This window comes from Xenopus tropicalis, chromosome 3, assembly GCF_000004195.4.
Source record: "Xenopus tropicalis strain Nigerian chromosome 3, UCB_Xtro_10.0, whole genome shotgun sequence".
Taxonomy (NCBI): Eukaryota; Metazoa; Chordata; class Amphibia; order Anura; family Pipidae; genus Xenopus; species Xenopus tropicalis.
In genome coordinates this window covers 97655659-97944016 of record NC_030679.2, presented here as the reverse complement: position 1 = coordinate 97944016, position 288358 = coordinate 97655659, and the positions used below count along the sequence as shown (strand labels likewise).

Below are 288358 nucleotides of genomic sequence, written 5' to 3'. Positions count from 1 at the left end.
CTTTCGATCCATTCGTGGATTAGTAAATCGGCCCCTAAGTCTACTAAAAAATAATTTTAATATTAATTAAACCCAATAGGATTATCTTGCCTTCAGTAAGGATTCATTTTATCTTAGTTAGGATCAAGTACAGGGTACGGTTTTATTATTACAGAGGAAAAGGAAATCATTTAAAAAAATTCAATTATTTGATTAAAATGGAGTCTATGGGAGATGGCCTTCCCATAATTTGGAACTTTTCAGATAAAGGGTTTCTGGATAACTGATCCTATACCTGTACTGAATACCATTAGTGTACATTTCTGGCTTTTAGTACTTGATTACTTATAGGGAAAAACCAATTATATTTATTATTATGTATTTTTTTTAAGAAATGTAGATGGGCTTAATTGGTCTGCTTCCCAATAGTTCTGCAAATGTTACTGCGCTTCAGGGATGGGCATGCACAGTTCAACTCTAGCCCAGCAGAACCTTCCTTCTATATCCATTGCCCAGATGCTACTTTCAGAATGGATTGGGTTTGATGAGCATATTTCTGACAGAGGGATCAAAGATCAAAATAAAACTGTATTGTCCTGGGGGGAATATAGACTGAAGACAACATATCATGCAAAAAGAAATGAAATCATGAAATGTCACACTGCTTTTGCTCTAAATAAAATACATGTGTTAGTGTGGATGACCACATTGTTGACTTGTTAACTAACTTTCTCCACCCTCTGCTCCTGGGGAAATTTTTAGTTGTAAAGATTTGCCATGTAACATAATGTTCAGGAAAACTAATATATTAAAATAAGATATTGCAAAATAAGATGGCCGGAGATCTGAGGTTTCTTGCTATGTGCTAATGATATTGATCGGCCATCAGAACAGTTCTTCATAACGCTAGATGGATGTACAGCATATTGAGAATAATGATTGGTGGTCAAGTTAGGTCCATCAAATTCAGCCTATTTAGAGCACAAAAAAATACTCTAAAACCGGTGCAGATAAAGACAGAGGGAACTCAGAATAGGCCAACTGTCAGTTATACACCTTGCAGTGTGAAAATATTTTCGACCCCAAAATCAATTGCAACATGGTATAATTAAAGTAAACTTATTGAGTAAAATCAGTTGCTTCAACATTTAACAAGCGAAATACAGAAACACACTAGAAAGAGATCCGAAAAGTATTAGTACCTGACCAATTATTTATCACCATATCCCTGTCAGGCAACCTGGCTTTCCTAACAGTAAAAACCCTGCCTTTTCTGATATGAATCATTTCTTCCAGTCTCATTGGATGTCCCGTTATTATCAGTATTTCCCTATGGAATGAAGATAATTAGATCATTTTTCATAGTGACAAGCATATATTTGCACATGTATTTTATATCCTCTAAGGTGTCCTTTTTCCAGGTTCTAGATTAAATCATTCATTATTTATTACTGGGTTACCCTTATCTCTATTTTTTCCAGTTCTCCTATGAGTGGTTAGTAAATGAATGCCAAACACTTCTACAAATAGGTTATGTTTGCAAAATTATAAGACTTTGCAAAATGCACTTTTTTGCACCAATTTTTACATAATACATTACCATGTGAAAACTACATGTGAAAATGTTGTAGAAACTTCTAGTACACATGTGCAAGCACCGGTTTCCTTAGCACAGTCCAACAATAAACTTAAGTTATACAATTTTGCTAATTATAGCAGTTGCTAGGCAAGTTTATGTGTGTATGGCCATTACATGACTTTTTATCAAAGTAAGTTCTGTCTGTGTAAGCCTGTATTCCGCATTGCATGAATTTTATAGCACACATGTGCTGTTTGGGATTGCTGCTATTTGTTTTAGGACAATGCGATGGTGCTGGTGAACAGAGGGGATATATGCAGTATAAATGGAGTGGTTTGAGTGGAGCAGACTTTTATACATGGTAGGAAAATGTAGGGTGTCCTTTAAGTACATGCCTGTCATGCATCCAGAGGCCCATATAATGTATAGAACAACAACATCAGTGTTACATCAATATTACATTCTTGATTTTAAGTTTTTCCTTATTTTACATAGTTTTTTTGTGTTCCCACCAATATATAACATATAATGCATTTCCTGGTTTTTACACACTAGTCTTTTCTGTTCTCCTGAAAAACATTTTTTTAATATATATATATATATATATATATAGATAGATACAGAAAAAGACAGAGCACACCCTAATAATAATCAACTGCCCCGGGTGCTTGCAAAAAACATGTATAAAGCAAGACAGTGAGCCGCACACACAGGGACTTAGTTAGTAGACAAAACAATTTTTTTATTAATGAAAAAAATCCAACGTTTTGAGCACCAACTGTGCTCTTCCTCAGGGATATATATAGATAGATATGAAACAATAAACCTCAGCACTCGCAGGACTTTAGGTCACATATTGGGACCTTTTTCAAGCTGTCCTATTACCCAGGCTGTATATTTTTTTCAGTTAGTGCCCTCCCTCTATTATAAGATATATATATATATAATGTATATAAACTAATGAAACTGTGCGAATCAGCGTGGCCCCAAAATCAGTTTTCTTGAATTGTTGCATCTTACTGAACAGAACCATTAGTAAGAAAAATGCCAAAATAAGTAAGTGGAACATTGCAAAAGTTGGAAACATATTTATCATAATTATTAAATTCCTGTACAAACACTTTAAAAAAACTTCTCACTGCTGCTTTGGAGCTTAAAAGCTTGAAATATAACTATAGCTTTGCTGCAGAGTTGTTAAACAACATTTATTATCGCTGTGTAGTCAATAAATAGGTGCTGGGATGTGAGAATTTTCTGCCTACTATTTTTTTTTTTCATGATGATGACAAATGAGTGTGGCCTAAGTTTTCTGATTTCTCAGTTGCACTAATTCTGCAGAATTATTAAAAAAGAAAAGCCTAATGTAAAAATTGACAAATATATGAACGCGGCCAACCTTTATATTGTTGCTGTACTCCAGAGTTCTTTAACTTAGAACAGAATACCTGTACTAGAATACTTTAGGGCAGTGCTGTCCAACTTCTGCGGTGCTGAGGGCCGGAATTTCTCTCGAATATATGGTGGAGGGCTGCTAATAGAAGCCAGTTTTGACCACTCCCCCTTTAAACCACACCCACTTCAAACCACACCCATTTTATCACAATGGTGGTAGTGCAGCAAAAACCCAAATGCTTGGTCCTCACTGCCAGGATATCAACCATCATTCATATGTGAAAGAATCATATTATGTCATATATATGCCATACTCTGCCTGCCCTATGCTGCCTGTGTGTGCCATACTCTGCCCTACCCTGCCTGTGTGTGTCATACTCTGCCTGTCCTATGCTGCCTGTGTGTGCCATACTCTGCCCTATGCTGCCTGTGTGTGCCATACTCTGCCCTATGCTGCCTGTGTGTGCCATACTCTGCCCTACCCTGCCTGTGTGTGCCATACCCTCCCTGCCCTATGTTGCCTATGTTCCATATTCTGCCTGCTCTATGCTGTCTACACACAGACAGCATAGTCCAGGCAGTACATACAATGTCTGAGGTGTGAACAATGTGGGTGATTACTGCCTGAGCCTGAGGTGGGGGGATCGCAGGCCCCCAGTTCGACAGCACTGCTTTAGGGTACTTCTCTGTACAGAATACAAACCTTAGGGTTTTGTGGTAAGGGGAATGTATTAATAAAGATACTTTACATATTGCAACATGGCATTGTTCATTAGTTATCATAGTGTGAAATTTCACATATTGGGGGGAGGGAATGAAATAAAAACAGTAGTAATGCACAAAATATAAAATAATGATTTTCAAGTAAGAATGTTTATGTGCACTGTGCATTGGGGTAAAATGTACAGTATTTTTCCTGATTGTTGATGAATTGCTAAATAATGTAACATTTTAATATAAATCCAAATATGCAGTATGCTACAAACTCTCAAAGCAATCTATTGTGAAATAGCTTCAAGCAGTAAATATTACTTATTCCTTTTAAGTTATGTAATTTTTTTTCCCCAGTTTTCAAGATACTAGCAGTTTTTTTTTTTTTGTAACTTAAATTTTTTATTAAGGAAGTGAAGAGGAAAGGTAGAATATACATAAAGATAACATACAAGTTTCCACAGCATAGAAAGGTATAGTCAGCAGGTTGCATTGCCTCATTAGGTATTCCATAAGCTTGTGGGTGGAGGGTTGGGTGGATGGGGTTTTTATGTCCAGGGAACTATTTATATGGTTATAGTTGTGTGGTCTTACTTTAGTGATCATGATAGGGTTTTGTCCAGAGAGGGAAAATTGAGCCAGTTGAGATTTCTCTGATTTGAATACGTCACGAGTTGGAAGTCCATTGGGTCAGTCATTTTGGACCTTCTAGTTCCCACATGGCCCATATTTCCAGAAATTGGGTGTTTTTATTCTGTATAAAAATGATTTTCTGTTTCTCTGTAATGATAAAACAGTGACTTGTACTTGATTCTGACTAGTAATAACTAGTAGTAAGGTAGGTTGAAAAAAGACGTACGTCCATCACGTTCAACCATAATGCCTATATATAACCTGCCTAACTTCTAGTTGATCCAAAAAACCCCATCTGAAGCCTCTCTAATTTGCTGCAGAGGGGAAGAAAATTCCTTCCTGACTCCAAGATGGCAATCGGACCAGTCCCTGGATCAACTTGAACTAAGAGCTATTTCCCATAACCCTGTATTACCTCAATTGTTAAGAAGCCATCCAACCCCTTCTTAAAGCTATATAATGTATCAGCCAGCACGACTGATTCAGGGAGGGAATTCCACAACTTTACAGCTCGCACAGTAAAAAATCCTTTCCGAATATTTAAACGGAACCTCCCTTCTTCTAAACGGAGTGGGTGCCCTTGTGTCCGTTGGAAGGACCTTCTGGTAAATAAAACATTAGAAAGGTTATTATATGATCCCCTTATATATTTATACATAGTTATCATGTCACCTCTTAAGTGCCTCTTCTCCAGTGTAAACAGACCCAACTTGGCCACTCTTTCTTTGTAACTGAGACTTTCCATACCCTTTACCAGCTTAGTTGCCCTTCTCTGGACCCCCTCTAATTCAATAATGTCCCGTTTGAGCACTGGAGACCAAAACTGAACAGCATATTCTAGATGGGGCCTTACCAGCGCTCTGTAAAGGGGAAGAATAACACCCTCCTCCCGTGAATCTATACTCCTTTTAATACAGCTCAAAACCTTGTTTGCCCTTGCAGCTGCTGCCTGGCATTGCTTGCTACAGCCACGTTTATTATCTACAAGGACTCCAAGGTCCTTCTCCATTATGGATTTGCCTAGTGCAGTCCCATTAAGTGGCTTGCATATTTTTACATCGCAGGTGCATGACCTTACATTTATCCACATTAAATCTCATCTGCCACTTAGCTGCCCAGATTGCCAGTTGGTCAAGATCCTGCTGCAAGGATGCCACATCCTGGATAGAATTGACTGGTCTGCAGAGTTTTGTGTCATCTGCAAACACTGATACGTTGCTTATAATACCCTCCCCTACGTCATTTATTAACAAGTTAAACAAAAGTGGACCCAGTACAAAAGCCTGAGGGACCCCACTGAGAACCTTACTTCAAGTAGAGAATGTACCATTAACAACCACCCTCTGTACCCGATCCTGTCGCCAGTTTTCTATCCATGTGCAAACGACTTCACTAAGACCAATATACCTTAGTTTAAAAAGCAGTCGTTTGTGGGGAACGGTATCAAATGCTTTAGCAAACTCCAAATAGATTAAATCTACTGCATCCCCACTGTCCAGCATCCCCAAATGCTACTGCATCCCCACTGTCCACTAAGCTTTATGAATCCATATTGGTGGTGAAACAATCCTATTTGGTTTATTTAATGGTTGAATGATCTTTAGCAGACTTGAGATATCCCTGTAAGTGTAAGGATAGAAACATACAGATCAAAGCAGGCCATTTTCCTATGTGCTGCCTGCTCATGGATTCCCTGCTCCAACATATGCTGCCAGGCAACAGTAACACTTGTAGTCACCAATCAGTATTAAATTACTACATTCCATTAAAATATATGTTTACATATGCATTAATTTCCCCAGATAATGAAAAATATTTAGTAGTAAAAATAAAAAGAGCTAAGGACTGTAAAGCAAGATGAACTATATTACAAACAAAAGCACATATTTCCTTGCTTGGGGATGTCCACATTATGTTAGTTCCTTGACAGGCTACAGGCTAGATGCTTTACACCAGGGGTGGCCAAAACTTTGATCGCATTCCACCAGTCGATCCCCCATGGATTTCTGGTGGACCGCGTTGAAACCAGGATGTTTGTGTGGCTACATTATTTGTCCGTAAATTTTAATGAGTCACGGGACATATTACATTACAGAACATGAATGACTTCACTAATCACCATTATAAGAACATATTTTGTGTGTTATTAATGTTTTTTGTAAAGTACAAAATTGGTGCACAGGGCAAAACAGTCTTACAATTTACTTTGAATACATTTAAGGATTTGAAACCAGTGCAGGTGAGTAAATACATATTTGATTAGAGAGTGAGTTATAATGTATTGCTTTTTATGTTTAAGCACTTGCCCATGTTGCTTTGGTATGGTAGTGTTACCACAGAGATCTATTCAGGCATCAGCGAGATTGTTGTGCAGTCAGACCTAGTCATTGAGCTTCTTACTGAGTATGTTAATGATGTGTTGATTTTATTTCCCACCTGGGAATAAGCATTCATTTATATTGTAGTGATTTATTGTTGCTTCCCTCCCACATTTGGTTTGCATAGTTACACAAGTTATAATCATGAATCATCCCATCAAAGGGTGTCAAACAGGAAAATTATAGCTAAGCTACAGTTTGCTATATTTATTCATAATAATGATAAGTGTGTTTATGTGAGTATATATCAGATTCCAGGCATGTTATTAACTGCTAATATCTGAGGGGAGCAATTTACTCATACTTAATTTGTGAGGCTAGATTTGTATAATTATCATATTAAAGAAAAACAAAAGTGAAGTATTAAATGAAGTACTCCTAAAAAAGCCTTCTTTCCTTCCCCCACCTGATCCACTCCATTGCCCCCTTCCCTCTCCAGGCTTTTTTTCCTACTTGTTTGCAAAATGGAGAGCAGCATAGCAGGGTTGGCTGACACCACTTCATGCCACTTTATCTAACCCTTGAAGTTATTGCCAATAATAAGCACAAGCAGTTTAATCCTCTTTGGACCTCCCCTCAGTGTATATACTTTGGTACCTAATGATATGTGGGTGATACAAGTTGCAAAGTAAACGTTTTGAGCAGATTTTTCACAATGTTTTATAGAAAAGCTTTGATGTTTGGTAATTAGGAATAGAAAGATATGATTACCCATTTTGCATTTAGAAATGCATTCCATTATTCATTATCCAGAAAGTTCCGAATTACAGAAAGGCTATCTCCCATAGACTCCATTTTAATCAAATAATTCCCCTTTTTAAAGAATTATTACCTTTTTCTCTGTAATAATAAAACAGTACCTTTACTTGATCCCAACTAAGATATAATTAACCCTTATTAGAGCCAAAACAATCCTATTGGGTTTAAATACTGTTTAAATAATTTTCTTAATAGAATTACGGTAGGAGATCCAAATTATGGAAATACCCATTATCCAGAAAACCCCAGGTCCCGAGCATTCTGGATAATGGGTCCAATACCTGTACTTTTCAAAAATATATGGTTTTCTGGGGAAAGTAAAGTCATAAATTTCCCCAAAACTATACATGGGTTCGTTCGAGAGACATGAGACTTTCCAAATCAGTTAAATATTTTTCTGGTATAAACTCCCCCCATGTTATAAAAAAAAATTGCAATTTTTCTTTTCTTTTTTTTTTGTATTTAGAGATCTTGAAATATTTAGAAATTAAAATTGGGTCAGATTTATCCAGATTGTATTCCTTAAGTTTTCCCTCTCTGATTCATTTTCCAATCTAAAACTGGAACTGAGACCTAATTCAAATGAACATATTATCTCCTCTTTACATAAGAACTGATCTGATCAACCTTATAATATTAAAAGGAATCCAATATATAGAGACACAGTTCCAACTTGGAAGATTCTTGCAAATAGAGAAAGAATGGGATCTCTCAAACCAGGCAAATAATTGATCCTGACTCTTGCGAACCTTATACATGGGAATTTATTAAAGAAAAATATAACTTAAAGAAAAAAAATAGATTGATAAATTCATAGATCAAACAGGGAGTACATTTATTAGGAAGAAAGAGTTTGCAATCTATTCATAATGATCATATTTATGAATACTTTTTAAATTTAATCAAAGTTCCTAAGAAAAATGAAATACCAATAAACGCACAACTTTACCTCAATAGAGGAGATTGTCCCCTAGAAAACAAGAGAAAATGGTCATCTTTTTTAGGAATAAAATAAAGAACTCATAAAAGCATTACATGATTTTAGGAAAAAAATTGAATCTGGAACCTGCAGAGACCAACAATTTAGACTAATTCATCTTGGGTATTGAACAATTTTTCTGAAACAGCCTGATTCTCCTAATCAATAGATGCAGCAGCGCTTGATTCAGAACGGAAGGGCAACTATACAAAAGTGCGAAGAGTGCATTTTTATGACCATCTGACTGCAGGGTAGTTGCAGGGTCCGCAACTGCACTTGTGTTTGTAAATTACCCCTATAGTACGAACAACACCCAGAAACAGTACTCACATTTGTGGATGTAAATGAGCGCTCACATCTTCTAAATCCTCAAGTGGGTCATCCCCGCTCACCAACATCAAACTGTATCATTTGATAGTATTAAACATGAAATAGCATGCATAGGGAAATTAAAATGTAATTATTAAGGAATAATTATAATTAGGGCATTATTAGCCATTTTCCTGTTGTAGTTGCCTTCTATGGTTAACTCATTTGATTTGTATGCATTTAAGGTGTATTGTGAAGCCTTGCTTAAAAAAAGAGAAACAAAAATGTACATTATCACCAAACAAATACATAATTATAATGGTATTTTATTATAAAGAACTGCATTTTAAAACCAGTCTCTTTTGACACAAATTATTTTTGCCACAAGATGGTGCTATTTTCAAACCATAGGCTTCCATAGGCTTCAACAAACTGTTTTATTTGTAATAAAAAGGCATAGAAAAATAAATGGAAGGGTTAGTCTATTCTGTAAGAGTTTCCCTACCTGTTAATATTTTTCCAGAGTTCCACACAAAAGCATTTGTGCAGCTGCTCACACTGGGAGGATTAATATGATTTCCTGTTCTGAGCACAGTAAAGGACTTGAATTTTTTCTGGCCAGGATCCATGAAATTAATAGCAAAGTGTAGGCTGCCATCTCTGTGAAGTTGTGCTGATTCCAACTGATTGTGCGATAAAAGAGCCCTGCTATCCTTTATTCAGATAGATAGATAGTTGGCCATAAAATGCTGCTGCTATTGTAAAGCAACATGCAGCATATCCCTGTGTGTGCCTCCTATCAAATCACTTGTGTGTCTGACAATATTCTGCCTATTTTCTCTATTATAATCTCATATGCCCACTGTGCTCCAGCCATTACTCTGACAAAGGGTCTCCAGTGGAGCGTTGCTTCGTTTCAAGGCGCTTTAAGCATAAGTTACATTTTCATTATGTATTACTGTGTTGTGCATGAGTATCCTGTTCTGCTGCTAGGCTAATGCAACATGCACCATGACAAATCAAGTTGTGTGCTGGTGCTTTTGCTTTACCTTTGTTTTATTTGGACATACCATAATCACAAATGGCTACTGTGCTCCATCACCCAATGGATAGCTGTGTCAAGCACAATTTGTGAAGCTCATTCTACAAATGAAAATACTCATGGTTATTTTTCTAGGTGGCCTCTTTTCGATGGTTGCACCTATAAATGTGTCTGTAGGGGGTGATCTATTACCATTATTTTCTGTATTTTCTTGTTTTCTCGGTTGGAATCATTGGCATAGTCTGTTGACTGTATAGGCAAGTGATAACTGCTCTAAAGCTGGCCATACATGGTAAGATCCTTTCGCTTGGCAAGGATCTTCTCTTGATATTGCGACCTAAGGGTGGGCGATGTCAGGCTAATTGGGTCTTTGGCGCCAGGGCCAAGTGATCGAATTGAAATGGCGGGTATAGGCGTCGTCGGGTCCGATGAAAAAATCAAACCTGCGTGATCAACATCTGCCTGATTTTAGGCCAGATGTTGGTCGGGCAGGTCCATTGTTCATGCTCATACATGGGCAGATTAGAATTGGCCCATGTAGGGCCACCTTAAAGGAGAAGGAAAGGCTAAGTCACTTGGGGGTGCCAAAATGTTAGGCACCCCCAAGTGACTTAGATCGCTTACCTTGTACCCCGGGCTGGTGCCCCTGTTAGAAGAAAACAGCACCAGCCCGGGGTACCTGCAGCGAGCCTTCCTCCTTCCGTCTTCACACTGCCGGCGAAATCCGAGGGCCAGCGCATGCGCAGTAAAGTGAAAAGCTGACTTCTATGTTTCAGTCCGGCTTTTTCACTCTACTGCGCATGCAGCGAATACGGAAGAGGAAGCGCTCGCAGCTACCCCGGGCTGGTGCTGTTCTCTCTGAACAGGGGCACCAGCCTGGGGTAAAAAGTATGCGATTTAAGTCACTGGGGGGTGCCTAACATTTTGGCACCCCCAAGTGACTTAACCTTTCCTTCTCCTTTAAGGCATTTACTTAGAAGCTGGAATATACACACTTTTTTTAACTGAACCAGCTGCAAGTTGGTGTATACAAACCTAAGGCAATACAGGCAAGCCTGAAAAAGTACCAGTCAGTCTTCCAATTGCCTGCTAGGGAGAGTTTTTATTTGCATTTCATCTTGAAATGAACCATGCACAAGAACAGTTTAATGAGCAAATGAGTTAATTAACACAGTAAACATGTCAAATTTATGGAAACGAAAATAATAGAATTAACAGTAAAAAGTAACCATAAAAAACTCATGCTCTCTCACCAGCACTGTTTTCATGCTCTCATTTCCTTCTCTGCTGCGTAATGCTGCCATTTCTGTGTCCAAAATTGTGATTAATGAATCAAATAATATTATGAATGCAGTCACTTCACTAATATAGAGATGATTATTTGGCCACTGTCTGATATGTTCCAAAAACATCACTGAACAGGCTAATAATTATAGTTATACATGGGATTCTAGTGATAAATGAATAATGAACACTGTATTTGTAATACTCAGGACTTCATGAGTCAAGTAGAATCAATAAACTTATATTACATATTCACCTAAGGCCTGTTGGCACAAAGGTTGTTTCTATTGCTGGTGTATTTTAACCGGAGAAAAAGTCCCCTATGATTTGGGGAGAATGTTTGCTCTTCTGGATACTCCTGGAAGCTTAGAATGAAGGTCAGATTGAGTGGAAAATGGAAGTGGCATTTCTAGATAGACAGATACAGTAATGTTTTCATATATTCATTCTGTGTTTTGAGTTAAGTGGGGCCTTTAACTATTGTTTGACTTTCACAGCAGGCAAAACCGAATAAAGTCCCTTAAAGGAACAGTAACACCAAAAAATGAAAGTGTATAAAAGTAACTAAAATATAATGTGCTGCTGCCCTGCACTGGTAAAAGTTGTGTGTTTACTTCAGAAAGTCTACTATAATTTATATAAATAAGCTGCTGTGTAGCCATGGAGGCAGCCATTCAAAGGAGAAAAGGCACAGGCACATAGCAGATAACAGATAAAACACTATTGTATTCTACAGAACTTATCTGTTATCTGCTATGTAACCTGTGCCTTTTCTCCTTTTTTCCAGCTTGAATGGCTGCCCCCGTGGCTACACAGCAGCTTATTATATAAATTATATTAGTGTTACTGTAGCAAACACACCAGTTTTACCAGTGCAGGGCAACATTGCATTATATTTTTATTACTTTAAAGCTCTTTTATTTTTTGGTGTTACTGTTCCTTTAAACATTGTCCTGTACTTAACCTTTCCCTAAACCTTGCAATAAGGACTTCTTTTTGTGCCCTACTGCAGCAAATCCAATTATGCTTGAATTGTTTGAAAGAATGTTGCATCACAGATGAAAAAACATGGTGAATTGAGCTGCTATTCAATGTTCCATTAAGAAATGAGCTGAATTGTGTGGTAATGAAATACCTTAACTTAAAAAGACAAAAAGCTAAGAAAAGTAAGGGAATACCAGCCACAGTAACATTCAATTTCAACACATTTATCTAATGTAACAGGAGGCTGCAGTGATGCTACAGGAAGTACCACTGAGTACTGAGGTGCAGTGTAGCATTAGCAGATTTATGTACATTGCAGGTGAATAAAGATACCCTGTTTCCTGCCTGCAGCATCTATTGTAATTGCCTCTGGCAACTTTAACGCATGGGTTAAGTGCTGTGTGAAAACGACTGTGTGGCCCCAACCCTAGAGAATAATTTATCTTTCTGGCAATCTTTCTAGGGACTTGTGTCCTCTTATATATATAGAATTCTAGCAATAAAGCATGACTGGAATGACATTTTATTAGACATTTTTACACGCAGAAAGAAGTGAGTAAATATATCAAGATTAAAGAAAATCCAATTTTGTCCAGTGCTACTTTGCCATGGTACATTAAATTGTGTTAAGGCCCCAACAGAATAAAGATCATGACTATGGTAGCCTTGTGTACATGGTGGTGGTTCATGTTCCATCCTATCAGATAACTTTGCCTTGTCCACTAAGCCAAACCCTAAAAGTCACAGGCCTATAAGCTTAGTAAGAAGTTCACAAAAGGAACTGAGCTTCTACTAATAAACAGCAATGCTATTGCAAGTGTAGCGCACCCGTAGGTGTAGCTGTGTTATATGGGTCCTGCTCTCGACCACCTTTGGTGACACCCACAACCCCCAGTGATACACATAAACCAGCAGTATAATGCTAAGCACTTTTATTGGATCCGGAGACCCATTAACAAAGATAAATTGAACAATCTCTCTACTAGCGATATGTGTCAACAAATAGGTTGTAGCATCTGAACACAAAGTTACATCAGCAATGCAATATCAAACAGTGAATAGAAAATGACAATGAATTGTTGAATGCACTTTAGATAACAGACTTATATAAACAGACTGATATAATCAACTCAGATTAAGATTATGTTTAAGTCAAGTTCCCTGAACACTGGCCAGTGTTAGTATAAGCAGCAAGGCCGGCAGTTGGAGCTCATATATATTAGTACTTGTAATCCACAAGGCACATAAAACAGTACTGGTTATCCACAGGAATCACTCACTGAAAACTGGGCCTGTGAGTGTGCAGGGGCTGCAATATAGGCAGATGATAAAGCATACCAATAGACTGGATCCACTATCAGCCGATCACTGCGGTCTCAGCTTCCTTCACACTGCAGTAATAAAGTAGTTTCTCCAGGTATTAGGCCGAAAAAGCAGTGGTCTGTAAAACACCTCTTCAGAGAGCAGTCAGTCACTGGTCACTCTGGAGAAAAGGGATTCCACCTCCCATACAGCCCAGCTCTGTGCATGCTCTGCCTTGGATACACCCCTGCGTTTCTCTCCTTCCAGCCCTCCCCCTCACAGCTCCAGAAAGTTCTCCTCTCCCTGAAGTAAGTCTTTCTCTCACTGGCTACAAACTCCTCAGTCTGAAAGCTGCTCTCCTATTGGTGGGAGGAATCTTCCTTCTTCCTGCAAGCCCAGCAAAGTCTTCAGCAATTAACTGTTTCAGTGCTGAAGATTAATAGAATTACAAGTCCCAGCAATATGATTATACACAGAATTATACTTTGTACAGTTATTTAATAGCCATGTTAGCAGAATGGCTACACTCTCTCCCCACTGAAAATACACCAGTCTCTGAGGCCTTGGTTCAAAGACATTAACTGAAGAACTTTGTTCTGAGGGTTGATCACTTGTCACACATTCAATATCTAAGTTTTCAGCCTGTATGTTGTCTTCTTCTAAAATCTCTTCTTGAACAGCCTCAATCTTTTTCTCCAACACTGTACCACTGCCATCAGGATTACTGTCAAAACTTTCAGTGACATTGAATTCTGCCTGAGGCATGGAAACATCTGTCAGTCTATTGCTAGAAACTGGTTGTTCAGTTTGACAAGGGATGAATTCTGATGCATCTGCATTTAGATTACTGTTGATGGAATTTTGAATATTGTCATAGAAAAGTCCATCCAATCCCCATTCATCCTCACTGTCTTCTTCCTCTTCTGGGGACGTACCTGAGTGTTGAACAGCAGGAAGGGCCTCTTGTCTCTGTCTTAGTCTTCTAGATCGCCTTGAGTTAGGCCTGCGCTGAGACATTGTAGGTTCAGAGTTTATAAGCCTCACTGACTCTGCCAAAGGCATCAAATTATTGCGGTGCCAGGTTTTTATAGGTCCTTCTTTACCTTCGGGGCGGACTTGATAGACTGGAATGTTAGGTAGCTGAGAGCAAATAATGTAGATCTCAGAGCCCCATCGATTAGCTAGTTTGTGCTTTCCATGCAGGCCCAAATTTCTCAACAGAACTCTATCACCGGGTTGCAAATCATGCAATTTCACGTTCTTATCATAATGAGCTTTGTTCCGTTGATGCCTCTTACCACTTGCATGTTCAGCTAGATCATAGGCTTCTTTGAGGTTCTTCTTGAGTCTTTCTACATAACTGGCATGAGATCGCAAAGGAGTATCATCAGCTGTAACTCCAAAAGTCAAATCAACAGGAAGACGAGCTTCCCTTCCAAACATTAGGAAGTAGGGTGAAAATCCTGTAGCATCATTCTTAGTGCTATTATAAGCATGCACTACTGTAGCCACATGTCTACTCCATTGACTCTTCTTCTCAGCAGACAGTGTTCCTAACATATCTAGCAAAGTCCTATTGAAACGCTCTGGCTGGGGATCACCTTGAGGGTGATAAGGAGATGTACGACTCTTTTGAACTCCCAGAAGCGTAAGTAGTTCATAGATGAGTTTGCTTTCAAAGTCACGCCCTTGATCAGAGTGTATTCTTTTTGGCAGACCATAATGTATAAAGAACTTTTCAACCAGTAGCTTGGCCACTGTGACAGCTTTTTGGTCACGAGCTGGGAATGCCTGAGCATATCTGGTATAGTGATCAGTCACTACCAGCACATTGCTGATTCCACCTTCATCGGGTTCAATGCAGAGAAAGTCTATACAGACAAGTTCCATAGGTCCACTACTCTCCATTTGACCTAATGGGGCAGCTTTAGTGGGCAAAGTCTTTCTCTGGATGCAGCGAAGGCATGAACGACAATAGTCTTCAACATCCTGTTTCATACATGGCCAGTAGAATCTGTCTCTTACAAGTCCCAGAGTTTTGTCATAGCCCAAATGGCCATGTTCATCATGCAGTGACTGAAGTACCACTTCTTGATACTTTCGGGGAAGCAACAATTGCCACTTTTCATTGTCAAGAACACTAGGGGACCTTCTATACACTAGGCCATTTCGTATCTGTAGTCTGTGCCATTCTTTTGCTAGAATACTTGCTAGTGGATGAGAATCTGTATGAAGTATATCAACCTTTTTATTCTCCAAAGCAGCAACACATAACTGTCCCAGGGGGTCATTTCTCTGGTCTCTCCTGAGATCACTGTTGCTCAAAGCTGGTAAAGAGTAGCCTTGCAATGAAACAAGATTACAGTAGGCTTGGGGTATGCTTGAATCTAGCAGACTCAGCTTCCGGGCCCAACATTCGGTTTGCTGACAGTAAGCTACCATCTGGCACATAGCTCTCACTCCTGGTGCTGGAATTTCCACCCATTCATCCTCAGGGTGTGAGTCTGCATGTGGCCTTCTTGACAAACCATCAGCATCCCCATTCTGATGTCCTGGACGATATTTTAAACTGAAATTGTAGTTGGATAAAGCAGCCATCCATCTATGTCCAGTAGCATCTAGCTTGGCAGTGGTCCGGATATATGTTAAAGGGTTGTTGTCAGTCTGGACTTCAAATTCAGCTCCATAAAAGGTAGTCATGCAGCTTATCAACCACAGCCCACTTCAGAGCTAGGAATTCCAATTTGTGTGCAGGGTAATTTCTCTCTGTTGGAGATAAGCTTCGACTGATAAAGGCTACAGGTCTCAGTTTCTGGTCATGCTCCTGGTAAAGGACTCCTCCCAAACCTTCTCTGCTAGCATCAACATGTAATGTATATGGTTTTCTTGAATCAGCATAAGCCAGTACTGGGGCATGTGTAAGACAATACTTAAGCTGTTCAAATGCCCCTTCACACTCAGAAGTCCAACGGTTCTCTATGCACTCTTTAGATTTCCTTGGTCCCTTTGGCTTCTTCAAAAGAATGTCTTCATCGGTTTCATCAACTCCTATATCATTTTGCAGCAGTTGGCTGAGTGGTCTAGCTGTCTTTGAGAACCCTTCCACAAACCTCCTATAATAACCACAAAACCCAAGAAAAGACCTCAGTTCTGTGATGGTTCTGGGTCTGGGCCAAGATGTCACAGCTTCAATTTTGCTGGGATCAGTTGATATTCCTTCTGCGGACACCACATGTCCCACATAGGTCACTGAAGATTGGAAAAACTTACATTTATCCAGGGACAACTTCAGCCCTTCTTTTTCAAGTCTGTCCAGTACTTTCATCAGTCTCTCTTCATGTTCCTCTAGTGTCTTCCCAAAGACAATAATGTCATCAAGGTAGACTAGGACTTCCAGGAGATGCATATCTCCAACTGTTTTTCCCATGATCCTCTGGAAAGTTGCGGGAGCACCTGAGAGGCCCTGAGGCAGGCGATCAAATTCGAAAAACCCCAAAGGAGTAATGAATGCAGTCTTTTCCTTATCTTCAGGGTGCATAGGGATTTGATAGTATCCACTCCTCAAGTCTAACACACTGAACCATTTGCTGCCCACCAGGCAATTAAGAGCATCTTCGATTCTAGGTGTGGTGTACTGGTCAGGAATGGTTCGCTGATTCAGAGTGCGATAATCAACACACATGCGAATTGATCCATTCTTCTTTCTGACAACAACAATGGGAGAAGCATATGGGCTTCTTGACTCTTTAATTATTCCAGCCGCTTTGAGGTCTTCCAGATGTTTTCTCAAGTCCTCCAAATCACCTGGAGCAACCCTTCTGGAACGTTCTCTGAATGGCCGGTCTTCTTTTAATCTTATATGGTGTTGCGCACTTTTTGCACACCCCACATCAAGCTCACTGGTGGAGAAACAATTCCTCCTCTTCATCAACCTCTTTTTAACTCTGGATACCCATTCAGGTGTCAGCAGACCACCTCCTATATCAAAATCTTCCAGCTTCAACTGTTCCGCATTACCCTTGTCACTTGTCAAAACAGAAGCAGGTAAGGGAGTGGCAGCGTGTACATTACCCAAACGCACTTGTGAGCTAAGAACAATAGGGGTACTTCCTTTATTCATCAGTCCCACAGATACAGTATCATAAGGATGTTTCAGCTTGTCAACAGGCCAGATTTCTGGTACTAACTCAAGTCCAGGTGGCAGTTGTAATTCTGGATCCATTTCCATCATAAGATGAGATGTGGCTGCTTGCCCACACATCCTTACTTTGGCTTTGAAACACTTGACATGACCAGGGGGTATTACATATTCTTTCCCAGATAGAGTCCATACATGTCCTATTTCCTCTCTCTTGTTGTCCTTTTCCTTCTGAAGGGCACAAAATGCTGGTCTCAGAAGTGGATGTAGTGTTGGATGTTCTTGAGTTAGCTGAGGCTTCAGCATTCTCCTGACAAGGTCAGTGTTGGTCCCCACTAGAATAGAAGCTATACTCTTTTCTTTTGGTCTTGGACACACAACAGCAAGAGTTTCAAAAACTTCCGTTGACCCAACAACAGAGCTGGGAAATTCTAGTTTCAGTGAGACATAGCCATAATAGGGAAACTTAGTATCACTTAGTCCCCAGATCTGCAAGTCTTCTAGTTTCAAAAGAGGCAAATGCTTTAAATATTTCTGGTAGAAGTCTCTAAACAAGATAGTGATTTGTGCACCAGTATCCAGTAATGCCTTACTGTACACATCTTCTATCTTTACTGTCACTATAGGAGAAGGTCCCACTAAGCCTTCAGGTAATTCCTCTTTTCTGTGCTGCTCAGCAGTGCGACAGTCAGCATGTTTTTGAGGAACAGTTGGCTGCTTCCAGCCTTTTAAAGCTTCTGTTTGAGGACAGGATTCATTTGTAGTGATTCTTGGTGAGTTTCGATGCCAAGACTCTTGCCGAGCTGGTTTTCCGCTTTTGCTAACTGACTTAGATGAGTTGAAAGGGGCCACAGTGGGTACTTTCCCCCTTTCCCTGCTAGAAGCATTTGGAAGGTTAGATCCAATGAGACTTCTGTTTCTGTTGGTCTTCGTTGAGCTCCTTTTAGCTGGGCACTCAGCTGGCTCCTTCACTGAGGCCCTCTGAAGTTTTCCTGCATCGCACTTGCCAATAGCAGTTCATTTACTTTTCTCAAATTTTCAGCATTGGGACATTGTCGCTTCATATGCCCTGTTTCTCCACAGCGGAAACAAAATCCAGATATAGCTATGGACCTGGGCTTTGCAGATTCTCCCTTAGGTCTCACTGTAGATGCTTTGGCAGGGGTATCCTTCCCTTCAGCTAAAACTACCACAATCTTCTGCAGCTCTGCAACGGATCTGGTAACTTGGGTTATTGCTTCTGTTAGTGTAGACACTTGCGCTTGTAGCTGTGATACCTCGGTACTCACAACACTTGGGACCATGACCCCTGTTTGGGTAGTATGTACTGTTGCAAGCTCCGGCTTACTTCCGCTTGCAGCTTGAGTTGAAGTCTGAGATTTGGCTTCCAGCAGTGCTTCCTCTTCCCTCACTTCTTTAACCAACTGTGAATAGGTGAGAGTTTCTCTTCTGTCTCTCATCCTCAGTTTCCACATGATGGGATCCATAGCTTGAGCTCCTTGCAAAATCTGACCAATCCGCACCTGATCAGCTACTTTTGGGTCCACTCCCTTCTTTAGGATGATCTGGTGGAGTATTTTGTCTAAGCGATTAATATAATCAGATAATTTTTCACCAACCTCTTGGTATGTATGCTCAAACTGGTACAGGAGGTCAGACGCCTTCTCTGTTCTCCCGAACACATCATGCAGCACTTCTAAATAGTCTTTAGCCGTGCAATCATACTTGCTCATCTTTAAGTTGCGTATGGTGTCAGCAGCTAATCCTTTTAAACTTTCAGCTATTCTTTGTTTTTTTTGGGTTTCTGGGATGTCCCATTCTTCTACGGCCTGTGAAGCCTGATCCATCCATGATTCAAAATCTTCCTCTCCCTGAGGGGTGGGTTGCTTGCCGGAAAAGAAACGTAATTTGCGGTACCCAAATCCAGTAAATGGCTGTGTGGGCTTCAGGCATTTTTCTACAAGACTTCCCAAAGCATTCAGAACTTCTGGTCCTATGGCATTACTGGGTAGTGAGACTTCAACCTCTGTTGTAGAAGGTGATGCAGTGTCCCCAGGTATTTCTTCTGTCGGTGAAGTAGTGCATCTTTCAGGGAATATCACATGGACTACATTTTCTCCTGGACCTGACACACTCTGAGGTATTTGCTCACGCACCAAGGGATTTCTCCATTCTAATAAAGCTAGAGTCTTGTGTTCAGCAGTATCCATGATGCTGTCTAATACAAATCCACGGCCAACCACTGGTAAGGACTCAGCTACTTTACGTAGTTGTACATCAGTCCATTTAGTATCTGGCAACGTGAAAACTAAGCACTGTTCCGGCTGAGCATTGTGCTGTTTACACCACTTTGCAGCTGCTTCTGGGTTCATTTTGCCTTCTGTATCACTTTAACACTTACTCTAGGGAAATAGGGGCGGAGATTTGGGCGGAGCAAGGATCCCGGACGAGCCCCCAAGTGTAGCGCACCCGTAGGTGTAGCTGTGTTATATGGGTCCTGCTCTCGACCACCTTTGGTGACACCCACAACCCCCAGTGATACACATAAACCAGCAGTATAATGCTAAGCACTTTTATTGGATCCGGAGACCCATTAACAAAGATAAATTGAACAATCTCTCTACTAGCGATATGTGTCAACAAATAGGTTGTAGCATCTGAACACAAAGTTACATCAGCAATGCAATATCAAACAGTGAATAGAAAATGACAATGAATTGTTGAATGCACTTTAGATAACAGACTTATATAAACAGACTGATATAATCAACTCAGATTAAGATTATGTTTAAGTCAAGTTCCCTGAACACTGGCCAGTGTTAGTATAAGCAGCAAGGCCGGCAGTTGGAGCTCATATATATTAGTACTTGTAATCCACAAGGCACATAAAACAGTACTGGTTATCCACAGGAATCACTCACTGAAAACTGGGCCTGTGAGTGTGCAGGGGCTGCAATATAGGCAGATGATAAAGCATACCAATAGACTGGATCCACTATCAGCCGATCACTGCTGTCTCAGCTTCCTTCACACTGCAGTAATAAAGTAGTTTCTCCAGGTATTAGGCCGAAAAAGCAGTGGTCTGTAAAACACCTCTTCAGAGAGCAGTCAGTCACTGGTCACTCTGGAGAAAAGGGATTCCACCTCCCATACAGCCCAGCTCTGTGCATGCTCTGCCTTGGATACACCCCTGCGTTTCTCTCCTTCCAGCCCTCCCCCTCACAGCTCCAGAAAGTTCTCCTCTCCCTGAAGTAAGTCTTTCTCTCACTGGCTACAAACTCCTCAGTCTGAAAGCTGCTCTCCTATTGGTGGGAGGAATCTTCCTTCTTCCTGCAAGCCCAGCAAAGTCTTCAGCAATTAACTGTTTCAGTGCTGAAGATTAATAGAATTACAAGTCCCAGCAATATGATTATACACAGAATTATACTTTGTACAGTTATTTAATAGCCATGTTAGCAGAATGGCTACACAATGAAATGTGAATTTGCATTTATGTGATAAATAACTTTGTATCTGTAGTATAGGTGTATTTTATTATTGGCAATGCTTGCAAAACAAAAAAACTTGTCACTAGTTTTTTCACAGCTTTTTTTTGCTGTGAGGGTTTGTATTTGTTGTTTCTTGTGCAGCGCAAGCATTAAATCTAGTACCCCCATCTAGAATGCTGGCCTCACTAAAATGCAGTGACATGTAGCGAGTGCTGACAAGCTGCATCTTTTTTGCAGTGCAGAGCAAAAATAAGTAGCGGTTTTCATATTTTCTCCTATCATACACATTAACAGTTTTAATACTAGAGACATGTGAAGCAATGAACCATTACTTACCTAGATATCTGTCCAAGAGCTATACCTAATACACTTTATTATTTAGGGTAAGAGATCCCTGAACTGCAAACTTGTATAATCTTTTTTGCTGGCTTGGGGAGCCAAAGAGCAGTGCCTGCTACATGATACTGGAGATACCAGTTAATTTCCCACTATTTCTATGCCCAGGATACACTGATAATGTGTGTTTTCATTCTTATTTATCAAGGCATAAATGCAGAGGAGCAAACACTTTATGGTGACATCAGCTTACCACATCCTTAAATTCATTCTATCCACTGGATTCTGTAGGTCACATGGTTACATACCACATGGTAAAGCTGACATGCTAATTTTTGGCAAGAAGTACTTGAAGAGCCTCTTTACCTTTCTGGAAAAGTCTCACCTACTAGTAAAGTAGACCTGGAAAAGTGCTTTCTATTTTGAAAGTCAGAGCAGCCTTTAGCCACTGCATACAGCATTGCAACAGTGAAGATTGAAAAAGGATGCATTTCATTTTTTTTAAAGTTTTCTTAGGTCTGAGCTTCTGTACTCTAGACACAACTGGTGGCCAGCTTGTTCAGTATAAATGCCAGCTGTAACCTGACTTGCCCTCAAACTGGAATTGTGGCATTTGCAACTTCCTTGGGCTATATTGCATAATGTAATAGTGTAAAAAAAGCCTACTCTAAAACCCTAGGTCCTGGGGATACACTGAACCCCAGATCTCTGTCAGTATAACTTAAGTTGACATTACACATGACTTTTTACATAGTAATTCAAACTGCATGCTGCTTGTGTGAACAATTTTGATCACATGCAATCTAACCACAAACATGCCTGTTGCAGCTTCGTTTTTTTCTTTCTGCCAATAACATCCAGCAGCTGCCTATGGTCAGCTTAGGATCATTGCTTAAGGAACCCATTACTTATCGTCAGTCAGAAATGTACTAGAATAGAAGCTCCCTGAGGGGGATATTAGTATACAAACCTTAGATAATAAGGGGAGCACAAATCACACAGCATCAGGTGCTAAATTAGTATCAACTGCAGACTACCAAAAACACAATGTTTGAGGCCCTTTTGCCATTTCCCCCTAGTGTCCCCAGTGGGCAATTCCATCATGCTGATTGAGCTATACCACAGTTCCATTAATTAAAATCATAGCCCATCAAAATCTATTCAGTTATTGTATCCAAGGTACATTCCCTGAGTTGTACCCAGGCGAAAACACTAGGGCAACACTATACCTTGCTAAATATTAATATAGTTAAACCATTATCAAAACAAGTACTGTATTTTGACAAATCAAAAGTTTCTTAACAGATTAAGTGGAAGGTTTATTTACTTAGTTTTCCTTTATGGCAACAAAGATCTGTGATATCTAGCTTTGACATCCTTATTGAAAATGCATGCAACAATGCAAATTTTATTTTGATCAACTTTTTCTCTGTGATTTAAAGGAACAGTAACACCAAAAAATGAAAGAGCTTTAAAGTAATAAAAATATAATGCACTGTTGCCCTGCGCCGGTAAAACTGGTGTGTTTGCTACAGTAACACTACTATAATTAATAAGCTGCTGTGTAGCCACGGGGGCAGCCATTCAAGCTGGAAAAAAGGAGAAAAGGCACAGGTTATATAGCAGATAACAGATAAGTTCTGTAGAATACAATAGTGTTTCCTCTGTTATCTGCTAAGTAACCAGTGCCTTTTCTCCTTTGAATGGCTGCCTCCATGGCTACATAGCAGCTTATTTATATAAATTATAGTAGACTTTCTGAAGTAAACACACAACTTTTACCAGTGCAGGGCAGCAGCACATTATATTTTAGTTACTTTTATACACTTTCATTTTTTGGTGTTACTGTTCCTTTAATGTGATTCCAGTTAACCCATTTTAGTTTCATCTTAAAGGAAAACTATACCCCCAGAATGAATACTTAACAAACAGATAGTTTATATTATGTTAAGTGGCCTATTAAAGAATTTCGCCAAACTGCATAGATATATATATATATCAGTAAATATTGCCCTTTTACATCCTTTCCCTTGAGCCACCATTTAGTGATGGGCTGGGTGCTCCCTCAGAGATCACATGACCAGAAATAATGCAGCTCTAACTGTAACAGGAAGAAGTGTGGGAGCAAAAGACAGAACTCTGTCCATTTATTGCTGATGGGGCCTAGCATGTATGTGTGCCTCGGCTTGTTTGTGTGCACTGTGAATTTTTATGAAATTGGTTTATTTGATGAAGCAGGAATTATATTTATGCAATATATATTTTTTTATAGAGACCTACATTGTTTGGGGGTATAGTTTTCCTTTAAATAAGCTACTAATCCTGGAGGGGTGAAATGTAGTTTTGAGTGAGGAGTTTTGAGTTAAATATCCCCCAAAATAACATGCATAAAACAACATAAAATGACATGATGTTCCTTTAACACACAACCCTTGTATTACTACATTTCCTTAAAGCTTCTGAAAGGTATGTGATAAAAACCACATGCTTCCATTTGAATCATCGGAATCTTTACACATCCTTGCAATTTTGTTTTTGTACTTTTTATTTATTTGGTTTTATTTCCAAGCAAATATTTAACCTGAAATCCTGTGATCATTATTAAGCTTAGAATAACATGGCCACACATCATTCTTCCATCGGTAAAAGACTGTGTATGATTTAGCTATTTGCCTGTAACCCTAATTATACATACAAAGTAATAAATCACTAGAGAGCAACTTGGTTTATTCGTTGAGGAGCATATTTACAGTATGTGTCCTATGACCTTAACAGTGGTAATAATAATTATTATAATAAAATAATATTAGATAAAGAGCAAATGACAGGTAAGATAATCATTCAAAATGTAGGTTAAAATATGCAAAAGAAAAACTATTGTGGTTTATTTGTTTTTCCTTGTCTTTATAGAGGACAGATCTGAAGCTTTTTAAGTTGTTTTCTCAAACCTGCTTTTGTACAAACTGCCATATTGTATTGTATGTTGTCAGGGTTGGACTGGGCTGCCGGGAAACCCACAGTACTAATTAATAGTGCTCTATTAACTACAGATTGTGCAAACTGCTCACATGATGAGCTCACCATTTAGCACCACATGTATCTATTTAAATAGATCATTGTCACACTTTTTACAGCAAAATGAACCCTGTGTCATTCTGTGCCATGTGCCCCATATAATGTTAAAACAAAGTTGGCTCCATCTGTATCTTCACTTCTTATTACATTATTGAGCTTAAGACCAACAACCAAAGGACTAAATATTAGGGGGTCTATGGCTGTGTCTGGTAGATTTTAATTTGATTTGTGATTCAATTGCTTTTTGTCAAATGATCTAAGCAATTTTTGTCTGGTTACACATCACTGGTTTATGAGAATAATGCTTTTATTACAGGTTTATTAGTTAATATACATACCATTGTACTATACTGCTGCGTATTGAATTCTTACTGATATAACTCTGCATTATAATTATAAACAGTATAATTAAGCCTCACCTGCATTATTGTGGAATAAGCAGTTTTCACTTAATACAGATGCCATGAAAGCTGTAGGAAAATTGCAGTGTTAGCTCCAGACATTTATTTACTTTGGTCCATTCTGGATGTATAACTGAAGGAAATGGTTGTTTGGCCTCAAATAAAAGCAGCCATCAAATCAAACTAATCCAATTGTTTCTATCCTGGGGAATATCCTTAATAAGCATTAAGGCTGCCAGGATGCTTTAGTGGCTCAGGAAGCCAGAATTCAGGAGACCATAGGAGTCTCAACAGGAAACTTCACAATTCTTTGCACTAAATTAAACAAAATGGTTTCAGGCCTCTGTTAGTGTCTTATCTCTGAGTTTCACCTGTGCCAGTCACACATAAAACAAAACAAGCTGCTGAACCCTTTGATAATCAAACATATAATTCTTTTCCATCTTGCTTTTTATTTCTAAAGCTTGAGTCATCAGGTGTTAAATTAATTTGCTATGAATCTGATGTAAACCAGACATGAATTAGAACAATTAAATGGTAGGAACTTAGCATATGTAGCATGTGTGTACATTAGAATATATGTATAAACTTATACAGTTAAACCTAAATTGTACATCCTCTGCTTTTTTCTACATTTCCTGCATTTTAATGCTTTTCCCAGATGCATTTTTTTCTTGTCTCCTGAAAATGTGAAATTGTGGCTCTGCTGTGAATAGTAATTAAAGTACCCCCTATTGTAAAATATATGGATATTTTACATCAATACAGGATGCATGACCATATAAAAGCAAAAGGCTGAAGATTATAACATGATAAATGAAACCAGTCAGTGTCGGACTGGGACGGCAGGGCACTGGTAAAAAACTCGGTGGGCCGACCCAGTCCTGCTCCACGCTAGGTCTGACCAAGGTGCTCCTCCCCCATTCCCTGATCGCAGCAGTAAGAGCAGCATGGTGCGTGGGGGTATGGTTTGCACCTAGGCAGGGGGAAGGGGCAGTGAAGGTCTGCAACTGGGGTGGGGGGTCCCAAACATGCCCGCCCCAGTGGGCTATGTACACCCCAGTCTGACCCAAAACCAATGTAAAAAGTTTTAGAAATTAGAAACTTTCCTTAAAGTCATTTAATGAAAAAGGTGGGTGTCAGAAGCTGGAGAGAGTAGTAATTTATATTTAAATTAATATCTCGTAAATGCTGAAAGTATTTGAATTGGTGCTACTGTGAAATCAGTTTAATCTAAACTTCTAAAATATGTTAAGCCGTGATTGACATAAAATGTACAACTTACACTGTTTTTAATATAAGCAGTGATGTTTTAGGGACTGGTGAGCAGTTCTACTTGTCTCATGGTCTTTAATGTAAAAAAGCACATTCACAAACATAAATTTAATAAAACTGAACCTTAATACAATTTAAATGAGTGATATGTATTTGGTTAAGAGCCTCTTAACTAAACACTGTTTTTTTATTGTGTAGTAACCCTGCAAAGGCCTCTGCAACAAGATCTGAACAAGAGCCTTAACCCTATAGTTCATAGCTCTCATTATAGCCAGCCTCACATCTACATTATTAGTAGGCTTGAGGTAATAAGCCACATATAATTCTGGTTGTTATAATTTATGGTGGGAATAATGATCAGCTAAAAAGATAACATAACTTGTCATAAATTATATATATTACATCATTTAATTCCGAGCCAGCAACTCTCAGCCATGAGTATAAATGTCACACTTCAGAAACATGTCTCCATCTGGTATTTAGCCTCCTGGCTGGCATCTAGGGATGAGGTGCATATGTGCATATGTGACACAGACCAATCTGCTGGCATCAGTGTTAATCAAAGGAAGAGAGATAAACCTGTTTGCTATATGGGTGGAACAAGAAATCAGTTAATGAATTCTGAAGTGGAAGGGAAAGCAATAGATGAATTAAAGGGCTTGCCTTTGGGGCTCAGTGCATGTAAAGACTGTATTTATATCATATCTTCCAATCTCCAGATATACATGTGGAGAGAGATTTATCAAATTTGAGTTTGTGTTTATAACTTTTTTTCTGCCACAACTAAACTGAGAAATAAGAAACTTTTAGATGGCGTATTTTTTTTATTTGCAAAGCACCACTAGCCAAAATTAGCAGCCAAGAAGAAATGTATTTCTAATGTGATTTCTACATTTATTAAACTGTGTGCTCTGTCATTGCTTTTGAAAACTGATTGTATTCATTTTATTAATTTTAACAGTTTATCAGTTTATCAGTTGCATACTGTACTCAGCAGAGCCTTTAATATTAATGTCAACAGGTATGAAACTGCTTAAACCAAATGTAAAAAAATTTAAAATTCTAAAATATCCCCTGCATGCCTGTGTAGGGAGCTTGTAAACTCAAAGATAGGAAAGCAAGGGACTGGTTCTGAAAGTGCGCAAGAAACTGCACACTAATGTATAATGCTTTATTTAAGTTTGATGCATTTGAGACCCTTAATAAGTTACTGTATATATTTGTATTTGTGTTTAAAAAGTTGATTTGTCTGGCTCAGAGTTGTCCATTTTTAGCTTCTGTAGCGGTTATACATTTCCAGTTCTTACCATATCTGGAGTCGTGGGCTTCCTAGCTTTGGTCTGCATGCTGTTTAATCTACCATGTCCATACTTCCAGTGCTCCTCCACCTAAATTAATTGAAAGCCTGGGAATGCATAATGGCAATTTTGCCCATTGTTTATTGGCTTGCAGTCTCATCATGATTATCTGTACACTGTTTCCTGTTTGTTCTAAGTAGGGAAGCTGGTAACCATGCACACAGAACACTTACATGGATGGCACGTATATATCTGCCTTTTTTAGACCCCTTTAAGAGAAACACATCTGGGTTAACCAAAGAGGTGTAGGTTGGGCATACAAGGAGTGTTTTAGGGAAGGGAGTAGCAGGTGAAGTGTGTGGAAGCGAAGTTGCATGTGGGGGCTGTTTTGCCATTTACCTGCTAAATACCATGAGACCAGCCTGTGTACAGCTTCAACAGAGCAGGTCATGCAGCAGCAGACTACAGATGCTCAGTTGACAGCCTTAAGGGAGGCTACCATGGTGTAACATATGATAATGTGCCACAGTCCCCAACTCTGAAAGAAGGTCCAAAGTCTGAGCTGCCCTCTGGGGGGGGGGTGGTGAGGATGATGAGGAAGATTCATCCCACCCCATTTTTTCTGAACTGGATGTGTCAAGGGAAGCCTTTGGCACTGCCCAGATACCGGATCCTACCTTAGATAATGTCAGGGAGCAAGTTGTGTTAATAAATGGGGTACCCTAGGATCCTGGTACAGATAAACAATGGCCTCACTTCACTGTCAGTGGTAACCTACTCTATCAGGCCACCAAGGTCCATGAGGAGATTATTGTACAACTAGTGGTGCCCCAGCCATATAGGCGGATGTTACTTGACCTGATGCATAATAATGTTCTTGGTGGACACCTAGGGGCTGATTTACTAACCCACGAATCCGACCCGAATTGGAAAAGTTCCGACTTGAAAACGAACATTTTGCGACTTTTTCGTATGTTTTGCGATTTTTTCGGATTCTGTACGAATTTTTCATTACCAATACGATTTTTGCGTAAAAACGCGAGTTTTTCGTATCCATTACGAAAGTTGCGTAAAAAGTTGCGCATTTTGCGTAGCGTTAAAACTTACGCGAAAAGTTGCGCATTTTTCGTAGCGTTAAGTTTTAACGCTACGAAAAATGCGCAACTTTTCGCGTAAGTTTTAACGCTACGCAAAATGCGCAACTTTTTACGCAACTTTCGTAATGGATAGGAAAACTCGCGTTTTTACGCAAAAATCGTATTGGTAACGAAAAATTCGTAAAGAATCCGAAAAAATCGCAAAACATACGAAAAAATCGCAAAGTACCGATCATTACGAAAAAAACGCAATCGGACTCCATTCGACCCGTTCGTGGGTAAGTAAATCAGCCCCCTAGTGGCAGAAAAGATGGAAGATGAAATGAAAAAGGCCAAGTGCAAACAGAAGACTGTTACTGCAAGCCTTGGTAGTGTCCTATATTAACAGATGCAGTGAAGCTGATGTTGCATTTTCCACAATGGACAAATATCTAAGAAAAGCTGCTAATAACTAAAGTCAGTAGAGGTCATTTAATAATAAAGTGCAGACTGCAACGCAAATCTCAATTTTTGTTATTGAGGAAATCCACTGTGGAAGTGCAGGCATGTTAATATGTTGCATCAGTATTTACTCTAAGTTGCATCCATTTTAGATCACCTGAACTTGCACATTTGTTTGTAAATACCCCCTAGTCTTCTCTAAATAATAGAATGTAATGTTACTAATGCTTCTGCAACATAGACTTGAGGGCTTGTATAGAAAAAGAAACCCCTGTTTAAATATTTATCTAAGTGTTATGAGGGTTTGTCTGCCATTAATAATTCCTGAATAGTTACTGGGAAAACTATTAAATTAGGAGTTGACCTATGGGCTGACAAACAGCACTTTCCATTACAACTCTACCAACCTTCATATGTGCATATTGAGCTGACAGTAGTTCTTTTAAACTAGATCAGCTAATACTGTGGCTGAAGTGCCCTGAAATTACTTATAAATCTTATGTTGGAGGTCATAAGGCCCTGGAGCTTTCCCATCAGGACATGCATTAATCGCATCAGTCTTTCCTCTGTTCTGCTTGTAACTTTTTCTTCTGCTGGGAATTCAGTTTGGGGAAGGTGGAAATGCAAAAAGGCTTTCATTTATATTATAGGTGCCTTGAGACTGATATATTGATCTGTAAAACTCTACTATTACAGAGTCTGTAGCCACCTGGTCTCTCAGTATTGTACTGCATAGGTTTGTATGGACCTGTAAAATCTGCTGAGTGAAGTTTAGTATTGCTATAAAGGCCAATAATGTCTCTGTGTTTCTATGTATAGTGTACAGCTTTCTCCTTCAGAAATGTGATATATTTAGAATGTGTCTTGTTTGCCTTTCTTATTAATTTGAAAGGGGTACATTATGCAAGTTTGTGGCTCTAAGGGAGGCAAGTATTATATATTTTTTTCCTTGTTCAAAATGGTTGACTAAAATACCACACACAAACTTTTTTCTATAAACTATACTTGAAGAACAGAACACATAAAAGGGAATTTACTTACTAGAAACAATGTACATAATGCAGTTTTTGGACCCAATTCACTATAAATGCCGCGTGTCTTCTCAGAATTCCAACATAATTGCGGCCACAAATAAAGTTGCAGCTGCCACTATTGCGCCTAATGCATTTAAACAAATGCAATGATGTATGCACATTCTTATGAGTTGACCGCAATAAAAAAGTTGTGGTAAAAATTCTCAGCGTTAGGATTTCTGGCACAGGGTGTTCAAATCTAATTGGAATGTGATTCTTTTGATGCCAGTCTGTTTTGCCTATTAATACAGGCCATTCTGGGAACCCTGGAATTACCCTAAAATACCTTATTGTTCAGGTAGGTGGTAGCTCTGTTGTTTTCCGGATCTGCTCTTATGCGCACACCCCCATAGTCCCATAGATAGAACTGGTGTCGGCCTGTGTGGAGATACATTTTTGTGCCAATATATGCCAATGCTGGGCCTGTAAATGGAGTTATGGTGATGTACACATAAGATCAGATCCACCTTTCTCCATCTCTATAAAAAACACCTGCAGAGGAAAACAGACAACCTTGACCTAACACAGATGCAAACTGGCTGTCCATGGTAAGATTTGCTTGTCTGGAGGGGTAAACAAATGAGCACCCCTGTTTTTTATCACCAACATACTAAGCCAAACTGGGATGATCAGATTTTTAGCCCCAACAAATGTATCATAATGGAGGCTTATGTAGAACTATTGGAGCCCTTGCCTGGTGCAAACCTGACTGATTATCAAACAGGGCCTCCAGATGGCTCTATACACATGTTGAGGTTTTCACTTCAGACTTCCCTTTAGATTTTTAGACTAAATATTACGGTACTAATGTAGCTAGAATTGGAAAAAACAGAGAAGATCAAATCCAGAATTTCTTCTGAAATACAAAAATATTTTATGGGGCTAATTTACCAAAGCAGTACTCTGTGCTAAGTGCAACATATTGTCGTAAATCAGCATGAGGTTTCCATCAAGGCTACAGGTGCATTAGCACTATGCACAAATTGTAAGGAGTGCAAATGGGAGCCAAATACCGTTGTGTATAGGGTCCAAGTGCTGTGTTTAAGTCAAAGTACAATTTAAAGATTAAATTCAGTGGTTTTAATCACTATTATTACTTCCTTCATGTGATCATGTTCCCTGTTTAATACACTACAGTGCAGTTTATCTCCTAATGTGAGAAAGGTGAATGACTATTTTCCCTAAATATGGGCTGCTGTTATATGAGCAAAGCTCAGCTTAGCAATTTGTTCTGCTATAAATAAGCACGGCATAATTTAAAAAAAAGTCACAACAACTAACCTCATTTCATCTAGAAATAAACACATTCATACTTTAGGCACTTCAGAAAAACACATGTATGCGTCAGCCGCCAGCGTAGAATTAATCCTTTTCTCTTGTTCTCTGGAAATATGCGAGACGGTAATTCTTCAGCAATGCATATAATTACAGTTCAGTGAATAGAGCAGTAATCCCAGACACCGTTTTGTGGGACTCTGTGCTAATGGCTGTGTAATGATGGCAAAATGAATTCTGGGGGAAAAAATGTCTGGAATAATAGAATTTGTTCATGTTTACCTACAGCTGAGAGAAGATCATAAATATGTTTTTTGATAGATCTAGGACAGTGAATCCCTTCTGGACATTTATATCAGAAACTACATTGAGAAAGAAAAAACAGTTGTTGGGTATATAGTGTGTACATTCAAGTGTTGAATGAGTGGAGCACTGAATTAGAGCAGTGGAGACTGCATATGTTGTAGGGAATTGACCAGATCAGGGTTCTTATTGGCTAAATGTAAACTACTTCATCTCAGTTTAGAGAGTTAAAGGCCTATTTATTATGCTGTGTAAAAAACTGTGACAAAATTCAGCACATAACGCGAGGCTTTGCCATTTAAATAATGGCGCTATTTTTTCACTTGTTTTTTCTTCCAGTGGAACTTACATAAAATAATTATGTAAAATCTGGCATTTGGACAGCAAAAATTTCAATGAATTTAATTTTACACAGCATAATAAATAGGCCCCTTAATGTATTAACTCTCCAAAAAGTTATGCTATTGCTATCAGATCAGAAATATTTGAATCAATATTCTGCACAAAATGTATTGCAATATATTACATAGCATGCACACTGTGAGCTATGTAGCTATTGCTGTGGCAGCAAAGTGGTGCTGTGAGAGCACTGGGGTTTGATTCGTGCCTGGGCATTGTCTGCAAGGAATATGTATGTTCTCCCAAATTTAAATGGGTTTGACCAGGTACTCTGGTTTGCTTCCTCACAGGCAGGCAGGTTAAATGGATTCTGATAATATTGACTGTAAAGTGTGGGTATTTAGAATGGACCTTAAATTGTAAGCTCCATTGGGACATGGCAGATGTGAAAGTTCACTGATTGCTGTTAAGCTTTTTGGAATAATAAGTGCTAAATAAATAAAAGCATTATAGTAAATACATTGCCTATATGAAGAGGTAGCAGCCACTGGTTCCAAATGAGCCCACCCAAGTCTTACCAAATTGCAATCCACACTGGCCCCCAAGCACTGATGTAACTAGAGTTTTATGGGACTGTGTACTCCATGGGGCTGTATTCCTTCACAGTGCATGCATATTTTGTCTCTGTGCTGAAAAATCAAATTCTTTGAGTCCATAGAATTTTGAGCCCCTTGTGCATTCATGACTAATCTTTTGTAGTTATGCCCTTTAAGCTAATATTTTTTACTTATACAGGTATGGGAGCCGTTATCCTGAAACCCCTTATCCAGAAAGCTCTGAATTATGGAAAGGCCATCTTCAAAAGGCAACATTTTAATAAAATAATTCAAAACGTAAAAACACATTTCCTGGCTTTTGCGATATCTGTCGCCTCGTCGATCCGCCATACATGCACCGAATATTGTACAAAACCTTGCTTCGATAATATCGCTGCCTGTATGGCCACCTTTAATTACAGGACTTGCAAGGCCTTGTGGGAACTAGAGTCTTGGCTAAGGGATGATGCATTGTTTCAGGAACAGCAAGAGTTATAGTTATATACAGTAAAAAAGGAAGCACAGCTATTGCCTTTGATAGCAAGTACTTTTACAAATAACTTTAAACCAACTTTTTATTTTGTACAAATAATGCATATTGCATAGAATTACATCTTCTTGCATTGTGCTAAATGTTTTTTTCTAACTGACACCACACCAAAGATGTTGACTGGTGGAGATGATGTGGGAGCTGTAGAAGGGTCAGTTAGAAAAAAAAAGCGATGGGCTGCAGTCTAAGAATTTTTATAATAGTCATTAAACACTAAAGGGTTGATGTATAAACATTTGAATTTACAATCAGAAGTGGATCTGGCAGAGGGGAGGGGGTGGAGGGAATGAAACACATGTGCAGTATGAAGGAGGGAAAGGAAGGGAGAATACCTTTTTAGAGATGGCTGCCTGTTCTAGAAAATGTGAAGTAAGTGTGACTGAGTAAATAAAACCCAAAAACTCGAATGTAAAAAATCGGCAGCTAAAAGCTTGCAAGTTCACAGAGAAGTCAATGAAATATTTAAATGTTTTGAGTTTGTAAACTCAGTTAAGGTTACCACATTAATAAATAAGCAAGCATTTGAGATTTTTTTAAATGCTTGTTTATTTGAATTTGAAAAAAACCTGTGAATTCAAAAATTGATAAATAAGTCCATAAGTGACGTCTAATATCTTATATTCCATAGTAAGATGTACATTATATCTTATGATACATTAGTTTTAAGAAGTTCAGTGGCACAAGTTATATCACTAAGGCAGTGATCCCCAACCAGTGGCTCATGATCAACATGTTGCTCACCAACCCCTTGGATGTTGCTCTCAGTGCCCCCAAACCAGGTAGTTATTTTTGAGTTTCTGACTCGGTGGCAAGTTTTGGTTAAATAAAATCAAGATTTACTACCAAATAAAGCCCCCTTTAAGCTGATAGTGTGCATAGAGGCTACCTAACAGCCAATCACAGCACCTTATTTGGCACCTTCATGATTTTTTATGATACTTGTGTTGCTCTCCAAGTCTTTACATTTGACAGTGGCTCACGAGTAAGAAAGATTGGGGATCCCTGCACTAAGGTATGGTTATAACTGATGACATCATTAGGCAATGGTAGTTACAAAGGATATATTTTACAGAGTCTTAATGGCTCTTGTATATTATTTAAAAATGCACTATATCCTAGCAATAGCAGACATTTATATTTCACAGTAAGTGCAATTGCTTTATTGATTCTCATTAGCATTGACAGAAGCAATGTTTATTGCCTGCCACTGTTCAATGGCAGCAGATTTTGTTTCCTGTAGGATATCTGTAAGCCTCAAAGGGCTTGTAATTCCAGTAGTGGTATCTGCTTCAAAAACTAAGCCTGTATGTTTTACTCTAACACTGGTTTCTGTACCTTTTTTAATTGGGAGCCCAAAAATTAGGTTTTGGATCAATTACATGGCTCATTTTAAAAGCTGTTTTCTATTATGGGATTAAAGGACCCACCATTGGCAGCAGATGTTAAAAGAATCCGTAATTTACAGCATGGCATGCTACAATATTGACATATTTTTTGCCACAAATTCCTTTTTACCTCTTTGTGAGTGAATATTTTCCACAGTACAGTGCTGAACAATAACAAGTGAACAGATGGAGGGCTCTGGCTACAATGCTTGTGACCTATGGGTTTAGACTTCAGACAGTTTTAGCAAACGTAATACAAGGGGGCAGTTTCACAAAATATTGAACTACGGAGTCCAGAGGGACAGCCAGAAATTCAATATTTTTGTGATTTATTAACACTTTCCTAACTGTCAGTAATGTGGTTGATAAACTGACATATTATTCAAAGCAGATCAATGTGTCAGTTGTCATAATGTGTTTGACTACTTTGAGCAGTCCAACAACATTCTGTTTGTTTCTGCACTGCCCTCTTTGTGCCATGAGGAACTCACACATCAAGACCTTTTGCCTGAGATCCAGAGAGACATGCACAAGCCTTGTTGTTTAAAAGCTGATCTCTCCATTATACTGCATGACCTCCAGAAATTCTGGGTGGTTAAGCAGTATTATCACACCACTAGTGTCTAAAGACCAGAATACATTAAAACCAGGCAAAACAATTCCTTGAACCAATTGCTAAACCTTTTGACAATCTCTCTGCTTCCCCCTCCCCCCTTTTTGGAGCATCTACAGAGTTACGACAATCCAAGATGAGGCACAATGGAAAACCACTGTAAGATCTACAGGGCAGGCATTCCTTCCCAATGTTTCTTTTACCATGTGGCACTTAATCACTTTAATCACTGTATATTTATTATTTACCATTACTTTTTATAATTATTACTGTTGTCTTCCCTATGTGTACTTGTCTATATTGTAATATTAGTATCCTAGTAGCATTTTATACATTTATAATAGTTACACATACATAAATATATTTTTCTTCTCTGTAATAAGGCCAACATCTTTGCAGTGTTTGGCATATTATAGGCTGCAAATGCCACTCACTACAGAGCACCTTCACTTTCCTATACATTTTAATCACTCCTTTAAACTGAGTAAAATTCAGATCTATAGAAAAATATATATTTATAAATGCATAATATATGTTATTGAATAGGCCATGTTCTTTGCACTGTACCTTGTGGTTAAGCTGTAAATTATGCCACTACTATCCCTATATAAATAAGGTACTTGGAACAAATTTTACACAAGACCCTATATATGCATCTGGGGACTAACTCTGACCCTGTTGTAGATATCCTGTTAAGACAGTTACTAGCTAGGGTACTTTATATGCCTCTCTCCAATAATTCAAAGCAGGCTCAAGGCTATATGGAAAAAGCTCTTTTGCTTTATAAAGGAGATGCATAAAAATAACAGTATCCTGTAAAATATTGCTGTGAACACAATTATAATGCTTTAATGCATTCTACAGTATTGATTTCACTGGTGCATTATAGTAACCATATTTTTGTTATTCTTTATTTTGTGCTAAGAACTGAGGACTTCTACAGTGACCATGTGTATTGTATCAACAAAACAACAACAAAAAAACAGAGCAGCCAGTGGCCCCCAAATTTGGTTGCTGAATGTAGAAATTAAAGTTGCCCATTCTCATGTCTTGGACATCAACTTGCCTGAACCTCCACTGAATGTGTTTACTACATTAAAATTACACCCTTTATCTTAATATAAAGGTGTCAAGATGAGCCAGGATCTTAGTAGCCTGTCCTTACCGCCTGGCATAGGAGTACAGCTAGACAGCACAAGAATACTGTACGGTTCTAAGGACCTGGTGATGTACACCTATTTTTGCACTTTTCCCCACTGTCCATAAACGAGCCATGTGGTCTTGTGAACTCTATTTACTCCAGTTAGGGTCTACTCCAATTTAGGGTCTTTACGGAAAACTGAAATTAGATAAAAACATTGTATCAGATATTTGTTTGTTCCCAAATATACTGATCATACAATGTAGTCAGTTGTTGCAGATATTATTCTTGATATCAACCATCCATGAAATAAAATGTCAGAAGAACATCTGAGAGGTGAAGGCAAAAAATCAATGGAAAGAATCTTTAAATAGATAAATAGAGTGTTTTAGAATTTGAACACACTTAGGGCTACATTCGAATCCCGAATGGGACAAATTCGGATTGGATAGGATAATTTCTGAAGATCGCAAATATCTCAAAAATGCCTACGAAAAAATTGTATTAGTCACGATAATATCGTATTGGCGATCCGAAATTTTTGTACCGAACGATTGTAAACAGCGGGAAAACCTTTCCTTCTGTGCATGATTTTGGAAGCCTCCCATAGGAATCAATGGCACTCTGCAGCTCCAACCTGGCCCAAGGAAAGTCACGATAATGAAGCTTGAATGAATCCGAAACTTTCTTACTCTGCGCGACAATACGATTTTGTCGCACAAATTTTGCCGCAAAGTATGAAAAAATTGCGCAAATACGAAAAAGTTGTGCAAGGTACGAAAAAGTCGTCAAAAATACGCACGGAGCGTTCATGGATTAGTAAATGTGGCCCTTAGATTATTAACATAGGAAAATCTTGGGATGACAATTTATACAAATAGTTTTTTAAGGTTTATTTAATTCTCCTATATCCATAAGAAAATTGTGCCTACGCTGCTATTTAAAACCCATCTGCAGTTTCTCCTTAATTTTGTATGTTCAGTTCAGGAGTGAAACTGTTTGGGTATGTAACACATTTGAACATGTAACTACTTATTTGCCCTTTTATCCCATTTATCCATATTTTTTGCTGAAATAACATCCCCACATGCCTTAGGTAGTACAACGGATGCTCACTACTGACCTATGTAATTTACAGGATTTGAGGCATATGAATGAATCTAGCAATTCAACAAAAACTACCATGTGGTAAGAAAGAGCAAATATCCCTAATTCTGATTTTTGTTGCTCAATATTAGAATCAAAGGTTCAGCACTCTCTCAGTACTACCTACAACATGCAACACATAAAATAAACACAAATACAAAACAGAAATAAACTAACGTTTATCTATTTTTACTTTTTATCTAAATGCCAGACTCTGCTCAAGTAAATGATAACGCTATGATGTAATACAAAACTGGGATTCATTTATTAAGAGCTTATTCATTTACTAAGTGCTTAGCGCATTTACTCTGCAGAGAACAGGTGCTAGAAAATGACACCATGGGGTGTATTTTTAACATTGAAGACAAACATCACTTGTGATGTTGCCCATAGCAACCAATCAAATCTTTGCTTTAGATTTCTAACTAGTAGGTGGCCATTTAAATCTAATTGATATGGGCAACATCACCAGTGAAAAATAAATAAATAAAAATACTCCCACGTGTATTTGTTTACTTGGGCTGCAGTTGGGTTTTCCCAACATCTACAGCACCTACAGCCTTTTGTAGTCTACTGAAAAGGGTACAATCCTGCTTTCTTAAATAGACTGTAAAGGAATGAGGCAGTGGAATTAGTACTACACATTGTTGCAGGGGTACATAGGAGAAAAAGCTCAAAAATAACTGCTGTAGACTGTTGCCAATAGCAGACAGCAAATCAATTTTAAAGGATTCACTCAAGTTACAGTAAACACAACAAAATATACCTGGCATTAAACAAAAGGTGGATAAAATATTAAAACCTAATATCGCATGGTCCATTTGGCAAGGGAACTTTGCAACTACAAACTCTTGACGCCAAGGAGACTGATATCTGGCAGGCTCCATGTGCAGTCTTCTCCTACTTTGTTTGGTCCAATATAAAAATGTAAAGTCCATTCATACACCCTTAATTCCCCTTGGCCTATCAGGGGGACACCTAGGCAGCCAAGTTCAGTTAACAAGGTCTTCCAAATTATAAATTCACAAACCAACCAATGACCTTGAGTGACCAGGCTACCTGGGTTCACCTAACCACATGTTCTTAGCAGAGCAACTGCAAGATGGAGGGTTGCTCCATAGACATGCCTTCATTAATTTATGTGGAGAATGAGAAGTTATAGAACAACTATGTAGCTGGCATTTGGTGGATGGTAGAGCAGGGTGTCTGCAAAACAACAAACAGTTCCTGCAGCAGAAACAAACAATGACTTATTATGATTTGATACTTTTTCTCTAAATCACAATATACTGGATGTGGCACTATGTTTAATGTATACTAGGCAGACAGTTTATATAACAGCATGAAGCAGCAAGTGTTTCCCAGTGGAGTTAGCTCTCATTTACTATTCATATATAAACCATTCTGCTAAATTATCCAACTATATATTTCATCAGTTACAGCCAGCTTGCAAGTAAAGAAGGGCAATGCTGTCCCTGCAGAAATCTACTGAGAAGGACGAGATGGACCTAAGTCTCTATGGGAAAAGCTCTGCCAGAAACAGGACTAGAGGGATGTGTTCAGTGTTAGGACATGGAAGCAGATGACACAAATTTTTTATGTAGGCTTATCCATGCCAGCAAGAAGAATATTGCTGTTATGTATTATATAATATAGAAGAAGTAAGCCTACTGTTCATTTTCCAATAATATATTTAAGAATCTAGTATGATACTTAATCATTTGCTGTGGAACTGATAACAAGATCACACACAGTTCAAAACATTTTCTGATTTCAGAATGTATACATATATTCCTGAATGTAACAAAGTACCAAATGTTACTATTCATTTCTTATTTTTTATGAGTTGCTAAAGGGAGATAGCATAAACACCTAGTAAAGCTAGTTCCAACTCTTCTTGGCACATTGTATACTGAAACAGTCTTCAGTTCAAATGACAGAATGACATTAATCCACATATAAATATATAACATGGAGGGAAGAGAATGGGCAAAGAATAGCATATTTGTGTACTGTTCAGGGTTGTACAGTCACGTGGGTTATAGTAAAACAAAAACTGTGATACTGTGTTAGCCAGTGGCAAAATAATTAATAAAACACAATATATAAAAAACACAAATACAAAAGTATTGTAGAAATGATACCTAAGAGCCTTGATGAGTAAAACTTGCCATAATTCCAACTGGCAGCCCTAAAATACAGTTCCAAAACAGCCGCATAACAATAACTCTAGTCCTAGTTACACCAAACCATTCTTTCACCCCCCGACCCTTTGTAACCAAATACATAAAATGTGTGAGAATAAACAAGGCTTTTTGTTGACTGTTGTTGTATACAGTGGCAAAACCACAAGACTCCCTCCGTCAAATCCCAGGAGTACTCAGTATTGCAAACCTTCCATCAATAGTTTGCACATAACCATAACCTTTCATTAAATGTTAATTTCGTTAAATGTACTCCCACTTTCAACATTAGTTTAATGAATAGAGCTAATCCTGAACATACCTTTTGTTCATTAATTAGAAATATCTATGTGTTTTGCTTTTCCTTGCACTGAACAGGTCAAAATCCTAAAGGAAACATAAAGTCACATTATACTTTGTGGTTTGTATGAACACAATCAAAACAAATCACCAGACCACTGAGCCACAATGCTGCACAGTCCTGGAAACTCTGTACGTCTGCTGCAAACTATAAGCAGGGGACGTGCGCATGTGTAAGCAGGGTGGGAAGGGGGGCAGCGGGTAGGTGGCTGTGTGCACCAGGACCCTCCAAATATTTTTCTGGGGGGGGGGCGCAGTACTGTCTCTCGGCTGCAGAGACTTCTCAGTGGATTGCTGAAGAACTGGAAGAACCAGAATTAAAATAGGACTCTTCTATTTAGATTTTGGCCTTTTAGTGCAAATAATTACAAAAAACCCTACATATTTCCTAATTTAAACAATAGGCAAATATATGTTCCACACAAGCCATACTCTTTATACATCTTCCATGTTGTCTATACATCTGTTCCCACTCATTTTAAATTGGGTAGAACCAAACATTCCTAGTTTACACCTCTTATTAGGCTGGGGATCTTGGAATAACCAGTCATGACTCAATGTGAAATGCCAAACTACTCTTGTGTCTTTGTATGTTGTCCATTATTTATCCTCCATTGTCTTTGCAGGTTCAGCACACATACCTGTTTATGTTGATATTCTGTATATGGTCCAAGGTAACATTTCTATAGACAGTGAAAGCCATTTATTTATTTGTAATAAAGAAGTACCAACAGGCCAGCTGCAAAACTTGTTTTGTATATGTTATTGGTGCACAGGATATGAAAGCACAGATAACCCTCTATTTTATGTATATATGTTCCTGTTAAAATTCTTCATGTATTGAAAAAAACACATATTTTCATATATCCTAGATGATACTATACCAAGGTAAAGAATAGATTTTACTGGTTCTTGTGTTATGTGTGCTTACACTGCATACAGTTTCCCTTATGTCATACCTCCCAACATTTGGAAAATGGAAAGAGGGACAAAATAAATTTTTACTACGCCCATGTTTGTGACCACACCCCCTAAATACCACTCTCATTTTATAAAATTTGGCAGGTTATTTAAAGTTTGAACACATTTCTGGGGATTTTGGGGTCTTGTTTTATGTGGTATTACAGTTTTGCTAATTAAGGTGAAATTGCCCTTTACGTTATGAGTCTCAGTTCCCCCAAGAGACCTGTTTAGCTTATTAGTTACAATTTTATGTAAGTGTAGGTATAGCTTGTTGAGCTTTCTGGGCTCTCTGCCAAAATGTACTTTTTTAAATTAAGTTTGAGAAACATTGTATCTAAGTGCAAGTGTAGCTTGTTATGTTTTCTGGGCAAAAAAGCTCTGCCAAAAGCTACTTTTTTAATTAATGAAACATTGTATCTTTTTTAGTATTCAGTGCAGGACTTTTGAGTAAGAAACATTGGGACAGTGGGTCGTATGCTTATGTATATGCATGTTAGCCATAGCCTTTAAATTCAATACCTGTAGAGCTGAAAGTTTTTTGATGCTTTATAAATAGGCAATCCCTACTACTTTGAGGTAAAAAGTACTCACCAGAACATGTATACAAAAAAGGCCCTAAATCAGAAAAGCAGATAAAACAGTGCCAATGCAGATTATATACCACCTAATGCATGACTTTGTATTGTTATAATGCTGTTAAGCTGGAGTTGCTTTTGTTATGGTTCATTGTGCGTGGGATCTCTAAAAATAGGAGAGAGGGAAGCAGAAGTGCAGCTACACATTAAATTAGCAAAACAATCTATGGCACAGAAGCAGAAGTGCATGCACCACAAAGAAAAGTCACTAAAACAAATAAATCAATGGATCAGGGTACTTTAGCAACCTCTAATAGAAATGTAGAAGTAGACTGCTCAGAGACAAAAACACTGAAGCTTTTTAGATAATTGGATCACAAACCAGCCTTAGTGATTTATGCCTTGATTAAGATTTCGTCTGTACCCAACATGATAAGGTAGTTTAAGGGCTCTGGCACACGGGGAGATTAGTCGCCCGCGGCAAAACTCCCTGTTTGCGGGCGACTAATCTCCCCGAGTTGCCTTCCCCCTGCCATCCCACCGGTGAACATGTAAGTCGCCGGTGGGATGGCAGACGCAGCGGGCGATTTCAGGAAATCGCTGAAAAAGACTCGCGCCGCCGCGTCTGCCATCCCGCCGGCGACTTACATGTTCGCCGGTGGGATGGCAGGGGGAAGGCAACTCGGGGAGATTAGTTGCCCGCGAACAGGGAGTTTTGCCGCAGGCGACTAATCTCCCCGTGTGCCAGAGCCCTAAAGGTGAAGGGGATTATATAGAGACATCAGTCCATCAAGTTCAATCAGTCCGCAATAATCATGCTATTCACACAAAAAATAATGTAAAAAAAAATTGGAAACTGAAAATGATTTCATAAATATTTAATGAAGTAAATCTTAGGTGCCCATTTTTAAACTTCTGGCTTGGAGGCAAGTTTTGAAAGCACAGATACACAGTTTTACTCCAAGCAGAGCCTCCTGCAGGCTAGCAGTCCACATAGGGCTACCAAATAGCTAATCACAGCCCTTAATTGGCATCCCCAAACAACTTTTTTATGCTTGTGTGGCTCATAAGTAAAGAAGGTTGGGGATCCCTGCCTTAGAGAGTCAATGTAAAGACATATACAGTACATTATAATTTGGCAATGCATCATTTGGCAGTGACTTTTAACTATTCATTTCATGATTTAATAACTGCCTTATTTTTAATTGTAGGGATATCCCTAAAAGGTTTTCATGCTTAGCTTGCTTAGACTGCTGTTCACATGTTCCTGTCCTATAAAGTATTATTGACAGGTATCATTATAACTTAAAGAAAAGCAGAGCATTTTTAAACCCTCCTTTAATGCCTCAACAACCTAGTTATCACTTAGGTAATGAGACTATGGCTGTTTTATTGTACCCTAGTGTACAGTGTAGCCTAGAGCACACCAAGTTTAGGATAGCACACATTGCACAGTTAGGGGCTGATTTACTTAAATTAGTTTTTTTCTGGCCTTAAAAGTCGTATGAACTCAATCATTGTTGTATTTATAAAAAGTCACGTTAGTGATAGGTCGCGCAAAAATTTTGAGTTTACGTTCGAAAATCACAAATTTTTCTAGCTGAAAGTATTGTCAAAACTTAAAAAATTCGAGTTTAAATTAACATTTGTTTTCATGAATCCTCTTTATTTTTCCAAACAGGAATTACTCCAGCAGCCAATCATTGGTGCTCATTCTTGTAAAACAATACTGTGTTTAAGTTTCACTTGAAACTGGGTGAAATAAAAACAATGATGGGATAAACTTTCCCTTAAAAAGGTGTGAACTAGAAAACAATGATGGGATTAATTTCCCCTTGAAATAATGTGTGAAAACAATGATAGGATTAACTTCCCCTTGAAAGTGTGTGAAATAGAAAACAATGAAGCAATTAAAAATTACTAAAAGAAATTACTTTTTCTCAAAATTGCTTAGTAAATGTGTCCCATAAACCACTTTAAGTAATGATAAGAGGATGGCAAAAATCAGATTTGTTTGTCCCTGTATGTTGTAATTTTTGTTTTTAATTGATCCATCCATTCTTCTACATACTGATGTACAGCCTTAAATGTTCCTGGACACTCCCCTATGTAAAGGTGGCCATTCACTGTAAGATCTGATTGTTTGGCAAGGTTGCCAAGTGAGTGGATCTTCTCCCGATATGCCCACTTAGGAGTGGGTGATATCAGGCTAATTCTTTAGTTTGGCCCTAGGGCTGTCAGTTTGGAGACCGTATCAACGAGCTGACACAGTCCCCAATCCAAAGGAAAAATCGAACCTACTTGATCAAGATCTGGCTGATTTCAGGCCAGATATCGATTGGGGTGGTCCATTGGCGGTGCCTATACATGGGCAGATAAGCTGCCGAATTGGTCTAAAGGATATCTCCAGCAGAAATCATCCCATGTAAGGCCACCTTTATAAAAGGAACTAAGAGGTTTGCAGACCTCTCTAACCATGCATAAGGCTATCTTCTTTAGATAGCCTTATGCATGGTTAGGGAGGTCTGCAAACCTCTTTGATGCTGGGAAAATGAGGAACAATTAACAACTCTGATAAAAAGAAAAAAAAAAAGTCTGGCCAGGTGCATATCCCATAGCAACTAATCATAGGTAGCGTTTATTGGTTACCTGTTTAAAAGTAAACATGTTATTGGTTGTGATAGGCCACAGGTTACTGAGTCAAGTCATCTGCACTTGGATCCCCCTTTCCATGTAACAAGCTTGGCACTCCCAAACTATTTTTGTATGTTTCGTTATAAACAACCACATTGCCCAACATGATATGCCTGTATATGGCCAACTCAATATCTTTCAATGGATCACTGGTAGAGAAGAGTGAACTTTATCACACATTACAGTTATTCATCAAAATTCATGGTTTTATCAGAGGCAGCCTTTTTCAGAGATGTGGTCCGAGTGCAGTCTCTTGCTCTGTAAATAAAAACTGTTAATGTCATTATTATACACACCTTGCCTTCCATGTCAGTCAATGGGATCGGAGCCCTCCCCCTGTCTATGTAACAAGCTGTGTGGGCGCCATGTTTGGAAAACTATTAGCAACATGGGAGCCTTTTTTTCTATGAAGAACAGTTGTAACATAGTGGGAAGAGATTGTCTAACAAGGTAGGGCAACAACAGTCGTACTGGCTGATACATTAGATAGCTTCACGAAGGGGTTGAATGGTCTTTTTTCAACATAACTTACTATGTTACTATGGCAATACATGTTATTAGTGGACCAGAACTGCTCTAAAAGATGGCTACATGGTCTGAGACATTGTTTCTTATTTACCCAAATAACAGCATTATTCTGAGATGTGTGATTCTCAATGCTAAACATGTCTAGGTCTGTTCAAGAAAAATAAATGCTTGCATTACTGGGAGTAGGGATAGAGATAAATGTGATAATAAAAATGTTCTTAAACTTATTGGAATTGATCAGGAAAATTAGTTATTTGTTTTCCAGTTTAATTTGAAATATTGAATCCACACAATGTACATATTCATGGAAAATAACTCTTGGCTAATGTTATGTGCCCTTACGGTAGTGATTCCCAGTCTTTTCGTATCCTAGATACTACTGGATGGCCATCTTGAAGGTCAATGAGAAATGCTATGGCTGAATGGCTCATACACTATACAACTATAGGATTATGGATGAAAGGCTTAAACATAATATTGTCAAACGTGGGAGCTCAAATGGGAACATGAACCAAAAAAGTCTTTATAGTGTAAGCAAGAGCTGAATATTCCCACAATCCATAGATTGGGCTTCCATATATCCAGGTACTTACCAAAGGGGTTATTCTCATGCCTCACTCATTAACTCTACACATACATGTATCCAAGCAGCACTAGTGCTGCACCCCATCTCTGGAAATCCCTACAGCTTTCCTTCTGACTTTCTCCCAATCTTTCAGACTTTAAATGTTCTCCCAAAGCACATTTCTTTAGGGAAGCTTACCCTTCTCTAACCTAGAACTTCTTTCATGATACAATATATACCGCTGCCACCTGCTAAGTGCCATGCACAATGCCACATCTTTCATTTTGCTGAATTATGACCTTACCCACCTCAATGCTTGTGTCTCCCATGTCTTCTTTAAGATTAGATGTACACGCCCATCCATTGTACAGTATTGGGTGATATGCTGGTGCTTCCTAAATATGTTAATATATATATGTGCAGGTTTTCCTGAGATAGTGCCCCATTTTTGGACTGTGTCCTAGAGTCTTGACAGTTTTCTATGGGGGCCCTAAATGCCCCTGTTTTGCTTCATGCATTATGGGTTTCTTTCTGTAACTTGTCATAATGACAAAATCATTTAGTTCCTAGTAGTCTTGATTTTTACGTTTTGGTCCTTATGCTTAATAAAGTGGGCGTGGTATCTATAAAATGGGCATGGCTTATTAACAATTTTATATATCTCTAGTTTCACCCTTTTCTCCCTTGCCCGCTGCAGTGATGCCGAAAAGCGGGGAGCCACCCGGGTGCTAATTTGGATTTGATGACTATGTGATCAGCCCCAAAGCCTCATTAGACCTACTAACGGAGAGGGGATTAATGGGACGCTATTCTAGGCGCTAATAGGATTGTCTGAGCTCCTGTGACACAGTGCAGGGAGGAGGGGGAGAGGGAGAGAGGGAGAGGAGAGGGAAGAAGGATGGCGCTGCCACCTCTAGCTGTCAATGTTATCTCTATCTGCCGCTCACAAATGGCGCTCTGCTGACCAGACACGCCGAGGGGACAGAGGAGGACAGTCGGGGAGAAGGAGGGAGGCGACGGGGGGTCACAGGGCAACACGGCAGATGCCTGGGAATGCCAATTTCATGGTCGCATGCAGTGGTTTAAGGGGGGGCATCGGAGGGGAGAAACAAGGGGGGAGGCAAAATGAAATACCAGAAATACCTGACTGTGCTGCAGATGGCGATCGGAGTGACTCCTTCCAACAGAGGGAATATACTGCCTTACAAGCGGAGGCTGTGGTGAGTGTGCCGCCGCGCAATGGCTGCTTTCCCGGAGGCTATGGCGAGAGAGAGCCTGTGTAGAAGGCATCCTATCAGGCGCTGGCCATGGAACATGCTATCATCTGTGCGCTGGGCATGGAACATTCTATCATCTGTGCGCTGGGCATGCTCCATTAAACACGCTACCTGTGCCTTCCGCATGCTGCATTAAATGTGACAAGCTGGCATCATACAGTGGCACTGTGGCTGTCATGCATGGTGCCACATACTCTCAGTTGCCTATAGGATACTAGATAGGTACTTCATTCACTTGGAACATGGCCATTGTGTGCTAAATATTTATATATATAAGTACATAGTGTGGGATTATGGGTGATTAGCAGGTCTGGGTCATTTCCAGTGGCTATAAATCACAGGAACAGGCCAGGCTGTATGCACTGCTGTGTGTGTGTGTATATATAGTAAAGCAGTGTTTATGACTACCTCATGTATATACTATGAGGCATAAAGCAAAGGCTGGTAGAGTACATGTTTTCTGCATTGCCTACATGACTGATTGCTATGAATGATGCATGGGATTGTGTATATAATACCTTGTGTGTACAATTATTGGCTGTGTAGGTGTGATTGCCGGTGTATCACGTACAAGGCTTATGTTTTGACAGCAATGTTTGTAAAAAAAGAGTTTATTTTGGTCCAGCTTCTGACAAACCAACTGATCAAACTGTGTGTCCCATTTTGCAGTAACATTTCCGACACTGGACTAAAAGGCATTAGGCATCTGCAATACATAAAGCAGCAACAGACACGTGTGTCATTATCATTCTGCCATTAACTCTTTCATTACACACATTCTGGTAGCATTGAATAAGAAATGCGCTACTATTTACTAATTGTAATACACAGTACTTTTTATGTTTATAAATGTGTGGCCTTCCGTTTTAGTGAAGCCTACTGGGGATCAAACCAGAAACAGTTGGCAATGATTTGTTTTAGAAGAATAGGTGACTTAACTCTCTCACCAATAAACATATTCATTCAGCAGACTGTCTGAAAACAAATTAAGAATCCTTGTGTTTTGTTGATGTCTAATCTGTCAGTCAGTGGTATGACATAAGATTGATCTATTATCACATTTGAGGCTTTGAGATTAGGTTAATTCCATGAGATCATTGCAAACACGGTGAACAATGTTTAACAATTCAGCTCATTTCAGTGCCTGCAATGCAGGGAAAATCAATGAGTGTTTATATATATAGTTTGGCGGAAACATCCATTTCCATCTGTTTTCTTAATATATTTAATCTTATCTGATTGCCCAGTAACACTAAATTGACTGTTCAGTCAACTTGAAATGTAATGTAAAAGACAGATCTTTAAAACCAATATTTTGATCCATTGTTGTTGGTTATTTTTAATATATGTTATAAACACTGTATAGAGAACATTAAGTGCTTAACCCACAAATAATTCATATACCTTATAAGTCAGCTTCTACAGTATGCTCAGGTAAACCTTATATAAATGTAAGGAATAATATACAGATACACATATATAGATATGCCTAAATGAAGGGATTACTGTATAAGACCAAAATGTATATTTCTGAACATACAGACTAGAGCTTCAGTTTTTTTATTTTCAAGGTCAGTAATTATGGTACAATGGGGTCTTTAAATACCCACATCTTAAAGCATCGCTTCCATTTTTGCTTTGTTGTGACATTCTTACTGCATCATTTCAATGAAAACATAAGAAGATGCTTAAATCACTTTTGCATCACAGTTACCTTGAAGAGGTCCCAAAGGAGAGCAAAACAATGGTGCATGTAACTATAAATATCATTGGTGCATGTAACTATATATCCAATCCATATGGGTCACGTGGAACAAGCCAAACACTAACTGGATGTGCGCATTAGGAACATACTGGTACATCAGAATTGTAAAAGGTGAATATGTTTGTGTTTTTGTGAGCATGTCTTCATAAAATAGACGCATATGTTCAAGGCATTAGTGTGCACACATGCAAGCATGCATAACCCCCCCCCCCCCATACACACACATAGTAATATCCATAACAATGGCTTGGTGCAGATCAGAACAGCAGGTAAACACTAAAATGTAACTTTAGTAGTATGTGAAAAGTTCACCAGATGCCATTCTGATTAAAGTGCCCTTCAGAACATATAGCATCAGTTTTATTGGTGTGTCTTATGGGCTGGCATGCTTTGGGTTGTATAGCATGCTTACACCAAGTTTAACCACTCTGGCAAACAATACAAATCCAAACACACTCTTGATGATCTCTTATAAGTATAGTCTTTTGCCCAAATGTTGTTTTGGGGTCTTCTCCTGCATTATCTTATACAAAAGGATGCAATGCATTTGTTTTTTTCTCCTTCCATCTTGTACTATTATGCAGTAATGTGATCATCCTTAGTATCAGTGGTATACAGCTTTTTAGAGACCCTAGAGCTGACCATCATGGCACAAACATCATATGTTGGAGTTTTCCTGCTTTATATTTAAAATAACATCCATAGTAGAACACCTAGCTGCTATACTGCTGCATATATAGAGAGGTAGTCATTGTCCAGTGTTAAATCATAAATCTCCCTTACAACAATTAAATACCCAGTCCTCAATTCTTACATTTTTATTTTATAGCATAGGCAACATTGTTGCATGGTCTTTCCTTCTTTCGCAGTAACCACAGAAGCCAGATGTTGGGTATTCTATATCTCATCTGTCCTTACTGCACCTAAACGCTCTGCCCATATGCAAAATGATTAGGCTAGTATTGCATACATCCAATAATGAGCAGAACAATTAGCCAGCATAGGGAATATCTCTTATTGGCATATCAGCTTCTGTTTGTGTGACTGGGGAAAAGCTGACAGCACTGTTCGTCTTACTGTATATAATATCAGATATCTCTGCATGGGTATAAACAAGGCTCTTTTCAGTCTAGCATTTTCCAACTAATTGCCCATTGACAGTTTGTAGATATCATTATGTATGTGCAAGTGAGGCAATGTGCATCTCGCTCTTTTTCTGCAAGATAAACTTTTTTTTAGGCAGCTAGGGGCCAACAATCCATTGATTCAACATTTGTCATCAAACTGCAATTCTTGAAACAAATTCGCAACTCATTTGTTACAAATGTAATGAATTGGCCTGCAGCAGTGATTAAAATCCATGGCAGGTAAAAAGTTTAAGAAATGACTAAGGAAATTCTCTGATATTTTAAAATTCTATTGTATTTCAGCTTGCAATTAAAATTGCTTTCAATTTTCTGTAACAAACGTAGGCTTGCCCTGTTTTGTCTATGGCACACAGCAGTACCCGTTGCTCTAGCTCTACCATGTACTGCAGACCATATAGGGTTTCTGGCATTTTTGGTAAAGTCATGCTGTCCACATCTATTGGCAGAATGGCATAAATAGCCAAAATATTTAAAGTTTAACTCTACCCATTTTTTCCATAATGGCAGAAAATCTAATTCTAAGCAATTTCCCTATACAGGTATGGAATCTGTTATCTGGAAACCCATTATCCAGAAAGCTCCTAATAAAGTCAATTAAATCAAACAATTCTAATTTTTAAAAATGATTTCCTTTTTCTCTGTGATAATATAACAATACCTGGTACTTGATCCCAACTGAGATATAATAACATTCGTATTGGGTATATTTAATGCTTCAATTATTTTTTTAGTAGACTATGGTGATTCAAATTATAAAGACCCCTTAGCATTCTGGATAGCAGGTCCCATACCTGTATATATTAATTAAAAAAATCAGTGATTTTACAACTACACGTATTGGACCCCTTATCCGTAAACCCATTATCCAGAGAGTTCCGAATTACGGAAAGGCCGTCTCCCATCGACTAAATTTTAATCAAATAATTCACATTTTTAAAATTGCTTTCATTTTTCTCTGTTATAATAAAACAGTACATTGTACTTGATCCCAACTAAGAAATAATTTTTCCTTATTGGAGGAAAAACAATCCTATTGGGTTTAATAACTGTTTAAATAATGTTTTTAGCAGACTCTAGGTAGGAGATCCAAATTACGGAAAGACCACTTATCCGGAAAACCCCAGGTCCCGAGCATTCTGGGTAATAGATCCCATACCTGTACTTGCAAATGTAATTGCTATTAATGCAGTGTTTGTTCTTCACTATTCTTCACTAAATCTTCACTATTGCGGGCAACTAATATCCCAGACATGCCATCCCACTGGCAAGAATGTAAATCGCCTGAGGCAGGGGTGCTGCTACTATGAGGCGAGTTGAGAAATTCACCTCAGACGGCAGCTCCCCCAAAGTTACCAGGGGCGGAAAAAAGAGCCTATTTTCTGTTTTCTTTACAACGGAATTTCTGCTCTTCTAGTGCAGAGAGCGCAATTGCACTCTCTACATTAGTGATGTGGCCCCTCCAAGGGGGGTGGCATCGGAGGAGCTGCCTCATGCTGCTCAGGGGTCAAAAATGTCCCTGGCCGGTGGAATGGCACACGCGTCGCATCGGTTTTCCGAAGTTGCCGAGTGGATCTTACAGTGTATGGCCACCTTAAGGCCAGTGACATTCAAGGAAACTAGTCATCCTGTGATTAATTTGTGAGGCAAATTCGGAAAGCCGAAGTGACACATGTTTTCCTACCAGCAATTTACATTACCACCGGTAGGAAAGCATTTAGAGGAGATTAGTCACAACATTAAAAACTTTGCCCTATTAATTAATTTATATATACATATATAGCATCCAGTTATCGGCACTCACCGCTCAAAGGCATAAACTGGGTGCTAACCAACACATTACATCCAGTACACAGAAGGCACTCACAGCATAAAATCTGCAAAAGTAGTCCTTTATCCAATACCCGTATTCAATACCCATATCTACGCGTTTCGATCCCCTCAGGATCGTCGTCAGGACGTCATCCTGACGACGATCCTGAGGGAATTGAAACACATATATATGGGTATTGAATAAAGGACTACTTTTGCAGATTTGATGCCGTGAGTGCCTTCTGTGTACTGGATATATATATATATATGTTCCAACCGAGTCGCAATCCATGTATATAAAACGTAGCATTTATTAGTATCCATAAAAAGCCTACAGTCAATACGTAATAACAACAGCGTGAGTACTTATGCACCCAGTTTGCCACTTCTATGTGACTTTTCGGGAATACCACAGTCCCTTTCTCAAGCGTGTTACCGTGGCCATCTCACATCATATAACGTACTTTTTTTTGAAGTGCCATGTATAGATTGAAAACGGAAGTGACATACCGAGTCACCGTGGTGACAGGACGCAAAACTAAAGCGTCCCAACTACACGGAAGTCAGCACACCATTTCCGTGTTAGATTCACAATAATGATATAACTAGCATAAATAACCTTAGTATAGTATAGATTCAAAATGACTATCCCTCATGCTGCAAATAAGTCCAACTCCACAGTACCTCTAAGTCAATGTATATAAGGATTTTTGTTCACAATAATGAAACACTATATACAAAGGTTAAATACATATTTTACAAAAATATATATATAAATTTATATATATATATATATATATATATATATATAAAGAAGCAGAGTGGCGCACACACAGGGACTTTGAAAAAACAAATTTTTCGAGCACTAACGGTGCTCTTCCTCAGGGACAAACCTGAGGAAGAGCACTGTTAGTGCTTGAAACGTTGGATCTTTTTTAATAGATAATAGATTCAAAGTCCCTGTGTGTGCGCCACTCTGCTTCTTACCCAAGGTTTCTGATCCTTTGAAGGGTGTGCTCCGTTTGTTCTTGTGTGTGTGTGTGTGTGTATATATATATATATATACTATTGGAAAGTTACTTAGAATTACCTGATTTTTAATTATGCAAACAATTTAGATAGAGTTCCCCTTAAATATTTATGGCTGCATTATATTAAAATGAGCATGACATTTAAGAAGCCCTTGAAGCCTCTGGGCAGACTGAGTGTCATAAAAATCCACTGAAGGGACACCTCTATCCTATGGTCCTTCACTTCAAAGCACTGAGTTTAGGGACAGGCACATATGCTTTAACGAGCATTAGGGGTTCAGAGAAACACACTAACTGAATACACTCACAAATAGTAACAAACATTGTTTGTGACTGACTAAATATAATGAAAATTGTAGTCCAGCTACTACTAGAATACAGAAATGTAAAAACCTTAGGTATCACAATTCATTATGCTTTCTGGATACTCTTGTGTTTAATTCTGAAGTTTCAGGCAAACCTTCTTAAGGATACAGATTTGACATGCAGAAGCAGTAATATATGCTGATTCTGCTGATTTATTACCACTGAATCTACTACCTGAGATAAATTAGAACTGTTCAGTTGTTGGTCAAGGGAAATGAAGCAGGAAATTTACTGCCCCAACATGTTCAAGGCTTCCAGAGGCTTCTTTGGTTATAATCTTGTTTTTATAATCCAGCCTAAAAACAGCTCTGTAGATGGGTAAGGACACCAAAGTGAATGAATACCTTTCGCTCAGAAAACAAAATGAGTAAAATGAGTAAAAACATAAACACAGATACATCTCTTGAACTGGAGATGTAATATCATTTGGCATTCAAACCAGACATACAGAAATACTTGGTTAACATTTGGCCTCAGTTAGTGACCTGGAACCCATTGCAAAGGTATTATTTCAGTAGGGGCAAGGAATTTATGTTTCTGATAACTGATGTTTCTTGGCTGCTAGGTTCACTTCAGTTGACTTTGTAGTTTGCACCCAAGTTATGTGTCTACCTGGCTTTCAGGATTGTAGCCCATAACAAGTCAATATTCAGTGTAAGGCAAAATCTATATTCTCCTTTATTACAAGTATGGGATCCCTTATTCAGAACCCCATTATCTAGAAATCTTAGAATTATTGAAAGGTCATCTCTTATAGAGCCAATGTAAAGCATATAATTCTATTTAAATTATTTTCTAGTTCCCCTTTAAAGGTGATTCCCTTTAAAAGCTATTGTAATTGGTCTTAAATGATTTCATGGAACATTATATACAGATGTGTATGCAATATGTCTAACATTATGGTATAATTTCACTAAAACTGCCCAATAATTCAGTATAATCTGACTTCCTTTGTCTCTATTGGATTGGGATGCTGCACTGGTAGCAACTGAGCACCTTTTTTTTATTGTTTTGCTGTCTCCTGCAATTTATTGCATTATTAATCTGACAAAATCTTCTTTCATTGCTTTCATTACCCTTAAGTAGTGTCTAGTTCGGTTTCCATTAGGCATTATCATGTCAAATAAATCCATTAACTCTCAGTGATAGTGCGTGGCCCATAACAATACTATAAACTGAGAGATGTATGCACTGCCCACTGCGTAGGACCCTCTCAGCAAGGTGATTTGCTACATTTATTGGTTATGGTCTACTTGTATGAATGAAAAGGCATTCTGCATGGGAGAGGTGGAGCCTGAGCATGAGTATCCCTTAGACATTCACAATTATACACATTTATGGGACCTGCTTCTCATTTATTTAACAAAAAAAGGGTCACCCAGACTTGATAGAAATGTAACATTCTCAACCAAGATATTATACATTTAGGGGCAGATTTATCAAAAGTGTGAAATTAGAGGTCACAACAGAAAAATCCACCCACTCTCGATCCATTCCTGTGTGCTTTTTAGATGCATATTTATTAAACGGTGAACTTTTCTGTGGCAACTTACAGAAAAATTCACACACTTTCTATTTATTCCTATGGGATTTTTAGAAACGTATTTATGAAATGAGAACTTGATAAATACCCTTCTAAAAATCCCTAAGCAATGAATAGTGGGTGAGTTTTTTATGGTGAGCTATAATCTCACGTTTTGATAAATCTGCCCCTTAGTGGGCTAAACATTCTGTGACCCTAATGCAACTAAATTCTATTATTAAAGGGCATGTTCTTCCAAATAATTAAGCAATATTTATCTGCATAGAGAATAATTGTAAGCAACTTTTCAATAGGCATTTATTAAAACAGTAAATTATTTTAATTGTAATTACAGTAGTTCCAGCCTGCTTCTAGCTATTCAGGTCACAATAAGCCAGGAAACAGAAACAATGCAGAAGAAATCAGCTCTCCTCCATGCATAACTCTGATTCCCACAATGCCTTCACACAATTTATAATCCTTCTTGTTAGGTCTGTTAATCACATAATATGCAATGCATTGTGGGAATTGTAGTCTTGTCTGAGGGAGAACTGGCTACTTATACAATTTTGGGGAGTGAGAAAGTAGTTCAGGTAATAGAAAGTTACAGACAGATACTGATTTCAGCAGTAATTACATTTAAAAATAATGTAATGTAATTGCATTATTTTTACAAGGCAGGTATTGTTTTCTTATTCTCTCTGTGGAGTTGTTATTTAAAGGGTGTACAATTAGTGGAAGGAAAGCCTGTAGTGAAGAGCGATCTGAGTGAGTCTGTGATGCCCATGCGAGAACCTAATGACAATACATTTGAAATCCTTGCTACTTAAATGACATTTCCACCCACATCTAATCTTTGCTTTTTGGGCAGATGATTTGTTGGCTGCAAAGACTATTATTACAATTAGATTTTTTGATTTACAGACTCCGTACTAAATATGTATAATAAATAATTAAAAGCAGTACACAGGCGGTTGAAACGCCCTCACCCACCTACAGCCAATTAATAAGAATGGAAAACAATCTACTAATGGCAGACATTAGTGCTGTCAGCACTGCATCATGGAGCAGTCTTAGAGCTGCTATCTCACCCCCTAAAATCTGACCATACTTTTCATATGCTAAAAATGGAACCATCTTCAAATGATTCAACAAGAATTTTTAGATGTATTTTACATGGTTGCCATTATTTAATTGGTCTGAGGGTGAGAGGGAAACTGAACGCGGCCCAGCACTCCATGCTTCACCCTGCACCCCAAAGTTCCTCTAGGGCTCAGCTACAAGCCTAACAACAGACCTGATTACAAACTCATGATTATACTAATCCCATGCTTTTTATGGAGTCATTTACAAACTAGAAAGACATTAAATTGCTGCTATTTCAGAATATGTCCTTACACTGAGATGTTCAATATTGTTTACAGGGTCACTCCGTCATCTGAGAATCCCAATGCTGCTGCATCGAGTACGAGTCAGGGAAAACCATCTCTAAGGAGAATAAAGGGACGGATCCACAGAAGCAAAAGCTTGGATAGCGTTGACCTCTGCGATTTTAATGTAAGTGTTTGGAACATTCAAATATTTATAACATTTGTGGAGGATGATCCATTTTTTTTTTTGGTAAATAGGTTTACCTTTGTGGTGGATTTGTCTGTTTCTTGAAAAGTGATATGCAGAATAATTGTCATCTTCATTATCTCTATTCTCAAATTGCTCATCAGAAAGATTTCTTAACAGCAACAAGCTTAGGAATGATACAGTGCATGTCCAATGGATTTTTTAATGGCAAATATAAAAGTTCATAATTTTTTTGCACTAGTTTTTTTTTTTTTTAAATCTCCACATTATAAACCTTTTAAGCAGTTCCTACATGTTTCCAGTACTGGTCTGAAAGGGTACAATAAAATGCTATGTTATGTGCTTAATATTTTCATTTATATATCAAATATTATTATACTAAAATCATTTTTGTGTAATATAAATTCTGCCCCCTAGCGATGGATTGGAAATCTGTCCCTAGGTGCAGCGCCAATGACCGCAATAACTGTTATGTGGCAGGAAGTGGGACGCCTACGCACCTTTCTTGTCTGCCTCTCATGAATATATGTGTATCGAATGAGGCAGGCCTGTATTCATGGGGCAAAAGTAGGTTTGGGGACGCCTACGCACCTTTCTTGTCTGCCTCTCATGAATATATGTGTATCGAATGAGGCAGGCCTGTATTCATGGGGCAAAAGTAGGTTTGGTAACAGTGGCACCTAGGCAGTTAGGTGTGTATTTACAAGCTTCTGTAGCTCCAAACCTACAGCACTGTGAAAAAACGAAGTGCCTTTTCCTGGATACTGGGTTCTGGGGATGGGAATGCTGCATTATTTAGAGACATGATTTTTTCATATCAGTATCACTTTAAATGTAGTATTATTAAATTGACCGTGTCTTAGCAAGGTTCAATGACACTAGCAACCAGACAGAGGTTCAAATGGTGGGTGAGAATATAAGTAGAGCAGAATAGACTGTTATATATACAGATTTACATCGCTTTTTCAATGACTTCTACTCAAGGTTGGATTGCTTATACCCCCTGATTTACTTAAATCTAATCAAGTTAATGGGAATCAGTCTGGAGCAGGAACAGGCATTTTGATCACCACCACAAGTAGTGCGAGTCAAACCCCAAGTATGCCATAGACCTTAGGTCTTTCTAAATCACAACTATAACACTTAGGGGCTGATTTACTAACCCACGAATCCGACCCGAATTGGAAAAGTTCCGACTTGAAAACGAATATTTTGCGACTTTTTCGTATGTTTTGCGATTTTTTCGGATTCTGTACGAATTTTTCGGATCCAATACGATTTTTGCGTAAAAACGCGAGTTTTTCGTATCCATTACGAAAGTTGCGTAAAAAGTTGCGCATTTTGCGTAGCGTTAAAACTTACGCGAAAAGTTGCGCATTTTTCGCGTAAGTTTTAACGCTACGCAAAATGCGCAACTTTTTACGCAACTTTCGTAATGGATAGGAAAACTCGCGTTTTTACGCAAAAATCGTATTGGATCCGAAAAATTCGTACAGAATCCGAAAAAATCGCAAAACATACGAAAAAATCGCAAAGTACCGATCATTACGAAAAAAACGCAATCGGACTCCATTCGACCCGTTCGTGGGTAAGTAAATCAGCCCCTAAGTTAGATCACTACTCCCTACATCATGTTAAATGAATTTCAGCTGACACCTCCTCATAAAATGAACACAGATAGTGTCATTTGAAGCACAGGCAATTTACTGTCATAAAATATTAGTAAAGCTGTCTATTTATTAGTAATGCTCAAGTTGTATGATACATTCTGTGCACACTGGTTAGGCACTTCTTTTTCAGGGATGTACTAAAGTTTGTTTGGTTTGGGATTAGGCCAGATTTGAGCCTTCTTTAACAAGATTTGGGGTGTCTGGCTGAACCAAATCCAAACCCATAAAATCATGTGACTGTAGGTTTGCTATTTTTTTCTGTGATTTAGCTCATTTACATATGAAAATTGTGGTTGAGATTCATTTGGGGAATCTGTTTTTTTACAGTAGGTGCCTATTAATATTATTATAGATATTTTGGTATTTTAGTATAGGGTTTCATTAAAGGGACACTATAGCCATATATATACTTGGTGACTTTGTTTTGTGCAGGAGAATATCTTTTCAAATATTGTTTTATGTTATCTCTCAGTACAGGCTAAAGAAATAATAATGGTATAGGGGGCATTTTGACTGATACTTCCCTCAATGGTCGAAATGCCTCCCTCCATCTGATTCTACTCCTGAAACAGTTGAACAAAAAAAACACCCTATTGGACACATACAGTGCATTGACAAGAGGACCCCAGTGTTAAAACGATTCTTGGGGTGTCAGATGGGGTGCTTTGCTTTTAAACGTATTAGGATTAGTAGGATCGTATATTGGGGGTGGAAAGTGGCATTTTTTTACCACGACTGCTATCCATCAAAAGGCAGTGGCAGTCAAAATGCTCTCAAATGGGAAATATTTTAGTTAATAGAAGCTGAGAGTCAGTATTAGCAATACAAAATCTAGAGATAAAAAATAGCTATACATTCACCTCCTAAAATTTCCATTTGACAAATAAAAGGGGTTGAACACAATGAAGGTATAGTGGCACTTTAATTTAAAAGTGGATGGCTAAACCACACGTCTGCAGAATTTCTTCAGCAACTTTATTTGCTAAAATTAAATGTACACTTCAAAGCAATTGAATTTCTTGCGGATCAGCGAATCTACTAAAGTGCAGATGTGCAATACTTTAATTTGCATATGCCAGAGTGTTTATTTAGCTGAATATAAGCTGCTCCATGCATGATTATTATTGAATGGGTCTTGAACAGCGGTTTTTTAAACTGCATCGTGCCAAGGCCTCATCTGTAATGAAACAATTTTGCCTGCGCGCAAAAATTCGGAAAGGCTCTGCCGCTGTTTACAATGGTCAGTACAAAAATTTTGTGACTTTCAGATCGCCAATATGATATTATCGTGAGTAATACAATTTTTTTGTAAACATATTCGGGATATTTGCGATCTTTCTTTTCCAATCCGAATTTTTCCCATTCGTTATTCGTATTTGTGGATTAGTAAATCTGCCCCATAGTCTAACTAACTGAGCATGTTCACTTGGTCTGCATGTCGGTGCAGGAGTGGGGCATTATGGGAACTTTCTTTACACAGCTTAGCGATTTTTCTTCCTGTTTTGCTTCTGATCATCTGAACAGGTGAAATGTGGGGAGACTTAAGGGCACTATTGAGAGAACTGAAGGTATGCCTGAGATTGAGATTAACTCTTTATTAGCCTTTCCTTCTCCTTTAACATGATCTTGACAGGTTCTAGATGACTTATTTTTGCTTTGTTATTTTATTATACGGGGGCAGCATCTGTTTTTCGGTTGCTACAGGGAACACAGCCTCCATCTATGATTCTTGAGTGTCTTTAAGATTGCTAAGCAATTTCAGCCTATTTCTATGAGGACACAAAAGATCTATCTGGCCAGCGCCGGATTTCAAATCCAGGCACCCAAAGGCCGCCCCCCATTTGCACCCCACCGCGGGCATATGCGCGAACAACCCCCCGCCACCGCAATGCCACAAGCGTGCATGCACGACATTTAAACTCCCATATGGAGCAGTGGGGAGAAGTCCCCATTGCTCCGTATGGGTGCAAAATGTAAACATTTTGTTAGGCGGGGCGGCATGCCGCCCCTAGATTAGTGCTCCCCTAGGCCCAGCCCTTTGTGGCCTCGCCACAAATCCGTGCCTGTATCTGGCATAGATATTGTTTGAAATGTCAAATTCTAGTATAGCTAACACTGGGCAATTCCGCTCCAATGCAGAAATCCATAGCAACCAATCAAGGATTTTGCTTTTTAGTAGTGTACAGTTTAAAGTTAATTGTTAACTAGCTGCTACGTACTAATGCTTTGATGCAAACTTGCCCATAAATGAGCTTTATCTGCTGCAACACTAACCACACACAGGCGGAATTTGACTCATATATTGCACATGTGGCACTGCACACTGCAAACAGAAAGCTAAATTTCAGCTGCAGTTTTGTTTTTTAAGGGTAAGTCAGTGAGCAGATGCATTGATCAGTCAGTTCCCCAGACACTGGTTGGCTCAGTTTTCTGTTTTGTCTAAACAGTTCAAATGGGCAAATCCCTTGCTAAAAGGGCAAACAGTAGTCATTTCAAGAACTTATGAAATATTGGCCAGCATAGGCAATAAAAGGCAAATCCTCGGGTGTGTGTTATCATTAAAATGTCTATGCCTCTTTTGCTAAAATGAAAAACCTTCTCTGCCCACATACACCCTACATACCTGGTAGTATTTTCTGGCACTCTGCTTATGTAGCTCAGAGTATAGCAATCTCTTCCCTCACAGGATCAGTCTAGTTCAGTTCAGTAGGAGGTAAATGCTGGCCTGGGTGGATTTGAGGAGTGGGAGGGTAGTGGCCATTAAAAATAATGGTGGGAGGGGGTAAGTGAGGATAGATGTGTGGGGCCCCTGTTCCTATGGTGACAAATCACTTGGGTCCGGCACCTATATAGGCAGGCAGGGAGCTCAGTTAACTCACCAGGAAATAATTGATTGGTCTTGCCATTTTTAAGAGTATTTTCTGTTTGACACAGTAGTGACCAAAGGCTGGTAGATCTCTGTCTTGCGGCTTCCCAATCACATAAAAAAACAACATATTTTTAGGATTGTCAAACATATTTTGCCCTGATCCAAGCTATTAGAATTTTTTTTCTGTATCAGTCTGCTGAGCAATCTTCAGTTATATTGTATACAAGCACTGGTTATAAAGCTTATCCTTTTCAAGAATTGAAGCTAAAGAAGGAATATGTAAAAGAATGCAAGGCTAAAGAGTGTTCTTAATGCTGAAATGGATTTAAAGAGCTTATTTTTATGAACACTTTGTAAAGTATTTCCGCTATACAGTTTCATTGTACAGAAGTGTAAATAATCTAGATGAGTGAAGCATCATATAAAGCTCTTTATGAATTAATGATTGTGCAGTAAATGCCTTATGTTGATGGGGCCGCTATCTGATGCCATTTATTGATCTTACTGGCATTTCCCAGGTTATAACCCTGCGCATTTTAAGGACGTGCCAGCAAGGTTATTGCAGCAGTGATAATGATGTCTTCCTAACTAAGCCTCTCTTGCCGTCAGTTTAGTGCCACTACTGATGGGGCATTTTAATTAGAAACAAAAAGAAAACCTTTACGTGCAACTACACAAGGTACACCTGGAATAAGGGGATCATTTTCCTAACTTCATTCCTAAACTTTATTACAAAGCAGTTTTTATGTCACAATATTGAAGTGTGCAGGGCCTCTCTAATGCCATAATAGGCTTAGGGCAAAAAACCCAGTAAGTGACCCCCCTAATAAACACCTTTTTAACAGCAGTCTCGCCACATTTTTGGCAGTACTGCTCACAGCTTACTCAAAGGGGATCAAAATGCATCTAACAACGCTTCACAATATATAACTATTACATACCTTTGTGCCATTTCAGGTAATTGTATCACATGCTGTCTTTCCTGTCCCCACTTCACTTTAGTTCCACTTTAATACACTCACAAATGAAGATTGATAATGCTCCAATGGTCCTGTGTGTTAGACTTTCTATTGAATTCCAAATACCTCTTTCAAGAAAGTTAAAATGTGGCTTCAGATTATTGTATGTATACAATAAAGACAAGGTTTATTGATTAAACTGGACAGGTATTTAAGGACCCTTTGTCTTTGTCCAACCCTTCTAAATTAGACTAGATGAAAAACTATGGGGGGCATTTACTAATGTTTGATTTTTGTTCATGGTTCATATTTTTTGCAGCAAAATATAATTTTGCCACAGAAAATGTAGGACTCAATGGCAGATGTCCTTTTTACAGTTGGAAGATCATTCTCAATTTGGATCTTTTGATAAATGACTGACATTCGTTGAAATGAGTTAAGTCATGGTTTCAAAAAACTCTAACGCCATGAAAATGAGAATGTTGATAAATGGGCTTCTGTTTACTTCAATGTTGTAGACAAGGCCGGTGTGTTATCCAGCACTGCTCTGGTGTCAGATCTCATTTTAATCAGCACATTTCCAATAATATACAATTTTGGGGGGTTAATTGGCTCCAGATGTGGCTTTGTGGTTTTTGGGGTGTGAAACTAGTTGTAGCTGATCCTCATGTTCTACTTTCTGTTGAAATTAAATTTACATAGACTTTATTAAAATAGATTACCAACTTGCTATAATATTGTATTGTATTTCCTTAGTAAAGATGTTTCCAAAATATTTACAAGGTGTTTCCAAAAGCCATTTACAAGAATTATTTATTTTTATTATTCTCCTTGTACAAAAGTTATATAGTTAGTAATTGTGCATTCTAGGCACAAAACAATGTTTTTGTTTAGGAATACTATTATTATTAATTATATTTATCAAGTATTTGTAATATGCATGCATTATAAACAGTACACAACTACAAGTTATCCTCTAAAATTGTACAGCAGCATGATTTCACATGATAATTGTGGGGCTGGTGTGACCCGTGCATTTTCCAGCATGTCAGTCAGCCACAAAGTAAAACCAAAGCTGCAGTTTGTACTGTAGGCAGATGCATCATTGTCCTGATTTTCAGTTCCATATGAATATGGTGTTTTCAAAACCATGAGAGCTTTCCCAATAATTGCAGATAGCCATAAAATTATAAACAGGGTATATCTTCCCAGTAAACATCTGTTTAATGGCCTTTTTATTTAGCATCCCCTCCATAATTTCTGTGTCAAAACTGTTTGGCAAATGAAAAGAATTTAGATTGAGAGGTGCGGAATGTAATAGTAAAATGTAATTCACCATTGAATGAAAAGTGCTTTTTTACAAAAATCCTATTACAATAACAGCATCATGCTCTCTTCACCATGGCATGTCGTATCAGTAGTCATTCCTCAACTGACACGCTGTCATAACAGTTTCTCAAAAGTGTGCCAGTACTGTTATAATGCATTTTTATAGCTACCTGGGCCCCATCTGCTGTTGTGCGGTTTACAAAATACTTGTGAGAATTGTTAAAATAACTCATGTGTGCAATGTGTTGGCTTCCACCTGGCCTCACATGGCTGATTTCAGTTTGAGCTTTACATTTGTTTTGACCAGACACTTTTATAACTAGATTGCACAGATCCTTGGGCACAATAACACAATTAAAGTAAAGAAGTGAAAGCAAAGCCACAATCCAAACCCAGAAGGACACAGAGACAATCTGCTTAGTTCTTTTGTAAGAGATCTCCTAATAGATAATTGTGTAAACTAACTCATCTGTAGGATGTTACATTACTAATACCAGTTTACAGTTGCTCAGTGAATGGGTCCCTATGCTAATCAATGCTTTTGGTTACTTTTACAGTTTGCAGGGATTCACTGTGCCAATATATAGTCCTACTTTGCACAATGGAAGGGTTACAGTTACAGTTTGTGTTGAGAATCACTGTACTATGATTTGCTTTTGGTTACTTCTACAGTGGTTATTTCTACAGGCTCACTTTGCCAACATTTCCTGATGTACCAATGTACTTGGGTCCACTTTACCAATATAAATGTTAAGAAGACATGAGATCAAACTACATGAGATCAAATCACGGAAACTGTACTAGGTCAAGTAAAAAAAATTAACATTATCTCAGAATTTTATAAAATTGCTCCTATATTTATCAACTGACGGGAATGGCAATCGCTAGCATATTGGATTCCATTGGTTTGGTCCTGATAAAGTATTTGTAACCAATTGTTTCTATATTATACTGAACTACCCTCTCCTAGCCTCCAAAGGACAGTTGGAGAGTCAGTAGTTAAGCATCCAAGACTTCACTTTATTTGGTTCAGGTTAGAAATTCTTCAAGTCAACTCAACGAACTTTCAGAATAAAACTCCCTTGTGAGTTTTCTGATTGTAATAATAAAACAAGAGAATTGGGACACAGCCATAAAACATGATCTATTGAAAAATTTGTTGACGTATTGCAGAAAATCAATTTGGCAATAAATGGAAATAATATTACCAACTAGAATTGTTTCAGCACATTATAAGTGATTACTAAATCGGATCATTGGAATACTTTTGTCTCTGAGTTCAATCACGGTTGCAGGAAAGGCTCATTTGCATGTAACTGACGGCCTTATCTATCAGAACAGCTTTTGACCAAACAGCATCTGTGGCACAAGCGTTGTGTATTCTTCAAATTATTTATGAATATGTCTTTAATCTTAGCTAAAGTGCTAGTCTTTTACAGGAGCTGTGTTAGACAGGGGGCTTGCATAAAATATCAAAGCAATCAAATGGGGAAAAAGGAAATGTCTCTCATTTTTATTCTGTGCAACAGAAAATATCAGTGAATGAATTAACCTCTGGTATTAAGAGAGTGTTCTATTCTCGGCCTAAGGGTGACTCAGATCAGATATTTCTAGGAAAACCGATTCACTGCACTGTATATATTTATTTAGTGTATGTGTCTCTATATTGGGAAAAAATAACATTGACATTAAATACACAGCGGGTAGTGGGTATTTCATTTATTGCCTGACTGCTTCACTTTTAATGACAAATGGCAAATAGCAGGAATGGCTGTCTAGTTTATTATGTGATATTATTTCAAGATAATTGTATATATATATGTAATTACAGACTGTTAATTTCAGATGTAAATGTAGTATTTGTAAAGATAGAACAGCATCCTGGCATTGTACCACTTATTATTATCATGGTAAATCCTACAATACAGTTTTTCCATCTGAGCAACCCTTGCATTTATATGTATAACAATGCTAAGGGCCAGCTGTCATGTTGGTAGAAGTGTACAAATAGTGTATTAAATCACAAGTTACTGATTTTCCCAAAAGGCATGTATTAACATTCACTAAGCACGGGTGGAAGGATCACTACCTTGTTTCTAACAGGGGTGGGGTGTAAGGATTTCACCTATGTGCATTTTCACCTTTCTGCTCTGTTGGAGGATGCTGCTCACTGCAGTGTAAATGTTTTAACATGCTCTTTCAAATAGGACCTTGCTGTCCCTTGAGTCTTGTGAACAAGAACAAGTGTGTTAGCCCCAAATGAATTCCTTTGTCTTGAATGCATTAGGCCAGTGAATTTATGTTTGCAATGAATGTACCAATAGTATTCTACCAATAATGTCATATATCAATGTTATATGCAGTTGTAAAGTTACTTTTTCTGCAAGCTCAACTGAACCCCAAGTGATTGCCATAATTTGCCACTGTGCATGGGGTGGGGTGTCTCTTGTGGGGGGGCCCTTATTAACACATATTTATTATTTTCAATAGAAGGATGAATGTATCAACCATACAAAAACTGATTGGGGTCAAGGCGGCCCTGCTCAAAAGAGCTTACAATCATGTAGTAAAGAATATGATTCACAGATTTTTAAGTGGGGTTTGTTTACTTACACTGGTCAAGGGTCCCTGTTACCTTGTGAGCCCCAACATGTTAAGTGTCTTTTATAACTCTGAGGCAGATATAAGAGGGCTCATTTATGATTGCCGGGCAACTTGCACTTGCAAACCACTTTAATTAAAGGTACTTGTACCAAAATAAGCTCTTTGGTAAAGTAGCGTGCCATTAGCTCCAAAGTTCCTACAGCGGCCTGCATCAATTGCTACAGTGCAGTTGTGCCAAAATAGGGTGCACTCACATGCTGAACACTAAAAATTATACCATGCAGACTTTAAAAATATTCAGTGCAACTGTGTCTTTACGTAATTCGGATCTCCTAAATTGTCTGCTAAAAAAGATTATTTAAACAGTAATAAACCCAATAGGATGTTCTTGGCTCAATAAGGATTAATTATATCTTAGTTGGGATCAAGTACAAGGTACTGTTTTATTATTACAGAGAAAAAGGAAACCATTTTTAAAAATGTGAATTATTTGATTAAAATGGAGTCTATGGGAGATGGCCTTTCCATAATTTGGAACTTTCTGGATAATGGGTTTCCGGATAAGGGGTCCGATACCTGTAGTTGAATAGATTATACATACATACAAAATCCAGCAAAGGATGGACAGAATTCCTTGCTTTTATTCCATTAGCAACAATGTGCGTCTATATCTATGAATCTATGACTGTAGGATTAATATCTACCACAGTAAGCAGATGCTCTTATATTTTATGGGTGTAAAATGCAACTAAAACTGAATGCTATTAATTGAAACAAAAATAATGTATTGAGTGCAACTTTTTTTTTGTTGAAGTCGTCATAAAAAATAAGCAAATTACAGAAAGACAAAAGGAGAAGAACTATTTTTGCAAGTAAGTTACACAGGGAGTGCTGAAAACTTAGGGGAAACCTAACAAAAATGCATTGTGTTGGCATGTTCCAGTCTATGCAGCCTCTCATTAGTTTTATTGCATAGCTCTCCGTGTTAAAATGTCGTCAGTTATTCAAAAGAAGTGTAATTAGTTTTGAGCATAAAGGAGTCGCCTGGTTGCTGCAGAATCACCCAGGATATAATTGAGTTTTCCTTAGGTGAGTTTGAGATACAGCAGTATAAATTAAATCAACACAGTCAATGAAAGGCAGAAGCATCTGCTGAACAGTGCACTTTCCTACCAGGGGACTCATTTCTATAAATTGCTTCTAACTTAGCATATCATTTGGTCTGAAAGCAATCCATGTGATGGGTAAAGCTGTGTTGAAGGGCAAGAGATATACCTAGGTATTTAAAGCAATCCACATAAGCTGGATAAGTCGTGGATTTGGTTTCACACACAATATTCAAAGCATTTGATGTTTTGCTTATGTTGCACAAAGATGTGTCATTGTTTTGTGTGAGCATTAAAATAGCTTTTGTCCCGATACAAACCACAACACAACAAAGTGCTATTTGTGGCTTAAAAAGATTCCATGTTGTCTCACTAAGAATGTTGGAAGTTTCAGCTCACTACAACTGTAGGGCAGTAAGTTAGTACATCATTGGGTTAAAGTGTTATCATAGGCTACATGTTCTTATACATATATGCTTATATATACTTATACTTTTGGGAAAGCTGCTGACTTAAATATGTTGGGTAACACATCCAAACAGCCTTCTGCTGTCAGTGGGAGGCTGGAAGTTGCTGTCTAATGACATATGGAAGACTGCAGGCAGCCTATGCTTGTTGTATAGAGTACAGGCTACAGGAGAATCTTTTACAGAGCCCCTTATGTCATGGATACCTGTAGAACATACCTCCCACCTGTCTCGACTTTCATGGGACAGTCCCTATTTTAACAGCTGAGCCCGCAGTCCCAGATTCTTACTGAAAAGTCCCAAATTTTGTAAAGTGGGAGTGGTATTTAGGGGGTGTGGTCACAAAAACAGGCGTGGTCAAACATTTTCTCCACGCTACATCCAGCATTTCTTTTTTTCTCCCTCTTTACATTTTTCAAATGTTGGGAGGTATGCAGTAGAACCCCAAGGTGCATTTACTATACACAGGGAGCATTTTTGAAATTTTGCAGTGATAAAATAAATAAAGAAGCTATGGTCAGAACTGTCCTGTAAAGTGCTTTGCAGCAGCCACTGGCAAGTCACAATCTTCAATCACAATATTATAAGCTTTTTTTATGGCCTAGCATTATCTGACATCAAATGGGGTAGTAGCCAATGGAATGGGGCCTCAGATGGAATGCAGCACAATAGGGTCTTAGATTATCTTAAAGCCCATAATAAGAGATACAATAAAACTAAGCTGCACAATTATTCCCCTGTGCAATTCTGCAGGACAGTTTTAAGGGTACAGTTTATAGCTAGTTAATGTGTGCTTTATAGTATAGCACCTGCCAATCATGGGCACTGGCCAAACTATTGTTTTCATTTTGAGTTATCAACTCTGGTGTGAATGTTAATGGAATACTGTCATGTTTTTTTTTTAATGCATCAGTTAATAGAGCTTCTCCAGCAGAATCCTGCATTGAAATCTGTTCAATCAAAAATTGAAAGGGATTTTTTTACATTTAATTTTGAAATTTCACATGGGGCTAGCCATATTCTTCATTTCCCAGGGTTCCATAGCCATGTGACCTGTGCTATAATAAACTTCAGTCGCACTTTACTGCTGAGCTGCAAGTTGGATTATCTCCCCCCCTCCCTTTTCCATCCCCAGCAGCTGATCAGCAGAACAATGGGAAGGTAGCAAGATAGCAGCTCCCAGTAGATACCAGAATAGCCCTCAATAGTAAGAAATCCAAGTCCGGCTTGGGACTCCTCCAGTTACATGGGAGAAACAATAGGTACCTGAAAGCAGTTCTAATGTGTAGCGCTGGCTCTTTCTGAAAGCTCAATGCACTAAGATGGCTGCCTACACACCAATATTACAACTAAAAAAAAATACATTTCTTGGTTCAAGAATAAAATTTTAAATGGTAGAGTGAATTATTTGCTTTGTAAACAGTGTAATTTAGAAATAAAAAGTACACTATAAAAATCACGACAGAATCCCTTTAAACACCTAACACTCTAATTTGGACCCTAGTAACTAAAGTAACCATGAGAGTGTTCTCCAAACATACAGTTAAACTGTGTATGTTCCTACTAGTCTCCACCACCAAATGCTTGAGGCTCTGTCCTGCATTGGGTCAGGTACGTGTAAAATGCCTGCAAAATTTATATATAGGCAGAAGAGCCCTGATTAACCAACTGTGTATCTTGTATGGGTTTGTCTACCGGTTGGGCTCAACTAGACTCATGCGGGTTTTGGGTCTAGTTGGGTTTCTAATTTTCTCTCTGTAAGTGCATATACAAGGCAACAGGGAAAGTAAATTTTAGAGTCTATCAGGTCCAACAATAATCCTATTTACAGAGTACAGTGTGGACACAATGTGACCTCTTTTTGCAGTGAGATATTTACCGACCATTGATCAAATCTGTGGGCCAAACTATGTTTGGGGTTGGTGGGTAGACCACATAAAAACTGACCAGTATTAAAAATATTTAACATTTTATTCTTGAACCAACAAATGTATTTTTTTAGTTGTAATATTGGTGTGTAGGCAGCCATCTCAGTGCATTGTGCCTGAGTCTGAGCTTTCAGAAAGAGCCAGCGCTACACATTAGAACTGCTTTCAGCTAACCTATTGTTTCTCCTACTCCCTGTAACTGGAGGAGGTAGTTTTATTCAGTATAAGAGCTAATAACTATGGAGAAAAGTCACAGACGGATTACCAAATAAATATAGAAAGGTTGGACTAATAAAATAATATATAATAATTACTGACTAAAGCTGGCCATACACGGGCAGATCCGCTCGCTTGGCGATGTCGCCAAGCGAGTGGACCTTCACCCGATATCCCCACCTACGGGTGGGCGATATCGGGGAGGCATGTAGGCGAATTCGATCGTTTGGCCCTGGGGCCAAACGATCGAATTCTACACGCAGCAATGGGGCAGTCGGTTCGGGGACCGCATCAACGAGCCGATGCGGTCCCCGATCTGACTGGATTTTCTAACCTGGCCGATCGATACCTGGCCAATTTCAGGCCAGATATCGGTCGGGCAGGCCCCTCGGCTCTGCCCCTACATGGGCAAATTAGATGCCGAATCGGTCCAAGGGACCGATATTGACAGCTATAATTGGCCCGTGTATGGGGACCTTAAGTATAAGAAACATTTACTTTAAATATATTAACACTGAGACGTGGCTTTAAAAACATTATGGACATGTTTTCAGATTTCTCCCACAAGCTTAACTGTAAGTAGGGTTTTGGGAGCTGGTAACAACAGCTGCAATGCCAGATACCAATGCTTGTGCCATTATAATTATTGTTAATTAATCATTGTAATAATCCCATTGTAGCTTCTTCTGTGTCTCAGAAGCAGAACATCAGCTAGAGTGACAATGGCTAAACTGGAATTTAGTGTTATTTGCTATATGCAAGCTGGAGGTGGGAGGGTGTAACTACACCTTTAATCTCCTTCCAGAAGAACTCTTTCACACAGGTAGCACTCTGTTCTAATCCTCTAAACTTTGCTAAAAATCCCAAGTGGGTAATACTTTGCCTCGAGTATTAAGATGTTCCCACACGTCTTCCACATTTACCACATACAAGTGAGAAGATTTCTGAAGTCTTGAATTTCTCACTTTTCACTTTTATTTTTAAAGTGAAGCCGTAAGTTTCTTTTAGTACTTCTCAAAACACATTTGCAACTGCTAGAGGCTTTAATTTTGTTCCGGTGACTTCCTTAGCTGTGCAGAGCCGTATTGCCATTCCTTTATTTATAGAGCAGAAACAACAATATAATAAACATAGCAGGTGGGGAGGGGGGAGCATGACTATGTAATGGCAGAACAGGGTGATTAAAACCACCCCAGGGTATAGTAATGTCTAGCAAATTAGACTGGGAAGAAGAGTGCTGGGTTTACACTTTGAATGAAATATTTGTATATAAGGAAATTTTCTAAAAAAATAGGGGAAGAAAACATCAGGTGCAGTTAGACGTTAATGCACTATAAAATGATCCCTGTGCTTAGTAGTAATACATTCTGAATTCTGCACTAGCACTAAGCACATAAATCCGTAATATATGTTTCCCTTACACTGGGGCCCAGACAAAGTAGGGGGCCCATGTATTTATATTTTTCCTTGGCTGCTGTTAAAGGTTTCTTTTTTCAATCTTCTTCTGTATTTCTCTTTGGATGTTTGCACTCTTCATAATTGTTTTGGCATACCCAAGGATAGCAATGTGTTCCAAGCTGGAGAGCAAAACCAATTACTTTTTTAAAGTGGGATGCTGTTCCAAGAGCTAACGCAAGAGGTAATTTATTGCTGACTGGCGGCAGCCCTTTTGAGAGACTGAACAACATCTCTTGGCCCCATGGGAACAATCCATCCCGCATCCACACTAAAATCAGCAATCCATCATTTTTGGTGGGCATATTTGTTGCTGAAACCCAGCAGATTCTCTCCACTTGATTAGTTATGCCCCAGTGATTACATTTCATTATACCAAGAAAGATGTAAGATGCCGATGCATATATATATATATATGTGTGTGTGTGTGTGTATCTGCATGTATATATTTTTTTGTTTAATTCCATTAATGACACAGCTTGCCAGCACGAGCAAGGTGTCATTTTAAAAGTGCACCATCCCAATCTGCCCAATCTGATAATAGTGTAAGTTCCAAAGATGGCACCACTTTGTCCTAAAAACATTGGCTCCTCCATTTCTGCTTGGAAAATATCCCAGTTTTATCTATCTGTTTGGCATGCACAGTCATTTTTATGCATTTAGTACTTAATGTTTTTATAGTCGGAATTGTGTTAAAACTGTGCACCAAATAGTGAGCTCTGGCTCCAGCCAAAAGGATATAATTTAAAAGAACAATGTGCACAGGTATAACATCCATGGGGACACCTGGGCCTTGTGGTTGGCCACAAGTTAAACCACAAGAAGCTCCATGTTCTAAGGACCCAGTTCTAGAATTGTAAACAGAAATTATTCTCATACAGTGTGCAGTACTGGTACATATCATTTAGGGGTGGATTTACTAATCCACAAATTCGAATCACAAATGGGAGAAATTCGGATTGGAAACGAAAATTTCTGAAGATCGCAAATATCCCGAAAATGCTTACGAAAAAATTGTATTACTCACGATAATATCGTACTGGCGATCCGAAAGTCACAAAATTTTCGTACCGACCATTGTAAACAGCGGCAGAGGCTTTCCAAATTTTTCGCGCGGGCGAGCGAAAAAGTTGGGCGGCCACGCGAAAAAGTCGCGCAAGCGAGAATACGATTGGAGCGTTCATATGAACGCTCCGAACGTTCGTGTCTTGGTGAATCTCCCCCTTAGTGTTGCTTTGTGCCATAGATATCATAGGCAACAGGAGTTGTGCAGGATTTATTTTTCAGTTAAATGGGTCTGAATGCTTTTGCATGACACTATATATTATTTTGTTATTTTAGATCAGGATTGTCCAGCTTGTCCTGCAGGGGAAGAAGTTGCCTCCAAAGGTTTATACGGGTGGCAGACAGTTTAAGAGCTCCACTCTTTGGATGTCATCTTTATTTTATTATAATCTCACCTCATGCATTTAGTATAATGAATTGTTGGCCCTATGTATGGTAAACAGTATTCTAAGTGTCCAGTAGCACAACAGTGATTCTTGCTTGAGCCCAGTTATTAGAAAAACACATATTTAGGACTTTTCCCCTTTCATTAAGGGTAGGCTACCAGCTTTCTTCATAGGACCTAATATAGGCACTTATATTAACAATTCTGCCCTATGAATACAGCATTACCTGTGTTTTGGCAGTGTGAGGGGGCAGACAGGGGGAGACATATCCTGTGCCCCTTAGTACTGTTGCACTTCTGCCCTGAATATTGGAAAATCCAGTGGTATTGATACAAAGGCATAATTGTCTGGTCAGTGTTTTCAACACAACGTGTCGGTGGGCAGCCACTTATATTTCTATGTGCTTACAGAGTAAGGGCAGGTAATGTCATATCATGAAAAAAATGTTAGAGCCTATTTTCATTTAACAGATCTATTGGATATATGTAGATGTAATACAAACATATTCATGGATTATTTAATGTAAGGAGCTTTTCAGCCCTTTCCCTTTTTTTTTTTTTTTACTTCTACAGCACATGACAGAAAATATAATTCAAGCAATTCTTCTACACAGAATAATCATAAAACCTATAGATTGTACTGTACGCATTGCTCAGACTTGTCAGCATCAATGGCTAAAAAGCCCCAGATCTCACCATCAGCTGCCAAAGAGATCAGTCACGATCAGTAGTCACAGCAACTGTACCTCCACTCATCATTAGCAGCCAGGGAGAAAGAGAAAACTCAACCATTGTTATCTGCCAGGGAGTGGGTGATTCCACATGTACTTTAACTGACAGGGAGTGCTCTTACTTGTACTTCATCAGCTCAGCTACAAAAATAACATGATTTTATTGACGTTAACAATATATTAGCTAATCTGGTCTGCCCACATAATGCTGGAAGACAAAACTGCATTCAGGCCCACGTCCAACAGAGGGAACCAAGGTAATGGCTGTTATTGTCAATGTCAAGCACCTTCCAGATTTTATTATTTCTGTTTCAAACAATGTGAAACATAAGAAAGTCTGTATGGATCCAGCAGCCCCATGTACCTTTGTCTGTTGAATAATTTTCTTTTCATATGGCACCACTTTGCCGAATAACATGAATCAAGATTACTTAGATAACCACAGTTGCTTTCTATAGGCAGCAGTGGCTAACAGGCTGTTGCATAAGATCAGTTATTGTCTAATAATATATTTGTTGCAATGATGATCCAAATTATTACTGAGTGAAACAGAGCTGCTATCAGATCCCCATTTTTAATATATAAGTAGCATAAAGATTATGAAATACATCTCCAAATCTTTATTTTTTTCCTACTCTTAAAAGCTTGGCTGTGCTGTAGGCAGGGTAGATCAGCAGTAATATTCCGTCAAGGCATCAGAATCCTGTATTAAGCTTAGAAAAGGCTTAGGAGCTGGGCAGCCTTTAAGTGCCCTCATTTGTAACTCTTCTAATTCTTATCTGAATTGCTTAAGGGATTCTGCTGTGATTTTGATGGTGTTGTTTTAATTACTAAACTACACTGTGTACATTTCAAATAATTAATTCTACCATTTAAAATTCTATACTTGAACCAATAATTGTAGTTTAGTTTTAATACTGGTGTGTAGGCAGCCATCTCAGTGCATTGTGCATGATCCTGGGCTTTCAGAGCCAGCACTGCACATTAGAACTGATTTCAGGTAACTTGTTTCTCCTACTCCTACTGTAACTGGAGGAGTCATGGCCAGACTGTTTTATTATTGAGTGCTATTCTCATATCAACCAATAAGTAGAGCAAGGGAGCATTTTAGCAATGCAGATGTCAGGGAGCTATTACCTTGTTACCTCACCTGCTGACAGGCCCGGATTTGTGGAGAGGCCACAAAGGCCCCGGCCTAGGGCGGCATGCCGCCCAGCCGCAAGAAAATTTTTTAAATTTGTCTCCCATACGGAGCAGTCGGGACCTCTCCCCACTGCTCCATATCGGAGTTTAAAGGAGCGTTCGCGCATGCGCAATGGGGAGAGGGCGCGTTCATGCATGCGCACGGGGGGGGGGGACACCCACAGGGGCGGCCTCGGGGCGCCCAGGAGAGAAATCTGGCCCTGCCTGCTGTTTTCCTTATCGTGGTTTCCAATAAAACAAAGAATAACTAGTGATGAGCAAATTTTTTCACCAGGCATGGATTCGCAGCGAATTTCTGCATTTCGCCATAGGCAAATTGTTTTGTAAAACTTCGGTGAAAATTCGCTGAGAAAAAATTAGTCATGCGGAATTTTTTTGTTGCGCGACAAATTGGGCGCGGTTGCGGCAAAAAACCCCACAGCGACAAAAAAATAGTCGCGACAAATGCGTTTCGCAAATTTTTCACCATTTCGCAAATTTTCTTGCCGTTTTACGAATTTTATGGCATATCGAAACGGGTCAGATTCGCTCATCACTAAGAATAACTCCTTCTCATAACCTTCAATGCCCTTCATTCCTCTGAACCTCACTACATTTCTTATTTTGTGTCTCCAAATGTCCCTGGCCTACAACTGCTTGGTTGCACCCCCACTGTTACTGCTGTTTTACAACTTAAACCTTTCTGCCTTGCTGCTCCTTACATTTGGAATGCCATCCCTGATTTCCTCCGGAGAGATTTCCCCCTCAGTCTCTTCAGAACTAAACTCAAAGACTCCGTTTTGGAGCACTCACATAGCACCTGATCTGGGAACTGGCACTTATATTGCAGTGTCAAGCATTGTACCCTGCAGTACTTAATATCTCCCTATTTGTGTCTGTAAGTTACCCTCCCATTTAGATTGTAAGCTCTACGTGTAGGCCCCCTGATCCTCTTGCCTCTTTAACACTTAGCTCTGTGCAATCGTTTATGCACCTGTACTTTGTATCTGTTTGTATTTATTTAACCCTGTTTGTAATATCTATTGTTCTGCTATACAGTGCTGCATACATAAGTAGTGCTATATAAATAAAAATAACATACATACTGTACATACACTGTTTTTCTTATAGGCTGGGGGTGATATCACTCAAACTTGAGGTGCAAAAGTAAAGTGTGACTGAAGTTTATCAGAGCACATGTCACATGGCTGAGGCACCTGGCAAACTAAGAATATGTCACAATTTTAAATTTCAAAATTCTATATAATCTGTTTGCTGTTTGCTTTTTTGAAAAACAAAAGTTCAGTGCAAGTTTCTGCTGAAGCAGCACTATTAACTGATGCATTTTGTAAAAAACATATTTTCATCTGACAAAGTCTCTTTAATGTCAAGGTTACAGGTTACAAATGTAGAGGGTAATACACAAATCTGATGGTTGCAAAGGCTATTTATTTATTGTGCTTGAGTCTAATTTTCAATATTACATATTGTTTGCTTTTTTTATCTTAATGCTCTCTGTGCATTCCATCAATAATCACTAGTACTTCATTAGACTTAGTACTGTTTAGAGAGCAAAAGGTTAAGGGGGAATTAACAGACTTACGCATTTGGTGCTACATGTGAGGCTGTTAATTCCCTCTTATCCTTAAACTCGAAGTGTCAACAATGTATATGTATGACAGTAGCTTGGGTGCAAAACTATTCTATCAGTTGACTTGGGGCTCATAAGTATTCCATGTATATGAATAATCAATTTATCACCCTAAAACGTAGTTTTGGTAACACTCCTATATTAACCTTTTAAAAAAACCATAAAGTGGGATGGTCCACAGATGAATGCTTGTCTTTCATTATACTGGTAGGTTTTGAAATGGACATTTTTTTCATTTATTCATTACACTCATGTTGAACAAGGGGTATACTGGCCCTTTAAAACATTTATTTTTCATTGATTCATTTATTTTAAAGTTTATGCTATATACAAAGTATTATGCTCATATTGGTGATTGCTGTCTTTTTGTATCAGTCCAGTTCAAGCAATCAATCCTTATAGTATAGCTAAGTACAGATATAATAATACAGTCATGTTCCTAATGTAATTATGCATTAGAGAAATTCTAATAATGCAATTGTTGTTTTTTTCCTGCGTTTTTTTTTTAGCCAAGGAAAAACCTAGCACAGATAAAATAATCAGCACTGGCAAAAAATGTGAATTTTACCACAAAACTGTACCAGGTGAAAAAGTTAATTTATTCCTACTTGCATCCAGACATGCTCCTTGCACTTCCATAGTTGTGCTGAGTGCCATTGCATCTGTCCTATTTCTTCTGATGAATTGCGTGCAAGCGCATGTATTTATGCTTGGTAACCCTGGACCTACCACTTCCCTGGGCTTGTTGGCAATGCCAGAATTCACCCAGCATTTCAGTGTCAATAGGTGTCACAGACTTGTGCGGAGCAAATCGAATGCTAATTCCCTGAGATTCACACTCATGCCACAGCCGGAGTTTACACGCATCATGAGCAATTTTGGTGGTCGCACCCTGTGCACAGTTGAAGTAGCACTGAAATTATTGTAAAAAATGCTGCTTTGTGGGGAAAAGCATGCAGATTTGCGTCCAAAAAAGTGTAGTTTGCACACTCCACCTGGCAATTAAATTTGCCATACAATGTGTATATATTTAAATGATAGTATGATATATCTAAATATATATATATATATATATATAAACAAAGGACTCAGCACTCACAGGATTTGCAGAAATTTTTTTAAAAAAATTCTTAACGTTGATTTTGCACATTAAGTCCTTTTTGCACATTAAGTCCTTTGTTTCTTTATATGGTGGCTACCTTACCCGGCACCCAGGCAGCTTTTGTTTTGGTGGTGTGTGCCCTCTCCTTATTATGTTATATATAACATATATATATATATATATATATATATATATATATATATATATATATATATACTGCTGAAAAAAATAAAGGGAACACAAAAAGAAGACATCCTAGATCTGAATGAATAAAATATTCTTATTAAATACTTCGTTCTTTACATAGTTGAATGTGCTGACAACAAAATCACACAAAAATTATCAATGGAAATCAAATTTATCAACCCATGGAGGTCTGGAATTGGAGTCACACTCAAATTTAAAGTGGAAAAAAACACTACAGGCTGATCCAACTTTGATGCAATGTCCTTAAAACAAGTCAAAATGAGGCTCAGTAGTGTGTGTGGCCTCCATGTGCCTGTATGACCTCCCTACAATGCCTGGGCATGCTCCTGATGAGGAATCTCCTCCCAGACCTGGACTAAAGCATCCACCAACTCCTGGACAGTCTGTGGTGCAACGTGGCATTGGTGGATGGAGCGAGACATGATGTCCCAGATGGGCTCAGTTGGATTAAGGTCTAGGGAACGGGCGGGCCAGTCCAAAGCATCAATGCCTTTGTCTTGCAGGAACTGCTGACACACTCCAGCCATATGAGGTCTAGCATTGTCTTGCATTAGGAGGAACCCAGTGCCAACCGCACCAGCATATGGTCTCACAAGGGGTCTGAGGATTTCATCTCGGTACCTCTGGTGAGCACATGGAGGGCTGTGCGGCCCCTCAAAGAAATGCCACCCCACACCATTACTGACCCCACTGCCAAACCGGTCATGCTGGAGGATGTTGCAGGCAGCAGATTGTTCTCCACGGCGTCTCCAGACACATGACTGTCACATGTGCTCAGTGTGAACCTGCTTTCATCTGTGAAGAGCACAGGGCGCCAGTGGCGAATTTGCCAATCTTGGTGTTCTCTGGCAAATGCCAAACATCCTGCATGGTGTTGGGCTGTAAGCACAACCCCTACCTGTGGATGTCAGGCCCTCATACCACCCTCATAGAGTCTGTTTCTGACCGTTTGAGCAGACACATGCACATTTGTGGCCTGCTGGAGGTCATTTTGCAGGGCTCTGGCAGTGCTCCTCCTGTTCCTCCTTGCACAAAGGCGGAGGTAGCGGTCCTGCTCCTGGGTTGTTGCCCTCCTATGGCCTCCTCCATGTCTCCTGATGTACTGGCCTGTCTCCTGGTAGCGCCTGCATGCTATGGACACTACACTGACAGACACAGAAAACCTTCTTGCCACAGCTCGCATTGATGTGCCATCCTGCATGCGCTGCACTACCTGAGCCATTTGTGTGGGTTGTAGACTCCATCTCATGCTACCACTAGAGTGAAAGCACCGCCAGCATTCAAAAGTGACCAAAACATCAGCGAGAAAGCATAGGAACTGAGAAGAGGTCTGTGGTCACCACCTGCACAACCACTCCTTTATTGGGGATGTCTTGCTAATTGCCTATAATTTCCACCTGTTGTCTGTTACATTTGCACAACAGCATGTGAAATTGATTGTCAATCAGTGTTGCTACCTAAGTGGACAGTTTGATTTCACAGAAGTGTGACTGACTTGGAGTTACATTGTGTTTAACGTTCCCTTTATTTTTTTGAGCAGTGTGTATATATATATATATATAATTGCCTGTATAAATAACATAATGAAACAGATTTTATTAATATTATGACTGCTTTGAGTTTCATAAATTTCATTGTAGAACTGACATCCAAATAATATGATTTATAGCTAATATGATGCTTATAATATGAAAAGTACAAACCTGAAGAATCTTTTGAAAAACATAAACACAAGAACCAATTTGGTATAAAAATAGTACATGCCATAACAGGATTCAGTGTTTACTGTAGGCAATATCATATACAGATGCTATAGGTCAGTAGGTCAGATTGCTGATATGATACACATAATATATAGGTGATGCAGGAATAATTGTAGACAAAAATAAATATATATATTTGTGTTTCTAAACTGCATATGATACAGGGTTATATTAAATATTTGCATTTGTATGCAGTATATCTAATATGTATATGTGAATAATATTATTAACAAATATGTACACATGTACACTGGTGTCTTTATTTATTTTGTATTAATTGTCCTCCAGAGGGCAGCATTACAGTGTGGAAACAGTAGCATTTACTGCATTGTGGGGATAGCATAGCTTTTCATGACAGAACTGGGAATGGATTGGTTTGCAGCACATGCAGTAAATATCGCCCTAAAGGCTAAGTTGGATAGTAGACTGCTTCAGGTGGCCTAGCAAGGAGTGTCATATCGCACGTTTTTGTAAAAAAAAAAGACAGATTACAGCATTTGTCTTTGCAAAGCTAGTCCAAGCGTGCAGAGAATGGCATAACTACTGTTCATGGGCAATTAAAGATTATATATGAAATGGCCCTTGGTTCATTTGTGCGAATTCTTAACATTTGCTTTGTCACTGTATGGAATCACTTGTGCATAAACTACGGTTGTCAAAATGTGTTCTTTTAATAGGTAGGGTTGATATTCCCCTTATTATTCTATAATTGTTCAGTTCCCCTAAGGACCTGTGTTATTCTTCTGAAATGTGTAAAAAATTGTACCTGAGTGACTACTGCCAGACTGTTACCCATCAAAGCTTACATTTAGAGTAAAGCATATACAGTATTATGTTGTATGTATGTATATCTTTATTTATAAAGCGCTACTTATGTACGCAGCGCTGTACAGTAGAATACATTAATACAAACAGGGGATTATTAAGATAATAATAGATAAATACAAAGTACAACAATAAATACAGATAGATACAAGATAAATACAGATGCAATAAGTTAAGAGTCAAAGACACCAAAGAGGATGGAGGTCCCTGCCCCGTAGAGCTTACAATCTTACAGATAGATATTTTCTGTTAAGTATCCCCTTTAAAGATCAACATTTATATATATTATATTTATATTTATGAAAACCTGGCATCAGTGCCTAGATTATTTAGGTCTAGCTGTTTATATTGCAAATTGCTAGTTCTGTGGGAGGCTTTTAACTCATATTGCAGAGGAACACAGGAGTGTTTCTAAACCCCTTGCTGCCTGAAATGGGACCCCTAACTTATATATTATATATTTTGTTCTAACCAGGGCTCTCTGCACAAAAGAAGTCACATTTACAGCTTTTTAATGCCCCTGGTAAAGTGCCACACACTAGGCAAGATCCCCACCATGCCTCTTTATAGGAGCGGCACTGAAAAACCATGATCCTTTGTATAACTCATTAGCCACAGAAGGACTGGCCATGTTTAGTCCAACCCTTAGTGTTTTCATTGAGAAACACATTTGATTGTTTTCCTTAACTTATAGGGCCGTTCATTGTGGGCAATGAGGTGAAGCAGGTATCCTGTCAAGAAGCAACCATGTCCTCGCTCACGTGCATCAACTCTAATACAGAAGGATGTACATGATCCTAATGGATAGTGATTTTGTTCCTGGTTAGATTAGATTTGTGAAACAGAAAGAATGTTTGCACTTTGCTCCCCTATTAAACACTATCGCTTGCACATTCCACTGTGGCATTTTTGTCTTGTTTGGCTGCTTTCGATTGTGGTTCAAAGGAGATTCTATCTTGTAATAACAAGATATTGTTCAGCCTGGGAGGCTTTAAAACCCATTTGCTACCATGGCGAGATCAAAGCTTAAAGATTAACATTATTTATAATATTCCTCAACCTGCTGCGCTGCACAATAAGGGAAGCTCTGAGAGCAATAAAAAAAAGTCAAAGGAGTCTGTTGCAGGAAACCTCCCTCTGCAGCCTATGGGGAAAAGGGTTGGAGCACAAGTTGTTCATAATACCACAACTGACTCAGCTCTGTCTGTTTATGCAGTGGAGAGTGATTACAGGATTCATCAGAAACTGGGAGGATGATATTTGTAGTGATATGGGTGGTAACAAGAAATTTGGAAATGCCACTGTTGCCCAAAAGAAGAAACATTGTGTCAGGGGAAGGGATGCAAGCATGGGCTAATGCATAATAAATATGATATGTATAATTATGAGTAATGTCTTCATAACCAGGGGGACTGCAACCTCTTACAAATTCTATTTGGTTGCCAGCGGATAGGAATTTACCACCATCCCCCAAATTCAGGTTTTATGATGCCAATTAGTAGTGGGTCGGGTTTTGAATAAAGCAATTACAGGTCGCATTGGGTTTGAGTGGGTTACAATGTGTGTTTCATGTTGGGTGTGGGTCCACCCAATTAGCCCTATGCAATTCACTCAACTGAACTCAATGGGGCTCATTTATAAACACTGGGAAAATCTGCACCTGGGCAGTAAGGCTAATGCCAGACAAGGTGTAGGGCGGATATTTTCGGCAAGTGGAAAAGCGCTTGCTGAAAATTTTGCCCTACGCCTCCTACATGTGCCTGCACCCGAATGAACGAGATACGCTCGGGTGCAGGCACATGTAGCCATGTCTGACATTAGCCTAACCCTAACCCATAGCAGCCAATCTGTGATTACATTTTACCAGCAAGCTGCAGGTAAAACAATGAACTCACACTTCTGATTGGTTGCCATGGGTTACTGCCCAGGTGCAAATCTGCACCCAGTGTTTATAAATGACCCCCACATTTAAATCAACATGGTGTATGAGATGAGGATTGGCTCGGCCTACAATAGTGATGTAATGCGCTTATAGATGTGTGCATATGCATTATGTACGTGTGTAAGGGCAGTGAGAGAAAGAAAAAGTTATTATTATTAGCATTATTAATATTAGTATTAGTAACAAGCATTTATAAAGGGCCAGCATATACTGCTGCACTAAACAGGAACTGACAGTTTACAAGGGGTAAAGAGACTTTACTCAATGGATGCTAATATTTATCACTAATGTCCTTTTATAGTCCTATAACTTCCTGTAATTTATAACCTATAAATGACTACTTCTGATGTTTGCACATTTTTTTTTTTTTAATCATATCAGTTATAATTTGTAGTTAGGGTCACTACAAACTCCTGAGGCTGTCAGCAGCTTGAGGCCTCTTACATCCCTAGCAAGAGCTGAACTCCCTTGTTTTGTCAGCCTATGGCCAGAATTGAATTATCAGTGAGGCAACACAGGTGAGCCCGTTGCTGTGAGCCAGCTAAGTGATATTGCTTGGTCATTTTACACCAAACTGCCAGGCAGTTAAAACCCCTAACTCTCTAAAAATCCAGATTGATAATGCCTTCCTGTTGCAATTTTTGCCATTCTTTTGTGGTATGTTCCCTATGACTGAGTAGTATGATAGGCTGGACCAAACTTTCAAGTTTCATGGATATGGTCTCTAGACTCCTGTGAACTCCTGAACTAAGAGAATGATAAGTCAACAACCCTACCTCAAATGTACATATATATACTTCCTAGCCTTTGACAGAGTAGAGATCAATAGTAACTCTCTGTATGTGCGGGACACACAGCTGATCCCCTTCCTGGTCATTTTTTGGCAGTATACTGCACTTTCGCTGTAACAGTTGTTTTGAGAACAAAATGTAATAGGAGTCATCTGATATCACCTAAAGAACTGGCCTTGGACACCTCAGACTCCAGCAGAATCTTGTTATCTAGTTATGAACTGAAAATAGCATTCCAGTCTGCAGCCCAGTGACTTGCTGGCTTGATATGTTTCCTTATTGTGAGAAATGACTAGTTACAAAGCAGTGCCTAATGCTATGAAATTGAATCTGTGCTTTCCGAAACATACTCTTTTGCTCACTATAACTACCCATTAGCTGTGTGAGCCTCCAGTCTGTGATACGCAACTTTATGCTCACTGACAGTCAGTCATTTGGCTTTGCTGCATTATTGCCCTGCATTTATTTTCTCTGAAAATATTACATTTTTTTCCTAGAGTATTTATATGACACCATGGATATTATATTTTCCACATTCCCCTACTTTATTGTATCCCTGTAGGTTTGGACATATAGGGAAGATAGGTTTCACTTTTTAAAATGTTTCCATTTCAAGTACACCTAATAGGTTTGGGAAAAAACTGTCATATATTATATATGCATAAATAAACCTCTAAAGCAGAAATAAATGCAGATGTTATGCAGATTTATGGACTAAATCTTGTGTAAGAAGCTGGCTATAAATGATCAGATCTGGATGGGCTGTTTGGCTGATTTTGACCATATTGCCTGCGTGTGTATGGCAGAGATTTAAAAATGGGCACCTACTTTGAGGCCACTGGGAGCAACTTTAAAGTGGGTAGTGAGCAACACGTTGCTTCCAAGTCACTGGTTGGGGATCAGTGGCATAAACCATCCAGATGTCATTCTCTGATACACTATGTCAAGGTGGTTGTAAATATGAGCTCCGGTTCCTTTTCATTTTCTCATCTGTTGATACATTATGTTGGCAGTGAAGTCAAGAGGTGCCACAACTGCTGCAGTTCTGATCAGTTCTGGTATCAGTTGGATACTGTGGAGTGCTGGCCAATGTTTGGTCACCTTTAGATCTGAATGCATTGAGAGTATACCTCACAAGGAAAGTATGCCGAATAATTAAACAAATTCTAAAATTTTTTTAGAACAGATATTAATTGCATACCTCACACTAGACTCATTTTCCCAGTTTGTAGGCTTGCGAAAGAGATGGGATACTGTAATATATAGGCAAAGCTTGGGGTGGAATTGGTGGCTTGAACTTGGCGTAGTCTGGACAAATTGCCATTATGGACTAAATTTTCCCAATTTTTCAGCCAGGAATGCCAGAGGGTATGACTTTTAAAGATAGGAACACTTTGACACACATAACAGTATTACAAACTGTCCAATGGATTAATTTTTTTTATGCAAAGAGCATTGTTGTGTCTCAATGAGAACCCCTGATCCCTGTTTTAATGTTCAATTAGATATGCCTTGGACTGCAACGATTTCACTGACTGAACAGATTAAAATTACCCTAATGTCTGTGAATATTTAGCACTCACATGTACCATTTTGATGCCAGTATATTGTGCTCATGCCTGTGGCTTTTTTAAAGCCTAAGGGTGAGATCTAAATAACTCGATCAATGAGCACCATAGAATAACATACAACAGGGAGTCTTATTTATCTCTTTTGCAAGAAATAAGTATCTTATAATCACTCAGGCCTAATGTAATTCATTGCTCAGTTTTATTACTTAATTAAGATAATTGAATTATCCTAGCATCTCTTTCTTGTCTTTGTGATATGCTTTGGAGAATTAAATGTTTGTCTCTGGTAGATTATTTAATCAATACATTGATGCATCCTGCACCAAGTATCTTGCAAAACCAATGTAGTGTATTTCTTTAGCTTGATAAAGAGAACATTTGTCTTTTGGTTTTATTGCTATAAGTAAAGTGCAATCATTTTCACCATACCCGAGATGATGGCTTCTAAGGCACTGCATATTAAGGGCCCAGCCTGAAGGCCAGTTATAATAAATTTTGGGGTGGATGTTTTCTTTAATATCCCTTGAAACCCAGCCTATAGTCCAATTAATCAATGAGGTGTGGAATGAAATTTATTTGCAGTGTTCTTAGAAGAAACTGAAAGAAAATGACAGAAGATAGGTGCAAGAGTTTGGTGGCAAATCCAGGTGAGATGGAGACACAGTGCTTGGATAGGCACATTCCTGGACTTGCCGGAAGAAAAAAAACTCAGCCCTTTAATTCACTGGTGGTGCCTAACATATTGACACTTTCTAGTCAATTAACCTACCCTTGTATATGTAGTGTGTATATATGTATAGCCATGCATGAAAAGGGCTCTATATCTGTTAAAAGGGGTTACAATAATTTGGCCTTCTCAGATAATTGCCCTTTAAGTTACGTGACTGAAGCTGGCCATTGAAAAATGCTCTTAGTAACATAATAACACAGTAAGTTAGGTTGAAATTAGACGTACAGTACGTCCACCACGTTCAACCAATAATGCCTATATATAACCTGCTAGTTGATCCAGATCTTGTTCGGTGAAGTCGCCAAACAAACAGATCTTTCCCCGATATGACCACCAAGCTGCTGACTTGGACTGAAGAAGCCTAATTGGCAGCTAAAATTTGCCTGTGTATGGCCACCTTTAGAGCGTTTGGGATTACTTAACTGTAAATTTCAAGTCATTGTTATATGACTGTACCAAGATGGATTCCTAAGGTTAATGACACATGGCAAGATTTCTCTCCCTTGGTTAAACCTGCAAAATTTGAGCGACATCAGAAAATGAATATGATTTCCCAGTGGCGATTTACTTTATTGCTGGTGGAGATTTTGGAGAATTATTGCCCATGGTAGCACAGATTTAACCATGGGCAACAAATCTCCCCTTGGGCCATTAGCCTAATAGATTTTCATTGGTGTTACTCGCATTTAGATGTGTGTAATAAGCGCCATGCTTTTGAACTCTCATATATGCCTGAAATTGAAACATTTAACCCATTTTATGACAATGAAAGGGTTGTAAAACCAAAAATAAAGTTTTTGCTAATGAAAGAAAAAAACAATATGGTCGAGTCCAGCTGATTAAAAGACCCCTGAGTAGAGGCACTGAAATGGAGTCTTGGCTGGAGGAGACTTTTGTTACATTGTTTAAATAGTCAGAACCAACAGTATATATTGCTTTCAGTATCAATAATATTAATGAATCATTTTAAAACCATTGACAGTTTGTTATGGTAAATTTATCTTTTTCTCCATTGGGCAAAAGTTTATGTTTGGATTAACAATCCCTTTATATTACACACCATGAAACATAAAAGCTTAGTACAGACAACATATACTGTATATATCTTGGGTTAAGTTAAATTATTCCCAATAACTGTGTATTTTATTCATGGTACCATTAACAGCATCTGTATGCTGTATCTTGCACATGAGGCCACAATCTGCCATTTTTTTGCACTTTGACCACTGTGTGCGGCATTGTGCAGATAACTGTAGGTTTCTGACTATACTGAGTGTGGCCTGTGTTAGACCACGCTGGATTTGTCTGATTCTGAAGAGGTCGGCAGAGAGAGGCACGTAGGCATATTTGGCAATTTTGCCACGGCAGCAATATTAAGGTGAAACAATACTCTTATGTATACAGAATATTGGGATTGCTAGTAAAGGCCATGGCCCAGTATAGTATATGGGGCTAACAGGGTCACTGATGAAAAGCCTAATAGGTCTACATATGGCAGGAATGATGGGCATTTTATGAGAGTTGGGGCCTTTCAGAGGCAATGGCTGTCAGGCATGTCTGAGAGAGGAGTGATGTTACTGATGCCTGTCATAAATGGCAACTCTGCACTGCTGAATAAAATATGACAAGATCTCGAAAATAAAACAGATGTCCACAATGTTTGAGACAGGCAAGCAAATCCAAACGTACAGCAATGTCATTGCCGAGCTGACAGGGACAGCTGGAAGTTCCGAGCTCAGCACAAGCAAGTCACTTTCACAGTGCTGACATGGTACTAACACTGCAGCTCCCAGGTGAGCCTTGCACCGACCCAAGCACCACCAATCAGCACAACAGCTGCATGGAATGAGCCTTTTGTATTCCCACTCATGCACGCACGTGCACACCTAACTGCAACCTGTCACTGGCATTATGCTTGAGGATAACAGTAAACCATAGACCGATTCTCTGTTTCAGCTCTGTCCATTTAACAATACATGGCAGGTAAAGGGTCAAGAACTGTGTATTAATGAGCCCATTCCTTACCCCAGCTGTTGCTTGTGTCTCAAGTTTAAAGTTAAAGATGAGTTAATTATTCAGGGGCGGTAAAGAAAATCCTACTTAAACTGCCCTCCACTCAACTCAGTAGCTAACCTTTCTTTCAACGCAGTAAAAAGAAAGGTTAGCTAAAAAAATCTGCCTGCTGAATTGTATGAGGTGAGGTACACATGAGACCCCCAGCAGTCAATGGACTTTTTGCCTGGCCTTACGGATGAGCTGTCTTTAATTAACTTTTGCTCTAAATATAAGAAACTGCATAAATTATGTTGACTGAATAATATTGAGCATCCACTATAGATTTGGACTTATTTGCCCCCCCAAAAAATATGGCCATCTGTGAAACAAATCAGCATGTTAAACTTTGAGTGTATTTGCACAGTATTCCCGATAGACATGTTCATTTCTGTTTCAGACATGTTCTCATGTTTCAGTTATGTTATCAGTATCTTTTATTACTTTATATAATCTATATTATCACATTAAAAAAATGCTTACATTATATCACATATAAGGATTTTAGTAATGCAGATATAACAAAAAAAGTCTGGGATTTAGCAAATCCCAATAAAAACAGTGGGTTTGTTGAACCCTAGTATATGAGCTAAATGTGTTCTATATTAAGATGCGTCTCTGTGCAAAACTCACCTGTTACTTAGTGCTAGAGAAAAGGGCACGTTCTTTCCTGTGCAAGTTTTCTACTGAAAATAATGCTCAGTCTGTCAGGATTTTCATCCTCTATTTTTAACTAAGGATGCTTTAACTAAGAATCCAAATTATGGAAAGAGCTCTTATATATAATATATAAATGGCTGAACATTGCTCATTATTCCTCTAATTATCACTGGCCTTGTAGTGGGCATTATGTAAACATGAAATGTGCGCCCCTAGCAAAGCAATGATTGCCAGTATTTATCACCATAATAAAGCAGCATGTGTCCAATATTTATTGTGTAACCAGAGACTTTGTGGATGTGAATGTAACCAGTTTATCTTAAATGTTTATCTTAAATTATCTTAAAAGTGAGAGGACCCAAAGAATGATGTAACTTTCTAGTAATACAGTCTGGTGGTATATTTGTTTGGAAAACAGATGCACAGGGGGGCTTATTGGGGGTAAGAGGGGCAAAGACTGATATAAATGTGGGCAGAAGAGAAAGCTGCACAGTTCGAAGTCTTTGGATTTTAGAGAGGTGCAGAGGCTGATGAATAAAAACAGGGGCTGCAGGATATAATATTATTTAGATGGGAGAAATACATAGAGGCGGTGATTGCAGGTGATCAATGCAGAGATTGATGTGTTTGTCAGAGAGATGCAAAGATTGATGTATTTGGTATGGAGAGAAATGCAGAGGCTGATGTGTTCAGTAGCTACAGAAAAAATACAAAAGCTGCTAAATTAGCTTGGCAGGGAGTTACAGAATCTTCTGTATTTGTGTGTTAGAAAACTGCAGGTCTGTAGAATGCAGCTGTCTGTTCCAGTCATGTGCTAAATGCACTCGAGCAGTTATGAGCTCTCTTATAAAAAAGCTTAGTCGTGACCATGCTCAAGCATGAGCTGTAATCGCTTGATCTTCAAGAAGCATGCAGTAAGAGGAATACACATATATCACAGACACATTAATAATACATATTTTTCAACGCCTACTCACCATTCAGATCTTGTTAAAGGCATCAGCAATGGAATCTTTCAGCAGTATGTAAATAACAGCGTCAAAAGGGTAGCCAGATTAAATTATAAATATGATTTTTTTTTCATGTAACATATGTCTGTTGTGTGTGTCAATTCCCTTTAACACATCGTGTATAATTTTAACACCAGTAGGCTGGATTTTCCAATTAAGAATGCTGGTTTTCTTTTCATTTGGCCCATGTACATGGATACGTACTTAGCAAGGTCAGATCGCAATGAAAGGTCTTTTAACAGAATGTTATTGGCCACAACCTGCTTGTGAGTAAGAAGCCAGTGAAGGGAATAATATGAGAAGGAGGAGTATAGGCCACTGTACATTGTATAGCCTTTATGGCTTCCAGTTTTAGGCTTATGGCATACAAATGTTGTTTATCAGCTCAGTCATCTCTGAGCGAATCCTGTAATCAAAGTGCCAGTCCTCATTGAGAGTCCATGCCAGTTACTTTCCTGTCTATGGCAGAACAATATCATACCTATACACAGAAGTGTAGGTAAATGGTAGCTTATCACCCTATTTCTGTGATAAGAGATGCCTATAATGGTTCTAACTCCTTCTATTACATTTATCAAAAGAATTTCTCCTTAGAGCCATGTGTTGATCCATTGTGATTTAATTATGAACCCTAGGACTGAGCCATAAAAATATATTTGCCCTATGTGTCTGAGGCTGAAGTGACCACCATTCAGTTAATTAATGACCAGACTGAACAAATGGATAGTGTTTGTTAACAAGCAGATATAAACTGGTAATTCTGTAATAAATAATTTGGTAACATTGAAAATGTTATCAGTGATGTTTTCCTTTTGCCCACATACCTATCACTAATGAGTTTTTCCTCTGCACACAGTAGAACTAAGGTTACACTTAAACCTCTGTGCTCTGAATGTGGAATATTTCAATAAGGGCTCTGGCACACGGGGAGATTAGTCGCCCGCAACAAATCTCCCTTTTCGCGGGCGACTAATCTCCCCGAATTGCCATCCCACCGGAGAAAATGTAAATCGTCAGTGGGATGGCATACGTGGCGCCACGATTTCAATGAAATCCCGGAAGTTGCCTTGAGAGGAAACTTCCGCGATTTCGTTGAAATTGCGGCGCCGATTTGCATTTTCGCCGGTGGGATGACAATTCGGGGAGATGACTAATCTCCCCGTGTGCCAGAGCCCTAAGGCATAATATGTGGTGCTTTCATCCTAATTTAATCAGATAAAGAAAGTTTTGGGTGCCAGGCTTCTTAATCAAACAGGGACAATTTATTGCTGCAGGTAGAGATATGGGACCCGTTATTCAGGACGCTCGGAACCTGGGTTTTTACGGATAAGAGGTCTCTCCGTAATTCAGATCTCCTTCCTTAAATCTACTAAAAAATATTTAAACAGTAGTTAAACCCAATAGGATTGTTTTGGCTCTAATAAGGATTAAATATATATTAGTTGGGATCAAGTACAAGGTACAGTTTTATTATTACAGAGAAAAAGGAAATCATGTTGAAAAATTAGAATTATTTGCTTATAGTGGAGTCTATGGGAGATAGCCTTTCCATAATTCTGAACTTTCTGGATAATGGGTTTTTGGATAAGGGGTCCGATACCTGTACCCAAACATACAAAATGTGAGCATGTATAAAAAGAAAAAGAGATATTTTGTGCTAACGTGATACTGTTTATTGGCTAACTGATACATGCAAGAATGCAAGCTTTGAAGAAAAAAATTAAGTTCTTTATCAGGCATTTTCATTATGTTATATAAAAATCCCTGACATTACATGTTTATGAAAATGCTTAAAAGTTTGCATTCATGCATAAATCAGTTAGCCAATAAACGGTGTCACATTGCCACAAAAAAAAATCTTTTTTTACTCTGTCTGAAATTATGGCTAACAGGATGCAACATTCTACTGAAACTATAATAGGAACAGAATTGATATACAGCCCTCACAGCAGTTCATGAAGTGGCTCTCTGGTACAGCTATGTGTATATAAACGGCATTATGTTTTGCCACTATTTGAGTGAATCACAGCAATAAAGAGGATTGTGTTTTTCTTCCCAACCAACAGTACCCAAAGCAATGGTTGTCTTCTGACTGATGAAGTTATAGAAAATGAAAAGGACTGTGAGCTCTACTGAGCAGGGCCTCTTTATGTTTTGTATCAGTTGTATGTTTGTATATAATCTGTATTCTGCTGTACAGTGTTAGAGAATGTGTTGCCACTTTATAACTACATATTATAATAATAATGCTACTACTGATAGTAATAAAAAGAGTGTTAGAAATCAATATAACTAAATGACTATGGAGTAATGTAATGTCACAGAGTTTACAAGAGGTCTAGCAAGCAATTACATGTTTTCTTTACAGCAGGCGGCTGCTAAATATCTCTTGCTGATTGGCTGCTATGGATAACAGATGGTTTGTTGCACTTTCAAAAACACATGCTGAGCACTTAAGAATGCATTTTAAAATACAACTAAAGGTCCCCATACACGGGCCGATATCGGTCCCTTGGACCGTTTCGGCAGCTTATCGGCCTGTGTAGGGGCAGAAACAAGGGGCCTGCCTGACCGATATCTGGCCTGAAATTGGGCAGATATCGATCGACCAGGTTAGAAAATTCAGTCGGATCGGGGACCGCATCGGCTCATTGATACGGTCCCCGAACCGACTGCCCCATTGCCGCCAATTTAATTCGATCGTTTGGCCTCAGGGCCAAACGAACAATTTTTTTTTTTTTACCTACACGCTCCCCGATATCGCCCACCCGTAGGTGGGATTATCTGGTGAAGATCCACCCGCTTGGTGATCTCGCCAAGTGAGCCAATCTCGTGTATGGGGAACTTTAGTGCTTCTTGTGAGTTCTAATTGCAATCTTTTATCTTATTGTTAAATGTGCAAAAAAATGTGGGTAAGGGAATACTGATTAATATATTACATTTGTAATGAGGGGTGGGTGTGTTCTAATGGCCCATGCCAAAAGCACAGTAGGAGGGGGTAGCCAATCACAACTCTCCAATAACACAAAGAAAGGCCTTAGTTCCCTATCAGGTCGCCCTATTTGCTGCACCTATTGCCTGAATCAGGAAACTTTGCACGACTTTAACAAAGGCCTTTTCACCAGCGACTCTTGTTGCCAGTGGAGAGGCATTTCGTAGCAGTTAGTCGCTGCTACTATTGCGGCGAATAACACACTCTCTGGTATATCAGCCTTACCCTTTATAGAGTATATACTTAGAAGAATAACATATATGTGAAAATATTTTAAATCACTAATTGCAATGTTATTTTAAAGTCATATAAGAGGAGGACAATGTAGTAAATAGAATGAGAAAAATATAGCATACCTTATACATTTTGTTGTTTCTACTTTGTTCCCCAAATAAGGTCAAAAACAGTAAGAAATTTCATGAAGCTTTCTCCATTTTTGTGCAAATAACTTTTTTGTACATTGTCTCCTATGTTTCCCAGGAGTATCTAAATGCATCTAATGCTCTACATATTATTTTTTGTTCCAGGAATAATATAGGGTTAACATATCTAACGTGCAGCTGCAGCATTAAATGCGTAGAGAAGTCATCAGAGCTCTTATCAACTGTCTCTTCATAGACTGGTATTTCTGGGAGATTTGATTTTGCAGAAACCTTACATTATTCCTGTGGGATTATATTCTGACACGTCAGATTGTTTTTTCATCTTTCTTGCTGAGTAGGTGAGACTCCTTTAACACATCGCAAACACAGGTCTTCAGAGCCTGATACTCATCAAGTTTCCCAAATGTAGATCCCTGAAAGTGCAGCGTTTGACCTGATAACATTTCAAGGTCGTGCTCGCTTCAATGTCATTGCGCGTCTGGGACATTCTGCTACCTGTCTGGTTCTGTCACCCTGAGAAAAAGGCAAATATTTCTGCTCTGAGAAAGGGCAGTGTTTGAAGTTTGATGCCAGTGCTAGCTATGTAAAGCAGTGGTATTTTATTATAAAATGTTTGCACTGATCATATTATGGGAATTTGTTTCTTTAAAGAAAAGGCTCATTTACCAATTCTAGGTGCCAATATAAGCACGGATATAAAGTGCCATATACTAAGCACTTCTGCCAACGTGCATTATATTTGCAACTTTACATTTGAAGGCATGCTGGATATAATTACATGGGATCCATATTTCTCATTTACGTTGAGTATGCCTGATTTAATGAAATCAATATGAAACATGTTCTTCAATTTTGCCCTACAGCCAGAGCCTTCTGAATAAGAGGTAAAAAGTGCCCACTATGTTTGCACAGTAGCCCCCTTTCCAGTAAGAGGTAAAACGTAAATTCCAATTTTTCCTCAGAACCCCTTCTACAGTAAAAAGGGCATACCTTGTTGTGTTCATAGGGTATTCCTATTGCATTAAGGCATACTGTATATTTAATATAATTATAATACACAAGAACCTATGGCAGAGCTGTCCAACTGGCGGCCCGCAGCCCCCCTCTGTGTGGCTCCCCCCACCTGTCTGGCTGCTGTGACTGTTTACCTTTGTGCAAGCTTTAAATTGTATCAGTACTGAGATTAACTGGCCCCCTGCATGGTTAACACCTCAGATTCAGGCTGTAAACCCCTGTATAGTATAAACATGTAATCCCCTGTACTGTTCACACTTTTTAATCCCTGCATTGTTCACACCTCAGGCTCAGAGTTTCAACTGTTCACACCTCAAAGAGACTGTAGGAGCAGTGCCAGCATTGTGTCACTAGATGCTTCCTGTGTGTGCCATACTCTGCCTGCCTATGCTGCCTGTGTGCACATATAGGCAGCATAAGGTGGGTAGAGTATGGCACACACAGGTAGTATAAGGCAGGCAGAGTATGGCACACACAGGCAGCATAGGGCAGGTAAAGTATGGCACACACAGGCAGCATAGGGCAGGCAGAGTATGGCACACACAGGCAGCATATGGAAGGCAGAGTATGGCACACAAAGGCAGTACTCTGCCTGCCCTACCCTGCCTGTGTGTACCATACTCTGCCTTCCCTATGCTGTCTGTGTGTGCCATACCCTGCTTGTCCTATGCTGCCTATGTGCCTTACACAGCCTGCCCTATGCTGCTTGTGAAGGAAGGCAGGGGTTTGTTCTGGAAGTTTGTTAGCATTTGGAAATAGTCATTATATGCTCCCTAAGGTAATTATATGCTGGGGGTTGCTGTGCTACCCAAAGGGGAGGAGGAGGCATATGGATTAAAGGGTGTGTCTTATTATGACATAATATAATTTTTTCACATATTAATGAAGGGTGATATCCCTACACCAACCATTTGGATTTTGCTGCTCTACCACCATTAATGTCGGTATGGTCTTAAAAGCTCCTGTGATAACATGGGTGTGGTTAAAATTGGGCATTGTTTTAAAAAAGGGGAGTGGTCAAAACTGTCTTCCATTATTGGCCCTCCACCATGTAGGCCAGAAAAATTCCAGCCCTCGGTACCACAGAAGTTGGACAGCACTGGCCTATGGTCATGGAACTCTTTGTGACTTATAATATCCTTATATTTTACTTATATTTTTATAGTGAACATTATTCACTATATTTTTAACTTAAACTGGCCTTTCCTTTGCCTCAGATGATGCCTGGCCACTTTAACCTGATGCTTATTTTTTACAATGCTGGATATGAATATGACAGGGGACATAAACTATTTTTTAGTTGGTTGAAGGTTGATACATTTAAATGGGACTCTTCTAAAATTCCATCTGTAATGATTAGATACTAGGGCAATAAATCAATAAATATTGACTGGGGATGTGTGAATGTATATGTCCCCTATTTATTAGAACATGTTCAGTTGTCCTTATAACTGCACTCGTGGTGCTTCTATATAGATACTAAAGCAAGAGAGGGAGATCAAGGAAGCAGTTAGAGACAAGTTTTTGGGTTTTTTTGCAGCAATTTAATACTGAGTAGTTTTATTGTTGCAAAGGGAATATGTACACTAGACGAGAGGATTGGTGTGGGTTTTTCAGGCAGCAGCTAGTTCTTTTTCACGCTTTCCTAGATCTGCCTTGATTAGGCTCTTAATGAACAAATCTCTCTGTAGACTCATAACAATGAGACAGGTCATGTGCAAATATTTGTCAAGAAACGCAGTTCCAGGGAGTGGTTAAGCAGTGTGAGTGTAGCAATCAGTACACATGCCAGCCCGCTGGCCTATTTTCAGCTGGCACACAAGCCGTGCTTTTGAGCTTCAGAGAAAAACACAACTCTTAGAAATTGAACAAAATCCCTCAAGCACCTGAGCAACACGAGTGGACTCTGTCCAGTGGTCTGAGGAATGTTTTCATGTCTGTTTGAGTGGTTGGGTGTTAAACCATCAAAATATTTATGCAAGGATGGTAAATATTCCAAAGGAACAGGACTGTATGCTGAATAACTTTCTACAACTCATGTGATTCAGAGGGAACTTGCATTTAGTTCAACATAACTCTCTGTGTAATACCGTTTAAAATGGTCATTAGGGGGTCGTTAGTGGGATTCTGGGAACAATAAAAACATTGTTGAATGATAACAGGAGTACGCTAATGAAACTAGACAACTTTTTGCCCAGAACTTTATGGCTCTTTGTTCAAGTGACTTCTTACATTTTCCCTCCAGCTGAACACAATTCTCAGGATTCCTCTACAGCGCCACATTTGTAACATTATAACAGTGCAAGGTAACAGTGCTGTTATCTTGAATGCTAGGGATATGTGGAGCTCTTCTATGAATGAGAGTGGTATCCAAATATGGAAATATCCAGGCTTAGTTAACATCAGTAGAGTCTTGGTACACAGTTATGCCTCCAGTTTAGCATTTTGCTTTTAAGTTTGCATTCATTAAAGATCTTATTATTACAGAGGAAGTTTGTTTAAATAAACAATACACTATAAAGAATAGTACTGCAGTTATTTAGTGCATGCTGAGCAACAGGGTTCTGGTAAATAGATGCCAAAATTGTAGTGATATTTTTGGATTATCACAGAAAATTCTACTTTTGTGCATATTCACCCCTTCCTCCATCAATTCCAATTTCGATGGAACAGTCCAGTATCACAGACCACCCAAAAGGGTTTCAATTGGAGAGTGGTTAATGTCTCAATAACTTTTTGCGGCTGTGGTGGATCAAGAACATGGCCTAAAATGGCCTACGTTTTGATGTTCAAAAGGTATTCACTATAAATATTTTTCACATTTTATTTTTCAAAAGAGCTTATGAACCATGTATTTTTAAAGGCATTTCTTGATTTCACCTTGAGTCAGGGCTACTATCAGAAATCTTGGGGAAAAGTTGTTTGTCTGGGGAACCCCATGAATACAAGCACATATTAATAACATTCTTGTCCACGCTCCTTGTGTGCCGTACACAAAAGGTTAGCTAGCAGTTAGGCAGGTTTTGCTTGAATAAAAGGTTGAATTTGATGGGAGTGTTTTTTATTTCAAGTAGGAGATAGCTCATACAATGAATGAAGTAAATAGATCATAATTTAAACAGTTAATGTTACTCTATAATTAGTAATTTGTATAAATTGTTCAATTAAATAATAAATTAATTAATTAATGTGCTCATATCATACATTTACTCACTCTTTGCTGCAACTGGAATAAAAACTGAATGGTTATTATAGTATTTTATATACAGTACAAAGGCCTACATTGAAACAACCAGTAATCCTGATGAAGTCACTTGAGCCCCAAAGCAATAATGGACTCACAGCAGGGGGACCAAGAACAAAGGTGGGCCCTTGTTCCTAGATACCCAAATGACTTTAGTTACTCTATTGCAGTTAGAATAATAAAAGCAAACAACTGATTGGATGATTGGGTTTACCACATTACTACAAGCTAGGCCTGAGCTATTGCAGTACATTTATAATGATCAATAATGCAATAGGTATTGCCAATCTGGGTGCTGAACACCCAGAAAGAAGACCATACTGCAAAAGGAGGAAGTAACATCTGTTATAATGTGTTTACATTTTAGAATTTCATTCATCTCATGGAAGCAAAACACAAACTATTTCTAGACTGTGCCCAAAGTTATTTTTTTTTGTTCATTCTAGCTGAGCTTTTTGCATTTGTTTCACCAGGAAGACATTAAATCCAATTATTTCATTGTGAATGTACCTGATGTCAGACAAAGACCTAGCAACAAACAAACCAGCAGAGAATATGCCATTAATTATAGCACGGAAGAGCAGTTCACATTCTTAAGTTAATTAGAAAGTGTGATTACCATTGAGACCTGGAAACTTGTAGTTAATGTGAAAGGAATTTGAAAAAGGCAGCAATGGAGAATTGGGTGAGAATATTGTTCTTGCAGCAGAAGATCCAAATTAGAATTCTCTGTAAGCTCTGTAACAGGATGCACTGAATCGCCTGCTGGCACTAAAATAAAACAATAGAGGCCTACAGGCATACAGTATGTACATAAGGGCTCAGATGTTTCTTCATATTGCTCCTGGATATTTTCCTGATGGGTGGGAATTGTCGCTTGCTCATACTGCAGAGAGCAAATAAATGGTTGTTTGCTTCTGTATGAGATTGTAGATATGTAATGAGCTATTTACAAAAGCAATGCTGAGCTGAAATTAATGCAAATATGTTACATGGAGCTGGTTGTACTCATCTAGTAGGGTCTGCTCAGCTCTGCTGTTGGTAGAGCAGTGTCACTGGTATGACAGGTCTGCTGTGGAATTAAGTGCAGAGCCATTGTCAGGTTTCTCAGACAATGAAAGTGTCATGCAACTGCTGTTCCCATGGAGCTGTAGCCCCACTGCTATAAACGGACATGCCATGTGTCACTGTCTGGATATGCAAGTTCCTTCCTATAGCCGATTGCATGACACAAATGCACAATTGGCCAAGGTACTCATTATATATAGCCCTAAGGCTTGACAACATCTCTAGGGGATATTGTTTATAGCAGCACATGATATTATTTTGTTATACATCACAGCTTTCTGTCACATCTGCCCCCCTCCAAGCATAAACATAAGCATTTGCCTTTAAGCTGCAAGAAAAGTTGCAGTTTATTGCAGATGAAATATCACCCAGAGGTCATCTGAGAAAACCTAGTTCTTGGCAGATAATTAAGGGAAGAGTTGGTCTACACTATCAAAACTGTGGCCAGTCTGGACCAACACATTGTATTGCCAGGGTTAGCTTAAAAATCTGTTTAAACTTGTTGGAATGTCAGCTGATTCAAAGGCTTGCTTTGCTGGGTAAAGGTATCCACAACCTAATGGATGCACATAACCATGCTGGAATTCAGGTAAAAAATGCTGCATTATGAGCAAAAAAACTTTCACTAAATAATCCCATTACCCCGATATTTGCTAATAAGCAGGTGCTCTGGCGTGCAAGACTATTGTCATGTAATCTTGTTCCAGTGGTATAATGCATATGAGCCATATGGCACTGCCACCCATCCCTGTCCACTGAGCATACAGTGTAATGCGTGCTGTAGGGCTGATGCAAGAATGCAGTGATAGATAACTGGCAGCTGCTTTAATTTTACACAGAGAAGATTATAAAAGTCACATCAATCCAGCAGATTGTCTGGCCCTAAGGATAGTGCTGAGGACACCGGGAAATAACACCATTCCTTTGGATTATGCTGGAACCCAAGCAGCTTAGCAGCATTTCTTCTGTACTAAATCCGCATGTGCCCAATTGCTGTGCAAGCAGCGCACAAGCTCCTGGGCTATAGAAGTCACGCAGACTGACAGGATATGAGATTTGCTCCTTGAAGCAGTTAGCATTGTTATGAGATTTGCTTCCCTGTTTATTTTTGTAGGGCCCAAAGACAAACAGCCTTTATCTTGTTTAGCAAGCATTTTGTGTATAAACATTCCCTGTTTATTTTTTGCTGGGTGTGTATATATATATATATATATATATATATATATATATACTGGAGGAAGGGTCAACACTCGCAGGACAGAAACAAGTGATTTTATTAAAGATTTATATATAATAGAAAGAGTGCCGCACACACAGGGACTTGATACAAAAGAAAAAGTGCTTTTATTGAAAAAATTCCAACATTTTGGGCACAACTGGTTTGTCCCTGAGGAAGAGCACTGGTTGTGCTCGAAATGTTGGAATTTTTTCAATAAAACTTTTTCTTTTGTATCAAGTCCCTGTGTGTGCGGCACTCTTTCTATTATATTTTTGTTTTTGACCTGCACCAAGGGCATTTGGACTTGTATAGAGTGTGCTCCTCTCTGTATACTATATATATATATATATATATACAGGCCCGGATTTGTGGCCACAAAAGCTCCCTTAACCCCTTACCACATGTGCATGCCCACCCAGTGTAACAAAGCACAGCGCTTTAGAAAGGCCCTTGTGGTCAGGAAATCATTAACCGCATAGCTGGTAGTTTTATGGATTTTATACTGTTTTAAGATTTTCTAACCTCAGAACAGGATTCTAGTATTTTTTATTCAAACTCAGGAAGAAAACACAGTTTCCCAGATTTATTTGATTTATGGCCTGCACAGGGAGCCACTGGACTACAGTTGCGATTGGTTGGTAGTTGCTAATATTTTTTTTCAAATGTTTTAATGGCAGAGTTGCAATTGTGCCCATAAATGCCACTGTAAAATTACAATATATATATTTATACAGTCAATGGTAGCCGGCACTCGCGTTTATTTCCTCTTTCTGATGGCCTGGGTACAGTCCGGAAAATAAGGTATTCAGAATGTAATAGAGATCCGCACATCACAAGACAAGGCTTATCGGTGATAAAGAACACTTTATTTGGAAGCCTCCAAATAAAGTGTTCTTTATCACCTATAAGCAATGTGATGTGAGGATCTCCATTACATGATATATATATATATATTGATTGATTGATATATATATATAGATTGCTCAGCTCACTGTATTTGATTGCTTTCTTCATTTCATTTGGGATTTATTTATTACACTCAGATCCTGTGACAAGCAATTGAATCAAAATTCAATTAATGGTTACACAATGGGCTAGATTGAGATAGAGAAGAAAAACTGGTTTATCTGACGACAACTCCATTAGGACATTAGGTCTATGGCACGTACTGTGCTTTGATCGCTGCTGTATGTGCCAGTGATTGAGGTGGTGCCTACTGGTGCAGAAAGCTTATCATTCACTGGAATGGGAAGTGTTGTCGGGTGCCTTGTACTTATGATTAGTAATTGAAAATACAAGTGAATAGGAAGTGATCTAAACAGAGTAGAGGAAGTTTGATGTATTCTAAAAGCAGAGGCAATGAAATTCCAGACTGTCCCATAGCCCATAAAATTTATGGGGAAATATGGAACTGACCCGGGAAATACTTTTCCTTTTGCAGTAGCATTGCTAGTCTCGCTTTTATGCGTATTTCGGCTACATGTGAGCGTTTTTCAGCTTGCCGAACACCATACGCCTGGTGTGGCATCAGCCTTAAAGCATGGGCTGGGGGTTCACCTACCCTCTGTTGTAAATTGATCCTGCTGAGCATAATCCATGAGTTTCATTAAAGGCAGCTGTTACAATTGATCCAATTGTTGCTAACAGAGGTCGGCATCTGAAAGACCCCTGCCTCCAACCAAAGTGATAATATAACATTTAAAGGTTCCTAAATGTACAGCTTTTTTTTAATGTGTTTGTAGTGTGTACTAAATTGTATCAAGGTAAATACAGTTTCAGGTTTGGCCAACTATTTATTGTGTGTTTGTTTTATCTAAAAGCAGAGAAGCATTGATGTCTTTAAATTCAAGTTCTGGATGTTTCACTTCTAAAACCTGCATTAAAAAATAGAATCAGTGAAAGAAAGGCACCCCACCCATCACTCCCTTCCAACCATAGCAGATTGCGCTGCACAGTTCTCTTCTACAAACCACACTGTGTCATTATCTCGCTACAGGTCACAGTGTGCAGTCAATTTCAGTTTAGCCTTATATTAATTAACGCATTCTACTGTCTATATAAATCATTTAAATCATTTAAAAGCAATAACTAATCCAATCACTAAAGAGAAGACCTTGCATATTTAATTCTGTGGTGACAGTGACCAGACATACAGGGTACCATGAGAATATTAGCTGTGCATGTAGGAAGATATCTGTACAAGTGACTGGATAGCTGTACATGTAGGGAGATATATATTTAGGGAGTAGTCTGCCTATATTGCCATTGCAATTTGCCAATATATTGTATGTAGTTTAGTAAGTTGTACACAAATGTAATGCAAGTGGCAAACATGGGCAGTATAAGGGCATACATTTACACATCCCTTTAGTGCTTAGAGTTTAAAGAGATCCTCTACCCAAGAACTGTTTTTTGCATAGTGAAACAAAATATATTGTAAAAATTCTAAGTAACTTTCCAATATACATTAAAGATCTGCTTGTTTGGTGAATTTGCAGAACAAGCGGCTCATTGGGTAATGTTACATGGGCTGATTTGGAAGTGTGTGCAGGAAACTTAAGCAAATTTAGAAAATGACATTTTTTGTGTGCTTTCCCACTGGCGATTCACTTTATTGCCAGTGGTAAAGCATATTGGGGAGATTTGTTGCCTGTGATTTAACTACAAGCGACTAATCTCCCTGTGGCCTAAAAGTATATGGCCAGCTTAAAGGACAAGTCATCCCAGAATATATTTTTGCCTAATAAAAGAAAACAAATTTGTAAGCAACTTTGGACTATACATTCATTACAAATTTGTAATGGCTTTTGCTTTATTTGTATATATAATTGCTAGTAAAAGCAGTGTTTGTCTGTCCTTTACTATTCTCTGCCCTGGTGGCCCTGACACTTTAAACAATGTAACACAAGCAGCAGACTGACAGACCTGCCTTGCTGGAGGAGACAGACCTTTGCAACATTGTTTAAAAGGTAACAACCAGGAGTTCAGCAAATGCTGCATTCAATAGCAGTTACATTTACAAAACTTTTAAAGCACTGAAAATATTTAATACATTCATATTGGAAAGTTGTTTAGAATTATGTTTTCCTTTATTAGGCAAAAATTATATTCTTGGATGACTTGTCCTTAAAGCTGTCCATATACTTTTAGGCCACAGGGAGATTAGTCGCTTGTAGTTAAATCACAGGCAACAAATCTCCCCAAACTGCCTTGACATGTCTTTTAAAGGAGAAGGAAAGGCAAAGTCACTTGGGGGTGCCAAAATGTTAGGCACCCCCAAGTGACTTAAATCGCTTACCTTTTACCCCGGGCTGGTGCCTCTGTTTGGAGAGAACAGCACCAGCCCGGGGTAGCTACAGCGCTTCCTCCTTCCTGCTTTGCTCGCACGCGAATGCGCAGTAGAGTGAAAAGCCGAACAGAGAAGTCGCCTTTACACTGCGCATGCGCCGGTCCCGGGAATTTGCCAGCAAAATGAAGCAGGAAGGAGGAAGCGCTGCAGGTACCCCGGGCTGGTGCTGTTTTCTCCTAACAGGGGCACCAGCCCGGGGTACAAGGTAAGCGATAAAAGTCACTTGGGGGTGCCTAACATTTTGGCACTTCCAAGTGACTTAGCCTTTCCTTCTCCTTTAAGTCTGTTGCATACAATGCCTATTGTATGGTTGTGTAAAGCAAACATAACATATATGATTACTGCAACATGCAGGCAATAAAAATAATTTGTAAATGCATATTGTAGTATGGTAAATAAAACCAAAAGACAAACGCTGACAACCTTTCCACAGGGAAATACGAGCCAAAAGTGCAAAAGTAGTACTGTCTATACAATATCAGTTTTGCAGATCAGATGGATGATGGACAATGGCCTAGAAACCTAATAGGACCATTTAAAAACTAAGTGCCCTGTTCAGAAGAGAATAGCGCTCTTTCTGCGTATGCCGGTGTGTGCTTTTAATCAGCTTTGAATTTATGCATCTAGAAATCATGTAGAAATCTTCTGCTCAGTGCTAATAAAAGTGCCAGCTTCTGATAAGGGCTCCACCTCCACCCGGGTGCATAAACAAAACAACTTAAAATAGATCCTTTTGTTCAACACACTCATTGTATGTGTTTGGATCTATTCATAAGGCTTCTGAAAGGGTTAACCATGGATATTCCTGAAGCAAATGAGCTGCTGAAGGTGGAGTTAAAATAAACAGGCGCATAAGGAAGGAGAGGCCTATTTATGGTTATTTAAATGTGGATGACTAATGTTTATATCAGCCTGACTTTCGCTCCACCCTTCCCCTAAAAATGGAACACAAGCAGCTTTCTCACCACTACCCGAGGCCTTGCCAGTAGAGCAGAGAAATACTTGTGTGAGTATCCTCGCGTGGCATCAGCTCACTGCCCAAATGTGATCTGCAGTAGGAAAGCAACTGCCATACAGTCTGTAACAATAGCCATGGGGCTTGTGCTTACTGGTTTCGAGAAACATCTGTTCATTTGAAGTGGTTGTGGTCATTTTTCAAACAAACAGATACACAGTTTATGTGCAATATCCCATATACTACTAATTGTGTTAGTGTGCATAATCTCAAAGCGTATTTCACTGAAAGAAATGCCTTGCACTTATATTTATTTCTGCTGACATAGTTTTATAGTATCTTGTATAAGCAGTTTGTATCATTTTATATGTATTTATTTCTGACCGTACCACCATGTCATGCCATGCTAACTGGGCAATACCTCCTGGTGCCTCCATTGGGTCTCCCTCCTCTAAATAAATTATCCATTCCCATATCTGTACCATGGGATATTAGTTTTCAGACCCATAGCAGTACCCTTGACATACCCCTGTAAGCATTACCAATCATTTATGACTAATGTACCAAGAACTGTGCTAATTTTAAATACTACTGAGGTACTCCCTGAGTATTTAAAGACTTAACAGCTACAAGTCCTTTATAAAGATCATTGCACTCAGAGGCCTTTTAAAATCTTTTAATTTGGATTGGGGTCAAGTGCTCTATATGCCAGAAGACCATTCTGCTGCCTGAGGCACAAGAGCCTAACTGCTCCCCCGAGACTTCCCCTTACAACTCCCTACGACAGACACACCTCTATATAAAACATGTTGATAGTTCTATTTTCCCGTTGTACAGCCATATTGATGTTAAAACTCAGCCGTTCTGCAGTGTTATAAATGGTACAGATTACATGGTGCACTGTGAGGTGTTGCAGTCAGTGAATTACTTCTGCTGCTGCTGCTGCAATATTGCTGAAATAGCACCGACAGACAAACTAGAGGGCACATTCACTTGCCTAGGCACAGTGTGCAAAGTGCAATTTTAGTAAAAGTTAAAGCACAATTACTATGTTTTTACCGCAATGCACTGGTTTTTCCAGAATTCCAGCGTCATTGTGAACGCTGCCGGCAAGCAGTTCTCTTCACACAATTGCACTGTGCCTATCGAAGTTGCATCCAATTTGCTATGCAACTGCACTCAGTTGCTAATCGGGCTAAGTCTGCCTGCCATTATTTTTGGTGCTTGGTGTGTGAGGGATGTGTGCACCCTCTTCTTTCGGCACACGTGTTCTGCGTTAATTGATGCAGGGCACCGAGGGAACCCTTAAACTGCTGCCTGGTTGGAAATCAAAAGGAATCAATAAGCGCAGCAGCACCTAATTCAGCACTGGATTTCTTCTGGGGGCGCCCCGCTATTCCCCCACCCCCGCTGCTGCGCGAACGCGCACGCATATGCTACAAAGTTAAAACTCCCATACGGAGCGGTGGGGAGAGGTCCTTCATTGCTCCGTATGGGAGCAAAATTTGAAAATGTGCCCTGCCAACAAATCTCTTTAACCACAAGCATAAGGTTGCCCATACATGGGCAGGTATTGGATGCCGATTCTGTCATTTCGATCAATTGGTAGCCTTCACTTATGTAGGAAACTAAAGGATTGATTAGAATATAAAATATCATCTTATCTCAGTTTGAGCCAAATTAAAAGGGACCTGTCACCCTAAGAAACAATTCCAAATTCTTTTCTATTGTGTTTGTCAAGCAAAATAAACTTCACTTATACTATATAAATAATATAAATCTTGTTTTCTTTAGTCTTGGAATTACACAATCACAGCAAGCAGGCAGGCACCATTTTGTTATTCGTTATTAAGGCAAGCTTTGTATCACCCAAAGATCTTGTGTATGTGCCAGAATGGGGTAGCTGATGCACACGTCTATGCACAGGATACACAATTAGATGGTGAGGAGGGAGGGGAAAGTGAGTTCTAAATAAAAAGTGAAAGTAATGGTCTGCCCCGCCTCTATGCCTCATAGAGGCGGGGCAGGCAATATATGATTGATAGCTGGGATTTATAAATGATTTTATAATGGGTATGGTATTCGGGTATTTGGGTTTTCATGTTTAATGTAAGAAGGACTTTTGTTATACAGCTTTTTATGTCTGTGTGACAGGTTCCCTTTAAATTGCAATATCAAAAAAGCACTAATTTGGACCAAACTAAGATCTGAACAATTAACACTCTGGGGCTGATTCACTAAAGGTCGATAATGCTTATTGCATGCTTTTTTGCGTTAAAAAGCATGCGATAAATAAGTACTGATTCATCAAAGTTATTTTGCATGCGTTAATCCGCATATCGCATGTGCAAAAAAACGCATCAGCTCTAAGCGTTATTTCTAGTGCATTGCGTTAATTAGTGAATAGAAATAGTACTAACGCATGATTCACAAAAGCATGTGAAGCGTTAAACGCGCAAAATATCGCATTAATCTGTGCTAATATTAACACTTACTTGGGGCAGGCAGTACTTAAAGGAGAATGCAAGTCAAAATGTAAAAAGCATACTGCCCAATAGTCCTCCTATTGTTTAGTAAAAACGCCACACTTTTGGCTCACCTAATCAAATATTTACTCAGTCACACTTCACATTTTCTAGAACAGGCAGCCATCTCTAAAAAGGTATTCTCCCTTCCTTTCCCTCTTTGCTTCACACTGCACATGTGTTTCATTCCCTCCCCCCCTCCCCTCTGCCAGATCCGCTTCTGATTGGCTGGTGGGCATGTGTAGCTCAGAACAGGAGACAGGATCAAGTTACACACATGCTCAGAGAATAGGAAGGCTGCCGCTGGCACCTACAGGAAGGACAGAGAGATTTCAGTGATATCACTGTAGGCTTCACACTGCTGTAGGCTGCCAGCACCATATCTCAGAGAAGCAAGCAGGGATCTGGGAATTTAGATATGCAGTAAGTACTTAAAAAGAATGCCTTTAGACTTACTTTTTATTTATATTAACCTTTCATTGTCCTTTAAAGAAAATTGCATTTCCTGAGCTTTTGGCAACACAACATGGAGTTTGCAGTCGTATTTTTTCAAGTATGTGTTGGCCCTAGAGTGATGCATCCTCTAGTTTTCAGGGAAATGGTAATTTTCAGAACAGTAGTTTTCAGAAAGTAATGGTTACGTGCGTAATATCGTGCGCTAAATATCCCACACTGCGAAATATATCGCACATGACAGGAAATGACGCACGCAGCGTGAAATAACGCAAGAAAATCACTCATCGCGAGTTAAATAACACAGAGAACATTGCGTTTTAATTATGACGCCTGTCCTTTTTGGTGAATCGAGCGTTAAGTAGCAAAAAATAAGAAGTTATAAAATTTTTAACTCATGCTATAAATAGCACTTGTTTTATCGACCTTTAGTGAATTGGCCCCTCTGAGCCTCAAAAAATATTTGGATTTGAAGCCTGTCCAGCAGTATAAACTGTGTGGTGAAGAACTTCTGCATGAACATTTTTCCCATTTGACCAATGTCACATACACAGGCACCTTAAGAGTATCACAGCTGAGTTTTCTTGGGTTACTCATCCTGTATATAAGTGCTACGAAAGAGAAATAAGACTAAATCATTTAATAAACATTGTGTGTGTGTGTTTGTATTGGGGATGGGGGGGTTGCCTCTGAGTTGCACTGAAATACAGACATGGAACAATACTCAGCATTTAATAGTAATGGACAAGTATCTCTGGCAGACAAGATCAAACAGTAGTTATGTTGATTAATAATCTGTCACATTTATTATATCAGATAGAAGAAACAGACAACAGGCTTCCTGTGCTTTTAACCCTTGATAAACTAAACTGAAGACCATACAGGGTGTATATCAGCTGGCCCATTCCAGTAATAACTTAACAGTTTGAATTCTGATTGTTTGCTGGTATGGCCAGTTGAATCATTTCAATGAAATTTAGATTAAGCAAAAAAAAAAAAAAAAATTTTTTTCAGTACTTTTGCAAATTGTTCAACAAAGTGAAACGTGACAGATTCGCTTAACACTAGATGTGTAGTTCTGTAAGGACAGAACAGCTTCCTGTGGTGCAACCAAGCTCTCAAATCTCTGTAAGTCCAAAGGCTGTGTAATGGCACCTATTAAAATAAGAGTTATTTTATATTAAGGGGACATATTACCTATCTAAATGATAATTGTTAAAATTTAAAGGACAGTGTTTTAATTATAAGGCTTTCCCTCTAGCACCATTACATCAGGATCAGGACTGTACACAAAAAGGCATTTGTATTGAAGTTGAATGAGCACAGTTTTATCATGCTTTGCACAGGCAGACAACTGCATTTGGACAACCAAGTGGTGGGTTAAATAGGGTCAGTCCAATTGGTTGCCAGCCCTTGGGCCAATGATATGTTTACTCGTGGATCACAACTATAGCCCAATGCAGTTCAGTCAGTATCTGAATGAAGTCACATTGTTTTGGTCCTATTTATTTGCGAGTAGTAGCAGGGTCAAGAATGACTGAGCTAGCAGCAAAAATGTAGGAGCAGTTATAAGCAATCAGCTTAAAGTAATACCCGCCTTAAAGGAAAACTGTACCCCCAAACAATGTAGGTCGATATAAAAATATATTGCATGAACAAGCTCATATGTAAAACCCTGCTTCATTTAAATAAACCATTTTCATATAAATATACCTTTTTAGTAGTATGTGCCATTGGGTAACCCTAAATAGAAAATTGCCATTTTAAGAATTAAGGGCCGCCTCCTGGGATCATAGGATTGACAGTGCACACAAACAAGCCAAGGCACACATACATGTTAGGCCCCATCAGCCAATTAATGGACAGAGTTCTGCCTTTTGCTCCAACACTTCTTCCTGTTACACTTAGAGCTGTATTATTTCTGGTCATGTGATCTATGAGGGAGCACCCAGCCCATCACTAAACGGAATCAAGGGAAAGGATGTAAAAGGGCAATATTTACTGATATATATATTTCAATTTGGCGAGATTCCTTAATAGGTCACTTAACATAATATAAACTATGTCTTGGTTAAGTATTCATTCTGGGGGTATAGTTTTCCTTTAAGGAGCTAGTGACTGTTACAGACAGCAGGTATTTCATTTCAAGTGGAGGGAAGTGTGCATAGATCTCTGCTGTTATCCCTGACTTTTTAGCAGAATGGATCAGTGCATAGTAATGAGTTATGACAAAAAAAATCATGATTTGTTAAGAATAAATAAGGGTTTGGACTTTTATGTTGACATTTGATGAAATGCAGTACACATTCTGGTTTGATACAATATTAACATGTTGTTAGGAAGATTAAAGCACTTGGGTTACATCTATTTGCCTCTGAGGCTATAAGTGCAGTCTTGTTATTGTGGCCGTTCCACTTATTTACATATTTTGACAGAAAATCCAATAGACTAAATTGATACTTTCACATTAGATACCACGCCAATCCCTATTCTGGCAGAATAGACCATTAGACATGTAACTTGCCATCTTCGTCTGACAGAAGCATAATGTAATCAGCTGGCATTAGTCTCTTTTGTACAAAAGATTATCAACATGAATGAGAGCTGGGGCATATAGAAAGGAGGCAAACTCAGCATCTATTGTGCAGCTTAACAAATGTGGATTTCCTGTGGCGACACAGAACTTTGTCTTTTACACAAAGGCCAAATTCAGAGTTTAATACATTTATCTACATGTGTTGTTTTAGAGGTGAATACGGGGTAGGGGGTCAGGGAATGCTCACAAAAAAAAGGACACTCGTCCATACAGAGATATGATCATTTACTAGCAACCCTCTAGAGCTCTTGCACAGGCATTTATTCATGATCAATTACTCACACATTTCCAGCAACAGCCATATGACTTAGGGCTTAGTATTTAGCATGTACCAAGTGGCAGAACAAAGTGAAATATTGGTTTTGGTTGTATGCGGAATTACCTACCCTGCTTATAGCTTTAGGCCAAGTCAGAAGGGGTTGGTTGGCTGTAACTGGAAAATACGTTTTTCCCGATATGAGTAAAGAAATATTGCTTTTGCCCACTGACAGAATAACTCCATTGGTAAGCCTTCATACAGATATTCCTAGCAGGGCATTACAATTGGGGTTACAACAGTAGTGCAGGTCTGTACTGGGATACAAAATAAGCCCCGACATTTCAAGTAAACAGAGGAGCAAACTGACCCTCACCAGCCTACTAAATAGTGACTGTCTATGGTATATTATAATCAGCTCCTCTGGCATTTGCCAGAATCCACAGATTGTAGGTCCAGGTCTGCAAGAGATTTAGCAGAAGCAAAGGCTGCTTTTACTTTCATTTTGCATGGAATTTACTTTCATTTTGCATTGAACTTCAATGCATATTTTAGGCTAAGCCCTGCTCTTTCCATATACAGTATCATCTAGTATCAGTGGTCTGTATGTGCACTCTGCAATAAACAGGTTGGAGGTATTTTTTTACACCAGCAATTTCTTTTGTGTGCTTTTTTCCCCCTTTTTTGTGCTCATTACTATAGGCACCTGGCCAGGTGCATCAGGAGGATCTGCACCAGTGGATAATGGACTGAGTTTACAAGGAACCGTGAGTGTATGGACTTTCTTTGTTTGTCAAAGAATCCTTACGCAGACTCAGGGTTCACTACATGCCCTTGTAACACCTCCTTACAAGAGACCAAAGCTGGAATGGACTAATAATCATAAACAATTTGGAAATAATCCATGCATTCCACATATTGTCCAAGTTCTCTTCATACACACTGAGAACTACTTTCCAATGATATACAATAGATTAGATAAGAGCAACACTTGAGGGACTTGTTGCTCACAACACATTTGTGTAGTTATAGTGTGATTATATATCAGTCACATCAGTTTAAGCATGCATATTGAAATGAACACATTTAGCTGTTAAAGTATTGCTTTCCTACTAAAAGAAAGGCTTCAACATTAAAAAAACTTGGCACGAGTTTCATGGTGAACGAATTTTCCAACTCCAGCTATTTAGTGAGATATCTGAGGCAGTGAATTGAGCAACCATTGAACCATTGAAAGCTTTATATTGGCAAACTCTCTAGCTGTGAGCTCTGTCCATTGGCTTCAGTCTGTCCTCAGACTCCAGAGTCAGCATAATGATGTAATCTCTTCTGCTGCCTCTGCAGATTTTGCCTTCCTTATGATCTCAAACTTGCAGTTCCAGCAGAGTACAATCGATCCTTCATCGCCTGCCGCAGGGCTCCGCTGTACACTTCATGGGAGATTTATGAACAAGAGGCAGTTCTGTAGATGACATGAACATATACAGCTCAAAATCATATATATTAAACCCTGTATAGCCACATTCACACTACCTACGTAGATCAGATCATTTTGCTAGGAAATCTAACACTAAATGCTTTTGTTAAAATATTTGTATAATGAATGGAATGGTGGCCAATTTTCGAATTTCATAATTACTGATGAAACTTGATAATCAATGATGATGGGACTACCTTTTTGATGAAGTGGGGTTGTTGCCTGCTGTAGGACATATATTGGCAAAACACTGCTCCAGCCACGAGAAAAAAATTAACAGGTCATCATCTTGCCCAAAACTACAGGCAGCCCAATCCGCCTTCTCTAAAGGTGGCCATACAAAATCAGATTTTAGTTTTCTTCCGACGGACGTTCGAATATCGGTCGTACATTTAAATGCAACGATCTGAAACTAACATTCAGACTGAAATTGTAGGATAATACCCTTAAAATACAAATCAGAGAATGTTCTAAACAATACATGCACAGATTTTTTTGTTAGCCAACAAGAAACAGTCCCTTGCCTCCTAAAGGTGGCCATACACTTTACAATTACGATCTTTACTGTGACCATTGATCGCAGGAATGATCGTTCATTCCCTCCACTGACGTTCATAGCTGAATCATCCGGTATGGAGGTAGAAACAATGAGGAATATCAGTGCGTGTATGGCTACCTTTACAGTATATCTGTAGTGCAGCCATTGGTTAAGTCAGCAGTCAGCAAAGGATAAATAAAAACACTTTGCTCTTCATATAATAAATGATAGAAGGAACTATGACTTGATATCATTTGGAGAGACAGCAACCATTCTGATTAGAGGCCCATATTTGGCCATAGCTTTGGTTTATGCCATTATTCATTAGTTTGAGTTTCAGTGTAAAGCACCGGGACTTGTACAGCTGAAATGTCGACAGTTTGTAATTCTGTGCTAATGAGACCGTGAACAAATTTTGGAGAGGAAGGTGCATGAACCCAAAAACTGTTTGAAAAAGCTGTAGAATAATTTCATTCTCCCTTTTCCCTCTCAATACTGACATTTAGACAGTGTACAAATCATCCTCAAACCATCCATTTCTTTGATGTTATGCCGTCGATGCTGGCAGTTTTATATGGTAAAGGGTCTGATATGAAAAGATTCTAGTGAACACATTATTTGTGTTAATTATGCAGAGGGAAACCCTAGAAAAAATGATGTAGGATGGGAAAGGTTACTCATAGCTCTCAGCTGCCAAAAATGCTAATTTGTTTCTGTGCCGGAGAGTGAACTGGAAGGACAGCTCATGCTAGCTCAGTAAATACATTCCCACACGCATTCCTTTCCTTGGGATGTGTGGGGCCTTTTCATAACAGAAAAAAGGAATGTTATCACATTTTTATTGTTGCTCCAAAACATTTTATTTTTGGTTCTTACTTGCTTTGCATTCCTGTCATAACTAATCTAATCATGCACTACGGATGTGATTGCAAAGCAAGTTTGATTTAGTGCACTGTATTAAGTATTGTACAGCTGCTCAACACATAGATATGTTTAGAAAAAAAAAAGACTAAAAAGACTCTTACAGGAGCAATATGTCATGCTGGCAAAAAAAAGATTCTCCTGTTGTAAATTGTGGGTTATTGTAGAGTTGTTATTGTGGAGGCAATATGAACATTCCATGGTCTTTGTACACTTTGTGCAGGTGGAGAAAGAGCCTCATGGGCCATTAGCCCAAGGCTTGTTTGTGTCTGTAATGATGCACTTTGCATCTAATCCCCACGGTAGTTGCCACTGCAAGGCATTCTGTGCCAGAGCATGGTGCAACTGTGTGTGAGCACCATGCAAAAAGGCATATTGGTCAAGGGTGTTACTATAGATGACACAGACCCTGCCACTTCTGGGGGGCCCAAAAGTTATAGGGGGCCCCAGGGGGGCACTGATGGTCAAGCAGTTTCAATATACTGTATGTGTATGAAGAATATTTCATTTCCAAAAGTTAGCACCTTGCCTTGTGCTCAATGTTCATAGGTGCTAGTGCTCCAGAATGAAGCACAAGGGCATGTGCCTCCCTGATGAATTCAGCTCTGTCTTCTAACTTGCATTCAGGACTGATATTAAAGAAGAACTAGACCCTAAAGACAAATATGAGCAGTAATGCTATATCTAATATACTGAACCTATTTCACCAGCTTAAAGTTTAAGAAGCTATGTAGTGATTCAGCCCTTTAAATTTGTGTACAGATGGTCACCATCTTGGATGGTCAGTGACACACACATGCTCAGTGTGCTCTGGGCAGCTGTTGAGAAGCTAAGCTTAGGGGACATCAGAAATCATCAAGCAAAAAATGAGGTTGATCAGTCATAAAACCATGTGCATCTGGGCTGATTATTAAATTATGATGCAAATTACACTGGTTTCTGAGCTGCCGTGTAATGAGAATCTGAATAAATTACTAATCAGCCTTGTATTGTGACTTTTATTTTGCAAATAAAAATCCACTCCTTGTAACAGTGATGGACCAAGCCAACCAGGCATGGGGGCTGCAGGGGAATGAATGCCACACAATGAAAAGTGGCGGGGCAAGGGAGCACGGACCAGGGGTAGGCAGGAGAGGTACCTGCCTGGCGCACCACCCCCCCAGTGTTGCGTCTCAGGCAGGTTCCTCTCCAGCCTGGTAACTTCAAGAACTAAAATTACTTTTACCTTTTAAATCGGAAATTCATTTTTTCTAGTGTACAGAGCCCCCCTCCAATGCAAAAAACCTAAGCACTGAGGGGCCAACATTCCCTAAGCCATCTCAGGGCGGCACTAAGGTCTGAAACGCCCTTGCATACAGCATATTGTGAGTCAGTTCCTAACTGACAGCAGCACAGAGCATATGCAGGGAATCAGTAGAAAAGAAGAAGGGGAGCTACTGGGGGAATCTTCCCTGCTAAATAGCTGTAGTTGCCTTGGATTGGTACAAAAGGCCAAAACATAATGTTCAAGATTTTTGCCCTACTTCTTTAGTAAGGCTTTAGTTCTCCTTTAAATATGGATTTACGAAAGTCAATAGAAAAAAAAAAGAGAGAGAGATTATTGTGGAGCCAACAGTAGCTTATGAACCGTGATCGGTTTTCCCAAATGGGTCCATTGAGAGACCCAAGGGAAAGAACCCCTGTGCTTTCTAAAACATCAACAGTCTAAAATAAAGGGCAAAAGGCTGTGGTTGCCTTGGGCTGGTACAGAATCTCAGAAGATACTGCATTTCTACCATATGGTGCCTTGCAACTTGTCCTGGATTCAGTGCAAGGTGCTAGGTGCACACTGCACTCAGACACCTCTGTAAATTAGTGTTTTTGTTGCAGGGGCATTATAATGGATTCCTGTGATGTCCCTTTTTACGAGCAGCAAACATTAGCTCTTCTATTGGAGAAGAATGATGTATAATGAATGCATCAATTGATAATAATATAAAAATAATTCAGCTGATTAGTGATATTAATTCATTGTCCATAATTTCATTTAACATTATATTTGTAAATTTTATATACAAAATAAGTTATTCATTAATGTGGACAGATGCAATAGAGGTGGCAACAACAATCTGCAAATAACGCCAGCAATCACAAGATGAATTCAGTGCATTGCACTTTAGTAAACATGGGAGCTGAGTTTATTTTGGTGCAATAAAATCTGCAAACGGATGCCCAAGTGTCTATTTACAGTGCTGCATTTTCCCCTTTTGTCCTTTTGTATTTTTTTAGGCATTAATGCATTACACAATTAATTATATGTTCTACAGATTGAATACATTTCCTCTAGCTGTTTCTCTACCCATGAATATCCATCCCCAGCGAAATTAAACATGTGCATTCTTCCTCCAGGTCAGTTACGTCACCCGATAGCCCATCACAGATTGCAAGTGTTGGACTTGACTGCGGCCATTGGGGTCTAACATTACACGCAGACAAGTGCCTTTTATTTCTGTGGCAACGCACATGCTTAGCTAACAAATGCAGTGCTGCTGTCAATGACAGGTTAGCTCTAAATATAGTTCTCTTATGCATAATGATCTCTCACACAGACTTCATATCATGTTGGCTGGGATGAGGGGAAAATGTGCGAGGGGAGGGAAAGCTGTATAGATGTAGGGTGACTCCACTACTAAAAGAAGATTAGGCGATACAAAAGAATTGTGTCAGTACCATGAGCTTTAATGGACAGGAATTGTTACAGTACAGGAAGGCTGGCAACATTTCTAGATGTTGTTGCTGCAGAGGATGGGCACTCTTGGCACCAAGCTGCAGCAGCAGGGCTGATGGGTGTTGGGAGATTGTTGTTGAGCCAACATGGCATTAATTGTAAACATTATTATTGCCTAATCCTTGTTTTAATCCTGTCTCCTATCCTGCCAGTGACACAGACCACAGCTCTACCATTTTGCATCTAATCAATTTATTTAGCTGTGTATGTGCATGTGTGTGTGATTGTATGTTTGTGTTATTTTTTTAAGGTGAATATTATTTTCACATTGCTTTCTATGCCTTAGCAAAATAATCCTGCCTCCAGAGAGGTTTTCACGAGGTCGCAAGGCTTCCTGCCAGCTACTAGCTATTAAAGGACTCACAAGCACGTGGTTTGTAAGCTGCAAAGCATTTCTTAGAAGTGGCCTGCTATATACTTAACCCCTTGGTTTCTGAAAGAGGTGCAATCATGTGGCTGGTTAACTTCCAAGCTATACACGTGGCGTTGCACAGGTTAACTGAATGCAGTGGAGGGAATATTAATCAAAATTGGATTTGCTTAAGGTGAATTAAGCCTGGAATGTGCTTACCCTTTAATGGCTGTTATGCTAGTCTGTCTGATCTTGCATCTATTATTATTTAAATGTGATTGATCTTCTTGGCATGGCCAATGAACACAGGGTGTTTTCATAAAAGGCAACATAAACTCAAAATAAAAAAAATTGGACACAATGTGTTTTTTTTCATGGATAAAATCATCATTGGCATATTTGCATCTTAATTGGTAGCTGGCATATTGTTGGATTCAGTAGAGATAATTCATCTTAAAAGCTCCATTAGCTTATGTTCACTAGGGGGTACATTTATCATACGGTGAACAGAAATATAACAAAAGATTCACAGCTCCATTCACTTGCATACAAATTTGGAGTACTCTTTTGGTGTACTTTGTGGTTAATTGTCTTTTTACTAGGCACATTGTTATAGTCATTATAAGTGTATAGAGATATTTCTTTCAGTAGAGGCAACCATTAGGGCACCTATGTATACAAGAAAAGCAACATGCAGAGAGGGCCCCAAGTACACAATCATACAGAACATATACAAGTATGGGTAAATAAGTGGACATTCTTTCTAGTGGTTAATTTATTGGCAAATGCCACTTTTTAAATATTTCATTTTTTTACATGTCTTTTATCAACGGGCTGTATCATGTAACTAAAGCTGGCCATACACATACCGATAAAATCATACGAAACCTAGTTTGTTACGATTTTCGGACTGTGTGTGGGCTCCAAATTATTGGCCCGATATTTTTTGTACCATGGCAATTGGTTGTTTAGTTGTTCGGACAGGTTAGAAAGTTTCCAGCAGCTAATGGAAAAATCTGCAATGTATTGTGTATCGTGTAATATCCTTGGGGGGCCTACAATGGAAGTCACTTTCGTACGATTGGTGTCGGCCAACTATTTCATGTTCAGAACATTCTCCGATTTGTATTTTAAGGACTTTATCCTACAATTTTTGTCTGCATTTAAACATATGACCGATATCCAAACCTTCGTCAGAAGAAGACCAAAATCTGAACGTGTATGGCCAGCTTAAATCTAGACAGTTTTTCTACAATCACATAAAAAGTGCTGTGGGGTTGTTTCCTTTGTCTCTTTAAGCCGGCTTATCTCCGACACTCTGGTGATTAATCTAGCTAAGGAGGTTCCACATACAAGGGCTTTGTAAGAACATAGTACATGGTGCGCAGTCCCAAGGGAACACTGTAATTAAAACCTGCCTTCATGTGATGTTAGTTTCAGGATTCCCTTAGTGGGTTGTCCTAAATGACAGTCAGTTGTATGCTAATGCTGTTACTGACAGCGTGTAAATGAGAGCACCAGAAGTGAAACCATATATCGGCAATCGATTTACCAAAGCAAACGGTAATTAGCATCCACATTGGTGAATTGTGAATGTTATTAGAAGATGCCTGCTATTACACTTAAATTTTGGGGAATATGCTGCAATATGAGTAGGAAATATGGTATAGTTTGTAGGGTTTGCACCTTGCATAGACTGCTCTTTTGTAAAAAAAGAGCCATACAGTATTCATATCGCCACTACATACCCTTGCTGAACAAGAACATATGTTGTCTGATGTCTGTGCCTATCACTCATGCAGGATGACTTTTGTGAATGGGTTATTCTCAGCAGGGAGTGAAAACTCTGCATGTGCCTTAAGGTGGCCTACACATTGCAATCCTAGGGCCAAACAATCTAATTAAAACTGTTGGGATAGGTGCTGTTGAATCAAGATCACATCAATAAGCCGATACAGTCCCTGATCTGACGGAAAATCAAACCTGCCGGAATGAGATCTGGCCTGTCAGGGGTGCCCATACACAGGCAGATAAGTTGCTGAATCTGACCTGAATCAGCGGCTGAAATTGGCCCATGTATGGCCACCTTTTTTATTTTCTGTGAGGATCGAACTCTGGACTTTATGAGCCTGCTCCGTGCAACTCCCTGTGCTCGGTCATCGTTGCTGCTGAGCCTGATCTAGCCGCCATCCTGTGATTCTGTGATTCCTGGTTCCCTTGTGCCCAACCTGGTACCCTCTTCTGTGGATTCCCTGGTTTGACCTTCAGCCTGGATAGTCAACCTAGTTTGACTGCTGCCTGCCACTGACCTCAGCCTGCCTTATGGACCTTGCCAGTCTTCTGCCATCCCTGACCATCTTGCCTGTTACCAGACTATTTTTGCCTCATCACAGGCCTGTATCTTGACTCTTATTTTTGTTCTGCTTTTGTTCTGTTTTGTTACATCCATTTTTGTTCTGTTTTCTTCAACTTGGCCTTCGCTCACTATCCAGCCATTAAAGGGTGTTTCTGGGGTTACTCGGAACATAGGCTCCAACCTGCTGGTCACTTACCAGTGGCCAGTCCTGACACCTTGAGGCCTAAGGGACCAAAACTCTGCACCTTAAATTTTCGATGTGGACCTCTGTGTTGTAAAGTATTAGCTTAAACTATTCCAAAACATTCTATACAAATTTGACATAAAAGGACCAATCATGAAACCTTGAGTTATTTTTCTTGCAACATGCATCTATACTATCTTACGATCAACACTATGGAATGTTTCTTTCAACTGCCTTCCTGCCTAAATGTAACCACTTTTAATCCTATATTTGTAATGCCAAAAAGTCACCATCGCACAGACCGCTGCTATCTATGCAGCTGCTTAACCTTTCATAGTAAGAAAACAGAATTCATATTGACATCTGGCTATTTTTGTTGGTTATAAGTGTGATACAAAAGCATCAATAAAATTGATATTTTCACAGGTTAGTGTAGCTATTTTCTAAGTTTTCATTCTGAGTTAGACTTTAAGATTACTTTGTGACTTTGAAAGCTTTCCAACCATATGATTCAACTTCAACAAAGACACTGAGCTAGACGCCATTCCCCTGAGACAACCGTCACAGCTGGAGAGGTATAGGAAGCTGAATGGCTGTACCATAGAAGGTGACCCAGAACAAACTTGTAAACAATTTAGTTATCTACCTGCTAGCAAACTACATTGATTTTTTTTTTACTTGTTTTACTTTAACAATAATTTAAATAGGTTATGGCTATATTGCAGCACAGTGCCACTTGAAAAAAAAAATTATAATACAATGTTTAAAGGCAACTAAAAGCACAGGGGTCACAATGTGTTTAAAATGATTCATTTAACCATAAAGTTTAAGTCCCTGTTTTACAGCTTGTCCCAGGTTTGCAGAGGGTTGGGCCATGACACATTCCTAAAACAGTTCTGTTTTTCAAGGGAAACGATCAATTAGTTTGTCAAATATGCCTGTTTATTGGCCTAATACTTACTTGATTTCCCCAGTCCTTCAGCTGTCCTGAAGACCCAAAGCATGTAAATCTGTCACTATTTCATGTTGGTCTGTTCATGGATTTCTTAATGTAGGTGCTTAGACAATTTGCTTTATATTGCTTAATCTAAAGACTTTGTTGCTAGAATTAAGATGGAAGAAAATGGAATCCAATTTGATTACATGTGGATTCTTATATTTAGTATCCTTTGTATATAGAGGCAACATGTTACTTATGTTGTTAATCCCTCACATTATTCCCTATCCTATTCACACAAAATGTGCATTTAAACATTAGGAGAACATGCCAACACTAGGCAAATAGTGCCCTGGAACCAGGACTAGCCACTGCTCCAACATATGACTGAATTGTACTGAAGTTCAACAGTTGGCATAGGGACACATGACTGAATCATATGATAAATGTACTGAATCAAATAATCAGTTTTACATTTTGGACAACTGTCTTTTTGGCGGATCACACCAAAAGCCGGTGTCGTGGGCGACTAATCTCCCTGAAATGCCGTCCCACTGGCGAGAATGTAAATCGCCAGTGGGATGGCATATGTGGCGCAGCGATTTCCCCAAAATCGCGGATGTTTCCTTTCAAGGCAACTTCCGCGATTTTGGGGAAATCGCAGCGCCGCGTATGCCATCCCACCTTTGATTTACATTTTCGCCGCTGGGATGGCATTTCGGGGAGATTATACAGGGGTGCGCACAGAACTGCAAAGCCCATCCAGGTAAATTTAAGTAAATGTTGTCTAGTTGTTATGATTAGGGTGACTGTTTTTTGTACTTTTCTTTTACTGTACAAGCACTGTCCTTGCATTTGCAACTGTGTAACTCTCTTTATGTAACTTCAGAACAACCTTGTTTTTATGTGATCTTTATTGGGTCTGGGCTTAACAATCTATAAAACCCAATAAATACTTCTGGAAAAAAGACTCATGTTCCAAAATTGTTAAAAGTCCTTTGCGGTGCAGTTTTTCTGTTTATAAAAGTGTGAGTGAGCACATCAGTGGATAATGCAGTGACTCTCTCTCTTGACTGTTCTTCTGTGTGTTTAACCATTTGAAATGAGCAAACCACTGCATTCCATGACTGATGCAGAAGGCATGTAAAGTCTGGCACACCATGATCTGCTAGACATATAGTATGAGATTATACATGTATACAAAGCATTGACATACATAAAGCATCATCATGATCATCACTTATTTACACAGTGCTTTACAATACATCATCATCATTTATTTATTTAGTGCCAACGAGGAATGCAGCATGACTCAGGATAGGTAGTTTATAGCCTTAATTCATCTTTAAAGCACAACATCACTTAAGTTTTATTGCATGAGCTGTTAACCTGTTTCTGACTCAAAATTTAAGTTGGCAATACTTTTCTTTTTTTCCAACATCCCCAGTAAAAGGAATCTATATTTCATTTGACAAAGTGTGCTGCTTATAATCATTCAGTTTTAACGGCCCTGGGTGCAGGTCAGAAAATAGACATATAGAGAAAGAGTACCGCACGCTCAGGGACTTGGTGCAAAAAGTTGATTGAAAAAACTCCAGTGATTAGTGATATCATTTTTGTCACATGGCGCACTGAAAGTTTTATATTAGAATGAATAATGCACTCCCTTTTGTAAACTATGAGAATATCAGAAATCACCTCAGCATTTGGCCATGTGCTTTTATATGGGCATGGAACTCCTTTGTGTCTTATTATACCTTATACCTTATCCTTTACAATAGAGGGTACATTATTCACTATAAATGTCTCACTTTGTCTCTCTCATTCAAAACATACATGTGCTGAATTTGTGTGTGCCACTGCCATAGACATGCAGTATTTTCTTAAAGTGCCAGATTGGCACATGTTGATATGTTTTTTTGTTTTTTGTTGTTGTGTTTGCTGATCCAGGAAGATTATTTTTATACTTTATCTACTACAATTAACTCTCATTTCCATTATTCCCAGTCACAATTACTGCCCCTCTATTAACATCAACAATGAGAGAGAGAGTAAGTGTCCCCATACACTGGCGAGCGGATCTTCTCCCGATATCCCCCACCTACGGGTGGGCGATATCAGGAGAATCCAGGGTAATTCGATCGTTTGGCCCTGGGGCCAAATGATTGAATTATAATGACGGGCATAGGTAAAGTTGGTCCAGGGACCGCATCAACGAGCCCAAGCGGTCCCTGATCTGACTAGATTTTCTAACCTGCCCAATCGAGATCTGGCCAATATTGGTCGGACAGGCCCGTCGGTAGTGCCCATACACGGCCGATAAGTGCCCATACTATTGGCCCGTGAACCTTAAGAAAGGGTATTGGTCAATAAGTCACTATTGACATACACACAGATAATACCAAACTCCATATGAACAGCACAAACAATGCACCTAAATACACATAGATTCAGTGAGCTTCTGTTACATTCCTTGCCCTAAGGCACACAGCCTTACATAGACTTGTTCCAGCAGAGACCTAGTTGTGCTAATAAGAATTTGAGTGATATGAGCATTGATGCCTTGTATATCATGTTATGGGCACAGTGCGTCTTTGGAACATGAACAGCTCTTTAATGCTGAGGGGGAGGTATCATTAAAACTGTCTGCCTGATGGCCACAGACAACCTTCACTAGCACAGAGTACCAAAATGTGCTTTAACCCTGAAGTTTACTCTGTTCATTAATTGAACTTCTGGTAAGGGAAGAAAATTCTGCAGCAAAATGCTATTTTGCTTGGAGGTTTGCAATGAAATATTCATTCAGATCCTCTGTTGAGATGGAAAACAAAATGAACTAATGTATCTGAAGTTTAGGATAGAGCTTTTCTGTAGACTAATATATATATACACACACACACACACACATATATATATACTGTATAAATATAGCATATTATGGTATTAAATATAATCGTGTTCTTATCAACTGCTTGGTTGCTAATGCTTGATGGCAAGTGATAATTCTGTCTATAGGAAACATTAATAACACAAATAACACACATTAGGTTAGTTTAAAGTTCAACTTAATAGAAATAAATTATGTTATCAGAAAATATATCTGTGTAACAGTTTGTTACAGGCACATTGAGACGGATAGATATATAGATAGATAGATAGATAGATAGATAGATAGATAGATAAATAGATAATAGATAGATATATGCCAGACACAGAGGGTTATCCATTATATTTTGTTAAACTCCTACTCGGCTACTTTTTGCCAATCAATATCTTCAGTCATTAACATAAATACACATATATTCAGCATAATTGGTGGCCTGTGAACTACATGCTGTCTCTTAGGGCAATATATCACGACCAATTAGTCTAACCGTGATGAAGAGAAAATCAATAAGTGTTAAACAAGCAAAAAAAAGGGGGGGATTAGAACAAGTTTAGGGCAGTTTTATATTCTAGGTACCTTATTTTGTATTAGAAACCTTGTTTCCAATGTGCGCACTATATCAAACTGCATAGAAATAAAGGGTACTTATAGTGTTAACAGTTTAGTTAAAGTGTACAGTTCTGAAATATGCACCTTTCATGAGATAAATGTGATACAGGTGGCAGGCATTCTCATAAATAGCTGAAATGAGTCCCCACAGCATTCTTAGGCACAGATCAGTTCATCAGTAGAATGGGAAAAGTGTTTTATTTGAGTCCTCCCAAGGTGTCCCAGGGGACAAGTTAGACTGAATGCTGAAATTAGAAGGCCTAAATGTGCTTAAGTAGAGATACTGTCTAATACTTGATGGATTTATCTATAGCACCACGATCATATATTACATTCTTTGTATTAGAATCAATATCTCTAAATTGTTCATTAGTAGCAGCCAGTGATCATTCTCTAGCAGCACTATGCAAATAGGTAAGTGAATTATAATTGTACTGCACATTATGCAATAAGTTAAGAAGCTCTTGGCTGCTGAATCCTGGAAGCTGATATTACATTATTGTACAGGAAATATAAAGCCCCCAAAAGACATCTCTATGCTAAAGACTTGGCACAGTTAAATACATTAAATACTTATTTATGCCTTAATAAAATGGGCACTTGCTGTCAGTTTATAATCAGGAACTTTCTCCAACTGATTAAGGAGAACATGGTTTTGAGTAGCATGCAGTAGCCTAAGCACAACTCCCTTTCCCAACTTCCAACTTCCTGCAGTCATTCAATAGGCCATATAGGATTAAGCCATAAGGGCCATTGGACTGGAACAGTGGATCAGATATACAGTAGGATATTAGCCTATACTAACTGCAAATTATGTGTGGCCTATGTGCAAGTTAGTGAAATGCATTTGAGCCCTGGGTGTCCAGTTGCTTAAAAGTGCATTATTGCAGGTCATGGAACTCCAAGGTGACTTCTAATATTTTAAAAATAGACATGTCTCATGAGACATGTGACACAAGTGACATCACATAACATCTACACAGAACTGATGATAATCTATAAAGTTACATCTTACTAGTTATTCATGCTCTTGTGTACTATACATATTTTTTTCTGAAACGTTTTATGGTCTTTTGATAAAAGTGTATTTTTTAAGTCAGAAACATAGTTAATAAAGTGTGTGTATAGCACTGCTTGGATCTGTCATCATGTATTTGTGTGTAATTAAAAACATGTTTTGCTTTTTTTCCTGTAGTCTGTATGCAGTTTGCATATGTGGAATGGCACTGGAATGGTATGAGCACCTCTTCACATCTGAATTCTGCATGGGTCTAGATAAGATATAGCCAACTGGTAGCGCTTTTGCTGGACTACAGTTAACTCCTCTTTAGTACTTTTTATTGGGTATTAAGAATGAATGATACCACACTGTCTTATATATGTAAGTGTTCACACAATGTTAACACAATGTTAACTATCTTGGAGTATGCATTTCCAAAACAGCATCGACATGCATTTCAGATTTACTGACTCTTCAACCAGCTTTCCCAATGAGTTTTTTTCTGGTGCAACCAACTAATTAAATTAAAAGAATTTGTTAAAGGAAAACTATACCCCCAAACAATGTAGGTCTCTATAAAAATATATTGCATAAACAAGCTCATATGTAAAACCCTGCTTCATCTAAACAAATTTAAAAAAGAAATAATAGAAAAAAAGGAACACCATTTCAGGTGATACTGGGCACATTTACTAACCCACGAACGGGCCGAATGCGTCCGATTGCGTTTTTTTCGTAATGATCGGTATTTTGCGATTTTTTCGGAAAATTGTCGCGACTTTTTCGTTACTAATACGATTTGTGCGAAAAAACGCGATTTTTTCATAGCCATTCCGAAAGTTGAGCAAAATCTGGCGATTTTTCGTAGCGTTAAAACTTGCGCAAAAAGTTTTGATTTTTTCGTTAAAACTTGCGCGAAACGTCGCACCTTTTAAGTTTTACCGCTACGAAAAAGGCGCAACTTTTCGCGCAAGTTTTAATGCTACGAAAAAATCGCCAGATTTTGCGCAACTTTCGGAATGGCTACGAAAAACTCACGTTTTTTCGCGCAAATCGTATTGGTAACGAAAAAGTCGCAACAATTTCCGAAAAGTCGCAAAGACGCTGAAAAAATCGTAAAAAATACAAAAAAGTTGCAAAATGTTCATTTTCAAATCGGAATTTTTCCAATTCGGTTCAGATTCGTGTCTTAGTAAATGTGCCCCTTGGTGAAACTCCAATCAACTGCACCATTACCCCAACTCAAATCAGGTGAATTGTTATCCAGAGCTGAAAATAATAAATAAAACTTAACCTTTATTTACACAAATAAAATTTAAATTAAATATTTAGTGATATATATATTCCAGTTTGGCAAGATAGTTGATTTTATGTTAAGTGACCTATTAAAATATCTGTTGGCTAAGTATTCATTCTGGGGGTATAGTTTTCCTTTAAAGGGGTTCAACTTTTACTGCCACTTGTCTGTACCCCTTATTTTTGTGGGCAGTCAATACATGCTTGGTCTTATCAGGCACTTTTTAATTAATTTTCTGTACAACATTGTTCTCCGCAGGGAGGCCTATAAACTGAAGTAAACAGCTAGAGCTGAGTTTCTATGGGAACCAGCAATGCCATCTCTTCACTGGCTGCTAGACTGGGGGGCGTGTTAGTAATCTGAGCTTGGAACAACTGAGCATGCCCACAAGCCTGAAGTCAAAGCAAATTCCCGAGGGAGGGGGCCGAGTGGGTTACAGGAGGAGAAGGAAATCTAAGTGATTAAGGAGATGTTGCAGCCTTACTACTTAATAATTTATACCTATTTTTGATTAGTTATATTTCATGGGATAACAAATGTAAAAAAACAAAACAAAAAGAATATGCTGATATAATTAAATGTGATCTGTTCATTTATATATGAGCAAATTCGCCAACATTTAGATAACTGACTGCTCTAAGATTGATTTTCTCAATATAATATGCCCAACTGGTTATGGTCATTCATGTAATGGAGGCTAAATGAGCACCTAAAAGATCTCAGTCTTCCAGTTTCTTCTGTGTTGCTTTAACTTTTTTTAAAAGCAGTTTTTTCATATTTCTAAAGGTTATGGGTCCTATTGCATCAAGTTTCTAAGTTGGTTTCAGTGGGCATTAATGTTTTAGTAAGACTTGATTAGTTGATTTGCAATTTTTAGCAATTGTACAGTGTAACTGCCCATTTATATAAAACAAAATTCAGTAGCTTTTCTCTGCTAGCCAGCATATTCCTTTTTGGAATTAAGCCACTGAATCAAGTCTGCCTTTGAGGTATAACTGAAGATACTAGGCACCATAGCAAAAAGTGAAGGAGGTGCCTCTGGCACAACCCTCAAGGAAGATAATCAGATTAGAATGTGTAGTTGACAAACTGTAATTGTAGATCTGTTCGGGGCCCCTGTCTGGTTATGTAGTCTTGGGGCCTGTGGTGTCTGTTGCTATGCCTTTGGCTTAGCTTGGGTTTGCAATGTAAACATCTATATTCAGACCTGAGTGACTTGGAAATTCATTCAGATAAGTGCAGATGGGTTGTGACTGGCTCTCCCTGTAGTATACTGAGTAGAAGATCTGTAATATAAATAGCTGTACTCTGCTAATTAAGATATATGTGTGTATAACTATATCCTTTTAACATTCTATTCGCTTTTACACATTTTTACACATTTTATTAAACCTTCATTTTTTGCAGCAACTGTCTAACACTTAGGGGCTGATTTACTAACCCACAAATCCGAATTGGAAAAATTCCTATTGGAAAACGAACATTTTGCGACTTTTTCGTATTTTTTGCGATTTTTTCATCACCGTTACGACTTTTCTTAACCATTACGACTTGCGCGAATTGTCGCGACTTTTTCATAGCCATTACGATTTGCTTGTATCTTGTCGCAACTTTTTCGTATTGAGCGTTCGTAAACTTTGGGCAAAACTTTCAGACTTTGCATGATTTTGGAAGCCTCCCATAGGACTCAATGGCAGTCTGCAGCTCCAACCTGGCCCAGGAAAAGTCACCATACTGAAGCTTGAATGAATCCGAAACTTTCGTACTCGGCGCAAAGGCTACGAAAAAGTCACATTTTGCGAAACAGTCGTAATGGCTACGAAAAAGTCGCAACAATTTACGAAAAAATCGCAAAATACCGATCATTACGAAAAAAACGCATTCGGACACCTTTGGACCATTCGTGGATTAGTAAATCAGCCCCTTAGTGCTGCCGTCATTCTGGTTATCTGCTATGAATCCTCTTCACTCATGTCGATATGGCTGGGGACCAGTATTCTACCCCAATTCAGTATAGACAATAACAGATTCACTTGATCCCATCTTTTAGGGCAAGGACACACAAGGAGATGTCACCTGCGATAAATCTCCTCTACCTTGGGAGACTAATCTCCTGCAAATGCTTTCCCACTAGCAATAATGTATATCACCAGTGGCAAAACATATGTGTAACTTTGTTTTTCCAAAGACGCCCAAACTTGCTACATGAGGAAGCAATGCTTATATTTTTCTAGAGGTTATTTACAATACTGACGGTGGGAAAACTTCAGGTAACTTATCTCCTAGTGGTGTCATTGCCCTTAGGGCAGGGGTATACGGGGAGATTAGTTGCACAACCGCAAATCTTCGTTGTCGCGGACAACTAATTTCCCCGCAATGCCATCCCACCGGCTAGAATGTAAATCGCCAGTGGGATGACATATGCGTTGCTGTGATGTCCTGTAGTCACCAGAAGTTGCCTTGTACCCCTGCCCTATGGTAGAGCTTTGAGGCTAGACGGCTACCAATCAACAGCTGTCTGTGTCTGTTGTTATAAGCAGCAGTTCTGCCACCTCACTGTATTATTGTGCATACAAAAAAAATCAATATGATAGGCTGCCTGCACTCATCCAACATGGCTGCTTGCTGGACCTCCTATGATCTAATCGGTATATTTCAATGTCTTTCTGGGTCAAATTGAAGGCACAATAAATACATATAATGTCTAATTTTCCTTAGAAATAATCTGTAGTACTGTAAAACCAAATTCAGTCAAATACTTAAAAATGTATGATCACTTTTGTGCATTTATATGGATGCATAGGTAATAGATGATGATTGGCCTTTTTTTTTCTCCTTTTCTGTCATGAAAAGCACGTGGCACACTGTAGGCAAAATAAAAGGCCTAGCTCACCTTTTAATTAAGTTTTAGTATAATGCAGGCAATCATATTCCAAGACAATTTGCAACTGTTTTAAAAATTTTTGTGCTTTTTGAATTATTTATTTTTATGTTTAGCAGCACCCCAGTGTGTAACATAGTAACATAGTAACATAGTAAGTTGGGTTGAAAAAAGACATACGTCCATCACGTTCAACCATAATGCCTATATATAACCTGCCTAACTACAAGTTGATCCAGAGGAAGGCAAAAAACCCCATCTGAAGCCTCTCTAATTTGCCGCAGAGGGGAAAAAATTCCTTCCTGACTCCAAGATGGCAATCGGACCAGTCCCTGGATCAACTTGTACTAAGAGCTATCTCCCATAACCGTGTATTCCCTCACTTGCTAAGAATCCATCCAGCCCCTTCTTAAAGCTATATAATGTATCAGCCAGTACAACTGATTCGGGGAGGGAATTCCACAACTTCACAGCTCTCACAGTAAAAAATCCTTTCTGAATATTTAAATGGAACCTCCCTTCTTCTAAACGAAGTGGGTGCCCTCGTGTCCGTTGGAAGGACCTACTGGTAAATAAAACATTAGAAAGATTATTATATGATCCCCTTATATATTTATACATAGTTATCATGTCACCTCTTAAGCGCCTCTTCTCCAGTGTAAACAGACCCAACTTGGCCAGTCTTTCTTCATAACTGAGACTTTCCATACCCTTTACCAGCTTAGTTGCCCTTCTCTGGACCCTCTCTAACTCAATAATGTCCCGTTTGAGCACTGGAGACCAAAACTGAACAGCATATTCTAGATGGGGCCTTACCAGCGCTCTGTAAAGGGGAAGAATAACCCCCTCCTCCCGTGAATCTATACCCCTTTTAATACAGCTCAAAACCTTGTTTGCCCTTGCAGCTGCTGCCTGGCATTGCTTGCTACAGCCAAGTTTATTATCTACAAGGACTCCAAGGTCCTTCTCCATTATGGATTTGCCTAGGGCAGTCCCATTAAGGGTATACGGGGCTAGCATATTTTTACATCCCAGGTGCATGACCTTACATTTATCCACATTAAATCTCATCTGCCACTTAGCTGCCCAGATTGCCAGTTGGTCAAGATCCTGCTGCAGGGACGTCACATCCTGGATAGAATTGACTGGTCTGCAGAGTTTTGTGTCATCTGCAAACACTGATACATTACTCATAATACCCTCCCCCAAGTCATTTATGAACAAGTTAAACAAAAGTGGACCCAGTACAGAACCCTGAGGGACCCCACTGAGAACCTTATTCCAAGTAGAGAATGTACCATTAACAACCACCCTCTGTACCCGATCCTATAGCCAGTTTTCTATCCATGTGCAAACGACTTCACTAAGACCAATAGACCTTAGTTTAGAAAGCAGTCGTTTGTGGGGAACGGTATCAAATGCTTTGGCAAAATCCAAATAGATTATATCTACTGCATCCCCACTGTCCAGCTTCTTACTTACCTCATCATAAAAAGCAATTAAATTGGTCTGACATGACCTGTCCTTCATAAAGCCATGCTGATTACTGTTCATAATGCCATTCTCCAGTACATAATTTTGTATGTGATCCCTTAACAAGCCTTCAAATAACTTGCCCACCACGGATGTCAAACTTACAGGCCTATAATTGCCAGGCTGAGATCTTACTCCCTTTTTAAATATAGGAATGACATTCGCCTTCTTCCAATCGCTAGGTACCATACCTGATGAAAGAGAGTCTGAGAATATCAGAAACAAGGGCCACTGCAATTCTGCCCCTAGCTCTCTCAGTACCCGAGGGTGTATTCCATCTGGCCCAGGTGCCTTGTTTACATTTATCGTGTGTAACCCTTTAAGCACCATATCCTGTGCCAACCACTGTGTAGTTGGAGCTGAGGCAACAGTGCAGCTATTGGGTGGGACTTGGCCCACTGGCTCCTCTACTGTATACACAGAAGAAAAGAACTGCTTAAGCACATCTGCCTTTTCTGTATCCGCTGTAACCATATTGTTATTATAACTCAATGGGGCCACACCCTCAACCTGCATCTTTTTACTATTAATATACTTAAAAAACTTTTTGGGGTTAGTCTTGGCCTCGGCCGCGATGCGCTCCTCATTTTCTATCTTTGCCTTCCGGATTGCTGTTTTACAACACTTGTTATAGTGTTTATATTCATTAAACGCAGCTACTGTCCCCTCTGACTTATATTTCTTAAAAGCTTTCCTTTTTCTCCCTATTAACTTCTTTACCTCAGAGTTAAGCCACATAGGGTGATTCTTAACACTTCTACTTTTTCTTATTAATGGAATAAATTGAGAACAGTAATCATTTAATATCATTTTAAATGACAACCATTTCTGCTCTGTGTTTTTATCAGAAAACATAATGCCCCAATCTATGCCCTGAAGCGCTGCCCTTAAGGAGCTAAAATTTGCCTTCCTAAAATTCATTGTCTTTGTTGCCCCCGTGTAAATTTGTTTCCTGCACCAAACATCAAATGAAATAACATTATGGTCACTATTACCCAGGGGTTCAACCACTTGCACATTTGCTATACGTTCTGGGTCATTAGAGATCACTAGATCTAAATATAGCATGGTTCCTGGTTGGCTCCTCAACAACCTGTGACATAAAGTTGTCATGCAGCAAGTTTATAAACTTGTTCACATTTACTGTCCTGGCAGTACTATGGCTCCAGTCAATATCAGGATAATTAAAATCCCCCATTATTATCACTTGCCCCAAACTAGCAGCCTTTTCTATTTGCAACAGGAGCTGGGCCTCCTCACTTACATTAGGGGGTCTATAGCATACGCCTACAATTAGTTTGGTAGCTTCTTTACTATCTGTGAGAAGCTCAACCCATAAGGATTCAGCTCCCTCTGTTACCCCCATCACTTCCTCCTTAATATTTGCTTTTAATTCCTGCTTAACGAACAGACACACTCCTCCTCCTTTTCTATTGCCCCTGTCCCTCCGAAACAATGTATAACCCCCAATATTAACAGCCCAGTCATGAGACTCATTCAACCAAGTTTCAGCAACACCAATCACATCATATTTCCGCTCCAACGCCAGTACCTCCAGCTCTCCCATTTTACCAGTCAGACTCCTTGCATTGGTAAACATACATTTAATACTGGTACCAGCGTGAGAATGACGTGTAAACAACTTATGGGCCTCCCTGCCATTATCAGTATCCCGAAGCAAGTCTCCTCCCCCATTTTCCCTTACTATGCCCGCTACCTCATCTATCCTGTCTACCACAGAATTTCCCGCTGCACCCTCCCCCCCCCCACTCCTAGGGGCCCATTTACTTACTCATGAACGGGCCGAATGCGTCCGATTGCATTTTTTTCGTAATGATCGGTATTTTAATAAAAAGTTGCGATTTTTTCGTAGTGTTAAAACTTGCGCAAAACGTCGCGCCTTTTAAGTTTTAACGCTACGAAAAAAGCACAACTTTTCGCGCAAGTTTTAACGCTACGAAAAAATCGCAACTTTCGGAATGGCTACGAAAAAGTCGCGTTTTTTCGCGCAAATCGTATTGGTAACGAAAAAGTTGCGATAATTTCCGAAAAGTCGTAAAGGCGCCGAAAAAATCGCAAAAAATACGAAAAAGACGCAAAATGGAATTTTTCCAATTCGGATTCGAATTCGTGGGTTAGTAAATCAGCCCCCTAGTGTAATTTCCGCAGTTTACCCAAGCAACCAGGCAGGGTTCAAACGAGAGACTGAAAGATCAATAGGAAAGGGCCTGATAAGTAATAAAAAGTAATTATAACAACAAAATTGTCCCGCACACAGCAATAATATTGTGGCTGCTGGGGTCAGTGATTCCCATCTGACAGCTGGAAGAAGAAAACAATTCAATCAATAAAGTTGCTAAGAATATGACATTCTATAACATATTAAAAGGTACATATATCCTTTAACGAATATAAAAAAGAAAACTCTGGTATGTTAGTAGCCCTTTAATTTCAACTGGTAATATAAAAGTGTTTCTTAAAAAATGTTTGTAAATATAAGGGTCAACACCTTTTTTTGTCCAACACATTAGCATAAGCAAAATAGGTTTCACTGGGATTTTGGTGCATAATATAAGGATTCTTTGTATATAACTGGTAGGTGCATTATGTGTACCAGAATGAATAACATGAAATTATACAATAAATAAGCTTTCCTTTAAAGAATAATAAATACCTGAAAAAATTACATTTGGCAAATAATTTATAAGCAATTCTATCATGTTTATCAGAAGTAAGCAGTACTAAGGGCACATTAAATGGCAAGGTTTGTAGGGATGCACTGAATCCAGGATTCGGTTCAGGATTCGGGCAAGATTTGGGCTTTTTTAGCAGGATTTGGATTTGGCCGAATGCAAATTAGGATTCGGTTTGGTATTCGGATGAATCTTTTACAAAAGATTCGGGGTTTGGCCCAATCTGAAAATTGTGGATTTTGTGCATCCCAAGGTTTGTCAAGTTGTGTATAATGTTGGCTAATGCAAGCTAATTGCATTTCTATTTTCTGTATTGAAAAGTTTTGATGATTACTGTATTACAATTCAAGTTTTTGTGACCCTGATTCTACAATTTTCTAGATTCATAATAAAAAGAACCCTAAACGATTAGAGGTTTCATCTCTCCTGCTTTTATCTAATGAGATACTATAGAAATCAGTAGAAAGAGGATGTTCCCAGTTTTGGGGTTTGGATAATAGATTTTTTTCTTTGAAAATCGAAGTGTCTCCCTACTCATCAAAGGGCATAAGAATCCATGGAATACGACAGTTTGAGAGAATTGGAATTCATCTCTTCAGCTAAACTTGACTGTGATGAACCCATTCAAAATTTTTCTTAAAAGCAGTCAGATCTGAGGTAAATCAAGATATGGCATAACAGTTGCAGCAGTGGAGATAAATTGTGAATATGCTCAATAAATTAACGCAACCACTACACAAATAAATGTCCCATGAGAAATCTTTAAGCTACGCAGGTTTCATTGACCATAGCTGTACTGATGTGGAAATTACCCATAGAGATATATGGGTAACAGCAGGGCAGCACTGCAAATGAGGTCTGTCTGAGTTTAAAACTATTTCATACAATGTTTCAGGGTGGAGCTCTTCCTTAAGTGTGCTATTAGCACTATTACTATAAGATTTCTATAAAAAGAATAATGATATTAATTAAGGAGCCTGAAAAAGAAAACATAGAATGGTGTACCCCTGCCACCCCTACTCCCCCCCCCCCCCCCACACACAAAACTGTTAATCTGCAGTAACAAACCTTACAATATACACACACAGAATGTAGAGATGACTCATATTAATATTACCCATATGGTTTAAATGAGGTATAAAGCAGTCCTTCAATAACAAAACAGATTTTCTTTGAGATGGTATATCTGTGTTCTTCCATTGTCTTAGCAGACCTTGCTATTGTCTTATTTAGGATAACAAAAGATCCCTTTGTCATAATGATTTCCTGGTTCACTTATGGCAGGCTGAGGTCACTGCCAGTTATGTGTTGATTCAAATCTGCCAAATTATTATGTATCATAAGGGGAACATGATGGAATGCACCCCTAGATCATGTTTCTGAGTCAAGGAAGATAGAGGAGCTAAACCCTAAAAATGAATTTTATATTCGTATTACTATTTTATACACTGAACTTACGGCACCAGTCTAAAGGTTCAGCATTTTTATAGTAGCAATGATCCAGGCCTTCAAACTTGTCACAGAAACTCCCCATCTTGAATTTTTTAGAAGTGTCAGTGACAACCACATGCTCAGTGGGCTCTGGGCTGCTGCTGAGAAGCTAAGCTTAAGGGTTGTTGCAAATCAGGGCACTGCTGCAATGAGGTGAGCTGAGAAACTTGCAATGGGCGCCAGCACCCCTTGAGCCTGGGGCGGCTCCTGGTAACTTAAAGAACAGAAATTCCAATTTTGAAATTAAAATTTCAGCTCCTCAAGTGTAGAGATGCAATTGCATCCTGCTCCTTAGCAAAAAAACTAAGCGCAGATGGGCAAGGCAGGGGGTGGAAATGCCCATCATTAAGCAGAAAACAAGGTTTGCCTGTCATATAAACTGATGCTACAGGGCTGATTATTAAATTCCAATGCAAATTGCACAGGATAATGATAATATAAATTAATTACTAATGAATTCACAATTAACAGCCTTGTATTATGTCAGTATTATGACATGTACATGTGCAGGGAATCAGCAGAAAAGAAGATAGGGAGCTACTTGGAAAATCTTTGGAGACACAAATCTTCCCTCTTAAAGGACCAGTGTTGCCTTGGGCTGGTACAGAAGCCGAAAACATAATATGCAACATTTGTGCCCTACTTTATTAATTAGGCTTTAGTTCTCCTTTAAATGGTTTTCATACAAGTCCTTTATTATTAGCAACTAAAGTGTAACATTATTTACCAAATGCATCTAATCATGTGTTATTTACTCATTTGCATGATGTGCAGCATTAAAAATCTTCTTAAGTATTGTGTAGGTTACATGTTGGGAAGCATGCCTGTATAATACTCATTAGGCAGAGTAATGTAATGGCATACATTTCTTTGGCTTTAATCCCGCTGTAGTGTGTAAAAAGGGTATAAAACATTGCAGCTGCAAAATTGTCACTTCCCTTGCTTTGTTTTATGGTCAGGAAATTAAGCACAGTTAAAACAATCCTTTATCCTGCTACTCTGTAATTTCAATACGCAGGCTGCCCAATGAAGAACGCCCTTTGGGACACAAGAAACAAAAATGTTTATAGAACAGGAAAAGATACATTCAAACCTTGACTGCTAAAAAGCTGCTTTTAACTCCTACTGTGCTAAAGAGAATTTTTTAAAATACTTCAACATGTCTAATCTGCCTTAACATACAATGCTGAATTCACCAAAACATAAATTATAATAAAGTCACATATATCTGTTGTATTCATTCAAATGGGCCTTACGAGGCCTTAGGAAAAGTACAACATTTAAAAAAACTCTCACAGAGAGCAAGGATACCAAGGTACCTTGTATCGTTAAGGAGCATTAATAATGTTGCCTAACTGTGAATGTTGCCCTGATGGTTGCAGGTTCGCAGGTAGATGCCACCATAGAAGGGGTGGCACGTGAGTGGTACATGAGCTGTGTTCATTCATCATAATGACATGCCATATATCAGCTGCTGAGGTATATTAATCCATCACACCACCAACATACAGTATTTGGCAGGTTATTAACTTTCAGCCATTCATTGTGGTTTTTCAGCTCTACCTGCTTTTCATGGCATACCTAGGGGAAAGTGTAGAGAGACGCTGCTGGATGCTGTGCGTGGACTTTTGAACATCTTTAAATTAAGTTGCAACATGGAGTTGTGTGTAGCGGCAGTGTGCTTTGTAGATGGTATAATTTTAGGAGATTGTCAGTTTTCTTGATCCCTATAATTCAAACTCTAGCTCCAATAACAAAAAGGATAGCACTGTGTAGTTAGTATAATATATATTTATACAAGCACTGGGCAAGGATTCAAGCACTCTTTCTATGTATAGCTAACATTTCCTGCATAGTTCCTTCTTCATGACTGCAGCACCCAAAGGCTGCTTCCACAGGCAGTTTCTAATGTGCACTAGTGGCCTATACCAGTATATGTATAGGTTGTACATTTCTGTTTAGCACCTCACAGATGTGGCAATTCTGCAGACAGTTCTGTAGAGTACTGGATATTCTTTGGTGCACTGCCTGTTCCAGACAAGACTATCCTCCTGTCTCCGTACGCCAGTGCACAAGAGGAACACCTACCCTCTGACTCAGATAGAGAACTTAATAACTTTGCAGACTTACATTACACACAATATAGTTTTTTCTCTAAGGCTTATAGCAAATGAAAAGCAGCCAAAAAAAATAACACTCCTGCTGTTTTCTTTTGACCTGGGGATGGGAAAAGCCTTACAACACCAGATTTTGAGAGAATAAACAATGAGAATAAACACTGTAAATTCAGACCCATAGGTGGGTCATTTATGAAATGAAAATGCAATTATGGTCATGCACCCTTTGGGGTAGTTGTTGTCCAAATATTTGCCATTTATTAATGACACTCCAATGTCCAAAGCTGTGTCAGATGCATCACCCCCTTTGTGGATGCAATTTTGCATTTATGGGGAAAATGCTGCATAGGTAAAAAAAACAAGGCCATTGCATCTGAAATTGCACTTTGCACACTGCACTTGTATTGAGTAAATGACCCCTATACATATAGTTAATGATCACAGGGAAATGTTTAGCTCCAGTACAAACCTAATAGGATTAATTATATCTTAGTTGGGATCAATATAAGGTACTGTATTACAGAGAAAAAGGAAATCATTTTTAAAAATCTGAATTATTTGATTAAAATGGAGTCAACTGGAGATGGCCTTCTTGTAATTTGGAGCTTTCTGAGTAATGGGTTTCTGCATAACAAATCCCACACCTGTACTTAGATAGCACTAATAATAAGTGTTATTATTATTTTAAAAGTGCCAGTTGTACACTGTACAATTTGGAAAAGCATATGTAATGGAATGTGAAGCTTACAGTCTGGAGAAACTGATTTTATCCCTATAGGATGACTAGAACATGCCCTTGGCATTGTATATACAGACATACTTTATTCTTTGCACCTGCATTGTGAAATACATTTATATTTGCACAAAGGAAGGCATTCTCCACAGCGTAAGAGTCCACACAGAGAAATTCCCATGCCTGCTCACTTACTCTTTGTTCTTTGAAATACAACATCCCCTGTGTGGCCCCTTACTGCTTTCAGGATCTTTTTGTACAGGAAAAATGATAGTTAATAATAACATATATAGGTGTAATTCTGTAGCAGCTTAAGTGTACAGTTTTGTAGTAAGGGGCATGCTCTATACAAAATCTCTAGGGGGAAATAAAAATGCTATATGACACTTGAAAATTGAGCAAAAACTAAAAGGGTGCACAGTATGGGCAGTGGTAGTTCAGGATGGCAACGGCCAGACTTTGAATGATGAATACAGTAAAGTTAATACAGGGGATTAGAATGGGTCAGCAGTTCTATTGGTGGAGGAAAGAACATAGTCAGCAAGTGGGGGAGGGAGGGGAAAAAAGCCGACAGGGTAAAATAGTGTGGAATGTCTGACAGTGAAAAGAAAAATCACCAAAATGCCTTTCTGTCATAAAAAATGGTAATACAGAGATGCATATGGGCACTGCTCCTAACATTATTATCTGAATAACTGCAGTGTAAAAAGAGCCAGTTAGATGCCATACATGGATTTACTGTGATATCCAGGAAACAGCTGTGGAAAAGGTTCTATGGCTGCTTATCCCTAATGAGGCCGTTTTTATATTTATTTAACAGAAACTGTTATTGTTACCTTTAAACCGATCTGCTCAATGTGATCACTCACTATTTTGGAGCATTAAATATAATAATAACTAAATGATGTTTGTTGCGTGAATTATAAGTCATGCCTTGTGGTAGGTAATTCATTTGAATCTGAAAAACTTTTTCAGATACTTTAGTTCTTTAATTCGTGTATCAGTTCTTGGAACTCTTATTTTACTGTGACACATCTGCCAGCAGTGCAGTCCTTTCACTGTGTCAGAGAGCAATAACCTGCATATGTCCACGAGGCATTACGATAAAAGAAACAAACCCTGTCCGTGCTGGGGGAACTAGGAGTTTTGAGGAGCTCATTAGGGCCCTGAGTGTCTAAAGTCTATTGGAAGCCGCTAAAAACATTTTGCTGTAGTTCATGGTAATATTTAGTTACCTTAATAGTGTACTACATTAATAACTATGGCAATGTGGAAATAACTGTGTTGACTCTTAGCCGTGTTTTCCTGATAATCTTGGGGTGCTGTCCCCTATAGGTGGCTTTCATTTTACCTCCCAGTCAAAAAGGCCAGGTGCAGTTCAAGAGGAGGAGAAGAAGAGGACTTTGGGCCCAGTTGGTTGTGGGTAGTAAACCGATCTGCTCAATGCGATCACTCACTATTCTGGAGCATTAAATATAATAATAACTAAATGATGTTTGTTGCGTGAATTATAAGTCATGCCTTGTGGTAGGTAATTCATTTGAATCTGAAAAACATATGGAATAAACTTTTTCAGATACTTTAGTTGTTTAATTCGTGTATTGTGTATTTAACCTCCCAGTCAAAAGACCAGGTGCAGTTCAAGAGGAGGAGAAGAAGAGGACTTTGGGCCCAGTTGGTTGTGGGTAGTAAAAGTTCTGACCTGCTCATCACTGTCAATGCCATATATTGCTCTGTCTATCGATGCCTTTTTTTTGACAACAAATAAAATATATTATTTACTTAAGAACATATTAGAAATTCATTTATAAATGTTGGCGCTCTAAAATGAACACATAGAAGCAATTAATTAAGGTACTTGCATACAAACACCCACTTGCACTTCTACATGGTTGCCAATGCATCTCCTTTCTTTTTTGATGAATGGTGCAATTGTGTCCTTCTTGATTCATCGGACACAATAGCAGCCCATGCTGGATTAGTCTAATTAAGTAGACCTGCACCAGAACCAGAACTGCCAAGTAGCAGTCAGAACTGGTCTGTAACTTGCCCTTCACCGAGTACCCCTTGATCCCAGAAGTGGCATTACACCTGGCACAGTCCTACTGACTCACCAGCATGCATCATATACAATTCCCCCTGCAGGGTACGGCCTGGTTGGGAGATAGGGGTTTTCCAACTGAAAGTGCTTTGCTGGTATTCCACAGGTTCTTAAAATTACACTTTGCACTCTGCCTTGCATTCCTAAATGACCCCTATGATCTTTGTTCTTGCTGTATGCTTATCTGTTTTTAATATTTGCTTAACACTTTTCAAACAATAAAGATGTGGCTTTGTAACATACAATAGAAGAGTTTCAAAGTCATTGAAAAATACTTGAAGACATTTAGCTGCTAGAGAAGTAAAAATCCTATTCCAACATTCATGCTTTTTTGCTCTGTAGCCATACTTTAGCTGTAAATATTTGTATGTTTAATAGAGAAGAATCTTTCAGCTTGACAATGTAAATATCCCAGGCTTCAAAGAGTGAACACATGCTTTAAAGCAAGTTGAATGGAGCTGCAAATGTGAAGTTTAGTATGGAAAATCATTCTCGAGTAGAGAAATATTTGCTTAAATAATCGCTTTTATCTGTTTCCAACTGTGCATTTCTAAAGCAAATACATTCCATATCTGCACTGGAAACATTTTTCAGGGAAGAAAAAATATAGATTTTAAAATGTAAGAAGGTATAAATATGGAGGCTGGGGTGATAATCCTGATTTACATTTACTGAGTTGGTACGTGCTGTGGTGAAACAACATAACTCTGCTGGATTCCGGCTCTCAGTTCAAATGGTATGTTGATTGTACACCCCACCCTTTCCTGAGTCTGAGTTTTCTGTGGAAAAGAAGTGCATCTATGGGAAATGACTATTGTGGGTGTAATCTGCCCTGGACTCATTGCACCTCCTACACAATCTCATACCACATTCAGTCGGGAGCATGATGTGTGCTCTAGAAACAAGATACTGAAAAGGTCCCAAGGTACTGCCATTATGGGAGTTGCAGCAAGGTCTTTAAAGGACCAGAAGCACCAAAAGAATAAAATTATACATATTTAAAAGCAGTTATTTCTGTCAATTATGATACAAAAAGTGTTATTTATAAAAAAAATAAAAAATTATTGGTGAACTTTGTATAAAGTACTTACGAAAAAAGCTTTAGCTCCTAGTTGTTGCTCTGTGCTGCAACCAAATACAACTGCAAAAATCCAAAAAGTAGGAAAAAAGTAGGAAAAAAATAGGAAAAAAAATCTGCTGAAGCTTTTTTTCCTACTTTTTGGATTTTTGTAATGTTATTTATAGTATAGTATTAGTATTGTTATTTATATGTATTTTTTATTTATCTAGCGCTAATTGTGTACCAAGTGCTGCACATTTGTTTGCAGTATATTTGTGCAATAACAGTAAATAAAGTGAACCTGTTATCCAGAATGCTCAGGACCTGGGGTTTTCCAGATAAGGCATCTTTCCGCAATTTGGATCTCCATAACTTAAGTCTGCTAAAAACCATTTAAATATTGAATAAACCCAATAGGCTTGTTTTGCCTCCAATAAGGATTGATTATATCTTAGTTGGGATCAATTACAAGGTACTGTTTTATTATTACAGAGAAAAGGGAAATCATTTTGAAAAATTAGAATAATTTGCTTATAATGGAGTCTATGGGAGATGGCCTTTCCGTAATTTGGAACTTTCTGGATAATGGGTTTCCATTATGGGGGCATATATATCATACAGTGAAGTGGGTACACAAAATTCTCTCATATTTTATTTTCTTGCACGAGCTCAGGGAATTTTTGAAAAGTTTTGATTTGATCCTTTGATAAATATCCCACTATTATGTCCATGCTGTTAGTGCATATGCTATGTGCAATGATCATTTTGGACAATGTCCACCAAAGAGTCTTTTAAATTTTTTCTTTTAGCTTTTATATGTATCATATGTATTGTATTGTTATAGGCATAGTTCCGGTATGTAGAATACACACAAACACAAACATCTACAGGCCCAGTATTCTATTTATAACCACCCAAGATAGAAACATGTTTCTTTTACTTGAATCTCCATACATTACTCCATTTGACAATTTTCCTCTAAAAAAGTTTATTACTGCTTGCCTTAAACACAGGTGAGTGGCATATATATATATAAATATATATGAAGGGACAGTATATAAATAAAAGGTTTGTATATATATATATATATTTTATACAGCTATCCAATCAGTATTACACAACATTTGCTGACTCGAAAAATAACGGTACTGAGTGTCTTGCTTTTTATTCCTATGTGACTGTCCCAGTTTTCTTGGCATTTTATTTTTCTGCATTCTACTCTTGCCCTCAGCAAGCTGTGTTCATATTTCACAGTCACCTTTTGCTCTTTTTTTTTTTTAAAAATGTACTTTTTTTTTGCTAATTAAAATCCCCAAACACCTCATTATAGCTTCATGTTTCCCTTGTTCCTAATGGAGAATCGTATTTATTCAATATCTTCCTATTTACCCATTTTACTAATCCAATTATATCTCCTCTTTTGTTTTTCACCAGTAATAATTTAGATTGATTTGACATAATTTACAGTAAAGTTATTTGCCTAAATTGGCCTTATCTGAGATTTGGTTAAAAGCTTCCTACAACACGTAAGTTACTTCAGCTGGTGAAAGAGGCTCAGTCCTGGGGTTGTACACTGAGGCCCTGAGTATTACGGGCGTTATCCTTTATTTACAAGTTATATAGTGCTGAATATTCTACAGCCCTTTACAGAGATGATCACTTCCATATGTCTTCCATATGTTTTGGTGTTCAAATTTAAGTGGTCAGTCTTATGTTCATTACAGTCAATAAGACAAGTTTACTAAGACAAGTAGTTGATGGAGAAGTACCCTTGAGGTTTGAGGAGCACCAGTTTAGATTTAGCAACCTACAGACTGCATAGACACAAAGGAATGATTCTCTATGGGGCACATTCATGAAATGTGAGTTCAAATCCTGAATGGGACAAATTCGGATTGGATACAATCATGTCTGAAGATCACAAATATGCTTATGAAAAAATTGTGTATTAGTCACAATAATATCGTATTGGCGATCTGAAAGTCACAAAATGTTCGTACCGAACGATTGTAAACAGCGGGAAAACCTTTCTGATTTTTTCGCGCAAAGGTACGAAAAAGTCACGCAAGTGGCGAAAAAGTTGGCGAAAATACGCTCGGATCATTCAAATGAATGCTCCAATCGTTCGTGGATTATTAAATATGCCCCTAAGAAGAGATCCTCTCTTAATACAATACAACAATATGAAAAATGCATAGGCTGCGTTTTAGCAATGCATGTTCCATATTATTCAAGGCCAAGACGCATGAGTAGGTCGTAGTGTTTTCTGTTCTTTGCTTTTTGTTATCCTTGTGTTACTTTTGTCAGAGCAGTTTATGTCAAGTAAGTGATGCAAGACAGTGAGATGTCATGTGGAGAGGTAACATTAAAAATAAGTATCTTGAAATGACAAAAGGCCTAGAAGAAAATATAATAGGCAGTTGGGATCAAGGAGAGTTGATCCAGAGTTGATCCAGTAGATAGTTAGCAATGGAGAAACCAAGAACAAGAAAATGTTTGAGAAAAATTAGAAATTGTATAAATTACATTAAATGAACAGTAATATAAAACATAAAAGTGTTTAAAGTAATTAAAATATGATGTACTGTCGTCCTGCATTGATAAAACTGGCATGTTTGATTTTGAAACACTACTAAAGTTTATATAAATAAGCTGCTGTGTAGCCATGGGGGCAGCCATTCAAGCTGGAAAACACAGGTTACATAGCAGATAATAGAATTGCTCTGTAGAATATAATGAATTTATCTTTTATCTGCTATGTAACCTGTGCCATTTAGCCCCATTTCAACTTGAATAGCTTCTCCCCAGGGCCACACATTTATTTATTTAAACTATAGTAGTGTTTCTAAACAAACACAGTGGTTTTACCAGTGCAGGGCAACCGTACATTTTCAGGGTTTAGATCCCTTTTAAACAGATGTAAAGGAATAGGTTGGACAGTTGGTAGAGCAAAGTAAAAGCAATATTAGGTTAGGGAGGTTACTGAGGAATGCCAAATTGAAAATGTATCCAGAGGGAATACATAGAAGAATGCTGACTCAAACAGCCAATGTATGTTAACAGGGAAAAGGGCAATGCCCAGAGTGAATTATAACTAAGTTTGATTATAACAAAAAAGCAGAACTGTTTGTATTGCTGCAACAGAGGGAACATTTTAGTGGAAGAAGTCAGCAGGCAGGTGAGATTTTCTCCAAATAAATTTGGCAGAGCAGTTGCAGCAACAAGATATAAAATGGTAGGAAATCCGATTATTAAATAATAATTAAAAACAAAATATGCATTGACATGACTTGAATGGAGTGTAATTTGGTGAACTGAGAATAAAACATATCTTTTATAAGAAGGGGAGGCAACAATAAATTTGCTAGATGACTGCTCAGCAATATATGTTCTAAGGAGTCTATTAATGTGCAGAATGCTTTTTATAGTGTTAACAAGGAAGATAAGTGTTACTGGCAGGTACAATACATAAGGTGTCTATTTATAAAGCTGTGTATAAAAACCACAGAATTACAGATTACATTGCTGCATTTTATGCCACTGTGCACAGTCCTAAACATACATAACTCTAAAACAGCAAAATATTTGTTTTGTTGTAGGTGTAGCACAAAAAGTGCTACCCAGTTTTAAAATCTTACATGGAAACTGGCATTGTAGGAAACCTGCATATAATACCTGCATTTTACACGTGATTTTTTATAACAGTGATCCCATTAATTTCAATGGACGTTACCTTATCAAGATCCTTTGGAACAACCGTAAATTAACCCTAAGTTACCATTTTAATGGTTGAATGCACTGCCTAAACCTACAGCAAGGGATAAACAATATACAGAGAAAATGGAAGGTGCTCAAAGAGATCATTCCAAATCCAAAAACAAAAGTATTTATACAAAGAATAATAGCATCAACTCAGCCTTACAGGGCAGGTGCTGTACCTAGTGCTTATTCATAGTCCAGACTAGTGTCAAATAATGGGATAATTACAGATTATGTTGGCATATCTATCTTCCAAAGCAGTGGTGTAACTGCAGAGGAATCAGACCCCATGGCCTTGGGGGGACCCGGGTCTGCTTCCTCTGTAGGGGGCCCACGGGTGAAAATTGTATGTGAAATTGCAATTTTTTGTGTTGCAGGTAACCTGCAATTTATTTCACAGTGTGGGACACCACAATATTCCATGTATATTGTATAAGTTGCTGCGACTAACAGCGCACAGTTTTCCGCTGCGCAGATTAGTTGCAGTGACTTTTTACAATGTAAAAAGCGATGAGCCACACAATCGTGAAAAAGTGAAAAAAGTTCTTTGTGGATGCCAAATAAGGGCTGTGATTGGCTATTTGGTCGCTCCATGTGGACTGCTACTCTGATTGGAGTAAACCTGTGTCTCTGTGCTTCCAAAATGTGTCTGCAAGCCAGAAACTTAAAAATGGGCACCTACTTTGAGGCCAGTGGAAGCAACAGCAAAAGGGGTGGTGAGCAACATGTTGCAAACGAGCCACTGATTAGGGATCACAGATTTAATCAATTCCTTGCAGTCTACTACTATAACTGATTACTACTACTAGGTATAGGATCCCTTATCTGGAAACACATTATCCAGAAAGTTCAGAATAACGGAAATGCCATTTCCCATAGACTCCATTATAAGCATTGTTATCTAATTTTAAAAAATAATTTTCTTTCTCTCTGTAATTATAAAACAGTACCTTGTACTTGATCCCAACTAAGATATAATGAATCCCTATTGGAGGCAAAACAACTCTATTAAGTTTATTCAATATTTAGCAGACTTAAGTTATGGAGATCCAAATTTCTTATCCAGAAAACCCCAGGTCCTGAGCATTCTGGATAACAGGGTCCATACCTGTACAAAACTTGTTATTATCCTCTCCCTCTCCATGCAGGTCTCGTCTAAGCTGCAGTCTTAGTACACTCTAGTGTTGTATTTAGAACCACTATCAGGGGGATAGAGAGTGTATTTCATGGTAAAGACAGTCCGTATAAAAAAAAAAAAAAAAAAAGACAGTCTGTATAGATGTAAAAAGGCAAATTGCAGGTCGAAAAGGGGGCAGGATTGCCTGGAGTGCGCAGTGCTTGGGTAGATCATAGGCACAATTTTGGCATATTGGGTGTGGTTAGGGAAAATCTGAATTTTGGCCATGTATTTTCTTCATTGGGGTCCTATTCTAATTTTTGGCAGGGCCCACTGTCCAATGGACCCAGGTGGCCAATGGGCTAATATTTGAGACCTGCATGGGAGGCACAGCCCTGACGGTAGAATGGGGCCTGTGGTTACTGATAGCAAGCCTGGTAGTATTCACAATTCATTAATCACATTTGGGCAAATGTAATAAGGATTGTGCTTACAATAATGCTGTTGTCTTTTCCCCTTCAATATATTCCTTCCTGCTGTAAACAATGACACTGATGTTTTATTACCAAAATCAGCTTGGAAACAATCATTGCATTCTATCTGTGTTCAACTTCCTTTATTTTAAAGGGTGTACATGGTAGGGGTGCATAAATGAAAAGCAGATTACTGCACCAAGAAGCAGTGAGAGCATACCTTATTTAATTGCTGTTTCGGATACATCTTAGCATGTATAACAGATCTAGCATATTCAGAAGTATGCAAAATGGTTGATTTGCGTCTTTTCCTTTTCACATGAACAAAACACATAATGGTTGTGCAGCGTTTAACTATCTCTTCAAATCAACCTCTTTATAATAATACACAAAAGCTTTATATAAAGTTCAAAAAATGTGTTTGTAATGTCAGGAAGTCTAAGATTTATTTTTCCTTCCCTTCTCCTTCACTCTAGTTGTGTTATTCTTAGCTAGAAAAGCAGAACAGCCACAAGAAGTTGCCTGTTCAGTGGTTCTTGTGGTTGCTCAGCTTCCTTTCTTCTTGACCATTAAACAGAGTAACAAGAAGCTGATTCACTTTGACAACTGACAGTTGCAGAGTCTAACGATGGCATGGAGTAACTTATGGATCAACATTGCACCAACAAACCTCTGCTTATTTCTTTAAAGTCCACAACATATTGTGTGGGAACCACAGTGCAGTGGCAGTTCATTTCTATAAAGCAAGTAGCCTTTTATTTTTGTTGTTGAATACACTGTTTACATCTAACATGCACCAAGTGGACTTGGATTATAATAAAATGATTATGTTTGACCATCAGACCTGATTCACAGGTAGCGATCTGGTTTATCCTAAAGGTGTTCCGTTGGGTTGAGGTCAAGACTCATTTCCTCAAGTTGTGAATTGTGGCATTATTGTACTGAAACCTGAAAGGCCTAGCTAAACTCATGCCAAAAAATATAGCTTGATCAAAATTATCATAGTACAATGGAACAATTAGGCATGTTTTCACTGGAAGCAGGGCCTTAGCCAAAACCATGAAAACAGCCCAGACCATAATCCAACAAACTTTTCTGTCAGCTTTACATATTAAGGCATGTGGAGTTCTTGTCCAATGGCAGTGACTTTTACACAGTTTTTGCCCTCAGTGGGCATAGAACATGGTGATATTAGGCTTATATAGTCCATGTTCCCTGCAAGTAGTTCTTATTCTTATATTGCTCACAGAGACAGTTGGAACTCAGCAGTGAGTGTTCCAACTGGGAAAATGCAATTTTAGAATAGGTTTGTTTAATTTTGATCATATAGAGTATTTCAGAGTGTCAGAACTTTAATATGAGCCTCTGTTAATTTCTGTACTGGTAATCTATTTATCTACCCGGCATAGACCAAAAAAAGGGCAGCTTCAGTTTCCCAGTTAAGCCTGTTTAACTTAAGAAATAAAAAGCTGTTTAAAAAGTTGTGCCTATCATGGCCTTACATACTTTTCCATATTGAAGAATAAATCCCAGGTCATAGATGATAGATTGCTTATCCATTTATTATTACAATCCTTTCATAAATACTATGAGTGCAATTGTAACAGTCTGTCATGAAAACTAGTCCAGTCTTAATACTATGGAAGAAGCCACCCAAAGATCAGCTTTGAGGGAGAGTATAAATTTGTGGTTGTTGACAGTGAGACATAAAGGTGAGAGCGAATGAAAGTTGTTACTGGGGATGATTTAAGAGGCATGATACCTTACTGACAAACTCAGATTCAGGCGTCAGCTCTGACAGTTTTAACCCTGGTTGGAACTGAGCTCTTGTTGTATGAGTCAAATGTCATCTTCTTAAGGCATATGGCACACTGGGTCATTTGATAGCTCTTTCTTCAGTGACAGTGGTCAAAATGTCAGGAATCACAGTGGGTGGCTCTTGGTTTGGGACTGGCAAGTGAAAAAGCTATCACAGTCAAGGGTAAATGACCCATGGACCCACTAAAGTCTTACAACCTAAGGCTTTTGTCACATGATGCAGTAATCCACTGCTTTTTTCAGCATGTAAAGAAATGGGTGATCCCTCCCTCTGCCTCCTGTCATTAATATGAATGGAAACCACCTGTCACCACTCATGACAGGTGATGACAGCCCCAAAAATGCTTGGATGTGCATTTTCGATCCAAAGTGGCATGCAGCTTCCATATGTATCAATGCTAGGAGGCATAAGATGGGCAATTTCTCTACTAGCTGGAATATAGTGTTGCATAAATGTTGTGTGGCATGGGCCTTGTGGTGACGGCCTAGAGGCAATATTGTAAATTAAATAATCTGATGAATTATCTGAAAGAAGTTTGTATAGCTCCCTTAAAATAAATATGTACAGTAAAGTGGTAGAGTTAAGTTTCTTTTGCTTTTGCTGGTTGGTGATGTTTTAAAGAAAGCTGCCTATTCCTATCCTGCATTTGTAGTTTGGTTTAGATAAAATAGATTGATCAAAGCTTCATTTCCTCTTAGGACAGGCCTGAGTAGTACTGATCAAAGGTTTACTCTGACACAACTAACCCAGAGCTGCCCATAGAGTATAAGGATTGACTGAATGCAATTTTAACCAAATCAATGCAGCACTTTGAATCATTACAGAATGTCAAGCGGTTTTGTGCTGCTGCATGTCTTTGCTCTTCTTAATGAGAGACATTAAAGTAACTGAACTGCTCAACTCTATGCTTTGGCTGCGTGGTTCACTCTATTTCTAATCGAGTACTTCTTGAGACTGTTGCTGCAATAAATGGTCAAAATTGTGCTGGCACTAAAAATATCATTAGTAACAGATAACAGCCCTAACAACATCCGACAATAGTGCTAATTAGTAAAAACTGATTTCATACCAGTGAGATATGTCTAAATGCTGCAAGGAAAGCCAAAGGAAAGAAAATAATTTATTAAGTGTTTTTCTCCTATTGGACTCAAAGCTCTTTAAAGGAATCAAGGCAGCCATTATAGGACCACTAAGTACAGGTATAGGACCTGTTATCCAGAATGCTTGGGACCTGAGATAAAGGATCTTTTCATAATTTTGATCTCCATGCTTTAAGTCTACTAAAATAAATGTAAACATTAATGAAACCCAATAGGAAAGTTCTGCTTCCAATAATAATTCTACCTTGGTTGGGATCAAGTGCAAGGTACTGTTTTTTATGGGAAATCATACTATTAGCTTATAATGGAATCTATGGGAAATGACCTTCTGGAAATTCAGAACCTTCTGGATAATTGGTTTTCATATAACAGATCCCATACCTATATGCCAGAACATGTGGAGATTAAATGCCCAGGATCACAAGAAGATGCCACAGGGAATCAAATCTGGATTCCATATTAAGGGCTAATCGCTTAACCTAGGTCAGATTTTCCTCCACCTTTAAAAGGTCAATAATTTGGGGTTGTATGTTCTGGTTTCCTCTCACATTCCAAAAATGTACAGGCAGGTTAATTGGCTTCTAACTAAATTGAACGTATTAACCACATCAAACTGTAACAGATGGCACTCAGATTCAGCAGTTGTGCTAAATAACTTTCTTATTTATTGAGATCTCTGCACACAACGTTTTGGGGGATGCTTCCTCAGGTGCTTTCTCTCAGGTGAAAATGCCAGTGTGATGTTGTTATTATGCATTAGGCTATTAGGCTCCAGGGCAACAGAGTTTACAGATTTGGCCACCACTTTTGAACATTATTACACAGGATTTAGAAGCATTCCCTAAATTGACCATAGTGTATGTGAATGTGATAGAGACTTTAGACTGTAAGCTCCTGTGGGGCAGGGACTGTGCAAATCTATTCTACATAAATAACAGGAGATGAATTAAAAAAAAACTCCAAAATAACAAAAAGGCCTCAATATATCAGTTATTTCTAACCAAACTCTAATGAAATATGAGACAATTTTAGTAAAATATTAAAATATGGAGTATGTTAGCCATACTCACATCTACATAAACCACTCTCTTACCAACCCTATCTTTAACCCAGTCTTTGCTAACTCTACTGATTTTTTGGGTGAGCTTCACCATATATGTACCCAAATGTTAGGAATTGATCTCTGACAAAAGGGGGGCAGTATGCAGGTAGGAAAAACAAATAAAGTGCAACTTACATATAAATACAGACGTGCAGACAAATACAAAGTTAAAGGGGGTCCTGATGATTATAGTTTGCAATGTAAAATCTTTGATGATATTATGGACCATAAAGGAAGAAACAGCCCATTGCACTCCTAGGTGCTGTAGAGAGGTATTTTTTATAATGCAATGTCAATGCTAGAAATACCTGCAGGCCATTGGGAGCAAAATGTCAGCATGGAGGGTGCTATAAAAAAATAACAGAGAAAGGGATTACTGAATTTGAACACCATGAGGGGATTCAAAGAAGAACCCGAGTCTATATAATCTATAGAGGATAATTACATTACAAGTAAATTCAGTTTAATAGGTTCATATCTAGCAGTAGGTTTCAAAAATGACTAATTATGACCATTTTCCCTTTATTTAATGCTTTTTGTGCTATATGCAAAATCAGCACCCACATCACTTAAAAGGCAATTTCAGATACACACATTATTTTCTAGAAAAATAGGTTGTGTTCATGAACCAGATATGCTGCATGGACAAATGTAACATGACACGTGTGACAGACAATAAATTATTGATAAAGGTATATTGGATTATATTACTTAAAAATACATTGAATTTAAATGTATCCAGAGACCCATTCAGATGGAATGGAAAGGGAAATCAAGGCTGGAACAGGCTGGAAATGAAGGACTACCTTTAGATCATAAGCTCTAATTAGCAAGGCCTTCTTTACCTCCAGTATCTGTGGGTATTAGCATTTAACCTGTCCGTTTCATGTATGCACCCTTTCAATTGTACACTGCTGTGGGATATGCTTGTGGTTTATTAATGCTTATTAACTACATCTGGTAGGGAGGAACACTCATACATTACTACCTGGTAAGTACTTAAAATAGAGACTGTCTTGTGTCCTGTTCTCCCCCACTGTAAGCACGTATATACACCCAGTGGGCAGTGACCCCTGGCAACAAGTGCTGACACTGTTCAGATGACATGCATCTAAAATTTAAAACAAATTGTGATGTGTTATGGCTGCTCACCCTTATCTGCTAAAGGAACTAGATCTTTAAGCAACCCTTGATAGCTGAAGACCAAAGAGGGATGCTGGGAGTTGTAGTGACAGAACAGTCAGTGGGAGGCTGATGGGGCATTTCTGGCTCATGTCAACACCCAGCCTTTAACTCCTCAAGATGAATCAAAGCCTGACAGAGAGCAGAGCCATTACTGGCATGCTTGTCTGATAGATAAGCAAACACAGCTCAAGTTTGATGCTAATTTAGTCACACACCAAATCACTGCTGAGACGTAAGCTTTTCTTTTAGATTTCTATTGAACACTTTGTTTGTTTGTTCAGCTACAAAAATAATTAAAGCGGCAAAACAAATAGAACATTTGTCCATCCTGCTTCATATGCAAATAACGAGAACAGTGTTATGGTCTCACAAGGGTTCTTTGTCTGGTATGTGTAGCAAGTCTTACATCACTAGGCCGTGAATTCATAGAAATGTGATTAAATGCAAGTTTATTGGTCCTGTTGATGAAGAGAAGGAATCTATTACTACCGGTATTTATTTTTCATATAGCATATAACATATTATGCAGTAATTTACAGTGAATAAGCCCATGCTCCAGTGGAGTTACACTCTAATTTTCCTACCATATGCACACAGTCACATACAGATTATGATCCATCTAGCAATTCTACTCATTCTTAGCTCATAAGCTATATTCATCAAAGCCTCTTTATCTCATGTATTGGTTATTGCTGGTATTTTTGTACGTAATTATGTTCAATGTACAGTATACATCCTTATATTGCACTTATATTGCTGCTGAATATGTTGGCGCTTTATGAATTCTTAATAACAATCAGATTAGGAGTGAAGGAGCAAACACAAGTAAAGTCCAGTAGAAGTACATATGTCTTATGCTTCTTTGCATGTGTGAAGGCTTGAGCTTGGGAAGATAAAGGAAGTGGGCACTAAAGTCACCTTAGAATAAAATCATTGGTGCTTGTAATGAATTTATGAACACATGGAGATGCAGAAAAATACAATTCAAACATGTCTCTGGCAAGGTTTAAGGGACATTTCATATAGGCATCAGTTATTTTCACAAATTCTTTCTTCTTTAAGGATCAAAAAGGTTTCCAGCAAATAAAGCTACAAAAATAGACTACGCCATAAATTAGTCACAGAATAGCAACAAATCCTTTCTTCTGTTAGAAACACTGTTGTTGTCAAATTCGTTTCCAACCTCCAGTTCCATGTAATGTTATGATGTTTGGCTCTGCTTTTATTTCTCCCTGATTTCCATTCAAATCTCTAACACTTGGTGTGCCTGTCAGTGATAGCATTGCTAAAACATTAAATGCACCCCTTATCTAACCCATACTGCTGTTATTCCCATCTTTGTCACTTCTCCAAATGTCACCTGCTAGGTGCTTTTATCAGCTTAGTATGATGTGTTTGGGAGTACTTTCAGCATCTTGTTGAATTTACAACCTTTGTGTTACAAAGTCATCTCTACTAGAGATGAGCATTGATTACATTAATTTAAAGAGGACCACCACTTAACACTTGAACATATACATGCTAGTATGCATGGTGGTTACAAAAGTGCACAAGATGCTTATTTAAGTTAAGGTGGCCATACACGCACCGATAATATCGTACGAAACCTCGTTTCGTACGATATTCGGTGCGTGTATGGTATGTCGGCGAGTCGAACAATATCGCAGGAAGCTGCTGATATCGGCCGACTCGCAGATCGGACCAGTTGGAAAATTTTGATCGGGCGCCATAGAAGGCGCCTGATCAAAATCTCCCTTCAGCGCTGAATCGGCAGAAGGAGGAAGAAATCCTATTGTTTCTACCTCCTTACCTGCCGATTCAGCCCTGAATGGTGTGTGGCACATCTGACGATGTTTCGTGCGACCGATGGTCGCACGAAACATCGTCAGATCGCCACGTGTATGGCCAGCTTTAGTAGGTAACTATATGATATCAGAGAATTACTTAGAGGCAGACGCAGACTGGCAATCTGTATATTGTGGCAAATACCAGAGGGACTGCTGTAAAATTCCATAGACAGCCACAAATGTTGGGCCTGTGAAGGGGCTACTTGTACATAAAATGCCAGGTCCTGTTTTGAATTGCAGTCCAGATACGCACACAAGATGTCATGTTTTCTCTAGATTTGTGAGCTGTAGAAATACTGTATATACTTGAGTATAAGCCGAGTTTTTCAGTACCAAAAATGTGCTGAAAAAGTCACCCTCGGCTTATACTCGAGTATATACGGTACTTTGTAGTTTAGCTGAAAAGTAGAAAAACCCATCAGCACGCACATGCGCACCCCCCCCTCCCCGTGGACGTGTGCGTGTGTGCATGAGCGCGCATACACGCGTGTCCGCATACAAAGGGAGCAGCGCTGGATTGAAGCACATGTGTGCGCGCACGTCTTCATATGAAGGGAGAGCGCACAGATACCAAGGGAGCACACACAGCGTAGGATTGCAGCACACGATTTAACAATGGGAGCACAACACAGCAGGACGGGAGCGCATACAGGGGAGCGCACAGCAGGATTGCAAGTACTTAATACTCAGTATGGCAGCTTCCTTAGCCTTCCCAAACTGACAGTTAAAAAAAAAATAATAATAATAAAAAGGTTAAACAATGAAAACTATGAGACAAACTTTTCTCTCTCCAACTTCATGCTGTTTATGTATTTCACCCAGGGCCGCCATCAGAAATCACGGGGCCCCTCACAACAAAATTTTCTGGGCCCTCCTCCTCCCACGCCCTGTCCTCCAATGCCCCCCCCAGTGATCCCTCCCATCAGTAGAAAGGACACACAAACATTGGTAGCCAGGGCCCCCTAATACATTGGTGCCCAGCAGCAGTGCCCCCATAATACATTGGTGATCAGTGTACCCTTCAGCCCCCTTAATACATTGGTGCCCAGCAGCAGTGCCCCCATAATACATTGGTGCCCAGCAGCAGTGCCCCCATAATACATTGGTGCCCAGCAGCAGTGCCCCCATAATACATTGGTGCCTAGCAGCAGCCCCCCCAATACATTGGTGCCAAGAGCAGTGTCCCCCTAATACATTGGTGGTCAGTGTGTCCCGCAGCCCCCCCAATACATTGGCGACCTGCAGCAGTCCTCTTCAGCTTCTCCGATGGCTTCGGTGGCTCCTCTGGCATCTTCAGCAACATCTCCGGATCCTTCACGGGCGACGCCTCCGCACGTCTGTCTCCACGCGAATGGAGACAGGCCCTTTTATAAGGTTGGGCCCCGTGCGTATGACGTCACCCGTACACGCGGGGCGCAACCAACCAATGACAGGGCCCGGATTTTATTAAGGGGCCCGAGCGACTAAGAAAACTGTAACACCGCCAGGCCCCCTTTAAAAGTAAAAATTGCCCGGGCCCGGTACAGCTGTCCCCGCTGTGCCCCCCTGATGGCGGCCCTGATTTTACCTAGCCCCATAGTAAAATAATTTCCCACCCTAGGCTTATATTCGAGTCAATAAGTTTTTCCAGTTCTCTTAGGTAAAATTAGGTATGTATATTCTGCAATTTCTATTGTTTTTTTCTGGACTCTCTTATGTTTGATTTCTTTATCTTGTGCTTATATTAAAGTTGCTTGACCTTTAGTAGCTCTACTGATGTCCCTTGTTGCTTCAATTGCTGGCTCAGAATCTTTGACTTTCTTTGACTGCTAAAGATTGAAGCCCTACTTGGTCAGTGTTTAGTGCTTACATGTTCATTTTTAATAAAGCCCTAGTCTATATCCATGGATGTTTTCTGTTACAATGCCTGCTTCTGAAATGTCTTCTGGAACTTTACCTGTGAAAAAATAGTGTGCATACTACATACTATATTCTTATAATTCTGTATAAGCACTCCTTTAAGTTTCTTTTTGTATCTTTTTGGTGGTCAGCCTTTTTATCCCAACCAGGATAGTGGCTGTTCTTGTTTCCATTCATGTCTACCTTCTGTCATGATTTGTCTTGCTCATTTTCTTAATATAGTACCTATTTGGTACCTACATTTCAGAGACACTGTTATAATGTCCCCAAGACATTTTTGAAACATGAGAAAGAAAGAAATTGTAATCTTTCTATACAAATATATAAATCTGGGTGAGCCAAGTGTCTGGCCTGTAGCTTGTTTAAAATTTGAAGAAGACCTTCAGAATCTTTTATTTTCAGACACAGTAGTGGATATTTCCTTAAAACAGCAAAGGCCAAAATTCCATTGTTGTGCACACACCCACAGGACAAAAAATATTATGATAACATATTAGAAACTGAACTTCAGAGAAAGTAGTTTAAAGTACTGATCTGACTGGTATAGTCTGTTCACTGATGTGCATAAATCACATAAAATTAATAAATTGCACATGTGCAATAGTCAGTAGCTACCAATCAGCAGTTGACTTTGAAAAGGCTACTACAGGTTAGAAAATAAAGCTATGGGTAAGTGCATTATTACAATTTAGAACCCATGTTTCTATCCCTAAATAGTGCAAACTAAATTATTCTAATGTATTATGTATATATATTGTATTATTCTACAGATTGTGGGGTTTTCAGTGTTATCAAAAAACAGAACAGGGCCTCTGAGTTTGTCATTGGCTAAATAATTGTCATAAAGTCTGGAAGAAGAAAGGAATCATATATAAACAGTATGCACAGAATCATGCACAAACAAAACACAAAGAAGCAACAAAATAAGATATTTTGCTTAGAATGAACTTTTGTCATAGTATTAATCTTGAATGACTAACAATAAAATGTTTCATTGCCATTGGAACTTGCATTTATTAGGAGCACAGATTTCTCATATAGAACATATTCAAGATTATATTATTAGCGGCTCCCTGTCCTATGGGAGAACACTCCTTTGTTCAAGCCTAACCCACAAAAAGAATTTAGCAAAACAATATGCTGTTATCATTAACATTTTTCTCTTCGTTTTTCCAAAGTTCCATGTTTTTAGTAGTCTTTAAAGGTAAAGTAAAATCTGACTACATGTGTTAAGAACAGAACCTACAGAAATATTTCCAGTTCACTTGCTTGACTCCATTGACGTCAGTAAGGAGGCAGTTGGGGGATGAGCTGATGCGGAAGCTAACAGGGCTATATGTCATCATTAGGCAGGCACCAGCTTTTGCACGATGGAAATGCATGGCATTATTTTTGGCACCACATGGATTCCATGCCTACCTGCATTAAAAAATATTTTTAAAACAATTTTTGGAATGAGAGTGGGGCATTCTAATGTTTTCTTTTAAGTGCAGACCCAGGGCAGCTGCTCTTGTGCATGTTTCCCCCTCAAAGGATGCTCTGCACTGCAGTAATTATTGGTACATATAGTATGCTTTATCTTGTTTTATATATAATAAATATATATTTTGGTGTTATTGTGTTTGCCAGGTCAGCTGCAGCCAGTTTAGTCAGCATTCATATTTTAATGTAACTTAGCCAGTAATTTTACAGAGACAGAAACAACAAATATGATCTAGCATCCACACCCACCCACCAAACTGTCACTAAATTGAACATTAGTGTGGAATGTCATTGCTTGCCTCAGAAAGCTGGAAAATATCACTGCGCTCACATTTACATAAATACACTTAAATGTATTACTGTAATATCTGTAGTTGAAATATTTTAAAGTTGCTGGTATATGAATAACTAATACATTATGGGGCCGATTCATTAAAACACGAGTTCAAATCCCGAATGGGAAAAATTTGGATTGGATACGATAATGTCTGAAGATCGCAAATATCACGAAAAGGCTTACAAGAAAATCGTATTAGTCACGATAATATCGTATTGGCGATCCGAAAGTCACAAAATTTTCATACTGAACGATTGTAAGCAGCGACAGAACCCTTCCGAATTTTTCGCGCAAGCGTATGGAAAAGTTGCGCTGTACCCCCACCCCCAATTGCAAGTGGGGCAGTAGAGGATGGTGACAACTGGAAGAAATCACGACTGGGATGGGTGTCCTCTGAGGTGGCAGCCCTAGTGGGCCCCAAACACCCCATTCTGACACTATAGAGTACATGCTTCCACACTGCTTTCCACTCTCTGCCTCAACCTGCATTTCTAAAACTCTTTTTAGGAATGCACAAGCGGTGGAGTGGCAGGATGGTGGGACATATAATCTTCGATCTTGTGTGGGTTCTGAGTTGTGTGGTGAAATAACAGGATTGTAACTAACAGGACTATATAACTGTAGAGCACAAATGGGACGCTGGGAGGTATATATATATATATATATATATATATATATATATATATATATAGGGGCAGTGTATGTAACATACAACAGCTTCTGGATTGCACCACTAGACTTCAAATGATGTTCCATGCCAATTCCTGACTCTGCCTAAGAATGTAGAACACTAGCAACCTCTATATTTCATGATAGAATGGCAATGCCTATTGCTTTCTGATATTAAAGCTTTGTGGTAGTAATTGCTTGCCAGTCATTGTTGCTTAATTTAATTGGCTACCTGGATGGCAACCAGTGACAAATCTAGATCTTCTGATTTACCACCATAGTGTAGAGCAGTGATCCCCAACCAGTGGCTTGGGGGCAACATGTTGCTCACCAACCCCTTGGATGTTGCTCTGTGTCCCTAAACCAGGTAGTTATTTTTGAATTTCTGACTGTGGCAAGTTTTGGTTGAATAAAAACAATATTTACTACCAAATAAAGCCTCCTGTGGGGCACCAACGACGGGTCTGCCGGACCGACATCTGGCCTGAAATCAGCCAGATATCGATTGGGCTCATTGATGTGGCCCCTGAACCGACTGCGCCCATTAACGTTGTTCTAATTAATTCTAAATTAGCTTAAATTTGCCCGATATCACCCACCTGTAGGTGGGGATATCGGGAGAAGATCCGCTTGCTTAGTGACCTCGCCAAGCGAGTGGCTCTTAACGTGTATGGCCACCTCAAGAAAGGTTGGGGATCCCTGGTGTAGAGTGAGTGGCCTGCATTCAGTGCCATTGGTGAGCTGAGTCTCCTGGATTTTCAGTGAAGTGTCTTAGCGCAAACCCCATGTGTCTTGCTGCTGAAATCAAACAAGATGATTTTTCTATACTAAAAAAGATAATTTAGATTTAATTTAGTCCTAAAGTGATTTTAATTGAAAAAACTAGGTTTTTGGTTAACAAGGAGTACACCTGAATAGGTTAATGAATTACCAAATCAATAGAAAAGAACATATATAGTCTGGGCACATTCCACCTATTGGCAGTAAAACCAACAGGTGACATCCTATAGTTATGGCTAGGTAAAGCCCACAAAGTATTCTACATGCATGCAGTGTATTGTCATAGGAGAATATTGATATTCTTCATTTTGTGCTACATCATACATAAGAGCAAATGCAACTATGCAGAGGAAGAAGGCAGTGTCTGTTGATTAACCTGTGCCCATATGTTTTACAGAGTATTTACAGGATTATTTAGTGATAGTTACACAAAGGGTCTTTTATCCCTTTATCAACATACTGTAGTAAACAAAGTTGGCTTGAAAACCTTTTTAAAAAAAAAACTCAACACTTTCAATTAAATAACCTGTGGCAGATTGCCATTTAGAGCATCTCTCATATTTATATCCAAGATACTGCTGGCTCATGTAAAACTATCTCATTTGAGTCTTCAATAAATTTCTTAGCCTTATCCATTTGGTGTTTTTTATTGCGATGTACAAGGAAAGTGACTGAGCAGGCAGAATTGCTAATTGAAAGAGATTTAACTTCGCTGCTTACTCTATCACCGTGCTAAGCTTGGCCAAGAAGTTGACAATACTCGCTCCTGCTTTATTGTTCAACTTTTAATCAGTAGCAATGTATCAATAAAATCAAAGGCAATCTATCACAATGGCGTCCACTTTCTATTTTGTGTCTTTAATGTATGGCTGTGAAGTCAACCATGTAGAAAAAAGGCTGAGATGCAGAAAAATAGTTTGAAATCTTGAGAGAGAACCAGTTGCTGTAATCTGTAAACAGGAAAGCAAGAGCACAAATACAGTGTGCGACACAAAGGCTCCGATACACGCTCAACAAATTTTGGCAAAACCTTCTATGCACATACAAGGTAAATTCCTACTGCCACACCTTATTAAAGTCAGTACAATGTGAAATAAGTGTTTGCTCACAACCATGATGTATAATTAAGAACTTAGCTAGATTTAATAACTTTGATGCTCATGTTTTGCACAAATAAATTGACCAGCATATTCTGCTTGTGCTGACTGTCTTATCAGCTGGAAAACCATCTTTAAAATCTTCTTTTTTCCTGGAAGCTGATAACATGTTCTTATTGACCTGCAACATTTGTGTAACTAACACTTCTTGGATCATGTTCAAATATTACAAATTCCTGAATACTCTGACTACTTCAAGAGATTCTCTCTGTGCCTCTCTGGCAAGCCTAAATTTTCATTCTTTTTCATTAGTAAGTAATGTACATTAAAATAAACCCAGTGTTTGTTATGTAATAGAAAAATTTGGGCAGACAAAACTGGCCCATTTCTTCAGTGTATTTTTTAGAGACCAGCCAAAAAGCCTGAACAACAAAATGTCAGTGGGCCAGAAGGATATCTCGTTCCATATATAGCAACTTCTGCTTGAAATCATCCAGATACTGCAAGTGATTGCTTTCCATTTGGTGATATATATATCTCTTTTAAGTAGGCACAGCTGACCGACATATAACCTCTTTAAAATGCAGTTTGTACATTGGACTTATACAGTGCAAGTGGTGCTTTATCAAAGATAATATCATAATCAGGTTCAAGAGTTCTAAAGCCCTCTTTCAAAGTGCATAGGATGGCACAGTATTTTTGCTTTTATGTCACATTAGACAATTAGATTTCATGTACCGGTATTTAATTGTTGTAAAAGTTTATCAGCTTTGATTTTCCTTGGCAAAGCTCTTATCTCTTACATGTCAGTGAATCTGCCACGCAGCAGTGTAGTAAGTTTTTAAGCATAGATAAGTGATCCTGCTCTAGGGGTCTGAGTGTACATCTAGGATACTTGCCATAAAGAGACAGGAATGATGGTGTTTGCAAATTAGAAAAAGCGAAATGTTGAAATAGCTCCCAGATAATACACATCCCAGTGCAAGTACAAAAGTAACTGTGCATTTGTGACACACAACATACCTGTAACTATACAAATTGTTCTCTCCAAAGCAGCACTACTGTTCATAGTATTACATTGTTTCCATATACAAAGAAACAGTTTGTGATATTCACATTAACCTTTGCCTTGCTTATAAATACCTAGTACAGGATAATGCAAATTTAAGATATAGGGTAGATTTAGGGTAGGTTTTCAGAAGGGCAGTACGCGTGAAAACTGCCTGACTGGACTTCCACATTAGGAAACTCGACAGGACTTGAAGTAAATGACGTGGTGATCAGCCAATCACCAATTGCTGCATCATAACCCTGCCCCCCTGTAAGCACAGCCCCGCCCACAGATCATTACCCAAAACCCACCCCTGATGCCACATGCCCCACCCTAGGTAGAACATGTAGTGATGAATCATGGTAGAGTCCCAGGAGTTACAGTATAAATACTTTTGCGAATGTCTGTGATTTGACTGTTTTGATTAGTTGAATTTGTTTTTGTCTTATGGGGTGTTAGAATTTAGTGGCAACGCTAAACTGTAATACTTGATTGGGTTAGGAAGGCCTTCCAAAACAGAGAGTATTGTGTTTTTATTAATGCAGTTCTTGTCTATACGGGATTTGCTTAACTGGTAAAAATAATTTATTGTGTTACTACGATTAGGGAGCAATGAGGAAATGATAAATTAATCAGAATGGTAACTTATGACAGCAACTGTCAATCAAATATAAATCACCCTGAAGGTTAATGTTCTTTCTACATGCTATGAAGAAACTGTCCACTTTGTGGTCCTTACTCTGACTTTTCCTGTCCCCTTCATTGCATTGGTTGCAACTTGTGTGTAACTCCTGGCAGCAGGCTGAAGGGGTACATAGGCACACCCCACATGTTGCAAAGAAGCATATATAGATGTGTAATTTTCTAAACACTGTCTGTAATTTAGAGGATTTGTGTGATTGTGTTTTTTCTTGTCCTTGCAAGGCATGCCAATGAACCAGATGAGAAGAATATCCTTGTGTATATGTAGCAATGCTATTGTCTTTATATAGCTGTGTCAGTATAATGTCTATTCAGTAGCAGATTGCATAATCTACAGCCTTTTTAAAAATCTTGCTTTTCAAGGTGTACTGGTTATCCAACCTAATACTGTGTACACTGTCATAAACGTACTGCATGTTCCAAAATTGGTTTCACTATTCTGACTGCCTAAATGCTATAATCCTGTTTCTTGGTATTTGCTGCTCATAAACGGATACTCCATTTCCAGGTTTTTTTTTGTGTGTGTTACAAAGAATGCTGTATAGCAGCTTCCACTAATATATGCAAATACACATTTAGAAAGGAGTGTTCTATGGAAACAATGAGCTTTGCCCTCATTCCTCACTGTATATGCCAAAGATGTTAGTCCTGAGTATAGAAAGCCATTGTTTTGCCTTAAAAGAAAAATATATCATAGGTATACTGCATGTAAAGTTCTTTGGGTTTTGTGCACTAGTGTTTTTTTGTTCTCTTATCAAGGCATCTACAATTCCCTCCAATAGCTCTTGTGTGAAAATGTACTGTGGAAATATGGGGGCAAAGCATTAATTAACGATGATGATAATCACTGAAATAGGTGTCTCCACTGACCTGATTTCCAGGAAAATGGTAGAACATTTGCTTAGCCTCCCCAAGCAACAGGGAGTTACCTTGTTTCACACAGCAATAAAATGTATATGCAGTTACATCATTTGTTTATAAGCTCACAATTGATCAAGATAATTTCCTTTAAAATTCTGGTATTAATCATTATCTGCTTTGTGCCACTGTACAGGTACTGGTATAGGAACATGACCTAGCCATAGCTATTGGGTTCTTTATCATTTAGATAAACTTATTTATCTCTTTTCTAATGGCATGTGTCTTAAGTTTTCCAACTGGAATTTTAAGTGCTTTTCTTCCAGATGAACACTTTGCATTCCTGGAGCCAGTTGGGAGGAGGGCATCTGCCAGAGAATGTGGGGGAGTTGAACACTGTTAGAACTTAGATATGTCTTGGTTGACGTCAAGCACCTCGTTTAGTTTGAGGCCTTGTGTGGTAAAGACGTGCGGGAGGGATCATGCTTTTGCAATCTGCAAATTAAAATGAGAACTGGAATCCCAAGTCATTCAGTGCTGATAAAGAGAGACTTCTTGCTCTACACTTGCCTGCCTTTTGTGGAAAAATTGTGGTTTTCACTCAACAATAGTCAGTGGCAAATCTCTGGTGCCCTGATGTACTGGCTTTCCTTTGCATTGGTTTACAGCATGAAGTATTGCACTTTTCTATGTTGGTAGATGAAAGACATTCCTTTGCTTGCAATTCATGCCAGAGTTCAGGAAAACTTGTGGAGCCCATAGATATAAATATAAATAGTCCGCAATTATTAAAATTAAAAGTTAAATTAGAATTTGCTGTTACTAAATTCCTAACTAAAAATTCCTTCTTGGCTATGTGTGCAAAAAATTCTTTTGTGTGCACATTTTAAACTTGGATGTGTATTTTCAAAACTGTGTGTCCAGGCCACAATAAATACAAAGCTTTGTGGTTTTCACACAAAATTCTTCTGCGCCTTGAAATTTGTGTGTGTGTGCACAAACGCACAGATTAGAAGGAACTGTAACTCTTAATATTGTTACCTAGGGCATATTCACATCTGCTGCTCAGGAACTGCAACTTCAAGCACCCTCAGAGAGGTTGCATAGGGTTTCAAAAACAAACACTTTCTTCTATTTACACAGTCCAATTAGGCAGCATTTATTTAGACAAAAAAGGCTGAACTTGATGGATGAGGGTCTTTTTTTAAATTAAATTACATTATTATAATTCCTTGAGGGGTTCCTCAGCCTCCTGGATTTACTTTCAATCATTCCCTTTGCCTTTTGCAGTGGCAGGCATTATCACCAACCTCTCTGGGAGGTCTTCCTCAGACAGACAGGTAGCCTTCCTGCTCTATGCCCTGCTCAGTAAGACCACCGTTATTTTAAAGGAGAAGAAAAGCCTAAGTCACTTGGGGGTGCCAAAATGTTAGGCACCCCCAAGTGACTTAAATCACTTACCTTGTACCCTAGGCTGGTGCCCCTGGAGTAGCTGCAAGCGCTTCCTTCTTTCGCGTTGGCACGCTCCGCTGGCCCAGGGAATTCGCCACAGAAGAAATGCGGAAGGAGGAAGCGCTCACTACAGATACCCTGGGCTGGTGCGGTTTTCTCCTAACAGGGGCACCAGCCTGGGGTACAAGGTAAGCGATTAAAGACACTTGGGGGTGCCTAACATTTTGGCACCCCCAAGTGACTTAGCCTTTCCTTCTCCTTTAATTACAGTTAAATACCTTTTCTCAAGACAACAATCCTGCAAAGTCTGATCCAGTATATGAGCTGGCCCAATGGAATAGAGTGTCTGGCCTGCCTGTTCCTTCAAACTTCTTTCAGAAGCCAATAATAAAATTTGTGACCAGAAGAAACCCATTTGCAGTTTAAGAACACCTTCTTCGCAGCTTAAATTTCCCACTAGGGAGCAATTAAAGGCAAAACTCGTGTTCACCTAATCATTTGGTCACTCACTCACAGTACTTAAAGATATTTTATTGAAAAAAATTACATTCTGTGTTAATACATCCAGTATTAGTGTTATTTCCCAAATTTGACTTTTTTTTAAAGTTTTTTCAATATAAACATTATTTTTAGATCTAATAAATCAAAATTAATCTATACTGTTTTTTTTTTTTAATTAACGGTTTCAACTATTTTTGTGAGAATGTGAAATGTAGGTTCTGCTAAAGCTGACATGTGCTTTCATCTCTCCAGACCTAGATGACTAACTATTAAGGTTATACTATAGGTCATCCTTAAACCCTGTCTGCCCCCATACATGAGTAAACACATGTAAACAGACACGTATGCAGAATTAGCTATGCCTGCATATTTTACTGAACATTTATACAGTGATTATTATTGCATGAAAGTGCCAGCATATTCCACATGGCTGTACAGTAGGATGTATATATCAAACATACAAATTACTTACAAATACTGACCAATACAGGAGGTAGGTATAAACCTTGCTTGTAAATACTGAACATTTCCCATTAAAGCGGACAAAAAAATTATTTCAAAACATGTTTTAGGGCATCAGAATGGCCCAATACAATTTTTGCAGTTATGGTAGAAACCATCCATACAATAAGCAAAAGCACAAAGAATGAGGTTACATTTTCTGGTGATTTTTGGAAAGTTCCTGTGCTTCAAGCACTGTCAGAATGAAACCATAAATACAGGCTTTGGATAGGCATTCTGAGGCAGGGGTTTACTGTTCCTGAATATTATGATGTAGAATCACAACAAAAATGGCATGCATCCTGTCCCCTGGAAATGGGCTCAGAAGTAAGGTCAAAGTCAGCCGCTCTGCATTGTTCCTTTGTTTGGAGATCATAAATAGCAACAATCAGAGCATTTCTGTTTTAAGTGTGCAGGTGGTGGGGATTTTCCACAGAGAAAATCACTTTATTTGGTGCACTGTACTGGTGTCAGTAGTGAACTCTGTAGGCACTTTATGCTGGGATAAAAGAGAATCAGCAGTCTGCAAGTAATGAACATGTTGAAGATGATCTAACCAAATATAAAATTCGGAATGCTCCACTGAGCACTTTTTTCTGTTTAATTTTCTTTTATAAGTGGTTTCTGTGATATTAGACTTCTGATACTAGGGGTTTGGCTCAGCAGTTCTCCTACAGCAGTCCTCCTTTAGAGCCCAAATGTCAGTGATCATTAGGGGCATATTTATTATAGTGTGTAAGCCAACATCACCGGTGATGTTGCCTTACACACCATAATAAATCTATAATAAATATGCACCTCTGTGCCTATACATCACCAACTGCTAACCCTAGGGCCACTCACATTCTGAGTGATGTTGAGCTGAAAGCCCCCACAGTTTAAAACTGCTAATAGCTTAGAAACCAGTAAAGATAGAAAATGTTATAAGCTGCAAAAAAGCTCACTATAAGTAATTATACATTGATATTATATTATTATATTGTGAGTTTATGTTTTTCAAATATTATTGCTCTCTCTTTGCTGGCAGGCATGTATATACAGTTTTTAAAATGCATGTCTATACCGTTAAAAACAGCATAAAAATGTATGAAATAGTTGAAAACAAATATCAGGCATTGCATACAGTGGCGTAACAGACCCCGTGGTCGCAGGGGGCCCAGGCCGTGGGTCTACTTCCTCTATTGTAGCCTAGCCGGCCAGACGCCCTGAACAACCCGGCCACCTTGCCCACCCACTGGCCTCTCCCATCTCATTGTCAGTATGCATGCCACATTCTTTACCATGTGCATGCCCGCTAACAGCGCATGATGACCATAATATTCATGGAGGTCACAGAGCAGGAGAGTAGTAGAGTACGGCCCTGATTGTTGCTTGTTAATCACTGCTCCTGCTGGCTCTTAGATAGGAGAGCAGGCGGGAACTGGGGATTTACAAGTGACAGTGGACGTGATGCAGGGGACACAGGAATGGGGACATGGAGCAGGGGGGGAAGGGGGCTGGGGATTGCAAGAGTTTGGTACTCTGCACTGGGCCCATCAGAAAAGATTTTGCAGGGGGGCCTGGCACAGAGTAGCTACATTGCTAATTGCATATTTAACAATTTCTATTTATTTCTTGCAGAAAGCATGCAATACACATTGGAATTCAGGCAAGTGATAGTGCTTAGTGCTACTGCTGAACAGCCCTGGCTCCTATCACTTAATTGAACAGAATAGTGTTTGACAACTCTAAACGCTCAAACACATTTTAACAAACTGACAGTATCACCATTGATGAATATGGCAATTCGTTATAAAATGAAAGTGTTCCTGGCAGTCAGGAAAAAAATTAAATGGGGAAATTTTAAACTGCTAGGAATCCTTTAGAATAAAAGATAAATTAGCCTCTGTCTAATGAATTATTCACATATCAGTGTTTCAGGCAGAATTTAATGGCTTAATATACATTTAGAAATACACTTCAGGATTCCTTATTTGTATACCAAGTTTGGCATTATGTAGCATACTTTTCCTGCTCAAAGGAACTGAAGGCTAAATCTAATATCTGTATGTATTTGTAGTCATTAATGCTGAATATGTTAGTACTCGTCACTGCAAATAACATAGCATTCTGAACAAGCTACCAGCATAAGTAAGTTCTCTGCACGTCTATGTGCGCGTGTAGCCTAGAGAAACGGCTTGAATTTTATTTCACGCTTTGTCAAACAAAAGATCCCATCTTCACTTATACACAAAAATAGAAAAAGGATCCAGGCAGCTGAGAAGAAAATGTATAGTGGCAAAAAGTGGTAATGCATACACTTTGTAAAATCAATTTATAGGATACATGTCTTTTTTCACATATGTATCAGAAAAGCTTTTAAAACTACAGGGTGCACCACGTATACCTGAATACCAATGGACAAATGAAATGGTTTATTAATTAGTTTATGGTAAAGTCTTTTTGCTGCGTTATTAATATTTAGATCATTTAGATTTTCTATAAATATTTAATTCTGTCTGCAACCTCAATCGATGCATGTCAGAATAAGTCAACAGCAAATAAAAGCACTAACACAGCTTTCCACATTTCTTGCTAGCTTGCCTCTGTAATAATAAAATGTATATGCTGTACATTTATCTGGTCCAAAGGCAACTCTTACTGATGTTTGTTAGAAGTTATTCACTGAAAGTAATGATCAAGAATGTACTCATACACGATAATCCTCTAAATATAGATGGAAAGTGCTTAGACAATTTTTGTTTTGGGCTGAATTAATAAAAATGTCCCCCAAGCCCTACTAGTCCCGCCCATCTGTGCCACTTCCTGTTTGCTCTTTTCCCAGGCTGTGCAAGGGAGCCGGTGGCACTCAGCACACTGCCGTATAAGGACCAATCAGCTGCTGTGTGGAACTGATGCCTGTCTTTGCTTGTGTTTATGCAAGTTTGTGATTGGCTATCCATCTACTGGCTATCCTTCTACTTCATCTATGGCTATACTTCTACTGTGCTGCTGGCAGGGACAGTTAGGACACTAAAGACACACCCACCCACCTGCTCTTAGTCATATTTTTTATGAATGGCCCAGAAAAATGTTTGGTGCTTTCTTGGCTTTACCAAGGAATAGTTATTTTTTATCTTTTATTATATAGTTTCAACATATTCTGCAGCACTTGACAGAGGTGCTTCATGTTTCACATCGTGTTGTGAATAAAGTATCATTTAGATGTGGAAATAGTAGTATTTTTGTTTTACTAAACAAGAATATTAATGTTTCCATACTTGCTCAGGAAAAGGTGCCTTTAGCTGATCCATGGTTTTTTATTTGTAATGAACATTATGTTCATTTCTGCAAGACCACAACCTCCCGCACCTTAGCTTAGAGTTCAGTGGTTGTATTGTATGTACCCTTTCCAAAAAAGATTAAAATACAATTTTTGGGGGCTTCTTTTAGAGATTAAGCTTTACTTTGCCTGCCATGTTAGTTACATTTAAAGGAGAAGTAACACTAAAAAATTTTAACTGAAAAATCTATTCTACCCTCCCCCAATAATTGCCCTATCCTGAAAACCATTTGTTATTTTGAATGCTTTAGTAGAAAATACCTGTAAAAAACTTGGCTTCCTGTCATTTGAACAAAGGCGATATGGCGATGCCAGGGAAAGTATCGGGAGATGCACCAACTATGCAGCAATCAATTGATCGAGCCTAGCCTGACTTCTGTATAGGAAGGAGTCAGGCTAGGCTCGATCAATCGATCGCCGCATAGTTGATGCATCTCCCGATACTTTCCCCAGCATGCTATCGCCTTTGTTCAAATGACAGGAAGCCTAGTTTTTTACAGGTATTTTCTACTAAAGCATTCAAAATAACAAATGGTTTTCAGGATAGGGCAATTATTGGGGGAGGGTAGAATAGATTTTTTAGTGTTACTTTTCCTTTAATAAGAGATGGCAAAGGCAGAAATACAAAGGCAAGGGAAAGAATGCCTGTATGCATAAGTCGAGGCAGCTTCCAGCTGTTCTTATTTGAGCTTTGACTGCACCTCATTGCACTTATCATAGGGCATGCAATTCAGTGATAGGCCTGTGAAGAAGCCATCAAGCTGGCAAAACTAAAATCAATATCTTTTTCCGTCTTGCTGCCAGAAATTCTGTAAGTGAGGGGCAGAATACATTATTGTTTATAATCAATTTTTTCATCTATACAAATGCATAATGCGTCCATTTTCCATATATCGATTGTTTTCCCTACATCTAGATTTATTGTATATGTTGGTCTCAAATAAGATCTCAGTTTAGCTTGTTGAACTCTCCCCGACATTGGAATAGAGCCTAGACTGTTGGACAATGGTTTTAGGGCCTAGTGAAGCTCCTTATATACTTAAGGTTGGTAGTGTTTTATTATGCTTGTCTAATTGTGATTTCAGTGGGTCATGAAGTGATGTGTGTGTCTGGGTATTATACATATACATTTAAGAAATCATTTTTATTTTATTACGTTTTATTTTATATTGCCAACATTCTTATGCAGATATTGTTTATGATTCATATTAAATCCTGTCCCAGTGGAGCTTAGAGTAAATTCCTTACTACAAACACACATACTAGCGTCAATTACGTTTAGCCAGTTAATCTGCTAGTATGTATGAGTGAAAGTTTCGTTAAGAGGCACAGGAGGGGGTTGTGGGAGCACTCCAAAGCTAAACAGAGTATACAAATACAATGGAAGTGCGACTGATCTGGGCAAATTAACTACAAGCATACAAGAGAGGGGGATTGATCAATGCACATTCCCTGGTCCCGTTTCATAAGTTAATTATCTATGCTACAAAAAACAGGGGTTTTTAGTTACAAAATTATGATCATAAGATTGGTAAGCCACCACCCGTCCCTTTAATGGTGGTCTTATGCCTTTAAAAAAATGGGTGTTGGTTAATGGGCAGTCTTCTCCTTTACAAGCCGCAAGCGGGGGAAGATTAAGCCTGTAGAACCAAGCTGTGGTCCTGGCAATCTCTCTCTATAAAAGCTGAAGGAATGGGGGTGGACTAAGCCCTCTGACTCAAACCAGCCCCTAGGTCAAGAATGGCAACAGTGCACGGGAGTGCCAGCCTTTGAAAAATATGACCAGAGGTAAATAGATAGGACCACCATACGGGGTTTACCTTGACGTGGTATGGTGGCTTACCAATCTTATGATCATAATTTTGTAACTAAAAACCCCTGTTTTTTGTAGCATAGATAATTTACTTATGAAACAGGGGACCAGGGAATGTGCATTGATCAATCCCCCTCTTTTGTTTCCTTAAGAGGCAACCTAAAGTAAGTGTACCTTCAGAATGACTACTTAGCAAATAAATACAAACCGGATTTCAAAAAAGTTGGGACACTAAACAAATTGTGAATAAAAACTGAATGCAATGATGTGGAGGTGCCAACTTCTAATATTTTATTCAGAATAGAACATAAATCACGGAACAAAAGTTTAAACTGAGAAAATGTACCATTTTAAGGGAAAAATATGTTGATTCAGAATTTCATGGTGTCAACAAATCCCAAAAAAGTTGGGACAAGGCCATTTTCACCACTGTGTGGCATCTCCCCTTCTACAACACTCAACAGACGTCTGGGGACCGAGGAGACCAGTTTCTCAAGTTTAGGAATAGGAATGCTCTCCCATTCTTGTCTAATACAGGCCTCTAACTGTTCAATCGTCTTGGGCCTTCTTTGTCGCACCTTCCTCTTTATGATGCGCCAAATGTTCTCTATAGGTGAAAGATCTGGACTGCAGACTGGCCATTTCAGTACCCGGATCCTTCTCCTACGCAGCCATGATGTTGTGATTGATGCAGAATGTGGTCTGGCATTACCTTGTTGAAAAATACAGGGTCTTCCCTGAAAGAGATGACGTCTGTATGGGAGCATATGTTGTTCTAGAACCTGAATATATTTTTCTGCATTGATGCTGCCTTTCCAGACATGCAAGCTGCCCATGCCACACGCACTCATGCAACCCCATACAATCAGAGATGCAGGCTTCTGAACTGAGCGTTGGGACAACTTGGGTTGTCCTTGTCCTCTTTGGTCCGGATGACATGGTGTCCCAGATTTCCAAAAAGAACTTTGAATCGTGACTCATCTGACCACAGAACAGTCTTCCATTTTGCCACACTCCATTTTAAATGATCCCTGGCCCAGTGAAAACGCCTGAGCTTGTGGATCTTGCTTAGAAATGGCTTCTTCTTTGCACTGTAGAGTTTCAGCTGGCAACGGCGGATGGCACGGTGGATTGTGTTCACTGACAATGGTTTCTGGAAGTATTCCTGAGCCCATTCTGTGATTTCCTTTACAGTAGCATTCCTGTTTATGGTGCAGTGTCGTTTAAGGGCCCGGAGATCACTGGCATCCAGTATGGTTTTACGGCCTTGACCCTTACGCACAGAGATTGTTCCAGATTCTCTGAATTTTCGGATGATGTTATGCACAGTTGATGATGATAGATGCAAAATCTTTGCAATTTTTTGCTGGGTAACACCTTTCTGATATTGCTCCACTATCTTTCTGCGCAACATTGTGGGAATTGGTGATCCTCTACCCATGTTGGCTTCTGAGAGACACTGCCACTCTGAGAAGCTCTTTTTATACCCAATCATGTTGCCAATTGACCTAATTAGTGTTATTTGGTCTTCCAGCTCTTCGTTATGCTCAAATTTACTTTTTCCAGCCTCTTATTGCTTCTTGTTGACACCATGAAATTCTGAATCAACATATTTTTCCCTTAAAATGGTACATTTTCTCAGTTTAAACTTTTGTTCCGTGATTTATGTTCTATTCTGAATAAAATATTAGAAGTTGGCACCTCCACATCATTGCGTTCAGTTTTTATTCACAATTTGTTTAGTGTCCCAACTTTTTTGGAATCCGGTTTGTAATTTTTATCATAAATAGTACTTACTATTGCAGCTTTTCTATTTAGGATTCTCCAACAGCACATACAGCTAAAAATGTATTGTATGAAAATGGTTTATTTAGATGATGTAGTGTTTTCACATATGCACTATATTTTTTCCTAGAGATCTGCAATGTTCAGGGTAATAGGTTTGCTTTAAGGCACACTTTGCAGCTTATAACTCATTTAGAGAGCAGTATGTTGATCTATGAGGCCCCTTATTTCTTAGGCACTTGTGTTTACCCACAAGGAAATCATTTTTCACAAGTAATGGAAAGGGTGGGGAGAATGCAGTTGGGGGGAAATATTTGTATAATATTCAACTGAAATATTTGAGTGAATTTACCCTAGGCAGCCCACCCAAAAGAATAATACAGGCGGACAATGGGAGAGTGTGAAGCGTGTTCCAATAATGTTATGTATTAAAGCAGCAGTTCTCAACCTGTGGGTGGGGACCCATTTGCGGGTCAAATGACGCTTTCACAGGGGTCGCCTAAGGCCATCAGAAAACACATATTTCTGATGGTCTTAAGAATAATTTTATGGTTGGGGGTCACCACAACATGAGGAACGTATTAAAGGGTTGCGGCATTAGGAAGGTTGAGAACCACTGTATTAAAGTATTAATATATCTGTACTTAACCTTGGAAGAACTCTTTTTTAATCACATCATTTTTTTAAAAATCCACTGACTTAAAAATTTAGAAACATGTAATGGGGAAAATGGGGATAAAAAAGAGGTAATAATGAAAACTCTCTGGTCACAAGCAGTTTACCTAGCTGTCAATACAGCTCAAAGCTGAAAGTATTAAGATAGATGCACTAAAGTCATGATTCATTTGGGAGTGCTCAATGCATGAAATTCCCCAATGCTCCTTGCTGTGGTGAAAGTATTGCATTATTATGAGCGTTACGATGGTGCTTATGCAAAATGCTAATTTGGACAAGCTCATGGGAGCACTCCATTCAGCCTATCTGCTGTGTAATATAAATTGCTCAAGAAATCAATGTGCACAATCCCAAAGGTAACTCATATTCATGTTGCTAGGAGTAGAATTCAGTAGAGAGAATCTATCGAAAGAATGCAATAAGATTGCTACTGAAGTTAATTAATAATCATTTGAAAATAAAGACTGCAACATACTTAATTCAGCTTTTATTCCTTGGGTCAAAATCTCTGTGCCAGATGTTGTACAATAGGAAATCCTGTCCTTAAAGGGGTGGTTCACCTTCAGGTTGACTTTTGGGTATGCTATAGAATGGCCTATTCTTAACAACTCTTTAATTGGTCTTCATTTTTTATAGTTTTTGAAAAAAATACTTTCCTCTTCTAACATCTTTTAAATGGGGGTCACTGACCCCATCAGCCAAAAACTATTGCTTTGTGAGGCTACAATTTTATTGTTATTGTTACTTTTTATTACTTAATTTTCTATTTAGGCCCTTCTGAATTCATATTCCTCAAGTCTCTCTTTCAAACCACTGACTGGGTGCTAGGTTAAATTGGACCCTAGCAACCAGATAGCTGCTTAAATTCCAGACTAGAAAGCTGATGAACAAAAAGCTAAATAATTCAAAAATGACAAATAATAAAAAATGAAATAGCGAATTGTCTCAGAATAGCACTCTCTACGTTATATTAAAAGTTAGTTGAACTACCCCTTTAAAGTGCCTGATCTTGCTGTAATAGTCTTTGGCTGTGTCCTAACATAGAATGGATATTAAGACACAACATTCAACAGAAAAACACATCATGAGTCAAAAATAATAAGAACAATGAAAAACTATGCTTAAAGGATGCTGTCATGATTATTATGGTGTACTTTTTATTTCTAATTACACTGTTTACATAGCAAATAATTCACTCTACCATTTAAAATGTTATTCTTGAACCAACAAATGTATTTTTTTTAGTTGTAATATTGGTGTGTAGGCAGTGTCTGAGCTTTCAGAAAGAGCCAGCGCTACACATTAGAATAGCTTTTTAGATAACCTATTGTTTCTCCTACCCCCATGTAGGAGTCCCAAGCTAGACTTTTTACTATTGAGTGCTATTCTGATATCTGCCACTAGTGTCAGGTAGCTGCTATCTTGCTCCCTTCCCATTGTTCTGCTGATCGGCTGCCAAGAGGGAAGTTTATCACAGCGTTTTTCAACCGCTGTTCCGCGGCACACTGGTGTGCCGTAGGCAGGGCCGCAATTTTCACTTTCAAAGGGGGCCCGGCGATGCTACAGTTTTTCTTAGTAGCTTGGGCCCCCTTTAATAAAATCCGGGCCCTGTCATTGGTTGCGCCCCGTGTGTACGGGTGACGTCAGTACGCACGGGGCGCAACGTTATAAAAGGGCCTGTGTGCGGTCGCGTGTAGGCAGAAGTGAAGAGGCGGCCCGCCTGAGGGATACGAAGATGCTGCTGAAGCCACCGGAGAAGCCGCCGAAGAGCAGAAGTAAAATGCTGCTGGGCACCAATGTATTAGGGGGGGCCACGGGGCACACTGACTTATGGGGGCACTGCTGCTGGGGACCAATGTACTAGGGGGGCTGGCTCTTGGCACCAATGTACTGGGGGGCACTGCTGCTGGGCACCAATGTACTAGGGGGGCACTGCTCTTGGCACCAATGTACTAGGGGGGCACTGCTGCTGGGCACCAATGTACTAGGGGGGCACTGCTCTTGGCACCAATGTACTAGGGGGGCACTGCTGCTGGGCACCAATGTACTAGGGGGGCACTGCTCTTGGCACCAATGTACTAGGGGGGCACTGCTGCTGGGCACCAATGTACTAGGGGGGCACTGCTCTTGGCACCAATGTACTAGGGGGGCACTGCTGCTGGGCACAGAGTTAAATTTTTTAACATTTTCTAATGGTGGTGTGCCTCGTGATTTTTTTCATGAAACAAGTGTGCCTTTGCCCAAAAAAGGTTGAAAAACACTGGTTTATCAGAGCACAAGTCACATGGCTGTGGCACCCTGGGAATAGAAGAACATGGCTAGCCCCATGTGAAATTTTAAAGTTATATATACACAAATCTGCTGAGAAGCCAACTGATGCATTTTGAAAAAACATGTTTTCCCATGACAGTATTCCTTTGACATAAAGCTGGGTTTTTTTAAGATATACACAAAGATTCAGTAACAGTTAGAGGGATACGGCATGCAAAAAGGGACAGATTGAGATTCAATGACCATTTGTGGGTAGCTAAAATCTCCTTTTACACCTATGCATGTAATATTAAAACTGGACTTATCCTCAGTGTAGCACTAAATGATCATTGCTGTGATATAAAAATATCACTTGTGATATATGGTATAAATATACCCATCATTAAAACAAACCTTTGCAGTTGTTTTGTGCCCTGTATACTATTTAATATAAGCAAAGACATAATTAAAATTCCAAGGGTTGCTGCTATTCTTAAATAAAAATATGTGGATTAAATAAGACTAACATATATGAGCAGATCATAACTGTGTGTGCGGAGGTATTGTAAGGGTAAATATTTAGTTCTTCCATAGCTACTGGACGTTCTGTGCTACTGTTCCTTTGTAATGAAAGGCATATGGGTAAATTACGAAGCTGCTATCTACCTGAACTGAAGGTTTTTCAGTTTTGTATATCTGAATTCCAGAATAGATGTAGGTCTTCCCTATATTACCCTGATATATCCAGAGCCTGTAGGATGAACGCAGGCATATACATCTTAATTTATATTTTCATGCTGCTTAATTTCATGCTTTGTAGATAGTTCCTAAGATCTAGAAATTACCAAAGCAGCTGATTCCTTTCCTGACACTCTTAGCTGGGTGCTTGAAACAATAGTTGCACAACAGTACTGGGACTTGTATGATCAATGGCCACTTCTGCATTCTATTTTTAACTGCAGATTTTACCAAGGTCAAGGTTTTCCTCATCAGCATATACAGCAAAGCCATAAATGTCATGTTGCTCTGAAGAGTGAAATATGTACTCATGTAAGTAGAGTAACATAAAATCTGCACTGCATATTGGGTACCTTTTGCTATAAGCAAGGCATGTGCCTTTTTAATAAAGCAACCACTGAATATAACAATTAGCTCACACTGCATCCCACTCCTCTGTCCAAGAATGTAACACAGAAATACAGGATCTGCAGGCAGATTGGAAACCTAATGCTTATGTTGTAGCACCCTTATATTTATATTAAGCTCTGAAGCTAAAAATTGACTTTGGTGCTATAAGTAAAAACTTGAGAATTCTCATGCAGATATAATTTGCTGTTAAACAAACTAAAAAAACTCTGTGTACAGCACTGCATATGCTTTGTAGTTCTTTATGTGATTTACAAATACAAAAAAAAGCAGTAAAGTATAAAAACTGATTATGCATCTGAGTTACTACCCACTATGCCACTATATCTAAATGTTTTGTTTTTCTTTTAATGTAATAAAACACGAATGTATAAATATTTCCCAGTTGCTTTGTTTTCCTAGCTTCTATGAAGGTATAATTGTCTCAAGTGGCTGTTCTATAGTGACTCTAAAGGTGGCCATACACGAGGCGATTTCGCTCGTTGTGCGATGAACGACAAACGATCGTATGGCGATCGAGTTCCCATACGATATGCCATCCACGGGCAACGATAATTCGGGAAAGATTTTGTCGCATCATTATCGTAAAATACCTACGATCGTACATCTACGTACGATCGATGTCGTTGACTTCCGCTGCTGGCAATCGTGACATGTGCAGAGAACAATCGTTGAAAGACAAATGTCTGACACTCACACCAACTGGCAGATTTTATCGTTAAACGACCAAACTTTTTAAACCTGGCCGATCGATTTTGGGGACGATAATGTCGGCTCGTTTAGTGGGCCGACGATCGTTCGTACACCACCAACAATACGATAACTTAACGATAGCATCGGATCGTTCGGGAATCGGTCGTTTGTAAGTAAAAAATCGGTCCGTGTATGGCCACCTTAACACATATGATGGATTACAAAGGACTATACTCTAAGATGAAATACAAAGGATGGTGCTTTTAGTACATTGTCAAGTCCCTGTAAAATCAGCATAAAGAGTGACTGTGTTCATTGCTGTTTCTTCTTTATTTGCTGGATGCATGGCCTCATTGCTGACTTGATTACATGTGGGCTAGCTTGGTAATATGCTGCTAATTAACCCCCCACTAGGGTTTAAAAACATTTGTGGCAGGATATAGTTTAGTCAAGTTGCTTAGCTGGGTTTCATGACAGATGGGCTTACCTTCTTTGTTGGCCTGCCATGACCATCCTATCTGCTTTCTATGTTTCTTAATTACAGAGATTAGATGCTGTAGCTTGATGTTAAAGGGAACAACAAATGAATTATTAATTACTTAAAGTATTGCTTACACCTCAATTCATAGCAGCATTATATCCCTAAAATAATATAAAAATATACCCTAGGACTGACCATAAGGTTACTAAACAAAAATGACAAACCATGTATTTAAAACCATGCAGTCCCATGGCTAGTTACATGAAGATAATATCCTAATTAGAGAACAAAATCAAAAGGAAGAAAGTTAATGCACTCACACTATTCCTTTGACTTGTATTTGATCTTGTGGCATAAGAGGACTTAAAATAATAAAGACTGTAGATGCCACTGGAGCCTGCTTGAGCTAAGGTTTGAACAGTTGTTAAATATTGTCATCCCACTCATAATGATTTTGAACCCGATAGCACATTTATTCTTAGTAGTAAATTTGGCTTGTGTCACCAAATATCCAGGTTTAAATGACAAATTAAGTCCATCTATAATTCGAGCAATGTGCTTTTGTATGGTTTTATAGCAGGGTAAGCCTAGAGTTATGGCCATACTCAAAAGTTTACCATCACACTCTCATAGGTTTACCAACATTTCTTAAAAAAGCTTTGACCTACCTATCTCTGTTATCATTTCTTTCATTAATTGCAATTGGCATCAAGGACCAGGTGGCAACCCTACACCATCACAGTGGTGCAACCTGGAAAAAGAATAGACATGACAAACTGAGTATTTCAATTGAAATATTTTAATCTGATACAGATAGGAAATCAGTGGAAAAGGAAAGTCAGTGTAGTCCTAGTCCTGCGATGATATTAAAATAGCTTGTGATTCTTTTGTTTTTCACAGCCACGGTGTGTGAATGCCATGACTTCACATTTTAAACCTATTTGCTATAGCCATTTCAAACAAAAACACATCTAACAGTTTGTACGTTTTTTAAGGGTTCCTGTGCTCAAAGAAAAACATTCAAGCCTAGAAACTCTTGCACAAAACACGCTTTGTTCTACTATGTATTGAAAGTGGAGCAAATTATAATTATCTGTGAGTGGATGGCATATAGTCAGCTATATCATTTACTGTAACAAAAAAAAGGGTCAAAAGCTTAGAAATGTGATGAAGAGGTAATAAAACAGAGCTTATATCATTTGTGTCCATAAAAGAAACAAAATACATACTTTGAATATGATATATTTTATTGTTTGGTGTCACTAAACAGTAAATAAGCATAATTACATAGCTATTGCAAGTTGTCATTATAATGTTTGTGTATAATTAAATACCTGTGGCTGCTAAGAGTTAGCAAGGACTGCCCCTAATAATCAACGCATCATAACCCTGCTGCCTGTAACGTCACCCGCTCTACCCCACCCCCTGCCTGAACCTGCCGCAAAAAGTGGCAACCCTACTAGGGACACTGGGCATTACACATATTAAAATGTTTCTTTAGCAGCCCCTTTTATCAGGGGCAGTTAAACAATGACAGCTATAAAGCCAAGAATAATTGCTAACATCAACCAAATGCTACATTCATCAGCTTTTCTTGACAGTTTTAACACCAAGGTGTTTCTAATGAATTGTTGAATGCCTGATTATTTGACATATGACGTATATATTGTAAATTCTATGCAGAAATATAATATCATCATCATTTATTTATATTGTGCCAGCAAGTTATGAAGCGATTTACATTAATTTACAGGGGTCTTACAATAAATTAACAAAAGAGGGTAACAGAATAAAAATAGGATTAGAGGGCCCTGCTCACAATATAATAGGCAAGATAGCAAGCAGTGCTAGGCCAAAGATTGCAGGTACCCAAGGCAAGCCCCCCACAATGTTGCATCCTAGGCATGTGCCTAAGCATGTGTCTGTCTACAAATAGCAATGGTCTTCCTGACATTAACTAAATGTATAAGCTGACAATTCATCCCTTAAATTAATGAGATTTATGTATACTGGGTTGTTAAAAAACCTATACCTGAAAAGCCACAAGTATCAGTAATTACAAGGATGAGCTGGCCACTAAGCACTAAACTGAGATCTCAATAGATTCACTTGTGAGTTGGGTAAGCTATGTTAGGCTGACCTCCCTGTTAGTAGTGAAAAATACATTAAAATCAATAAACCAAGTTTCATTCATGTAGAGACCAAAGATAAGACAGGAGCAGGAGTCAGGAAATAACTAGCTACGGGTTTGTGGTTTCTAGCTATGGGTCACTGGCTCACAAAAGTTAGATTACTGTTTCACACTCATGTATTCAAAATTTGCCCTGTTCCAGTGAAAGCAACAGATCAAAGGTTTTACTTTTTTTTTTACTTACTAGTTTACAGTACTAAATATTGGTGAAAATTGAGTTTTGAGTCAGGTAAATATTACTATTTAATAACACTTTCATAAATAGTCTTTACTGATTTCATGTTTCTTAAATTATTAAATATTTAAAAAACTGTATTTGTAAATTCCCCAGCCTTACCTTTTTACTTCTGCCAGACACTCTCTAATGCTGTGAATCAGATCTGGTCCAACAAACTTTTTCCAGTCAATTCAGCAATTCTGTGGTACAGCACTGCAGAAAATGTTAGCACTTTATAATGCTTGTTAATATGATAAAAACACCTATTAGCGAAAAATAGTTAATAAACTTTCCCTCTGGGGCATGCTAGGACAGTTCCCCTTTAAGCATTCCCTGGAGATCAGACCCACTGAATACTTTCCCTTTCCTTCTGTGGCTAGCAGTGTGCAGCTCTCAGCCAAGCCTGCTATAATATGAATTACAGTTGATACAGAGATTAAAAGTAAAAAAGGATTGTCATGTGGCTTGTAAACAGTCAGTGGTAATGTATGTCTTTAAAGTGTTTCTTTAGTTACAATTCCACAACTTGTAAGCACAATTACTCTTGCCAGAATGTTACAAAATGATTGACATTGAATGCTATGGAGGTTATTCAAACAATAATGAGAGAGCCATGTCCTATTTAAAAGGATTTTCCTGCAACATGTCCCTTCTGCATCAGTGTCCTAATAACGACAAATGCAAATTATATTTTTCTTTAGCTTAAATAACACATAGCATATTGTTACCACAATTTTTACCAAACACATTTTAGTGACAAAGGCAAACAAAAAGCCTCTTATTCTAGTCCATATTAGTCATGGTGAATATAAATTGATTTTTGCTTTAATCCCTAGAATCTTTATTTCAGAAATGATCATGTTCATTGTAAGGGCTCTGGTACACGGGGAGATTAGTCGCCCGCGGCAAAACTCCCTGCTCGCGGGCGACTAATCTCCCCGAGTTGCCTTCCCTCTGCCATCCCACCGGCGAACATGTAAGTCGCCGGTGGGATAGCAGAGGGAAGGCAACTCGGGGAGATTAGTCGCCCGCGTGTACCAGAGCCCTAAATGTTGTTGCTATAAAATACTATATTGTATAGTTTGTTTTTTTTAATTATTTTCCTTTCTCTTCTGCCTCTTTCCAGCTTTCAAATGGGGGTCACTGACCCTGGCAGCCAAAAACTTTTACTCTATGAGGCTACAATTTTAGTGTTATTGTTACCTTTTATCATTATATTCAGTAAATTAGACCATTGCAAATATATAGCTGTTGAATTACCCAACTGGACAGCTGCTGAATAAAAAGCGAAACAACCAATAAACAAAAAATAAAAACTAAGGATTAATTGCAAATTGTCTCAGAATATCAATGTCTACATCAATGTCTATCATCATACTAAAAGTTCATTCAAAGGTGAACTATCCCTTTAAAATATGTCATCTCTATTTTGTTAGCCCTTAGGTCATCATATATTAGGAATTAGCACTCTTGTGCTTGCAAATTATGTTCTGTATCGTGCTCTGGATAAAATAATGGCACTAGAACCTCTATGAGAAGTGATATATGAAAGTTATCATAAGCCATTTATGATCTCAGGTCAAAGCCAGTTATGAACTTAGAATACAGATGAAATACCTAACTGTAAGTAACTAATATTAGATAAAAACTGTTTTGTCTTGTATTTGTATCCTGTTTCTATTGAAAGCACCGTGGGAGACTATGGTGCAATATAAATAACACTAATAATATTTTTGCAGTACAGAATACAAATTATGGAAAATATAAGGAGGGAGAACTGTTAAATGAAGCAAAATGTAACTGTATTGTAAGTTTTGAACCTAACTAAACATTAATCTCCTCTGCCATTTGGACTTTAAATCCACTATATTCTGGGAAGATAACTAAAGACATTTGTATACTAACATAATATGCTTTTATTTTCTTATGTTTTCCACTTTTCTTGTGTAAACAGTTAGGATGTGAGGTTGTAATATAATAAAACAAGGAATGTCAGACCAATATTATGAGAGATTCTGAATGGGGGACAAAATGATCAAAATCAACCCCAACCCATCTGCAAGGTGCAGCCACTTGTCAGGTAATCAGAAATGTGTCAGTCAGCATTTCCAAATGACAAATGCCTTGCAGGTAAATTGTATACAAGCATACAGATATAATTAAAGAATTTTGTCACATACCATAGTTACTAATCACAGAAAGGACAGAAAACTTGGTTTTTCAGTGGTCACTGCCTGAGCTAAATCACGAGGGGAAGAAATCAGACAAGCCCCAGCTTATACAAAACAAGCAAGTAATACATATAATTATTTACTCAGGCAAAAAGTAATACTTATACATTCACATAATCAACATATAATAAAGATTAAATTGTCACTTTGGGCAAATAATGTATCCAAAGTGAAATCTGTGCCAGGTCAGCAATAGAGCCAGGGCAGTTGTGGCAAATGATTGTATCCAGTGTAATAACTGTGCTATATCCATACCAGTGTCCTTTAATTCACTGTATCCACTTGAACAACGCTAATACATCCAGTGTAACATTTCTCTAAGCAGAAGTTGAGTTGTTTCCTTGGCTGTTTGTCCTCAGTGGGCTTTGTACCAGAGCAATAGATCCACTGCAGAAACTCGCACCAAAGCAATATACTCCAGGCAGACTTTGTACCAGGGCAATACAAGCAGTGCTCTGAACTTGTTGTGCCAGTGCCCTCTCCCATGCAATCCAGGCAGGACGGGTCTGCGGAATGTACAGACTAATGGGGGCATCTTGCTCAGTGTTACACAGTACTGCGTTTGCTATATGGGCAAATATCCACAATACATTCACTCAATGTGTTTCCGATCACTGTTTGTAAACATCCTAGTGGATAACCAGACCGGACACAGGGAGAAGTAGTACAGGATGCGCACTGTGCGTGTGCTACTCCCCTCTCACAGGGAGTGGTCTCTCCCAGGCGGCCATGTCCGCGGTTGCTTGGAGAAGGGAGGAGGCGGAGGAGGGAAGGGAATAGACGTACAGTATAGCCGGGCTGCGCTGCCATTGCACAGAGCCGAGCGCTAGGAGAAGTGCGAAGTGGAGGCGCGACTAAGCGCTGCCATTTCAGGAAAGAAGTCTTTGGATCGGTTGTGGGACTGGGCTGGAATAAGCGAAGTAAGAAAGAAACTTTTGGGCTGCCTCCCGGTTACTCTGCCCTGAGCGGCTGTTGCTTTCTCTTCCGTGAAAGTTCCGTTCCCCCGCCCCACTGGGAGATGAGCCTCCGGGCGGTGTGAGGGCCGGGGGAAGCCGTTCGTCTGGGGAGTGATACTGACACCGGCCCTCCGGGGAACGGGGGCTGAGTGAGGGGAATCAAGATGTCGTCTAGAGCGGCTGCCAATAAGGTAAGTGAGGCTGGTGGGGGTAGAGAGCTGTATGTGCGACTGTAGTGCTGTGGGGGCTGCTACCTGCTGCTACTGGGGGTAGAAAGCTTCCATTCTCCTTACAGCACTTGAGCTCTTTCTCAGTGTAGCGCCTGGAAGCAGAGAGGTCAGAGATGCGCCCCCACTTCTGTTTCCCTCCTTCCATCCCTCTATGGTGGAGCTGTAAGTTGTGCTTCTGCAACAGATGGAGGGCTGCGCGATGCACATCACCTTCTCAATGGTCCACAGACACATACTGGAAAGAGCTCAGCCTTTCATGCTGTTTGGAGTTCCCATGCTGCTTGTAAACTACAACTCCCAGCATTCCTTCTTACTCTCACCTTCTGTTGCCAGGAGCTTTGTTTGGAAAGTCTGAGTCTGAAGAGCACAGAAGAGCTAATTTGTTCAATAGATTGTAAACTCTATTGAGTAGGGCCCTATTTTCCACCTGTATCGCTTAGTATTTGTATGTTTGTTGAATACACCCATGTGTTATACAGTGCTGCAGAACATGTTGGTGCTTTATAAATACATGCTGATAATAAATAATAATGGCATGTTTCATCTCCAGTGCAGTGTACATGGGGGTGGTGCATATCATAGTGTCATGGAAAACCTATTTCTGCTGTGAACAGACAGCACTAGGTGCTCATATTTGTGTAAGAGCACGATAGTTGTGTTTGGTGCGCTTCTCTGAGGGAAGCCAACCATGATTATATGTAACATTGTGGGAAATCCATGGTGTTGAGAGCGTAGTGGAATGTCTGGTATTGATCTGCATTGCAGCTTGTATAGCAGAGTTGCAGATATTCTCCTTATCGGAAGGGTGGGTTAGCCTTGGTGATCTGCTTGTATAACCTTTAGCTACAGTGTTCAGCTGGCCCATTTATATAAGCTGCTATTTGGATTTCTCACATAAGGACTCAGTGAATTATTCCACTTTAGCCCAGGGCTCGCTCTGTCACTTTAAAGGATTTTATGATGACCTGGGAATGCAATGACTAAATATTTCTGCATCTTTGTGGCATTCTGAAGTATTTAGTGTTAATAGGCTTGCCATTTGTCATCTATATACATTTTTATGTATTCTTTTCATAAGATAAACTGTGTTTCTGCTGGCACTTTTGGACTTTTCATTTATGAGCATGTGAATCTGGTCTAATAGTCACGTCATGCATTGCACATGGTTTTGCTCTGACTCAGTCCAGTGTGCTATGCTCAGGAATGAGAAGAATTAATAATTAGTGTAACTATTAAGAACATTATCCTTCTTGTTGCACTGAAAATAATACTCAGGTCAGTTCTCAGTGTTTCTTCAGGGAGATAAGAGGCAGATGAAAATGTTTGTTTCACTTTTTAGGATAAAGTTTGCAGAACCAGGTACAACCCTCCAAACACATGGCATCTGAATTGTGTATTATAGGCTGATCCATCTCAACCCCATAGCTGTGCAGTCTTTCTTTTCACTTGAAGAACTATTTTTGTCCATCTAAAATTGTATGTAAATCTGTGGTGAACATGATATATATAAGTGACCAGGCGTTAAATAAAAGAATGCAGGAATTCCTGTATCTGTGCCTGGCATTAGTCGCTAGCAAAGCATTTTGTGTGCTGGAACTGCCTGAGTCTGTTCTACACTCTGGGGTCACACATTTATTTTTGATATTTAAATGCTTTCCAGAATTGTAATGGGAAATGTAGTGTTATGAGAACTTTCACCTCACTCTGTCTCATATATTCAGCAGTACACAACTTTTAGAGTTTCAGAATAATTGCCATTGCCAGTGTGTGCTCATCGGAGCTGCACCTCAGTTGTTGCCATCCTCTTTGCTAGATGTGTGTATTGGGGGGGGAGGGGTGAGAATGGCCTGGGATCTCTGTTTCCTTACCTCCTCCTTCTGACACAAGATGCAGAGGGAGTGGAAGGGAGGGGACCATCCTGTTGGGAAGAAACAGGAGAGGAATCTAGCTTCATCAACTCGCCAAAGACTCTACATGAAATTTATATCTTTTGCATCTGTTAAAATTAATTAAAGGGGTAAATCAGATTATAAGCAGTGTATGTGTGTATATAATATATATTTTAAATGTAATTGCAATTAAAAGCAGTATGTGTCTGTCTGTTTATATATTGAAACAATGTAGCAGAAGCAGATAGTTATTAAAACCTGTTGGAGAACTTACTTCCGCTACATTGTTTCAATAGTTAGAACCAGAGAACAGATAAGGATAAACTACTGGTTTCAATTACATTTACCTATAGTGTTAAAACCATTGGACATTGGTAATATCATGTATATGGGAAAGTTGCTTAGAATTACATTTTCATTTTCTGCAGTACTGTGTGAAATACACCACAAACTCAGAAATGTTAAATATTAGGACATTTGCATATTCAATGCATTTTGTTACGTCTCAGTTGTTTGCCCCAAGTTTATCTGATTGTTGCTTATATCTTTAATATAATATGGTTATTAACTGGTTTGCATTTTATTTGTTGAACTGTAAATTATATTAAAGAGAATTATATAAAAAAGGGAACTTTGAGTTTTTGTGTATAATTGCTGTTTACACTCGTATAGTATCTCTCATATATAGTGTATACTGTTTGATCAGTCTCTGAGGTACTAGTAAATCAGGTGTATGTGTGTGGGTGTACTCTAACTTGTTCTATCTGCTGTTCAGGTGCTAAATAGCCTGGAGGCATGGGTGGAGAACAATTCTGATGAGTTAATATGTAATATTTAATAGGTGTAGGAACCTACTGCCCTGTTTGGCTTAGCCCGAGATGATATCATAAGTTGGAAGTTGTACATAGAGATGATTAGTTTGATGAGTGCTGTCCGCTGTTGCAAGTGGAGTTTCTGTACAGAATGAAACTCTGCAGTTTCGATGTAGAGCCAGGCTGTGGAATGTGCACCTAGTAAAGCACCACTGATAAGAGTGAACACTCCTTGTTTTTTGTCTGACGTTTATATAACGTTAAACATTTTTAAAGCATACCTGGACAATACATGTTAAAACAATAAAAATTATTTTCTGGGTGTTTTACATTCAGTTTTATTTAAAAATTCAGTAAATTGGACTGTTATTGCCATGATGTTCTGGCTTGACATTGGCACTGATATATTTTATTCTTTTTAGTGAGTTGTAATTCTTTCACCAAGAGAAACATATACTATACAGAATAAAAATATATGTATAAGCAATCAACCTTTAACAAGGCAAGGTTAACATCACTGGCATTTAGTTTATTAAATATAGACTACTGATAAGAGCTGTAGAGGCTGTTTTTTAAACAATCCCTTATTTAATGTAAACTCAAAATTTGTGTATTTGTATGGGTCCTGTAACTATGTTTTGCAAAGTGTGTAACCCCCTTTTTGCCCTAAAGCAGCTATACCTAAATGCAAAGAATGCAAAGAATTAGCCAACTACAGACAGATTTGCTTATCAGATTTCTGTATGATAAGCTTGCTGCACAAGCACTGATCACTTCTCCTACTATGTGAATTTCCAGTTGAACAATGCGCTCATCTATGTGTGTAGAACCCCAAAATGATTGATTTAATGTATTATCTGGTGCAAAAAAGGGGGAAAAGACAACTGATGACTTAGTCTGGTGTTTTTATTTCATGATTTTCCATCCCCGGAAATATATTTGCTGGGCTTTCCCCATACTCTTGGGGGCAAATTTATTAAAGTACGGTTGGTCCGAATCCGATTTTCCATACCTTGTGTATTGTCGGCGATTTATTCGCCAATTTGCGCAACTTTTTCGTACTGTGTCAAAATTGTATTGCCGTGCCGAGTACGAAAGTTTCTGATTCATTCGAGCTTCGGTATCGTGACTTTCCTTAGGCCAGGTTGAAGCTGCAGAGTGCCATTGAGTCCTATGGGAGGCTTCCGCAGAAGGATCAAAGTCGGAAAGTTTTTCCCGCTTTTTACGATCGTTCGATACGAAAATTTCGTGACTTTCGGATCGCCAATACAATATTATCGTGACTGTTCCGATTTTTTCGTAAGCATTTTCGCGATATTTGCGATCATCATAAATTATCGTATCAAATCTGAATTTTTCCCATTTCTGGATTTGAACTCCTACTCTGATGAATGTGCCCCTTGGAGTATGGGATTGTCTTTTCATATCCGTTTTGGGTAATTTTTTTTTCTGTTCCCAGCATGCACAATATCCAGTTAATTGTTCACAGGATGATTGGCCAAATATGTTAGAAACATACCCTTTTTGCCTTAACCCGCCTGAAATGAATGACTGAAAACTTGCCAGAAAGTGAGGGCTTATTTATAATTCCCCCTTCATAGATTTACTAACGTAAAAAAATCTACTCTATAATAGGCAAAACTAATTTTTACTACAGCAATATATTCATCTGGTGTAGAAGAGTACAATACAAACTGGCACAGAAATTGGTACTGAATCTGTGAAATTCATGTAGTATTAATATAAACAATATGTCTTAATGGTTGCTGCAGCATTATGAAGGAGATATTGTATAGTATTGTTGGATTATCCACAGAGTTATAGTACTGTTTGCTGTGTACAGTGGGTCTGTAAATATGTCCCACATAAACATAACACACACAGAATTAAATGTATGCAAAAGCATTAGAACAATTATTAAAATGACCACTCTTCTCCCCCAAAAGTATCCCCATCAAAGTTCAAACACCATTGGTAAACGTATACATAAGTAAGTAGTTAACACATAGCAGTAGTACCCAGGATAAGGAGTTAATAACCTAATCAAATGACCATGCTGGACTGAACACATTTCACTGCATGCATGATAATAATCAGACCAATATATGAAAATATTCCCCCTTCAGGTATATTGCCCACCAATTGCACAACAGCACATACTAATTTGGGGGATACAATGGTATCCAATGGCAAACTGTTTTCAGACAGCTGCATTATGGCATAAGAAAGGCCATAATGCAGAGAAAAGTTGGCTTAAATTCCTCAAAAGTGTAGATTTATATCAAATTATAGGAAACACTTTAGTTACTATTTAATATGCGCGATATAGGTGTTGGATGACTTTGTTCCAAAAATAGATGCAGTAATAATTTAAAAACTGTTATGTGATTTCACAAATTCACTTTGTCAAATATTACATTTTACTTACAGATTAGAAACCACATATATGCAGTAGTGGAGGATACCAGGAAGGTGGCAAATATTTTTCACATCACTGCATTTGATATAAACTGCAATATAGTACTAAGTTTTGTATGTTTTTTCCCCTGTTAGTTTCTCTCTGCTAGAGGCCCTGAAATTCATTTGACTTTAGGACTTCATCAGGCTGTGAATGTGATCCAGATTTGGTTTATGGCACAAATATTTAAGCTGGCCATACACACACCGATAGGATTGTACGAAACCAGTGGTTGCAGGAAAGATTGTTATTGGTATTTATATGGCCACCTTCAGATTAGCCTAATATTGTCTACCATATGGGTGGCCAAGCAAGGAAATTTTGGTGTTTATGCCCTGCTTTACTGTAATGGCTGATGTAGTGAGTGGATCCTTCGACGGAAATGTCAGTCTGCCTCTTGTTGTTTACTTTCATTCACCCGCCTGTCCCTGCATCCATACAGTGATTTTCAGCCTGAAAATGTTTGTGAGCATATTCTGCTGTGTCTCCACCTGTAGATCTGCTTGGTTTGCCATTAGACTGGGGGGGTGGAAAGAATTATGCCATTTTTTTAACTGTAATAGAGCTTTGGTGTTGCTGGGCCAGTGCAGACCACATGTGAATTCTGGAAGGTAGGGGGTCATGGGGAAGGAATGCGGAAGACAAGTCTGGAGGGGTCTAATTTGAGTGCCATTGGGCTTTTTGAGTGACATACAGCTACAGGAGCTGTTGGTGGCATCTCAGCAATACATTTTGATTTGTTAGGTGTAGTGCAGCTCCATTTTCCAGTGAGACTTTGACCAATAATTGTTATTGGCTCTTGCAATATAGCATACATTATCAGAAAACATATACCTCACACTCTCTTCCAGTTTAGCCTTCAACTAGACAGTATCGCTTGATATGGTCGTATTCGTTGATGGACAAATCATACTTGTAAATGATTATTTCATGGTAAGCTCAGTTGTACAATAAGGAAAACATCTTTTACAAATCTACATCTGTATGGCCACCTTTAGTGGTACAATCTACAGCTATGAATGTCACACTGGTGACAAAAGCCATCAGTGTAACTGAGCACAATGTCAATAAAGTTGTCATTGCGTGTTATAATGGTGAAATATCAAGCACAACACTCTTCTCAGCCAAGCCCTAAATTATTGATGAACCTTGGCAACAACTAATGACAAAGCAAATGACAACCAATACCTTGATTTTTTTTTTTTTTTACATCTGTAGATTTGTGCTTCATACATATTCTCCTTGGATTATTTCAAGTACCTTATTTACAAAAACTTTTATATATATTTTTAAATCTGATGCAGACACTCAACTTAAAATAGGCCAGGTCCACATGGTCTCTTTCTCGTATTGGGTTTGGAGAACTGTGGTTTCCAAATTTACAAGCAAATATCATTGGGGAAATGCTGGTTAACCATCTTTGGTGACTAGTTATGTTGGAAGCAAGCACCTGGCATAGGAGCCAGCAGAAAGGATTTTAGCTGCTCTCTAAGAAAGTTTAAATGCATTAAGAAAATAGCTGGAATGACTACGACCAGAGATAATGTCATACAAAGAGACTTTACAGCACTGATTAATGATCAAAGGAAATCATCCAGAATATGACAATTATACTGATTCTGTAAGGCATGCCAACAGGTGTTAAGAGATTGTGTCTGATTTAAACTAGCCAGATTCGAAATAATAAAATTGCACATTATCAACTAAGCATGTACAAGTATGGGACCTGTAGTTGATTGCTGAAACTTAGTTGCTGATGGCTGCAAGTAAATATGCCCCACCGTCTTGAAAGATGGATTTTATTTTTGTAGACATTAACATGTATATATAAAATGCCAACATTTTCCATCCCATAAAGGATTTGTCAAGCTTGAAGTGACTACATAAATTTAGCTATAGTCACTGATAGTTGCTGGTGGAGCAGAAGATAGATTGTTATGTACTTCTGGACATGACTGGTGGCATCTTCCACATTAGCTACCCATTTTCAAAATCCAGTAAAATGGCAAGTGTAGAGGACAGAGAAGTCTGTGCAGGGCCAAAGGGAAGCAGCTGCTTCCATCCAGCTGTCAGTATAGTACTAAAATCACAAGGGGACTGAGATCTGCTGAATAATAAAAAAAAAAAAGCGTTAACTAATATGTTTTAAATTTCTATATTTAGTAGTTTTAATATCAGTTGTAAGAGTGCTCAGAATATTATATAGCAAGTTAACTTTATTTTAAGTTTATTTTTTTAAGCCCCTTTAAAACTCTCCGGCATTTTAGTATACTTTTTTTTTTATCCACTAACTACAACATAGGAGCACATGTGTTTACAGAGCCCATTTATTTCTATGTAGTTTGTACTCATAGGGCCAATCCAAAGCATGGCCCATGGGGAGATTAGTCACCTGTGGTTTTCCAGAGTTGGAAAAAAAAAACTTACACAAAGCACTGCATACTAAAATACCTGTGTCTAAAGGTGGCCCCACACATGCCGGATTTCCGATCTTTCGTGCGACCATCTGGTTCGTCCCCGAGAGAGCACCGTCAGTGCTCGAAACGTTGGACCTTTTTTTCAAATAAACTTTTCATTTTTTTTGCAAATTCCTGGTGTCTGCGACTCACTGTCTGTATACTATTATTATTTTTGCCAGCACCCTGGGTGTTTGAGCCATTATAGGGTGTGCTCTGTTTGTTCTTGTACATATATATAAAATATTAAAGTTTAACTATAAAATGGACAGCACACACTGTTAAAGTGAAAATGTGTGAGGGAATTACTGCTCACAAGCCCTGATGAAGAGCCTGGCTGGGCTCGAAATGTCGTTTTTATGTGTACAGTAAGCATATGATGTAATTTTTATAATATACTTTTTGCACTTTAACAGTGTGTCCTGTCCATTTTAGTAAAACTTCTATATTTTGTAATGGGAGTTGGAACCCATTGAGGACGTGCACCACACACTAAGTTGTTGGCAGGGTGCTGTACTACCAAAAGACATTTGTATATATATATGTGTATGATATATATATATATATATATATATATATATAATATATTATACACGTAAATATTGCCCTTTACATCCTTTCCCTTGACCCACCACTTAGTGATGGGCTGGGTGCTCCCTCAGAGATCATATAACCAGAAATAATGCAGCTCTAACTGTAACAGGAAGAAGTGTTGGAGCAAAAGGCAGAACTCTGTCCATTTATTGGCTGATGGGGCCTAACATGTATGTGTGCCTTGGCTCGTTGTGTGCGCTATGAATCCTATGATCCCAGGAGGCGGCCCTTAATTCTTAAAATGGCAATTTTCTATTTAGGATTACCCAATAGCACATACTACTAAAAATCTATGTATTTAGATTTATTAGATGAAGCTTGTTTATGCAATATATTTTTATAGAGAACTAAATTGTTTGGGGGTATAGTTTTCCTTTTATCAGTGCTGTGATGCCTTCTTGTATGACATTACCTGCAGCTGTAGCCATATAAACCTGTTTCTTTGCCTCTGTATTTGAGTTATAGATCTACTATAAAAAGAATGACATAGCTACTATAGAGTATTTAAATGGGTTGTTCACATTCAGTGTCACAGGCACAGGAAGCAGTGTCAGTCTGAGACACAGCCAATAGGAGCACTTTAGTCTTTATAGGTTGTTAACTATGTATATGGCAAAGATTGTTCTATTAGTGCGAACTAGTAGATTTGTAAATGTTGTCCAAAGGTGAACAACCCCTTTAAGGGGAATGCGGGAAGAAATGCAACCCGTTCTTCCCGATCACTCTGTACTCATCCGAGGCTCATGCAAGCACAGTTGCTTTCCATTTGTGTTCAGTGCATGAATGTACAAAGTAATCTGAAAGAATGGCCTGCGTTCTTCTGTAATGGAATGCATGAAAGATCCACAATGGCGGAACATGGGATGAAACACCCGTGTACAAGAGTCCATAATTCTCTAACATAGATGGTCGAAAACATAATTATGGATGCCTGATAATTCAGGGTGAGACTGCTGTTTCCCAGCAATATGTCTGTCATCCTAATAATAACTTACTTAGAAGATGATATATTGACTTTATGAAATGACACTGTAATCTGCTATCAGGAGGGAAAACTTACGTTTTATGATAGAAAAACTGTGTTTGAAGCTACTTGTTAAAGGAGACATATTGGATAAATGGAGAAAACCCTAATCTTGTAGGCAGTTATGAATAATATATGGTGCTGGTTTCACATTGGGCTAAAATTGAATACTGTCAACAAAAATTTCCCCTTTATTGGAGTTCCATATCTCTGTCTGTTTCAAATGAAGGGTGGGTGTGTCAGAAGCACAGCAGGAGGGTGATAGCCAAACGAAGACAGGCTTCAGTTCCCTGTAAGATCAGCCTAGCTGCTAATTGGTTCCTATCATACAGTACAGTGCAGAGTGCTGCAGGCTCCCCTGCACACCCAGAGAATTCAGCCAGCAGGAAGTGGAACAGATGGTCGGAACTAGTAGGGTTTTGGGGGAATTTCTCAATAAATCGGTCCGAAACACAACTTTTTTTTAAGCACAATCCTTCTATATTTAGAGGAGTATAATTTCCTGGTACATTCTTAATTTTTATATGATATGTCTCCTTTAAGGGTAAGAACCCACAGAGTGGTTCAGTTGCCCATGATAGATCTCTGCTATCACGGGTGACTAACCCCTCCGAAATGGCTTTCCACCAGCAACAATAGGAGTTGCTGGTGGAAAGTCCTTTGTATCGCTTTGTTTTCCAAAGTTGCCTGCAGGAGGAAATTCTGGCAATATCAAAGAATACCTAAGCAATGCAAAGGGCTAGGAGGGAGCTGCTAGTGCAGGCTGCCATATTGTGTCAGAATTGTTGACATCACACGTGCATAACAAGTGAGCCTGTGGCAACAGTCATTATGTGCACGTGTGCCACTAAACATGCCCCTTCCACTTGGTGAGGGTGGCCTATTGCCCGTGGTGGACATTAATAAAATTGAAAGAAACATGCTTTCTAGGTGCCCTTTAACTGCAACTCTAATGACCATGCTCTCCAAGCTTTTTAATAGCTGTTAAAATGAATTAGTTGCTGACATTCATCAGACTCCAGCAATTGTTTCAACTAATCTAAAAAATTGTATTAGTTTAGTGAGTATGCAAATGGCTTACTGAGCTGCTTCTCTAAAACACCAATGAGAGAGAGAGAGAGGAAAATGGGTAATGTAAGCTAAAGTTTAACCTTGTCTTGTAAACAGTAGCAACCAATGAAATGTGTGTTTTTAAACAGCTGACCAGTAAATGCTGTGTAATGCAATATGCACTAAACGTTATAAACATAATTAATAGCAACGGTCAAAAATTAAAACTGGGGAGTAATTGAATTTGCCAATACAACTAAAATGGAAATAAAAGTGCTTAAAATGTGAAATACCCCTTTAAGCCAATGGCAAACTATTGCAGTGACTGTAGTCCAACTAAATTTGGATAAGGTTTCTTTGAGCATACAGTGTTTCCATCCCCTTTAAATGTATGCAAATCAAGTTTATAGTACCTTGCAAAATTAACCTTTAAATAAGAGCAGTACAGCTTGTGTGGCTGTTGAATCTGTGCAGTACAGCTAGTTGTTCCTGGATATTATTGTGTTGCTGCTATGCTTCACTGTAATAGGTATTTTTCATAATGATCTAAAGAGTTTCTAAAGGAATCTACTTAGCTTCTGTAAAGAATTGCTACTTTTCCATGTGGAATTGGGATTTTTACAGATATGATTGATTGTATGTATGCATAATATACAGGACTGCAAGACCATCCATTTTAATAGCATTCTGTATGAAAATGCATTGTACAGGGTATGCTGAAATTGGTGTTGCCCCTTATAAAGCAGACAACATGTATTTTGTGCCAACTATATTTTTACTCTTACAGCCTTTTCCCAACCCACAATGCACCTTCATACGAAACAAAGTAAATTTTCATAGATTCACTTATTTTGACTCTTAGCCCTGTTTAAAAATGGTAATCTTTGTATGTTATGCTGTAGATAATCGGATAATCCTAGTCTAAGTGGTCTTTCATATTTATTTTATAAACTTGTAAATTCCAAATCCAAGAACTGCAGAACTGTTTCTTTTTTTATTTCAGTATGTAATATAATGTATCTTAAAGGTTATGACTTTCTGTATGAATAAGAAATTCATTTATGCTGCAAGCTAACAACACAGCACATTGATCTATGTTTAAGCCCTTAATATTTGCAGGTATACATGTCTCTTTAAATGTATGATAATGTAAACTTGTATACGAAAGAGACATTTTTGCGGCGAGTGCAAAGATTATTTTTTATGTTCACTTAAAACCTTGTGCACACTTTCCTAAATTATTTTCATACACAATTGCTTAACTCAGTTTGTGTGGGCATGCCCATTTTCAAGAGAACATTGCTGGCAGGATTTGCTGCAGGACTGGCATCACAAGGCTTGCTTGCATTGGCAGGAAGTTTCTCCAGACATACTAAGCACTGCGTGCAGCACTGGGCATGTGATAATTGCTTGTCAGGCATAATTCCAGGCCAAAGGCAACTTTACCTGTGAAGGTTCAGAGAGCTGAAGCCTATTGCATTTGCACTTTAATACTGTGTTGGGACTCTCTTTACTGATACTCTGAGAAGTGAATTTAAAGTAGTGCCAACTACTTCAGAAGAGGGCATTTTATGGTGAAAGTAGCTTAAAAGTGTCATAGGACTGCTGTATTTTTTTAACAGGTTAAATGTAAGGTTTTTCGGTTAAATGTAAACACAATGGCTTTTAGATATTTGAGTCTATGCTCGCCTTCACTGTGCGGTACTGTCAAACTGTCAAGTCGCCCCCATTATCAAATTTGTGTGCAGGAGGAAACTTTGCGTGACTTTGGGAACCGAAGGGCTTTCCACCAGCGTCTTCTGTTGTTGCCAGTGGAATCCCTTTTCAAATCGGGTACTTGCCCACGATTGCAGCGATCTATCACCGGCGTGTACGTCGCTCCATGGGTGCTTTCCCTTAAACATAGTTTTTCAACAGCTCCCCAGAGCACACAATGCATTGTGAGTGCCACTTGTATTCAAAAGGCCGAACAAAATCAAAGATTGTGAGCTCCCGTGTATAACTTTGAAAGCCTGGCTCATTATTGTTATAGAGATGCTGAAACTGTAGTCTGTAGGTGCCGTAAGTTCAGTTTAGAAAATGCAGCATTTCTAGCCATATTTGTTCTTAAAGGCAACTTTTATTATGGTATAGAATGCCCTGTTCCTAGCAACTTTGCAATTGGTTTTCATTATTTAATTTTTTTAGTTTTTGAATTATTTGCCTTTCTCTTATGCCACTTTCCAGCTTTCAAATTGGGGTCACTGACCCCCGCAGCCAAAAATGATTGCTTTATAAGACTACAGTTTTGTTGTTATTGTTAATTTTTATTACTTATCTTTCTGTGCTGGCCCTCTACTATTCATATTCCCATCTCTCATTTAAACCACTGCTTGGTTACTAGGGTAAAAACACCCTAGCAACCAGATAGCGGCTAAAATACCAAATGGAGAGCTTCTGAACACAAAGCTAAATAACTGAAAAACCATCAAAAATAAAAAATGGGGACCAATTGCAAATTGTTTCAGAATATCAATGTCCATAACATATTAAAAGTTAATTTAAAGGTGAACTTCCCCTTTAAAATGTGTCCCTTGAAAATGCAAATTACTCAGAGGTCAGAGGTTTCCTAGCTTTTATTGTGTACATTTAACTCAAAAGAATGTACAAAATATAATGATGTATACCTGGTTTGTGTTATGTGGATTTTCTTGGGGAAAAAAGTAACATTTATCAATGAGATATTAGAATATAATTATATATGTTTTGTGTTTTGGATTTGTAATGTGCTTTGGCTTTTTAATGGAAAGTATGCTTTTGTTTCTTGTGTGGTACTGTGAGTTTTGTTCTGCTGCTGTGTGTTGTTGACCTCTACAAGTCAGAAATATAAAATTCATAACAAAACTAGACATATTTGGCATTAGTGTGCTTGGGGCTATGTATTTATGCATGCAAAAGAATGTTTGCTTTGAGCCTTAAATCTTTTTTTTTTATAGAAGTGAAATTACATGCTAATTTAGAGCTTTTAAAGTTTGTTAACCCAGGGGAAAGAAACATTATAGTTATCTTTGGTAAACTTTATTTATATTTATTTTTGGCAGCCTTCTATCATAAGAGGGGAAAATGTATTGTATTTTAAACAGACATACATAATTCCACATAGTGAAGGAAGGCATAGTCTCTCTCTAACTTAGGAACTGTTTCCTAACCCCGCTTAGGCTCACTGAGCCATTCAAACCCTTCCACTTTTCTCCACTCTTAAGTGATGGATTTTTGGGACTCATGTCCCTCTGACCACCTACTGTGGTTTGTAGAAGGACTTTAAGTCCCGGAATCGATCACTAGAATGTAACAAAGTGAGGGAATGTTTGAATGACTGTTTGAGCCTAAGAGGTGAGGTTGGAAAATATTCTGACTCGCACGGACAATTGTGGTACCCTTCAGTTTTTTTAATCTGTTTTATCACCACTCTACAGGTACTCCGCCAATGTAACTTTCTGTTTTCAGACCTCACCCCTGGAATCCATTTCTGAAAACGACACCTGTGTCTCTTTCCAAGCAGCAGCTTGCTGATGTATAGTGGTGACTAAAGATTTATATATATATTTAATATATAAAATATATATATATATCTGTCAAAATATGTGATTTTGACAGCCGACGTGCCGGCTTTTTAGATGGTTAGTACTGCTGGGGAACAGCTTTTAGGGAGAACCACTGTGGTCCAAATGATATTGGCCCAGAAAGTTGCATTTTTTTCAATTGTTATGGTGCTGTGCACACCTAAAGTCAAAAAATTGCCATTTTTAAAACATTCAGCAGCTAGACTGGGTATAATTCTTGCCAGATACTCATTTTTAATATGAACACTACCAACAATTACAAGTCAGGGAGCCAAGCCAACAAGGAAAAAAGTCAAAAGGCCCAGAATGATGCACACCAGACTAGAACCCAATAAAAATACAAATAATTCATCTCAAACCTACCCCAACTCTCAGGTACTATAGGTTTTGTGCCAACCCATCAATCAGTAGCTAGTTTACAAAGGAGTCAAGGGGTTGGGTTGTACTTCCATTGTGAAGTGTAGTTATAAGATACTGTGATGTATTCTAGGACAAAAGATTATGATAGAAACTAAAGCTTGGCATATGCATGCAGAGTTTGGTTGCTGACTGTTTACATAGACAACAGCCTAAAGGTGGCCATACACGCACCGATATTATCGTACGAAACCTCGTTTCGTACGATAATCGGTGCGTGTATGGCATGTCAGCGAGCCGACCGATATCGCAGGAAGCTGCTGAAATCGGTCGGCTCGCCGATCGGCCAAGTTAGAAAATTTTGATCGGGCGCCATAGAAGGCGCCTGACCAAAATTCTCCCTTCAGAGCTGAATCGGCAGAAGGAGGTAGAAATCCTATTGTTTCTACCTCCTTACCTGCCGATTCAGCCCTGAATGGTGTGTGGCGGATCTGACGATGTTTCGTGCGACCGACGGTCGTACGAAACATCGTGAGATCGCCACGTGTATGGCCAGCTTAAAGCTTCTAGGTGACTTTTTATCTTCTTCTCCAAGCAAAGATCTGTAGAGACAGAAACAGGACAGACTGGAGCAGGGTCCAAGAATCTAGTCCAATCTATCTTTTTATGTAAAAGTTACAGGATACAGCAACATTGGTCCAAAAAAAATAAATTGTATGATTGAAGGCCCTCTTAGCAGGGCCGAAACGTAGATAGATAGAATATCATATAAAGCAGGGCACTCACAGGGCTTGAAAGTATGGTAAAAAGGAAATATATATACACACACACACACACACACACACTCTCAAACCCAAAGCTTGTAGTTGAATGGGGCATTGCCTTCCCTACACATAAAGCTTTAAGTGATGTACATGATGTGCTACGTGGCACATCTCTATAGTCTCTTTGTGTTTCATAAGCTCTTGGAAACGCTTTATCTAATTGTATTTTTTTAAAACATTATGTATGTAAATCAGAACTTTCTACTATGCAGTGGCATATGGGGAGATTATTTGCCCATGACCAATCTCCCCGAAATGCCATCCTACCAGCAAAAATGTAAATTGCCAGTGGGGATGGCATATGCGTCGCTTCGGTTTCCTAAAGTTGCCTTTCAAGGAAACTTTGTGCAAACTTGTATGCTATCACACCAGCGATTTACATTCTTGCTGGTGGGATGGATTTTCGGGGCGATTAGTCACCCGCAGTAGCGAAGATTTATCGCGGGCAATTAATCTCCCCTTGTGCCACTGCCCATTTGGATTTTCTACCGCCAAAACACGTTGCAACTTTTCTGAGATTTACTTTGCATCGAAATGGCTAAATATCTGAATCCAACATTGCCGATATCATGTAGAAGTCAGTGGCAGATGTTCCTTCCTTTGCTTCAAAACTTTAGAGGTTTTAGAGAGTAATTCTGCCCCCATGGGTCGAGTTTGATTTTTTTTTTAATGATTCAAGGTTTTTTACCGCTAAAAAACTTAAATTCGAATTATGTTTGGCCCATATGCCAATTGTACTTTGTACTTGCACTTCCTATATGAAAATTGTCACATCAAGTTACCTGCTGTAAACTCAGGTACTCTGCCTAGATGTGTTCTAGAAGAATGTGATGGAAGCGCATATATAAAAGAAAAAAATATATATAATAGTGTAATACGTAGTACACTATTATATATATATTTTTTTCTTTCATATATGCGCTTCCATCACATTCTTCTGGAACACATGTTGAGGCCACCTCAAAGGATGTTTTGAGGAAGCAACAATCAAGATTCACACATTCTTCTAAGAAGGTTTTTCCGCTTAAGACTTTAGCACTGAGTTTTTGTGTTTTTTTTTTTACTCTGCCTAGATGCTTGATTGTAAAATAGTACTGCTTCCAGCTTTACCATACTGTCATGTACTCAGAATGGAACCAATGCAGTGGCTGTCTTCTTTCTACTTAAAGTGGACCTGTCACCCAGGCATAAAAAGCTGTATAATAAAAGCCCCTTTCAAATTAAATATGAAACCAAAAGCCATATTTTTATTAACATATCCATACCCATTATAAAAGCATTTAAAAATCCCAGCTGTCCATCATATATTGCTTACCCCACCTCTATGCCTTAGGCATAGAGGTGGGGCACACAGTTACTTTCGCTTTCAATTCAGAACTTACTAGATGTTGCTGCGCTTCTCACATGTCCCCTCCCTCCTTACCATCTAATTTCGTAAGCAGTGCATGAACATGGGTATTAGGTCCCCCCATACTGGCACAGAAACAAGATTTTGGCAGGATGCAAAGTGTCCACAAAATGGCGCCTGCCTGTTTGCTGCAATTGTGAATTCCAAGGCTGAAAAAAATGAAATTAAAATGATTTCTACAGTGTAGGTGACTTTTATTTTGCTTGACAAACACAATAGAAAACTATTCGGAATTATTTTTTAGGGTGACAGGTCCCCTTTAATGCTATCATTTTATAAATCCAGACTAAATTCTCATCACAGGCCTTGCCTCACACTTCCAGCATCATGCAGAGTTACACTTATCAGCCCAGACTCCCTTATTCAAATCAGTAAGACATACAGTGCGTTGTCTCCTCCCTTTCAGTTTTGCTACCATACTTGACTGCTCATCTACTAGATTTGTTGAGCTTATGGAAATGTATTATTAATTGCCCAGGTATGTATCTGATGCTTAAACCCACTTCTTCCCTGAGTCTTATCTGACCTGAATCCTACTGCAGTTTTGTGTTAAGTGACCAGGGTGATTTCTTCTTTTGTTGACCAACTGTTATTCTCCGCTGGCAGCAGCTGATAGGAATATTAGCTAAACAACTGCTGGAGAAATGTAGGTGCTGATTCAATCCCAAAACCCTCTTAGTGATTTGTTCACTTAAACAATGCAGCCTTCTGTTTATTCTTCACATACGTTTTTTAACACTGGCTTCCTATATTAAGCTGAAACAACTGCAGTTCAGAATGTCTGTTTTGTCACTATACTCACTGGGCAGATTTATAAAGCATTATAAAAAAAAAAACTGCAACAAAATTTGCCAGTCATAGCCAGACTTTGCTGCAAAAAAAAAACAGGGTAATTTATTTACACAGTTTTTCTTGGAGTGACTTTCGCCAGAAAAAAAAAACACGTCAAATCTTGCATTCGGATGGCATAAAATAAGACACTCTGATAAATTAGCCATTTTAAAAAGCTTTATCCACCGTTTGTTTTCTGTAAATTTTCGTTTTACACAGCATAATATGTGGCACTGTGTATTGTTTGTATTGTTAAAGTGTGCCTTGCACCAGACTGTAAGTACAAGTGCGCAGCAGCCCCCTGTGTTGTGCAGCTGGGCCTTTCCGAAACCTTAATTTCACACTAGGCTGTTTCTACTCCTGTGCTAAAGCACCTGGACAAAGTAGATCTGTAACTTGTGTTATGTTCGTTGACTGGCATTGCGTCAGCCTGTGTGCACACACTGTGTTTTTTGGGGCCCAAAATGGCATACCATTGTGTAGAAACATAGGCAGATAAACAACCAGCCAGCATAGATTACTAACTAGGAATGGCAGTCCTGAACATATTTGCAAAAAGCATTGGTAGATGCTTTGTGTGCTCCCACATTTATCCCTAGGTACCCCAAAAATGCAAATACTTGCATGAATGGTTAGACTGGGGGATGGAGGCTATATATTAACTCCAATTTAGCTAACAAAAAAAGTGCTATTACCTATGTCATCTTGGCCCTGTTATTCTGCAGGCTTCCATTCTTAGTGACGTAACATCTTAACTAAGCAATCCACTACAACTTCTTCTGTCTGTGCTTTTTTAATTTTTTTTCAAGGTTAGGTGTCTGCATGAGAGGAATGCAGGTATATCCGCTTGTTACACATTTTCAGATTAATAGTAATATTAATCTTAAACTGGCCATACACTGTAAGATCCACTCGTTTGGAGAGGTCGGCAAGCGAGCTGATCTCCAACAGATGGGGCGATATTGGCCTAATTCGATCGTTTGGCCCTAGGAATTAAAATAGGGGGCATAGCCTGTCTGACGGGAAAAATCAAACCTGCCTGCCCGATCAAGATCTGCCCAATTTTAGGCCAGATGTCTGTTGGGGAGGCCTGTCTGTAGTGCCCATACACGGGCAGGTGAAATTGGTCCGTGTATGGCCTCCTTTAGACCGTGGAGCCTATCGAGATAATTTTATTTATTGTATAGGCATCTAGAACTACATAATAAATATGTTTTACATATTTATTAGTAGCATTAAAAAAACTTTCAGATTTAAAATGTTTTGTTTGAAGCTAACAGGAAAAATAAATGACATACAGCCCGTGGCATTTGCGCCGGGCCCCCCTGCAAAGAATCTTCAAAGGGGCCTAGAGTAGAGTAGCAAACTTACCTGCCCCCTGCCCTGACTTGCACTGCCCCCTGCTCATTGGCATGTAAATCCCTGCTTGCAGCCCAGTCTCCTACGTCAGAGCTGGCGTGGATCGGGGATTTACATGTAAAATGGAGGAAGCAAACCCTGTGGTCCAGGACCCCCTGTCCCCCAGGCTCTTCACACAATCCTTTATTGTTACATCACTACGTACAACATTACCAATTTTTACTGATGCGGTCTTTAGGGCAAGGGCACATGGGGCGGATCGTCAGCCTGCGGATAAGTGAAGGCTGACAATCGGCCCCTATGGTTAAAAAGTCTTCTAGTTGTGCCTGCACCCACAGCACTGGATCTGCCTGGGTGCAGGCACATGCAGCTGATATCCGCCAACAAATGTCAAGTGTCACGTGCGGTTCCAGTGCTGCTCGGTGCAGGCACAACTAGAAGACTTTTTAACCGTAGGGGCTTTTTGTCAGCCTTCACTTATCCGCAGGCTGACAATCCTCCCCAAGTAATTATCTGTTTCCAAGTACAGGTATGGGACCTGTTATCCAGAATGCTCGGGACCCTGGCTATTCTGGATAAGGGATCTTTCCAGAATTTGGATCTCCATAACTTGAATCTGATAAAAATCATTTAAATATTGAATAAACCCAATAGGCTTGTTTTGCCTCCAATAAGGATTAATTACATCTTAGTTGGGATCAAGTACAGGTACTGTTTTATTATTACAGAGAAAAAGGTAATAATTTTTAAAAATGAAAATTATTTGCTTATAATCGAGTCTATGGGAGATGACCTTTCCTTGATTCAGAACTTTCTGGATAATGGGTTTATGGATAAGGGGTCCAATACCTGTTATAATTTCTCAGTTCTTGTTTTGTTTTAAAGAAAAACTGGGAGTTGTTAAAATTAATTGTACTCTTCAGTTATAATTTTGTAACTGACAACTTATAATAGTAGGTTTGCTGGCATGCAGACCTTTTAGTTATGCATTTCATGGGACATAACTGTTCAGTTAGTTTACTGAGCACTCCAGTTCACAGTGTAAACATATCTATGTGTGTGTTTGTTGGATGTAGAAAGTATCCTATTATAAAAAAATATATAAGTAGTACCTGTATCTGGAAATTGAGGAGACTGAAACAGTTCACAAATAAATAACCTGTTTTTCATGTTTATATCAAGTCCCATGAGTTCTTAATTTTTCTATATTATATATATATATATATATATATATATATATATTATATATATATATATATATATATATATAATATATATATAATATACAGGACCTTTTCAAAAAATTAGCATATTGTGATAAAGTTCATTATTTTCTGCAATGTACTGATAAACATTAGACTTTCATATATTTTAGATTCATTACACACAACTGAAGTAGTTCAAGCCTTTTCTTGTTTTAATATTGATGATTGTGGCATACAGCTCATGAAAACCCAAAATTCCTATCTAAAAAAATTAGCATATTTCATCCGCCCAATAAAAGAAAAGTGTTTTTAATACAAAAAAAGTCAACCTTCAAATAATTATGTTCAGTTATGCACTCAATACTTGGTCGGGAATCCTTTTGCAGAAATGACTGCTTCAATGTGGCGTGGCATGGAGGCAATCAGCCTGTGGCACTGCTCAGGTGTTATGGAGGCCCAGGATGCTTCAATAGCGGCCTTAAGCTCATCCAGAGTGTTGGGTCTTGTGTCTCTCGACTTTCTCTTCACAATATCCCACAGATTCTCTATGGGGTTCAGGTCAGGAGAGTTGGCAGGCCAATTGAGCACAGTAATACCATGGTCAGTAAACCATTTACCAGTGGTTTTGGCACTGTGAGCAGGTGCCAGGTCGTGCTGAAAAATGAAATCTTCATCTCCATAAAGCTTTTCAGCAGATGGAAGCATGAAGTGCTCCAAAATCTCCTGATAGCTAGCTGCATTGACCCTGCCCTTGATAAAACACAGTGGACCAACACCAGCAGCTGACATGGCACCCCAGACCATCACTGACTGTGGGTACTTGACACTGGACTTCAGGCATTTTGGCATTTCCCTCTCCCCAGTCTTCCTCCAGACTCTGGCACCTTGATTTCCAAATGACATACTTTGGACCACTGAGCAACAGTCCAGTGCTGCTTCTCTGTAGCCCAGGTCAGGCGCTTCTGCCGCTGTTTCTGGTTCAAAAGTGGCTTGACCTGGGGAATGCAGCACCTGTAGCCCATTTCCTGCACGCGCCTGTACACGGTGGCTCTGGATGTTTCTACTCCAGACTCAGTCCACTGCTTCCGCAGGTCCCCCAAGGTCAGGAATCGGTCCTTCTCCACAATCTTCCTCAGGGCCCAGTCACCTCTTCTCGTTGTGCAGCATTTTCTGCCACACTTTTTCCTTCCCACAGACTTCCCACTGAGGTGCCTTGATACAGCACTCTGGGAACAGCCTATTTGTTCAGAAATTTCTTTCTGTGTCTTACCCTCTTGCTTGAGGGTGTCAATGATGGCCTTCTGGACAGCAGTCAGGTCGGCAGTCTTACCCATGATTGCGGTTTTGAGTAATGAACCAGGCTGGGAGTTTTTAAAAGCCTCAGGAATCTTTTGCAGGTTTTTAGAGTTAATTTGTTGATTCAGATGATTAGGTTAATAGCTCGTTTAGAGAACCTTTTCATGATATGCTAATTTTTTGAGATAGGAATTTTGGGTTTTCATGAGCTGTATGCCACAATCATCAATATTAAAACAAGAAAAGGCTTGAACTACTTCAGTTGTGTGTAATGAATCTAAAATATATGAAAGTCTAATGTTTATCAGTACATTACAGAAAATAATGAACTTTATCACAATATGCTAATTTTTTGAAAAGGACCTGTATATAATATTATAAATCTATTGCCATATGCACATAAGAATTTTACTATAATGCAAGTACAGCTGTACAGGGAATGTTTATTTTTATTTACATGAGTTTATCAAGAGATCTCTGTGTGTGTGTATATAAATACAGTATATAGTATACATCTACGTAAATCTGGCAGAAGTTTGGCAGTAGAGGTATGGGGCCTGTTATGCAGAATACTCGGGACCTGGGTTTTCCATATAAAAGATCTCTCCGTAATTTGGATCTCCAGATCTTAAGTCTTCTAAAAAATAATTTAACCATTAATTAAACCCAATAGGATTGTTTTGCAATAAGAATGAATTCTAGCTTAGTTTAAATAAAGTACGACTTACTTTTTTATTTTTACAGAAAAAAAAGGAAATCATTTTTAAAAATTTAAATTATTTGCTTATAATGTCTATGGGAGATGGCCTTCCTTTAATTCTGAACTTTCTGGATAACGGGTTTCCAGATAACGGAACCCATACCGTTTATTTTTCTAGATCTGTCTTCTGTGTTGCATACTTGTCTGTAATGGTTTGTACTTTCATTTTGCAATTAATAGATAGCATTTTTTTTCATCTGCTAACAATCATTCTTTATTTTGTTTCTTTTAGAATACTGTAATGGAAGAAACTGCAATATGGGAACAGCAAACAGTTACTCTCCACAGGGTAAGCTTGGTGCTGACTACATCATTTTGTATTCTTGTATTAATGGAACAATAGACAAAAGCCAGATGTCAGGATGTAAAAAGGGAAATTGTCATTTTCCTTTTTTTCCCCACTAAAAACTATGCTTGTGCAATAGCTTGTTTGCTGTGTTCTCTATAGAGAAAACATATGTTTTGTCTGCTTCTGTATTTTATATATTAAGTGATGTTTGTCATTATATTCCTTTTGTATTTTAGAGTGCAAACATATTATTATTTTCATGTTACTACTTTCTTAAAGGAGAACTATACCCCGCGGATTATAAAAAACCCCCTTAACTAGCACTGCCTTGACCCCCCCCTCCCCCACCTCTCTCTTATTACATAGTTTCAAACTTAAAAAACTGTCCCTATCGCTAAACCCAGCACAGCTCCGTACCTAGCCGACATCTTCCCTGCAACTGAACAGTCTTCGGGTCTCTGTGCCGATACAGACGCATGCTCAGTTGGTGGTAACAGGAAATCTCCTTAAACTGTGCATGCGCAAGCAGGGTCCATGTTGGCGGTGAGGAACAATTTTTAAATCTAGAAACCTAAAGAAGTTTTTTGTATTGTGTAAGAAAACAATGTATTGTAAATTGAAATAATGTTGGTTACTTCCCTTTTCTTATAGCACATTAATACAGTTATATCATGCTGTATAGCAAAAGTTCTAGTTAGTTCTGTACATTGATGTAAAAAACTGTTTACTCCTGATCTCTTTATATATTTGTCACACTTAATGGTTTCACTGATTGGTTTATAATCACAGCCCATATTATTATGGTATCATTTAAGAAATAAAGTTATCCTGCATCCTTATCATCCTTATCACTCATGTTAAAAAGTATCATGCATACTGACTTAAAGGAGAATGCAAGTCAAAATGTAAAAAGCATACTGCCCAATAGTCCTCCTATTGTTTAGTAAAAACGCCACACTTTTGTCTCACCTAATCAAATATTTACTCAGTCACACTTACTTCACATTTTCTAGAACAGGCAGCCATCTCTAAAAAGGTATTCTCCCTTCCTTTCCCTCCTTGCTTCATAATTCATGTGTTTCATTCCCTCCCCCCCTCCCCTCTGCCAGATCTGCTTCTGATTGGCTGGTGGGCATGTGTAGCTCAGAACAGGAGACAGGATCAAGTTACACACATGCTCAGAGAATAGGAAGGCTGCCGCTGGCACCTACAGGAAGGGAAGAGAGATTTTAGTGTTGTCACTGTAGGCTTCACACTGCTGTAGGCTGCTAGCACCAAATCTCAGAGAAGCAAGCAGGGATCTGGGAATGTAGATATGCAGTAAGTACTTAAAAAAGAATGCCTTTAGACTTACTTTAAATTTATATTAACCTTTCATTGTCCTTTTAGCTTACTCTGGATAAGGGCTCTGGCACACGTGGAGATTAGTAGTCGCGGGCGACTAATCTCCCCGAAATGCCATCCCACCCGCGAAAATGTAAATCGCCGGTGGAATGGCATTCGCCCTAATGGGTTTTTGTATTATAGTTACTATTTATTTTTACATGGAATTGGCCATTGCCATTCCTTTAGTGCACATTTACATGGTGTTCAAATTTTTTTTAATGCATTTCTTGTATGTTGGAGTTTTGTTTCTGTAATGTAATCCAATAGTGTAAAGTTTTCTCAGGTCTAATAATCTATAGATTGATTTCGAACAGCTGACCTGCTGTTTTGTTGCTGGGGATTATAGAGTCCCTGGCAGTAGATTGCTCTTCAAGTCCTGCTTCTTAGAAGCCATAACTAATATGTTGTATTGATAAGGAATTGAAATAAACTGTTAGCAACTTAAACAATATGGATTTAAATTATAAGGATTTACCTGTGCTAGCATTTTTTCTGCATTTCTCTAATACATCATTTCATTAATTACTATTATTTTGGATACTGACTAACCTTGTAGGCATGTGTGGCACCTTGGGAGGCAGCTTAGACAGATCATCTTACAATTTTATTACAGTGAATATGTTTAAAATAAAAATTAAATCTGCTGATGCTTCTCCATAATAAAGTGAGGTTGGCTAGAGCCAGATTGTTATGTGTTTGTGTGTTCTCAGATACATAATCCTTTTAGAACCACAGTTGAAAGAGTAAATGCCTCTCATCAGTGGCTATGGATGGGATAAAAAAAGTTGTGTATCAGAAAATTGCATGTGATACAGGAGCATATACTCTCTCCTTCCCATGTCCTTGCCTGCAGTTTGTACAGCAGGTACTTAATCCCCACAATAGAAAACAGCGCTGCTCTATGGTAACATTGTTCTTTGTAGTTAAAGTGGTGGTATACCCCATTTTAGCATGAGTTTAATGTATAGGGCTTCAGCTGAACATTCAAATTGCCTTTGTTTTACATCACAAAAAATCTATGGGTTTTTGTTATTTTTTTTATAGCTAAACAAGAAGATACTCCATCTTTGTGAGACAGATAATTAGATTAGCAATTCAGATAATTACCCTGTGTTATGGACTCCTAACCAAACATTCACAATAAATTGGAATTGATGGGATAGTATACTGGTTTATTTAATTATCTGCCTTACAAGAACCAAACATGGAGTAGCTTTAGTTTCCCTTTTCAGCTGAACAATTAACACAAAATAGATGAAAGCTAAGTTCAGCACAAGACCTATTTGTTGCAATCTTATTAAAAAGTGTGGTATACTGCCCCTTTAAAAGGGATGGTAATTACTCAGATGCGTTGTTTCATGCTTCCCACTTGCTTGGAGAGAAGCTGCTATTGCAAACTAACTTGTTATTGGGTATCTGCCAAGCTGCATTTCATTACAATGCATGTACTGTTTAGGATGCAGCTGTACTTGTAAACAAGCTTGAGATCCTGTGTGCCTGTAGCAAGAACAATGAGGGTTTCTTCTGTGAATGTAAAAAATGAAATTAGTTTACATAAATGGGTGCTGTCACTTTATTAAAGTGCTTTAACCTTTTGTGTGTCGCTAGTTAACAAAGAGATAGCAAGTTGCATCTTGTATGAAATAACTTTTAGCCCAGAAGAGGAAATCTGTGGAGCATTAAACATAACCTAAAGAACCTTTCATTTTGAATCTTTGTAGCTTTCTTGCTTAAGGGGGTGTGGGCAACTGAAAGTACACTTATTTGTTCACAGATTAATTTTTTTTTGATTTAGCACTTTATTTTGCAAAAAACAGACAGCTGGATACATGACACCATAAAGCTATTGTTAAATTATATAGAAATCTACAGAGGTACAGTAATTGCTCATCATTGCAGTGCACACAGCAGGGAAAATAAGTACACTTCAATGTTTTTCTCAGTAAATATATTTCTAATGGGGTTATTGACATGAAATTTACACCAGATGTCAGTAACAACCCAAGTAATCCACATACCAATACACCAAAACACCAAAGTCTTTAAACTAAGTTAAGTTATATTAAGAATGACACAGGGAATAAATATTGAACACATGAAGAAAAGGATGTGCAAGAGGTGTAAAAGCAAAGAGCTCTCTCAAGACATTCTCATCCTTATTGTTGTAAAACATACTGATGGCATTGGTTACATATTTGTAAGCTTCTGAATGTTCCAGTGAGCACCATTGGGCCATAATTTCGGAAGTGGAAAGAACATAATTTCACCCTAAACTGGTCACGCAAGACAGAGGAGTTAAAAGAATAATCAGAAGAGTTGCCCAAGAGCTAGGGATCACTTACGGAGAGTTTCAGAAAGACCTTGAATTAGCAGGTACAGTTGTTTCAAGGAAAACAATAAGTAATGCACTCAACCGACATGGCCTCTATGCTTGCTCACCGTGCAAGACTCTACTAAAAAGGAAGCATGTTAAAGCTTGCTTAAAATTTGCTGCACAATATTTGGACAAGCCAGTGAAATTCTGGGAGAATATAATCTGGTCAGATAAAACCAAAATTGAACTCTTTGGATATCAATGCACACACCATGTTTGTGCAGTGAAGTTTGGAGGTGGGAACATCATGGTGTGTTTTTCAGCATATGGTGCTGGCAGACTTCATATAACTGAAGGAAGGAGAAATGTACCGGGACATTCAAGACATTCTAGCTGCTAGAATGGCCCAGTCAATCACATGACTTGAATTCAATTTAACATCCATGGAAAGAACTGAAGATCAGAGTTCATAGAAGATACATTTCAGTAAGCGTGTTCAATACTTATTCCGTGTGTCATTTCACTTTACTACACAGGACTTAATTTATAGACTTATTTGTTTTGATTTCTTTTTATGTGTGGATTACTTGGGTTGTTACCGACATCTGGAGTAAATTTCATGTCGATAGCCCCATTAGAAATATATTTACTGAGAAAAACATTGATGTGCTCAATACTTATTTTCCCTGTTGTATTTACAATGGCAGAGTTTGTGCAGAGTGTCACTTGCTAGTTGTTTGTTTTGGATCCAGTAGAGTAGTTCTCGGGATAGAAGGTGGGGATGATGAAAGTGGCATCTGGGGCAGGTGGTATCAGTGCCCTGGTGTAGTTGGGTTCAGGTAAGCTCAATGCAAAATATAAATTTGTTTAGTGCGCTTCTTTGCATATGGGGGGAGGTATGTCTAAGAGATTCAAAGGCCTTATTCCAATCATTCAGGTTAATTTGACCAAAACTTTTCCAAATGTCTGAATGGAGCTTTGGAGCTTTAAGTGCATTGATTTTCAGAGTTAAACTAGCTGTTTGCGTTGTGTTGACAATGTTTCAGCAGTTCTCAGTGGCATCCAAAATCATGGTTAGGTCATTTTCTGGGGCCAGCAGAGTCATCTATTGCATTTTAGACATGTCATGTGAAGTTGGGGCTTCAATGCTTTCCCTTGCACCACCATCTTTGTCAGGTCCTGTTGGCACTTTGGGGAATTCCATTTGATACAGGAGGTATCTAGCTTAGCCAAGCTGTAATTGGTGGTTGAATGGAGGAGGCACTTTAGCTTTAGGATTAGTTAGTTGGAGTATAAAAATAGAGCATCTATGTACAAATGCATCCGGCTACGTAACTGGCTAGACCGCAACTCCAATGATCCACTGTTCACATTTTTTGTAAATTGTATGTAGGTGGTTAGGGGTTCATTCAAATTTTGCCTAAATTTACTATCACCCATTTCCGAATGAATCAAACCTAAGGGAAATAGCACACGGGGCATAGTGTTGCCCATGGGGAATTAAACTCCCTAAAGGTGACCTAAAATATCTGTGTATGTTAAACTATATTATGTGAACATTTTCCCTGATGCAGGTGAGGGAGCAATTATGAAATTTATATGTAGAGTAAAATAGTTTATATAGGGAAGATTCTTTTTTTCTTTGGATTCTGTACGAAGAAAATAAATTTTATTTTTAGGGGTCCACAGCTCCCTCTTTTCTACCTTGCTACTGGCAGCATGCTAAAATCAAGCCCTCCCACTGTTGTTCGAGTAAATTCTTTGAGAAATCCTTTCTGTTTTATCATGCACTGCTTGTGAGGTTTCTGTGTCATGTAATCTATGAGTGCTCTACGTGTTGTGAAAGCCACATGTTTGGCCTTTTTGTGTATCCCAATAAACACTAAAGTTGCCTATAATAGGCTATACTAAAAGGTTATTTAAAGGTGAATTTTCTAGATTAATTTGTTCAACATTTGTAACTTATTTTGTGTATACAAATTATGCAAATTTGTGACACCCATGGTTACCATTGACTTCAGCCCAATAAGCAGAATATAAATGCATTGATGATAGAGTGGAGCACATGTAACTCACAGGCTCTTATTGTATATGTATTATGTATGTGGCCAAAAGTTTTACACAGTTCATGAAATGAACATGAAATATCTTTTACATGTAGCAATCAGAATTTTAGTAAAGGGAAAGGCATTTTTGGGAAATGATTTCCCCTGTGATAAAAATCTTCTAATGTGCCATTACCTTAATGCTGAAAGTAGTACCTTTCTTGTAGTCATACATAGCGAAAAAAGTAGAGATCAGTGTTGGGTGACTTGACAGGCAGAAAGGTGAGAGGTAAGCCCCTTTGCTGTTCTAGGAAGATCCACTTTAATAGTTTGTTTCTGGGTGTCACTGGCTTAACAACCAAAAAAAGAATCTATTTTGAATGTCACATTTTATTGAGGAATATTGACTTCCTCTTTCTCATCTGTATCTGCTTTTTGTTAGGGTCATTAAACCTTAGCAACTAGATTGCAATTGAAGCTCCAAGCCTAAAATTAACAAAGTCTTACAATAACAAGCATATGATGCTTACATCATGCTAATTGTTTTAAGGTGACCTACTCAAAAGTGCTGCAGTTTATTTGTGGTAACTCTTGTAGGTTTTAATTTTCTGTCTAGACTTTATAGGTATGTCATTAAGGTTCAGTTGCTCTTTATAAAGCTTAAAAAAGGAAAAATTATTGTTTATGCATTCCCACAGAATACTCATTTAAATCAGGAAGACTATTTTTTCTATGTAATGACTAGGTTCCAGCTTCTACCTAAGCATTGCTGCATCTTTTAAACCTATTATGATCCACAAGTTGCCCTAGCAAGTACCAATCTTTGACTAGTGTAGAACACATTCAAAAGAAGGTATGTTTTCCTTACAGGTGGCTTTAGATAAAAATGGACAACTGACTTTTGATACACAAAGGTGGATTTACATATTGTAGTGACCGTTCAACCAAATGTTATGTGAAGTCCCTCTGCTTTCCAGAGAATCTGTCTCACTGTGGAAAGAATGGATTTAAATACTATCAGTATTATCCAGTATTATTCTTAAATAATGTTAAAACCTTTTACCTTGCGACTAACTCAACATATTTATTATTTTAGCATTTGTGGTACGGTATAGAATCCATTATCCAGAAAGTTCTGTATTACAGGAAGGCCATCTCCCATAGACTGCATTATAAGGAAACCGTTCTAATTTTTAAAAATGGTTACCTTTTTCTCTGTAATAACAGCACAGTACCTTGTACACAATCCCAACTAAGATATAATTATTCCATATAGAAGTAACACAATGCCATACCTGTACAATGTAGTGCATTTGCATAGTGCACATTCTCAGACATAGTATGTGATACATTATGGCAGGGTGAAACTCAGTTTATCTATTTGGGATAGATCAGATGTGTATTACATTTGGTGCCTTGTTGCCAGTTTGGTCTAATGGTTGGATCAGCAATCCGGGTGTAATCAACCTTTGTCCCTGACAGTTCTTTCCTTTGCTACATTCATGAATCTGTGTAGATCATAACCCATCTCTATTTGAAACACCGAGTGCTGGCAGTGTTTGTGTTCTGACTTTCTGAACTATTTAGAGCTGAAAAGCATCCCACATGCCATCAGGCATCTAAAAATGCACCTTGTGTGCCATTAGGCTAATGCCACAGGGGGCTGTCTCCCGACCTTTTTAGAAATGAAGGCCAAGAATCAGCCCCATGTGGCATTAGCCTTGGCAAAAGCTATACACTTGTAGAATGAAGAGAGTCACCTGCTGTGTAAACTGTATTAAATCGTAAGGGCAATGACAGACTTGGTATTTTGTCCCCCTTGTTTTGTCATGGCAGTGCGCCAGAAAATTCCATGACACATAACGGAAGCAGAGTTTTTCGGAATTTTGTTGTAAGATGCAACACCATGTGTAATATAGACCTAAGGATTAAATTAGTCAAATTTATTTTTCACATAGCCATATCAGTATTGCCTAAGCAAGTCTTCCTTAACCAAATCTACACTTATGTCTTCTTTTGTCTTGAGCTACAGCATCCCTTTAGTAGTTTCAGCAACGTCACACACAGCCTTAGACATTCACATGTTCCAGACATAATTATTGCGAGTTTAGATTAAATAAATAATTATGATGATAATTGATGTTCTGCATATGTAGGTGTTATTTCTGCAATTCTTCTTTTGAATGGATTTATTTCTTTGGAAAAATCTCTCAGGGATATTAAATATTTTCTGTTGCAGCATCCATAGAACCATTGTATATGTCATTAAACCTAAATTTAAACTGAATTTAACACATCCTAATTTTTACAGGCCCCTGGATTTGGATTTGGCATTGCAATATCTGGAGGCAGAGATAACCCACATTTTCAAAGTGGGGAAACATCAATTGTCATCTCTGATGTTCTTAAAGGAGGGCCTGCAGAAGGTTTGCTTCAGTAAGTCTTTCTTTGGTATTTTCATACTTTATTATCAGAAACAAAATTGCACTTGCTCACTAAGTCTTTTACCAGCTTCTACCTGTTAAAAAGATTTTCTAACGATAAAAAGTTCAGTAACTCATAGCAACCAATATGATGTTTGCTTTTAAATAGGTGACCAGCAGATGCTACCTGCTGGCTGCTATAGGTGGTAAGAACTGTAGCAGCAAACTTATTTTGTTTTATTTTGTATTTGGAATTCCGTGCACAAGTGTAGCTGTCCAATAGCATTTTGGAGTGAGGTGCTGTCGTGAGGACTTATAGATATATAATAGATAAAGATATAGATATATATCTATTATATATATATATATATATATATATATAATATTTTATATCTATCTATATACAGTGGATATAATAAGTCTACACACCCCTGGTAAAATGTCAGGTTCCTGTGCTGTACAAAAATGAGACAAAGATAAATCATGTGAACTTTTTCCACCTTTAATGTGACTTATAAACTGTACCACTCAATTGAAAAACAAACTGAAATCTTTTAGGTGGAGGGAAGAAAACCAAAAAAACTAAAATAATGTGGTTGCTTAAGTGTGCACACGCTCTTCTAACTGGGGATGTAGCTGTTTTCAGAATTAAGCAATCACATTCAAAATCATGTTAAATAGGAGTCAGCATACACCTGCCATCATTTAAAGTGCCTCTGATCAACCCCAAATAAAGTTCAGCTGCTCTAGTTGGTCTTTCCTGACATTTTTTTAGTCGCATCCCACAGCAAAAGCCATGGTCCACAGAGAGCTTCCAAAGCATCAGAGGGATCTCATTGTTAAAAGATATCAATCAGGGGAAGGGTACAAAAGAATTTCCGAGGCATTAGATATACCATGGAACACAGCGAAGACAGTCATCATCAAGTGGAGAAAATATGGCACAACAGTGACATAACCAAGAACTGGACGTCCTTCCAAAATTGATGAAAAGACGAGAACAAAACTGGTCAAGGAGGCTACCAAGAGGCCTACAGAAACATTAAAGGAGCTGCAGGAATATTTGGCAAGTACTGGTTGTGTGATACATGTGACAACAATCTCCTGTTTTCTTCATATATCTAGGCTATGGGTGGCAAGAGGAAAGCCTTTTCTTAAGAAGAAAAACATCCAAGCCAGGCTACATTTTGCAAAAACACATCTGAAGTCTCCCAAAAGCATGTGGGAAAAGGTGTTATGGTCTGATGAAATCAAGGTTGAACTTTTTGGCCATAATTTCAAAAAATATGTTTGGCGCAAAAAGAATACTGCATGGTGGTGGCAGCATCATGCTTTGGGGCTGTTTTTCTTCAGCTGGAACTGGGACCTTAGTTAAGATAGAGGGAATTATGAACAGTTCCAAATACCAGTCAATATTGGCACAAAACCTTCAGGCTTCTGCTAGAAAGCTGAACATGAGGAGGAACTTCATCTTTCAGCTTGACAACGACCCAAAGCATACATCCAAATCAACAAAGGAATGGCTTCACCGGAAGAAGATTAAAGTTTGGGATGGCCCAGCCAGAGCCCAGATCTGAATCCGATTGAAAATCTGTGGGGTGATCTGAAGAGGGCTGTGCAGAGGAGATGCCCTCACAATCTGACAGATTTGGAGTGTTTCTGCAAAGAAGAGTGGGCAAATCTTGCAAAATCAAAATGTGCCATGCTGATAGACTGAGTGCTGTAATAAAATCAAAAGGTGCTTCAACAAAGTATTAGTTTAAGGGTGTGCACACTTATGCAACCACATTGTTTTAGTTTTTTTTTGGTTTTCTTCCCTCCACCTAAAAGATTTCAGTTTGTTTTTCAATTGAGTGGTACAGTTTATAGGTCACATTAAAGGCGAAAAAGTTCTGAAATGATTTATCATTTGTCTCATTTTTGTACAGCACAAGAACCTGACATTTTATCAGGGGTGTGTAGACTTTTTATATCCACTGTATATATAGATATATATGGATATATAGATATCTAATATAGAGCCTAGTGATGCAGTGCCCTCCAGTGGCCAAAGTATCATAAAAGATAGTACAAACTTTTGGCAACTCAACAGACAAGGTAGTACCCTTGTTTTTGCTAGAAACGTTTTTTGTTTGTTTTTTTTAAACTGTAATCTAGCTGTTCTAGCTGTGGTTTTGTTTTAAAATTGTATAAAAGGCCTAACAAGAAGAAGGCTTTACTCATTCTTAATGCATAGGTCTGTTATGTGACATCTAATGGATAACAGCCCTATAGCTTATATTTCAGACCCTCATACCACTTCTCCGTTCTCTTACCACTTTCCTTCTGGGTTTCTCCGTTGTGGGCCAAATCCTTTCTAGTTGAATGGTAAATAGAACTTGCTGACATGCTGCACAACGATACCTTCACCCTGAGTGACTTTGTTACTAAGTGCTTTGCTACCAGTAATGTGCTTTGGTGCTTTTACATTAACATAATGTTAATGTCTAGCTTGGCTAGATTGCTCTTAGCATTAATATTGTAATATAATGGTTTTCCTTTGTCTGGAGAAAAAGGCTGATTATTTTAAATTCATACCGGCCAGTGTTTTTGTTAGGATGTTAAATCTATATAATTCATAATTTTACATTAGTCTGAGCAAAATGTTTTTCCTTTTCCAAAAAATTGTAAACCAGGAGTTCCTTTGTTTTTTACTTTTGACTGAATCAAAAGCTTTGCAACCTTGTAAGAAGATTAAAAGAAATAATAATAACATAGGTGTTACTGTGAAGTATATACACTTCCAATTTACACTTTGTTTTATTTTAAATACATTAGCACTACCAGCTGAAAATGTATCAATGTAACATTAACACATTTGCTGAAGCTGAAAGAATTTTGCCCCATCATTAGATACTTTAAAACAATTTTGTTATATTTCTAGCCTTTGAAGAGAATATTATATAACAAGCAAGCAATTAACTTGGTTATCAGTAGAATGCAGTATTTATTTTTCTGTGTACAATAAATATATATGTTTTGGGGTTACTGTCATCTAGGCAATACGTCTGTGAGAAATATTTTGCTCACGTACAAGCTATTTAGAAAAAACAACTGTTGCAATTTCACCTGTGTTGCATCGCCACTGTGTAACTGTTGCTCAAACCTTGTCCTTTACATGCAACAATACCTGTGGGAACCTAAAATTTTGTACAATCTTTTGCCATATGCAGCTTAGTTTCAATTAACTGCCACACTAAAGAAAGTATTTACGAAGTGGTACATAAATAAGTGCAGTTGTGGGCCTCAACGTGGTGCAGTTTAGGAGATGAGTGCAGAATTTAGTTATTTTAAGGAATAGGGTACATTTGACAGGTATAAGAAAAAAGTGCACATATTTTCAACATATTTGATAGTGCAGTATCTGCTTATATACCAGCCTACTAAACATATTGCATGTTCCATCCCACTGTTTATGGCACCCAAGGCATTTTCACCAAGGCTCACCTGTAAGCATCAGGGCAATTTAACAACTGCCATGTACTAGTTTAGACAGTGGTGTCCATTTTGTGTAGAAATGCTATCCTTATGTTTGTTGAGTAATAAATATATCTGGATTTTTAAATTCTGTTTTGTAGATCCAGAATGTCTTTTTATTAAAGTTTTTGTCTTTGTGTTACCCTTTCAGCACCCTCCATAAACATAACTTCTCCCACATACACACGCTTACAATTCTTTTTGATACCATGTGCAGCAGTTCTCGCTAGGATCTGGCATTCAGCAGGTATCTCCAGCTTGGTACACCTTTTCAGTCTCAGAGTCTGCGCTATGAATATTTACATTTTTCTGTTTGACAATATATCAAGTAAAATTTTATAATTTATATTTTTATATACCTCTTAGGGAAAATGATCGTGTTGCAATGGTCAATGGGGTTTCTATGGATAATGTCGAGCATGCCTTTGCTGTTCAGCAGTTGAGGAAAAGTGGAAAAAATGCCAAAATTGTAAGTCTTCCCTATTTCTGTAATACTACTGAGCTGAGTTATATGTTAGTGTATGGCCATAAAATATAATTTAACACTAATAGGTATTTGGCAATCTTACCAAATGAGTTGATGATGTATATTTAATGTGTGTGTGTGTATGTATATTAATATATATAGATGGTTTTTATGCCGTGCTAGACAACTGCTTGCCAAAGAAAGTGGAAAATACTCAATTCACCTTTAAATGTCTTTGTATGTAGTTTCTTGAGATTATTCATTTTGAGTGTTTGCATTCTCATAGCAGCACATTGCTGCTATCTTGGAACTAGCGGTTGTTGAGGTATCTGTCTAGTGACCCCCCCCCCCCGTGGCACCCTTGGCATGTACCTCATCCTCCTACCCCTAAAATAAAAAAGAAGTATGATTGGCTTATAGTAAGGTCTGAAATATTGTTTCCCTGTTACATTCTTTAACATGTTTGCAGTTGGGCCAGAATTTATTGTGTGTTTTATTTTCTGCCCTGTATAATGCCCTTCTGTGATCAACTCAATATAGACTATCCGGCGGAAGAAAAAAGTGCAACTTCCAGTAGTTCGTTCTGACCCAGACCCAGTGTCTGAGAATGAAGAGGACAGTTATGAGGAGGATGTGCCTGACCAGAGAAGTGCCCACAGTGGTCCTGGTGCCAGCAGGAGAAGTGAAAAAAGTTGGGTGAGGGACAGAAGTGCAAGCAGAGAAAGAAGTTTATCACCAAGATCAGACAGAAGATCTGTTTCTTCCAGTCAACCTGCTAAACCTACCAAAGTGACCTTGGTGAAATCTAGAAAAAATGAAGGTAACGCGTATAGAAATAGGAAAAGGCAAGGACAGCAAATAAGTTTTCATTGCAAATCTAGCCCTAATTGACCCTAAAAATTTTTTCAGGTGTATCTTAAAGGAACAGTAACACCAAAAAATTAAAGTGTATAAAAGTAATAACAATATAATGTACTGTTGCCCTGCACTGGTACAACTGGGATGTTTGCCTCAGAAAGACTACTATAGTTTATATAAGTAAGCTGCTGTGTAGCCATGGGGGCAGCCATTCAAAGGAGAAAAGGCACAGGTTACTTAGCAGATAACAGACAAACCCCCATTATATGGGGCTTATCTACTAGTTATCTGCTATGTAACCTGTGCCTTTTCTCCTTTTTTCCAGCTTGAATGGCTGCCCCCATGGCTACACAGCAGCTTATTTATGTAGTAGCTTTTCTGTCGCAAAAACACCATTTTTTTGCAGAGCAACAGCACATTATATTTTAATTACTTTAAAACACTTTAATTTTTTTGATGTTACTGTTCCTTTAATAATAAGGCATTATCTCTAAATGGCTTTCAGACCAAGCCCCCTTGCCACTGCTTTAGGCCACAGACCTGGAGCAGTTGTGGGAAAGGCTCGGCATGAAGGTCAGTTAGGGTATGGCAACAGTTTGAGAACCACTGATTATTGGATACTGTATTGAATGACAAAAGTTGCATTTTCTACACAGGTAAACAAACTGTAGTGCATTAAGCAAAGGCTAATGTGCCTGATATGTATTGTTTAATTATGCATTCAATTATATACATGTTATATTCCTATTCACCTTGCACATGCTCAGTGGCTCTAGGTTGATTACTGACTAGGAAGATTTACTGAACATATACTTAACCAAATATGGAGGTTACACGTTTAATGTTAAATTACTTTGAGTAAATTAACATGTCTTCAATAACTGTTGTTCAGTGGTTAAGCCTATACTAATTTTGGCTGCAACTAGGATCAAACAGGAGAAAATTTCCCTGCTAGTTGAATTCCAGATCCTGAGTGGTTAAATAGTAATCAGTTCAGATACATGTTGTATTAGTTTTCATGCATCAATGAGATAACTGCTGATACAGCATACATATTTTATATGAACTTTTCCCTTCAAAATCATTTCTAGAATCAACAAGTTCCAGTGTTAATTAAGAATTTGCTTCACTGTGCATTGCATGATTACGCAGGCACCATCAGATAACAACACTGACCCACAGTATTTGATGATTTACATATTTGGGTTATGTGATGTAACTACCTCCCTTTCCACTCTGTCAGATATGTTGCAGTGCTTCTAAGTAAATAACCCAGAGTCACTAACAGTGCAAGGACACTGGCCACAGAGAAAGGTTTTGGCAGTGTTGGAGATAGGAAGGGTCACAACTTGTCTTGTCACAACTGGTCTGCATTATCTCTGGACTGGCACAGTATGCCCTTGATAAGGTACACTGTTCATTTAGTTCTCATTTAACTGCATCCTTTAAAAAAGTGCCAAATGTGTTTGATTTCATTGGTACTGTATACCAATATTTATTAGCAGCGCATACATTCTAAAGAATCTTTAGTAGTGTGATAATACAAGTGTGGATGTGGACTTTCATTTATTTTATTATTTTATTCTGCAGAATATGGTTTAAGGTTGGCTAGCCACATATTTGTAAAAGAAATTTCCCAAGACAGTCTTGCGGCAAGAGATGGAAATATTCAAGAAGGGGATGTTGTGCTTAAGGTAGGATGATTGCATAATTCATTACAGCAAAATCTACCCACAGATGGTAGATTAGAAATGGTAGCAGATGGTGGCTGTATAACCTGTATGCAGTCTGTGACCTCTCTTTGGGTTACATGAACATATATGATTTATCACCTATAATATGAGATACATGTTAAACTAAAGGTATCGCTCTTGAATGGAAAATTGCACCCCATATTTGGCATTGGCACCCTCAGTCTGGAGCACATAAGGACACAAATTGAGGACACTGCATCTGCTGGCATGTTTTGAAAGTGCAAATAAACCTAAATCCTTGCTGGGTCAGTCTCAAAGCTAATACTTTTTAAAGGTTGATTAACAACAAAAAGTGGAAATATAACATTTTACATTTAAAGTATGCTTTTGTTGAAAAACATGAACAACATTTGGCTTTGCATCGTTTTGGTTTTCTCATCACTTTGGTTTTCTCCTGCTGCTGGTTGCACAACTTCAGATTATGGAAGCGATTAGAAGGGCTTTCCTCCAGTGACTCCCATTGTTTCCAGTGGAAAGCTGTTTCGGAGCAGTTAGTAGTCAGTGATAGCAGAGATCTATTGCGGGCGACTGAACCACTCCATGGGACCTTACCCTAAACAGCTGTATGTTACAGAGCTTATGTTTTATCTGCTGTGTAAACAGCTTTAGTGGCTGTTTAATTATATTACGGTGCTAGTTTTACAGCAGGGACAAAGTAATGGCTTGCATGGCTGCTTCCAAACACTTTGTATTGCAACTGGTACCTCCTTTCACTGTGTTCAGTTTCCTGGGAATATATTACTCTGTCATTTAGAAATAATGTACTTCACAATCCCCTCATTGTTCTCTTTCAGATTAATGGCACAGTCACAGAAAACATGTCTTTGGCTGATGCAAAAACATTAATAGAAAGGTCGAAGGGCAAATTAAAAATGGTAGTTCAAAGAGATGAACGAGCAACTCTACTTAATGTCCCAGATCTAGATGACAGTCTCCATTCTGCAAATGCTTCAGAAAGAGATGGTAAGTTCAAAAGCAAAACCATGGAAGTTACAGGTGATAAGTACCTGTAACTGGCTAATCTGCTGGAATCTTCTGTGCATTATCATTTATATATTCAGGTAATGCATTGCTTTCTTTGAAATGGAACCATAGGTTTGTGCAAATGAATGTATATATGACAGTGCTCCCCGCTGAGCACATTTACCCAGGGGGTAGCAAAACAGGGCCTTAAACACACCTCAAGCAAATTGAGTTCTTAACCGCAGTTCCAGTGAGTAAGCCCTTTTCTCATTTAAAGACATTGGCCTGTAGCAGCTGTCAAAACACAGCTGGGCTTGAGAACGTTACCCCAATCACTAGACTGAGAAGATACAGGGGATACTCCTGAATTAGCTTTTAAAGCCCAATAAAAAAAATTGCAAAATAGGTGAGCATATATAAGTTTTTACCAACTTTTGCATACTTTGAAAATTTTTATTCAACTTTTTAACTGTAATCATTTATTTAACAGACATTTCAGAAATTCAGTCGCTAACATCAGATCATTCCAACCGTTCACATGATAAACCTCGCCGTAGCCGTTCACGGTCACCGGACCAGAGGTCAGAGCCTTCAGACCATTCCAGACATTCTCCACAACAGCACAGCAACAGCAGGTAATAATGCTTTTGGTTAACGTTAAATAATGGATTTGCAAGTAGACATGTAATTTGCAGTAAATACCAGCAAAATTAACCTTCTAAACATCTTACCTTCTAAACATCTTATTTCCAATTTTACTTCAGGAGTAGTCCAGAGCAAAACTTAAATGCTCTGATTGCAGAAAGGTTTTTACAAAAATATATCATCACTTTAAAACTCTTTCTAATATTATTTATACTTTCTAAAATTAAAACCGCTGCCCATTACATGTAATGGCTCAGTGGCTAGCACCTCTGCCTTGTAGCAATGAGTTTTAATACCAGCCAGGGTACTATCTGCAAGCAGATTGTATTTCCTGTATCTGAGTGGGTTTCCGTTGGTTGCTCCGGTTTCAGCAATCAGCAATTTGAAAGAATTTTGAAGATGGTGCCTGCTTTTGGGAACAAACCAAAGAACTACTGGCTAGGAAGCTGATGCACTATTCTGTTCACCATCCAAAAACTGCAAACATTCCTTAAACCTAAAATTTTTATATGAAAGACAAAAAATTAAAACAAGGTTATAAAAGCTCAGCTGGACTTCACACCAGTGAAACAACTACAAGCTTGGCTTTATTATTATAGCAGACAAGTACTTTCTGTGAAAAAGGACATTGTAACATATTGTATTTTTTTTAATTACAATTTAAACTGATTAGGAGTCAGTGTGTACATTTTTGCCGGCACTAGGTACCCAAGATTGCTTCTGACTCCACAGCTCTGGTGTGTGTATGTGATAGGAACCTTAGATTGTAAGCTCTACTGGGGCAGCGAGTGAAAGGAATGATGTATAATGACTGTAAACTGTAAATGTGTTACAAAAGTTTAAATTACAATTTAAACTTATTAGAAGTCAGTTGGTACATTTTGCCGGTAAATTTTTTAAACACTGTGATTGATAATAGCATAAATACATAAATATGAGCGGCATCTACGAAAGAGTGAGGCCTAGATGCCTGGACAGTTACTTATACAATATAATAGTGCCATGAGGTGATGGCATATAATAAATTGCTAAACTTGCATAAATATACAAACTGGGAAATAACTATCTGTATTTGTACATCAGAGCTAGGGATAGATTATACCGACCAATGATGCGACCACAAGGCTGATGGAGTTGGATTACTGCGGATTCAATACTATAGATGTAAACAGTATAAAGATGGCAGCTATACTACTCTTTTCCTGGATTAAGGTGGCCATATATGGGTAGATTTAATCTGCCGCTTTGAGTCCTGTGAGCCGATTTGGCATTTTATCTGCTTGTGTATGGAGAACCCCCGACAGGCCTCCCCAATTGATATCTGGCTAAAAATTGAACAGGTGTCAGGCAGGATTAATTTTGCATTGGGTCCTACATCGGCTCCTTGATGCCGTCGTCAGTCCAACGGCCCCCTATACCCACCATTTCAATTTGATTGGTCCGATATTGCCAACCTTAGGTGGGCATATCAAGAGAAGATGTGCTCGTTTTGGCACCCAGACACTCACTGAAAAACTGTAGCATAAAGCCCTAAAAATTACATATCGGAGGATGTGGTGAACATGAAATACCGTATATACGCGAGTATAAGCCGATCCGAATATAAGCTGAGGTACCTAATTTTACCTAAGAAAACTGGAAAAACTTATTGACTCGAGTATAAGCCTAGGGTGGGAAAGGTTTGTCTTTTTTCATTATGTCATTTACAAATAAATGTCTTACTACACTGCACTGCTGGGAGAGAACATAAATATATATTGATCAAACTTGAAATTGTTGTGCTGTGGTAAATTGCAGTTTCCAGGAATCCCTTAATGGCTGAGGTTGTTAATTGAATATCCAAATGACTGTTGTGCCATGGGATGAAGTGTGCATCATAAAACCATTTATGCTTACAAAGGATGTTATGGGCACAGCCACTGATGCCATAACACAATGAATGCCAGTTTGGCCTCCCTTCGGTCTGCCGTCCGTCTCTACATCCTTTCTCTCAGCTCCCCGTACTGCTCCTCATACTGCTCCCAGTAGTAGTTCAGTTAAAAGTGATATGCAACAATGGTCGGCATAAACTTCCCATATCTCCGGCCTGTGCAATCCCACTTGTGATATTAAGCACCATTGGCTAATACTACAAACTGACATGGGATGAAGTGTGCTACACATTGATATGTTTTTAGGGCTGCATTCTTTAACGGGTAAAGTGGCAATTAGAAGTGTTAGCAGACTTCTTATTCTAATGGTAGAATTAATAGCAACACAGGCTGACACTGCTGACATACCGCTCCCCGCTGCGTCTTCTCTCTCAGCTGGCAGGTGTGACAGAGGACGCAGGGGGAGGGGGGGGGCGCACGAATGCAGCTAGCCGCTCAGCAAAGAGAAGACACAAGAAAGAATATGGAAAGAATCATACGTGAATAGTTTTCATAAAGTCATCCGTGAACTGAACACCACTGAACTGAATCATACGAATCATCCGTGAACTGGACGCCACTAACACGTGAATCATCCCAGTACCGCCATGAAGCCTGTCTGTTATAGTGAACATAATCATCCCAGCGCACATTTGGCACACTCTGACTGTGCGCGAATCATCCCAGTACCGCTCTGACATTCGCGCACCCCCCCCATCTCCCGTGTGCGAATGTCAGCAATGTCAGGGCGGTACTGGGATGATTTGCGCACAGTCAGAGCGCGCCGAACGTGCGCTGGGATGATTATGTTCACTATAACAGACAGGCTTCATGGCGGTACTGGGATGATTTGTGCGTTAGTGGCGTTCAGTTCACGGATGATTCGTATAATTCAGTTCAGTGGCGTTCAGTTCACGGATGACTCTATGAAAACTATTCACGTATGATTCTTTCCATATTCTATCTTGTGTCCTCTCTTTGCTGAGCGGCTAGCTGCCCCCCCCCCCTGTGAATTGACCCGGCCCCCCTCCCCCCGCTGCATCCTCCGTCACACCTGCAAGCTGAGAGAGAAGACGGAGCCGTACTGTGAGAAGTATGGGGAGCGGTGTGTCAGCCATATACACTCGAGTATAAAGCACATTTTTCGTTCTGAAAAGCTCGGCTTATACTCGAGTATATACGGTAGATGGCAGACACTAATCATACAAAAGTGACTTCTGGGAATGCATTGTAGGTCCCCAATACATAATACATGCACAGATTTTGTTATCACCCAACCCAATTTTCTAACCTGTCAGATCCGGTCTGGTCTAAACGACCAATCACAATGGTACGAAAATTAACAGGCTGATAATTCGAAACCCACACATGGTCCAAAAATTGTACAAAACGTAGTTTCATGCAATTATCTCATTGCGTGTACAGCTAGCTTAAGGGTAATGTCCCATGAAGAAATTAGTCGCCCATGGTAAATCTCTGCTATCGCAGGCAAATAATCTTTCCGAAATGCCTTTCCACCAACAGTAAAGGGAATCACTTCTGCAGACAACTTCACACGACCTCAGAGCGACTGATATCTCTGTGGGACATTACCCTAAATGGGGTTCTCTGTTAACTGCAGTGATCCATTAACAGTGTTTATTTCTCCTATATTTACCATTGCAGGATGACAAAACAAAGCTGTTCCACCCATGTTTAAAAACTTGCCAGCTTTATCTCTTGGCACAGGCGTATTGTATACTCCCGTTGATTGACGAGAAATTTCTTATCTTTTTGGGACCATATTTCCTGTAATTATTGTTAATAATGGATAACAAGGTTACATGTTGTCCTTCCAGGATCACAGCAGTACAAACATTTAGATGCAGAGACATCCGTAGCCATGACAACTGTAGTTAAAAGACAGGTGATTGGCAGATGTCCCCATCCTGTTATTGCTATAATACACTTTAGAGAATAATGAAGAATTAAAAAAAAAAAAAAAAAAAAGCGCCTGTGTGTGATTTTTACAACTGTTTTTAATGGAACCCAAGTGTAAAATGTATATTTAAAAACTAATTTTTGCCACAAGATCTGGCAATTCCCTAACTCAGCTGCAAACAGGAAATGTGGCTAAGCTAAAATAAGCTGCCAGCCTTAAAGGGGTAGTATAAGTCCTTGTTCAACATAAGTCCAATGAATAGGATTTTGTCTGGATAGGATGAGAGCATGCATGAGTATCTTAGCTGTTGCTTGTGGAAGAAAGCTTTAATTTGAGATGCCACGGATTTGTCCTTGTAGAGAAGGGGATGATACATGATAATGAAGTAGTTGATAGATATATTTGGATATCATTAGTATACAGATGACATTAAAATGAGTGCAATAACCCCAACAAGCTCTGATTTTCTCCAATAGGACATAGTGAATTAGTCACTCATACTAAGGGAAGGCTGCCATGTCTGGGCAGAAACAGATAGAGATATTGACATCTATCAAAACATTGCCTTTGCATAGTAATTATAAATTTGCCTTAAATTAATTTGCCAGATGCTTTTACATTACCTATTTGATAGCCTATGTTCCTCTTTGAGGGGGCTCCTATATTTGTGCAGCAGTAATCTTTTAGCATTAGAAGCTATATCTGACAGGTTAAGAGGGGACAGTCAGGTTGGCAAAACAGTCAGGTCACGAACGTCAACAATTACTTACAAAAGCAGCCCTTTCACCAAATCAACATGACCTATAGGGAACTTTAAATATACATGAATATTTTGAAGAGTAATGTTTTAGTGTCTGTAGGACTTTAAGAAAAGAGAAGTTAGTGATTACCCTAAAAAAGATTCTATCAAGTCACTTCCTCTCGTTACTTTTAAGCAGGAAGGCTTATTTGAGTGACTTTCATACCCAGTATCAATGAATACTTAAATATGCAAGGATATTAGAATTTGTTAGAACTGTTCCTTTACACATCTTTGTTCTAGTTTTAAATAAATACTGTTCTGAATTGTAATGCAAACCTCTCTTTTTCTCCTCCACCCCCCCCCCCCCCCCCCAATCCACAGTAGTCGAAGTCGAGAGGATGAAAGAGTTTCAAAGCCTGGTGCAATATCTACTCCGGTGAAGAATGTCAATAGTGTACCTCTTTCCAGAACTGCAGAAGAACCCTTTTTAGAAAAGGCAGATAAACAAACACCTCCTCTTCCAGGTAATATTTTTTTTCTTTAACACAGTGAAGTTCTATTTAGTGTTCTATTCCTATTAAGTGTTCTAATTCTATTGAGTGTTCTAATTCTATTAAGTTAAAGAGTCTGAGGCTAAAACACTAATGGAACCCCAACTCTTTGCTGGCAAAAAAAACAAAAACAAACAAAACCGTATTTCAGAAATACCAAAAACAGATTTGTTTAAATGAATGGGAACATGTATAGGATCTGTTACTAAGAAGACTTGGGATCTGGGGTTTTCCAGATAAAGGATCTTTCTGCAATTTGGATCACCATACCTTAAGTCTGTTAAGTCATTTAAACATTAATGAATCCAGTAGGATTGTTTTGCCACCAATATGGATTCTTGTAGCTTACAGTGGAAAAATTAGAATTGTTTGCCTTAAAATGGACTCTCTGGGAGATGGCCTTCCTATAATTTGTTGATTTCTGGATTTTTTGTTATGTTATGTTACATTCTATGATCTTGGGTTATTTTTTAATATTTTTCCCTTCAATGTTAGATATGTCCCTGAATTTTCAAGTGAAGTGGTGATCCTATTCCATGTTTTCTAACTTTAAGCTTCCCTGCTAAAGGGCTGAGTTTGCCATGCGCTGGTACAGAATCACAAAAAATAATGTACACCATTTCTAGCCAACATATTTTTAGTTAAGTTTTAGTTCTCCTTTAAGTGCAATCATATCTGTGATACAATAGCTATACATAGAATGAAATGGGCTAGGTAATAGTACATCCGGAAGCATCTCTCATTACTATTTGCAATTAAAGTAGGGTGCTCGATGATGTACCAGTTTATCTGTAGTTTAACCATGGGTGCCAAATTCTTGAAAATTTTGCATGGGTGTCCTTTAACAGACTAGGTAACTTTTCACTTACAATAATTCAATCTATCTTTTACTTTTCTATTTAGAGCACCATATCTTACATCTACTAAAAAACATTTACATTTTTAAAAAAAGCATTGAAAAGGATTGTTTTGCTATCCGTATGGATTTATGCAGTTAGCTACCTTCAAGTAGAAGGCACTGTTTTATAACTACAGGAAACTGTTAAAAAATAAAATAAATGTAAAAATAAACGGGAAACGTCATTCCAAGCTTTCTGGATAATAGAGCTATCCTACGACTGTATATCCATATAATACACTAAAGCCCTGAATAATCTGTAAAATGAATACAGTACTAAGTCAGAGCCACTCTGCCAACTTAGTACACCATGTGTGAAGTAGTGAGCTTGAATCAGGCAAATAGGCTTTGGTGTGTGGTATAAAGGAGTTTTTATCCAATGTGCTGATTTGTTTTAGAGAAGCTCTTAGATGCCTCCACACATAATAGGTCTGGGTCCTGCTAGTGGTCCCTTTGGAGGATCTGGTGAGTTCCATAATGGTGGGATTGGGGGGTTAATTATTATAAAATGTTTGCAATGCAAGCCTATTTTTTTTTATATTTTAATTTCTTTAACAGAGCCAAAACCTGTATATGCCCAGCCAGGACAACCAGATGTGGATTTGCCAGTCAGCCCATCTGATGGACCTTTCCCTAATTCTACACATGAAGATGGCATGCTTCGGTAATGCACACTTTCTGTTAACAACATTTAAAAATGCTTAAAATTGTTATTAAAACTGTTTTAAGGAATCCTTCCTTTCTTCTAAGAATAGGTGCTTTGTAGCCACCTTCTTTCTTTAGGGTGAAGACACACAGAGCTACTAGTAGCAACTGCTTGTCATGGCTACTAAAATAGACAATGCTGATTGTTTATTTATAACAATAGGAGAGGCAATTCTCAGTATTGTCTTTGGCAGAGCATTTTCTGGTGTTAAGTAACCTTAGCAAGAAGATGCTACTAAGTAGCTCTGTGTGTCCTCACCCTGACTGACCAAGGAGAATTGCCACTGTATAAGCTAGTGGCCTCTTTCATCGAAATACTCAACATACTCCCTTGCATTTCAATCAGCACTAATTTATCAACAGTAAGAGGGCCAAGAGGTGCCCTTCCAAGTTAAATGAACTGTAGTGCTACCCCAAATGTAAACCTTAAAAAAAATTTTTTTCAAAGAAGAATTCTATAATCCACAGGGACATTTGAGAGAAAATAAATTTGTTTTATAGATTGTTTAATTATTGTTTAGTGTTATTTACACAGTGTGTATTGAATATATGCTGTAGCATGTATGAATTTTTTTAGTACGTCTTTTCTAAAAATTATACAGATAGTTCAGATATTATAAACTTTGCTTAGATTTATTTGTTCCATGCTAAATTTACTTCTGTTTTTTGGAGGCCAAGCATGAAACTGGTGAAGTTCAGGAAAGGAGACAGTGTAGGCCTTCGTTTGGCTGGTGGTAATGATGTGGGAATTTTTGTTGCTGGTGTATTAGACGACAGTCCTGCCGCAAAAGAAGGTTTGGAGGAAGGGGACCAGATACTCAGAGTAAGTAGCAGTAAAATTTTATAATGCAAGATTTTTTCAGCTCTACTGTTATGCTATGAGCATTAATAAAAGTACATAATAGAAATACAGGTGGAAAAAGTAGAAATGTTGCTTATGGATATCACACTATTTCCTGAAGTTTACACTCACAAGGTTAACTTACCCTCAATGGAACATGAAAATCCCAACTACTACATTTACATTTTCATGTTGTCATAAACTTTGAAATAGATTAGTATAAATGATTGTTTTAAACAAAGAATGCTGTCATGGGAAAACATGTTTTTTTTCCCCAAAACACATCAGTTAATAGATCTTCTCCAGCAGAATCCTGCGTTGAAATCTGTTTTTCAAAAACACTGATTTTTTTTATATTTAATTTTGAAATTTCACATGGGGCTAGCCATATTCTTCATTTCTTAGAGTGCCTCAACCATGTGACCGTGCTCTAAAAAACTTCAGTCACACTTTACTGCTGAGCTGCAAGTTGAAGTGATATCACCCCCCTCCCAGCAGCTGATCAGCAGAACAATGGAAAGCTAGCAAGATAGCAGCTCCCAGTAGATATCAGAATAGCGCTCCATGGTAGAAAATACAAGTCCAGCTTGTGACTTCTCCAGTTACATGAGAGTAGGAGAAACAATAGGTTAGCTGAAAGCAGTTCTAATGTGTAGCACTGGCTCTTTCTGAAAGCTCAGACTCAGGCACAATGCACTGCCTACACACCAATATCACAACTAAAAAAATACATTAGTTGGTTCAAGAATAACATTTTCAATGGTAGAGTGAATTATTTGCTATGTAAACAGTGTAATTTAGAAATAAAAATTATACCATAAAAAACATTACCGTATCCCTTTAAGTGTGTCATTCCACCTACTATTATTTAGCAGGGATTTTAGTTATTCAATGTTAAATAGACAAAGAACAAGGAAGTGCTTAATTTCACTTTTTTAATCTGTAATATTCCCCTCAGGAAGCTTTATTAAAAAACAAATGTGTTTGTATTCATGTGTTTGCGAGCTGCAATACTCCTTGATATAAAATCTCACACTATGCTTTTTTTCTGCTAGACGGAAAAACATGGCACCCATTTGCCACTGAATAACAGGCACATTTTGGCCCAAATACAGCTGTGCATAAATGGCCGAAATCCTCCTTGTGTTCACAGTGACGCATGGATGCCATTAATAGCATGGGGCAGAATTGGCTGGCATTAATTTTGTTTCCACTTCCAGAGAAATGCCTAATGTGACAATTAGCTACAGGGTGTATAGTGTTCTTATAGCTTGAATTAAGCCAAGTGAACTATGTTTTGCTTTATTATCCCATAATTTCTGATGACCCTTGTAAATAAAAGTGCTAAGTGGGATTGGTTGTTTTTGTGCAACCTTCAGTTCTAAATAATCCAAACTAAATGCAAATATTAAATTTAATTTTAGGTTAACAATGTGGATTTCACCAATATAATAAGGGAAGAAGCGGTACTGTTCCTTCTTGATCTGCCCAAAGGAGAAGAGGTTACCATTCTTGCTCAGAAAAAGAAAGATGGTAAGTTTTCTTGCCATAAGTTGGCCATGAATATGAAAATATTTGTGTTTATCATTAATTAAACAATTGTATATTTTGCAAGCATTACCTCTTCATGCTGAAATTTAGAATGTACCATATTTGTGTTTCCAGTGTATCGCCGCATTGTTGAGTCAGATGTTGGGGATTCATTTTATATAAGAACTCACTTTGAATATGAGAAAGAGTCACCATACGGGCTAAGTTTCAACAAAGGAGAGGTCTTTCGAGTTGTGGATACTCTTTACAATGGCAAACTAGGGTCATGGTTGGCCATTAGAATTGGTAGAAATCACAAGGAGGTGGAAAGAGGGATAATCCCCAACAAGAATAGGTAAGTGGTTACCAGTTTTACAGGTTTCTTTTGTATTTTTGTGTACTTTAACTGTATGGATAGTAGAGCTGTTTGGTTATGCTTGTGTGTTGGGTCAAAGTGGATTCTTTAAAGGGGACATACAGCATACATTTTCACAATGCAGTGAAACCATGTAAAATAGAAGAAGGAAGCGTGTTTGTTTTAATATTATGGGTCAAATACATCTGAATCAGCTTGATAACTGTGCTGGACCTGCCCCTTTTACAACTTTCCGGTCTCAGAGTCTTTGGTGTACATCTTATCATCACCTTCTGTCTCAGTAACTGAGCCACATCCATTAAGGGAGGACTGGGCATGCAGAGGTGGGCAGCGCTATAACACTCAATCCTTCGCTGTAGACCGCGCTCCCCCCTGCCTGCGTTACTCCCACAGATAGGACCTGCCAGCTCTGCTCATTTTCCCATCCCTTCCCTAACCTGCTCATTCTTCTCCCTCTCTGCCCTGCATGTTTCTCCCTCTCTGCCCTGCCCCACCTCCTTTACCATCCCCGCACTGCTAGTTCCTCACCCTCCCTGCCCTGATATGACTAAAAAAAAAAGTTCTATAAATGAAATGTAATTGTATATATTTCTTTTCTGGAGCAATGTATGTGTAGCAGGTCCATACAATAAATGAGCAGTTGCATGCTGTAATAATTTTTAGGTACTTTTGGAAGTACCTGTATCTGTTTAAAATAGCAGAGGCCTACCTGTGCCCTCCAGCTCCAAGGAGATGCTGTGTAAATGCAGATGAACAGGAGATAAAGGTGTTACAAGTGCCTTGGGTTAGTCATCATACAAAAGTAGATGTGTTGTTGGGCTGATTTTTTGCAGGGCTGAGCAACTGGCTAGTGTACAGTACACTCTTCCTAAAACTGCTGGTGGAGATCGTGCAGACTTCTGGAGATTCCGTGGCCTTCGTAGTTCCAAGCGAAATCTACGGAAAAGCAGAGAGGATCTTTCTGCGCAACCTGTTCAAACAAAGTTCCCTGCTTATGAGAGAGTCGTCTTGAGAGAAGGTTGGCTTTTTTTCATCTTAAGCCATAATTTGTTTTTATATTATTGTTCCACACATAATTATTTTGAGGCCCAGTCTTTTGAATTGATGACTTTTATTTTGTATGTATGTGATTTTATAGTGTAATAGCCATATTTATCTGTACGTTTCTATTCCATCCTTCTTTTATTTTCCCTCTGACCAGAAATTATTTCTTGCAGCTGGATTTCTCAGGCCTGTGGTTATTTTTGGCCCTATTGCTGACGTTGCAAGAGAAAAGTTGGCAAGAGAAGAACCAGATATTTATGAAGTAGCAAGTAAGTTAATTATTATGCTCATGGCTGTTTTACAGCTTCATGTTAATTGTTTATATTACTATAAATTTAATAAACCATATATTTTTTTAGTGGTTATTACTCAACCCATTATTCTTTTATTGCAAAGGCTTTCTAAATCCATTCCTTAGTTTCCAAGTTTATAAAAAATGAACACTAACACACCAGAGCAAAGTTAAAAGGTAGAATAATGGATGGAGGGAACTGGCTTTTTTAATGCCTCCTGTTTGTCACACACAGATGATTAATTTATAGATGTCTGAAACAATTACAGTTTAAGTAGTTTTTTATCTGTGCATCCATCCAGCTGCCTCTTGTTTACGCATACCAATTCACTGTTGGTGAAAAATTACATGTAGTAATGAGACCTGCTCCATATTTATTTAATGAATAGTCAGAACCTTCAGGCCTGATTTCTTATGTTAAACATAGATAATATAAACTCGTTTTATAGAAGTTGTTATTTAATTTAATGTTTTTCTTCAGGAAGTGAACCCAGAGATGCAGGTACTGACCAGCGAAGTTCTGGAATTATCCGCCTTCATACTATTAAACAGATTATTGATAGGGTGAGTGATGTACTGAAAAATTATATAAGATAATTTCATGCATGCAGATAATAATCTGTTTGGTGTCAGAATTTTGCACAGTACTGCATAACATATGATATTTAACTTAAACAACATAGCACAAAACTGGTATTGGCTTTTAACATCAGATAATAACATGGAAATTGTGGCCATATTAGATAAAGGCTTGTGGCAATAACTAAGGAGAAGATGACGCTCTCCTTAATAAATTTCAGCCCTTAGGTCCTTTTGTTGTTTGTCCTAGGCATAAGTCTGGGGAGTTTATCATGTCCAATTTATCATATTCTCTTTCTTAGTAGCAGGACTTTTAAATGTGTTCACATAATGGCCTCTGCATAAAACTGTTGCTGCACTGGATTTAGGAATGTACTGTCCCTATGTCACTATTCTTAGTCATGAACATAAAAGAATGGAATCCGTTTCTTTTTGAAAGGTTAGAGCCATAGCAGCTATAATTCACTTGCACAAAATGGTCTGTATTTCAAGTGACTGATTACAAGTAGTTCTACCATAAAAATCAAATTGGTGCATTTATTTCAGTGCAAGCAAAATCAGAGACTTGTTCTAAATTTCAGTTACTTATTTTTCATTTTCTACAGGATAAGCATGCTCTTCTAGATGTGACTCCAAATGCTGTGGACCGCTTAAATTATGCACAATGGTATCCGATAGTAGTGTTTCTTAACCCAGACTCTAAACAAGGTGTGAAAACAATGAGAATGAGGTTATGCCCAGAATCACGCAAAAGTGCCAGGAAACTATATGAACGTTCACACAAACTACGCAAAAACAATCACCATCTTTTCACAAGTAAGTTTAGAGGAAGTTCAGTTTAAACTAGAGTAGAAATAGTTGGATTGTCAGAATTATTTTTTTTGTATCAAATTATAACATACTGCATATTTAAAGAGAAAATGATATCACAGAAAATTATATTGGTGCATAGGCAGGCATCTCAGTGTATTGTGCCTGATTCTAAGCTTTTAGACAGAGCCACCACTACACAGCAGAAATGCTTTCGAATAAGCTATTGTTTCTCCTGCTTATTGTAATTGGAGTAGACTTGGCTGAGCGGACTTGGATTTTGACTATTGAGTGTTATTCTTATATCTACCATTTTTAGCAATACGGGTGTCAGGGCGCTGCTATATCTCTACCTTCCCATTGTTCTGCTGATCAGCTGCTTTTTTTATATTTTGTTAAATCTAGAAAAAAACTTTGCTCTTTTAAATAGATTTCAGTGCATAATTCTGCTAGAGCAGCACTATTTCTTATGCATTTGAATAGTTTTAAAGGCTCAGCCTTTACGTATTTGACTTATAAGGGTATGTACGCATTATTTTTTTCAAGGAAGGTTTGTGGTCTTTTGAATATCTAGCAAATCAACGCATATACTTTGTTGTAGCTGCAGGTATTACAGCTTGAATGCCTTAGCTACACAAAACACAACAGGATGTATTTATCTGTGTTAGACACAGAAACAAGCATTTGGGAACCTGTGGTCATGCAAGGGAACATAAATTGAAAATGATAAGATAAAGTTGCGCCAGATATGAAAAATTACACCAATTTTTAGTCTAGAGTGGCAGTCAAATACATGTATTCGGTAATTTGTTTGACTTATATGAATCTTGTTTTACAGCTACAATAAATCTCAACTCCATGAATGATGGCTGGTATGGTGGCCTTAAAGAGGCAGCACAGCAGCAACAGAACCAGCTAGTTTGGGTCTCAGAGGGCAAAGTAAGATCTTTTTTCAAATATTACTTCAGTGCATGGGTTTGTGGCAGTGTTTTCAGCATACTCACTAAAATGCAGTGCCTTGAATTCACTTTAAGAAGCTGCAATTGATCCTGCTAAAGCTGGCCTTTGATTTAGATGTAATGTGCAGTACAACTGACGCATATTTTGTACTTTTTTTTTCTTTTTTTGGGGTTATTAAACACAAAAGAAGAAGAAAATCATTGAATAAATTCTTTTAAAAAGTGCCAATCTAAGATTCTTTATACAAAATAATCGTGGGATATTAATACTCCTAAAAGAAACAGGCTTACAAGTTAATTTTACATTTTAAAGTCTGACCTCTCCAGCAAGGTCACCAGAACACTAGTTTAGAAGTACTAACTTGGTCTAACTTGCATTCATTCGGTGCAGGCAGAAGGTGGCACAGATGATGACCTTGATTTGCATGACGACCGTCTTTCCTACCTATCAGCACCAGGTAGTGAATATTCAATGTATAGCACTGATAGTAGGCACACATCAGACTATGAAGACACAGACACAGAAGGAGGGGCTTACACTGACCAGGACCTGGATGAGACACTTAATGATGAGGCTGGGACTCCACCAGAATCTGCAATCACACGATCTTCTGAACCAGTCAGAGAAGACACATCAGGGATGCAAGAAAACCCAGCATACCCAACATATCCACCTCAGCCAATCCTTAGAACAGATTCTCCTGGGTATAAAAATGTACCTTCTCAACAGGTAAGCTACTTTACATGTTTGCATGTAAGATAAATAGCCAATAGAATTGTCTAAATTATAGTTTTTTCCTGTTGAAGATATTAGCTAAGAAAAAAATATATAAGAGGAAATACATATTTTAGCAGGAGGCATTCTTGTCACAGCTACCACTTTGCCTAGTTCCACAATAACTAAGGTGTTAAAAACAGGGAGCTAGATAGTGTAGAACCTCTTAATGTGCAGTCAAAGCCTTACCTTCTCATTAGACTTATTTATGGTCCATTTGTTTAGGGCCATGCTTACTTTTATAGAGATATGGTTAGTTTTTTCATTAGTGACCTGTTAAGTTGTTCAAATACCATTAGTACCCACAGAAGAAAATTAGTATTCCTTCAACTCCCAAAGCACCTAAAACTGCCCTCTGTTACCCTATGTGACAATAGCCATGGAGAGCAAATTGAGTTCCTTGACACCATGTGTTTAGGCTGCAAAAATTGTTGTGTCTGAAATTACTGTGCGTGCCATTACCCCATAGCCAGAGGTTTTCAGGCTTTTTGTTCAGGACTTCTGACCCCTTAGGTCAAAACAAGGTTAGAAGTCACTCTTTAAAGGGATTTTTTACCTTAAAATTAACTTTTAGTATGACAGGGAGCATGATTTTCCAAGACTATTTGCAATTGCAATTTCCTGTGGTTTCCATTTTGGAGTTTCAACATGTATCTGTTACTAGGGTCCAAATTACCCTAGCAACCAGACAGCGATTTCAACGAAAGACTGGAAAATGAATAGGAGAGGGATTGAATAGAAAGATAAATAATAAGTAACAGTAAAAAACCTTACAAAGCAATTGTTTTGGGGCTGCTGGAGTCAGTGACCTCTTTTTGAAAGCTAGAAAGAGTTAGAAGAAAAAGGCAAATAATTCAAAAACTATAAGAAATAAAATGAAGACTAATTGAAAAGTTGCTAAGAATAAGTAATTCTATAACATATTAAGAGTTAACTTACAGGTGAACCGCCTGTTTTTTTTTTTTTTTATAAGGTATTCAGAATAGGAAATTAGCATTCATTTAATCTACTGAATGTAGGCACTGTAGACACTTCAGTTTTAACACTGTTTTAAAATTGATTTTAAATGAACAAATTATTTTAAACACTCTACAGAAAGCAGAAGCCTTACCTGCAGCCCCTTACCTTTCTGTGTCGTCTGAAACAAACCATACAACTTCAACTGCTGCTGTTAATCCCATGGTAAATCTAAATAATGTTCGATTGGAGGATCCCAACCATGCCCCTTACAGCTCTTATCAATCACAGGGTGGCCTTTTGAGATCACCAAGCACTGAGGCAGCTCATATTATACTAAGAGACCAAGAACCTTCATCTTTACCAGTGCAAATTGACTCAGCAAAGGTATCTGTACTACTTTGCTGCACCACCTTTATTCTTCTTTTATTTATACTTGCATCTAAAACTTTTCTTAACTTTAACCCTTTTCCTTTAAGCATTGGATTACTGGAGTTACCTGTAATGCAGTGCTGCACTTGGTTACTGGCCTTACCCAGTAACAATAAATATAATCCTTTATATAGTATCAACATGTTATGCAGCACTTGGATGATATAAATATATTTGGAGCAGTTCACTATGCTGCATCTAAATCATTGGGAACTACACTGCCTGAGCATTTCCTTTCTCTTGCATGGCTTAGAAATCCTGCATGTATACTCAATCTAAATGATTTCTTAAAAAGTTATTTTGTGTATCCTGAACAAATACCTGAGATTGTGTCTAAAAATTACACATACTCATATAACAGGTATTAATGTTTACAACAACACCTATATTTATAAAAATAATAAAACTTTCTGATTTTTAAAGCATGGTAATCGTGCACGTATTATGCCATCTTGCGTTGTGCCTTTAGCTTTAATCACTAAAGAAATCGTGCAATTCTCAATTACAAAATGTAAATCTGTTCTTGCAGGTTTATAGAAAAGAGGCCTATGCTATGGAAGAGAATCCTAGACAAAATTATTTGATGAAGCAGCAAGTGCTTGGCCATCAAATTCAAAGACATGAAAAAGAGACCAATTTAAACTATGATGGCGTGCCAGCATATGCAGAGAAACCACTGAATAGAGAATATGACCAGTCTTATTGCTATGATTCTACTTCTGATTATGTAGATCAGTTTCCCCACAATTATGATTCTCGAATAAATTTTGATGATCACGTGCCTACATATGATGAACAGTGGGGTTATTATGATGACAAACAGTCATATCCCCAGAGACCACCATTTGACAGTAAACGCAATAGGGACTTCAATATTAGACAGCACTCTGATGAAAACCTTGAACGTAATTACTTTCAGCAGCCTCGATTGGAGGAGCCACCTCCTGTTGCTTATGACAATCGCCCCCGCCCATCCCAAAACTACAAACCAACCCAAGTACATTATGAAGACTCCACAACAGCAGAGTATGATATGCATATGCGTTACAAACCTGAACCTCAAACCATTCCTTCTGTGCCAACATCAAAGTCTTCTGATGCAAAGCCGTATTTTGATCAACACATAAGGGGTTATGAACATAGTCCTACCCAGGTATTTAACACAAAACCAGGGCAGTATGATACATCTCCTAGAATGGAGGCAATGCCACCTCCACCTGTTCAGAGTAAGCCAGAGCTCCTTTCAACAAGCTCAAAACCTTTGCCTGCCCCTGCTCCTTCCGTTGCTCCTGCAGCAACTGAAGAAGACGATGATCCAGCTATGAAGCCACAGTCTGTACTTACTAGAGTGAAAATGTTTGAGAACAAACGTTCTAATCAAGGTGAAAAGAACAAGGATATAAATGATTCCACTCTTGTTAAGGTATGTAATTGGTGTTGATACAATTACGCATTCTAATCAGTGGGATGGTATCTTAAACGTGGATTGAAATAAAAGATATTGTGTAACCTCAAAAAAACATGTTTTTTCAGGCCCCAGATGTTGCACCTAAACCTATACTTAATCAAGTAAGTGCTACAAAGGCTGCCCCCGTTCCACATTATGATCAGGACAAGGCAACTTATAGGTATGTAGAGAGCTCTGCATCATATATATGCATGACACATTAATGTTAAGCACCGTGAGTGCTTTTTAAGCTTTAATGGAATCTGTATCACTGGCTTGTCCTTATTGTTGTCAACAGTGGTAATTTCATGTCTGTTTTAATGTTAATTCTATCTGTTCGCCTGTCATCGTTGCTAATGTAAGTAAATATGAAACTCTGTGACTGACACATCTGAGCATTTTCGAGTTGAGGTTTGGTTGCCACCCCTTATGTGCTTTACACATATATATTTTAATTAAAGGGGTGGTTCACCTTTAAGTTAACTTTTATTATGTTATAGAATGGCTAGTTCTAAGCAACATTTCAATTGGTCTTCATTATTTATTTGTTATAGTAAACTATTTGCCACCTTCTTCCAGCTTTTTGCAGTTTTTAAATGGGGGTCACTGACCCCAGCAGCCAAGAAACTATTGCTCTGTGAGGCTACCGTTTTATTGTTATTGTTACTTTTTGGAACTTCTGTTCTATTCAGGCCCTCTCCTATTTACATATAACAGTCTCTCATTCAAACCACTCCCTGGTTGCTAAGGTAACTTGGACCCTAGCAACCAAGTAACAGCTGAAACTCCAAACTGGAGAGCTCCTGAACTGAAAATAAAATAACTAAAAAACTAGAAATAATACAAAATGAAGATCAATTGCAAATTGTATCAGACTATCACTCTCTGCATCATACTAAAAGTTAACTCAAAGGTGCACAACCCCTTTAAGTAGCATTAGCTATTACGGAGGTGGGGGGGGGGGCATTTTGACCTTCGTCATTTAATTTTTTAAAACATGAATCATTGTTGTTCAGTGGTACCTTTATACAAAGCAAATGGCTGTATTGTTGGTTGAGATTGCCTTTGCAAGATTGCTAGAACACCTGTGCCCCTATTTTTAGAGTACCTGAACCTCAAAAGCCTCAAGTGAAGCCCCCAGAAGATATAATTCGGGCCAACCACTATGACCCCGATGAAGATGAAGAATACTATCGAAAGCAGCTGTCTTACTTTGATCGAAGAAGCTTTGAAAAGCCCACACCCTTGCTGTCTGGAAACATCCTGCCTGAGCCTGCCAAACCAGCGCAGTCTCAAAGCCAACTTAGCTTTAACAGCTACCCCTCCAAGTACGTTTTGACATGCTGCACTTGTCTCTTTGTGACCTCCTCATTGCACCTTCATCCTGGTCCTATGCAGTGAAAGAACTAACCCTTCATGTGTTAAAGCTATTTTTTGTGACTCCGTTCTTACCTAATATGTGGTTGAAGACGTGAGAACCTTAAAGCTTTGTGCAATCACATGGGGTTGTATTTTTATTGCACACTGCAAATACTTGGTTACCAGGAGCCAGTCTTGTTGTTCCAAACTTCTATCAATAGCACAAAGTGTACATTTATTGTTTTTTTGTTTTTTTAACAAAAAAAAAAAAAAATATATATATATATATATATATATATATATACATACATACATATATATTGCTCAATATTTTTTTCTTTGCACAGACCTCTTGATTCTTTTTACTTTACTTTTTTTTCAGATACTTGACAGCATAATACATTTTTTTTTACAAAGGGAGGAGGTGGAAAGGATAAATGTACTGTACTATTGATTTACTATGCTGTATTATATATCAATGCAGTCAATAATTCTGCCTTTTTGATCTTAACCTCACTATTTATTGCAAGAGTTTGACGTCCTATAATAGGTGCAGGAAATATGAAGAACAAAATGTATTGCACCATGATAAACAGATGTGGAGCTTAACTGTACAGATGGACTTGCATAGCACAGTTGAGTGTATCATGCAGTAGGTTATAAGAGCTATATAATTATGTATATATTTACAAAAGGTGTAGTGTAGGAAGTAGCAAAGTGTTTTCCTCTGGTATTTGATGAACTGCTTACTCCCTTTAGCACCCCTGCCTATAATAATGTAAAGCAAGAAGAAAAATAAAAATTGCAAATAAAAGAGGAGCAATTGGAAACCAGTAACATAAAAGACATCATAAAACTGCTATTTGCAGTCATTTAATGATTTGGTTCACACATTTCATTATAGCTTAAAGGTAATGCTTACTCTGCTGATTATTGTAATCTCTTCTTTTCCTTTTTTGACACTTTGGTATGCTTTAGGGATTAGTAAAATTCTAAATACTTTACTGCCTCGCCAAACAAGTGTATCTTTTGTTGATATGCCCACCTAAGTATCACAATGATGGGGATATAGGCCATTGGGCAAGGACCACATCACCAAGCTGATGAAGTCCTTGATCCTAGGGAAAAATTAAACCTGCCCGATTGACATCTGACAAATTTTCAGTGAGCTAATGGTAGGGTAGGCTGGTCCGAGGGCGCCATACACAGGCAGATAAACTGTGAATCGTTCTAAAAGGGGCCATATCGGTAGCTTAAATCTGCCCGTGTATGGCCACCTTAAATATGAATGATCTTCCCGATCAGACCAGTTGATTAAATATACAATATCTACAAAATGTAGTGTGCTACACACTTTATTTGATACTGCCAGGTGACAACTGTACTCCTTACATAGCACGTTTCTTAAATAATTGCTAGTTTAAAAGGGATTTTCTCCTTGAAAATGAACAGAATCTGCCAGTAAATATATGTTTGCAGTTGTTTTTTATATTATTTTATATCGAGTGTTTTAAAGATCTTGCTTTTCATATTTAGGTTACCGTGCTTCCTCTTAGCCAGATGCCCTGCAATCTAGCAATGTAAGGGCCAGTTCAGACCAGAATTATTTGCCTCTTATGTCAGCTATTTAGATCAGAGACATGCAAATAAGCTTTAAAAATAAGGGACATGAGTAGTGATGATTTATGCCTGTATTTCCCTTACGTAAATGGCAGTTAGCTCCCCCCTAGCTATTAAGTGGTGAGAGAGGCCGAAGTTGACAGAAACACCGCTTGCAAGGTAAAAATCTTAAAACACTTGAAAATAAAAATAAATATGTGAGACAATGCATAAATAAAAACATTTGCAAAAATCGTTTTCCTGGCCAAGTCTATTCATATTTGGAATATTTTTCAGTGGTGAACATGCTCCTAAAATAGTTTAAAATATTATCAGTGCATGAAATTTAAACTAACTGATTCTGCTCAATGACCTCAGTCTCCTCAAGCCATGGGATGATTAATTCAGTCAGTATTGTGTGTGTTTTTGGCATTTTGTGTAACGCTGTAAATTTTCACTTTTGAAAGCTAAAGAAAAAGGCTGGATATTTAATAATGTTGAAAATGGAGAACTAAACATGTTAGAGCTCCATGTTTAATCGGTTTTTATTTTTTTCTTCATTTTTGTTGTATACATTATGTTGGTGTCCCAGTTTTGATCCATAATTGCTCTGTTTAGCATTGATTAATATGCACTTACATGGAATACTTAAAGTTGACCTGTGGTAAAATGCTACCAGTTAGAGAAGAAAACTAATTGTTATGTAGTTTTGCAAAGAATATCTGCTTGAATTCATTAGCCGCTAAGTGTTATAACAACACAATAAAGCCATGACCAGCCCTACTTGTTATCAGCAGTTGATGGCTCATGTGCTTATCAGACAATCAAGTATTCCTCTGAACATTTGTTTAAATTTAAAATTGTGACGAATGAATAGGATTAATGCACTGGGCCACACGTAAGCTTCTCCCCAGATAAAGCAAACAACTTTGTTCTGCATATTGCATAGGGTGGTTGTGGCTGTTTTTCTCGGTCTTTGTGAGGTTTGCTCAAACATTTCATATTTTAAAAACAATTCTTAATTTTTGTAGAAAAATGTTGACAATTACCTATTGTTTTGTTTGTTTTTCTTTTTGGAGTTATTTGATTATTTCTGCAAGGTAGACTGAGTTAGTTGACCATATACAGTGCTAGTTTCTTTGGGGAGGGCATATTATGTGGCATTTGGCACCTTTTTGAGGGCAGAAAGTATTTTAGAAAATGATTCATATTTGGTGAAAATCTACATAATATGTCACAATTACAGAAAGTGGACTTTGCATAAAGGAACCGTATAACATATTACATGTTACAGAAGCAGCTAATAGCCTGGGCCTTCAGTGTTTGTTTAGAAATTTTGCAGTCAATAGAGAATACACATATATCGTCAAATCACTCATTTTGCAGTTGAGAGCTGTTTCTTACTGCACTTTCTCTTAAATTTACTATCGATAGATTGTTGGGCGGTTTATTTTTGTGCAGAATAAAAACTGGTTTGCTAGAGAATTCTCACAATAAGCCATCAAGGCAAGGGATTGTGTAGCTCACTCGCCTGACAGCAAAAAATCATAAGCTACCTTTAAATTGGGAGTATATTAAAAAAGGATAAGCAAAGACACTTCATTTTCCAAGACAAATGTTAGAAAATTATACCTTTCCATACAAAGTATTGTAATGAGAAAATACAGTCATCTTGTAAGGAAGCCTTCCTTGTATAACTAACACGCTCTACTAGTGTGCATCTGACTGTACTGTTTTAAAAATATTATACACTTGTGCAGTTTGTTAAGCCCTTATATAATGATTCAAAGACTTTTTCTTTTCTAATTGCTTTTAATGATGTTGTTGCACTAGGGATCACTGGTGTCTAAATGCTTCATCTTGCCATCAGACATGAATTTGATCCTTCAACAAAAATAAAAAAAAAAAAAACTTTTTTTGCATTGTAACAGGGTAGAGGAAAATGTGCGGTGGGTGTTCAGATTTAGGGTGGAAAACAAATGAATGCATAATGCTTTCTCTTGTGGGATGTAAGCTCAGTAATCTCCGTTGAATGTACCATCATTAGTAATATTTTACTCATACATAGCTACTGGCTTAGTTTAGAACCATTGTACTTTTATAGATAAAATCTTACAATACCTGGTATACTTAAGATTAGAATGACCCTTCTCTTTCGTTCTTCTGTTACATTTGTTTGCCACTTCGTAGCTTTCTTGGCTCTTACACTAGCTATGACTACTTGAAAAGGAGCATCAAGTGGTAAGACTGGACTTACATAAGGCTGTCTTAAAGATGTCATTACACCTAGATTTGTCACAGCGTTATGTGCACCCAGAAATTAATTTCATTTATCAATAACTTGTGTGTGGCACTTATTTACTATGATGTTGTTGCAATTCTCTTTTATTATAAACATTTTTTAAATGTTAGTAATTGTTATGTTTAAAATCTGTTATATTTGTCTGGATATTATTTTTGTGAATCTTTATAACTGTGCACATAAAGCTGATGATTTTTGTTTGGAAAGCATTTAAGATCTATTTGGCATTTGTGTACGTCTAGCATTTCAAGTACACTTAGTTTCTTATAAATGTATGATTTGGGGGAAAACAGTGTCAATAACCAGATGCATTATTGTTTGTAAATTGTGAAAGACGTCTGATTAACTCATTTGCTGCCCATAAAGATGGATCCTGCAATTTAACAGTTGCAGGATGTGTAGCAGTAAAGAGATTAATGGAAAAGTCATGAGATTACATGCATCTGGAATGAACAATACATTGAACCATCTTCCTTATGTTTTGTCAGCTTCTTTTCTGTCATCTCAATTCTGTCTTGTATTGAAAGCTTTTATGTAATACATGCTGTCCCTGTACTTTTAATAAGTTTTTGAAGCAAAATGTTGAGAAGTCAGTTAAGTAGTTACAACCCTAGAGTTTTGTGTGATGTCCTGACATGTTTACTCGAACTTTAACAGGGGAAAGCCTGCAGATTTGGAGCCACTTGACAGACCCATTAATGAAAAACGCTATGATCCAGTTCCACAGGTTACTTCTTCTAACCAGTATACTCAGCCTTCACCAGTGGTTGTAAATCATTCAACACACACTAAACATATGCATTTAGAAGGTAAGTATATCACTATAATATATTATTTACTTTTCTTTATCAACATGTTGGTTATTTAATCTGTGAAATTGTAAATGTGTTTTTTTTTTTCCAGTTGCTCAGGTTTGTAGATGCATGCTTTTGGCCAGTATTTAAAGCTCTGCAGCTAGTGTGTCTTCTTGCGTTAACCAGTTTTGCCAGGTCTGTACTGGCTTCAAAATATGCCCTGGCATTTCAGCTACATAAAGGCCCAAATAGCCCCCACCAGCTCAATAAATAGCGACTGTCTATGGCATCTTACAGCAGCCCCTCTGGCATTTGCCAGAATCGACAGATTGCAGGTCTGGGCACGAGTTGCGCTATAGACATTTGTAATATTGCTATAATCATAAGGCGCATGTAGGTTACATTTTTCTTATCAAGCCTAGGGTGTTATATGAAATTAGGATTTTAAGTGGTCATTGGTGGTTACAAATTATGTTTTTTGTTAAATGCAGTCGTTAGTGGCATTATATAAACTGATTACACTTTTTCTTAAGGTAATAACGTGTTTTGTTTTTAGACCGTAATGTTTAAAAAGTTAAGCATCTGAAAAAAAATCAATGTTTATTTCCATTGTTTTTGTAGTATGATGTTCATCTTTATTTGGTGTGAGCAAAAGTTTTCAATCTAAAGTGTTCCTGCATTCTATTACAGCCAGCTCTGTGTCTGTGGAGGTTCCAAGTTCCACAGTGTCTAAGCCAGAGCCCCCACCTACTCAGGCCAAGCCAACATTGTTCCGACCATCAAACAGAGAGGACACTGTACAGTCAAACTTCTATCCTCAGAAGAGTTTCCCTGAAAAAAGCCCTGTAAATGGCACTGAACAGGCTCCAAAAACAGTAACACCATCCTACAATCGTTTTACACCTAAACCTTACACAAATTCAGCGAGACCCTTTGAACGCAAGTTTGAAAGCCCAAAATTTAACCACAACCTCCTGCCAAATGAAGCACAAGTAAAGCCAGAGCTGCCCACTAAACCTCAGAATTCTCCACAGCCTGTTTTAAAATCAAATACGTCAATTTCTTCTGAACTGGATAGCATATCCAAGCAAACGGAGAACAAATCTAAATATCAACCAAACAATGTTAATCCAGTGCCTAAAGCAATCCCAGTCAGGTAAGGTTGTCTCGTGTATATTGCTTAGGGTGTGAATCTGATGTATATATATGCCTGTCCTACTGCATTAATGCCAAGATATATGGTGCGGGTATTTGTATGCAGGGTTGGTTCTCCAGCTGGACTGTTTTAATCTAAGGGAACTCTACCTTGTGTAGTATAACTTGTTATGATATGTGTTTATATCAGTCAATAAACATGGAGAATTCCCTTTATAATCCAGCTATGATTCTTGAAAGAGGATTACAACACAAAACAAGGGCCATGGGGATGATAAAAAATGCCCAAGATATTACTGTCTCACTAGGCTTCAGACAGTAACATATTAGGCAACTTAACCTGAACCAGTAAAACCTTTCTACTAATTGTATGTGGGGTATTAATTTTACCAATATTGCTTATTTTTATAAAATTCTTATAATAGTTTTGGAAAGGCATTCAGTACTTTCACCAAAGTTGTATATTTAGTATACATTTTCTGTTTGCAGTCCTTCTGCATTGGAAGATGACGATGAAGATGATGCACATACAGTTGTAGCAACAGCTAGAGGCTTCTTTAATAGTAATGGAGGTGTGTTAAGTTCCATAGAAACGGGAGTCAGTATCATCATACCCCAAGGAGCAATTCCAGATGGCATTGAGCAAGAAATATATTTCAAGGTCTGCAGGGATAACAGTATCCTTCCACCCTTGGACAAAGAGAAAGGTAAGCAAAGGGTGATTTAGCACCAAGAATATTCAATATACCAAATACCTGTACTTTGAATTCAAAATTGGAGTAGGTGTTGAATACAGGTAAAATAAGTACAGTGTAGGCTAGCAATTATTTTTCTTTAAACGTACTAATACATTTTAGGACAAACTTTTCAGTGGAAAACTTGCTTTTCATCAGCTTCAAGTTGCATTTATTCACATTTATTTGTTACTCGGTGCTGTTTGCTCCTCTTTAAGAGGCTGTTTTATGGGGGTTGCAAAAGTTAAAGTAGGCCAGAAATAAAGCACCTATCCCCCAGTATCCTTCCCCCTTTTAATTAATAGGTTATTAAAATGAGAAGAATCTATTTCTGCTACATAAAAGTATTTGAAAAAGTGGTAGGTCTTTGCAAAAGCTGAACATCACTTTCAAGTTTCCACAAAGTTCAGACTAAACTTTTTCATATATAATTTCAGAAAAATGTCTGTGTATTGTATTTTGTTTTAAATGTCTTATTGTTTTATGCATTTTTGTAGATGTTAATTTTCATCTTTTTGTTTGCAGGAGAGACGCTACTTAGTCCATTAGTAATGTGCGGACCTCATGGGTTAAAATTCGTGAAACCAGTGGAGCTACGCTTACCACACTGTGCGTCTATGACTCCTGATGGTTGGTCTTTTGCTCTAAAATCATCCGACACCTCGTCGGGTACGATTTTTCCCCTCTGTCCTGTTGGGTCGTTTGGATACTGTCTCTCATCTACTGAGATTCTCTAAACCCACAAGAGGAATTTGTACTGTTACTTAATCTGATTATTTGACTTCTTTTTCATTCACTTTAAACTTTTCACACTTGGCTGATCTTGCTATACAAATATCTTTTTATAATTACATAGGTGCACCAGTTCCAGTATTGTAAGCTAGAGGTCATTATGGACACTGGAACTCATTTTTTAAAACTGGACAAATTTGCACCTGTGCAGTAACCCAAGGCGACCAACAAAATGTTTGATTTCATTGTTCTACCTGCAGTGAGATGAAAAAAGTGAATACTATATGTTACTGCCCATTTGCAAGTTTGCCTGGTGTTGATAATTGAGCTCCACTCAATTTTAGACCTGTAACAACTTTTTTTTTTACAAGGTTGTAGTTACTATGTGTTACAGTCGTTACTACAGTGAATTTAAATCTGTCATCTTAAAGAGAAAATATACCCCACTTTTTGACATGAGCCCATTCAATTGGGCTTTTGTAAAAAGGTGCATAAACACTGTCTGAACTTCCATACATGAATATAATTTATTTTATTGACTGTACTTACTATCACTAGAAGCCATGTTGCAAGATCTCTGTTGTAAAAGTGCTAGTTCTGCATCTGACAGATGATATTCCAGTCCTCTTGAAATTAGCAGCATAAGAAGCATTGCTCTCTTAACTGTAATGGGAATGTGTACACATCGCATCTAACTAAGAGGGCCATTACTTGTAGGCACCCGTTGTGGCTGTTAAAGACAAAGCAAAATTCATTGTACAAGTAAAACTTTAAATCATTAATGGTCCCTGGCAGCCAAAAAAAATATTGGTCTATGAGGCTACAATTTTATTGCAAATGTTACTGTTTATTACTTATTTTTATATTCAGGTTCTATCCTATTCATATATCAGTCTCTCATCCAAACCACTTCCTAGTAGCTAAGGTAATTTGAGCCCTAGCAACCAGATAACTGCTGAAATTCCAAACTAGAGAGTTCCTAAACAAAGTAATAAAAAAAAAAAACACACAAATAATAAAACAAATTAAAACCAATTGCAAATTGTCTTAGAATATTACTCTCTGCATCATAAAAGTTAACCCAAAGGTGATCAACCCCTTTAAATAATATGAAATAAGTGACCAATCAGAATTATAACATATCTACTGCAAATGTAGATAGTAGGAACATAACCCTGTGTAGGTGAAAAGCTTTCCCTTGTGTGTTAAACCATTGCATTCCCTTCAAGGTTGAGGTGCACTTGCACTGTTGTCCCTAGTTCATGTTTCCATCACACTGTTATGACAATATCACAAAGCAGTTTTCTTCTTCCATTACTGCCTTCAACCTGCTAGACATGTCCATAAAGTTACCCAACAGGTCTCTTACTATTAGCCAATTGTAGCCAACATATTGGGCAGTTTGAGTCGCCCTCCATATGGGTTTTTCTTTTGCAATTGGCATAATTTTTTTATTTTTTTTAACGTCTTCAACTTAGCAGCACATTTGTTAAACAGACTCATGGGAACAGACATTAACAGTTTGCATGATCCCTTGTTTTGGATTTTGCCCCAGCATAAAGCTGAATCTAATTATTAATTAGAAAATAAATGGAAAAGGAAAATCACTGGGGTCTCTAAGCTGCTACCTCATGCTGGTGCTCCTCTTCTTCTGAAAGTGCACCAGCCCAGGAAACTGTCTGAGGTGTATTTTTGTACTGGTGTTTTAGGCATTCCCTGCATCTTCTGAAGCTGGGCACATGTGTAGTACAGAAATCTGCAATGAAGTGCTGTACTACACATGTGCTCATCGGGGTAACTCAGGGATGTCTGGTGCAAGATGGCATTGTTGTGCTCTTCAAACAGTACCCCATGCTGGATTTGGGCAAGAGGCTCATCAGACCAGGGTAATAATAATATTTATTTATAAAGCGCCAACATATTCCGCAGTGCTATACAATAAGTGGGTTTCATACATTAAACATACAGAGAATCATAAAGCAATCAATAACCAATACAAGAGGTGAAGAGAGCCCTGCCCAAAAGAGCTTACAACTTGCCACCCCGAGTGATTTTACTTTTCCTTTTGGTGTTGTTTAATTAAGTAATTAATGGGGCCTTTATGTGGGTGATATGAGAGGTGATCAACTTTATTATACATATTCTATAATCCATTGCAATTAAAATAATACCTCATCTGTTTGAAAAATTCCTCTCTCCATGTGTATTTTTGCTGATGTCCTGTAGAGGTCAGCATTAGAATTTTAAATGGTGTATAATACGCAACTGAATTAAAGGTTTGGTTCTGTGGGAGAAGTTGCCCATGTGTGGAAGCTAATCTGCTTCCGATCAAGAACTGTATTATGTGTGCAATGAGATGGAAAATGTTAATACGTGCCTTGAAACCTTTTTTCTTACTGTCTTTAATGTGTTTACAGGTGACCCAAAACACTGGCAGAACAAGTCACTTCCTGGCGACCCCAACTATCTTGTCGGAGCAAACTGTGTCTCAGTTTTGATAGACCACTTCTAAGTCTCCACTGTAATGAACGGAAATAATGTGAAGCCAGCTTGGACTTAATTATTTATCTTAACACATCCTATTGAGTATTAACTGATTATAAGATATCAATGAACTCAATAGTATTAGACATTTTGCCTGAACTTGCATTTTATGGAGTAGATATTAAAGCCATGGTCAAAATATCTGCCTCAAATGGGCATGTGAAGGTGGTGCCACTGAAACATCTTCCTTGTCCTTTATAAAATAATGCCTTTCAGCTGCTTAGTTTGTCTCCAGAGGACCAACGCTCAAACACTACAATAGTTTTCCTTAATAATAACCCTAAACCTCAGTTGTTGCCTAATAACATTCAAGCATATTGCTAGAGCTTTTGAAATTTAATGTTTGGTTGTGCCCTTTTAGTTTAATTTGATATCTAAAACTGCCTGTTGGGTTTTTTTTTTTATAATAAAGAGTTCGCATATTTGGTGCTGAGATCCTGATCTGTGACACAGAGCTAAACCAGTGTTGTAAGGCCCTCAGCAGCAAAAAATTGTAAACTGCTAATAATGCCATCTTGTTCATACTCATGCCTCTGCTACAACTGTGGCAGAGTATTAATAGCTCGTCTTGCTATAAGTTAGTCAACCCACTGGTTGGTAGACTTGTTCCCAGAAAAACCCTATTTGGCCAGGAATGAAAAATATTTGTGCCTGAGGACAGGGTAAACTAACTCTCCTATTAACTTGAGAATTCTAACCTTCAGCTCTGACCTTAAATGCGTTCCCTACATTTAGAGAACCATTTAGTCAACGAATGGTTGACCAACTGTGGTTCAGGTGCTTCCATAGAGTTGTAAAATAACACATTTACTATACATTTAACCAGCAGGGATGCCTTACCCTCATGTAATGTCTTCATTCTCCTTGTAGTTTTCTTTATTACAAAGTTCATTTGCTTTTTGCGCATATTTAGGGTAATGTATAATGACAAAGATTTGAAAAAAAACAAAAAAAAAAACCATGAAATTTTGTGAACTCATTTTTGAGGTAAGCACGAACATTATCCTCTTCTGTTGGTCAGGAGAGACCGAAGGAAATTGTATGTTTTCTGCTATGCATTTGAAAAAAATTGTTACAATGCCTGTATATAAAATACGTGCGTACCACTTTTTTGTTTATTTTTTTTGTTTTGTTTCTTTTTTCTTTTTGTTTCTTTCTTTTTTTTTTGGTTTGTAAATTTAACTTTTTTAAGCTTTACTTTTTTGTATAAAAAATACTGAAAGTTTCTTAAGGATACCTTTGTACTCATACCTTTTTTGAGCCTTGAACTTTGTAACATCTGCAGCAATAAAGCAGCATTTCTACAATACTCACCACAAGAACATTTTGAAGCAAAATGCACAAAGTTGCTACCTTTATAAATGCTGAGCATAAATTCTCAGTTTTCTGTAGTTTGATTAATATCTTAAACTATCCCTGCTGCAATTTGTGATAAGGATGCTGTATTATGTGCCCTGAAATGTATTTTTTTACTAATAGACAATTTATTATGGCACATACGCACGGTCTCTATAGAAGATACAGCACTGCATTCTCTTAATCGGTTATTAGTTCTTCACGTGTGGCTGATTTTTTTTTTCTTTGCAGTTATTAAAAATTACACATTTCTAAATATATGAAATAAAATGGTTTTAAAATAAAAAACATGTTCCTAATTGTTTTGTGAATATCAAGTTTTGTGGATTGTTTGTACATTTAATTGGTGTGTAGCTTTGCGTTTACAGATTAGGTAAAACCTAAAAAAAAGACAATACTTTTCAGATGTTGGAAATTAATGTTCTGATTTTACTGCTTCTTGTGTTATCTTTGAGCAATGTTCCGTTTGCTTCTCTGGAACAAAAAGTCAAGTGTACAAAAGAACTTCTTCTGCAGATGGTGAGTACAGTTTGAAACTCATAGGTTTCTGATTGATATCATGTACCATTGGGCAGCTTTACCAAGGAGAAAGGCGGTGCATACGCTCTTATGGTTTGAGGCTCTGTGCCCTTTGTGGTGTCTGTATCCCAACCCCCTTGTGATGTCATCACTGGACACATAATACCCACCAAAGGACAACACACGTTCCTGATAGAGACATATGCATATCTATCTATCATCTATCTATCTATCTATCTGGAAAAGAATATCAAATAGAAGCACAAAGAGCAGCACTTTTTTTGCTTTAATAATAGATTATCACCTCAGGTAACCATCTGACAGCACAAAAATACACAACTTGATCTTATGGCTCAGGCCAGATATATTTGTCACAGCACTTTGAGTATGATAATGATATCCCCTGATGAAGTCACGCGAGATCATGACGAAACGCGTTGGGCGTGTTTATATTGGTGACACATAGGGAAGCCGTTTTAATACACCAAGATGGCAGCGGTTAAATCTGCCTATGCGGCTCGTGATACCTGCAATCATTCTGTATGAGAACACATGTGGAACAGCCTCATTTAGAAGAGTGACTTTGCTTACATGCTTTTTCTTTTATAAGTAATCAACTTGGCACTTGTGCACCTGATATCGGAGTATGCTTTCAGTATCATTAATTTGCTTTGATTAATGTAATGAATTTACAAAGTCACTGTAGGTAGAACAATAACCTTATCAATTTAATGAATTTGTTTTTAACTATTAATGAATTTGAATATAGATTATATGAACTCTGGTCCTGAATAATTTTTAATTTTAAATTTATTATATTAAAACTTAAGTTTTATGCTGAAAGAACAAAATTTTTTGCATTTCTCTTTTTGATATTGGTGGCAGACACCATGTGCTTAGCAGCATTATATCACAGCTAGTACTGGTTACTCAGATAACCCCTAACTGTCCCCATCTACCTGCAACCACAGTCAGTCAGTAGGAAGCTCTGTTTATGCCAGTTCCCATATAATATCAACTGGCATCATTTTAACTGCTGGGATGTGATGACAGCTGGGAACAGAAGAAGACCTAAACAGCTGAAGAACCAATATTTTGCTTCCCAGTTAACTGGCCGATGGCTTCCCAGCTGATGATCCATATACAGTAGTGGCTCGGCTCTAGGTGTTTCTCTTATCAGTTTTCTTATTTGGCCAATAAGGGATGTGGACAAGAGCGTGAAGAAACTGGACGTAGAATCTGTAGCTTTAAAGTCTGTTGCACTGAGAGGGGTAAAAAGAGGAATTCATATGTTTAAAGGGGGGCTCTATGAATCCCTTAATACAGTGAAATCTTTCCTTTAGTAGATTATAGTAATTTAAATGAAAAAAATAATGTATCAATGCTGAAAACTTTGGATATTAAAAGTAGATGGTGCATGGGCACTGATTGGCCAAAAAGCTATAAAGCTTAGCAATGTCATCTTTCTAGAGGGAAGGTACTGCATTTCATAGACCTTTGTCTGTGTGGGAAAGGGACTGTATTTATTGGTATTTTGAGGTGCATCACTACATCTGGAAAACTATGTGTGTGTGGCTTAGCTCTTTAAAAGGTAATTTGTATTTCTCACAGTTACTCTATCCATATTGGTACCATTCGTATTGTGCAGCTTTTAACCCTTTAAGTGCCAGAAATAAAATCAGTTATGTTAATTTTTATGACTTATGCCATGTTACATGTTTGCTGGCAACACTTGTCTCATTAGGATCAAAGGGCCCGGCACTTGAAGGGTTGTAGGAGCCATATCCCTTATTCCTCTGCATTAACTGTGCAACCTTTGCTCTTTGGGTACCTTCACTCTGTCATACCTCTAGTGTTAAAGGCCCCATGCACCCAATATATACATGCCCATGTCTTTCACTATACGCTCTTCCATTCAGTGATAATTGGGCTCTTAAATGAACAGTAAAACAGGAAAAAAAACTGCTGTACAATCATTTATGAAAGATGTTCAGTTAGATTAATTGATAAGGTGGTTTTTCACTAGCAGAAACGTGTCACTAATTGCCCACTCTGCCCACCATTTAGTAAAGTGCAGGTGGTTTTGATCCTGAAAATGCACACTGATGTGTTTTGTGCTGAAAGCAACCTATACCAGCAGTGACAGGAGGTTTCCATTGTACTCCGTAACAGGCGGCACTGCAATTCTCTGCTGGCAAAATCTCCTTATCTGAAAGTAGTTTAATGCTGCTCATCAAACCGTGTGTGATGCAAAAGTTATAATGTACCCCCAGCTGTAAAATATGAGGATATTAGATTAGAATCACTGGTATAAAAACAGCTTTGCACCTTTTTATGGTTGCGGCCCTGTGGCTTCTAACCTCTTACAGCAGAAGATGCATAAAACTACAGTAACAAATATTGAATATCGTTAGTGAATCAGTAGAGGGCAGCAAACCTATATAGTAAAAGTACATCTAACGAAACCTCAGTCACAGCTTTTATACCTCTGACAAAGCAGTCCTAATACATGCTGCTAATAGAGTTCAACTGACCTGCCACGATCTCTAAATGGCCTTCATTTCATTGGCCTGCCTACTATACTTATCTATTAATTTTCTGGATATCCATGCACATTTAAATCTTCACCAATTGTTTTCTTTTTGCCTGATACTAATCGAACTACAAAACCATCTATGTTGTGAAGCCTTTTATGATCCCTTGGCACTGAGATGCCTTGAGCAAGTAAAGCATTACACTCCACTGCAATGGATGCATTTAAAATGCTTGTTAATATCTACACAACTACAAGGAATTGTGCATAACTTAGCTATTCCATTATGCCAATTAGATTTTGATTTGAATAGTCACCAACAAGTTAGAAAGCAATAGAAAACATCTGTTTGGTTACTATGGGCAACATCACTGGTGAAGTATGTCTCCAATATTAATATACACCCCTATAAGTGGTTTACACTTGGCCCATGATGTTATTTTGTTAAGTAAGATGCTAATCATAAAAATCACTAAAGGCAACTGATGAAGTTCCCTTTAGTTAAATGTGATGCTGAGTTTTCAGTCTGTTTTGTAAAATATTTATTGACTGTTCAGGGGGTTGTGCCTTCTTTTTGATAGATGTTAATCTCAGGTGGAAACAAGCAGATTGGGAATGCTCGGTTTTAAAGATATTCACCTTAAGTGGTGGATCGTTCTGTTGTGCACTGTGAATGGAACTTAGATCCTATGAGGCTTCTGGGAAGCAAAGTATATGTTACTGTTCAATCACTCTAAACAGAATTTGAGACTGTATTCATCATATAAGGTGGTTGGCTCTACATATTTGAGTTTGTTGGCAATTGCATTTTCCATCTTATCAGGAAACATTTGTGTGGTTACAATGTAGGCCTATTGCTGGCGAGTGGTTAGATCCAACACTAATGACTGGTGTTCATTGTTGTGCACCATTGTTGTTAAGTGAGTATAAGGATTCTGATATTAATTCTGTGCCAGGTATCCAGTGCCAGAGAGGGACAGCACTTGGAGTGGGAGTAGAAGTGCAGGAGCCTGATGGATTGGAGAGGGTCAGTATAGACAGAGGGCAATGAGCAACAGTATTCTATATGGAATATAACAAGCATTGAAGAGCATTTTGGTCATATCTAGGAATGAGGGAACTTTTTCATAAAGTGCAGTACAAATCCACACTGAACTGAACGGACAGTTTCAGCAGAAAAAAAAAGCACAGATGTCGTTATTACATGCCCCTTGCCTTCCACAACAATCATTTCCCAGCCCCCCCCCCCCCCCCGTCTGCCAATGGAACACTCTGAGCATGTGTTTGGGAGGAACTGGCAACATGGGAGCTTTTTTTTATGAAGAGCAGTTGTAGCCTAGTGGAAAGGAGATTTTCTAACAAGGTAGGGCAATTATTTGTTGTTGCATATATAATATATCATTTCCATAAAATGTATGATATTAACACTGGATAGAAATTTTGCTTTAAAAATAGTGCATAATGATATAGAGCTCATTTATATTGTCCAATCAGATGTTTTATTTTTTTCCATCCCGGCATGGCCACAAACAGTATATTGCTGGCTTTAGTGAGATCCCATGTTTTCAATTTATGGATCAGTCTTCGGTCTATGTGTAGAGCAACGCTATCCAACTTCTGTGGTACTGAGGGCCGGAGTTTTTCTTGCCTAAATGGTGGAGGGGCAATAATGGAAGCCAGTTTTGGCATCACTGGTTACTGGGGTCCATATTACCTTAGCAACCATGGAGTAATTTGAGTGAGAGGACATGAATAGAAAAAAGTAACAATAACAATAAAATTGTAGCCTCACATAGCTATGGTTTTTTTGGCTGCCAGGGGTCAGTGACCCCCATTTGAAAGCTGGAAAATAATAAAAAAATTATCAAAAATAAATAATGAAGATCACTTAAAAAGTTGTTTAGAGTTGGCCATTCTATAACATGCTAAAAGTTGCAGCAAATACCCAAATGGTTGGTGTTCACTGATCACCCTTAATTTATGTGAAAGAAGTTTATTAAGACATACCCTTAAATGCATATGCTGCCGCCTCCTCTTCCTAGCACAGAAACCCCCAGCACACAATTACAATTACCCTAACAACTTTTTCAAAACTATTTTCCAAACTCCTAAAACAAACCCCTGCCAGGTTCACCTCCCACAGGCAGCATAGGGCAGGCAAAGTAGGGAGAAAGACAAGGAAACCTATTGACGAAGTCGCCAAGCGAGTGGACCTTTTTCTCCATATGCCTACGGGCTAAGAGCCAAACGATCGAATTAGAATGGTGGACATAGGTGCTGCCTGTTTGGGGACTGAATCAATGAGCCAATGCTGCCTGATGCGATGGAAAAATCAAACCTGCCCAATCGATATCTGGCCAATTTCAGGACAGATGTCAGTCAGGAAGGCCTGTCGGTGGTGCCCATACATGGGCAGATTAGCTGCCAAATCGGTCTAAAGGCAGCTGAAATTGCCCCATGTATGGTCACCTTTACAGGTGAACAGTGCAGGGGTCACAATCTCTGTACTGATTCCTTCTAAAGCTTTCACAAAGGTATCACAGCAGCCAGACAGACAGGGGGGCCACACTGAGTGGGGGGAGCAGGCCAAATGCCTCCCGTGGAGAGCACTGGCCTAGAGTAATATCCTTCCTGGTGGCACATGGTCTCTAGCTAGTTTATAGATATATACATAAGACGCATGGTCACTAAATGACATGAATTCAATTTTTATTTGATGGGTTGTTGGAATGCGAATCAGGGTCCTTTATTATATGACAGCAGATCCAGTAGTTGATGGGTATTCTAGCTATGAATCTTTATATCCAACAGTGTGCTCAGATGGCAGTTTATCATACAGGTTGTAGGGTCACAATACGTATTGTTTAATATAACACAGAATGCACCAACATTTTGTTGTTGTTTGGGGTTCCAGTATGGCAGTGGCAGTGCTTCATTTTACTAAACATTGCTCAACATAGGGATGTTGTTAAAATACGCAGCAAGGAAACATATATTGTTTTCTAAATCCTTAATTCCAAGCAGCACTTTCATTCAGAAATGTAGAAAAAGATTTACTAGTAATCTCTATCACTAATGCAAACCCTGGGTAATTGGTTCTAATGCTGTGGGATGTGTTTGCACCACCCCATAATTACTAAGTATTTCTAAAATTTCAGATGAAACGCTTTTTGTGTGAATAGAATCATTTATTACACTGCTCACGTGCAATGTTTTACCACACCTATTAAATGTATTTGTCGTTTATACAGTGAACAACAAAGAATGGAAATGGCAGAATATTCTTGTAGGAAAATCGTTACGGAATGAATGAAATCAGCCAGAAGAACCCTTTTTCTGTTATCTATGCTGAGTGACCTTTAAAGAATTTTGGATAGGAATTTTACACTATTGCTTTGCTTGAACTGACATTTTATTTTGAAACGGCAAAATTGCTGGCTTTAAGTGACTTCAAATAAACTTTAAATTGTGGCACCCAGGCAAAGGAAACCCTATCTTTCTAGACTTACGGCTGTCTCTTATAGGGACACTTGTTTGGATTATTCTTTACAAAGTGTGTTAAATTGTATTCTAGATTATATTTACTATTACAGGTATAGGATCCGTTATCTGGAAACCTATATAGTTTCTCTCTAATAATAAAATAGTACCTTGTACATGATCCCAATTAAGGTCAATCAGGGGCGGGCCAAGCCGACCGGGCGCCCTAGGCAACCCGGTCGGCCAACACCGCCCACCTCCCCGCGGGGGGGCGGTGCGATTAGATCGGTCATTGCCTCCGCCGCTAATGACAAGCGGCGGAGGCAATGACAAAGTAGCACTAGGGGTAGGCAGGAGAGGCTCCTGCCTGGTGCCCCCCAATCGTTGCGCCCTAGGCAGCTGCCTCTTCTGCCTACCCCTAGTTCCGGCCCTGAGGTCAATCCTTAATGCAGGCAAAACAATCCCATTGTGTTTAATGAAATTTAAATTATTTTTTAGTAGACCTGATGAATATCCAAATTACAGAAAGATCCCTAATCTGGATAATAGGTCCTATACCTGCAGTAACACTAGTATGGCTAATGGGACATTCCTGTCCTTGTAGGCCCCTGTACCTTCCCCCCTTGCAGTATAAACTTGGTATCATTAGAATAATGAAAAATGTTTCCCTACTTGAATTATACATCTATATGTGCAATTATGGTTGCCACCATTCTGAATAACTTTTACCAGCCAGTGGGGGATAGACTAACATAAAAGGGGCAGGGTTATGGCACTTCAGCCAGAAGGTGGGTTATGGATCAATCTGGAAAGAAAACAAGGTAAGTTGAGGGTGGACCGAGGGTTGTCCAGGGGCTCATCTTAAGGCTATGTATGTATAACTCAATTACAAGGATATTACAAATTTACCGGCTAGGCCAACCTTATATGCAATGCATAGAATCAGTCAAATGGCTGTTGCCTATACTCCCTTAGGGGCTGATTTACTAACCCACGAATCCGACCCGAATTGGAAAGGTTCCGACTTGAAAACGAACATTTTGCGACTTTTTCGTATGTTTTGCGATTTTTTCGGATTCTTTACGAATTTTTCGTTACCAATACGATTTTTGCGTAAAAACGCGAGTTTTTCGTATCCATTACGAAAGTTGCGTAAAAAGTTGCGCATTTTTCGTAGCGTTAAAACTTACGCGAAAAGTTGCGCATTTTTCGTAGCGTTAAAACTTAAAAGGTGCAAAGTTTCGCGTAAGTTTTAACGCTACGAAAAAAGCGCAACTTTTTGCGCAAGTTTTAACGCTACGAAAAATCGCCAGATTTTACGCAACTTTCGTAATGGCTACGAAAAACTCGCGTTTTTACGCAAAAATCGTATTGGTAACGAAAAATTCGTAAAGAATCCGAAAAAATCGCAAAACATACGAAAAAATCGCAAAATACCGATCATTACGAAAAAAACGCAATCGGACTTATTTCGACCCGTTCGTGGGTAAGTAAATCAGCCCCTTAGTCTAGTGGTTAGTTTGCTGCACTGTATAAAGCAATATAAGTAGAGGTACATACTGTATTACTCCCACTTCCATTCTTGCTTATTAGGTAACAATCCTTTGTGGAGACACCTTTTTACATGCAAATTCACTACTGCAGAGACAAATTCTTTGAGATCTGTGAAGCAAAACACTGTTCTTAACCCAAACCGTGCCCCACCAAACACCAAGATGCATGTGTAACCTGCCTTCTGTCCCACCAACCTGTATGACCACCTGATCCATACATCCATTAGCATATAGGCTTTAAAATAATTTAAATAAATGAGATTACCAGTGCACAGGTTACCCCCTAGGTTAATGGACTTCTGCCTATCTCTAAGAAAAAAAAGTCACGCCATAGAAGTGAGGTAATTTTTTACTGGTAATGTAATTATCTACGTTGCAAGGACCAACATGAAGTAGCTTTAGTTTCCCTGTATGCCCTGTCTAGCTCAAGAAATAAGACAATTCATAAATTCATGTGATTGTTCTGTGAAATGTTAAATGTATTTGAGTAAAATGAATACATGCTTTTCCGTGCGCATACATGTAGGTGTGTGTTACATCATGCTCATGTTGTGTGTGATGTCCCTTTTGCACATAGAGTGCCCTATGCTGCCTGTGTGTGCCATACTCTGCCTGTCCTATGCTGCTTGTGTGCCATACTCTGCCTGCCCTATGCTGCCTGTGTGTGCCATACTCTGCCTGCCCTATGCTGCCTGTGGAAGGTGAACCTGGCAGGGTTTTGTTCTGGGAGTTTGTTAGCAGTTGGAAATAGCCATTAAATGGTTCCTGAGGTGTGTAATTATATGCTGGGGGTTGCTGTGCTATCCCACAGGGGAGGAGGAGGCATATGGATTTAAAGGTGTCTTAATATGACATCATATAATTCTTTCACATATGAATTATGGTTGATATCCCTGCAGTAAGGACCAAGCATTTGGGTTTTTGCTGCACTACCACCATTGTGATAAAATGGGTGTGGTTTGATGTGGGTGTGGTTTAAAAGGGGAGTGGTCAAAACTGTTTTCCATTAGCGGCCCTCCACCATGTATGCTAGAGAAATTACGGCCCTCGGCACAGCAGAAGTTGGATAACACTGACTTAGACCATAACAATGCAAGAGTTAGTAGGCCTCTTATAATTGCTAACCCAGTAGTAATCCATTGACATGAGAGCCCATACTTTTATGTACTTAGGCCCCACAGGCCCCAGTTCAGGGTGTAAATGAACAATCCGCTGAGAAATTCTATTCGGCCCAAACAAAAGGTACACATTCTGATCAGAGCCGGTTCTGTCATTGGGGCAATAGTATGTTGGGTTAACCCATAGCGTTCAATTGGGGTCCACAGTGAGGAGTCTCTTATAGCATCTCACCCAACGCTCCATTCAGCAGATGTTACTATGCACATCCCGCTCGGGCAAGTGAATGTTGTAGCACTAACACCACACTGTTGTAACTCTTCAAGTACCAGCAGTCGACCCACTCTTTATATGGATCTGCAGCTTGCTTGTGATCCTGTGTTGGTAATGTGCCATTCCCTCATTCCTGCAAATGTCCATAGCCTGTGACACGAAACACATGTTTTTAAGGGGTGGTTCACCTTCAAGTTAACTTTTAATATGTTATAGAATGGCCAATTTTAAGCAACTTTTCAGATGGTCTTCATTATTTATATTTTACAGGTTTGTTTAATTGTTTGCCTTCTTCTAACTCTAACTTCCACATAGGAGTCACTGACCCCGGCAGTCTGTGAGCTTACAGCTGTATTATGGTTACTTTTTATTACTATTTGTATTCTTTCTTATTCATAAGTCTTTCATTTATTCAACTGCCTTGTTGCTAAGGTAATTGTTTGCTAGCAAACTGTTGACATACCTAATTGGAAAGCTGCTGAACATAAAGTGAAATAATTATAAAACCACAAGTAAAAAACGAAGACCAATTGCAAATTGTCTTAGAATATTAATTTCACCATTATACTAAAAGTTAACTCAAGGGTGAACAAATATAGTAATAAATATATAACTGTCAATAAATATTTAGGATTTTTACATTTACTTATGACCTGAACGGTTCCTTGAAACTACATGAACATTTGCCTTCACCCTGTTGTAGTTAAGTTTCACCCTTACATATCTGTACAAAGTATCTTTTTCTTGTGTTTATAAATGACAAATTGAATATTAAACATACTAATTAGCTGAAATCACAGGCTGTGCATGGGGACTCTCACTACGAGCAGCTTTTATTGATCGTTCCAATAGGGTCTAACGACATTTGGTTGTAGGAGGGGAGCCAGTAGAGCAGCTATGCCTATCCATACCCCAGCAGGGTTGTTACAGGTTTGATTTTCCCTTCATGTAAGTTAAGACCTTGACATAGAATGCAGGCGCCTAGTAATCAACATTATTTAAATAAAATCAAACTTGTGTGTAACCCAAACCATGTGGTAACATTTTAAAGTCTGAAATGTATACAACAATGCTGTAATTATTGTGTAACTACTGTGTATTTCAAACAGTAATTATGGGGAATTAAATTGGTTCTTGTAATAAAATCTAATTGCCTTTGAGTTTTTTCCCCAGATAGCATTTACAGATTTGTCAAACTCCCTGAACAGTAAGTATACATGTTGTTTTATTTATTGTAACCCTTGTATAGAATAACAAAACACAAGCCACTTAGAAGAGTTTCAAAGAAAATAAAAATCTTATTGAATTTAAATCACAGAAAAGGAGATGTAGTCGAGGCTAGATGTTTTGCCATACCTAAATAATATTAGCTCCAGAGCTAACGAATACATAAACTGTAAAATACGGTTCTTTCCCTATTGATCATTAGTCATTAACATTAACTCTAAGGCAATGGTTCTCATATTGTGGCCCTTAAGGTCAGTTAGGGTGAGAAAGGGCATTTTCTTTCATGTGAAAGCTTAGCTACAAGCTCCGTTAGGGTGAGATTTCTCACTACTATTCTGCTACAGGGTGCCTATATAACAAGTTTTATGTTTTCCCTCTGTCTTTCCTTGGCTTTTGATTTCCTTATTGATTACAACTTTTCAGCAGTCAGTGGATTTGGCTGCAATTCCTGTGCCTGTACCTGACCATAGCTCCCACTTTCAGCAGGGTAGTAAATAACTGGCTGGCCTCAGCAGTTAGATACATGCACTTCAATAAACGTTCAGAAATCAGTTTTTTATTTTTTCTTACAAGATGTTTGTCTCTTAGAATAGAGAAGAGTGCAGCGCAGTAGAAGTAGGTAATGGTTGGTGGAGCATAAGGGGCAGGTGTTTGGCAGCAGGGCTATGTCACTTTAGGCAGTAGATTTGCCTGAAACAGCCCTGCTTATTTATAAAGCTGTGTAAAAAGGTGAAGAAGGTGGTGTTAGAGTATAACAAACATGCATAGCTAATTGAACACCTCTGTACACACTGTAGAATCTTTGTAGGTATAAAGCTGTGTAATGAATTTAGTGAGTAAAATTCTGGCTTTTAAAAAAGGTGTTAGCTAGAAAAAAAGCTGTATATAATCTGGGGTTAAGTGTTGCTGCTTTATATACAGGTATGAAGTCTGTTACCCTGAAACCTTTTAGCCAGAAAACCCAGATCTCCTATATTTTCAAATGATTCCATTTTCTCTGTAATAATAAAACAGTACCTCATATCTGATCTTACTAAGATATAATTAATCCTAATTGGAGGTAAAACAATCCTATTGGGTTTATTTACCATTTAAATGATTTTTAGTGGACTCTAGGGGGCTGATTTACTAACCCACGAATCCGACCCGAATTGGAAAAGTTCCGACTTGAAAACGAACATTTTGCGACTTTTTCGTATTTTTTGCGATTTTTTCGGCGTCTTTACGAATTTTTCGTTACCAATACGATTTTTGCGTAAAAACGCGAGTTTTTCGTAGCCATTACGAAAGTTGCGTAAAATCGCCCGATTTTTTCGTAGCGTTAAAACTTACGCGAAAAGTTGCGCCTTTTTCGTAGCGTTAAAACGTAAAAGGTGCGAAGTTTCGCGTAAGTTTTAACGCTACGAAAAAAGCGCAACTTTTTGCGCAAGTTTTAACGCTACGAAAAATAGCCAGATTTTACGCAACTTTCGTAATGGCTACGAAAAACTTGCGTTTTTACGCAAAAATCGTATTGGTAACGAAAAATTCGCAAAAAATACGAAAAAAACGCAAAATACCGATCATTACGAAAAAAACGCAATCAGACTCATTTCGACCCGTTCGTGGGTTAGTAAATGTGCCCCTTGGTATGATGATCCAAATTACAGAAGGACCTCTGGAGAACCTCAGGTCCTTAGCATTCTGGATAAAAGGTCCCCTACCTGTGTTTACCATTTTACATCATGAATTTGACTTGAATGGGTTTTTAGGTGGTGCAAAATAATGGCAACATGACTGCATTAATCTAGCATAAAATAAATACTACAATTAGCTCTTTGTAACAGGTCATTTCTACCATATATGAACATTATAGCTTTATAGATAAATAATTTATAATGCACCATGTTTGGTGTAAAATGTTTTATATAGTGTTATAAATCTGTTTCTTATAGCTCTTAGCTGTGTTCCTTCCTGCTGTCTGTCTTGACCTTGGATTCATCTATGGACTTCATAGCTTGCTGCCAGTCTAACCTTGGCCTCTCTAGTTCAGACCCTGACTTGCTTCTGACTTTGTCTTAATCATTTTCTGCTCTGCCTCCTGGCCTTACTTCTCCTGCGGGTTCTGTTAGAAGACAACACACAGGCAAAGCATCAGTTTGAAACAATTATTATTATTATTATTGTTAATAATAATAATAATAATGATTTATTATTATTATCATCATATATTTATAAATAGGTCCCTTACAAACAGCAGAACGTATGTGATTATTGCCCTTAAAAAACGTATTTGTATTGACAATAGTTCAAAGGTGGCAAAATATAATGCAGTCTCTCCAGTTTTATCTGGAACCAAACAGTGCCTTTTTTCATGCCCAATAGATGATGTATTAGGGTAGTCTTTTTTGCTCTTTCTTGTTTTATTTTTTATTATTCACTTTAATCTTTGGTCACCACCTGGATCCTGTGGGACCCATTTACAGAAGTATGTTGAAGAGTTAGTAGGTTTAGTAGGTTTGTCCTTTGTTATATTTCATATTATATTGTCCTTGAGGCCTCATCAGGTATTCCAATTAATGGCATTTATTATTCCAACCACAGGGCTGTTAAAATGTAGACTGCTTACACTTCAGGGCGAACAGTCCCCCATAAAAGTTAATAAAATGGGTAATAGCTCAATGAATTGTGATGGTTTGTGAGGATTTTCATTAGAACTGAACTGTGAAAGAAAGACAGGTATTTAACCAAATCAAAAGATACCAGCAGGTACAAAAATAAGAGCTACATTTATCCCTCCGCTAATAGGGCATCTGTGAATGATTGATGTAGATGTCTCATTTTATAGGTGACAGCAGGGGACAAATGCTTTCTGTAAGGCAAGAGGAAGAGTTTCCATAATACCCTTTATCACAGTGCTGAAATGTGCTATTGAAAGGAAACACTAGAATAGAATTTTTTTCCCTAAATCAGATTAGACAACGAACCTTTTGAAGATGACAGATTAGTGCAGTGATAAACATGAAGATCTAATAAATTCCACATACATTTGAAAGGAGCAATGCCTACCTTGTTTCATTGCAAGACAAGTTTGAAAAGTTTTTTTTTATGAAACCTGCATTCCCGGTCCATTTGCACTAAAAGCGTCAGCGTGTGAGGATACAATGAATAGGAATCATATAAAGAATGAACCGGTTGCCTTTCATACACGCAGGAGGCTTAATTCTATTTCCAGGCAGCTAATCCAAGTATCCAGATATTTGACGCACAAAACTATCGTATGTTTTATTGTGTACTTCTTTCTATTTAAAAAAAGGAAATCTATTAGTTTATATTCTGTAGATTCTCTACTTGTTCAAAGACCTAAAACAAAACGAGAAAAAACCATAAATACTAAATAAAGATGAATACTAAAGATTGTGAGACTGAAAGTTGTAGCTCAACAAGAACTGAAGGGTCACAAGTATTAAAATACGGGTAATTATTATTATGCTTTATAAATATAGCACTGGCATATTCTGCAGCATTTCACAGAAATTAAACAGGCACTACGGCTTCCAATCAACCATTTGTTAAAGAGCCCCGCACAACACAGAAACCCCTAATATACTCATCACTGTAATATGTTCCTAAATACCATTTTAATATGCTGAAATCCAGCTGCGAAGCAGTTCTTCTCTTTCTGCATCACTTGAATTCCTGGCAGGGGAAGAGGGACTAAAACATTGATGTTACAAATTGTAACAACTACTCCACAGTTACAGACAGCATGCTGGAACTACATAACCCACAATGCATTGGGGGGGGGCAGGCTTAGGTAACTGTTCCAAAAATTATTAAAATGCTGCATATTTTTTAATTAATGTATACTGCAAAAATGTTTGAATTTATGTTTTCGTTTCAAAAATCTTAAAGGACCAGTAACACCAAAAAAATGAAAGTGTATAAAAGTAACTAAAATATAATGTGCTGCTGCCCTGCACTGGTAAAAGTTGTGTGTTTACTTCAGAAAGTCTACTATAATTTATATAAATAAGGTGCTATGTAGCCATGGAGGCAGCCATTCAAAGGAGAAAAGGCACAGGCACATAGCAGATAACAGATAAAACACTATTGTATTCTACAGAACTTTTCTGTTTTCTCATTTTTTCCAGCTTAAATGGCTGCCCCCGTGGCTACACAGCAGCTTATTATATAAATTATAGTAGTGTTACTGTAGCAAACACACCCGTTTTACCAGTGCAGGGCAACAGTGCATTATATTTTTATTACCTTAAAGCTCTTTTTTTGGTGTTACTGTTCCTTTAAGTTGTGTTTGGGTGGAGTTACACTTTAAACATTATTCTGATAATTATGAAACCTACAAGCTTTTGAATTGACCTCCTTTCTATAGACATACAACAGAGCCATCTTTCCAGATATAGAGATTATCCTGTCTGAATTTGTCAGATATTGAATGACCAAATCCCTAATAAAATGCTATACTAGAATGGATTTTGACAGTCTTGTCCTAAGGGTTCCTTTAGGACCTGCATGTACAGTTATGGCTGCACAACTTTAGGCAGTTTTTTAGACGCCATGAATTGCCTTTTTTTAAAGGTACTTACACCTAATACCACTTCTTACACATACATAATTAGATTACCAGTGCACAAAGGAATCCCCTGCATAATGGACCTCTGCTGACAAAACAGTCACAACAAAGGGAGAAGAGAGGAGGTTGAATACTGGTGATCTATTTATCAAACTTTCTGTCTAACTTAGCTTCAGTTTCCCTGTCTTCCCAGTTCCCAAGAATTATCTAAAAACCATAGATTTTTGTGATTAAAACAATAGGCAAAAAGTATATATACAGGTCCTTTTCAAAAAATTAGCATATTGTGATAAAGTTCATTATTTTCTGTAATGTACTGATAAACATTAGACTTTCATATATTTTAGATTCATTACACACAACTGAAGTAGTTCAAGCCTTTTCTTGTTTTAATATTGATGATTGTGGCATATAGCTCATGAAAACCCAAAATTCCTATCTCAAAAAATTAGCATATCATGAAAAGGTTCTCTAAACGAGCTATTAACCTAATCATCTGAATCAACAAATTAACTCTAAAAACCTGCAAAAGATTCCTGAGGCTTTTAAAAACTCCCAGCCTGGTTCATTACTCAAAACCGCAATCATGGGTAAGACTGCCAACCTGACTGCTGTCCAGAAGGCCATCATTGACACCCTCAAGCAAGAGGGTAAGACACAAAAAGAAATTTCTGAACAAATAGGCTGTTCCCAGAGTGCTGTATCAAGGCACCTCAGTGGGAAGTCTGTGGGAAGGAAAAAGTGTGGCAGAAAACGCTGCACAACGAGAAGAGGTGACTGGGCCCTGAGGAAGATTGTGGAGAAGGACCGATTCCAGACCTTGGGGGGCCTGCGGAAGCAGTGGACTGAGTCTGGAGTAGAAACATCCAGAGCCACCGTGTACAGGCGCGTGCAGGAAATGGGCTACAGGTGCTGCATTCCCCAGGTCAAGCCACTTTTGAACCAGAAACAGCGGCAGAAGCGCCTGACCTGGGCTACAGAGAAGTAGCACTGGACTGTTGCTCAGTGGTCCAAAGTATGTCATTCGGAAATCAAGGTGCCAGAGTCTGGAGGAAGACTGGGGAGAGGGAAATGCCAAAATGCCTGAAGTCCAGTGTCAAGTACCCACAGTCAGTGATGGTCTGGGGTGCCATGTCAGCTGCTGGTGTTGGTCCACTGTGTTTTATCAAGGGCAGGGTCAATGCAGCTAGCTATCAGGAGATTTTGGAGCACTTCATGCTTCCATCTGCTGAAAAGCTTTATGGAGATGAAGATTTCATTTTTCAGCATGACCTGGCACCTGCTCACAGTGCCAAAACCACTGGTAAATGGTTTACTGACCATGGTATTACTGTGCTCAATTGGCCTGCCAACTCTCCTGACCTGAACCCCATAGAGAATCTGTGGGATATTGTGAAGAGGAAGTTGAGAGACACAAGACCCAACACTCTGGATGAGCTTAAGGCCGCTATTGAAGCATCCTGGGCCTCCATAACACCTGAGCAGTGCCACAGGCTGATTGCCTCCATGCCACGCCACATTGAAGCAGTCATTTCTGCAAAAGGATTCCCGACCAAGTATTGAGTGCATAACTGAACATAATTATTTGAAGGTTGACTTTTTTTGTATTAAAAACACTTTTCTTTTATTGGGCGGATGAAATATGCTAATTTTTTGAGATAGGAATTTTGGGTTTTCATGAGCTATATGCCACAATCATCAATATTAAAACAAGAAAAGGCTTGAACTACTTCAGTTGTGTGTAATGAATCTAAAATATATGAAAGTCTAATGTTTATCAGTACATTACAGAAAATAATGAACTTTATCACAATATGCTAATTTTTTGAAAAGGACCTGTATGTGTGTGTGTATTTGTGTTTATATAGTGCTAAGCAGCAGAATAATAAATAAATAGTACAAACAGGGTTCATTACCAAAATGAATACAAATAAATACAAGTACAGTTACAAAGTACAGTTACATTAAAGTTGTAGAGCTAAGTGTCAAAGAGATAAGAGGAAGAAGATCCATGCTCTGTGGAGCTTGCAATCTAACTATGTTCAGAACAAGTCCTATTCATTGAACTTATGCTAAACATGGTGCTATACCGCCCCTTTAAAAACAGAAGTTGCGCCTAGTGGTATTGGGGCACAAAGTTATTTCTGGCGCGTCAATAGCGCTCAAAAAGTAAAATCAATAATATTTATTATTGGACATTCAATCCATACAGTTTTCTGGCCAAAAGAACTCTTCTAGACTTTGGGTCAGTGTCCTCTCTGTCCTGACTTTAAACTTGCAATGAGTGCTTGAATTATGCTTTTCCTAGTAGCTGTATTTTTTATGAATATACAGTAAAGCATAGATTTAATACATGTTATAAATGTTTATATAAAAGTCTGGGCAACAACAAATCCATTTTGTCTTAACATTTTTTTTTCTCAGGTCACTTTAACATCCCTGAGAAGTACAAGTACACTGTCTGCTCAATTCAACTATATATTTTCTTAAAATGACTCATGTAGACAACTAATTGTTAGCTGGGGCTGAAAGCACAAATAGTGCCTTTGATGTACAGTTAAATTGCCTAGAAACCAATTGTAGCTAACCCTAGAATAAAACTAAGTACTGACCCATGAGACAGGCTGCGCAGTGACACAGACAGGCGCTTGGATATATATCTCTTATGCGCAACTCTTTATCTTTCTCAATGTTTTTTTTATCTTTCTCAATGTTTTTTTTTTGTATTTTCCGAACTCCATGAATGGGTTAATTGCTGTCTACAAATAGTTTAGCTTTCCTTACTCTCAGACACGCAAGAACACAAGGTTTATTTCATTATTATTATGTTAGGCCAGCATATGATACAATTTCTCTGCTTAATACTCATATAAAACCTGCTTTTTAATGGAACTTAGTCTTGAGATAATGTTTATTATTATATAATTATTTTTATTATGTCGTTGGTCTTTTTTTTGTGAATTTCAAAATATTTACATTTTTGTTCTGTCTCTCTCTAGCCTTACTAAAATGTAATCAAATTATCAGGGTCTACAGTCCAGTGTGATTTAAAGGCTAATGAGGGAAGGGCGTGGATTTCACATATGGCGGTGCTGTCCCAAGTTGGTTATGGATCAGATATTGCAATTTGATGTAAACCATTAATGTAAGCATTAGAGTAACCCAGATGTAGGTTTACTGGGCAGCAAAATCTCAACTATAAATAAGTACAAAGGGTCCCTTATGCTATAACTCTTCAAAGCACAGTAAGCTTTAGCCAAAACTTGGTGATCCAAGATTCTAACAGTTCTAAAGGTGTGACCTAAAAAACTCACAAGTATAATAATGTGCAAAAACTATGCAAGCATTGGCTATGATATGCCCACCATCTGGCTTGGGATGTGACAATGTACTCTTGTTTAGTTAATGCTGGCTTTATGGATATTAATGGTTATCCCCCCTTGCTATTAGTTTTTATGTTAAGGAGGGTGGCCTTTTGTATATTAATAAAGGAACATATCATGGGATTAGATAGTGCAAAGGTAACATCAGCTTTTTAGTATTTTTTTCAGAATTTTTTTTTGTGACATCATCTTTCTTTCTTTTTTTCTTTCTGTTGGGTTTCCTCAAGGCTGTATCCTGGGTCCCTTATTATTATCTCTCTATACTTCCTTCTTTGACAAAATAATCAATTCAAATGGTTTCCAATACTACATCTATGCTGTTGATACTCAGATCTATCTCTCCTCTCCTGATCTCAAACAAAAGCTCTTAAGAGTCTCACCCTGCCTGTCTGCTATCTCTGTTATCTCTGTTTGGATATTCCAATGCTACCTTAAGTTAAATTTCTCTAAAGGTGGCCATACACGCACCGATATTATCGTACGAAACCTCGTTTCGTACGATAATCGGTGCGTGTATGGCATGTCGGCGAGTCGACCGATATCGCAGGAAGCTGCCGATATCGGACGACTCGCCGATCGGACAAGTTTGAAAATTTTGATCGGGCGCCATAGAAGGCGCCTGACCAAAATTCTCCCTTCAGAGCTGAATCGGCAGAAGGAGGTAGAAATCCTATTGTTTCTACCTCCTTACCTGCCGATTCAGCCCTGAATGGTGTGTGGCGGATCTTACGATGTTTCGTGCGACCGATGGTCGTACGAAACATCATCAGATCGCCACGTGTATGGCCACCTTAAGACAGAATTGGTTCTCTTCCCTCCATCTATAACAGTTAACAATTCCACTATCACCCCATCTCCCCAGGCCCGATGCCTTGGGGTTATCCTCGATTCTGCCCTGTCCTTCACTCCTCATATCCAGTCACTTATTAAATCATGTCATTTTCACCTAAGATATACCCTGTGCTTAGTCTCTTATCTTACTTAATTCTGATTTTGCCCATTCGCACACTTTGTGTCTCAACCCCTTATCCTTATAGATTAAAAGTTCTTTTGGACAGGGCCCTCTTCACCTCTTGTATCTGTTATAGGGTGCCTATGGAGATTCTCATTCATCCAGGTCATGATATACAGTATCTAGAAAAATTAAGTCTAAAACAACTGGACTTTTCTGAGTTTTTTCTTGAAAACGTTTCATTCTCTTGCGTTTTCATGCGTATATCGGCTACATGTGCCTGCACCCGAGCGTATTCCATTCATCCAGGTGTAGGCACAAGTAGCAGGCGTAGGGCTGAATTTTCGGCAAGCGTTTTTCCGCTTGCTGAAAAAATCAGCCCTACGCCACGTGTGGCATCAGCCTTAGTGTTCTAAGGGAAATGAAACCTCTTACTGAAGTCAAGAAAAGGGACCCCATAAGCAAGGTGTAAACATTAGATGTCTACATAGATGTTGCAGGGCAGCACTGATTGTATTGAAATTAAATTGCAATCAGTTCAGCCCTGCTAGCTGGATTTTTTAGGTGATCTTGAATAGTATTATCTAAATACTTTGTTTTTGTGTTAATGTAGTTAAACAAGTGTATCTTGTCTCAGTATGGAATGCATTCTTGTGCCTAATGTTGCTTTTTTGTTATATTTTTTCTGTAATGCTGAGAGCCCAGAGTAGGTGCCCTTTGTGTGCTGCTCTAATCCAAATCTGATGTTGTATTCTCTATATTCTCACATTCTTGCATAAGAATCTGCCAGTTAAACATAATCATTGCATTGTTCTGAAAGAAATATGTTGGAAGGAACCCATGTGCATAATCAAGCAATATAATAAATAAAAAAAATATATATATACAGAAATGAAAACTATAGGGTGGGCCTCCCCCCCAATACAATGTGGCAAACAATGATACTGATATCAGGTTATGTGCTTATTGTTGTAACTCACCCCTAGCGGGTGCATATTGGATGTATAATTTATTGATCCAGTCTGGCTGAAATGATGTGTATCCTTAGGCAGTATCTCTACAGCAATAATTGCAATCACCTTGGTAAAGAAACTAAAAATAAAACCAGAGAACAAGTTGCTGCAAGGATGGAAAAAGTGTGATTCTGAAAATCATTTAAATGATGCAATTCATAGTTACTTTAGCAATGAGGAAAGAGTATATGTTAAGATACAATACAGGAAATCAAAATAATATATTGATAATGTTCCTGGTCACACTGTTTTATTTGATTCAGTTGTTCAGTCAAACCAATTAAATCGCTGACTTGGCTGTCCATGATTTTTCTGATTGCGGCCTGCCTTCACAAGGGCCTGATTTTTGGACTGTGATTTTTCTTAAGGGCTCTTGCACACAGGCAGTTTTTTTTGCATTTGGCACACTGGTTGGAGCACACCTAAATACATTAACTAAAACCATCCTATTAGGTTGATTTAATGTTTAAATAATTTTTTAGTAGACTTAAGGTATGGAGATCCAAATTATGGAAAGATCCCTTATCCGGAAAAGGTTGTGACTCACAATATTATGTGCGCCGCAGTATACCCTGGAACCCATGGGCCCCCTACAGAGTCTGCTTTCTCTATATTTATGCCACTGCTACTATTTAATTTCAATATGCAAAACCTCAGCAATTGAACTTTAAAAACAAGCTTGAATTTTTAAAAAACACCATGTTTTAGCTGTCAGATTTTTTAATTTGAGTTTTTTCCAAAACTATTTTTGAGACCCAGTGCAGTGACATAAAGGCAATTTAGCTAGATCTGATAAAAGCCAGTTACATGCATACCTCCCAACGTCTGAAGCACCCAAACAGGAACAATTTGATGTAGTTAATTAATTTGTATTGGGCTGCACAGTTCTGAAAAGCAAAATTAGTTAGGAATCTCCAGATTATGGAGAAAATACACCCAGCTGCACCATTAAGCTTAACTTTGTGCTGATTTAAAGAAAAAAGAGAAATACAAGCATTAAAGCAAAGCATATGAACTTCAGCCTTTATTAAACTACACTATGCATACACTTTTAATAGCAGAGGGACCAAGATTTTTTCCCTGACTTGCAATAAAATCAATGTGCGCATCACTCCTAGCTAAATGAAAGATGCATGCTAGAAATGGAAAAAGGCTTGGTAATGGATAGGACAACTATGATGGCTGTCGATATGAAAAGGGTAAAGAGTCCTGATATGTTCAGCTTACAGCAAAACATATATGTATATTATACAGAGTGGCACTCTTGAGACTGCACACTAAGATCTGCTAATGCCAGAATACTTATTGCATACATACTTCTGTCATGTGAGATTCACTCTATCATCAGGTATGGTAAATATAATACCAGTAATGGGGAAGAGAAACACATTATGGCTCATCTGCTAACATGGGTGCAAATTTACTTGCATGCGATAATGTTTGGGAACCAGTTAAGTGTTAGCTATGTTCTGCCTATGCATAGTGGCAGTAAAGAAGGCAAATATCTGATTGGCTGGTATGGGTTCCTGCACTGGGAGCTAATTGGTGCCTTATTAGTACTTGAGCCCCAATAATGCATGATTTAAAACTATGATTTAAAACTATATTTGGATGGATCCAGTAGGTAATAGCTTTACTGATAAGTCCATTCAAGTATTTACACTATTTCGAATCCAGATAGATATTGTGTGGTATCTTCTTTGGCATTCCATGAACATCATATCTACCTTACGTTACAGTTGACCATGGTGTGTGCGCTTAAGTAAACTCAAAAACAGAATTGTTACACTAGCTCACTAGGATACCAGGAGATGCCCCAGTGGGTCCTCCAGTCTAACTAGCTTGTTAGCTTCATTTCTTTGTGGGGCCTATTACTAGAGCCCTGACATCTCTGACCCTGCCATATATGACTCCTATGCAGGCCTCAATGTGAAAATGACATATAATGATATATAAACCTGCCCAGATGCAACTCTGCCAACAAAGAACATTTCAGATGATGGATAAATACCGATGACCCCTACTTATGCCTCCTGTCACTTGTAACATGTGGCTTCTAGCTCAACAATACACATTTGCGTGAGGTATCCCTGCTAGCGTGTTTCAGCTAAATAGGCAGGTGAAGAATCTTTACATGTGCCCTGTGGTACTTGAGGGTCTGCTGCCAACTGAGGCACTTGGGAGGGCTGGTATGCTAATAAATTGACCACCAAGGGGCTGGCTTATTAGTGCAGAAAGCTTGGGCTTTCTATACTGACAGAGATACATTTTCGTTAAAAAAAATTGTATTTGGGTCTTAAGTTTTCCAGGGAAGGCTTTTTGATGTCTGTAGTAAAGGGGCTCATGAGGCAACTATTTCTTCTTGCTTTGTAGAATAAATGGCACCACAAGTGCCATAAAACTAAATGTATTATTGTTTGTTACTTTTGTAAACAATTCATAAAGTTTTATAAATCAATTTAACAGAATATGTAATTGTCTGTATTATATCTCTGATAGAGGAAGGAAGCATTAGATGTACATAACATTATCCAGCTGCCTCTGCTGGCAGTATTGGGGGTTATAGTTCATTACATTTACATGGCTGAAAATGAACTGGGTAGCAGAGTCTCAGACTGTCATAAATTGTGCACTTCCAGGTAAGGGAAGGGAGAGTGGCTCTTACTCTTCTTGCTCAATTGCCTCTAAGCAGATAGGGGGAACAAGTGGTCCCAGGTATGTTATGCATTCTTTCAAATTTAGCTTTGATTTGTAGTCCATTACTTTGGAAAACAAGAAGTATTCACCCATTCATCAGTGTGCCATTGCTATGTAGACATTCTGGGGTCTCTACTTGCCACATAGCAAAGCATGCTGGGCACCAAATTGTTTAGAAAAGCCCTAATAGTATTTAGTAAATTCTTAACTCATTCAGTGCTAAAAGTGAATGATTGTACAAGTTCTTCTGACACTAAAAGGTTCATGGTCCTATGGGGTTAAGATGCAGTAAATATTCCAAGAAGTCAGTGAGACTGTGGCAGCCAAGTGAGCTGTTCATTAAAGAGTGGCTCCAGGGCTGCTAATATAATTGTGGAGGGAGAGAGACTAAATGAAATTTCTGCTAGAATCACAGAGTATGAGAAAGAAGCATTGCACCGAGTGGCTTACATTTTATGACTTTTTCATTACTACTACGACAAATAAAGATATTGGGGTCTAAAACAACAAAGTTGAGCCGGGCACATGCCCAAGGCAAAGTAGTTATAATACTACATTGTGGTTAATCATATGCTACCCAATGTTAGCTTAAAAGTATCTTACAAAACCATCAAAATATATTAATATAGTAGCATTTTGCTGGTGTGGCTAGGCTCTGAAATGACCTAGGGAGTGATAGATTTCATTTATTCACAACGGTGCAAATTACCCATGTGTGAATGTTGTTATGATTCAATTTAAATTGGTTTATACAGTAAGCCAAATATTGTCTGTATTAAATAAAAAAGAAAATCCCAGTACCAGTGCAAAACATCACGTAAGTGGCAGATTAGCTGTTCCAAAGTGTGTAAAGTCCTTTGCCAGGCAGAGAGGCTTGGTGGACCCTAAGTAGTGGTGGATATTCTATTAGATGGGCATGCAGTACAAGCCCTATTTGATACTGGACCACATGTCATGTCATCAGACCTGAGAAGCACTTAGTGGTTCACTGTAAAGGACTTACTAATGGCTTTGGTTATTATCCAATTGCTATGGCACCTGAGGATTAGGAGAAGATTTCTTTTGTGTCTCTTATATCATTTACCGGAATTCCCCAAGGTATTTCTAAGGCTCCTGCCATCTTCCAGAGACTTATAGAGAAGGTGTTGGGGGATCTGTCACCCAGAGTGCCTAGTGTAGCTGGATTATAATTGTGCTTGGAACTATACTAGTGGGGCACAAATGTTAGGAGGTACCTCGGAATTGGCAGGTAGGTGTGTAGGTAGGTAAGCGGAAGCCATGTTATTGAAAAGCAAATGTGAATTAATGATGGAAAAATTAAATGAAACCAACCCAGTAGTTAAGACAGGTGGCATACAATAACATGTCCTTTGAAAGGTAAGGGATCAGAGAAAGTGGCAAACCAGAGCAAGTCCATCAGGCAGTGGTTGAAGCAGGCAGCAAACAAGTGCCCATAGAGCAGGCCAAGGTCAAACCAGGAAATCAGACAATGACAATTTAATATAATCTTCATCACACTGAAATTAGACATTTTCTAACTATAATCATTTAAAAATTCTGACCTGTTTCTGATATAATCAAATTACTCTCAACTATCCTCATCTCAGCATCTGTCTCTCCTCATTCCCTGTTCATGCAGCAGCTGGAAGTCTGATTTTGAATAACAGGTTTAATACAGTCGTTGGGGTGCTCATTTTGCATAGAAGATGGATTAAAGTTCACTCGTGCTGGAATTAGTTATTATGAGTTAGCTCCAATACATCTGCTGGGAAAGGTAGCACCCCCAAAAGATATACTGGATACTGGCAATGAAAATCTCCTGAATAAACAGGGAAGGAATAGAAACAGATGCTGAGAGTAAGATAGTGAAGATAATCTTGATTCATTTCAAATTCTGTGTGGTTTCTAAAATAATTATATTTAGAAAATGTCTTATTTCAGTGTGATGAAGCTTCTATTAAATTTTCCTTTGGCTGATAGTTTCCTTTAACCCTTTAAGTGCCAAGGGACGTAGATTCTACGTCCCAGGTACCAAGGGACCAAAGTGCCATGGGACATAGAATCTACGTCCAATGGCACTGTCGGGTTTACAAGCGCTGCGCTCGCTTTTAAAGCAGCGCAGCGCTTGTAAACCCCTCAGATCCCCCTAGGCAACGAGCAATGAAGAACATACTCACCGATCCGGGTCCCCCAGCCGCACCGATCGCGTCGCCAGCCAATGACAGCAGTGGACACGCGTTGATGACGTGTCCACTGCTGTCCCTTTAAATAGCGCCGCCTACTGTCGGCTCCCTCACTCCTGCTGCGCACTTCGGACGAGATGGAGCTCCCCTGCTGCCTTCCTGCTGGATTGATCGCCCCTGATCGCCCCTGATCGCCTGCCTGCCTTGGGTAAGCTGAACTACAACTCTCTACCACTGTTTATTTTGCTTATTTCTATCTCAACTGTCTAAAAAATTTTTTTTTTTTTTTTTTGCATTTTTTCTTCTATCTTTGTCATTATTACACTTTTGTACACATACACACTTATTTACAACTTTCCCAAGCACACACAGACACTTACACACACACTTACACTTACACTTTTTTTTTTTTTTTTCTTTCTTTCTTTTCTTTTCTTTCTGTCTTTGCTTTCTTTGGCAGTCTTTTTTTTTACTAAAACTTTATTTCTGATCTTGCTCTATAATTATCTGATTTATTTGGTTGCATTTTAGTGTTTTTTTGGCATTTTCATAATTGATTTCTGTTTTTGAATTATTCTATTGCACTGTAACTTTTTTTATTGCTATTTGGTGCTGAATTTGCAGTGACGTTGGTGGATCCAGGGCTCTGACCACCGATTTCATTGCAATTATTGTTCTTCTGTTGGTTTAGGTGGTTTTATTGGATTTTACGGTGTTTTATCTTTGCATTGTTCTTTATTGTGTGTTTAGTGCCCCCAAAAAGGTTGCTTTTGCAGTGACATTGGTGGATCCAGGGCTCTTACCGATTTCATTGCAACTATTGTTCTTTGATTGCTTTTAGTGGTTTTATTCCATTTGATTTCAGTTGTTCTAGAAAGGTCCAGAGGTGCTAAGATTGTTCTGGTAGTTTCTATTGCCAAGGGTTAGGCTGATGCCACACGAGGCGTAGGGCTGATTTTTTCAGCAAGTGGAAAAACGCTTGCCGAAAATTCAGCCCTACGCCTGCTACTTGTTCCTGCACCCGAATGAATGGGATAGGCTCGGGTGCAGGCACGTGTAGCCGATATACGCATGAAAACGCGAGACTTTGCATTCTCACGCGTTTTCATGCGTATATCGGCTACATGTGCCTGCACCCGAGCGTATCCCATTCATTCGGGTGCAGGCAAAAAAAAAGGGGTGCATAGAGTGCAGCCCCAATATTATGCATTTTCAGGTTTGGCGGCCATGTACTTATGTGCAACCAGACATAGGTATCGTTTTATTCAGGGGAACTTGCAGATTGATGGTTAGTAAGTTTTTGGTAGTTGCCATGGAGATTTTGGGGAGAAATCTAGGTTTTTTATCTGGTTTTTCCTTGATTTCTGACCAAAATCTAGGTTTGTATCTGGTTTTTCCTTGATTTCTGACCAAAGCGCTGACTTCTGCAAGGGACTGCGGCCACAATTTTCCATGTAGAAAGAGAAGAGTGGCGTCTCTGAATAGCTGAAGGTGTGCACTTTTCGTAAATATATAGATTGTGGGGGTTATCTCACAGGTAGGGGGGGTTAACACTGAAAAACTGCAGGTAGTGCACATAGAGCGCAGCCCCCAAAATTTCAACTGAAATTGCCCTTATGCATTGCCCCTGTTTTGGGGCATTTGGTGGCCACGTCTTTATGTGCACCCATACATATGGGGTATCGTTTTATTCAGGGGAACTTGCAAATTGAGGTTTAGTAAGTTTTTGGTAGTTGCCATGGAGATTTTGGGGAGAAATCTAGGTTTTTTATCTGGTTTTTCCTTGATTTCTGACCAAAGCGCTAACTTCTGCAAGGGACTGCGGCCACAATTTTCCATGTAGAAAGAGGAGAGTGGCGTCTCTGAATAGCTGAAGGTGTGCACTTTTCAGAAATATATAGTTTGCGGGGGTTATTTCACAGGTATGGGGGTGTTTAGACTAAATAACTGCAGATAGAGCACAGCCCCCCCTTATGCATTGCCCCTGTTTGGGGGCATTTGGTGGCCACGTCTTTATGTGCACCCATACATATGGGGTATCGTTTTATTCAGGGGAACTTGCAAATTGAGGTTTAGTAAGTTTTTGGTAGTTGCCATGGAGATTTTGGGGAGAAATCTAGGTTTTTATCTGGTTTTTCCTTGATTTCTGACCAAAATCTAGGGTTGTATCTGGTTTTTCCTTGATTTCTGACCAAAGCGCTGACTTCTGCAAGGGACTGCGGCCACAATTTTCCATGTAGAAAGAGAAGAGTGGTGTCTCTGAATAGCTGAAGGTGTGCACTTTTCGTAAATATATAGATTGTGGGGGTATCTCACAGGTAGGGGGGGTTATCACTGAAAAACTGCAGGTAGTGCACATAGAGCGCAGCCCCCAAAATTTCAACTGAAATTCCCCTTATGCATTGCCCCTGTTTTGGGGCATTTGGTGGCCACGTCTTTATGTGCACCCATACATATGGGGTATCGTTTTATTCAGGGGAACTTGCAGATTGATGGTTAGTAAGTTTTTGGTAGTTGCCATGGAGATTTTGGGGAGAAATCTAGGTTTGTATCTGGTTTTTCCTTGATTTCTGACCAAAGCGCTAACTTCTGCAAGGGACTGCGGCCACAATTTTCCATGTAGAAAGAGGAGAGTGGCGTCTCTGAATAGCTGAAGGTGTGCACTTTTCAGAAATATATAGTTTGCGGGGGTTATTTCACAGGTATGGGGGTGTTTAGACTAAATAACTGCAGATAGAGCACAGCCCCCCCTTATGCATTGCCCCTGTTTGGGGGCATTTGGTGGCCACGTCTTTATGTGCACCCATACATATGGGGTATCGTTTTATTCAGGGGAACTTGCAAATTGAGGTTTAGTAAGTTTTTGGTAGTTGCCATGGAGATTTTGGGGAGAAATCTAGGTTTTTATCTGGTTTTTCCTTGATTTCTGACCAAAATCTAGGGTTGTATCTGGTTTTTCCTTGATTTCTGACCAAAATCTAGGGTTGTATCTGGTTTTTCCTTGATTTCTGACCAAAGCGCTGACTTCTGCAAGGGACTGCGGCCACAATTTTCCATGTAGAAAGAGAAGAGTGGTGTCTCTGAATAGCTGAAGGTGTGCACTTTTCGTAAATATATAGATTGTGGGGGTTATCTCACAGGTAGGGGGGGTTAACACTGAAAAACTGCAGGTAGTGCACATAGAGCGCAGCCCCCAAAATTTCAACTGAAATTGCCCTTATGCATTGCCCCTGTTTTGGGGCATTTGGTGGCCACGTTTTTATGTGCACCCATACATATGGGGTATCGTTTTATTCAGGGGAACTTGCAGATTGATGGTTAGTAAGTTTTTGGTAGTTGCCATGGAGATTTTGGGGAGAAATCTAGGTTTGTATCTAGTTTTTCCTTGATTTCTGACCAAAGCGCTGACTTCTGCAAGGGACTGCGGCCACAATTTTCCATGTAGAAAGAGAAGAGTGGTGTCTCTGAATAGCTGAAGGTTTGCACTTTTCGTAAATATATAGATTGTGGGGGTTATCTCACAGGTAGGGGGGCTTAACACTGAAAAACTGCAGGTAGTGCACATAGAGCGCAGCCCCCAAAATTTCAACTGAAATTGCCCTTATGCATTGCCCCTGTTTTGGGGCATTTGGTGGCCACGTCTTTATGTGCACCCATACATATGGGGTATCGTTTTATTCAGGGGAACTTGCAGATTGATGGTTAGTAAGTTTTTGGTAGTTGCCATGGAGAATTTGGGGAGAAATCTAGGTTTTTTATCTGGTTTTTCCTTGATTTCTGACCAAAGCGCTGACTTCTGCAAGGGACTGCGGCCACAATTTTCCATGTAGAAAGAGAAGAGTGGTGTCTCTGAATAGCTGAAGGTGTGCACTTTTCAGAAATATATAGTTTGTGGGGGTTATTTCACAGGTAGGGGGGGTTAACACTGAAAAACTGCAGGAAGTGCACATAGAGCGCAGCCCCCACATTTTTAGCTGTAATTGCCCTTGTGCATTGCCCCTGCTTTGGAGTGTTTGGTGCCCATGTCTTTATGTGCACCCATACATATGGGGCATCATTTTATTCAGGAGAAGTTTGTCTTTCAAATATGCCTTTGTTAGAAAATTTTTATGAGATTTTTTTTTGTCAAATCCACATTTGATCATGCGTCCAAGTTTACGTTTTAGAAAAAAAAAAAAAATGTCATAAAAAGTTCCAAATTTCACAATGCACTGACAAAAGGTATTTGGCTTTTGAGTGAAAACTACATTGCACCTAGAAACCTGAAGGTCTGTAGTTTCTAAAGATACCAAACATGAGGGGATATTTTAGATTTACATATAAGTTATGCTGCATTAACTGTTACAAGCGCTTTTCTGCTTTGTTCTGGTGTGATATTGTACTAAGTATTGCCTTAGTTTGGGGGTTACTTCTGGACAGGAACTGTGGGGTACCACCACATATTTGGTATCGTTGGAATTGGGAGTATCAGGGCTTTTACAAACAATAAAAAAAAGTGAGTAAAATTAACTTTTCTATGGAAAAAAACCTCAAAATATACAGAAATTTTTCATAATTTAATTTTTTTTTTACATATTTCACCCAAAATACACATCATATCTCCAGAAAAGTTATAAAATTTGGTATGTATGTCGAAGCCCAATTAGTGACGAAAAAAAACGATATATAATTTCCCTAGTTTCGTGGAGGTTTTCCTACCAAAAAACATTGTTAAAGTGAATGAGTACAAAATGCTTAAAAAACGTCTGGCACTGGGGGGAACCGAAATGACGAATTCGGCTGGCACTTAAAGGGCTAAATATCTGACTACAGATGCTTGGCCTTAGTAAGAGTGGAGGAGGAGACAGTGAGGATAAGAAAGGTAATCTGAGTAGTGATGAGCCAATCCATAAAATTTGCGAAACAGCAAAAAATTTGCGAAACCATTTGTTGCACGATTTTTTGTCGCCCTCGTTCTTTTTATGACCGCGCCCAAATTGACGTGCGACAAAATTTTTGACACGTGGCGAATTTTTCCACGCGAATTTTCACGGAAGTTTTTCTAAACAATTCGCCAATTGCGAAATGTGGAAATTCGCTGCGAATCCATGCCTGACAAAAAAATTTGCTCATCACTCAATCTAAGCTTAAATGAATTCTTGTCAGAAAGGAACACCAAAAGCCCCCAGTGGCTCAGCATGGAAAAACACATGCTAGTCATTTAAAGCACACAGACCAGTATTTGAATCCCCCTGAGTCCTGCTAATGAGCAGTATTTACTGAATGTGATTGACTGGTTAATTTCAAAATAACTCAAACCTTCAATAAACAAATTTGAAAGAGAAAGGAAACCTTGCTTTACCCGACCCCCTGAAACGCCGGATCAGAAAATCGTTTAACATAGTTGTTTACCAGCTGTAATTTCTTGATCTTCTATATACAGCCAAAGCTTGTGGCAGCCATATTTCCACCGTTATGTCACTGTGTGTGCGCTGAAGTCCTTCCCCTGGCCCCTCTTTGTTATGATTCCTCAGCAATGTAAGAAAAACTCAGGCAAATGGAGAAATATTCAAGAAAAATAAGGTAACAAGTTTCTTGCATGTTGCCAATAATTCTTCTTTGCAGTGTAAATGAAATACAAATGGGAAGTCAGTGACAGGCAATCTGATGGCAAGTACATGTACACCAAATGGGCATTTCATTAAGCTTAAATGGTTTTTTGCCTTTCATTCTCCTTTAAAATAGAAGTGGTAGTAAATTTCTAGGGTTTTGTGGTTTGTGGAGGGGTATGCAAGTGCAAGTCACAGCAGAGGACAGCAGGGTGTGTAAGGGCTCTTACTTTTGAGCAGACAATTAAAGTTTCTTTACAAAATAGCATTCAGGTGAAGAGCCAGGTTTTAAAATATATAGAGTATATCTATACAGTCAGCATAATTTGAAAAGATTAATTATAAGCACAAGTTTATCCCAATTAGTGTGTTTGTTCCCAAAAGTTATCAGCAATGGCCTCCTTGGATATAGACAGAGTGGCATCAACATAATAAATCATCTTTGAACAGACAAATCATCTTTTAAAAAAAAAACAAAAAAAAACAGCAAAATGCATACAGTCTCCGAAATCCTTACCACATCTGCAGAGCACATTTGTATACATGTATCTAATCCAGAGATTAAATGAAACTGACCGTACAAATAGAAGGAAATGTACACCTTTTCAAGTTAAAACAAAAATAAAAAGGGAACAAAACTGAAATGTTACAGGTCCCAGGTTTCAGTTTTTAAAATGTAAGTGTATAGAGAAGATTCACCTTGTAAATATTAACCATAAACATTCCCTTTACAGCAGGGATCCCCAAACTTTTATACCCGTGAGCCACATTTAAATGGAAAAAGTGTTGGGGAGCAACACAAGTATGAAAAAGGTTCCTGGAGGTGCCAATAAGAGCTATAATTGGCTACTTAATAGCCCCTATGGGGACTGGCAGCCTACAGAAGGCTCTGTTTGGCATTATACTTGGTTTTTATACAACCAAAACTTGCCTCCTTACCAGAAATTCAAAAATGAGAACCTGCTTTAAGTCCATGGAGAGCAACATCCAAGTGGTTGGTGAGCAACATGTTGCTCACGAGCCACTGGTTGGGACCACTGCTTTACAGTATAAGTGCTTGTTGCCAAAAGCACACAATGAGGGTCTCTCAGGAATGGATTTGTGTATGCTTTTTACAGCTGAAAGTACTAGTGGGCTGCTGCAGCCTAGACTGCCCCATGGTGCTTCTCAGCCTTGTGTAAAGGCATGTTGGGGACCCAATGACCTGCTACAGCTACTGGAATAGTTAGAGCAACCTATTTGTGCAACTTTATACAGACAAAACATCACAGAGAGTAGCTGCTCATAGCAGTGAATGATAAATCAATCTTAATCTTCCTTTATTTTCTGTACAAGTACTTCCTCTGATTTTAGTTCAGTTTTGTCTTTGTGAAAGAGTAACAATAAAGGAAGATTCATCAGTGCTTGGTGGGGGAGACTCCAGCAAACAAATTAGAAGGTCGGGAATTGTATATCTTTTCATCATTTTCACTTTGAAAACAATTTCCACCATTCTAAAACCTTTGTGACTTTTCTACAGAATTGAAAACATTTTACAAATCTGACAAATTTAAGCATTACCCCACTTTATTTCTCCAGATAGTGTTCTCTGGCTTTGAGCTGGGGAAAACTATTCTATCATATTGGTCAAGTATGTCTGAAATACAAATGCTATTAAATAGTTTCTGAAAACAGCTGTTTATGAATGGCAGGTTCAATTACAATAGAGCAATAGGTATTGCTAGCAAATAACATGTCACTTGGTGCCTGCTTTTTGCACCTTGCCCTGTTAGTAAATTAACCCCCAAATGTATCTCCAAGTTTTGCAGAGACAACGGTCTTTACTGATTTTGTGCTCTGACCATTCAGTATACTGGCCTTGATTTTAGTCCCATAATCCACTTAGATTGCGCTTTATATATCTTTTCTGACCAAACCAGTCTCCAGTAATTTGCTCTTGTGTTTTTAAAAAGCTGGTGGAGTTTAATACACAAATCTTCAAGTACCAACAGTTTTGATATCAAGTAGAAACTGGGAAGTTGAGATTAATTTCTGTAAGTTTCTTGGGTAGATTTTGAGAAGCAGGTATTTTATTAGTACAGTCATTTTCATAAAATGCTTTAGCTTCCCCGGGGAGGTAATTGCTCCAATACTCTGCAACAAAATACTTGAGATGGCTCAATGAATGTTTCAGATTACTTATATTCAGTATGCTCATAATGGCTATATTGCAGTTTGTTTAAATGCACCCCTTTTAAACATCGACACTATTATTCACAATATGATATGCTATAGTTTCTGTTAAACTCCGAAGCTGAGTGTTACAACGCTGATATTCTTCTTTTCAAACAAAAAGCGTGCATTGTTTTGTGCTGCTTAGAAATAAACTGATCTTGATGCAACAATGTTGTCAAAATTTCTTGTAAATTGGAGGGTAAATTAGCATGACCCCTGTGATGATATGATGAGCCATAAATTGTGCTGCTTTAATTCATGAGTTGCAGGCAATATTTATATTTTATTCTATGAGAACTTGATAATGTATAAACTATATCATCAAACAAAACAGGTTAAAAAGTCATGTTGCATTTCCATAACATATTAGTCTTTATTTAATCAGTTGTTGGTCTGAAGCTTTGAAAGCAGTGATAACTAAGCCAAATCTGCCAAAAATATCCACTATAAAAGCTCAGGGCCAGTGTAGGAATAGTTCAGCAGATATAGAAGTAATTCAGCCAAGGCAAGGTCACAGATAAGAATTGCTTCTTTCTTGGTGATGTCACCTTGTCAACCGACTTACATCATGGAAACCGATGGAGAAATGAGAAGGCATTAATGAAATCACTTCACTTATGACTATCTTGGCACTCCGCAATCATTATTTATGTTCATTGAGTTCACAAACATCTCTGTTAAAGGGCATATTTCATTTAGAGCTATTCTTATTGGTGTATTTAGTGTTTTTTTCTCATGGAAAGCTTTGAATTAGCTGTTAGCTACACCAAGTTAGCGCCTTTATACAGAAATGTTAAAATATAGTAAGGGGATATGAAGTAAGAAAACAGAGGTATGAAATTTCTCATATGCTTCAAGATAAATCCAATAAGTCCTAAATAAATTGCAATAACTTTAATTGTGTTGGCTTTTTAGCTGCTATTCCCACTTTCCCATATTAATACATGCAACATTTTTTTCTCATTTTTTCCTCATGAAACTATCCCCAGGTAGCTACCTACCCTAGTTTAGTCACTTGAGGACAGAGAAAGAACGATTTTTTTTTTCTGGTGGAAATGTTTATTTTTCATTTTTCTTCAATTTCGTTAAAATCACAATAGAAAAGCAGGTTCTCCCAGCCAATGAGTACATAATAAAATGCATTACTAAAATGAAGGAATATTGAAAAAGTAATTCTCAAATAAGGATGGTGTTTTGTTCAGGTATGTGGATTTTATTGAGAACAGTCTGTGATGTGGAAGAGAAAGCGAGGCAATGTGATTGTGAAGGAAAGCGGAGCAGCTGAGGCTCCAGTAATGAGTAACAGCACAGACGGCTGCTTGCTTCTCGGTTGAATTAATGATGCCATGTGTATGGTGCTGCTGTAATGCAAGGGGGGGCTATACTATGCATAGGTATAGGATCTCTTAACCGAAAACCCTATATCCAAAAGCTTGGAATTCATTCTATATAAAAAAGAAAAAATATTTCCTTTATCCCTGTAATAATAAAACAGTACCTTGTACTTGATGGTAACCAAGCTGCATAAACCTATATTGGTGGCAGAACAATCCTATTGGGTTTATTTATTGTTTAAATGGTTTTCAACAAGCTTTTTAGCGACCCAAAGTACAGAAAAAGTCTTGTTGAAAATCTTCAGGTCACAAGAATTCCATATAATAGATCCCATGACATTAGCAATGGGTCAAATAATTTGGCAGGCATGGATTCACTGTGAATTTCCACATTTTGCCCTTGTCGGATTTTGTCGCGAATCGGTCAAAAAATGTCTCCCGTATTTCAAAAATTTGTTCAAAGACAAGGATATAGGATGTGGCAAGACAGATTTAGATAGCTTCAGTGTCTTTTAAGCACATTTATTGGTGATTTTAGAACAACCGCATTGAATTTCCGTCATCTGAGTGAGCTGAACGTAAGAATGTACTAATAAAAATAGACTCATGGAACTCATAGAAAATCGAAGTTCAAAATCTTCTGAAAAGGATTCAACTGAATCCTGAACTGAATTAGATCCCTAATCGGCATATTCAAATATAAGCAAAATTCAAAAACTTTGCAGGACACAGAAGAAACTGTTACTTTCAGTTGTTCAGAGGTCCAAAGTCACGTGACATACATGGTACAAATTAAAGGGGAACTCCTCCCAAACGCAAGTTTTTTTGAAAAGTAAACATATTTTCCATCGACTTTGCCATATGCATCAGTTAAAAAATATGCAGTATATATTATGATTTTTAATGGAATAATATAGTTTGGAACAGTCGACATCAGCCTGCATTGTTGTTACAATTTGTAACATGAGTGTTTAATTCCCCCTCCTCTTCCAGGTTTTTAAATGATGCAGATAGAGAAGAACTGTTTTGCAGCTGGATTTCAGCATATAAAAATACATTTATTTATACTTTTTGAAGGAACAAACTACAGTGATAGGTATATTAGGGATTCCTGTGTTGGTTGGGGCTTTTTAACAAATTTTGGTTCGGAATGCCAGAATGCCAAACTGAATCCTGAATTCGGTGCATACCATTGAATTAATGACTAGTGATTAGTCATTGGTGTTTATGTGAACCATTAATCTTAGTCTAATTAAAAAGCAAGTTACGTACTAGTGATCATGGGATTAATACTTAAGGGGGCTTTTCACCTTAAAATAAACTTTTAGCATTATGTACCCAGTGATATTCTTAGCCAATTTGCAAGTGGTCTATTGTGGCGTATTTTTATTTATATATAAGTAGTATTGATTGTTTAATTCTTTTTTATGTAAGGATTTACTTGTTTGAATAAATTCCCACCTAATATAGGCAGTTATCTGGCTTTTTAGTTCTGTAATAAAAGGAGCTAAGTTCATTTATTAAGACTTTTTTTTACTAGTATAAAACATTACAGCTGTTATGGTTATGACTTAAAATTAGTTTTTGCAAACACTTATGACTGTATTTATAACTTTGTGAGGCAGGGTACGATAGGAATAGGGAAGGGTATAATGGACAAAATCAGTGTTGAACTGGTCCACCAGGATACCAGGAAAACTCCCGGTGGGCCCAGGTGTCAGTGGGCCCTCCTGCTCACCCAACCATTTGCCTATACCATAGCCATTACTCAATTCTATTTACAAAGAAGCTGAGAAAACACTGCACTGAGATGGCTGCCTACACACCAATATTACAATTAAAAAAAAATGTGTTGGTTCAAGAATAAAAGTTTAAATGATAGAGTGAATTATTCGCTATGTAAACAGTGTGATTTAGAAATAAAAAGTACACCATAAAAATCATGACAGTATCCCTTTAAAGGAACAGTAACACTAAAAAATAAAAATGTTTTAAAAGAATTAAAATATAATGTCCTGTTGCCCTGCACTGGTAAAAGTTGTGTGTTTGCTTCAGAAAGACTACTGTAGTTAATAGAAATAGCTGTTGTGTAGCCATGGGGGCAGCCATTTAAATTGAAAAAAGGAGAAAAGGCACAGGTTACATAAGAAGATAACAGATAACTGTGTAGAATACAATGGGAATCTGCTACTTATCTGTTATCTGCTTAGTAACCGGTGCCTTTTCTCCTTTTTTCAATTTAAATGGCTGCCCCCATGGCTACACAGCAGGGTATTTATATAAACTATAATAAGGTTTATGAAGCAAACACACAACTTTTACCAGTGCAGGGCAATAGTACATAATATATTAATTATTTTTATACACTTTCATTTTTTGGTGTTACTGTTCCTTTAAGGCATACTGGAACCTTCTGCTAATTAACTCTGTATAACTCTGATGTTATAAAGATAGCAAGAAGCTACGTTATAAAGCATTGCTGTCTTTGCCCCGCAAATGAAGCAGAGCCACATGAGTTCTAACATTAATTACACTTCTTTGTGCAAGCAAAAAAAGAACTTACTAATTCAGCATTTTTGCAGCATTGGTCTAATTTCTGCAAATACTTTGCTGTTCCAACTCAGGAGGATGTCAGGACCTGCTTGGCTTTTGCGGGGGTTGGGTAACGACCAAGAAGGAAGCCTGGGTACAAGCAGAACAGGTATGCACTGTGTAGTAGCTGATCTTACCTTAAAAGCATGCCCAGTGTAGGGGACTATGGGAAAGGAACCCTTCATGTATTAACTCTCTGCTGCTTAGTCATTCCCTTTTTTTCATTGCTTATCTTAATTTCCATGTAACTTTTCCATATTTCCACTTCTCCTTCTCAGCTTGTCAGTGTCTCATTCCTTTCCCATTGTGGCAATCTTACATTTGCTCCTTTCCTCTTATACCATTGTAATCTTATTTCCCCTTTGTTGCATGATCTCCTTAATTCCATCTCACAAGAGGGGCCTCTTTGCTTCCCTCCCAATACAAATAAACCCCCAATACTTTACATGGAATTAAACAGAGGCAGCATAGGGAAGGCAGAGTATGGCACACACAGGCAGGGTAGGACAGGCAGAGTATGGCACGCACAGACAGCTTAGGACAGGCAGAGTGCTGCCTGTGTGTGCCATACTCTGCTTGCCCTATGCTGCTTGTGGGAGGTGAACCCGGCAGGGGGTTTGTTGTGGGAGTTTGTTAGCAGTTGGAAATAGCCATTAAATGGTCCCTAAGGTGTGTAATTATGTACTGGGGGTTGCTCTGCTATCCACAGGGGAGGAGGAGGCATATGGAATTTAAGGGTATATCTTAATATGACATAATTCTTTCACATATGAATGATGGTTGATATCCCCACAGTAAGGACCAAGCATTTGGGATTTTGCTGTGCTACCACCATTGTGATAAAATAGGTGTAGCTTGAAGTGGGTGTGGTTTCAAAAAGGGGAGTGGTCAAAATTGGCTTCCATTAGCGGCCCTCCACCATGTATGCTAGAGAAATTCCGGCCCTCGGCACCGTAGAAGTTGGACAGCACTGCTCTACTGGATGTGCAGCTGACATTGACCTGAGCTACCTAAGAAATAGGCAAAGTGCCCTGTTAAGTGAGTTCAGTGGACTGATCACTTCCTACTTTGTACATGGCTTAGCCTTAGACCAGTAGCACTGCAACATGATAGCGTGGACAAATATCCTGCATTTAGATAACAAATGTTAATAAGCACTTTTTATGGGGAGATTTATTACATGACATTAAGTTTGCTACATGTCTAACGAGACGAATCAGCAGGTGACATTTACAGTTCAGATGTTTGAAACCAACCATTTGGTTGGTTGCTATGGGTAACTAGAAGTGGGAAAATTTAAGACTTTTTATTAGAATGTCCAGATTATGTTTCTAAACAAACAGAATTGTGTACAATCTCTGTATTTGTGACATTTCTGTATTTTGCTTCTCATTCACAAGGCTACTTTTCAGACCTATAGTAGCTTTCTGGTAGAGCTTATTTTCCTTAACCTGCTACCTGCTGATTTAGAGGATGAACCATAATTACAAGAGACATGTTGGGACCAAAGACAGATAAGCATCACCCTCATGTGATAATGCAGAAGTGAAATTCATTTATATAATTAACTACTGCTCAGTTTCATTTGCCCCTCAGGACGCAAGCAGTTTACTCTGTGCTCTACAGTAAATGATACATAGGGTGGGGGCCCTGAAAAAAATGTTCTTAACAAACTTAGCATGCATTTGTATTTGACCCCTTTTATGGAGTAGCAGGATGCTCAGCGTTAAAGGGGACCTGTCACCGAAGAAGTAATTCTTAATTATTTTCTTTCATGCTAGTCAGGCAAAATAAATGTTACTTACAATATATACATTATAAAAACTCTTTCTTCCTTCACCATCACAGCAAGCAGGCAGGTGCCATTTTGTAAACACTGTTATGAAAGGGAGTGGTTCAACTTTAAGTTATATATGTTATAGAATTTCCTATTCCTAGAAACTTTGCAATCGGTCTTCATTATTTATTTTTTATCGCTTTTTAAATTATTTTTCTTCCTTTACTACATCTATTGTTATTGTTAATTTTTATTCATTTTCTTTATTTATTTCTATTCATATTCAAGTCTCTCATTCAAACCACTGCCTGGTTGGTAAGGTAAACAAGACCCGAGTGACCAGATAGCTGATGAAATTCCAAACTAGAAAGCCACAAAAAATAAAAATGAAAACCAATTGCAAATTATCTCAGACTATCTATGTCTATGCCATACTAAAAGTTAAAGTAAAGGTGAACAGCCCTTTAAGGCAAGCTTTGCATCATCCTAAAGTGTTGTGTATGTGCCAGAATGGGGGACCTGATACCCATGCCCATACACTGGCTTTGCAATTAAAGACCGTGAGGTGGGAGGATGGAAAGTGAAAGTAACTGCCTGCCCCACCTCAATGCCTGAGCCATATAGGTGTGGAATGCAATATAAGGTTGGTAGCTGAGAATTTTAAATACTTTTATAACAGTTACAGATGTTTTAATAAAGAAAATAATTTGGGTTTCATGTTTAATTTGAAAAGGACTTTTATTATACATACTTTTTTTGGTCTGGTTTGATGTAAGTGTATGCCTTTTTAACTCCTTTGTATATGGTGCTGTGTAACAGATCAGCTGAGCTGACCCAGCCTTGTTCCTAAGGGCTGTGGCACACGCTGAGATTAGTCGCCCGCGAGAATGTAAATCGCTGGTGGAATAGCATACGCGGCGCAGCGATTTACATTCTTGTCGGTGGAATATCATATCGGGGAGATTAGTCACCCGCGACTAATCTTAGGGGCTGATTTACTAATCCACGAACGGTCCGAAGGTGTCCGAATGCGTCTTTTTCGTAAATTGTCGTGACTTTTTCGTAGCCATTACGACTGTTTTGCAAAATGTTGCGACTTTTTCTTGGTGCTACGACTTGCGCGAATTGTCACGACTTTTTCATAGCCTTCACGCCGAGTACGAAAGTTTCGGATTCATTCAAGCTTCAGTATCGTGACTTTTCTTGGGCCAGGTTGGAGCTGCAGAGTGCCATTGAGTTCTATGGGAGGCTTCCAAAATCATGCGAAGTCTGAAAGTTTTGCCCGCCGGTTACGAGCGCTCAATACGGAAAAGCCGCGACAATGTACAAGCAAATCGTAACGGCTACGAAAAAGTCGCGACTTTTCGCGCAAGTCGTAACAGCTACGAAAAAGTCGCGACATTTTACGATAAAGTCGTAACGGCGACGAAAAAATCGCAAAAAATACGAAAAAGTCGCAAAATGTTCGTTTCCAATTCCGAATTTTTCCCATTCGGAATTCGTGGATTAGTAAATCAGCCCCCTAGTGTGTGCCACAGCCCTAAAAGTCAAACTGCCTAGCCTTATTGCTCCATGTATGGTTAGGGTGCCAGTAGGAGAAGAAAACACAGAATAAAGGCGGTGCCAATTTCCTAGATGCTCCCAGTCACTCCAGTAGCTATCCTCCTAACCATTTCTTCTCTGAGGTACAATTATTAGAAAGTGGACCCCTGCCATCTTATCTAAGGCTCCCAGAGACTAACAGGGGGCATATGTGCAGTCCAGGGTTACTAACAAATT

The 288358-nt window shown here is 38.5% G+C and overlaps 2 protein-coding genes and 1 long non-coding RNA gene across 14 annotated transcripts; 1 reads left to right on the top strand and 2 right to left on the bottom strand.

Moving 5' to 3' along the window:
- Window positions 1–18437: 18437 nt before the first annotated feature.
- On the bottom strand, window positions 18438–19841 carry LOC116409540 (paraneoplastic antigen Ma2 homolog). The gene has a single exon (XM_031898212.1). The coding sequence runs from the start codon at window positions 19839–19841 to the stop codon at window positions 18438–18440; it is 1404 nt and encodes a 467-aa protein (XP_031754072.1).
- Window positions 19842–46270: 26429 nt separating this feature from the next.
- tjp1 (tight junction protein 1) lies at window positions 46271–247868 on the top strand. 10 transcript variants are annotated; one of them, XM_031899163.1, is made up of 30 exons: window positions 46271–46389; window positions 55512–55644; window positions 201802–201858; window positions 209915–210039; window positions 213909–214011; window positions 214549–214828; window positions 216457–216560; window positions 217415–217583; window positions 218074–218218; window positions 223183–223325; window positions 224809–224914; window positions 225628–225778; window positions 227221–227329; window positions 227462–227681; window positions 228536–228720; window positions 228920–229015; window positions 229520–229602; window positions 230223–230433; window positions 231266–231366; window positions 231778–232116; window positions 233257–233343; window positions 233410–233505; window positions 234080–234973; window positions 235084–235178; window positions 236101–236325; window positions 240915–241066; window positions 241742–242207; window positions 242696–242913; window positions 243466–243609; window positions 246090–247868. In XM_031899163.1, exons 1-30 carry the CDS (start codon window positions 46295–46297, stop codon window positions 246182–246184), a joined length of 5427 nt encoding a protein of 1808 aa, XP_031755023.1. In that variant the 5' UTR covers window positions 46271–46294; the 3' UTR covers window positions 246185–247868. The 10 variants fall into 10 exon arrangements, with proteins under 10 accessions (XP_031755023.1, XP_031755024.1, XP_031755025.1 ...); XM_031899164.1 differs by lacking the exon at window positions 233257–233343; XM_031899165.1 differs by lacking the exon at window positions 233410–233505.
- LOC116409768 lies at window positions 108701–178798 on the bottom strand. Of its 3 annotated transcripts, XR_004222034.1 has the most exons (5): window positions 178714–178798; window positions 176348–176440; window positions 174488–174570; window positions 173826–173898; window positions 108703–109451 (listed from the first exon to the last, which is right to left on the bottom strand). It is a non-coding gene; the product is annotated as an uncharacterized LOC116409768 (long non-coding RNA). The 3 variants fall into 3 exon arrangements; XR_004222033.1 differs by lacking the exon at window positions 178714–178798 and having other exon boundaries at window positions 108701–109451; window positions 176348–177121; XR_004222035.1 differs by lacking the exons at window positions 173826–173898; window positions 178714–178798 and having other exon boundaries at window positions 108701–109451; window positions 176348–177121.
- Window positions 247869–288358: the final 40490 nt, after the last annotated feature.

What these genes read in the sequence shown, in the direction of transcription:
- LOC116409540 (XM_031898212.1), bottom strand. Translation starts at nt 19,841, where the DNA reads ATGAACCCAGAAGCAGCTGCAAAGTGGTGTAAACAGCACAATGCTCAG.
- tjp1 (XM_031899160.1), top strand. Translation starts at nt 46,295, where the DNA reads ATGAAATACCAGAAATACCTGACTGTGCTGCAGATGGCGATCGGAGTG. An exon ending in ACAAACACCTCCTCTTCCAG is followed by an intron (nt 223,326 to 224,808) that starts GTAATATTTTTT and finishes TTTCTTTAACAG; the next exon opens with AGCCAAAACCTGTATATGCC. An exon ending in TAAACATATGCATTTAGAAG is followed by an intron (nt 241,067 to 241,741) that starts GTAAGTATATCA and finishes ATTCTATTACAG; the next exon opens with CCAGCTCTGTGTCTGTGGAG.